At 40.3% G+C, this 288,358-nt stretch overlaps 8 protein-coding genes and 1 long non-coding RNA gene across 20 annotated transcripts in view; 6 read left to right on the top strand and 3 right to left on the bottom strand.

Annotated features, from left to right (window-relative positions):
- Positions 1-11,731: 11,731 nt before the first annotated feature.
- On the bottom strand, positions 11,732-29,645 carry LOC124115405 (RNA-binding protein 34-like). The gene is made up of 12 exons (XM_046476377.2): positions 29,510-29,645; positions 28,782-29,040; positions 26,118-26,278; positions 25,614-25,761; positions 23,950-24,009; positions 23,208-23,251; positions 21,023-21,106; positions 19,509-19,569; positions 17,890-17,932; positions 14,494-14,612; positions 13,328-13,435; positions 11,732-12,164 (listed from the first exon to the last, which is right to left on the bottom strand). Coding segments are annotated over exons 1-12 (1,302 nt in total). The 5' UTR covers positions 29,512-29,645; the 3' UTR covers positions 11,732-11,951.
- Positions 29,646-32,672: 3,027 nt separating this feature from the next.
- LOC124115404 lies at positions 32,673-34,521 on the top strand. Its single transcript, XM_048403118.1, has 3 exons — positions 32,673-32,793; positions 33,224-33,297; positions 33,737-34,521. The coding sequence occupies exons 1-3, from the start codon at positions 32,760-32,762 to the stop codon at positions 34,118-34,120; spliced, it is 492 nt and encodes a 163-aa protein (XP_048259075.1). The 5' UTR covers positions 32,673-32,759; the 3' UTR covers positions 34,121-34,521.
- A 10,875-nt stretch (positions 34,522-45,396) lies between these two features.
- On the top strand, positions 45,397-47,114 carry LOC125384447. Its single transcript, XM_048403706.1, has 3 exons — positions 45,397-45,699; positions 46,133-46,206; positions 46,647-47,114. The coding sequence occupies exons 1-3, from the start codon at positions 45,666-45,668 to the stop codon at positions 47,028-47,030; spliced, it is 492 nt and encodes a 163-aa protein (XP_048259663.1). The 5' UTR covers positions 45,397-45,665; the 3' UTR covers positions 47,031-47,114.
- A 3,414-nt stretch (positions 47,115-50,528) lies between these two features.
- Positions 50,529-52,183, top strand: LOC125384445. The gene is made up of 3 exons (XM_048403684.1): positions 50,529-50,691; positions 51,124-51,197; positions 51,638-52,183. The coding sequence occupies exons 1-3, from the start codon at positions 50,658-50,660 to the stop codon at positions 52,019-52,021; spliced, it is 492 nt and encodes a 163-aa protein (XP_048259641.1). The 5' UTR covers positions 50,529-50,657; the 3' UTR covers positions 52,022-52,183.
- A 4,632-nt stretch (positions 52,184-56,815) lies between these two features.
- On the top strand, positions 56,816-161,483 carry LOC124115402 (mitogen-activated protein kinase kinase kinase kinase 5-like). 12 transcript variants are annotated; one of them, XM_046476362.2, is made up of 34 exons: positions 56,816-57,014; positions 61,200-61,257; positions 63,361-63,451; positions 63,857-63,921; positions 65,455-65,558; positions 67,068-67,110; positions 68,685-68,757; positions 69,618-69,749; positions 70,334-70,396; positions 71,770-71,851; positions 76,200-76,310; positions 77,289-77,370; positions 78,123-78,148; positions 79,919-79,981; positions 86,836-86,888; positions 94,274-94,312; positions 98,969-99,013; positions 103,791-103,808; positions 106,953-106,992; positions 109,807-110,103; positions 110,829-110,846; positions 111,022-111,072; positions 112,386-112,470; positions 113,163-113,242; positions 114,453-114,513; positions 118,360-118,465; positions 119,464-119,626; positions 120,040-120,140; positions 120,588-120,667; positions 124,464-124,529; positions 125,449-125,541; positions 139,842-139,912; positions 140,038-140,093; positions 159,537-161,483. In XM_046476362.2, the coding sequence occupies exons 1-34, from the start codon at positions 56,925-56,927 to the stop codon at positions 159,622-159,624; spliced, it is 2,694 nt and encodes an 897-aa protein (XP_046332318.1). In that variant the 5' UTR covers positions 56,816-56,924; the 3' UTR covers positions 159,625-161,483. The 12 variants fall into 12 exon arrangements, with proteins under 12 accessions (XP_046332318.1, XP_046332321.1, XP_046332319.1 ...); XM_046476365.2 differs by lacking the exon at positions 79,919-79,981; XM_046476363.2 differs by lacking the exon at positions 94,274-94,312.
- Positions 161,484-171,616: 10,133 nt separating this feature from the next.
- Positions 171,617-177,663, top strand: LOC125384350. Its single transcript, XR_007223238.1, has 3 exons — positions 171,617-171,682; positions 172,258-172,283; positions 177,536-177,663. It is a non-coding gene; the product is annotated as an uncharacterized LOC125384350 (long non-coding RNA).
- Positions 177,664-189,188: 11,525 nt separating this feature from the next.
- Positions 189,189-231,756, top strand: LOC124115400 (cyclin-dependent kinase-like 4). Its single transcript, XM_046476361.2, has 10 exons — positions 189,189-190,049; positions 210,162-210,347; positions 212,479-212,600; positions 213,984-214,056; positions 218,712-218,802; positions 220,430-220,630; positions 220,991-221,073; positions 223,677-223,733; positions 224,536-224,691; positions 226,049-231,756. Exons 1-10 carry the CDS (start codon positions 189,846-189,848, stop codon positions 226,163-226,165), a joined length of 1,290 nt encoding a protein of 429 aa, XP_046332317.1. The 5' UTR covers positions 189,189-189,845; the 3' UTR covers positions 226,166-231,756.
- Positions 231,757-236,998: 5,242 nt separating this feature from the next.
- Positions 236,999-253,267, bottom strand: LOC124115399 (BRO1 domain-containing protein BROX-like). Its single transcript, XM_048403117.1, has 11 exons — positions 253,043-253,267; positions 251,143-251,346; positions 249,929-250,024; positions 248,704-248,776; positions 248,163-248,271; positions 247,198-247,287; positions 245,956-246,041; positions 244,766-244,847; positions 243,939-244,089; positions 243,210-243,369; positions 236,999-237,778 (listed from the first exon to the last, which is right to left on the bottom strand). The coding sequence occupies exons 1-11, from the start codon at positions 253,141-253,143 to the stop codon at positions 237,680-237,682; spliced, it is 1,251 nt and encodes a 416-aa protein (XP_048259074.1). The 5' UTR covers positions 253,144-253,267; the 3' UTR covers positions 236,999-237,679.
- Positions 253,268-288,227: 34,960 nt separating this feature from the next.
- Positions 288,228-288,358, bottom strand: part of LOC124115655 — a 5,745-nt gene continuing 5,614 nt past the window's right edge. The window contains exon 1 of the mRNA XM_048403459.1: positions 288,228-288,358. This exon is cut by the window's right edge and continues 5,614 nt beyond it. Coding sequence (XP_048259416.1) covers positions 288,228-288,358 — 131 coding nt within the window.

Genomic DNA, 288,358 nt, shown 5'->3' with positions numbered 1-288,358 from the left:
TCTGATCATTTAGAACCTTTAAGCTTGGTCTCAGAATTTCAGTATACATTGAGAAACGTAAGAGAGCTTGACTGCATGATTGTTCACGAATTTCCTCGCTACGGCCCATCCTAATGAACAAACGAAGAAATGCACATCCAAACTATTGTCAGTATCGACTCGATCTGTGTCTAGGCTGACAGTGACCGTATCCAGCAATCTACGAATTTACCTTGGTGTCTGTTTGACGCATCTTTAATCACCTTTCAATAATCGGTCAGTTGATCAATGATGACTAACACATGTAACCGCCACAGGTTCATTAACAACTTCGGTAATCATCCCGTCACGTTTATCGTGTCGGCCATTTTGACGTCTTGTACTCCCTCCCTCCCTAGATTATATTATAATTCACAACAAAACCTCTTCTTGTTATTTTTTTATCGATCATGGAACTCGACCTATACTTTCTTTTGCCGCCCAGTTTATTACTAATAGTGCTTCTAAAATGGACCCGTGGAGGTCCGGGGTAGAATAGATCTTCAGCAACCCATGCTTGCCGTAAAAGGCGTCTATGCTTGTCGTAAAAGGCGACTAACGGGATCGGGTGGTCAGGCTCGCTGACTTGGTTGATGCATGTCGTAGATCCCACATTGCGAGGATCGATGCTCATGATATTAATCACTGGATTGTCTGGTCCAGACTCGATTATTTACAGACCGCCGTCATATAGCTGGAATGTTGCTGAGTGCGGCGTTAAACAACAAACCAACCAACTACTTCTAAAATGGTGTCATATACGAGAAAACTAAAATATAAACACAGGAGAATAAATCATTTAAAAAGTGATATATACTAACGGAAAACAATGACTATGCTTCATATATAGTTTAAAAAATAACTTCTGAAATTGAATAATACTTGTTGCAATACATATTCATGAAGACATTTCGCCCCGATTATGTTTCTAGGTTTGTCAGCACCATACCCGTGCTCGTGGGTTTCACCGAAATGGTAAACGTCTGAGACCTGCATCACTTCGGGCTTTCCTCCCACATTAAGCTGACACGCCGCGATGCAACTGGAATACTGTTAAAAGCGACGTTAAACCTAACTCACTCACTCATGAAGACATCTCGACTTTAAGGTCGTGATTCACATTTTTCACGTGCATATTAATGCACGGTGGCGCACAATTTTCATGTTTGTCTGTTTGTTGGTGTTCATAAAAACACAGTAAATAACGCATACGCAATGCCACGGCTTGCTGAAAATCGTGGGTATGCTGCAAACAGGAATGTCGCAAAACGAAGTTGCCAGATATTTTAATGCAATCGAAACACAATATCATCTCTTTGCAGGCGTTATCTTCAGCAGGGCAACACTCATGACTTGCCACGGGCCGGTCGTTCACGCGTGACGTCACGTCAACAAGACAACCGTATTCGGTTGGTGTATCTACGGAATCGATACCATGTTGCCACACGGACAGCTCCGACAATTCCTGTGTTGAGAACAATTAGTGACAGAACCGTTCGCGACCGGATAAGGGAGCACAATATCCGGCTACGGCGTCCATCAATATACTCAATTTTGCTTTCACGCCAACGTCAGGCACGCCTAGCTTGGCGTTGAGTGCAGCTGTGGTTCAGAAGACAAGACAGATGCTTTGTGCAAGTGGGCCCAGGTTTTATCTGGGAAGCCCTGATGGACGTGCGAAGGTCTGCAGTCGTCCGGGAGACCGTTTTAGCGACGCCAGTGCCGTAGCCAGCCGGAGGTTGGGGGTGGGTGGGATGGAAGGGGGGAGGGGGGGGGGGGGGGGGGGGGGATGTCATCACAACTCATGGGAGAACACAACTCAGCATTGTTTATGGCGTACGCTACCGGGACGACATCGTTCGAGAGGGACGTAACGTTACGTTGCAGCGTTGTTAAGAAGAACTGAAGAACTTCGTTGCGGGAGTACAATGAACTGATAATCTAATGAAATGATACTCACAAGTGTTTTCAAAGGGACTTCATAAATAGATATTTACTGATTTAGATGTTTGAGACCTGTAAATTACAAAATGGCGACTGAGAGACCATCTTGGATTTCTGAATGAGGATTTATTACTGGACCTTGTGCTAGTCATCCACACCTAGTTTCATAAAGAGCACTTATTAGTATGGGAAATTAGTCTTAGATAGGGTTAACTATCTAAATTTCGACCAAGCAGAGGACTCCGTTCCGTTGCTATTGTAATAAAATGTGCTTTGTGTGCAAAAATATATCAAAATATCTTATAACGAAATCGAACAACTAAATTTCGACCAATCAGATGCCTCGGTTACATTGCCATGACGTTCAGAAAATCTATTCGGTAGGGCCTCGTTCCACAAAGCGATCATAGCGCTACGACTGTCGTAAGACAGTGTTAAAGAATCATTCTGAATGGGAGTTACGATCGACTTAGCGCTAAGATCACTTTATGGAACGGGGCCCTGAACTATACGCTTTACCCAAACACCAAATATCGACCAATCAGCTCTGCAGATGCCGCTTTCCGTTGCCATTGAAGCAAGGTGGTAACGTAAATAAACTCATATTGTATAGTGTCCCTAGATACACCTTTGTACCAAGATTGAACAAAATCGCCTTAATAACATGTCAGTATTTATCACTTAGAGAAAACCTGTAAATAACGACCAACCTGTCGTTGTTAAGAGGTTGTTGGAAAATGAAAAGTGCAGTGCACTTTAACAAGTTCCATAGCTCTGCTATATGTTGTTCCTGAGACAACGTGCAAAGTTGAAGGAAGAATATATTCTATTCCGAATAATTATAAGAAACCGAGCAAAAACAATGAAAAATGGGAAAATAACAAAAAGTACCTTTCCAATCAAACTTTGTTCATAAGAACGATATAAACCCTTAATGTAAATAAAATAATTTTTACATTAAGGGTTGCGGGTTGATACTCTTAATGTAAAACAATTTACATTAAGAGTTAACACCTAACCCTTAATGTAAACAATTTCTCATCAAAAGTAATTTTTACATTAAGGGTTGTGACACGATAATATCCCTTCTAGGATTCCATACTTTGCCTCAAGCCAAAAAACAGTCCTCATTACCAAGGAAGAGAATTATTGAAAAGAAAACGAAAATCATTATGAATGTTAACTCCGAAAAGACGTATTTTGTTACGCTAATTTCTCCAGTAGATGTGTTAGATGTCAATTAAAATCGCCAACATGATTCATGGTGTCAACTGGCCTGTGCACAAATCATGATGGTTATACGATAAGTCATCACTGCTTATGGGTTCAATGCTATTCCAGCTGCAATATATGATAAATGAAGGCAAGTTACCACGTGGCTGTCCCTAAAGGTGCTTGACGCAGAACGCAAATAAGCCCAATAACTGTTCCTGCCTGCACGACACCATTACAAACGATGTACACAAAACGTTAATGTAAATATGCATGAAATATTGAAACATTCCGACTAACTGGTATTCTGGTTTATGTGCGCGTGCGTGCGTGCGTGCGTGCGTGTGTCCTTGTTTTAGCCCCTTAATGCTGAGCGCCAGACAAGTGGCGTCACGTGGAACGATTTCTGTATCTAGACTCTAAATATTTATTCCTCAATTCTTGCAAGGATTGCATATTCGTAATAATCCGAGCTAATGTAGGCAACAAATTGACGACTAAATCTCTGACTCTCGGAATAGAAGAAAATGTTAAGTAAAACTAGAAGTTTGCTTGGTTTACATTTTTTTAAATGAGAAGGCCCACTGGTAGGTTTCAGAGCACAGGATTTGGTTTCACACTTGAATATTGCGGTTGATTTCATATGGACCGTTTGTATTAGTGACTTAGACAAAATGTCAATTGATTCTTAATGGTATGATGAATTCAGGAATGTATGTATCGTAGCTGAGTGTGAAATACTTGTGATGTGATAGGCATCTCGTCTAACGCGAAAAGAACCGTGATTTTCCAACGCTATCAACATGGCGGTTCGGTCCAGAGTTTTTATGTTTCGAAAACGAATATAGGGTTATTGGAGTCTTTTCGGAATGATGATTGGTGTTTTGACAAAGAGCAGACACCCAATGGTTTTGTAATTGAAATTCTCATGTAGCTATACGTTATTTGAATAAATAATCACATTTAGAACAGTGAATTGGTAACATGCAAAAATAGCAATATTTTCGCTGTACACTATTTCCAGATGTCGTTAGTGATTTATATGCTTTGCCTAAAATAGTTGTTAATGGCATCTCATAATAGATGCTTTCCCACAGAATCTAAACCTGTGATGTGTATTTATGTGTATGATGTATTTTAAGTTTTAGAAACGTATTATGGACCTAATCTCATCTTGGTCTACACAACAGTGTACAGTCACATAGCCTGTCGTTTCAAATAACACTATGAACAGTTTAACCTGGAGAATTAGACCGATGCAAATGTCAAAATATATAATTTGGTACAGTGGTATCCTACGTACCAACTTTTCATAGGTCCTTTATTGAGTAGTGACACTTAGGATACCGAAAAGCAGAAGTTACCGACGTAAATCGGAGTCGCCATTTTTGTTTACAAATTGACGTGTAAATGTCACGTGATTTTCATACGCGTTTTGATTGGCTGCGTTCATACAACTTGTCGCATGAAAATAGAGCATGTCCTATTTCGTACAACTCACGTCCAACAAGTTGCATACGTCAAAAGTTGGACCGACTTGACCGTTCACACGATGCAATGTGTTGCAGGCAAGAAATTTTATACAACTAGTTGTACCGTGTGAATGCCCCTTTAACGTCTTTTGGTATGACGCGGCCGGGATCGAAAACCGGACCTTTTGCTCTCTGGGCAGACGTTCTACCACTAGACAACGGAGACGGTCTGGAAGATACATGTTTTTTTGCCGATGGTACATGCACAAGATAGTAACGAACTGAGTTTACATCTGCATGAACCACTGTCAAGAGGCTGGTTACATATGTAAGTGCAATGGTTTAGTATCTGTATGTACCATGGTCAAGAAGCATGTAACTATTTTCTTTTGTAAATTAGTCCATGAACAAAATGAGACTTGTGATCTTATTTGACAATAGTGAAGTTTATAGCCACCGTTGTAGTGAGGGAGATTTCTCACAGCCAGATCACACGTCAAACCATTCCGTTTTAACTAGCTCTGGCCACAGGGTGAGTGATTGCGATTTCTCACAGCCAGGTCACACATCAAACCATTCCCTGTTAACTAGCTCTGGCCACAGGGTGAGTGAGTGTTCCGATAGCCAAGTCACACATCAAACCATTCCCTGTGTTAACTAGCTCTGGCCACAGGGTGAGTGAGGGAGATTTCTCACAGCCAGGTCACACATCAAACCATTCCCTGTGTTAACTAGCTCTGGCCACAGGGTGAGTGAGTGTTCCGATAGCCAGGTCACACATCAAACCATTCCCTGTGTTAACTAGCTCTGGACACAGGGTGAGTGAGGGAGATTTCTCACATTCAGGTCACACATCAAACCATTCCCTGTGTTAACTAGCACTGGCCACAGGGTGAGTGAGGGAGATTTCTCACAGCCAGATCACACATCAAACCATTCCCTGTGTTAACTAGCTCTGGCCACAGGGTGAGTGATTGCGATTTCTCACAGCCAGGTCACACATCAAACCATTCCGTTTTAACTAGCTCTGGCCACATGGTGAGTGAGGGAGATTTCTCACAGCCACGTCACACATCAAACCATTCCCTGTGTTAACTAGCTCTGGCCACAGGGTGAGTGAGGGAGATTTCTCACAGCCAGGTCACATATCAAACCATTCCCTGTGTTAACTAGCTCTGGACACAGGGTGAGTGAGGGAGATGTCTCACAGCCATGTCACACATCAAACCATTCCCTGTGTTAACTAGCTCTGGACACAGGGTGAGTGAGGGAGATTTTCACAGCCAGGTCACATATCAAACCATTCCGTTTTAACTAGCTCTGGCCACATGGTGAGTGAGGGAGATTTCTCACAGCCAGGTCACACATCAAACCATTCCCTGTGTTAACTAGCTCTGGACACAGGGTGAGTGAGGGAGATTTCTCACATTCAGGTCACACATCAAACCATTCCCTGTGTTAACTTGCCCTGGTCACAGGGTGAGTGAGGGAGATTTCTCACAGCCAGGTCACACATCAAACCATTCCCTGTTAACTAGCTCTGGCCACAGGGTGAGTGAGTGAGATTTCTCACAGCCAGGTCACACATCAAACCATTCCCTGTGTTAACTAGCTCTGGACACAGGGTGAGTGAGGGAGATTTCTCACATTCAGGTCACACATCAAACCATTCCCTGTGTTAACTTGCCCTGGTCACAGGGTGAGTGAGGGAGATTTCTCACAGCCAGGTCACACATCAAACCATTCCCTGTTAACTAGCTCTGGCCACAGGGTGAGTGAGTGAGATTTCTCACAGCCAGGTCACACATCAAACCATTCCCTGTGTTAACTAGCTCTGGCCACAGGGTGAGTGAGGGAGATTTCTCACAGCCAGGTCACACATCAAACCATTCCCTGTTAACTAGCTCTGGCCACAGGGTGAGTGAGGGAGATTTCTCACAGCCAGGTCACACATCAAACCATTCCCTGTGTTAACTAGCTCTGGTCACAGGGTGAGTGAGTGAGATTTCTCACAGCCAGGTCACACATCAAACCATTCCCTGTGTTAACTAGCTCTGGCCACAGGGTGAGTGAGGGAGATTTCTCACAGCCAGGTCACACATCAAACCATTCCCTGTTAACTAGCTCTGGCCACAGGGTGAGTGAGGGAGATTTCTCACAGCCAGGTCACACATCAAACCATTCCCTGTGTTAACTAGCTCTGGCCACTGGGTGAGTGAGGGAGATTTCTCACAACCAGGTCACATATCAAACCATTCCCTGTTAACTAGCTCTGGACACAGGGTGTGTGAGGGAGATTTCTCACAGCAAGGTCACACATCAAACCATTCCCTGTGTTAACTAGCCCTGGCCACTGGGTGAGTGAGGGAGATTTCTCACAGCCAGGTCACACATCAAACCATTCCCTGTGTTAACTAGCTCTGGCCACAGGGTGAGTGAGGGAGATTTCTCACAGCCAGGTCACACATCAAATCATTCCCTGTGTTAACTAGCTCTGGCCACAGGGTGAGTGAGGGAGATTTCTCACAGCCAGGTCACACATCAAACCATTCCGTTTTAACTAGCTCTGGCCACAGGGTGAGTGAGGGAGATTTTTCACAGCCACGTCACACATCAAACCATTCCCTGTGTTAACTAGCTCTGGCCACATGGTGAGTGAGGGAGATTTCTCACAGCCAGGTCACACATCAAACCATTCCCTGTTAACTAGCTCTGGCCACAGGGTGAGTGAGGGAGATTTCTCACAGCAAGGTCACACATCAAACCATTCCCTGTGTTAACTAGCTCTGGCCACAGGGTGAGTTAGGGAGCATACATTGGCAGTTTTGCTTACGATTCGTAGCACCCAGTAGTGACATAAAGACAAACTGATATCAATCGATGAATGAGGGGATACGGTAACCATGGTTATATCTGGGCGGGGAGGCTGGAGTGATGCAAGTACCAGACATCCACCACCATAATATTGGTCCTGCCAAACCAAGGATCATTCACGTGACTCTGGGAATAAAACCCATGATAACAGAACAGCTAAGGGACACAAATTCCTTGTACACATTGTCTACACGCACACAACCTTTCCAGGAAGTGGTCATACATACAAGTTATCACCCATGAAGATCCGGGGTAGAATAGGTCTTCAGCAACCCATGCTTGCCGTAAAAAGCGACTATGCTTATCGTAAGAGGCGACTAACGGGATCGGGGGGTCAGGCTCGCTGACTTTGTTGACGCATGTCATCGTATCCCAATAGCGTTGACAGATGCTCATGATGTCAATCACAGGATACTGTAAGCTACTTGATAGCTGCATGACCTACATATGTTGTTTGGTGTTGGAATACATGTATGTACAAACAGTCAAACTTTTTGAAAACAAAGAATCTACATATGCATGGCTGTTTTGTAATTTGTATGATTTTGTTTGTTTGTTGTTTAACGCAACACTCAGCGATATTCCAGCTATATGATGGCTGTGTGGAAGTAATCAAGTCTGGACCAGACAAATAAGCCCAATAACTGTTCCTGTCTGCACGACACCATTACCAACGATGTACAAAAAACGTTAATGTTAATATGCATGCATGAAATATTGAAACATTCCGACCAACTGGTATTCTGGTTTATGTGCGTGCGTGTGTGTGTGTGTGCGTGCGTGCGTGCGTGCGTGCGTGCGTGCGTGTGTGTGTGTGTGTGTGTGAGAGAGAGAGAGAGAGCGTGTCAGAGCGTGTGTGAGAGAGAGCGTGTTCGTGTTTTTGTGTGCGTGCGTGTTCGTGTATTTGTGTGCGTGCGTGTTCGTGTATTTGTGTGCGTGCGTGTTCGTGTATTTGTGTGCGTACGCGTGTTTACTTTGTCAAAAAAAACTCCCTGACCCCTGAAGAACCGGGTTAGAAAATGTCTATATAGAATATGTTTGCCGTAAACGGCGACTTACGGGATCAGGTGGTCAGGCTCGCTAACTTGGTTGATGCATCTCATTGCATCCCAATTGCTTAGATTGAAACCCTTGATGTCAATCACTGGATTGTTTGGTCCAGACTCGATGATGTACAGAACGCCGTCATATAGTTGGATTATTGAGGAGTTCAACTAAAAAGCAACACAAAAAAAAAAACCTGGCCCCCTATTAATACGACTTGACCAGGGGGTACATGTATACTGACGTATATTCTTGAACATGACACATACAGATGTAACCGCCCCGATTATGTTTCTAGGTTTGTCAGCACCATACCCGTGCTCGTGGGTTTCACCGAAGCGGTAAACGTCTGATACCTGCGTCACTTCGGGCTTTCCTCCCACATTAAGCTGACACACCGTGATATAACTGGAATAATGTTAAAAGCAGCGATAAACCCAACTCAATCACTCTTAGCCAGATCACACATCATACCATTCCCTGTGTTAACTAGCTCTGGCCATAGGGTGAGTGAGGGAGATTTCTCACAGCCAGGTTACACATCAAACCATTCCCTGTGTTAACTAGCTCTGGCCACAGGGTGAGTGAGGGAGATTTCTCACAGCCAGCAGGTCATACATCATACCATTCCCTGTGTTATCTAGCTCTGGCCACAGGGTGAGTGAGGGAGATTTCTCACAGCCAGGTCACACATCAAACCATTCCCTGTGTTAACTAGCTCTGGCCACAGGGTGAGTGAGGGAGATGTCTCACAGCTAGGTCACAATTCAAACCATTCCCTGTGTTAACTAGCTCTGGCCACAGGGTGAGTGAGGGAGATTTCTCACAGCCAGGTCACACGTCAAACCATTCCCTGTGTTAACTAGCTCTGGCCACAGGGTGAGTGAGGGAGATTTCTCACAGCCAGGTCACACGTCAATCCATTCCCTGTGTTAACTAGCTCTGGCCACAGGGTGAGTGAGGGAGATTTCTCACAGCCAGGTCACACATCAAACCATTCCGTTTTAACTAGCTCTGGACACAGGGTGAGTGAGGGAGATTTCTCACAGCCACGTCACACATCAAACCATTCCCTGTGTTAACTAGCACTGGCCACATGGTGAGTGAGGGAGATTTCTCACAGCCAGGTCACACGTCAAACTATTCCCTGTGTTAACTAGCTCTGGCCACAGGGTGAGTGAGGGAGATTTCTCACAGCAAGGTCACACATCAAACCATTCCCTGTGTTAACTAGCTCTGGCCACAGGGTGAGTGAGGGAGCATACATTGGCAGATTTTGCTTACGATTTGTAGAGCCCAGTACTGACATAATATAGCTGGAATATGGCTGAGTGTGGCGTTCAACAACAAACAAACAAAATCAAACAAATTACAAAACATATGTAGATTCTTTATTTTCAAAAAGTTTGACTGTTTGTACATACATGTATTCCAACACCAAGCAACATATGTAGGTCATGCAGCTATCCAGTAGCTAACAATTTCTTTTTATCCTCGTATTATGGGTTTTCGGACGTTTAAGTAACATTTGTAGTTTTCTTGTCAATCACATGAACAATTGCAAAACATCTCACTCACCAATAAATGACAGCTTCATCTTAAAAACAAGCCGTCATATAAGTATTTACAATGTCTTGATGATGTCACACCCATTGTTATAACAAGTGAAATCGTGATAAACATATCTGTCCGAAAACATATCATGTCCAAAAAAATATAATCCAACAATAACTGTACAAGGTGATAAAAGTTGAACTGGGAGAGGTTTTGAATGATCTGACATAAACATGCACTCATCACAGGGGGTTGGGGGGGTGGGGGGAGAGTGAGTATGGTTTTATGCTGCTTTTAGCAATATTCCAGCAATATCACGGCGGGGGACACCAGAAATGGGCTTCACACATTGTACCCATGTCGGGAATCGAACCCGGGTCTTCGGCGTGACGAGCGAACACTTTAACCACTAGGCTACCCGACCGCCCTGCACTCATAACAGATTTGGGCAAACATGTGCCAACCACTAGCTACAAACATTCCATTTCCATTTAGATTAATGTAACTAAATACATGGTGACAGACAGCATTTATTTCCTCATTAAACAATTTCCAATGCTGATTGGTCAGTTGCAATTATATGACATCACATTGCGAACAGATATGACATCATCCATTGTTGAGAACAAGAGTGAGTGAGTATGGTTTTACTCCACTTTTAGCAATATTCCAGCAATATCACGGCGGGGGACACCAGAAATGGGCTTCACACATTGTACCCATGTCAGGAATCGAACCCGGGTCTTCAGCATGACAAGCGAACAAGGTAACCACTAGGCTACCTGACTGCCCCGTTGAGAACAAGAAGATGACGTCATCCACTGTTAATGAAACCATTCTATCAAAACATGTTACTCATATATTTTTCTACACATTTTTTTTAAAATGATGATGGAACTGAGGAACTACTTGGAACTGAGGCCGGATTATCGGTCCCTTGTGAAATGGATTGTTAATCAAGATCTATATTGCAATAAAATAAGTCTAACTTCGCTAAGTGCTTTAAATCATGTGAGCACCATGATTAAAAACATGAAAAGGTTTGGAAAATATCTGTTGACACTAACTTGACGGTACACATATGCTTTGCAAATCCTGCAATCGACCAAAACCTGCACGGCATTTTACAAACTGGATGTTGATTTCGTTGCCCGATTTTCATTGGACTATGCATAGATTCGTCAATCAAGCCAAAATATAACTCTGTAATTCCAGCCTAGTTTGGCAAAGGTGGGAATTTGACTTTTTTTCTAAAATGATGATGGTTTTATGGGAATAACATACTTGAAACTCAGGCTGGATTATCGGTCCCTTGTGAAATGGATTGTTACAAAAACATTCATTCATTCTGGACAAATAATGAGTCATTCTGAAAACGACACCCTCAGCTTTGACCAATCATGTTCACTGCAATGTGGCACTCATTTGTTTATGAGGAATGAACCTAAATCAGAAAATTCCCCAAAGAATTTGACCCGTGAAGATCCGGGGTAGAATCGGTCTTCAGCAACCCATGCTTGCCGTAAAATGCGACTATGCTTGTCGTAAGAGGCGACTAACAGAATCGGGTGGACAGGCTCGCAGACTTGGTTGATGCATGCCATCGATCTCAATTGCGTGGATCAATGCTCATGATGTCAATCACTGGATTGTCTAGTCCAAACTCGAATATTTACAGACTGCCGTCATATAGCTAGAATATAGCTGAGTGCGGCGTTAAACAACAAACCAACCAGCCACCAGATGTTACATACTTATTCACCATGGTACAGACAGGTGAGGTGAAATGTAGCTTCAAAATGATTCTCCTGAGACGTACTGAACACTCTGGGCTCAGGTAAACTTGATGTGTTTTCTGTTGTTGGGTTGTGAGGTGACCTGGGGTGCGGAAGAGGGGTCAGCTGCGAAGGCCTGCTTGACCCGGTCTCGATGGCGGGGTTTCTTGGACCTGTCCTTGGGTTTCCTCACCTCGCCCGGCCGCAGGTTGGTCGGCTTCATCCCCAGCTTCTTGGCCTTCTTCAGCAATCGCTGTCTCACAGGATGTTTGTACAGCAGGGTTAAGGAGCACAACACAAGACAAGGTGACACCATTGAGGAGAGGGAGTTACTAAATTTTGCTATATTTTTTCCTGATTGTTGACCATGCCTTAAAACCAAATAATGTTTTTATAAGTATTTTACTCAAGGTATGCATAAACATATAAAATTACAATGTACAATGGGCAAATAGTAAGGCTAATTTTCCAGCCATATGGCTGGATTGTAAATTATTAAAGTCTGGACAAGAAAACCAATGGCTGAAAGTATGAGCAAGTAGCCCCTCCATGAGGGCACGATGATGTGCAGTCAGCCAAGTCATGGAGCAAGCAGCCCCAGGACTGCCATGCCCAATCCCCAGGACCTCCCATGCCCAAACCCCAGGACTACTTATGCCCAATCCCCAGGACCTCCCATGCCCAATTCCCAGGACTACCATGCCCAATCCCTGGGAACTACCCATGCCCAATCCCCAGGACAACCCATGCCCAATCCCCAGGACCTCCCATGCCCAATCCCCAGGACCTCCCATGCCCAATCCCCAGGACCTCCCATGCCCAATTCCCAGGACTACCATGCCCAATCCCTGGGAACTACCCATGCCCAATCCCGAAAACTACCATGCCCAATCCCCAGAACTACCCATGCCCTACCCCCAGAACCACCCATACCCTACCCCCAGAACCACCCATGCCCTACCCCCAGGACAACCCATGCCCAACCCCCAGGACTACCCATGCCCAATCCCTAGAACTACCATGCCCTACCCCCAGGACAACCCATGCCAAACCCACAGGACCACCCATACCCTACCCCCAGGACAACCCATGCCCAACCCCCAGGACTACCCATGCCCAATCCCTAGAACTACCATGCCCTACCCCCAGGACCACCCATGCCCCATCCCCAGGACCACCCTTGGCCTACCCCCAGAACCACCCATGCCCAACCCCCAGAACCACCCATGCCCTACCCCCAGGACAACCCATGCCCAACCCCCAGAACCAACAATGCCCGATCCCCAGGACTACACATGCCCAATCCCCAGGATCCTGTATGCTCAACCTATCGCTAACTTTTGTCACAATTACATCTCATATAAGCTCTATTAACAAGCTCAGATCGTTGTGACAATGCTTAATGTAGTCACTGTCCATTGCAAAAAAGGATATTTTCAAGGAATCTTTCTTTTGCGCAGTTGTGCAGTTGCTAACTCTGATGTTTCTCCCGTTTAGCGAAGTCTTATTTAGTTGAAGGGCAAGGTCAACCGAGGACTTGTCCTGGAAATATAAATAACTATATTAAGAATATATTTGCTTATATATCCACTGCTAAATAGACATGAATGAATGAGTGTGTTTGGTTTTTGCTGCTTAAACAGTGAGTGTGATTGAGTTGGGTTTAACGCCGCTTTTAACAGTATTCCAGTTATATCGCGACATGCCAGCTTAACGTGAGAGGAAAGCCCGAAGTGATGCAGGTCTCAAACATTTACCACTTCAGTGAAACCAACGAGCACGGGTATGGTGCTGACAAACCTAGAAACATAATCGGGGCGAACCGGGATTCGAACCCACAATCATAGGTTTCTGGCGTGCCCAAGGGCACAACTTACACAGCGAATCGCGGCACCTCAGACGACTGGGCCACCCGTACCCCCTGGAACCCATGAGAAAGGGTACGGTACTGACCACCCCAGAAACAAAAGCAGGGTGAATAATGAATGTGAAGCTACTATCGAAAGTTTCTGGTTCACCTAAGGGACATAAATACCCTTAAAATGCCTCAGATGACTGGTCCAGTGCCAATTCTTAGCAGAGGAACAGTTCCAGAATCTCTCAACCTCAAGTTTATCTTTCCACAATTGTGTTATGCCCCAACTGTAGAATTTCTCCACCTTCCCTAGGATTAAAATGGCAAGGAAACATTTCTTCCATTCCATTTCACAAAATGACTAGTCCTCACTATATGTTAATGGGCCTCTGATCAGCAGAGTATTTGCCGGAACGAAGTTATGATATCCTCCACTAAGGGATGACAAGTCTATGGGCTTGTGGGTGACAAGTGAGTGAGTATGGTTTTACACTGCTTTTAGCAATATTCCAGCAATATCAAGGCGGGGGACACTAGAAATGAGCTTCCTACATTGTACCCACACGGGGAATCAAACCCAGGCCTTTGACGTGACGAGCGAACGCTTTATCTACTTGGCTACCCGACCGCCCCGGGTAGGTAAGGAGAAACAAGACATTTATCTTAAAAAGCCTCATGAAGAACTATTGCTCATTTGATCAGTTACATAAATGTGCTGTGTCAACCATGGCTTTAACATCCTTACAGCAAACAGCACATAGCCGAAGCCCTTGCCCAGTCCTGTCTGCCGGTCCCTGATGATGCGGACATTCTCAATGGCTCCACATGGTTCAAAGTGGCTCCACATCATGTTCTCCTCGATGTCTGAAAAATATATTGGTAGCAATGCATGATATTATTGTTTATTTGTTGCTTAACGCCACACTCAGCAATATTCCAGCTACATGATGGCGGTCAATGCATGATAGAATTTACAGAGTTCTCAGTGATTTTTTTTTAATCTGTATAATTTTCAATAGTGAGGAGAATGATTAAGTGATTATCATCATTTTATTTCAACTACAGAAGCCTGCAAATAATCAGTGTTTGGTAACAGGTATTCCACTTTATAATCATCTTCCCGAAGCCAGAGAGTTAACTGACTTTAAAAGTCCAGTTTCCACCCTTGCCGAACTAGGCTGGAATTACTGGGCTCCATCGTAGCGCCACCAGTGGCTATTACCAGTTATGTCCCTTCTAAGCCTCTCCTATGGACCAATCAGATTCCACCTCTCGTTTCACTTACGTTTGCTTCACACAAAATGGTGGCGCCAAGTCAGGACGATCTGATCGATAATCAAGATCTAAATTGTGATAAAAGGGGTCTTACATCGCGAAATGCATCAAATCACGTGAGCACCTTGATTAAAAACATGCAAAGATTTGGAAAATATCTGCTGACAACGAGTTGGTGGTGCACATGCTTTGCAAATCCTGCAATCGACCAAAATCTGCACGACAGTTTATGAGCTGGATTTCGATTTCGGTGTGCAATTTTGATTTGACTATGCATAGACTCGTTTGTCCAGCCAAAATGTAACTCCATAATACCAGCCTAGTTTGGCAAGGGTGGAAACTGGACTTTTATAGTCAGTTAACTCTCTTGCCTCGGGAAGATGCTTCATAATAGGTCCCCAGTACCTCATGCTTTTTGTAAGGTGAGGTGAAATGGGGTTTAACATCACGTTCAAGATGCACTTATATAGCAAAGTGTGTGTGTGGCTGCTTGTACTAGTCCAGACTGATGCTGATTTTATAGTGCTGGCCCACTGAGATACCATGCTGCGGTTTAACATGAATCCCCCACTCAGGCACAGTATACTGACTCCGAGCCGACTTGATTTAGCCCCTTAACGCCAAGCGCCAGGCATGACAACTATAAGTACCATCTTTTTGTATGACGCGGCCGGGGATAGAACCCCAAGATTCTGCTGTCTGGGCAGACACTCTACCATTAGACCACAATGGTCGCTTGTTGTAAGAGGATTTCAAAAGTGGTTGGCCCTGTGACATGGCTGATTGCCTCCCTTGTTCCCCTATGGATCGATGCTCATGCTTTCAGTCACTGGTTTGCTGGGTCTGGGCTCATTGATTTGCAGTCTGTGTTGATACTTCCCCTCACTCGCCTTCTGAGTTCAGGGTACAATATGATACACAATCGGTGGAGTCACTCGGTGGGAACACTTTGTCAGCTTTAAATTACAACCAGCAGGGGTTAATATTTAAGACCAAATTCCCCACATGGCGACAAGCATGAGGTACTGGGGACTTAATTATCACCGTAGTCCCCACATAGAGACAAGCATGGGGTACTGGGGATTTATTTATGACCAAATTCCCCAAACGGAAGCAAGCATGAGGTACTGGGGACTTAATTATCACCGAAGTCCCCACATAGAGACAAGCATGGGGTACTGGGGATTTGTTTATGACCTAATTCCCCACATGGAGGCAAGCATGGGGTACTTTGGACTTATTTATGACCAAATTCCCCACATAGAGACAAGCATGGGGTACTGGGGACTTATTTATGACCAAATTCCCCACATGGAAACAAGCATGAGGTACTGGGGACTTATTTATGACCAAATTCCCCACATGGCGACAAGCATGGGGTACTGGGGACTTATTTATGACCAAATTCCCCACATTGCGACAAGCATGGGGTATTGGGGACTTATTTATGACCAAATTCCCCACATGGAGGCAAGCATGGGGTATTGGGGACTTATTTATGACCTAATTCCCCACATGGAGACAAGCATGGGGTATTGGGGACTTATTTATGACCTAATTCCCCACATGGAGACAAGCATGGGGTATTGGGGACTTAATTATGACCAAATTCCCCACATGGCGACAAGACAAGCATGAGGTACTGGAGACTTAATTATGTCCTAATTCCCCACATGGAGACAAGCATGGGGTACTGGAGACTTATTTATGACCTAATTCCCCACATGGAGGCAAGCATGGGGTACTGGGGACTTATTTATGTCCTAATTCCCCACATGGCGACAAGCATGGGGTACTGGGGACTTATTTATGTCCTAATTCCTCACATGGCGACAAGCATGGGGTACTGGGGACTTATTTATGTCCTAATTCCCCACAAGGAGACAAGCATGGGGTACTGGGGACTTATTTATGTCCTAATTCCCCACATGGCGACAAGCTTGGGGTACTGGGGACTTATTTATGACCGAAGTCCCCACAAGGAGACAAGCATGGGGTACTGGGGACGTATTTATGACCTAATTCCCCACATGGAGGCAAGCATGGGGTATTGGGGACTTATTTATGACCTAATTCCCCACATGGAGACAAGCATGGGGTACTGGGGACTTATTTATGACCAAATTCCCCACATGGCGACAAGACAAGCATGGGGAACTGGGGACTTATTTATGTCCTAATTCCCCACATGGCGACAAGCATGGGGTACTGGGGACTTATTTTTGTCCTAATTCCCCACATGGCGACAAGCATGGGGTACTTGGGAATTATTTATGACCAAATTCCCCACATGGAGACAAGCATGGGGTACTTGGGCATTATTTATGACCAAATTCCCCACATGGAGACAAGCATGAGATACTGGGGACGTATTTATGACCAAATTCCCCACAAGGAGACAAGCATGGGGTATTGGGGACTTATTTATGACCTAATTCCCCACATGGAGACAAGCATGGGGTACTGGGGACTTATTTATGTCCTAATTCCCCACATGGGGTACTGGGGACTTAATTATGACCAAATTCCCCACATGGCGACAAGACAAGCATGAGGTACTGGAGACTTAATTATGTCCTAATTCCCCACATGGCGACAAGCATGGGGTACTGGGGACTTAATTATGTCCTAATGCCCCACATGGTGACAAGCATGGGGTACTGGGGACTTATTTATGACCTAATTCCCCACATGGAGGCAAGCATGGGGTACTGGGGACTTATTTATGACCAAATTCCCCACATGGAGGCAAGCATGGGGTACTGGGGACTTATTTATGACCTAATTCCCCACATGGAGGCAAGCATGGGGTACAGGTACTGGGGAATTATATATGACCAAATTCATTAGGCCAAGCCAAACTTACCATAGGAAAGGTTCCCGACATAAACTGAATTGTCCCTGTTGTGCTGTTAAAAGAAAACAGTGAAAGAAACAACAGTTATGTTGATACATGTTAATATTGTATTTCAAAAGAAAAACATCATTTTTTATGCCACTTCTACTTAAACAGCTGATGAACAATCATCTGACATATATATTAACAATTCAGGCAGATAACCAGTTACCATGGTAACCAAGAGGCTATTCCTTGGTTGAAATATATTTCTTGGTGAACTGATTTTTTGTGAGAAATCCTGGTTGGACATTGTGGCAATCTCAGAGACCTTAGTTCTCGCTACTGCTACACAAAGATCTGAAGACATCCCATTAGGGGTCACGCCAGAACGACCTTTTATCCGACCAATCAGAGCATCGCTTACCAGATTATGAAAGTGACAGTCGGAATGTGATTTCTATACATGCAACCTCAAAAACTTTAACACAGGGTATTCCGAACGATGGTTACGGGTTTAACGACTGAAACCATACAATCTAGACCATCTATTAGCCATTCCAGAATGTTCTTTGTTCAGGTTTCAAATTTGTAATCGAGAATTTGTCAAAATATGTTTCAAAGAGTAGTCGCCAATTTGAAATTAGTGCCGTAAAGCAAGAGAAAGCTGCCTTCTGATTGGTCATTCCATTGGTCGGTTAAAGTTCCCGCAAGGCCGGTCTGATGTGAACCGTAACGGGATGTCCTCAGATCTTTGTTTAGCGGTAGCTTTAATAAGCTGCCCCCAAACCAGGGTTGATAACGTAGGAAGTTGGCTACCCACATAGGTACGAGGGGCGTTCAATAAGTTTTGCAACTTCAATATAAGACCAAGTCGCAGAATATCTTTTGCACTTTTATTTTTCAATATAATCTCCATTCACCTCAAAACACTTATTCCATTTGTCCTTCAAGCTTTTAATACCACTTTTATAGAAATCTGCAGATTGGCCCTCTAACCACGCCTCTTTGGCAGCCTTTATGTCTTCGTCATCCTGGGAGCGTCTTCCACGTACGGCGGAACTCATTTGCCAGAACAGGAAATAGTCCTTGGGGGCTAAGTCTGGGCTGTACAGTTAAATCACCCACCCTACAACCCAGACTTAGCCCCCAGTGATTATTTCCTCTTCTGCCAAATGAAATCTACCCTACATGGAAGACAAATCCAACAAGAGTTTGCCACTAACGTGGCTATATCCCCCGCCCCTGTTGCAGAATTTATGACATAATTAAATCTAAACAAATCCTAACACTTTTTAACCGAGGTGGAACCTGACATGGAAATTGTATAAAAAAAAGAAGAGTTTGGAACCAAAGTCCATCCTGTTGCCATGGAAACGTAAAAAAAAAAAAATTCTAAAATTTCTAAACAGCAAAAGGCACCAGTTCAGCATGTACTTGACAGACCTGCAAAGTTTCATGAAAAAATATTGAACAGTTTCTGAGTTATGCTCCGTAAACGAAACGTGACGGACGGACCCCGTTTCTATATCCCCCCGCCAACTTTGTTGGGCTGTGGATAATAAGTGTAGTGAGGTGAATGGAGATTATATTGAAAAATAAAAGTGCAAAAGATATTCTACGACTTGGTCTCATATGAGCATACTTACTTTCTTGTTGTTAGATGAAACATCAACTCGTAAGTGGTACCCATTTAATTCATGGCCATTTCTGTAACAAGTAGGAAGCAAGAACTCGTGTATGGCAATATGATGACATTTTCAGACAAAACCAGGGATTTATCTACACCAGCTCAAAGTCCGATATTTGGCCCCAGGGCCCACTTGCACAAAACGATCTTAGCGCTAAGACCATTGTAAGCCTATGTTAAAGTATGGGAGTTACGATCATCATAACGCTAAGATCGCTTTGTGCAAGTGGGTCCAGGTCTGCAGCAAATGACTGCAAAAAAAAATCTAAATTGAATCTAAACTTCCCCAGAACTTACCATGCTTACGAAAAAATAAGAACATTTCAAAAATCCAATTTTGAACAATATCACAATTTATTTTTTCCAATTTGCCAACCAAGGGCCCTTTAAAATAGCTTGGATTCCAAGATAAAAGCCTGTGAATTTAAATAGCTAGATCACTAAAATCTTCTGTATGTATTGTAATCACATATTTTCCTATCTTCATCCACCACAAATGAACACTGAATATTCTGGTATCACTTGTGATTCACTCGGATATGGCCGGACAAACCAGTGGTTGATAGCATGAGGAAATATCCATGGTTGCCATGGTATTCCCACAATGTAACCTCCCAATCACCATTTCACTTATTTCTGTTGACAAGATAGGCTAACCAGTGAGCAATCCTCATCCTCATCAACAAGTGTGAACCACCTGCCAAAAGCATCATTGTAATCTTTTCAAATATTTCATGCATTGGTCTTGTCATATTCTTTACTAAATGAGTTTTTTAAGAGAAAATTATGGACACAATACTTCTCCCACTTCAAACCATTACTAAGATACCCAGTTACAGCCAATGCCTGTGTGAGAGTGTTTGAGTCTTAGAACTTGGCGCTAGCATACCATAACAAATATGACTTTTAACGAGTCAAAGTATGGCATTTATGATACACGTATCCATTCTCTGTCAACTAAAGTTTGTTGCAAGGTGTCAATAGCGGTAATCTGACCGTGGTTGCTGTTAATAACGGTGAGTTGTGCGATCGGAAGATCGCTTCACAAACAGTTTCGCCGAAATTAATTAAAACATTAGTAAAAGTAATTTTGAATAAAATTAATGAAATAAGTTACAAACATAAGTCCAGATATACAAAGAAACTTTTTATAGCCAGACAGTGTTATTACATGATGATTTTGCGTACTTCAGTATGGATTTGTTCACATGGTATTTCCGGTGTTACGTGCTCACGGTAATATCTTTCCATGGGGGAAAAACCCATCAAAACTCATTATTTCGTGTATAATGCACACCCCCTTCTACACAGATGAGTTTTTTGGAAAAAAAGTGTGCACTATACTCAAGAAAATACGGTAATTACTATGGACGATTTATTAGCTCAGCTTTCATAGACCAAAAGGTATATAGACTCTGGCATCAGACTAGTGGATTAAAATACTAACAACAATGTATGAGAAACAAAACTCACAATTTCAGTGCCTTCTTCGCAGCCGTTTCATCCTCAAAGCACACGTAACATACAATATTACTTCTGTTTGGGTGAAAACTTTTCCTGCAAGTAAAGCGAAATATTCTCTGTACAACCATAGCTTGGTTGGGTGGTTGGTTGTTTAACGCCGCACTCAGCAATATTCCAGCTATATGATGGCGGTCTGGAAATAATCCAGTCTGGACCAGACAATCCAGTGATTGACATCATGAGCATCAATCCACGCAATTGGGATCGATGACATGCATCAACCAAGTCAGCGAGCCTGACCACCCGATCCTGTTAGTCGCCTTTTACAACAAGCATAGTCGCATTTTACGGCAAGCATGGGTTGCTGAAGACCTGTTCTACCCCGATCTTCACGGGTCTTTAACAGAATGAAAACAGATGTGTACTGGCAACATGAGTGGAGTGGAGTGGAGTGGAGTGGAGTGGAGTGGAGTGGAGTGGAGAGGAGCAGAGCGAGTGGAGTTCCCGGATCGACCCTGGCGCCACTTCGAGTAGATTATGAGTTGTGCCTCTTGAAATGAAAACGCGATATCCAATCAGATCGCTGTTCTTATCTCGTATAGCTTCACAAAGATGTCAACTACCATAGGCAACAACTTAGTCAATCAGTTAAACAAAAACATTCGCGATTTTATCCCTGACACAAAAACATACGGGGACTTAAAGAAGAAAAAACATATTCGTGTCAACAAAGACAGGCAGCTGTAAATCACTTTCATACGAATGTGTACCAGTCGTGGATGTTGATTTTATTAAATTTTCTCTAATTGGACTATCACACATATGGATAGTCCAATCATATTTAGCACAGGAAAGTGGGCTTGATATGGAAAGGTTTGAAACAAGACCTTGATGAAAAGTCTAGTGGACGCTCTTGCCTCGGGAAGATGGGTCTTACCCTGCATTTATTAAAATTCCAACAATATCACGGAGGGAGACATAAAAAAATGACTTCACATTGTACCCATGAGTGGAACGAACCCAGGCATTGCCATGACCACAGACCACATTAACTACAAGGCAACTCCATCACCCAGCCAGGCAACTAAAAAGGTTCTTGCTATCAACCAGTGTGCTTAATTTACATGACTGGTTAATTGAGGTTAGTTCTAATGCAGTGATCCCGTTTACCGGTTATTACCAGTTTATTACCGGTAAAATTAGGCTTGGACCGGTAATTCATGTGACTGCCAGTCCCTGTGGACCGGCAAATAAAGTACCTTATAAATCTTTGTTGTTGAACAAAACATCGGCGATATTCATAAAAGTATATTTTTCGAATGAAGTCAGCTTGTCTGTCACCATCAGGGTTTCCCCGTGTCAATTTTAGTGCAAGGAAATAACATTTTGCCTTGCTTCAAGGTTAAATATGCATTTTTAGCGACTAAGTGTAAAAATAGTTTTAAAAAGGAGAAATTTGTGACTTGTGTGAATGACATGTAGATCTAACTTAGTAACTGCAAAGATGACGTCATTGCACTGAACATAATGTCGAAGGAATTAAAACCAGGTAATTTTCAAACGCTTTTTTATTTGTTGAAAGTTGGGAATGACAAAAATTAGTGGGGACTGGTAATTTTTAGAGTTTCCAGTCCACCAAGCCTGGCAATTTCCAAGGTGAGGTGAAATTGGGTTTAACGTCGCGTCCAAGATTATTGCACTTATATAGCGACGTGCATGCACGTGTATGTGTGTGTGTGGCTGCTTGTACTAGTCCGGACTGATGCCGATTTATAGTGCTAGCTCACTGAGATACCATGCCGCAGTTTAACATGAATACCCCACTCAGACACAGTATACTGACTCCGAGCCGGACAGGGTAACAACAAGTACCATCTTTTAACGTCTTTTGGATGACGCGGCCCGGGATCGAACCCTGGACCTTCCGCTCTCCGGGCGGACGCTCTACCACAAGACCACGGAGGCGGTCGGCAATTTCCAAAGCTAGCGGGAACACTGGAATGGCAACATTAGATTGAGCATCATGTGTTGTAATGGGTGGTAAGGTACTGCCAGCCCATTGTTTCAATTAACTGCTGGTAATGACAGGTGAACAGCAAAGCATAATTTGAGCTACTTTGCATTATTTCTTAATTAGTTGATTTGAGTCAAATACGACCTCAGTCTCTGATTCACGACTTTCAAAAATACTTACTTAATGAAGGTGACTTTCTTGGAAACCTTTGGGTCAGAAATAGGCTGAAGAAGAAAAAAGACATAGTGATAAACAGGATAATACTAAGAACTGATGATCCTGCTTGAATCTTAAACAGCCCATCTACAAAAGCCTATGACAGCTTATATAAAAGGGGAAGTGTACACGCAAAAATCACTTTCTTTCTTTTTCTAAACAAAACGCAATTTTAGAATTAGTTAGTATCTGTGTTTGAAAATATAAACTCATTTTTTTCACAGTGAAAGCAGGAAGCTCCCAATAGTGTGAAAATGATATGCCGTTATGAGGCCTTCGTTTTTCGAGCTAAACAGGCCTGAGTTATCCCCCTTAGATTATGACGTAATTGGTGCCAATTCAACTGGGTCCCTGTCTATTCTCAACGCAAAAGATATCAAGTACCAGTTTGCGGTAAAACAACATGGCCTACGACACGTTCCGGCGCAGTGGTGACTCAGCATAACGCTCTAACAAAGCATGATGACATCATAATGTTTATCAATTGGCACCAATGACGTCATATTGCAAGGGGCATAAGGCATGGTGTTTTTGATATGGAAATAGAACACTTGGTAAATGTGAAAAATATAAATCGTTTTAATGCAAAAATATGTTAATTAATTGTGATATTTTTATATTTTTGTCTATGAACTTGCCCTTTAACATTCACTACTGTTTTATCTTACTGTTCTCAACTGTGTAACACAAAGCAAGGTATACTTACTGGGCATCGGTATCGAACGCTTTGAATCGTGCCGTACTCTGCAAACAGGGCCTTTATAGCCTGAAAAAAATATATACCCCGTATTGTCAGCTGTGTTCAATACTAAGCCTGAAAGTCATGGGGTTATTGTCATAACCCGATCTCATGAAAATCAGATCTTAGTTCTCGCTATCGCTAAACAAAGATCAGCAAGAGTGTAGCATACAGTTGCTTAGCTAATCAGTTTGTATATTTGTTCCAGTTTGTTAATCAGAGATCATTGTCAGAGTTAATTGGGTTCTTGATCCTTTTAAGATTGCCTCTAATTAGTTACAAAGAGCTGATAGTAATAAAACTATGAACTTTTACCATGTTTTTCTATCATTTATTCTTATTTAATGAGGGGGCTTGGGCGACCCAGTCGCCTTAAGGCGCCTTTGACAAAGGGCAGTTACTCTAGCAGACAGACCGATGGCTTGCCGTGAAAGGCAAGTCAAAACAATTGTTGTTTTGTGTACATGTTGCTTCGCCACTGTATAAGAAACAGATTTCAGTTGGAACTATATTGGCTACTGTCACTTACCCTGTGACGTAATAAATAAATATCATTCCAAGAGTGAGTGAGTGATTGAGTTTGGTTTTACGCCGCTTTTAGCAATATTCCAGCAATATCACGGCGGGGGACACCAGAATTGGGCTTCACACATTGTACCCATGTCGGGATTCAAACCCGGGCCTTCAGCGTGACGAGCGAACGCTATAACCACTAGGCTACCCGACCGCCCCCGCACATTCCAAGAAAACTCACAATGTTTCGGTAATTTTTGTGAGAGAGGGAAAGCAATTTTGAAGCACAGAATTAAAGAATGACATTATATTATAAAGAGGTTATCACGCTTGTGTCTTTGGGGATGGTAAATATCCTGTATCAGGCATAAACACTAAGCCAAGGCTCGCTAAATACAATGTTTATTCCTATAAGGATATTTACCATCCCCAAACACACTCGTGTGATAACCTCTAATGAAACTCAGAGTTGCGGACTATCTGTCTGAATTATGTTATTCCATTGCCGAAGGGTCAAAATCAACACCATTTATTCACTCGGGACATATAAACTGTACTTATTCGTAGCTCGATGATTTGAGTTAGCTCCCAAAAATCCCCATGGCTTGCATGAATCTGGTACTCAAACCAGTGACCAGCTGATCCTTGCAGTAACAAGGGAGTTAACTCCATCCAATGAGTGAGTGAGTGAGTGAGTTAGGTTTAACGCCACTTTTAACAGTATTCCAGTTATATCGCGGCGTGTCAGCTTAATGTGGGAGGAAAGCCCGAAGTGATGCAGGTCTCAGACGTTTACCACTTCGGTGAAACCCACGAGCACGGGTATGGTGCTGACAAACCTAGAAACATAATAGGGGCGAACCGGGATTCGAACCCACAATCATAGGTTTCTGGCGTGTCCAAGGGACGCAACTCTGCACAGCGAATCGCGGCACCTCAATCCATCCAATGAATTGTGATGCTTTACATAAGCGTTGCACCCTCACCCTCACCCTCACCCCCATCCCCCTGCCCACCTCCCACACATCAGTGTGGCTGTCATTGTCTGGTGTCTGACTGCCAGTTTGGAAGGACTAAGTCCACCCTCAAACTGCACTGTCTGTTACAAATAACTCAACTGCTTTCTTGGCATCAAGGGGGAGGTTCCCAATGAAGACTGTCCTCTTGTCTTTTGTTTTATCTCTCTTGTACTTAGTTCTTCTCTTCTTGGGAGCTGTTTCATTTTCTTCATCAGAATCGTCCTCCTTCTTCCTCTTCTTCTGTTTTCTGGAAAAGCCGTAACATCCACAATCATAGAAACGGACAGTTCCGAATGTAAATAACAAAGGTTGTGTCATCGTATTGTTGTGGATATTTAATACATCCTATAATTTGTGACTGCCATGGCATCTACATCCAACAGGGAGAACCATCGAGGGAGTATTTGACATCTGTGTGGGTTTTCTTTTGTAAAAAGGACAATTTCGGAATAGAGGAGGTGAACAAATGAAGACGTATAGAATCATGTTATTGACTCAAGAACCCACGCATCCTTCACTTAGAGAAAACTCCAAACGTCTTCTCATTCAAATTGGTTTAAGCGCCCCTTGACAACATATTCAAGATACCCAATTGATGCTCACTGTTTTTTTGGCTCCTCTGAATTTTCCGTCAAAGATTCATGCACGATTCCGTCAGGAGGACAGAATCCCTCTTCTTTTGTCTTCTCCTTCTTTTTCTTCTTCTTCTTCTCCTTCTTTCCTGCTTCCTTGGGCTTCTTTTCTTCAATACTTGGACTTGCCTTCTAAAACAAAACAAATAGAGGAACATGAAACCATATTTATATATCTTTCAAACCAAACATTCCTGTGACTTTCTGATCATGCTGCCCTTGTGACTGACTGATCTTAAGAAGAGGTGAGGTGAAATGGGGTTTAATGTCGCGTCCAAGATTATTGCACTTATATAGCGACGTGCATGTACGTGTGTGTGTGTGCTTGTACTAGTCCGGACTGATGCCGATTTATAGAGCTAGCTTACTGAGATACCATGTGGCAGTTTAACATGAATACCCCACTCAGACACAGTATACTGACTACGAGCCGACCAGTCCTTGTTTTAGCCCCTTAATGCCGAGCGCCAGACAGGGTAACAACAAGTACCATCTTTTAACGTCTTTTGGTATGACGCGGTCGGGGATCGAACCCCGGACCTTCCGCTCTCCGGGCGGACGCTCTACCACTAGACCACGGAGGCGGTCATCTTAAGAAGAGTGAGTGAATATTGTTTTACACTGCACTCAGCAATATTCCAACTTCATAGGCCTGTAAAGAATAGTGGGTCAGAACTAGAGAAACTGGCATTCAGTTACAAAGGAGTAGTCGGAGCATGATGAACAAAGCAAAGCCATTGAGTGAGTGAGTGAGTGAGGTTTTATGCCGCTTTTAGCAATATTCCAGCAATATCACGCCGGGGGACACCAGAAATGGACTTCACACATTGTACCCATGTCGGGAATCGAACCTGGGTCTTCGGCGTGACGAGCTAACGCTTTAACCACTGAGCTACCTGACCGCCCCATATTGAGTGAGTGAGTATGGTTTTATGCCGTATAGCAATATTCTGGCAATATCATGGCAGGAGACACCAGAAATGTGCAGCATGCCATCGGCTTACTGTGAGTGAGTGAGTGAGTTGGGTTTAACGCCGCTTTTAACAGTATTCCAGTCATATCACAGCGTGTCAGCTTAATGTGGGAGAAAAGCCCGAAGTGATGCAGGTCTCAGATGTTTACCACTTCAGTGAAACCCACGAGCATGGGTATGTGGCTGACAAACCTAGAAACATAATCGGGGCGAACCAGGATTCGAACCCAAAATCATAGGTTTCTGGCGTGCCTAAGGGACACAACTCTGCAAAGCGAATTGTGGCGCCCCATATGACTGGGCCACCCGTGCCCCCCTCGGTTTACTGTGACACACAATCAACCAAGTCACACAATGTAACAACCAGATCCTCAGCAGTTGACTTTATGTCAAGTTTACAACGAGCATAGGGGTAATGAGGTCCTATTCTATCCCCAGAATACCAGTTGGGTTATATTGGTATATTGCACATTACACCACATTCATGTTTGGAAACACCATGTACACATTCATGTTTGGAAATACCACATACACATTCATGTTTGGAAACACCACAAACACATTCATGTTTGGAAACACCACGTACACATTCATGTTTGGAAACACCATGTACACATTCATGTTTGGAAATACCACATACACATTCATGTTTGGAAACACCACAAACACATTCATGTTTGGAAACACCACGTACACATTCATGTTTGGAAACACCATGTACACATTCATGTTTGGAAATACCACATACACATTCATGTTTGGAAACACCACGAACACATTCATGTTTGGAAATACCACATACACATTCATGTTTGGAAACACCACAAACACATTCATGTTTGGAAACACCATTTACACATTCATGTTTGGAAACACCACGCACACATTCATGTTTGGAAACACCATGTACACATTCATGTTTGGAAACACCACAAACACATTCATGTTTGGAAACACCATGTACACATTCATGTTTGGAAACACCACAAACACATTCATGTTTGGAAACACCATGTACACATTCATGTTTGGAAACACCACAAACACATTCATGTTTGGAAACACCACAAACACATTCATGTTTGGAAACACCATTTACACATTCATGTTTGGAAACACCACGAACACATTCATGTTTGGAAACACCACGTACACATTCATGTTTGGAAACACCACGTACACATTCATGTTTGGAAACACCACGAACACATTCATGTTTGGAAACACCACGAACACATTCATGTTTGGAAACACCACGTACACATTCATGTTTGGAAACACCATGTACACATTCATGTTTGGAAACACCATTTACACATTCATGTTTGGAAACACCACGTACACATTCATGTTTGGAAACACAACGTACACATTCATGTTTGGAAACACCATGTACACATTCATGTTTGGAAACACCACTTTCAACAGTTATAACACAGCATGTCCAACAAGATGCAGGTCTTAGACAATTACCACTTTGGTAAAACCCTCAAGAAAGGCTATGGTGGTAACAAACAAAGAATATTAATCAGGGTGAATCTGTGATTTAAACCAACAATCACAGGACTATGCACCCATAAAATGCATGAGGGACCCAACTTTGAATAACAAATTGTGAACGTAACCCTGTGAGCGTACCAGGACTGAAACTGTGAGAGTTACCTTTTCTTGTTTCACATCTTTTTCCGTCTTTATTTCAGTTTTAACAGACTCTATAGTCTTTGATCTTTTTAACTTTTTCGCTTTCTTCTCTGGGGTAGGCTTTCCTTTTTTCTTAAAGTCAATCTTTTCTTTTGTCTTGACATCAAACAGAGCGGCAAGTTTGGTTTTTTGGGGGGTCACCGGTTCTGATTTGATCTTCTTTCCTCCAAGCAAATCAGCAACTTGGCCCACAAAATATTTATTGTCTGCCATTTGTTTCCTGTTGATCAAAGATGTACATGTATATAGATATAAGTCTTTGAGTTGATAAACATAATAAAGATACAATGTTATTGCTCCAATTTTTACATTAAGCTGATAATGGTGAAGATTTGAAGAGGATGCTGACAGGTTTCATCTATGTATTTTACAAATGAATAATCTGGCTAGGCCATTTCCCTGATTACAGTGGGAAACTGAAAGTGGATTGAAATGTATTATAACATCAAGCGAATGTTCATCTAGATGCCAGTGAGCGTAGCCTTAAGCCTCCATCATGCCTTATTATGTCGGCTGCAAATCACAACGTGTTTGATCTATTTTAAACCCCGGATAATAATTGAATTTCACAAATTTGTGAAATATATTTACATCTAACCGACATCTGCTAATTTCCACCCCTACCGTACTTCAGACATGTTTCTGAAAATGTATAAAAGAATCATGCTTTTCAATACGTTTTAACATACATTACTTATGGCCAGTGGATCATACAACACAATCTTCTGATCGTAACAGGCGGTTTTTTTCCAAAACTACCTTCCAGTCAGAACATTACCAAAACATACACACGTGCAATCAAGTCGGTAAGAGTTGCCGTTCTTTTGAAAGGGAGGTAACTCTATAATTGTCACTCTTGACTAGGCCCCTGTCTTACTAAACGACTGCGTACATTCACAGTAGAACTCGTTTTATCTCACTCGCACTGCTGGCGCCCGGTAAATGTCATGGCTATAAAATGTAGATAGCCCGACTGCCTAGCTTAATTTTCTGTCTAGCGAGCTGTAATATATAAACCTTCCTCCCCCATCTAGAAAAATAATACTTTAATAATATTTTCTCACTCGATCTCTGCTACCAAATTTCTCCTTGTATTATGTAGCATTAAAAAAACCTGGCTAATTAAATTTGGAATTTGCTCGTAATTTTCTATTTCAATTTTAAAATTATTTAACACTGAATGCATCAGACATTATTCTTTATACAAGAACAGGCTGACAATGGGGAGTCTATTTTGACTTACATATAGACGTCTGACAACTACATCGTGAATGGAAGCCCCCTCACCCCTTCCCCCCTCCACCCCCCACCTCACACACACAGACACACCACCACCAATTATCCATTGGCCATTATCCCCAAACACAGGACCTCGTAAATAATAATAACAATAATAATAATAATAATAATAATAATAAACAAACTCGCAAAAAACTCGTCTGCGAGTTTGTTTGTTATTATTATTATTATTATTATTATTATTATTATTATTATTGTTATTATTAGTTACATGGTCCTGTAGTTAGATCTACTAGGGTGACCTATATTCACCGGGTGCAGGAGAAAATGGACCCAGACAATTCGGTGAAAATGACCCGAGCGTGTGGAGAAAATGGACCCAGATATTGAAAACAAACCTAACTCAAATTCGTAGTGGTTTGGTATATTTATTGTCAAGAAATTAAATTTATTGTTAAGCTATTCTGCACATGTCTTTGTGTCACGTGGTCTCTGTCACAATGGCACGTGGACTCCACCTTCAGAATCAGGAAAGAGAATATGGCACATTTCAGTTTGACTATTTATGTAGTAGAAAACAAACATATTATGAAAACAAATCTAGTAATTTGTTTTCACAACAATTAAACATTTGTTTTTGTTTTCAAGGAACATGGGGTATCAAGTTGACACAACCATAGTGGTATACATGATACTGTTGACATTGATATATATACAGTGGTAAAGTTATTAATATTTTTTCATAATTTATCTTTTCAAAGTAATAGCTACAATGTTATAATACTATTTTATAATGAAGTAGATCTGCACATGGGGTCATGCACACATTGTTAAAATTGAAACCCTCCCTAATGGTAAAACGTTTACTTCTGTAGCCTGACACGTCATTTATTCACACTGTCCAAAAGTGCTAATATCTCGCTACACAGAAATTGGCTCAACGTTTTCGCATAGCGATATGCTATAGGGCTGTCCCCGATCCTCTCGACAGCCCGACCTCGCTACACGGAAATGAGTGTACGTTTCCATATGTTGTAGGCCTGTTCCTGCCCCTCTCGACAGACAGACCTCGCTACACGGCAATGGGTCAAAGATATGCTGTATGGGGAAATAGGTCCGATAGAGCTTGACTGGTACCCTGTCCTTCGCCTCCTAACGGCTACAGGCGGGGAGCTCAAGCGCTCTAGGGCAGGTAAACCAGTCTAGGACAGGGCGTGGCTTCTTCTTATGATTGTTGCCGAATAACATAGACATGTTTAGTGTAATAATTTACATTTAGGAATGTTTAAAAACATATTTTGATAAAGTTTCTTTTAAAAGTTTGGTTACATCTTTCCAACTTTTACTCATTACCATGTAACTTTCTCAAACTGGCCGCGTCATACCAAAAGACGTTAAAAGATGTACTTGTTGTCATCCTGTCTGGCGCTCGGCATTAAGGGGCAAAAACAAGGACTGGTCGGCTCGGAGTCAGTATACTGTGTCTGAGTGGGGTATTCATGTTAACCCTATTCTGACCCGGATCTTCACGGGTACCTGGGTGAATGAATTCATGTTTACTGGTGAAGCCAACTATCTAGATTAATATAAAAGCAAATCTAGCCAGCTCGGGAAAATTATTTGTTTTAATTTTAGAGGAGAGAAACGTATTTTGTAATATAAGATTTCATAGACCTATATGTTATCTACCTTAACTATTATGATGAGCGATGTGAAAGTTCCTCCGAATTGGCTGAAAACGGAGATGTTTCACGGTGCCAGTTGTTATTCCTGGCCCCCATTCCCCAAAACGATTTCAGCGATAAGACGATCGTAGCTCCCATACCTTAACATAAACTTACGGCAGGTCGTAGCGCTAAGATCGCTTTGTGGAACGAGCCCCTGGTCCAAGCTAAGCATACTGTATGTTTAGGCCTGTAGTCTGATACGCGGTCGGGTAAACTAGTGGTTAAAGAGTTCGCTCGTCACGCCGAAGACCCGGATGGTTCGATTCCCGACATGGGTACAATGTGTGAAGCCCATTTCTGGTGCCCCCCGCCGTGATATTGCTGGAATATTGCTAAATGTGACGTAAAACCATACTCACTCACTGACCTGTAGTCTGACACGTCAAATATTCACGCTGTCCTACACGGAAACTGGGTCAAGGTTTCACGCCTTTCCCCGTGACAGATCTTGTCTCCCTTTGATCATTGTCCAGGACAAACACACATTTTTCGTGTATGAATTACAGGTTTCTTTTAACAAATATTCTCATAATAATTTATGTATCTCGTATGTTTGTTTGTTTCTTGGTTAACGCCGCACTCAGCAATATTCCGGCGATATGACGGCGGTCTGTAAATAATCGAGTCTGGACCAGACAATCCAGTGATTGACATCATGAGCACTATATATGTGTGAGACAAAGATAAAGTTTCTTATAAATTGTTGTTTACGTGTTTCCAACGATTACTCATTCCCATGTGCCCATTTAATTTTCTCAAACCCATAACAAATAAGATATAATAAATATCTCAAAAGAACATTGAAGGACTGCACCTCCCTAACCCACGTGCCCAATAACGTGATCTCGTGAGATCGATGTCGCCATGGTGACTGTTTTCAGTTCAAACGACGCCATTGTTGTTGTCAGTTTACAGTTACAAATCACGTCTCTTGTACTGTTTTCTCTTGCCCATCATTGTTCTATTCTCCATCATGTTTGCGAATGTTGCAAGCGTGTTTCACCAAGGTATATTATCAGCATTTTTTTATGTTCCGCTTTGATTGATTTTAGACTTTTTGGGGCATTGCATTTCCCTTGGTATGAACTGAAGAAGTTTTGTTGATAGGGCCATTCTCGACCTGAGTACCATCGATATGTACGGTTACAAATACATCATATTAGTGTGGTCTTTGGTTACCTCACGTCCACATCCTTCCAAATTTGATTGGGCCCCTTTTTTATTATCTCGTTGCTTTTGTTAACTTGATTCACTCACAGATAAGTCATCAGAAGGCCACAAAAACAAGGCTCAAATTCTAAACCCCTGGGTGCCTATGGGTTAATACTCCCCACGATTGCGTAAAACAATAAACGTATTTTATGTCTGTGATTTTATGTCTGTCAGTTGATCATTTGTGTGCGCATGTATACATATTTTTGTTCCTCGCTATCACAGCACGGGATGAGGTGAACCGCATGCAGAGGCACAGCCTGGCTCTCTCCCACCCTGACACTCCCGTCCCCCTTCCAGTAGGTCATCATGTTTAGTGTTGTCAGGGAGTTAGTTGACACTGATGTTTTCTGACCAAATGCCTCGTCAGTTTCTGATACATTTCAACAAGAAGGACAGTGACATGTTTCGGTTTCGAGTTTTATTCTTAAGCATCATACTATGGTCACCGTCGTTATGTATCCAATGTGTGCCTTTACAGAACTTTTTCCTCCTCTGTTTTACCCTGTTCCTTTACCCCACTCTTAGCCATAATGCTGATGCTAACTCTTATCTTTTACTAATGTCGTTTTCAAAACGCTACACAAAATTATAGTCAATCATATCAAAGAGCTATTCATGCATGGTTTCAATTTCATTCTTTCTCAGCACATGTTCTTTCTCCGATAGAGATACCATTAATGCACTTAACTTTGCTCCGAAACAACCACTTTTCACCCTTTTCTCTTTCCACCATAGGACCCCACCCATCGATTCAACTCCCATCCGCTAGCAGCCCCACCCGTCACCCTAACTTCTGTTTCCGACCCATCCCTCCAGTCCTCAGCTGTGTCCCTGGTCTCTGCCGAGTGTGTTGCCATTGATCTGGGCGATCCAGTACACTCCCTCAGGCTGCCTTCAGTGATTGAGACAAGCAAGCCAGTAGAAATACCATCTCCATGTCAAGACATTGATCTAGGCGATCCCACAACATCCCAGCATCCAGTAGAATCACCACTGCCCTGCATTGTGATTGACATTAGCGACACTGAGCTCCAGGATACACAGCAAACCCAGTCATTCGCCGGATCATGCTTCTACTCGGTGCTTAATTTCGTAAAAGGATTGTTTTCTTTCTTTTAATAACAATCCCAACATAAATACAGCAATAGACAGCAGCAGCAATGGACATAAATTGTGATGTTTTAAAATATGATTTAACATCTAGGACTATTTTGGATATTTTAAACATATGATTTATTAAACTTTTGTCCAGTTGTCCCTATGTGTTTATTTGATTATGTTTGTGTTCTGTTTTCAATTGGTTTTTTATAAACTGTTTGTTTCTGTTCACTCATGCTTTGTCTTTTTTTATTTTTGTAATTACAACACCTTCCTAATAAAGTAACTATAACTTGAAATATACATTACCTACCATGTTACCATAACAACCACTGTGACACCCAATTATTCAAATACATCATACACAAAAAATCCTCGATTCTTCGAAGAATCAACACGGCCCCAAAACGCCCTCTGTGGGGTATCGGCACAAAACTTAGGAGATGGAGAAAGAGCGGAATACCAAATAAAATATGGCACATTAAATCATTTACATGACAACATAAGTCCCTCCAATAAGTTCTTATCTCCCCTTTCGTGTATTATCTCCCTTTATCAAGGCCACTTCTTCAGATGACGGTGGACGAGTGCAAAAGACGTAAATCTGAATTTTGACAAGTTAAATGTGCGTGAATCATGGAGAATACGTTTCAGGGAAGAAGTTGGATTTGATTTTGCGAGCCAAAGGTGTAAGTGATATGACATTAGCGACACTGAGCTCGAGGATACACAGCAAACCCAGTCATTCGTTGGATCATGCTTCTACTCGGTGCTTAATTTTGTAAAAGGATTATTTTCTTTCTTTTAATAACAAACCCAACATAAATACAACAATGGACAGCAGCAGCAATGGACATAAATTGTGATGTTCTAAAATATGATTTAACATCTTAGACTATTTGGGATATTTTTAATATATGATTTATTAAACTTTTGTCCAGTTGTCCCTATGTGTTTATTTGATCATGTTTGTTTTGTGTTTTCATTTGGGTTTTTTTATAAACTGTTTGTTTCTGTTAGTTAAATCCTGCTTTGTCTTTTTTATTTTTGTAATTACAACACCTTCCTAATAAAGTAACTATAACTTAAAATATACATTACCTACCATGTTAACATAACAACCACTGTGACACCAATTATTCAAGTACATAATACACAAAAATCCTTGATTCAAAGCATCAACATGCCCCAAAACGCCCTCTGTGGGACATCGGCACCTAAACTTAGGAGAGACGGAGAAAGAGCGGAATAAAAAATAAAGTATGGCACATTAAATCATTTACATGACAACATAAGTCCCTCCAATAAGTTCTTATCTCCCCTTTCGTGTATTATCTCCCTTTATCAAGGCCACTTCTGGAAATAATGGTGGACGAGAGCAAAAGACGGTTGACAAGTTAAATGCACGTGAATCATGGAGAATACGTTTCAGGGAAGAAGTTGGATTTGATTTTGCGTGCCAAAGATGAAAGTGATATTGGCAAACGGGCCCAAGCAACGCTGAACGTCAGTTGAAAGCTAATGTTTTCTATGAAAATAGACACGTCCATACAATCCAATATCACCTTATATCCAAGGACTTTTTGCATTGTTATGTCAGTGCCAAGGCGATCCCTTCAATACCAACACAGAACATGAAAAAAAAGGATTATGGTGTGTGGGTGTCCCTGTCGAAGGTTACTGGCCGAGTACATGCTGCTTGATGCAACTGTACTGCATGGTAAAAATATCTACTACATTACCATAAAATCGTAGCCCTAAGGTGTCAATGTCCTTTGCATTTGTTGAAAAGTACCTAAACTAGTGTATGTATGATTGTTCTGCAATTGAATGAATTTTGCAAAACATTACCAAATAACAATATTGCATTTTCACTGTGCAATATACCTATATAGTGAGTGAGTGAGTGAATATTGTTTTAAGCCGCTTTTAGCAATATTCCAGCAATATTCCAGCAATATCACGGCGGGGAACACCAGAAATGGGGTTCACACATTGTACCCATGTAGGGAATCGAACCCGGGTCTTCGGCGTGATGAGCGAACGCTTTAACCACTAGGCTACCAGACCGCCCCAAATGGGCCAGTATACCTATATACATGTACATGGTATGAGGTTTTAATATATAGCAACATTTTATTCATCCTACATCATTGTGTTATGCAACTTAAACTTTTGGATATGGAATTAGATGTTTTTATTCATTTTTAATTTAACAATTGGTGAACTATGTATCTGTTTCAGTGAAGGTGAATCCTGCGACCTTGGTGCTGCTGTCCCTTATGCCTTAGTTGACATCTCAGAAAAGAAACTTGATGGATTACATGCATCTACTTCAAAGGAATGCAAATGGAACCAGCCCAGAAAAAGCAAATTGAGCCTAGTTAAATTACGTGATATGACAATCACAAAACACAAGTGGACAGAACATAAAAAGATACCAACGATTTCAAAGCAAGATGCTACTTATGCAAGTTGTATATCAACTGTAAACCAATAAATGTGGATAGATTTGCTGCAAAACTTTGTGAAAGTGCTCAACATGCAGGGTTGTTACTGACTCAAGAGTCTGTTGTCAGTATGGCTGAAGAAACAGATGTAACAGTACCTTCCCTTCACTCAAGTCATTTACAACTATGCAGACACCTGTGATTTGAAAAGTGAGGAGTGTGGCAGACATTTTTCACAGTATTTCAGTAAATTGTGCCTCTCAGAAGAAGATTGTGTTCTTATCGAGAAGAACACACGTGGAAAAGCAAACAATGAATTGTGGAGCTCAGCAAGGGAAGGCCGATTAACCTTCCAATTTTGGACTTGTTTGTCAACTGAAACCATCTGATACCCACCCCTGATAATGCACTTAAGACCATTTTTTTTATATTTATCATTCGATAATGGAGGTCTTAAATGGGGATGTAATCATGAGCCCACTGCCTGCCGTAAATACGCAAATCTACTGAAAAAAAAGATAACCCGCATGCAAAAGTTGTGGTCCCTATGTGCGGAAACAGTATCCTCATATGGGAAACTGGAAATTAAGTGTTCTTACAAGTGGCGACTTTCCACTATACATGAAGCTGCAGAAGATCCTCAGTTCTGTTCTTCACTTCAGGCAGGAGAAATTCATTTGAAACTAAACCATACATATTACTACCAAATACAAGGACAAATGGCTTTTCCCCCGATGAAGTGGTGTGATTTCTCCATATCGACTCTTAAAGATTGTCATGTGGAAAGGACACACTTTGATTCAAAGTTCTTGGAGGGTTGCATCTATACACTGAATGACTTTTATATCAAAGCCATTCTGCCAGAGCTTTTCTTAACTCTATGTTAAACGAGGAAAGCATTTGAATCCTGTGTAATTAATCCTTCTGCCTTTTCCCTTTCCGGTCAGATTTCATGTTTGCGAAAGGAACGCTGTTATGAAAGATGAAGGAGGTTCTTATGATATTAAAAGTTTCAATACCTGTCTAAAACCTTACGACTGTTTGATTTTCTATCACCTGCTGTTATCGTTTAGTTATGGACAGTTGTAGAATTCAGTCCCCAGGTGTGACAGGTTGGTCTCAGAGTCTCATAATTTATCAAATATATCTGTCCGAGTGGATGCATCAATGTCTGAAGGATGAAAATAGCCTGTTCATACTTGTTTACAAGATGATTTGTGGCATGATCTTCAATTTGTCAACAATAGTCAACTGAAGTTTCCTGAGGACTTGATATTAATCTGCTGATGGTCAGACACAGAATGTTCACTCCCGTTGTCACTGTTGTCACTGTCCCTGGATTGCTCAGCTGCTGGTGCTTGGGCCTCCCTTTGTATGGTACTCTCATCTGAGTTGGAATCAAACTGAAAATTTATCAGATAAAAAATAAAATAATAACTATGATGAAGACAATTGCAATCAGATCCTTGGTGTCCATTCTCAGGATAAACATTAGTAATAGATCTAATTTCAGATTACTCATGTTGATTGCAATCATGTATTTTCTCTATACAAGTAAACACACTCCGTGTTTATTAATATCGTAATGATTATCATTTTGAAAAGTATTTGGTCTTTTAGGGGCATCCAAGCATCATTAAATAACATAAACTTTAAGCCTCAGTAATATATTGTTTATGCAGACTTTTCCTGATGCTTGTTGAACGTTTTCCCCCTAAAATGGATGGTATTAAACACCGTCTGAAATGACTATCCTTTCAGTGTTCCGAACATTGGCGCTGGGTTGTGTTGTGTCTGTAATCACTTTTGAACTAATTGAGCCGTCGAATTCACACTCTCTTAAGTGATTCATTCGCTGGAAATCTATGCAATGTAATCTACCCCGTCTATCTTACCCCCTTCCCTCTGTAATTTGAGTAGACAGTGCATTAATGCCGCAGTTTCGTTCTCGTTTCGTTCTTTTTCCAAAACCTCTCCGGAAGTGAACGTCAAGATAGGGCCGTTTTATCTCTGTTTTCGAAAGAGTTCGCAAAGGGGGATAATAAATAAGGGGGAGATAAGAACATCTTGGAAAGGATTATATTTCAGGAAAGTTCTTCAGTAGTCAAAGAAGTGGGCGTAAAATATCCTTAGGCATTTTCGTACTCTTGGAGTGAAATTTGAAATGGGTTTAAAACATGCTTGTTATTGTTCACAAATAGACTCTATATGACGTTAATCCCCAAAATAGTAACACACTTTAAATAGAACGACAAAGATTGCATTTCCCATTTTATTATCCATAATTCCCATTGTCCAAAATAATCGACTCAAGACTCTAGATGCTGAAGATGGCGAAGGAATGACTGTAGGTAAGGGGTTGATATGCATCTGAAGACTGAAACACAGAAAGTATCACTTGTCCCCAACTTGATTCAAATAAAACTGATTTCTATCCACAAAAAAATCCCGGCTGGCTGTGGCACTGCAGTGGGTTCGAATCCTGGATTCTCTGTTACTATTGCCCTTGGTTTGACTGGATCACACGGTGCTTGTGGGCTTCACCAGGTGATAGACATCTACGGTCTGTGTCCCTTTAGTAATTCCTCATAAGGATGACACGCCTGTGACCAAACAACTAAAGTGATAAACCCTACTCACCAATACACGATTTCCTAAAACAGACTTTGGTCAAATGTGTACGCTACTAATTTCAACTTAACCTGAGTTACAAAGAGCGTTTCTTCGTTTTAACGTTTATTCGCGTGTTACCTTGGTGAGATATTCATTTGTTTGTTTGACATCAGCATCAATCTACGGGATACGATGACATGCATCACCAAGTCAGCGAGCCTGACCACCCGATCCCGTTAGTCGCCCCTAAAGACAATCTCGGAGGAACTTTCACATGCTCATCATAATTAATGATTAAGATAAACTAACATATAGTCTTTTATAATATTTTATTTCAAATTACATTGCTCTCCTCTAAAATTAAAACAAATATTTTTTCCTAGCTGGCTAGACTTGATTTCATAGTAAACTAGATTGGTTTTGTTTTAAAAAATTACAACTATTCAACAGCAACAATATTAATGAGCTATTCTAACCTGGATCTTCAAGTCAGTGTTGTGTTTCCTTTCTTCAGCCTTAACCACTGTCCTGCACCAAGATTGGTGAATATATCTATATTTTTTAATACAAAACCAATCTAGATTTATATATAATCAAGTCTTGGTTGATGCATGTCACTGTATCCCAATTGCGTAGATCGATGCTCATGATGCCAATCACTGGATCAATCACAACAATCCTCCGAGATGGCTGAAAACGGAGATGCTGTACGGTGCCAGTCGTTATTCCTGTTGCTGTCCTACACGGAAACTGGGACAACGTTCCCGCCTTTTCCCCTTGACAGATCTTGTCTCTCTTTCATCATTGTCTAGGACAAACATAAACGTTTTTCGTGTAATAATTTACAGGTTTCATTTAACAAATATTCTTATAATAATTTATGTATCTCGTATGTTTGTTTGTTGTTTAACGCCGCACTCAGCAGCAATCCGGCGATATGACGGCGCTCTGTAAATAATCGAGTCTGGACCAGACAATCCAGTGATTGACATCATGAGCAATCTATATGTGTGAGACAAAGATATAGTTTCTTTTAAAATGTTGTCTACGTGTTTCCAACGATTACTCATGCAATGTGCCCATGTAAATTTCTAAAAAAAACATAACAAATATGATTTAATAAAATATCTAAAAAGAACATTGAAGTAAGTACTGCACCATCCTAATAGCCCACGTGCCCAATAACGTGATCTCGTGAGACCGATGTCGCCATGGTGACTGTTTTCAGTTCAAACGACGCCATTGTTGTTGTCAGTTTACAGTTACAAATCACGTCTCTTGTACTGTTTTCTCTTGCCCATCATTGTTCTATTCTCCATCATGTTTGCGAATGTAGCAAGCGCGTTTCACCAAGGTATATTATCTGTATTTTTTATGTTCTGGTTTGATTGATTTAAGATTTCTTTTGCATTGTATTTCCCTTGGTATGAACTGAAGTTTTGTTGATGGGGCCATTCTCGACCTGAGTACCATCGATATGTACGGTTACAAATACATCATATTAGTGTGGTCTTTGGTTACCCCACGGCCATATAATTCCAAATTTGATAACGTTGGGCCCCTAATTTTTTATCTCGTTGCTTTTGTTAACTTGATTCACTCACAGATTTGTCAACAGAAGGCCACAAAAACAAGGCTCAAATTCTAAACCACTGGATGCCTATGGGTTAATACTCCCCACGATTGCGTGAAACAATAAACGTATTTTATGTCTGTGATTTTATTTTGTCTGTCAGTTGATCATTTGTGTGCCCATGTATACATATTTATGTTCCTTGCTATCACAGCACGGGATGAGGTGAACCGCATGCAGAGGCACAGCCTGGCTCTCTCCCACCCTGACACTCCAGTCCCCCTTCCAGTAGGTCATCATGTTTAGTGTTGTCAGGGAGTTGCTTGACTCTGATGTTTTCTCTGACCAAATGCCTCGTCAGTTTCTGATACATTTCAACAAGAAGGACAGTGACATGTTTCGAGTTTTATTCTTGAGCATCATGCTATGGTCACCGTCTTTATGTATCCAATGGGTGCTTTTACAGAACGTTTTCCTCCACTGTTTGACCCTGTTCCTTTACCCCACTCTTAGCCATAATGCTAAAGCTAACTCTTATCTTTAACTAATAGGGGGCACGGGTGGGCCAGTCGTCTAAGGCGCCGCGATTCGCTGTGCAGAGTTGCGTCCCTTGGGCACGCCAGAAACCTATGATTGTGGGTTCGAATCCCGGTTCGCCCCGATTATGTTTCTAGGTTTGTCAGCACCATACCCGTGCTCGTGTGTTTCACCGAAGTGGTAAACGTCTGAGACATGCATCACTCCGGGCTTTCCTCCCACATTAAGCTGACACGCCGTGATATGACTGGAATACTGTTAAAAGCGGTGTTAAACCCAACTCACTCACTTTTACTAATGCCATTTTCAAAACGCTAGACAAAATTATGGTCAATCATATCAAAGAGCTATTCATGCATGCTTTCAATTTCATTCTTTCTCAGCACATGTTCTTTCTCCGATCTAGATACCATTAATGCACTTAACTTTTCTCCGAAACAACCACTTTTCAACTTTTCTCTTTCCACCATAGGACCCCACCCATCGATTCAACTCCCATCCGCTAGCAGCCCCACCCGTCACCCTAACTTCTGTTTCCGACCCATCCCTCCAGTCCTCAGCTGTGTCCCTGGTCTCTACCGAGTGTGTTGCCATTGATCTGGGTGATCCAGTACACTCCCTCAGGCTGCCTTCAGTGAGCAAACCAGTAGAAATACCATCTCCATGTCAAGACATTGATCTAGGCGATCCCACAACATCCCAGTATCCATATATTCCAGTAGAATCACCACTGCCCTGCATTGTGATTGACATTAGCGACATTGAGCTGGAGGATACACAGCAAACCCAGTCATTCGTCGGATCATGCCTCTACTCGGTTCTTAATTTCGTAAAAGGATTATTTTCTTTCTTATAATAACAAATTTAACATCTAAGACTTTTTCGGATATTTTTAAGATATGATTTATTAAACTTTTGTCCAGTTGTCCCTATGTGATTATTTGATTATGTTTGTTTTGTGTTTTCATTTGGGTTTTTTATAAACTGTTTGTTTCTGTTCACTCTTCCTTTGTCTTTTTTTATTTTTGTAATTACAACACCTTCCTAATAAAGTAACTGTAACTTGAAATATACATTACGTACCATTTTACCATAACAACCACTGTGACACCAATTATTCAAACACGTAATACACAAAAATCCTTGATTCGAAGCATCAACACGGCCCCCAAACCCCCTCTGTGGGATATCGGCACCTAAACTTAAGAGAGACGGAGAAAGAGCGGAATAAAAAATATAATATGGCACATTAAATCATTTACATGACAACATGTATCTTCACGCTGTCGAAAGAATTAAATGATCTACCTGGACGAATGCCGGTACATTTTGAAACAACAATGTCAACATTTCAAAATAACATAGGAAAATTAAAGATACTACACATGTACTTCTTCCTATAACAAAACCAGCGGGAGTTTCGGGTAAGAATAGAGGTCCACAGCAACCTATGTTTGCCGTAACCGGCGACTAAATACATGGTAGGTCAGGTGACTTGGTTTATTGCTTGCCATGGTATTGATGCTCATGATGTCAGTCAATGTTTTGGCCCAGTTTCAATTGTTTACAAACTATCGTCATATAACTATATGACGTTTTGTTTGTTTGTTAAACAACAAACAAACAAACTGCCGTCATATAACTGGACTATTACCGAGTGCGGCGTTAAACAGAATTCCCTTACAATATTTCAGGGGGCGGTCGGGTGGCCTAGTGGTTAAAGCGTTCGCTCGTCACGCCGAAGACCCGGGTTCGAATCCCGACATGGGTACAATGTGTGAAGCCCATTTCTGGTGTCCCCCGCCGTGATATTGCTGGACTATTGCTAAAAGCGGCGTAAAGCCAAAGTCACTCACTCACTCACTACAATATTTCAGGAAGGTTAACTCTACCCATTATTTCTTCAGTAGTCAAAGAAGTGGGCGTAAAATATCCTTAGGCATTTTCGTACTCTTGGAGCGAAATATGAACTGGGTAGAATTCACGGCGTCTTTATAAAAATGCTTGATATTGTTTACAAATAGACTCCATATGACGTTAATCCCTAAAAATAGAAACACACTTTAAATAGAAAGTCAAAGCATGTATTTCCCATTTAATTATCCATAATTGCCATTGTCCAAAATAATCGACTCAAGACTAGACGCTGAAGATGGCGAAGGAATGAATCTTAAGGTAAGGGGCTGATATGCATCTGAAGACTGAAACACTGGAGAAAGAGGAGTATGTGCAATTCACTGTTGACCCCAGTCTCAACAATTGAAAACCCTCCAGCCCTTTTCGAGATGCGAGATTTTAGCAGTCATGCTTTAGTGCACATCTGCTCTTAAAGAAGAAAGACATCCTTTAATATTCCTTGTCAGCTACACTATTGATAAAGCAGCGCCAGACCTAACTCACTCACTCACTCACTCACACAAAATATACGCGAGAGCAGTTTTTGCACTATCTCACACAAAGGGCCGCCTAGACTGGGTTTCAGACTTGCACTGTCACATTTGCAGCCACGGTCTTCAGGGTAGCGAGCAAACGATTTAGCTGCCGGGTCACTGCTTCCGCTGAGACCGCGTACAACAATGTATATTTACACCCTGTGAACGTGGTATGCACACACATGTTAATATCCAATCTGCATTGTACCATGGGCCTTGATGCCCAAATTACTGAATAAACTGTCTGTCTGTGATACACACACTGAACAAAATAATTTCTATAATTCGCTAAGGGACACCGTTGGCTTCACACATTGAACGACCCGCTGGGGATTCCGGGTTCGAGTAGGTCCCCAGCAACCTATGCTTAACCTGAGAGGTGACTTAATATTGTTCGGGTGGTGGAGTTTGGGGACTTGGTTGATTGAGCGTCATCGTAACCAGACGACGTTGATCCTTGCTCATGATGTCAATCCCTTAATGGCGTCAGTGTATTTGCTGACAGTGGGTTCGAATCCTGGATTCTCTGTAACTATTGCCCTTGGTTTGACTGGATCATACGGTGCTTGTGGGCTTCACCAGGTGATAGACATCTACGGTCTGAGTCCCTTTAGTAATTCCTCATTAGGATGACACGCCTGTGACCAAACAACTAACGTGATAAACCCTACTCAACTATACAGGATTTCATAAAACAGACTTTGGTCAAATGTGTACGCTATTTATTTCAACTTAACCTGAGTTACAAAGAGCGTTTCTTCGTTTTAACGTATATTCGCGTGTTACCTCGGTGAGATATTCATTTGTTTGTTTGACATCAGCATCGATCTACCGGATACGATGACATGCATCAACCAAAGGAGCGAGCCTGACCACCCGATCCCGTTAGTCGCCTTTATTGACAATCTCGGAGGAACTTTCACATGCTCATCATAATGATTAAGGTATACTAACATATAGTCTTTTATAATATTTTATTTCAAATTACATTGCTCTCCTCTAAAATTAAAACAAATATTTTTTCCTAGATGGCTAGACTTGATTTCATATGAAACTAGATTGGTTTTGTTTTAAAAAATTACAACTATTCAACAGCAACAATATTAATGAGCTATTCTAACCTGGATCTTCAAGTCAGTGTTGTGTTTCCTTTCTTCAGCCTTAACCACTGTCCTGCACCAAGATTGGTGAATATATGTATATTTTTTAATACAAAACCAATCTAGATTTATATATAATCAAGTCTTGGTTGATGCATGTCAATGTATCCCAATTGCGTAGATCGATGCTCATGATGCCAATCACTGGATCAATCACAACAATCCTCCGAGATGGCTGAAAACGGAGATGCTGTACGGTGCCAGTCGTTATTCCTGTTGCTGTCCTACACGGAAACTGGGACAACGTTCCCGCCTTTTCCCCTTGACAGATCTTGTCTCTCTTTCATCATTGTCTAGGACAAACATAAACGTTTTTCGTGTAATAATTTACAGGTTTCATTTAACAAATATTCTTATAATAATTTATGTATCTCGTATGTTTGTTTGTTGTTTAACGCCGCACTCAGCAACAATCCGGCGATATGACGGCGCTCTGTAAATAATCGAGTCTGGACCAGACAACCCAGTGATTGACATCATGAGCAATCTATATGTGTGAGACAAAGATAAAGTTTCTTTTAAAATGTTGTTAACGTGTTTCCAACGATTACTCATTCCAATGTGCCCATGTAATTTTCTAAAAACCCATAACAAATATGATTTAATAAATATCTAAAAAGAACATTGAAGTAAGTACTGCACCTTCCTAACCCACGTGCCCAATAACGTGATCTCGTGAGACCGATGTCGCCATGGTGACTGTTTTCAGTTCAAACGACGCCATTGTTGTTGTCAGTTTACAGTTACAAATCACGTCTCTTGTACTGTTTTCTCTTGCCCATCATTGTTCTATTCTCCATCATGTTTGCGAATGTTGCAAGCGCGTTTCACCAAGGTATATTATCTGTATTTTTTATGTTCTGGTTTGATTGATTTAAGATTTCTTTTGCATTGCATTTCCCTTGGTATCAGCGGAAGTTTTGTTGATGGGGCAATTCTCGACCTGAGTACCATCGATATGTACGGTTACAAATACATCATATAAGTGGGGTCTTTGGTTACCTCACGTCCACATCCTTCCAAAACGTTGGGCCCCTAATCTTTTATCTCGTTGCTTTTGTTAACTTGATTCACTCACAGATATGTCAACAGAAGGCCAGAAAAACAAGGCTAAAATTCTGAACACCGAGGTGTCTGTGGGTTAATACTGAGTACTCCCCACGATTGAGTGAAACAATAAACGTATCTTATGTCTGTGATTTTATTTTGTCTGTCAGTTGATCATTTGTGTGCGCATGTATACATATTTTTGTTCCTCGCTATCACAGCTCGGGATGAGTTGAACCGCATGCAGAGACACAGCCTGGCTCTCTCCCACCCTGACACTCCCGTCCCCCTTCCAGTAGGTCATCGTGTTTAGTGTTGTCAGGGAGTTGCTTGACTCTGATGTTTTCTCTGTCCAAATGCCTCGTCAGTTTCTGATACATTTCAACAAGAAGGACAGTGACATGTTTCGGTTTCGAGTTTTATTCTTTAGCATCATACTATGGTCACTGTCGTTATCTATCCAATGTGTGCTTTTACAGAACGTTTTCCTCCTCTGTTTTACCCTGTTAATTTATCCCACTCTTAGCCATAATGCTAAAGCTAACGCTTATCTTTTGCTGATGCCATTTTCAAAACGCTAAACAAAATTATGGTCAATCATATCAAAGAGCTATTCATGCATGCTTTCAATTTCATTCTATCTCAGCACATGTTCTTTCTCGGATCTAGATACCATTAATGCACTTAACTTTGCTCCGAAACAACCACTTTTCACCTTTTCTCTTTCCACCATAGGACCCCACCCATCGATTCAACTCCCATCCGCTAGCAGCCCCACCCGTCACCCTCACTCCTGTTTCCGACCCATCCCTCCAGTCCTCAGCTGTGTCCCTGGTCTCTACCGAGTGTGTTGCCATTGATCTGGGCGATCCAGTACACTCCCTCGGGCTGCCTTCAGTGAGCAAACCAGTAGAAATACCATCTCCATGTCAAGACATTGATCTAGGCGATCCCACAACATCCCAGTATCCATATATTCCAGTAGAATCACCACTGCCCTGCATTGTGATTGACATTAGCGACATTGAGCTGGAGGATACACAGCAAACCCAGTCATTCGTCGGATCATGCTTTTACTCGGTGCTTAATTTCGTAAAAGAATTATTTTCTTTCTTTTAATAACAAATTTAACATCTAAGACTTTTTCGGATATTTTTAAGATATGATTTATTAAACTTTTGTCCAGTTGTCCCTATGTGATTATTTGATTATGTTTGTTTTGTGTTTTCATTTGGGTTTTTTATAAACCGTTTGTTTGTGTTCACTCTTCCTTTGTCTTTTTTTGTGTGTAATTACAACACCTTCCTAATAAAGTAACTGTAACTTGAAATATACATTACCTACCATTTTACCATAACAACCACTGTGACACCAATTATTCAAACACTTAATACACAAAAATCCTTGATTCGAAGCATCAACACGGCCCCCAAACCCCCTCTGTGGGACATCGGCACCTAAACTTAGGAGAGACGGAGAAAGAGCGGAATAAAAAATAAAGTATGGCACATTAAATCATTTACATGACAACATGTATCTTCACGCTGTCGAAAGAATTAAATGTCCTACCTGGACGAATGCCGGTACATTTTGAAACAACAATGTCAACATTTCAAAATAACATAGGAAAATTAAAGATACTACACATGTACTTCTTCCTATAACAAGACCAGCGGGAGTTTCGGGTAAGAATAGAGGTCCACAGCAACCTATGTTTGCCGTAACAGGTGACTAAATACATGGGTGGTCAGGTGACTTGGTTTATTGCTTGCCATGGTATTGATGCTCATGATGTCAGTCAATGTTTTGGCCCAGTTTCAATTGTTTACAAACTATCGTCATATAACTATATGACGTTTTGTTTGTTTGTTAAACAACAAACAAACAAACTACCGTCATATAACTATATGACGTTTTGTTTGTTTGTTAAACAACAAACAAACAAACTACCGTCATATAACTGGACTATTACCGAGTGCGGCGTTAAACAGAATTCCCTTACAATATTTCAGGGGGCGGTCGGGTGGCCTAGTGGTTAAAGCGTTCGCTCGTCACGCCGAAGACCCGGGTTCGAATCCCGACATGGGTACAATGTGTGAAGCCCATTTCTGGTGTCCCCCGCCGTGATATTGCTGACCTATTGCTAAAAGCGGCGTAAAGCCAAACTCACTCACTCACTCACTACAATATTGCAGGAAGGTTAACTCTACCCATTATTTCTTCAGTAGTCAAAGAAGTGGGCGTAAAATATCCTTAGGCATTTTCGTACTCTTGGAGCGAAATATGAACTGGGTAGAATTCACGGCGTCTTTATAAAAATGCTTGATATTGTTTACAAATAGACTCCATATGACTTTAATCCCTAAAAATAGAAACACACTTTAAATAGAAAGTCAAAGCATGTATTTCCCATTTAATTATCCATAATTGCCATTGTCGAAAATAATCGACTCAAGACTAGACGCTGAAGATGGCGAAGGAATGAGTCTTAAGGTAAGGGGCTGATATGCATCTGAAGACTGAAACACTGGAGAAAGAGGAGTATGTGCAATTCACTGTTGACCCCAGTCTCAACAATTGAAAACCCTCCAGCCCTTTTCGAGATGCGAGATTTTAGCAGTCATGCTTTAGTGCACATCTGCTCTTAAAGAAGAAAGACATCCTTTAATATTCCTTGTCAGCTACACTATTGATAAAGCAGCGCCAGACCTAACTCACTCACTCACTCACACAAAATATACGCGAGAGCAGTTTTTGCACTATCTCACAGAAAGGGCCGCCTAGACTGGGTTTCAGACTTGCACTGTCACATTTGCAGCCACGGTCTTCAGAGTAGCGAGCAAACGATTTAGCTGCCGGGTCACTGCTCCCGCTGAGACCCGCGTACAACTATATATATTTACACCTTATGAACATGGGACACACACACACACACACACACACACACATACACACACACACACATGTTAATATCCAATCTGCATTGTACTTTGGGCCTTGCTGCCTAAATTACTGAATTAACTGTCTGTCTGTCATATACACACTGAAAAAAATAACTTCTACATTTCGCTAAGGGACACCATTGGCTTCACACACTGAACGACCCGCTGGGGATTCCGGGTTCCAGTAGGTCCCCAGCAACCTATGCTTAACCTGAGAGGCGACTTAATATTGTTCGGGTGGTGGGGTTTGGGGAATTGGTTGATTGAGCGTCATCGTAACCAGACGACGTTGATCGTTGCTCATGATGTCAATCCCTTAATGGCGTCAGTGTATTTGCTGACAGTGGGTTCGAATCCGGGATTCTCTGTAACTATGGCCCTTGGTTTGACTGGACCATACGGTGCTTGTGGGCTTCACCAGGGTGACAGACATCTACGGTCTGAGTCCCTTTAGTAATTCCTCATTAGGATGACACGCCTGTGACCAAACAACTAAAGTGATAAACCCTACTCAACTATACAGGATTTCATAAAACAGACTTTGGTCAAATGTGTAGGCTACTAATTACAACCTAACCTGAGTTACAAAGAGCGTTTCTTCGTTTTAACGTTTATTCACGTGTTACATGGACGAGGTATTTATTTGTTTGTATACGATGACATGCGTTAAATAAGTCAGCGAGCCTGACCACCCGATCGCGTTAGTCGCCTCATACGACAAGCATGGGTTGTTAATGACCTATTCTAACCCGGATCTTCTAGTCAGTGTTGTGATTCCTTCTGGAGCCTTAACCATAGTCCTGCACCATGAATGTTGAATATATGTATTTTTTTAAATACAAAACCTATCTATCTATCTATCTATCTATCTATCTATATAAGTCTAGCCAGCTCGGAAAAATTATTTGTTTTAACTTTAGAGGAGAGCAATGTATTTTGTAATAAAAGATTATAATAGACAAAATGTAAGTCTACCGTAACTATTATGATGAGAGATGTGAAAGTTCCTCCGAGATTGTCGTAAGAGGCGACTAACGGGATCGGGTGGTCAGGCTCGCTGACTTGGTTGATGCATGTCAACGTATCCGAATTGCGTAGATCAATGTTCATGATGCCAATCACTGGATCAATCACAACAATCCTCCGAGATTGCTTTGTGGAACGGGCCCCTGGTCCAAGCAAAGCATACTGTGTGTTTTGTCCTGTAGTCTTGACACGTCAAATATTCACGCTATCCTACACGGAAACTGAGTAAACGTTTCCCGCCTTTTCCCCTTGACAGATCTTGTCTCCCTTTGATCATTGTCCAGGACAAACATAAACGTTTTTCGTGTTTCTTTTAACAAATATTCTCATAATAAATTAAGTATCTCGTATGTTTGTTTGTTTGTTGTTTAACGCCGCACTCAGCAATATTCAGGCTATATGACGGCGCTCTGTAAATATTCGAGTCTGGACCAGACAATCCAGTGATTGACATCATGAGCACTATATATGTGTGAGACAAAGATAAAGTTTCTTTTAAAATGTTGTTTACGTCTTTCCAACGATTACTTATGCCAATGTGCCCATGTAATTTTCTAAAAACCCATAACAAATATGATTTAATAAATATCTAAAAAGAACATTGAAGTAAGTACTGCACCTTCCTAACCCATGTGCCCAATAACGTGATCTCGTGAGACCGATGTCGCCATGGTGACTGTTTTCAGTTCAAACGACGCCATTGTTGTTGTCAGTTTACAGTTACAAATCACGTCTCTTGTACTGTTTTCTCTTGCCCATCATTGTTCTATTCTCCATCATGTTTGCGAATGTTGCAAGCGCGTTTCACCAAGGTATATTATCTGTATTTTTTATGTTCTGGTTTGATTGTTTTAAGATTTCTTTTGCATTGCATACCCTTGGTATCAGCGGAAGATTTGTTGATGGGGCCATTCTCGGCCTGAGTACCATCGATATGTACGGTTACAAATACATCATATAAGTGGGGTCTTTGGTTACCTCACGTCCACATCCTTCCAAAACGTTGGGCCCCTAATCTTTTATCTCGTTGCTTTTGTTAACTTGATTCACTCACAGATATGTCAACAAGAGGCCACAAAAACAAGGCTAAAATTCTGAACCCCGAGGTGTCTATGGGTTAATACTGAGTACTCCCCACGATTGAGTGAAACAATAAACGTATCTTATGTCTGTGATTTTATTTTGTCTGTCAGTTGATCATTTGTGTGCGCATGTATACATATTTATGTTCCTCGCTATCACAGCTCGGGATGAGTTGAACCGCATGCAGAGACACAGCCTGGCTCTCTCCCACCCTGACACTCCAGTCCCCCTTCCAGTAGGTCATCATGTTTAGTGTTGTCATGGAGTTGCTTGACTCTGATGTTTTCTCTGTCCAAATGCCTCGTCAGTTTCTGATACATTTCAACAAGAAGGACAGTGACATGTTTCGGTTTCGAGTTTTATTCTTTAGCATCATACTATGGTCACTGTCGTTATCTATCCAATGTGTGCTTTTACAGAACGTTTTCCACCTCTGTTTTACCCTGTTAATTTATCCCACTCTTAGCCATAATGCTAAAGCTTACTCTTATCTTTTACTGATGCCATTTTCAAAACGCTAAACAAAATTATGGTCAATCATATCAAAGAGCTATTCATGCATGCTTTCAATTTCATTCTATCTCAGCACATGTTCTTTCTCCGATCTAGATACCATTAATGCACTTAACTTTGCTCCGAAACAACCACTTTTCACCTTTTCTCTTTCCACCATAGGACCCCACCCATCGATTCAACTCCCATCCGCTAGCAGCCCCACCCGTCACCCTCACTCCTGTTTCCGACCCATCCCTCCAGTCCTCAGCTGTGTCCCTGGTCTCTACCGAGTGTGTTGCCATTGATCTGGGTGATCCAGTACACTCCCTCAGGCTGCCTTCAGTGAGCAAACCAGTAGAAATACCATCTCCATGTCAAGACATTGATCTAGGCGATCCCACAACATCCCAGTATCCATATATTCCAGTAGAATCACCACTGCCCTGCATTGTGATTGACATTAGCGACATTGAGCTGGAGGATACACAGCAAACCCAGTCATTCGTCGGATCATGCTTATACTCGGTGCTTAATTTCGTAAAAGAATTATTTTCTTTCTTTTAATAACAAATTTAACATCTAAGACTTTTTCGGATATTTTTAAGATATGATTTATTAAACTTTTGTCCAGTTATCCCTATGTGTTCATTTGATTATCTTTGTTTTGTGTTTTCATTTGGAGGTTTTATAAACTGTTTGTTTCTGTTCACTCTTCCTTTGTCTTTTTTTTAAATTTTGTAATTACAACACCTTCCTAATGAAGTAACTATAACTTGAAATATACATTACCACCATTTTACCATAACAACCACTGTGACACCAATTATTCAAACACGTAATACACAAAAATCCTCGATTGGAAGCATCAACACGGCCCCCAAACCCCCTCTGTGGGACATCGGCACCTAAACTTTGGAGAGACGGAGAAAGAGCGGAATAAAAAATATAGTATGGCACATTAAATCATTTACATGACAACATGTATCTTCACGCTGTCGAAAGAATTAAATGTCCTACCTGGACGAATGCCGGTACATTTTGAAACAACAATGTCAACATTTCAAAATAACATAGGAAAATTAAAGATACTACACATGTACTTCTTCCTATAACAAAACCAGCGGGAGTTTCGGGTAAGAATAGAGGTCCACAGCAACCTATGTTGCCGTGATAGGTGACTAAATACATGGGTGGTCAGGTGACATGGTTGATTGCTTGCCATGGTATTGATGCTCATGATGTCAGTCGATGTTCTGGCCCAGTTTCCATTGTTGACAAACTATCGTCATATAACTATATGACGTTTTGTTTGTTTGTTAAACAACAAACAAACAAACTACCGTCATATAACTTGACTATTACCGAGTGCGGCGTTAAACAGAATTCCCTTACAAGATTTCAGGGGGCGGTCGGGTAGCCTAGTGGTGCACATCTGCTTTTAAAGAAGAAAGATATTCTTTAATACTTCTTGTCAGCTACACTATTGATAAAGCGGCGCCAGACCTAACTCACTCACTCACACAAAATATACGCGAGAGCAGTTTTTGCACTATCTCACAGAAAGGGCCGCCTAGACTTGGCTTCAGACATTGCACAGTCACATGAGCAACAACGGTCTTCAGAGTAGCGAGCAAACGATTAAGCTGCCGGGTCACTGCTCCCGCTGAGACCCGCGTACAACTATCTATATTTACACCTTGTGAACGTGGGATACACACATAGAAAAAAATAACTTCTACATTTCGCTAAGGGACACCATTGGCTTCACACATTGAACGACCCGCTGGGGATTCCGGGTTGGAGTAGGTCCCCAGCAACCTATGCTTGTCCTGAGAGGCGACTTAATATTGTTCGGGTCATCGTAACCAGACGGCGTTGGTCGTTGCTCATAATGTCAACCACTGGTTTGTCTGGCCAAGACGCAGATGCCGATCCCTGTTAAGTTGCATTCCGAATTTCGCAATGCAGTTTGTTTGTTTGTTGTTTGACACCGCACTCCGCAATGTTCCAGCTATATGACGGCGGTCTGTAAATAATCCAGTGAGTGATATCATGAGCATCGATTGGGATACGATGACATGCATCAACCAAATCACCGAACTTGACCACCCGATCCCGATAGTCGCCTCTTACGACAAGCATGGGTTGCTGAAGACCAATTCTTACACGGATCGACCGCCTCCGTGGTCTAGTGGTAGAGCGTCCGCCCGGAGAGCGGAACGTCCGGGTTCGATCCCCGGCCGCGTCATACCAAAAGACGTTAAAAGATGGTACTGGTTGTTACCCTGTCTGGCTAAAACAAGGACTGGTCGGCTCGGAGTCAGAATACTGTGTCTGAGTGGGGTATTCATGTTAAACTGCGGCATGGTGTCTCCGTGAGCTAGCACTATAAATCGGCATCAGTCCGGACTTGTACAAGCAGCCACACAAACACACACACGTACATGCACGTCGCTATATAAGTGCAATAATCTTGGACGCGACGTTAAACCCAATTTCATCTCACCTCTTACCCGAGCTGATGTGTAGCCAGATACATATATACTCATATCAAATGCTTCTGAAAATAAACAATCGTATGAAAATACTTCCATAACGTTGAATTAACTTGTGTTCAAGAAGGAAACAAACGATGCTTGTACAAACTAATTAGAATCTAAAAATCCATACCGTATTAGCCATATTAAGCGCCGCACGAACAACCTAAAGACCTATCTAAGCGACCCCAACCGAGACTGAAAATTGACAGAATATTTACAGAAAACAGCTGTGTAAAAGGGGAATATTGTTCCCTGGTAACCTGTATCGAAAACGTTTAGTTTCATTGACGTTTGAAATAGGTTTGTTCACTCATTCTCTGACCACAAATTTAATTCGTTGTAAATGGCTTTAACAAGCGGTACCCTTTGTCAATTTTTTTAACCGCCCGGGCTCTTATTACGGCGAATAGGGTAACCTCAGCTCATGGGACTGACCATCCTTAATACATTCGTGACCAACTCGTGTTATTCCGGGACAAGCCGAATAGCGACTTCTTCTTGCAGGTTACGGAAAGGGGCGAGTGGTGACGAATGCCCTTAATAAAGCGCTCGTAAAATCTGAGAACTGGCACAGTTTTTATTTTATGATTGATTCATGTGTAGAAGTTTTACATTCAATAACTTAAAAAAATATTTGTCAGCGTTACTGTAACTTTAATAAAATCTCAACAGGCGTTTTATAGATGTTTACTCGGTACGTCCAGATAAAATATCTATTTACTGTGCTCGATATCAGATGTCGAGTAATTTATCAAATAGCGTTCATTGTGTGTGACAACGCGAAGCAACGACGGAGATAAAGCCTTTTAGGTTTTTAAAAAAACAAAACAGGAAGACTTGATCGATTAGGAATTGATATCTTGCTGTAAGTCTGAAACTTACGATCACAATCGAAAATGGAGCGCATTTTAACGTAAGCAAGGGAGAATATCACCATTTACAAATACTTTGTCTTGGTTTTTTAACGACAGTCAGCAATAATCCGGCTACATATCACGGTGGTCTGTGAATAATCAAATCGTGACCAGTATAAGTGGTTATGAGCACGCCGAGACTGTCGGGGTATGATGACATGCAATCAGGCCATCCGTTCAGTTTTGACTTTGGGTACAAGGGACCTAGATATTATATATTCCGGAACCACAACGGGATGTAAAATAATAGGTGGCGCCCATAAACACGTTATTGTCCTGACCAAAGTTCATAACTGGCGAACCCTCTGGCACGTGGAGGATGTGATGAGCAAGATCAGGATCCTTCGGGTTTTTGTTGTTTTTTTGTTTGTTTTTGTTGTTGTTTTTGTGTTTTTGTTGTTTTTGATTGTTGTTTTTATTTATTTATTTTTTTGTTTGTTTTTTTGTTTGTTTGGTGTTGTTTTGTTTGGTTTTGTTTTTTTGGGGTGGGGGGGTGGGGGGGTGGGGGGGGGGGGGAGGGGGGGGGAGGAGGAGGTACTGCGGTCTGTTGATAATCGAGTCTGGACCAGGCAAATCGATCTAGGCAATTGGAATACGATAACATGCATCTACCAAGTTAGACTAACATTTAGTCTCTGAATTGAACATATCGTACATAAAAAAACAGTTGTTCAGTTATCTTAATAAAAATATAATAAAAAGGAGCCCAGTGACTCTCTTCATTTTCAGATACTGCAGTGATCTAGACTTGCCAAACATTATAGACTTGCATGGGCTATTTTTGATATATATTTGTATCAAGGTCTGTAAGACAGACTACTACCAAGTCAGCTACCCGATCCCGTTAGTCGCCTCTTACGACAAGCATGGGCTGCTGAAGACCAGCTGTGACCCGGACATCCATGCGTCTGGGAAATGGTAGAGTGGTTGTGTGGGTGTATGTGGGGGCGGGGGTATTATAAGAAGTAACTCTAAACTTTCTCAAACTGAATGAAATGAGACAACAAAACACTCTATAATATTTCAGTAACATGCAAGACCTGACATTTATTATTTTCACAAGTACGATTATTAAACAACATAATATGACAAACATGGCATCCTTATTGAGAACGACTATTGGACACGTGTTGACCAGAGAACAGTGCCGTTTGGATTAACGGGGTTTCATTATATACAGGTAAGCCTTTCTCATTATTCGTGTGATTAGATAATACACACATATACATGATGGATTATACTCGTCATATAGAAAAAAAACAAAAAACAACAACATCGTGATATACTAGCATATGTCACCTGATCCGATATGAGTAGGCCAAGGGAATATTGATTCAAACATTAGGCATGTACAACGCTACATTATATTAGTCATTAAAAATAACACTTGGTTATGAAAAAGTCATACGAAGGCACATCGGCAAATTAAGGAAACTTGAGAAAGCGTTTTCAAATTATATTATAGATTGTTCTGAATATGGGCATATATATTACGTCATATTGATACTCGCACCTGCCATATTGTAAATTACGCACGTATCTCATTAAACAAAGGTATTTTAATTTTATAGACTCAATGAAAGCGTGATAAGTTGGCATTTCGCTTCACGGTGAATCATGACGTGATTTCGCTACTCGGTTACTGCACTGATAAGATAAATTACGCGTAATACGATAGGCGAGTCGACTGTCTAGAGCCATTCAAAATTGTAATAGCGCTGTTGCAGAGTTATTTCGATAAGAATTTCAATGATACAAAGTTACATTCAATATATACAAATCCCACTGTCACTGACGTACATTGTTGTTGAATAAACGTCACACTTCATAATTTGCATGACACATGAGGCGGCCCGGTGCATGCCCTGAATGATTGCCCAAGCACTTCAATGTGCCACTGCGCATGTCCGGAAATGACTGATCAGCCCTCTGAGAAACAGTTAACCACGAAGATGCAAAGAAAAGTGGTTAAATAACTTGATTAAGCAGGTTTTGGGCTTGCTGATTGCCAAAATGTCAGCGGATATTCTACGTAGGAACCCTCAGGATGACTTTGAACTTATCCAGAGAGTCGGAAGCGGAACATACGGGGATGTATATAAGGTTGTATGGCAAACTTGACATGAATATTTGACACAAATATTGAATAATTTCCTCCTGTTTCCCCCATGTAAACATGGTCTTTTAACTTGATGTTATGTCGAAAATAGGCGTGTGTATGGCAAGTGTTATGCCCGGTAATACGTGTATCCTTTTTTCTAACAAATATGTCGGAAATGTATAATACTCCTTTCATTGGAGCAGACGAGAGCATCCACAAAGGTAAGACTAAGAACTCCATCCGAAATGTCACAACTGTCAGTGGTATTTCATTTACCTGAGTTAAACTTTGGATTTGTTTTTCATTACTATGTCAGAATAAGGAGTATCGCTTATAGTCTTTTGGGGGATTGGGTAGGCTGGCTGTTTTGAAACTGTTATCTCAGCAAATTCTCAAGGCTGACAGGCCGTCAGGTGTTTATGTATGTAACAGAACGTTTCGGTGGATTGTCAACAACAGTCAATTTGAAATCATATAAATTTTTCAAATATTTGTCATTTCATTCAGAAACTGTCAAGAAATTTTGAACAATTAACCTTGCCAAAGTAACATGGACATGATGGAACAGTGACAAATATATTTATGATATTTTGATGAATAGTCATATTAAACTCTCAGAACCTGTATACATGGTTTAGTTTCCTGTTACCAAGTAAATATTTAAGACTACAAAGGAAACGATTGTTCTATTTGAACTCATAAAGACAAATATTACTATTAGTACTGTTTAGGAATAACAGTGGAAGGTATTTGTTATTGAATACAATACAACACAATGAGCACACATGCTAAAGTGTTGGTACATTGATATCATGATTTATAGTCATGATAGTAAAACAAATGTTATTGTGTTTTTCTGAAAAAGTTATTTGTTGTTAATGTATGGTACAAATTAGCAGTTGGTAAGTATTATCATGATAATAAATAGTAATTACATGATTAGCACACCATTAGGTTAGGTATGGGTTGTAATGGGGAGTGCCTGTTTCGCTTCATAATTGTTCTCCCCATGGGTCGTTGGAACATTTACGAAACAAATGAGCGTGAAATCCTTTTGTTCCCACCATCATCATGTTATTCATTCATGGAAAAACGTGTGTGGAATTCTGTAAGATTTCTATACTGTTACATCACTATTTATAAGTTTACACAAAAGTCAAGGGTTTCTTGTCATAACCCTAATGTTATAATGTTAAAATTGAAGAAAAATTTAGGGGGTATCAATTTAGATCCAATGCTATGGCAGCAAACCTCACAGACACCCACCCACCCCCCCCCCCCCCCCCCCCCACCCCAGACAACCCCCCTACCCTTCCTCCTTAATTTCGAACACATTCCATGTGTATCCAGATGCTAGTACTCTGTTACTCATGAACAATCCTCACATAACACTGAGTCATGTTGTGATCACTCATGCATGTTAACGTTATTGTTATGTATACAATCTGATTTCAGTGAAGATTGATTACATAAACATTGGTAATGTGTACATGTTGTAGGTGTAATATTATACTAATAGCTAATGTACGGGGGTTTTTTATTCATTGACAATGGTAAGATTTTGTTTCTTTTTTCTTTAACATGTTGAAACAAAATGTAAATGTAACAAGAAAAAAAACATTATTTAGATGATTTCCAAATGCTAAGCAGAAATGGATTTTTTCCCTGATCAGTTATATGACTTTTGTTCAGCTTTTTATCAGCATCATCGATGACTATCAAACCCTTTGTGTAAACAGAGTCTTGCTTCTTATTGTTAGCATGGTTCATAACCATGGCAACAACGGTTGGTTTGGTTTGTTGTTTTAAGCCCCACTCAGCAATATTCCAGCTATATGACTGCGGTCTGTAAATAATCGAGTCTGGACCAGACAATCCAGTGATTGATATCATGAGCATGGATCTACGCAATTGGGATCGATGACATGCATCAACCAAGTCAGCGAGTCTGACTACCCGATCCCGTTAGTCGCCTTTTACGACAAGCATAGTCGCCTTTTATGGCAAGCATGGGTTGCTGAAGACCTATTGAATAATAATAATAATAATAATAATATTAAAGCTGATGAAGATGATGATGTAGGCTACTAGGTAATCACAAACAACACTAGTGAATGTCTGATGATATTGATGTAAAATGCAGGTACTGACATCTTTGTCACATGTATCAAACATGATATTATCATGGTAATATATATTATAATCTGAGAAGTAACATTTGGTTGTAAACTTCCTTCTTTTCACCATGGATACCAAGGGCTCCAGATTAAGGCTGTATTGGTGAATGTACAGATGAAAATATGCACGATATGGTGGGGGATAATTTAGAAAACGTATCGGATACCCATAACAGCATCCATGTAGGGTCTAACATTCATTTATAGACGTTATCCCTAAATACCATGTCAACAAATCCGTACTGAAGTTCTCAAATTAATCATGTAATTACACTGCCTGGTTACAAAAAGTGTTCATTGTATATCTGGACTTATGCTTGTAACCTATTTTAATAATTTAATTTGATGTTGTTTACATTATTTTTTGCAAAATCGTGCGTGAATTGATCGGTAGATCACACAACTCACTGGATTTACAGCCACCATGGTCAGATAACCGTCATTTACGCCTTGAAACAGACTAGTTGACATGGATACATATATCATAAATGCCATATTTTGACTTGGGAGCTTAGTGGTGTTCCATATATAAAAAAATATCCGGCAATAGCGATCAATACTACCAAAGTTAGTGCCACACTTATAGTTATTATTATTTTAAATATATATAGTAAAGCTGCAACTAAAATAACACGAGATTGGAATATATTATTCTTGATAAAATAGTAGATTCAGGTACAATTCTTCACTACATCAAAATTTTTAGTCTTATAGTTATTGGGTAATTTTTAACCGAATTACCGGTAGATTCTGAGAAAACGTGTAAAGTTGATTTCTGTTTCCGGCTTAGTTTACCAGAAAATACCACACGATAATCTTAATCTCTGCTTATAAAACAATATCTAGTAGATCTGGAAATACAATTTAAATGGTAAATCATCTGATCATGTCTAGTGATGTTTTATTTGAAATTTCAAGTTTGTTTTCACTAAGTTTGTTATCAACTGTTCGTTTACCTTAATGTGCTGAAGGGATATGATGTAAAAGATTTCTGATCATAATACTCAATATTGTTTCCCGAAAAAAGTACTGAATATCCTAGAGGGGGTGCGCATTATACCATAGACATACATGTTCAACAAAAAAGGTATTATTTTTTGTTTATTGACGTTTTTACACTAGAGTAGCACTGCGCTGGTGCATATACAAGATTAATCCATTAAGTTCCATTCAGTACTCTAAGTGTACTCTTTAGTTTTGCCAGTATATTCCTATATTAAAATAATAAGGAGTACATACTCCTGATTCTGACAAATTATATGGTGCCCAGGCTATCTACTATTAAATATTGAATCATACACATAATAAATTGATGATGTGATATTAGGTTGCTAATACAATGCATTATTTAATCTGGAATTATTCAAGTGTAGTTCAGCAAGTAGGTGTAACTTGTAAAGCCCACTTTTGGTGACCCATTGTAAACTTGCTGCCATGAAATTATGAAACCATCTAAACTCTCTCCATGCCCACAATTTCTTAATCACAAAGACCACTGAGTGTACAATGCTTGGTATTTGGTGTAATATCTATACCGTATTCGACGTAATAAGCGCCCACGGCGATATTTGCTAATATATTGGCAAGTGAACAATCCCAATTAGCATCCCTTCCGATTGATCAATGTAGACAAGACTTATTTATTCGTGTATAATACGCACTCGTGTGTTATATCCACCCTTAATTATGGGCAATTAAATTCTGGAAAAATATATCTGTGGTATATAAACAGTTCAGGCTGTCAGCATAATCCACAAAATTTATCTTTCAACTCTGTCCACCAAAATAATATTCTTATAAGAGCCCCCCATTTCTAATTTTGAGAGTGCCCTGGGCGCTTATTACGTCGAATACGGTATGTGTGTGTCTGGTCAGCCACCTACCTACCCACCCTATTTTTAGAATTGATGGGCTGAAATAGGAAACACATGCATTCTTGGTGGTGATGGGGAGCTTAGTTAATTCTGCGTGTCATTTCAGTATTCTCTTTTCTGTTTATGCTGTCACTAGGCCAAGAGTCTGGACACAGGATCGCTTGCCGCCATGAAAGTCATCAAGCTGGAGCCAGGTAATGTCAGGAATAAATGGTCAGCACTTGTAAACATTTTCTGTGTTGACAATTGTCATTATGACAAAGCTGTGTCTTAGTTCATATTCAAGGTAGCATATGCTTAGCTCAGCATGCTATGAATCAAAGCACATATTTTATCCCAGTTTTGTTTAGCTGTGAGTGAGTAAGTTGGGTTTAACATCACTTTTAACAGTATTCAATTTATATCGCGGCGTGTCAGCTTAATGTGGGAGGAAAGCCCGAAGTAATGCAGGTCTCAGACATTTACCGCTTCGGTGAACCCCTCGAGCACGGGTATGGTGCTGACAAACCTAGAAACATAATCGGGGGGAACCGGGATTCGAACCCATAATCATAGGTTTCTGGCGTGCCCAAGGGACGCAACTCTGCATAGCGAACAGCCTTAGACAACTGGGCCACCTGTGCCCCCAGTTGTGTTTAGCATATCTATGGATGTTAGATTATGTGGATACTGTGAAACCTTCAAAGTCCAGAACCTGTTATTGTTGTGTCAATCTGGACACCTCCCCTCCGGACGGCTACTGCAGGGAAACACTATCATGTATACAAAGTGACAGTACACATTATTATGATTGTTTTACTCTGTTATGATAAATCGTTAATCACAAATTTTGTTATCCAGAATTTTTTATCAAGATGATTTCAGGGAAAATGCTACCCTCCGAATTCAACTGATTGACAAGGTTTCACAGTGTCATTGTGTCATGATTGTTTAAGCCAGTGAAAGTTTATGGAGTTGACAACTTGCATCATCTTCTCACATGTATAGCACTTATAATCATTTAAAGGTAGAGGGGTCACGGGTCAGGTGTGGTAGTTGTTGCATCCCTTGGGCATGTTGGGCACTGCAGAAATCTATGATTGTGGGTTCAAATTCTGTTTTCCCCAAATTATCAGGTTTCAACTTTGTCACCATACCCGTGCTCATGGGTTTCTCCAAAGTGGTAAACATCTGAGATCTGCATCTCTTCGGGTTTTCTTCGCTCATTGAGCTGACACGTCGTGATATAACTTATTTATAAGTGGATTACTATAAAAAAAAACAGTGTTAAACTCAACTCATTTACTCACTCCCTCACTTTCAAAATAGTATACAGCATGAATTTTATTAAATGATGTCAGTGTAGAATATGATTGGTTTGGTTGGTTTGTTGTTTAATGCCACACTCAGCAATATTCCAGCTATATGACGGCGGTCTGTAAATAATCAGTCTGGACCAGACAATCCAGTGATTAATATCATGAGCACCGATCCACGCATTTGGGATACAATGACATGCATCAACCAGGTCAGCGAGCCTGACGACCCGATCCTGTTAGTCGCCTCTTACGACAAGCGTTGTCGCCTTATTTCATAACTGTCACGTGTAGCAATGATAAACCACCAGTATATTTTGTGTTACAACTGGTGACATACAAAACTAGGGATCCAGAGGACCTCCAATAAATAATTTCAAGGGCCCCTACAGGAAATATGAGGGTCCTCGAAAGTAATGAAATAGTGTAGAGTAGCTTGGTGTGGTGTTAGTGTTGTGTGTAGTGTAGTATAGTGGGTAGTGTAGTGTGGTGTAGTGTAGTGTAGTGGGTAGTGTAGTGTAGTATAGTGTGTAGTGTAGTGTAGTGTAGTGGTTAGTGTAGTATTGTGGGTAGTGTAGTGTGGTGTAGTGTTGTGGGTAGTGTAGTGTAGTGTAGTGGGTAGTGTATTGTAGTGTAGTGGGTAGTGTAGTATAGTGGGTAGTGTAGTATAGTGGGTAGTGGTGTAGTGGGTAGTGTATTGTAGTGTAGTGGGTAGTGTAGTATAGTGGGTAGTGTAGTGTGGTGGGTAGTGTAGTGTGGTGTGGTGTAGTGTAGTGGGTAGTGTAGTGTAGTGTGGGTAGTGTAGTATAGTGGGTAGTGTAGTGTGGTGGGTAGTGTAGTGTAGTGGGTAGTGTAGTGTTTGCTTGTGTTAATTCATCCATCATAAACAATTATTAACATAACACACTAAGCCAGTTTTTCCTTGATAATAATGTTCATGAACAAGGGAATGTTGGCATGGTTGTGGAATGTGTTAAATGTATGTCTTGATTTTTTTTGTAGGTGATGATTTTGCCATCATTCAACAGGAGATAATCATGATGAAAGACTGCAAGCATCCCAATATAGTGGCTTACTATGGCAGTTACATCAGGTAAGCAGAAAACAGGAGTTGCTTCCCTTAGCCATGCCCGGATCCACTGACAGTGGGAAATCCAAGATTCCTGTAGATTATGATCCTTGGTTTGTCAACGCCACTCCAATGGGCTTGTCTCACATAATCAGTGATTTAGTTGACATTGATGTTTGTACCAGTAAACAGTAAAGTCAGTGAACATTAACATAGTGAACTTGGTAAAGTCAGGCCAGTAGACACAGTGAACATGGTAAAGCCAAGACGGTAAATATGATAAACACAGTAAACATGATAAATCATGCCTTTAAAGGTGATAAACAGTAAACATGGTAAAGTCCGGCTGATAATAGATTAATTATTATTTCTCTTATTAAAATTTTTCATAACATTTCGTGTCCGTACTCATGTTGTTTTTAATTGCAGGAGAGAGAAATTGTGGATTGCAATGGAATATTGTGGAGGAGGGTCCATGCAGGATATCTACCATGGTGAGTGCCAGAATATAGCACACTGCCACACTTAACAAGCTTATTGATCACATCATTCATCAGGATTTAATAGCAATATGTATTCGATCTATCCTGAATTGTCTGAGGACATAATAGTTTGTGTAACCATGAAATCTCATTACTGCTAAGGTTGTGAGATATAAAAAATTCACAGATGCAAAAATGTTGGTTGGAACTAAATACATTAACAAACGTTTGGGTCATAGCCAGTTCTGATTCTGCTGGAATGGAAATCAACCATTGTTTAAGTGGAGAGCGCTGTTTGGTTGTAATTACTGATTCTATGGGTCCCCTGGTGTTCTATCTGGGGTTGTTGTATTTAAAGCTGCAGGGGGCCTATTCTCTGCCTCGGTCTGACAATAATTGAGGTTTAAACTGTTAAGATAAATTAACTTCCTGGTGTTCTAAAGAACAAAAACACATGACTAATCTCATTTTTTGATTTACCTGATCTGATTAAAGTTTATTTTTGTCCACGATGGGATTGCATTACGTGAATGAAACTGTGTTCACAGTTGTGTTTCCAGGAACTTTTCACAAATGAATTGTATTATAAATCTTGCGATGACACTTCGTTCTTAAATTAACTTTTGAATGCTGGGGATACATGATTTCTAATATTTACAATGGAATCTGACATGTATTTACTGTAACCCTCCCCGTGAAGATCCGGGGTAGAATAGGTCTTCAGCAACCCATTCTTGTAAAAGGCGACTATGCTTGTCGTAAGCGGCGACTAACGGGATCGGGTTGTCAGGCTGACTTGGTTGAAGCATGTCATCGTTCTCAATTGCCTAGATCGATAGTGATGTCACTGGATTGTCTGGTCCAGACTTGATAATTTACAGACCGCCATCATATAGCTGGAATATTGCTGAGTGGGACGTAAAACAAACCAAACCAAAAATACTGTAACCCATGAAGATTCTGGGTAGGAATGTAGGTCCCCAGCATCAGTTGTTTTGAAAACAGTGGCTAGTGAAGTGAAAAACACACACTGTTATCAGGGTAATGTGCATTCTTAGTCCCCTGTTCTGAAAAATGCCTGAATTACACACAAACCTTCAGATTCACTGGAACATACTCCTAAGAAAATATTAGATTCCTGACAATGTTTTAGATTCCCTGGAACATCGTGGATTTCTAAAAACATATTGGATTCCTGACAATATTTTAGATTTCTAAAATCATATTGGATTCCTGACAATATTTTAGATTCCCTGGAACATCGTGGATTTCTAAAAACATATTGGATTCCTGACAATATTTTAGATTTCCTGGAACATCGTGGATTTCTAAGAACATATTGGATTCCTGACAATATTTTATATTCCCTGGAACATCGTGGATTTCTAAAAACATATTGGATTCCTGACAATATTTTAGATTTCTAAAAACATATTGGATTCCTGACAATATTTTAGATCCCTGGAACATAGTGGATTCCTAAGAACATATTGGATTCCTGACAATAGTTTAGATTTCCAAGAACATTCCTCGTTTCTCTTCCAGTGACTGGTCCCCTGGCCGAGCCACAGATAGCGTTTATATGCAGAGAAACACTGAAGGGGCTGAAGTACCTTCACAGTCGGGGCAAGATGCATAGAGACATCAAGGTGTGTACACAGGTCATGCGTGTCCACATAGTGCATCCATCACATGTAGTGCTAAATACAAGGTTGCAACTTAAGGCCCAAAATGAAAATGTTGGTTTCTTGTAATCTGACGGATAGAGAATCTCACCCAAGTGTCTTTTGATATCAAATATATCAACAAGAGTTAATAAAAGTGGAAAAATTCCAAGGCTTGCCGAGGATTTTTGACACTTTTATTAACGAGTGTTGATATATTTGATATCAAAAGACATGAGGGTGAGATTTTATTTATCATCCAACATCATTCTTCAAACTTTTTCAATTTGTAGACTGTAATTAGCAGTGTCTTCAGTGTAAAAAGTACTGTAACAGCTTCAGTAGCAGAGTCATTAGTGATGTCAGTTGATTGTGACGTCATGGTAACCAGTGACGTCACAAGGGTCTGCAAAGCATTGTGATGTAATTTGATCTAATCCAAGCGATATCTCCTGTGGGAGCCAGTTTTGGATGATAAGTAGAGAATCTCACCAGAGTGTCTTTTGATATCAAATATATCAACACGAGTTGATAAAAGTGGAAAAATTCCGAGGCTTGCCGAGGATTTTTGCCACTTTTATCAACGAGTGTTGATATATTTGATGTCAAAAGACACTAGGGTGAGATTTTATTTATCATCCAACATCATTCTTCCAACTTTTTCAGTTTGTAGACAGTAATTAGCAGTGTCTTCAGTGTAAAAAGTACTGCTTACAGCTTCAGTAGCAGAGCCATTAGTGATGTCATTTGATTGTGACGTCATGGTAACCAGTGACGTCACAAGGGTCTGCAAAGCATTGTGATGTAATTTCATTGCAGCGATATCTACAGTGTAGATATCTCTTGATCTAATCCAAGCGATATCTCCTGTGGGAGCCAGTTTTGGATGATAAAGCCATCTCTTCTCCTGCAAACCTGAATTTTATATCACATTGTTCGCTTGTTGTCTCTCTCTCTTTCTCTCTTAGTGAATTTAGTGAATTTAGTGAATTTAATATTTACCATGTTTACACCTGTAACTTTTTTCCACCTACTGCCCTAACTAGATGTCTGTACATGCTGTAGACATGGGTAGAACTGGTATGTTTCGTAATAGCATATCTTCAAAATTGTAGGACGTTTGGCTTTGAAATGCAAATAGAATCTTTGAACCGATGAAAACTTTCAAACAACCTTTGCATAGGCAGGATAGGGATCTCTAATAGTTAGTTAACTTCTAGTCTTGAGTTCCAGAAACGTTATCATCTCTTAACAGGCTATAGACAACACCTTATTATTCGTGTTATGATGATTGTAGTATACTACTCAAAACAAATTAAGGACCGCTGAGTCATCATTTTACTCTATTTAGTCTGTGGTTGCATGCCAGATTAACTATAGTAATATGAAAGAATTGCGTGGTCCTTAACTTTTTATGAGCAGTATATTTTCATGATCTTAGAATGGTGTTGCATTGAATGAAGTGATGAACTATTCAACAACTCTGTGTTTCAGGGTGCTAATATTTTACTAACAGATGAAGGAGATGTCAAACTGGGTAAGTGTTCGGGAAATGAGTCAGAAGTCGTGCTGAAATTTGATTGTTAAATGATTTATTCATCATTTTCATGTACACACTGGTGCAGTGGTCACTTAGCATAACACTACTGCCACAGGCTAATTTGCATATCATGTGACTGGACTTTCCTCCTGTTTGTAAACAAATGTGCTTATTCTGAAATCAGAACAGATTAGCCTGATGCAAGTATTTGGGGGCGCTTTACATACTGTTTTGCATTATTATATAGATATGCTACTACAACTGGGACAGTGAGGTGCATGACAATATATATTCATACTTCAAAGTGACCCTAGCTCTCCATATGTCTTCGATGACAGCATGTTTAGCTGTACAACCAATGTAAAGAATGGATAAATACGCAAATGGAATTAGTTTTTCAAATTTTAGGATATTTTCTCAATGAAAGTTAACCATTCTATGACATATGTTAATCTATGTTACTTGTCAGAAATGAAACAGATGAAAAACATATCATGCATATGCAATGGACTGTTTAAGATATGTCGATTCGTCACATGGCGCTGGCCTGTGGCAGAGGTACTAGGCTCGTCGCATGGAACTCTGGGTAGGAGAGTGGTTCCTAGATTCCCAATATAATGTTTATTGTAAATTAACATGATTTCTTCATCGCATGCAGTAGAAGTTTCCTAATTTTGCCCTGCACAAGAGTGAGTGGTTGAACGCTGCTTTGAAAAGTATTCCTTTTATGTCACGGTGTGTCAGCTTGATGTGCGATTTGGTTGGGTTTGGTTGGTTGTTTAATGCCGCACTCAGCATTATGATGACGGTCTGTAAATAATCGAGTCTGGACAGACAATCCAGTGATTAATATCATGAGCATTGATCCTAGCATATTGGGATCGATGACATGCATCAACCAAGTCAGCGAGCCTGACCACACGATCCCGTTAGTTGCCTCTTACGACAAGCACAGTCGCCTTTTTTACGTCAAGCATGGGTTGCTGAAGACCTATTCTACCCCGGATCTTCACGGGTGTTGATGTTGGAGGAAAGCCCGAAATGATTCAGGTCTGAGACGTTAACCACTTTTTCGAAACCCACGAGCACGAGTAGGGTGATGACAAATCCTGCACAAGAAGTATGAATGGTTTGTAAAGGCATATTAGCAGCTGGAGATATATGTTTGTTTGTTTATTGTATTATACTGAGTCAGCAATATTCAAGCAATTTCCCAGCAGCCTGTGAACAATTGAATCTCGATGAATCAGCATGATTAACATCCCTTGGAGAAGTTGGAGTCAGGGTACAATGACACACAATCCGCTGACCCGTGAAGATTCCAGGGTAGAATAGGTCTTTAGCAACCCATACTTGCCGTAAAAGGCGACTATTCTTGTCATAAAAGTCCGCTACATTCAAGTCGTACCACCTGATTCCGACTTCAGTCATCTCTTAAAAACACTTGTGAGTCTCAAGGTATCTATTCTTACTGGGAATCCTCACAAGGTGGGGATCAGCGTAGCCTGGAAGAAATATCAAGTACTTTTGAAAGTGGGGACTTTGATTGAGAGAACAACATTGTGTTTCAGCTGACTTTGGTGTGTCGGCCCAGATTACTGCCACAATGTGTAAAAGAAAATCTTTCATTGGGACACCTTACTGGTGAGTTTTCTATATCTGAGTTGTCGAAATAGCACGAATATAATTTATCATAGGACACTAATCAGATTCTGTTCTGGTAAAATAGAACAGTTTTAGAGGTGTGGATTCCATTTTGTTCCCCAATACCATAGAAAACATACCATATTGTGTGTCATCTATGAAATAGGGGGCAAACAAAAGGAATTGTTGCAAACAAGTAATTTTGTATTGGAAATGTTGATATTGATGTGAAAAATAACTATTATGCATGTTTGAGTGGGGTTTCCATGTTAAAACAGTGGCATGCTACCTTAGTGGGCTACCCAAATATGAACTGGCTAGTCCAGATTAATACATGCAGCCACACACACATGTGTGCATCCACGTTGCTATGTAAGTGCAGTAATCTTGAGACCGCCTCCGTGGTCTAGTGGTAGAGCGTCCGCCCAGAGAGCGGAAGGTCCGGGTTCCGATCCCCGGCCGTGTCATACCAAAAGACGATAAAAGATGGTACTTGTTGTTACCCTGTCTGGCGCTCGGCATTAACATGATTAAGGGGCTAAAACAAGGACTGGTCGGCTGGGAGTCTGTATACTGTGTCTGAGTGGGGTATTCATGTTAAACTGCGGCATGGTATCTCAGTGAGCTAGCACTATAAATCGGCATCAGTCCGGACTAGTACAAGCAGCCACACAAACACACACACGTACATGCACGTCGCTATATAAGTGCAATAATCTTGGACGCGACGTTAAACCCCATTTCACCTCACCTCACCTGTAATCTTGAACGTGACATTAAACCTTGTCTTACGTTACCTCACTAAGAAGCTTGATACTGGTGTGTATACTGACTCTGTGTGTCTGTGTGTGTGTGTGCAGGATGGCTCCAGAGGTTGCTGCTGTGGAGAGAAAGGGGGGTTACAACCAGCAGTGTGACATCTGGGCCGTGGGCATCACTGCCATTGAGTTTGCCGAGTTGCAGCCTCCAATGTTTGATCTTCATCCCATGAGGTAGGTATGGTCCTGCGCCATGACTGTGGAATTTATATAGACAGAGATATGGATAGAGATATTTCTTTTTACTAGAAGCCTAGGCAAGTCCAGGTTGAACTGAACCAAGTCTAGTTTCCTTGATGAAAACAAAAGCGGAAAGATTCTTTTGATGAAAAAAAACTATTTTAAAGAAATGTTTTCATACTTCATAGACTAGGTGTTCGTCTAATGTATTTAGTCCTGTAGTTGTAGTACCATCAAGTGACACTAGATTAAAAAATGAGAGTTTTTTCTAACTTATTAAGATATGTAATATGTCATCTGTTTTCCATTAATTTTTTTTATCAAATGACTGTGTTAGGTGAAATTGGCTTATTAGGACTGTAGCATATTTTCGTCCCCCTCCCTAGTCTCTATATCATGTTCAAATTTATAACCTTTTTTGTTGTTTTTTAATTATTTATTTGTTGTTTTTTCATTCTCACCCTTTAAACACTCTCCCTCCCACCCTCCTTTGTTGTTCCATGTGAAGATAAGTATATTTTTGATTGGTAATCAGATATTGAAAGTGAAGGCATTGAATGTATCTCTTTTCATTCCAGGGCATTGTTTTTGATGTCAAAAAGTGGCTTTAAACCTCCCCAGCTCAAAGATAAAAACAAATGGTGGGTATGATAATGTGAAACTGTACTTTGCATTAGCCTCAGTCTCTTATCTGAAGTCATCATCAAAATCAGCTTGTCTAGTTTTTCCTTGTGCTACCAGGATACGTGAATGTATTGAATTAGAGCTGAGAGTACAATCAGTCATAGATTACTCTTATGGGCTGTGAGGTAGCCTAGTGGCTAAAGCAGGGATTTATGTAGAGGCCAGTATTCGGCCCTTAGCCTGCAGCAAATGTCTGTAAAAATTCCCAACTTGGAATGAAGATTTTTCCTATTCATGTAATCATGTTAGTATAACAATATAGTTTTAACTAATATTATGGCTTTGTAGAGGTTTCTTATATTTCACTGTATGGCGATCTACCTTCAGTTGCTGGCGATCTATTGTCTGTTTTAATAATGTGGTGTTATCTATAGTAATATCCATTTTATGATTCCATACTAGTTTTAAATATATTTCTGTGATAAGTCTGGTTATTTTACTGTCCTTCGTTGACAGGTTTTTATGTAAGTATTTATTATGTGTAACCCTTGATAGTCACGATATGGCTGAAATATTGCCGATGTGACTTAAAATTTTAACTCACTCACTCATTATATTTCACTGATAATAGGACCAACATAAACATGATAAAGGAACAGTCATTATTGTATTGGATGCGATGTTGAAATGCCTCTGAATTAAAAAAAATAAAGGACTATAAAAACGATTAAAAAATTATCCCAATTTTGCACAAAATAATAATGTTTTCCAAATAAGCCCGCATAGGGCACTAAGTTTGAAATTCTAGATATATGCCTGTAAGGTGTGTGGTCATCATGCAGAAGAGCCAGTTTGAAACCCAAATGTTTGGCAAAGATGTTGTCGAAATCAGTGGAAGGTGACACTAATCACGTTCCAGTGTTTCTGGTGACCATTGACTGCTGGGACAGGAGTGATTAGAAATACCAGTCACATTTTAGAACATAAAATGTCTCCTTTTAACCTGACGCATATCTTTATCGCTTACAACTTTTTTGGTTTTGCCACTGAAAAAAGACAATGTCTGTTTGTATGAAACCTGTTTACCCCAGTAAGGACTGAAACGGTGCAAGAGTATATCAGCCAATGACAAGAAGTCTTTGTATGAAGTGCGGAAGATGTATAATTAGACACGGAATGTACCTCTCATGTTTTGTGAGAATAACACAAAAATTGTGAAATCAGTGCTCATGTTACTCTTGTAAGTTATGTTTTGAGAATGCTAAGTTATGTATAGTTATTTATACAGGTTCCAGATGCCGATTGAAATTCCTGTTTCATTTTACCGTCCAAAAACTACCAGTACACTACATGTTCTCTCCTCGCTCAATGGCTGCTCTGTTGTTCACAGGACCACAGTCTTTCAACATTTTGTCAAAGTTACACTGACGAAGAATCCAAAGAAGAGGCCCCCAGCTGATAAGTTGTTAGAGGTATGTCTTTGTATGTCCCTGTACATCAATAGATGTGTGTCACTGTATGTCCCTGTATGTCCCTGTACATCAATAGATGTGTCACTGTATGTCTCTGTATGTCCCTGTACATCAATAGATGTGTGTCACTGTATGTCTCTGTATGTCCCTGTACATCAATAGATGTGTGTCACTGTATGTCCCAGTACATCAATAGATGTGTGTCACTGTATGTGTCTGTATGTCCCTGTACATCAATAGATGTGTGTCACTGTATGTCTCTGTATGTCCCTGTACATCAATAGATGTGTGTCACTGTATGTCCCTGTATGTCCCAGTACATCAATAGATGTGTGTCACTGTATGTATCTGTATGTCCCTGTACATCAATAGATGTGTGTCACTGTATGTCTCTGTATGTCCCTGTACATCAATAGATGTGTGTCACTGTATGTCCCTGTATGTCCCAGTACATCAATAGATGTGTGTCACTGTATGTCTCTGTATGTCCCTGTTCATCAATAGATGTGTGTCACTGTATGTCCCTGTATGTCACAGTACATCAATAGATGTGTGTCACTGTATGTCTCTGTTTGTCCCTGTACATCAATAGATGTATGTCACTGTATGTCTCTGTATGTCCCTGTTCATCAATAGATGTGTGTCCCTGTATGTCCCAGTACATCAATAGATGTGTGTCACTGTATGTCTCTGTATGTCCCTGTACATCAATAGATGTGTGTCACTGTATGTCCCTGTATGTCCCTGTACATCAATAGATGTGTGTCACTGTATGTCTCTGTATGTCCCTGTACATCAATAGATGTGTGTCACTGTATGTCCCTGTATGTCCCAGTACATCAATAGATGTGTGTCACTGTATGTCTCTGTATGTCCCTGTACATCAATAGATGTGTGTCTCTGTATGTCCCTGTACATCAATAGATGTGTGTCACTGTATGTCCCTGTATGTCCCAGTACATCAATAGATGTGTGTCACTGTATGTCTCTGTATGTCCCTGTACATCAATAGATGTGTGTCACTGTATGTCTCTGTATGTCCCTGTACATCAATAGATGTGTGTCACTGTATGTCTCTGTATGTCCCTGTACATCAATAGATGTGTGTCACTGTATGTCCCTGTATGTCCCTGTACATCAATAGATGTGTGTCACTGTATGTCTCTGTATGTCCCTGTACATCAATAGATGTGTGTCACTGTATGTCCCTGTATGTCCCAGTACATCAATAGATGTGTGTCACTGTATGTCTCTGTATGTCCCTGTACATCAATAGATGTGTGTCACTGTATGTCTCTATATGTCCCTGTACATCAATAGATGTGTGTCACTGTATGTCTCTGTATGTCCCTGTACATCAATAGATGTGTGTCACTGTATGTCCCTGAATGGCCCAGAACATCAATAGATGTGTGTCACTGTATGTCCCTGTATGTCCCTGTACATCAATAGATGTGTGTCACTATGTCTCTGTATGACCCTGTACATCAATAGATGTGTGTCACTGTATGTCTCTGTTTGTCCCTGTACATCAATAGATGTGTGTCACTGTGTGTCACTGTATGTCCCTGTATGTCCCAGTACATCAATAGATGTGTGTCACTGTATGTCCCTGTATGTCCCAGTACATCAATAGATGTGTGTCACTGTATGTCTCTGTATGTCCCTGTACATCAATAGATGTGTGTCACTGTATGTCTCTGTATGTCCCTGTACATCAATAGATGTGTGTCACTGTATGTCCCTGAATGGCCCAGAACATCAATAGATGTGTGTCACTATGTCTCTGTATGTCCCTGTACATCAATAGATGTGTGTCACTGTATGTCTCTGTTTCTCCCTGTACATCAATAGATGTGTGTCACTGTGTGTCACTGTATGTCCCTGTATGTCCCAGTACATCAATAGATGTGTGTCACTGTATGTCCCTGTATGTCCCAGTACATCAATAGATGTGTGTCACTGTATGTCTCTGTATGTCCCTGTACATCAATAGATGTGTGTCACTGTATGTCTCTGTATGTCCCTGTACATCAATAGATGTGTGTCACTGTATGTCCCTGAATGGCCCAGAACATCAATAGATGTGTGTCACTATGTCTCTGTATGTCCCTGTACATCAATAGATGTGTGTCACTGTATGTCTCTGTTTCTCCCTGTACATCAATAGATGTGTGTCACTGTGTGTCACTGTATGTCCCTGTATGTCCCAGTACATCAATAGATGTGTGTCACTGTATGTCCCTGTATGTCCCAGTACATCAATAGATGTGTGTCACTGTATGTCTCTGTATGTCCCTGTACATCAATAGATGTGTGTCACTGTATGTATCTGTATGTCCCTGTACATCAATAGATGTGTGTCACTGTATGTCTCTGTATGTCCCTGTACATCAATAGATGTGTGTCACTGTATGTCCCTGTATGTCCCTGTACATCAATAGATGTGTGTCACTATGTCTCTGTATGACCCTGTACATCAATAGATGTGTGTCACTGTATGTCTCTGTTTGTCCCTGTACATCAATAGATGTGTGTCACTGTGTGTCACTGTATGTCCCTGTATGTCCCAGTACATCAATAGATGTGTGTCACTGTATGTCCCTGTATGTCCCAGTACATCAATAGATGTGTGTCACTGTATGTCTCTGTATGTCCCTGTACATCAATAGATGTGTGTCACTGTGTGTCACTGTATGTCCCAGTACATCAATAGATGTGTCACTGTATGTCTCTGTATGTCCCTGTACATCAATAGATGTGTGTCACTGTATGTCTCTGTATGCCCTTGTGTCACTACATCTGTATGTAACTATATGTCTCTGTATGTCACTATATATCTCTGTCTCTGTATGGCCATATGTCACTACATCTCTATGTCACTATCTATCTATGTATGTCTCTGTATGTCTTTCTATGTCACTATATATCTCTATGTCTCTGTATGTCCATATGTCACTACATCTGCATGTCACTATCTATCTGTGTATGTCTCTGTATGTCACTATCTATCTGTCTCTGTATGGCCATGTCACTACATCTGTAGTCACTATCTATCTGTGTATGTCTCTGTATGTCACTATATATCTCTATGTCTCTTTATGTCACTATCTATCTATATATGTATGTCACTATATATCTCTGTCTCTGTATGTCCATATGTCACTACATCTGTATGCCACTATCTATATATGTATGTCTCTATGTCACTATATATCTCTATGTCTCTGTATGTCCATATGTCACTACATCTGTATGTCACTATCTATCTGTGTATGTCTCTGTATGTCACTATCTATCTGTGTATGTCTCTGTATGTCACTATCTATCTGTGTATGTCTCTGTATGTCACTATATATCTGTATGTCACTATCTATCTGTGTATGTCTCTGTATGTCACTATATATTTCTGTCTCTGTATGTCCATGTCACTACATCTGTATGTCACTATCTATCTGTGTATGTCTCTGTATGTCACTATCTATCTGTGTATGTCTCTGTATGTCACTATATATTTCTGTCTCTGTATGTCCATGTCACTACATCTGTATGTCACTATCTATCTGTGTATGTCTCTGTATGTCACTATCTGTGTATGTCTCTGTATGTCACTATCTATCTATATATGTATGTCTTTGTATGTCACTATATATCTCTGTCTCTGTATGGCCATATGTCACTACATCTGTAGTCACTATCTATCTGTATGTGTCTGTATGTCACTATATATCTCTGTTTCTGTATGTCACTATATATCTGTCTCTGTATGGCCATATGTCACTACATCTGTATGTCACTATCTATCTGTGTATGTCTCTGTATGTCACTATCTATATGTGTATGTCTCTGTATGTCACTATATATCTCTATGTCTCTGTATGTCACTATCTATCTGTGTATGTCTCTGTATGTCACTATATATCTCTGTCTCCCTATGGCCATATGTCACTACATCTGTATGTCACTATATATCTCTCTGTCTCTGTATGTCACTATATATCTCTCTGTCTCTGTATTTTTGTCACTGTATGTGTTTCAGCATTATCTTTATCCCATGTTGTCAATGGTATCATGACAGCCATTTTGAAACATGACTTTTGAGGTGCATGTAAAACTCTGATTATTATGTTGTAGTTCGTGTTCAATAGAAGTGTGTTAAACTGTCAAGTTAATTGTTGAACGTTGCATTCATGCATCAGAATTACATTTTATTAGCTAACCTGGACTGAAAGTTACATATATTTGCATATTCTGGTTAACCTGAAAAGAGTGTTCCACAAGAAAACGGGTGGGAGACTTTGTGGCTTGATTTGTTACTTCTGACCGTGTCGATCTGTTACATTTGCAGCATCCTTTCCTGCAGCTTGATATAAGTAGGCGCTTGATAAAAGAGTTGTTGGAGAAGTCACGGAACCCTACTACAAACAACCATTATGAGATGTCTGAAGATGATGATGGGGTAAGAGTGATATGCATAAACAGTGACCTGCTCACTAACTAGAATGGCATTTGTACTATTGTGATAGTATCGCAATATTTAAGAACAGTATTGCAGTTATATTGGATTGCAATATTGTTATTGTTGCAGCCTTTCACTGCTGGGGTCATGTTTTAAGATGCGGAAATTTTAAAGGCAGACTTTTTGTTGATGCGGCTGTGCCTGAGGACCAAGACTTCTTTTTTGCCTAAAATTATGAGTGTTTTCTGAATGGATGGCTTCATTGATTGCATGTCAGTGTAACCTGATGGCATGGACACTTGCTCTTTATATCAATCACTGGTTTTCTGGTCCAGACTCAATCATTTACAGGCATTATATTGCTGGAATATTGCTGAGTACGAAAGCCTATTGGGGTCAAAATTGAAATGTGGAATAGACATGAAAAGAAATTTGTTATGATGGAAAAAAGATTCGTTATTATCATGATTATGGGAAAAGTTTCGTTATTACAAAAAAAGATTTGTTATTATGAAAATAATTTCGTTATTACAGAAATAATTTTGTCATTACGGAATACGGAAAAAGACTCGTTATTACAACAACAAAAATCGTTAAATATTACGAAAAAAAGATTCGTTATTATGAAAATAATTTCGTTATTACAGAAATAATTCTGTTATTACGGAATACGGAAAAAGATTTGTTATTATGAAAAAAAGATTTGTTATAACAAAATTATTTCTGTAATAACAATTTTTTTTCCGTTATAATGAATTTATTTCCGTAATAACAAATCTTTTTTTCCTTTATAACGATTTTCGTTTCGTGTCTTTTCCATATTTCAATTTTGACCCCAGTAGGCTTTCGTAGCTGAGTGAGATGTGGAACAATAAGCAACAAACAACATTGTTATTGAGTCCCTAGTCACAACCCATGGACAGTACATGTGTGACACCAAGCAGATACTCAAGTCTGTTGTTGCCTGTCTATTTCCAGTTCCTGCAGGATGCACCAAGGAGGATATCGTCCAAGAAAACTGCCCGCCAAAGTCAAGCTACAAACAGTATCGAATTGAAAGGTGAGCTCTCAAGGCAATATGTTTCCATCTCAAGTCACTTGCCAGCTCACCCATGAAGATCTGGATTAGAATTGGTCCTCAGCAACCTTTGCTTGTCGTAAGAGGCGAATAACGGGATCGGGGGGTCAGGCTTGCTGACTGTTTCATGCATGTCATGGTGTCCCATTTGTGTAGACAGATGCTCATGATGTCAATCACTGGTCCAGACTCAATTAATTACAGACTGGATTTATCATGGTTTAGATTGTGTTCGGTAGGCTGAGCATGTACTGTAGTGTTGGTCATCTACCCCCTACTACCTCTGTTTTATCGCTGATTGTCTTTAACGCTTATCAATTATTTGGACCCCTAAGCTATCATTCTAGTGATTGTAAGGGGGCATGGGTGACCCAGTCGTCTAAGGCGCCGCGATTTGCTGTGCAGAGTTGCATCCCTTGGGCACGCCAGAAACCTATGATTGTGGGTTCTAATCCCGATTCGCCCCTATTATGTTTCTAGGTTTGTCAGCACCATACCCATGCTCGTGGGTTTCACCAAAGTGGTCAGTGGAGACCTGTATCACTTCAGGCTTTCCTCCCACATTAAGCTGACACGCCGTGATATAACTGGAATACTGTTAAAAGCGGCGTTAAACCCAACTCACTCACACTGTAGTGTATTCATAGGCCTCAACATGGCATCATATAACATAAATGGGTTAAATAGATGCATATTTTATCCAATTGTTAATCATGTCCTTATGTTTCTTTCAGTAAATTTGAATTTTGATTCACCGAAGGTATGTACTTTATCTCTTTCCAATTTCAAGTTTGGTTAATAACAAAGATAAGATTGATCTTTTTGGACATGATGAAGTCTGCAGCATGAGTGTGTTGAACTGATTGAAGCATGATGCAGTGACAGGAATGCTCTGGAAAAATAGAACAGTTGATGAAGGAATAGTGATGGTAGTACCAGGGTAGATTGGTAGTTCCATGAGATTGGAAGTTCCATGTATGTTTCATACTCAATCTCATTAAAATTAGATCTAAGTTCTCGCTGCTGCTAAACGAAGATCTGAGGACATCCCATTACGGGTCACGTCAGAACGACCTTTCGCGAAGATTGACCGATCACTGAAATAACAAACAAGAAGTCGACATCAGCCAATAAGAAAGCAGCTTTCTCGAGCTTTACAGCACTCGTTTCAATGTGACGACTTCCATTTCAGAATACGCTTGAAAAATATGTTGGCACAGTTCTCGATTAAAATTTTGAAAACTGAACAAACGAACATTCCGGAATGTCTAATATATGGTTGAGATTGTATGGCAGTACTTCCCATGTACTGTGCAACGCCTCCTACATTCAAATGTTTTACCCAGGGAAGCGAGAGACAGACGATAATTTTGACGGAATCAGTCGTACGAGCTGTAACTGTCGTTGGGAATACCCTGTGTTAAGGTTTTCGAGGTTGCATGATGAGAAAACACATTCTGATTGTCGCTTTCATGATCTCGTAAACGACGCTTTGATTGGTTGGATGAAAGGTCGTTCTGACGTGACCCGTAATGGGATGTCCTCAGATCTTTGTTTTGCGATAGCGAGAACTAAGATCTGATTTTAATGAGATTGGTTTCATACTTAGTTTAACCACCACGATGTTGACACTTTTTGTCTATTATTGTTATCAGACATATTCAGACACTATTTATGAACATTGGAAAAAATTAAATTAGTTTTCATCATTTTGGTAAGATATTTAAGATAGATAACGGACAGTAAACTCGTATCAATTCTTGGTAATAGTTTTCAAGTTCAGTTATGGAAAGAAGACTGTGCATGCAGCATGAAACTATGAAATGAGTTTGTAACAGTGTTACCTTTAACTAAACCTAACAGCAAACAACTTGTGAATGTGAAGAGTTGCATCCCTTGGTAATGCCAGGATCTGCTGACCATGTGTTTGAATCAAAGATTTGCCCTGATTATAATCCTTGGTTATTATCTGATTCCGTGTGAGAGAGATAGTGGTGATTGTCTCAGAGTTGAGTCTTAATGATGAATGTGTAGCCAGGTACATGAGCACAATAACATAAGCTAAGGTGTACCTACGTGATGTCTGGCTACACAAGTCTGATATCCTTTAACAACACCAATTAAAGCCAAAGTATTTTTATATTTTTTTTGGTTCACAGATTATTTTGTGAAAAATCCTGGTCGCTAGGTGGGGAAATTTTTAAATTAAAAAAAAGTTATTTCAGATTATTGTTTTGTTATTCAAAAAGTGAATATGTTGCCCTGAAGGCTTGCAGTTGAAGCTAATGTTTTCACAAGTTTGTTTGGTGAACACATCACATACATATTTGAAATGATTTTCTAAGTGCATTTCAGATCTTTTTTGAAGTTTTTGTTATTTTATGACCACCAGAATAAAAAAACAAAAAGTGTCCCCCATTTTTTTAATCTTAATAACTACAAGTGTGTTATCATGGTTATGATTGAATCAGAATAGTGACAGCATATGTTGATGCATCGCTGTGTTGAACTAACATTGCACGTGTTGCAGGGTGCAGAAGCCTTTGATTACGAGTTTGCCCAAGGCTGGGACATGAGCAGAGACCGTACACATGTAATGCTGTTTGGACTCTGTTGCTATTTTATCTAGATATGGTCACACTTACACACTTATGCATGAGAAGCAGACTGCTAGCCCAGGCCTTGTGGGTGTTCTGTTGCTGGGGTTGTGTCTAGTGCAGTTTGTTGCTTGAACAGTTTGTAGGAACCAGTGTAGATTTTCTGTCAGTAGAATCCCCTTAACCATGTTAACCCTTGCTGAAGGGATCGTTGTTGTATGGGGTCCATACTGTCCTTGACAACTGTGACCCCTTCAGCCTAACCCCTGTACTTCCCTTGCTCATGTTTCTAGGTCTTATCTTGGGGAAAATGTAAACTGTAAAAGGGTCTTTGTCATGGTCCTTATAAATAATGATAGACAATACAACTGATATCCAGGATCCAAGGACACTGATATCTTGAGTCTTTGAAAATATCTATATATTTAAACTTATCCTATCTCACACTATGCATTTCTTCTTTCTTGTTTCGATCCTTATGTTGAAACTTGCTTGAACAAAGTTTCCAGCTTCCAAAAATTCACACGAAAACATCCCAGCATCACCATGGCCACCACCCAAACACACTGTAATTCCACGTAGTAGGGTAGGGTACCACCTCCTTGGTATATATACATGATATAACACCTACACTACTAAGGAAGAAGACAGGAACAGACCAAGACAAATGCCCAGCCTCCTCAAATTTGGCAGACCCTAAGGACTGTCATTGTCTTTATTCAAAGGACTGTTGATGTTCCCAGTGTCCTCACCTCTCGGAGCAAGCCTTTTGTATTTACCTACGCAAATCCTTTAGCGTAATATTGATCGGCAGACTAAATCTAAGGAAGCAGAACACGGGCCTACCTCTGCTAAGAAGCCCAAACGTGTTACCATGTTGACAGTCTCTTCCACACTAAAGGGATCAACGCGCTAGATCTGAGCATCAACGTTCCCGAGATCAACACTCAGGAGATCGACTTAATAGGGATCGCTGCTCGACTGATCGATCTCACAGCGTAACTTCTAATAAATCACAGACCACTCCAGCTCGTCAGGGTAATTTTCACTATTAAATTTCCAGTCGTGGAACTGCCAGCATCTACCATTCCTCCTTGTCGGCTGAAGATGATGGCGTCCTCACTGATAACGTTCCTGCGATTCCGACCAGCCGATTATCCCTAGTGCGTCTGTATCCATGCCTACCTTGGTGCAACGAGCAGCCTCAGACGTCAACATGGTTCTCTCTAAGGATGGCTTGTCCAAGCAAGCTTCGACATCTCCTACCGTCAACCCTCCTAACGCTCCCCAATCGTCAGGTCTGCTGATCGACCTCGCAATGGAGCTAAACGGACCACCCTTGCTCGACATGACAATCGCCATCATTCGGAGGAGGATTCCTATACTATGCTGCTACCCATATCCCTCTCCTGGCCGTTTAGTAGATAGATATCAATACTGATCTTCTAGACTCGTGAAGATCCGGGGTAGAATAGGTCTTCAGCAACCCATGCTTGCCGTAAAAGGTGACTAACGGGATCGGGTTGTCAGGCTCGCTGACTTGGTTGATGCATGTCATCGATCCCAATTGCGTGGATCGATGCTCATGATGTCAATCACTGGATTGTCTGACCCAGACTCGAGTATTTCCAGACCACCGTCATACAGCTGGAATATTGCTGAGTGCGGTGTTAAGCACCAAAAAAACAAACTAAACTAAAACTAATCTTCTAAGGATTGAATTCTCATCGCCTCTGGGTCAACATCAACATCGGGATTGACATCAATACCATCCGCTTATTGATCGACAAGTGGAGTGACATTGACACCCTCTCCTTGGGGTTGACATCCTCTCCTCGGGGTTGACATCAATATCGATAATGGGGCACATGTTCTATCTATGAATGATGTCAGCAATGTCGCCAACTTTCCAAGACGGATTTATAACTTGCGTTCATAATTGCCAAATGTTCGGTGGATCAGCGTTTCAAGGCAGTTGAAGAACTCTGTACTATCGTTAGCCAAGAAATCTAAGCAAACAGTCTCTCCATTGTTTATGTTGTTGTCGTACCTTTTTTCAAGACTACATCATCGACCATCACTTCATTATCGATGGCGGTGGACACACTAACCGTTGTGTTCTTCACAGCCGAATTTTCCGCCTTTCCAAGGACCACAGCTCTGTGTGTGAGGATACATGTTCACCTTCTACAGTCCCGCACTTGGCCAACAACCCACCATACTGTATGATCAAGACATGTTATTCTATTGCATTGACATCTATATAAGAATCAGCGTGATCTTATTGTACTGTTGCTACACCATACCTGGTTCAGATGAACTACGTTGATTTGGAGATGTTATGACAGTCTAGATTCTCATCGCCTTCCCTTCCCTACTTCACGGAATCACCAGAAATTATCCTCGGCGTTCATTCAGTCTGTTGCTCAAGAAGATTGCCAATTTATTAAGGATCAAGATCGGGGATATTACATCTCTCAAGACAGACATTATCAAGGGATTGAAGATCGACTGGATCGTGCGCCGCATTTTTACGAATGTAATCGACTGTCATTTCCAACTTATGAACATGCATCAGATATCACGGAGATCAACTTGCTAATGCACCGGTCACGCCACACATTTGCGAGGGAAACAGGCTGCACCTACACTGTTATCTCTACGGAACTTAGGACACCCTTTTTGTTCATCTGCTATTCAGTTCTCTCTGTATTGTCGCGTGATGAGTGTGAGTGGGGCTTTACACCAAGTGTTAGGCGAGGACATACCCTGGTTTCCCTGCCCTGAAGCGCTTGCAGTCAGCGCCGCTCTACAAGCCCCGTGCAGCCACCAGGATACATTATTCAATGCCCAGTGCAGGGATGTTTTGCAAATCAAGCGTAAGGAGTTTTCTCTGGATTGTAAACAAACCCCCCATGCTGGAATCAGTACAAACTGACCTTTGTTGACACCTCAACACCGCCGGGGCGCCCGCTTGCACAATCTACTGATGATTGGGTGATGGTCTGTCTACATAAAGATCGAAACAAGAAGTTAGAAATGCATTTTGTGAGATAAGAAAATAATTATAAACATACAATTTTTTGTAAAATTTTCTGTTCTAATTTTCTGGATTACCCTGGTAATTGAACTGAAATTAATGAACCTGTGTTTGTTGCATTATTTTATGGTATTTCAAGGTTGCAGCTTTTGGAAATAGGATCACTTATATTCGGCACAATTACACAGTGATTACTCATGAATTGAGCACAGCGTTCACCAATCAGTTCATAGGAAGGCAAAGAAAATATTGCAGTTTAATAACTGGGAATCTGATACAGGAATCTGGAATCTGCTTGGTGTGAAATCTCTCCCAACTTTTATTCCTGATTATAAATACCTGTAATACTATTGTGACAATGTGAAAGATTATTTTGACTTTCAGTGGACATATGTTATCATCATATCCCTTGCTTGTGCCTTCATCCTCAGCCCCGGTTTCTACATCCCATGTTCCACGCCTTGCTTTGTCTACCCCCAGTGAAGATTCGCATAAACACTGTGCCAATAGACTGACCCTCAGTCAAAAATACTTTTGCACAAATACCGAACATCATGGTTACTCTTTAGCTATAACCAGGATTCACACATGCTTGAAAACGCCTTGAATTCTTTCTTTGTCAGTTTTGAAAATCCTTTAATTCAGGATCTGCAGCTGCTTTGAAAAGTTCTTGAAATATATGCCATGAAAAGTCCTTGGGTTTTCCTGCCATTGTTCACCAGAATTCTATTCCATAAGTATTCTTTAATTCCACAAAGGGGATTTGTGACCTTAGATTTGAGGCTGGAAATTTATGAAAATCACTTCAGGTCATCGATGGCCCATTTGAATAAGGTACTGCAATTTTCCGTTCAAAGTTGTGTCCCTTAGGTGTGCCACGATCCTCTGAAAGTAAGTTCGATTCCTAGGTTTACCCTTATTATGATTCTTATTTACCACCACAACCATGCAAATTGGTAAATGCCTAAAGTCTACATCACTTACAGCTTTCCTCACACATAAAGCTGACATGCCATGGTATAACTGAAATAGTGTTTGAAACAGTGTAAAATGAAACTCGCCCACCCACTCAAAGCATGTTCCTGAGGCAAGAGAGTTTACTGACTTTAAAGGTCCAGTTTCCACCCTTGCCGAACTAGGCTGGAATTCCTGGGCTTAATCGTAGTGCCACCAGTGGTTATTATGAGTTATGTCCCTTCTATGTGTCTTCTATGGACCAATCGGATTCCACCCCTCGTATCACTTGCATTTGCTTCTAACAAAATGGCGCCGCCCAGTCAAGACGATCTGATCGATACCGGTAATCAAAATCTATATTGTGATAAAACAGGTCTTACATCTTGAAGTGCATCAAATCACATGAGCACCTTAATTAAAAACATGAAAAGACTTGGAAAATATCTGCTGACACCGAGTTGGCAGTACACATGCTTTGCAAATCCTGCAATCAACCGAAATCAACATGACAGTAACGAACAAGGATTTTTTATTTTATTGTGCGATTTTGATTGGACTATGCATAGACTTGTAAGTCCAGCCAAAATCTGGATAATTAAATCCATGATACCAGCCTAGTTCGGCAAGGGTGGAAACTGGGCTATTATAGTCAGATAACTCCCTTGCCTTTGGAAGATGATTCAAAGTCACTTCAGCAGTCCCTGAACCTAGACTTTATGGGTGATCAGGTAGTCCTTAGCAATCATTATCACTTAACACTTCCACATCCGCATGACAGCATCTGCAACATGCTGTGAAATGTTTTACTTAGTCCTCTGTTTTAATGTCATGCATTCCATTTTATGCCACACCTCTTTCAGGGTTGTCATTTGGCTATGCTTTGTTTATATCATTGCTAATACCATGCTTTTACTAACATGATATTTGTTTTTCATCAATTGACTTTGTTGCTTGAAGCAATTGGCAACACCTTAGCTCCCTTTCAAGTTGAATATGTGTTCATTGGATTTTTTAGTTACTAAGACTTTTTTTAATGTAAGTTCAAGATTTCTCCAAGTAGACAGACCCATGAAGATCCGGGGTAGAATACATCTTCAGCAACCCATGCTTGCCGTAAAAGGTGACTATGCTTGTCATAAGAGGCGACTAACGGGATCCGATGGTCTGGTTCGCTGACTTGGTTGATGCATGTCATCGATCCCAATTGCGTGGATCGATGCTCATGATATTTATCACTGGATTGTCTGGTCCAGACTCGATTATTTCCAGACCGCCGTCATATAGCTGGAATATTGCTGAGTGCGGCGTTAAACAACATCCCAACCAACCAACCAACCAAGTAGAAAAATGTAGAAGTCTTGACCAGAACAGAATAACTCTAGGTAGAGTTATGTATGTTTACAGAGTTTGATGTTTTGACTCTTTTCAAAATTAAATATTTTTAATTAATTTTAATATTTATTCCCCTGATAATTTTTTAAGTATTTTGACACATTTTAGCCATAGGTATTATCAATCCCAGTGAACAAATAGTCAACTTGTTGCCTAGATGGACAGCTCTTGGCCACTGCATGGGCTTTGTGTCATCATCAGCTTCTACTTGTTATGTGTTTCATGCAGTGTGTTCGTCATTCGTTTCATTTAGGTCCATGTACGATGAAGAAGAGGTATTTAGTTTCTTTTGATCTTTCAGACTTGAGATAATCAGGTGATAATGCTACTGACCTGCAGAGGCTGAGCTTACTAAATCCCTCTGAGAACAGTTTAATACTCTTAGCAAGGATAGATCTTAACACAAGCTCAACCTTCACAGGTTGTCTTTCTGTGTAGAAATGTTTCCTTTTTATACATGTTGTCATTATCATGATTATATTCTACTCAAAAGAAGTTAAGGAAGACCTTATTCTTTCATATCACTGTTGTTCATCTGTTATGCCATGAAAAAAACCAGATTAACTATAGTAAAATGAAGGATTCAGGTATTCTGTAACTTCTGTTGAGTAGTATGTATACTGTTCAACTTTTGATAGGGATAACCCTGTTATTCCTTGATAGACAACATCCCGATCAAATACTGTGTATTGAGTGAGTGAGTGAGTATGCTCTTACGCCGCTTTTTGCAATATTCCAGCAATATCACGGCAGGGGACACCCTAATGGGCTTCACACATTGTACACCATGTCGGCAATCGAACCCGGTCCTCGGCGTGACAAGCGAACGCTCTAACCACTAGGCTACCCGACCGCCCCTACTGTGTATTGACATCAATATAGGCTGATAGAATTTCAGGTTTTGAGGCCATCATCAGGCGCTTCATCGAGGTCAATAAGTTGTCCCCTGGGAAATTAATATTCAGTGATGACCTTTGACATGTTGAGGTCCTGTCCCAGCTGAGACTTTCTATTTTATCATTCTGTTTGTTTTTATCAAAACATGTCCTAAAATTGAGTAGTGAGATTACTTTGCCCATCAACACAATCATCACATTTGCCATCTGAAGTTACGACTTTCGACGTTTGTTCAAAGAATCCTGTTTTGAAATTCTCGTGTGAACACTGTGAATGCAGTAAAAACCAACCCTATTTTAAGCATCTTCTGGGACAAGTGATATTCATAAAAAAAATATAATCATGATAATGTGACTTTTCCCATATGGTCGATATAAACTTTGTCAGATTACAAAGCAGAAGAATAAGCCCAAAATGATAATCCTATTTGTACACAAATTAACAGTTGTTTTTGTAAAGTGTATATGTGCAGATGTCTGTGAATAGCATTATATGTGCCTGTCCTGTCTAGGAAGTAGCATATTGTCATGTACTACCTTCCTGACACCTTGCTACTGATTGCAGGATGAACAGTACGACACGGCGCGCCCCTGGCCGGAAGACGACTTGTCCAAGAAGTGAGTACCACACATGCATGTCGGATGTGAAGTGAGGGTCAGGAATTTCGTTTTTAAAATATTTTTGGCTTTACCGAATGGTAATCAGACATTTATGCATGGAAATGCTTCTTCCAGGCTGGTGGTGAAATGGGGGACGATTTTTAGCCCACCTGACTCAAACGTTCATGATGGCTTACTCCTGCGGTGTCATGCTTTTGTAAACGATTTTATTGCAAGGAATGTCCCTTGGGATGATGGCATCTATCTGGAAATGCTATTAATCGTTTATCTTGTTATCTCTTTTCAGCTTCAGATAATGCATTTTGCTATAATTGTTTATTTATCTCAGAATAATTGCTTGGGATATTTATTTACCTAACTGTATGAATTCATCGAGGAAATATTACGGTTATGAATATTACAGACATGATAGCTTTCTGTTGACTGAATTAGTGTTTGTTCTACTGAAGCATTGTGATGTTATTGTATAGAGTGTGAATGATCAGTTATGTTTGTTAATGTGTATTGGATCATGCGTAATATGCATTGTCATGGGCGACATGATGTAGTGGGTAGTGAGTGTAGCGTGGCTTGCCATGGCAGCATTATTTAATCCTAGACATGTTTGACAGCCAACTGGTTGTGTGGCTCATTCTATAGAGTTGGGATGTATTGCCTTGGTTTAGTTCTTTGTGACTACTTTCCTTATTAGTCAATGTGAGTTATCTTTTCATCTTTGTCATCTGACTAGCTCTGACTGTCACTTGTTAATTGATCAGCCTTCTGCAATGGTGACTGCTTAATTTGTTTGCTCGAATTTGAACTCTGCCGCTGCAACCATGCGCTTAAGACATGTAAGAGAATTCCTGTCTGATACGCCTCCTTTATCCACATGGGCGATTTTTCTGACATGTGATTGAATGACCTTGAAGGTCAAGGTCACACCGATGAACTAGGCCTAAAAATAGCTTGTGTACCTGATCACTTGAGTATTTATTAATGGAATTTGATGAAACTTTGTATGCATGGTCATCTAAGGTGAGGTCCCGATTGTATCAATTTGAGGGTGACCTCCTTGTAAGGTCAAGGTCAAGAGGCCAAATGATAAAACTTGAAATTTCATGAAATTACAGATTAATTCATGAAGCATCAAATGCAATCAGTTAAAATTAACTTAAAGAAATTAACTCAACACCTGTCATATGTCATGATTGTGTCAGGGTTGGTTTAAATGTTATTCAGTCATGAAGTTTCTTGTAAATAGTTTCATTGAGGATGTATTGTTAGCGTGGTGTAGGGACTTTTTTGCAACACAGCCCTAGTTTGCAACAAGTAGTGTTTAGACATGTGATTGGATGATCATGATGTAGTGTAGTAGACTTGTAGACTTGTGTATACACAGTATCTTGAGCATTCACAATCTCATTAAAATCAGATCTTAGTTTTCGCTACCGCTAACCAAAGATCTGAGGACATTCCATTACGGGTCACGTCAGAACAACCTTTCGCGAACATTGACCGACCAATGAAATGACTGACAAGAAATCGACATTTGCCAATCAGAAGGCAGCTATCTCGAGCTTTACGGCACTGGTTTCAAACTGGCGACTACACTTGGAAACATATTTTGATGTATTCTCGATTAAAAAATTTAAAACGGACCAAAACAACATTCTGGAATAGCTTATAGATGGCCTAGATTGTATGGATATAATCATAAAACCCGTAACTGTTGTTCGGAATACCCTTTGTTACATATTTCGAGGTTGCATGATTAGAAAACACATTCCGACTGTCACTTTCAGGATCTAGTAAGCGATGCTCTGATTGGTTGGATGAAAGGTCGTTCTGACGTGACCCGTAATGGGATGTCCTCAGATCTTTGTTTTGCGGTAGCAAGAACTAAGATCTAAATTAATGAGATTGAAACTTTATATACATGATCTCTGGGCCGCTCATGGTTGAGACTGAAGGTCAAGATCATTAATCCGGAAGTGCTTAGAACTAGATCATGAAGGTAGCTGGAGAGAGTGTTTTCTGTGTCAAAGTTGTACTGCATAGGACTTGTGCGAGGTCAGCTGTCACCTGATGTGGTAAAGTCAAATACCCCGGTAGTTCATGATACATGTTTTTGAACTACAGTGGAACTACGTATAGACATCCTTCATTTAGTGGTACTGAACTGGTCTTGTTGCGTGATGTCTTGTAAACAACAGGGAACGCCTCTCAGTTATGTGTAATGAACGATTCGTCTCTGATTTTTCGCGAATTTTCAATATTCATAATGTCTGAACGTGGGCAGGTAACTTTGAAGATGGGCAGGCAACACTTATGGGTCATCTGTCTTGATGGGTTTTAAAATTATTTCAAACACTGTAAGGTTTATGCTTCATCTACAGCAATGTACCTACATTCTTTTGTGGTATATTTCACCATGTATGTCGACAACTTCTTACTGTTATACTATGTGTAGCATACCGTATATGACCGCAGATAAGCCGACCCCCGTAGATAAGCCGAGGTATTAACTTGACCATTGAAATACGAAAAAAAATGATATGACCCGTAGATAAGCCGAACCAGGAAGTGATAGGCAAAAAACACTGAGAAGTCGGACAGGAGGCATGTGCTGGTACTCGCAGATATTCAATAATATAAGATGAAAAACGTTGTAATTATCTTGAAAAAGTCATAAAATTTCATAAATCCATACTGGAAAGTATAGGGGTCCTTGGGTCCTTGCCAGGACCCTTTGACTTCAAACACTGCTAATCATTATGGTAAGGTGAGGTGAAATGGGGTTTTAACGTCGTGTCCAAGATTATTGCACTTATATAGCGACATGCATGCACGTGTGTGTGTGTGTGTGTGGCTGCTTGTACTAGTCCGGACTGATGCTGATTTAAAGTGATAGCTCGCTGAGATACCATGCCGCAGTTTAACATGAATACCCCACTCAGACACAATATACCGACTCCGAGCCGACCAGTCCTTGTTTTAGCCCCTTAATGTCGAGCGCCAGACAGGGTAACAACAAGTACCATCTTTTAACGTCTTTTGGTATGACGCAGTCGGGGGTCGAACTCCGGAGCTTCCGCTCTTCGGGCGGACGCTCTACCACTAGACCACGGAGGGGGTCTCTAATCATTATGTGTGTAACAGTGTCCCAAAGCAACAGAAGCTACATTTTTATGAATATGTTTTCTTCCTTGAGGTAATATTTATATTTCATGATTAAGTTATAAACCAACCATCATTTAATGATCTTACTGGTATCATTTGTTAACAGTTTAAAAAAGGTTTTGTAATAAGTTAGTTACATAATTTTGTTCAGTGAGGGAGTTCTGGAACCTTGAGAACCTTAAGATTTGCTGCTGTAGCATTTGAACCTAGGGCTTTTCAGGATTATGACTTTTATGCTTAATTTCAAACACAGTGTTCAGAAGTCAGGGTAATATTTCCAGCAGAAAGTTTGCTATCTTAAATTAACTTGAACAAGATACTGTTTTAACCATTATGTGTTACAATGTAAATAAGTTTGGTCTCCATCTATGATATTAAAATAATTCTAACCCATCAAAACTGGAAATATGCGTCACACTCTAGTCTGTCTTACAGACCCTGATACAAATATATATCAAATACAGCCCATGCAAGTCTATAATGTTTGGCAAGTCTAGATTACTGCAGTATCTGAAAATGAAGAGAGTCCTGGGCTCCCTTTTATTATATTTCTATTAAGATAACTGAACAACTGTTTTTTCTGTACGATATGTTCATTTTAGAGACTAGATGTTAGTCTACGTCACACTCCTGTTCTTAACAATTAAGAAATACCTATCGTCTCCCAATCGCGTGGATCGATGCTCATGAGATCAGTCACTGGATTGTCTGGTCCAGATTCGATTATTTGACAGCCGTCATATAGCTGGAATATTGCTGAGTGCTGTGTTAAACAACAAACAAGAAGAAGAAGAGAAATACCTATGTATTATTGACCTAGAACTAGAAGGAAGGAAGTGCACATGTCACCTTGTTTGTACAATGTTTAATGGTTACAGAATATAGAGGACAGAGTCACTTCCTGGTGTCGATCATGCATGACTGGTGAAATATAATTCATACTGTTACCCGAATTGAGGGTAAATAAACAAACATGGATTACATAACAGTGTTTCTTTGTGTCAAAGAAGGAAGTTGTTGTGTCAGACTTGCGAAATCTAGCACATACTAGCTAAATTTCTATATTTGGAAGTGTACATGTTATGTGTTATGGGTTTATGAATTTTTGGGGTTTTTTCAGAAAATAATTTTATTTCATGATTTGGTCATTGCTAGCTGAGAAGACCAGGGCCCACGTGCACAAAGCAATCTTAGCGCTAAGATGATCTGATCTCCCAAACATCAACATGGACTTACAATAGTCTTAGTGCTAAGATCGTTTTGTGCAAGTGGGCCCAGATCGTCTAGTGGATAGCATAGGTACTAGGAGTGTTATGCTTAGCCAGGGTAGAATAGATCTTCAGCAACCCATGCTTGCTGTAAGAGTTGACTATGCTTGTCGTACAAGGCGACTAACAGGATTGGGTGGTCAGGCTCGCTGACTTGGTTGATGCATGTCATCGTATCCCAATTGCGTGGATCGAAGCTCATGATGTCAATCACTGGATTATTTACATCACAGAGCTGGAATATTGCAGAGTTTGGTGAAAACAGACTAACAAAAGCATATAGGAATACTTGGTCATGATTCGATTTTTATTGTAATACTTAATTTTGGCTGTCTTGATGTGGAACATTCCTTCAGACTTTCCTCTTATCATTAGGGGGCATGGGTGGCCCAGTCGTCTAAGGCGCCGTGATTCGCTGTGCAGAGTTGCGTCCCTTGGGCACGCCAGAAACCTATGATTGTGGGTCCAAATCCTGGTTCGCCCTAATTATGTTTCTAGGTTTGTCAGCACCATACCCGTGCTCGTGGGTTTCACCGGAGTGGTAAAGGTTTGACGCTTGCATCACTTCAGGCTTTCCTCCCACATTAAGCTGACACGCCGTGATATAATTGTAATACTGTTAAAAGCGGCGTTAAACCCAATTCGCTCACTCACTCCACTTATCATTACTTACTACATTCTGTGATTTTCAACTTAAGGAGAAGAGGCCAATTACTGCTTGAATAGCCCCTACATTTTTCATAGAAGTGTGATATTCTCAAATCAGTTTCTCGTACGAGCTAAGAGTATAATAGTTAGATTCAAGGATCCCTTGAATTAAGTATGGGACGACTAAGTTACCGTACAAGACGTAAAAAGTGCCCAGGGCACTCTCAAAATAAGAAATAAGGGGCTCTTATTAGAATATAATTTTGGTGAAAAAAACAAACAGTTGAAAGATCATAAATTTCTAGGTTTATGTACCTCAAATGATACAAAAGAACAGTCTGTGCGTCTTATACACGACAGATATATTTTTCCAGAATTTAATTGCCCATAATTAAGGGTGCATATAACACACGAGTGCGTATTATACACAAATAAATAAGTCTTGTCTACATTGATCAATCGGAAGAGGTGCTAATTAGGATTGTTCACTTGCCAAAATATTAGCAAATATCACCTTGGGTGCTTATTAGAGCGGGGCGCTTATTACGTCGAATACGATAATAATAAAATATGGAAAGTATATCTCACATTTCGTCAGGAAAATCATGACATTTTTATTACGTTGCGGTTTTAACTGGCCAAATGCCAAGTCATAAATAAAAATATATCCCCTTCTCAGGGACTGTCTGCGTCTGATATTTGTTGTCAGAGTTGTATTATGCAGGTCAAACTTTGTTTATTACGGTAAATAGAAACATTGTATGGGGGGGACGTGACATTATAATTATCCCCCCTGATGGGATATGCATGCCACGAATGGTACATAACTTAGGACGATTCATTTGATGCATGTATTTGATGAAAATTCTTGACGTCAAAATGAACTTAAAAATATTATCTAGTTTAGCATTTAGGACTTCAGTTGGCACTTTAGAGGCATTTTAAAAGGTGTTTTGATAAATAATAATGTTTGAAATTAAATGAAACCAATGAGAGGTGTTTGTGCGACTATTAGAATGTCGACTCCTGTCTCATTAAGATGCATCAGCCTGTATAGCGTTATGCATGCTAGCTGCTGATGCATGTGTATTAATGCATGGGCTGGAAGTAACAAATAACATGCATGAATATTCAGCAGCATGTTTCACAGTGTACTATGAACGAGATAGGCCTGGAGCATGCACTATCAGATTACAATAGTGTCAGGGGGATTTTCCTGGCATGATAAACAAACAATAATAGTTGCAGTGTTATCTCGTTAACCTTGCTTGTTAATATGCTTGGATGTATTTTACTACTCATGTTTCAAAGAGTTGTCAAGAGTTGTAAACATTACATTAGGATGTAGTCTATTCCTATAAACTTGATCCATTCACAGAACTAATTTTATGAAATTGTATAGGAAGGTTTTTATGTTGATCAAGATACTGGTGAAATAAGACAAATATTAGTGTTGACACATCAGTAGAAATTGTCAATGTGCATGGCATTATTCTGAATTTCTCTACTGTGATTTTCCTTATTTTTCAGGCACTATATTTGATATTGTATCTCATGAAACTGTGTTTGATTTTTGTCTATTATTTATTATGCTGTGCACTAGGATAACACTGTGGGTTTGGGAGATGGCTATGTTTCTGAAAGTCTACGCTCTTGGATGGGCATATTACAATTGAAATTTGACATCTTGGTTAAAGTAATATTGGGTATTTTTCTTTTGTGACTATTCTGCAGAAAAGCTGGTATTACCATGTTACTATTGGACGTTTATCTGAAATCCTACGGTTTAGCAACATCACAGTGTCACTGAAATCAGATCTTACTCCAATGCAGCGTTAGAAATTGGTACTAGTCCTGTAGTCCTTACCAAACTGCCCAATAGTAAAGGTATCCTAAGGACTAGTAGAAGTTGGCCCATTTTAAGGGTTTGCTATATGTTATCATTATGAGGACTAGTGGGCAAAAACTGTTAGTTTCTAACCCTGCAATGCGATACGAGATACCTTCTGTGGAGGGGATATCAGATTGTCATGCAGAGAGATGCTATATTAGAGTTATAGATCTGATTGTAATGAGATTGTGTATGTTGAACCTCTCTTACTCTTTCATCTATTCTGTTGAATTTTATAAATTTATTTAAACTGATTGCCCTTCACATTTTTAATAGTCTTAGCTCGGGTCATTTCAAATATTATTTAATGCATGAATGTGCTGACACAGAAACCTGTGTATGATTTAGCAAAGGGATGTAAGATTTGAAGGGACTGAGTATTAATAGCGGTGGTTGTATTTTGTTTTATTCAGGACTTTACTAGAGTCAGTTGACGAGGAGTTACTACAGAGGTATGCAGCTGCTGCATCACAGCCCATGTATAACCCCCGCATCTCACGTACAGCTTGCTACTAACTCCGTAACACGGACAGAGACACCCACACCTCAACGCACGTCATCCTCCGCTTTACAGGGTATCATAGCGCCATTGTAGCAATAGAATGGAGATATGATACACTTAGAGTCACGGATGATCGCTATGTTAATCTACATTTTCAAAATGTTAAACGGGATTTTTTTATTGAGAAGCTTATGGGAAAGGGAATTGTGGTGAAGGAATGTGACAGAATGTTTTGTGTGTGACTTGAGCAGATCATGGATTATTGTGGATTGTTTTATGATTTTTGAGTCCCTTTATGTGCTCGGGAGTTCTAGTAACGTCCTTAACACTTACGGAAAAAATGAAATACCCTTTTGTGAGCATTACAAGCCACCTGGCTTTATCAGGGATTGTCATGAACAATTAGTCCGAATTTATGTCACCGTGCCAATAGAAACTGCACACATACAGTTTGTAAAATATTCATTAAGCCAATATTTTTTAACTTGCTGGATCATGGATCCACGAGCATTTTTTTCTGCCAATACGTCTCACATGCAAAATATTTTGTGATTCTTCTTTTTATTAAAACCATCCACAACACTAATATGATGTTCAATTTGGCAATCATATCTTTGCAAAGTCAAAAGCTGAAGTTGATTCCATTCATAATAAATCTGGAATTCTGTCCCTTGCTTTTGATCATCAGACTTTACCAAAGACAGGGTAGCTAGGTTGAGGCTCGTCTGGTCGCCGACTTTGATAGAAATATCCATGATCCAACAAATACTGTATTCGACATAATAAGGGCCCAGGGTGCTCTCAAAATTAGAAATAGGGGGCTCTTTTTAGAATATTATTATGGTGAAAAAAACAGAGTTGAAAGATAAATTTCGTGGTTTATGCTGACAGCCTGAAATGTTTATGTACGACAGATATATTTTTCCAGAATTTAATTGCCCATAATTAAGGGTGCATATAACTCACAAGTGCGTATTATACGTGAATAACTAAGTCTTGTGTACATTGATCAATCGGAAGGGGTGCTAATTGGGATTGTTCACTAGCCAATATATTAGCAAAAATGGGCGCTTATTAGAGCGGGGTGCTTATTACGTCGAGTACGGTAAGATGTGTTGTGGCCTTGCTGTTGAGGTGTGGAATCTTTCCTGACTAACTTCACCAACCACTCATTTCACATGCTAACACCCCGTCAACCCCCATGTATACAATCTGCCTATACGGGCTGCAGTGTGCAGAAACTTGAACCATGCTTCATCACTGATCACATGGTTGAGGTCAAGTGTTGGAAGGTAAACTAATGTCAGTCAGACTACTGTTCACAACATTATCTAATAATCGTGTCACAAGTTGAACACTCATCATCATCTTATCAGTTTTATTAACAATGATAGCCCTTAATTATGGGCAATTTAATTCCGAAAAAATATATCTGTTGTACATAAACATTTCAGGCTGTCAGCATAAACCACGAAATTTATGTTTCAACTCTGGGTTTTTCACCAAAATAATATTCTAATAAGAGCCCCCTATTTCTAATTTTGAGAGTGCCCTGGGCGCTTATTATGTTGAATACGGTACTTGCCAATCATTGCCTCAATGAAATGAAAGGATGTTCCGTAACAAATTGAGGATTAAGAACTTTCACTAAAATAGGAAATTAGTGCAGAATGAGTCTTCAGCTACATGACTGGTCATTGTGTGAGTTAGGTTAAACGCTGCATCAGCAATATTTCGTCCCTGTAGCGACCAGTAGCGACCAGTAGCCATGGTAAGAGTATAAACTTGTGATTAGATGACACTATGGATGCTAGGTGTGTATGGTACTTGGGAAGCAGTGACATCAGGCCATCAAGATTCTTGCGTGTGTTTCTCATCTCCATGTTCAGCTTAAGAGGGAGTGGTTGGAAGAAAATTATAAAATGATAATAATAATTAAGTCAAGTTATTAAAAGCTTTGCCGAAGTGAAACATCTTTCGAGTGTCAAGGTCATCAATACTTTTTCTTTATTTAAGCTCTGTTTCCATGTTATGTTGCTAGTTTTAATTGCCTCATCTCTCACCAACTTGAGTCCTATTTCATGTTGAATTCATTGTTTCATTAATCATTTGTAACAATTCAAAACTAATATGGTAATAAAATGTTAAGCATGTTTTGAAAAGTTCATAAGAAGAGAATGCCAATTTTCATTCTATTAATACAACATAAAGAATGAATCAGTTGTTAGTCTTCCATTTAGACATTATGTGTAGATAAACTAATATGGAAGCTGTTTTGGGAACATTGACTCAAGTGCACACTTAAATAATATGCATCTGACAATAATTCCCGAAGAGCTTTATGGCCAAATAGACCACAGAATTACATGTTGTTTAAGGGATGAGGATTGAGTGTCGGTGGATGCAGGTAGATTGTAGACACTGTCATAGACCAGGGCCCATATGCCCGTAAAAGCGGCGTAAAACCCAACTCACTCACTCACAATTTGATCCCTGTATGACTGAAGGTTCTCGTGATGTACTGGAGTATGGCCAAAGACTGTAACATGGAACCCTGGTGATAAGCCTCACTGAACACGCTAGTCTTCCTATTGGTATCTACGGGGCAGTCGGGTAGCCTGGTGGTTAAAGCGTTCGCTCGTCACGCCGAAGACCCGGGTTCGATTCCCAACATGGGTACAATGTGTGAAGCCCATTTCTGGTGTCCCCCGCCGTGATATTGCTGGAATATTTCTCAAAGCGGCGTAAAACCATACTCACTCACTCACTATTGGTATCTACATGTATTGCACTGTAGCACCCTCAGGTCATCAGTACTATTGTGTGTTTCTCATCTCCATGCTCAGCTTCAGCTGGTGACAACAATGTGAAATAAATAATACACCTGCCTTTAGTCATTTTAGTTATGGATACCACTGTCTGTTATTTAAGAATGTGCCAAAGTGATATCAAGTTGGTCATTTTATGATTACTATGCAATATACTAGGCCCATTGGAAACAGTAAAGGGTTTAAAATACTGAAAAACAAAACAGTAGGCAGGTTTACTTCCTACTCGAATATCCGCAAAATAAAATGCAGTGCAGATGTTTTCAAGAATATAGGATAGTACTCAATTGGGCAAATTGATGGATATAAAATCTTTTCTTCTGTTTTTTACTAGTTTCCAATAGGATGGGACGAGTCCACATTTAATACCCGGGTACCCACCCCCTATTACCCGACCCTACCTGGGTACCCGTTGTAGGTCACAAGAGAAGGGTACAAAATGTCTGATTGGGAAACGTTTGACCGTACACCTCTCACAATATATTTAGATACACGTATAATCCAATCTGGTCATGCATACACTTAACTTGAATGAAGTTATAAGTATGCAAACATATAAAGTCAGAAGGATTGTGTGTATAGTCAGAACAAAATTTGTCACTTATAGTGTAACCATAGAGTTCTAAATATGTTTTGCCATTAAACAATATAATCACGTGACTTACCACGGGTCTGGGTAGTCCTGTGGGTACGCGGGTCCTACTCAGTACCCACCCGACCTGAGTACCCGAGTTACCCGTCCCAGCCCTAGTTTCCAAACAACGGAAATGAGAAACACATACATAAATCTTCCCCCAAATGACATGCACTGAATCCAGTCAATACATCAAATCATTCCTATTCATAATAAAGCATGTTCATACAGACATTCAGCAGTTAAACATCACTTTTGTTAATACTAATACTTCAGATTTTATTTACACTAAAATCATAAAATTGAAATAATACTTGTTTCACACAAATATGTTATTTATCATCTAATATCTTCTAATATCAAACTATCGGTTTCAAATGAGAAGAACTTCAAATCATCACAAATAGGAAAATGATTGGAAAATGGATTTCCAGGATTAGTAATCCTCCACAAGTGAAATCTCCCTATAATCTCCAATCGCATCCAGATCAGATCTTTCACTCTAATACGATGCAAAACTCCTTGAAGATTTGAAGACCCTCCATGGAGGACCCTGAACCCTGAACAAATTTTGACCCCTCAATCTAAATAAAGGAGTCAAATGTCACCTTTCTAAAATAATTTGGTTTCATGTCTTTAAAATTTTGATCCTGACAAAACAAAACTTGACAGGGAACAAATATTCCCTTGAAGAAGCCAAGGTGCTCAAAAACAACGTACAATATCCACAGATATGTAGAGCAGCCTTTAGTATTTTTCATTCGGTACTGCCAATAATATTCTTTTTCAAGACACAGAAATGCTGCTTTTAAATGCTTAGCTCACTCGTATTGAGAATTTTGAAGCCTCGGAACTGATTGCCTGCAATGGTGGGTTTGTTTAGGCCAGCGTTAGAAACTGGCACTTGTCCTATAGTCCTTGCCAAACTGCCCAATAGTTAAGGTATTATAAGGACTAGTAGAAATTTGCCGTTTTTAAGGATTTTGCTATACGTTATCATTATGAGGACTAGTGGGCTAAGACAGTTAGTTTCTAACGCTGTGAGGTCTTCAGGCAAAGAGGTATCGTATTGGAGTAACAGGTCTCATTCTAATTAAATTGCTTAGTCTCAAGACTCAGGACACCTTGTTCCTTTCACTTCCAGGGGTCATCGAAGTAGTTTAGTATATGAAGAAGTCAACTTTGAACAGTAAGGGTTAAACGTGTGTCTCTATCTGTTCCTGTTCTGTTCCCATTGTGTTCCCTGTGCATGTCATCATGTCTCTGTCTCGCCTTCCACTGCCAGCTTCAGATACAACTGTAGCATCTCTAGTCTAACTCTGCTACTTACTAGAGGTTTACTTTAACTCTTTATCTCTTCATGATCAGACTAGGATCAAATGTAGGCCTTTGGAAGTTTGAAACTATGTTCTATAGACCTAGGTCATCGTAGATTTTAGTTTAGTGGAGACAATCATGCTTCGTGGAACAAGGTCATCCATTTGCGGAGCATGTAATGTGTTTTGATGTGAGAATCATGTTTTGGACACAGTTTCTTGATTTTCTAATGTATTTGTGTCTTCAGTTCATTTTTAGCCATTGTTTAGTTGTTATTCTTTATAATAACCATTCATTGTGACATCTCTCCCATATTCATCATAAACCCGTGAAGATCGGGGTTGGAATTGGTCTTCAGCAACCCATGCTTACCGCAAACGACCACTATGCTTGTCGTAAGAGGCGACTAACGATATCGCGTGGTCGGGTTCGCTGACTTGGTTGATGCATGTCATCGTCTCCCAATTGCATTGATCAATGCTCATGATGTCAATCACTGGATTGTCTGACCCAGACTCGATTATTTCCAGACCACCGTCATATAGCTGGAATATTGCGGAGTGCGGTGGTAATCAACAAACAAACAAACAAACAGACAAACTGTATTCATCATTGCTCACTCATGTGGGTGGTACATTGGTCAAGGAATGGCATCAGGATCGAGAATTAGGATCAGACTTTATCTGAGTGTATCGTTTCATTATGAGCTTAAGTCAATTGTTTGTCAATACATCAGTTACCAAATTATCTTCCTCTCTTTGTCATGGTTACGGGTTCCCCGGTCGTGTGAAGCACCACAATTATCTGCTCAGAGTTATGTCCCTTAGGCGTGCCAGATACTACAATGTAGGTTCGAATACTGATTCGCCTTATTATGTTCCCAGGTTTGTCAGCACCATACCCATGGGTTTCCCCCAAATTTTAATGACATAATACCTGCACATTTTGGTCCACATCAAGCTGGCATGCCACATGACTGAAATACTGTCCAAAGCGGCGTTTCACCCAATTCGCTCACTCCCGTAAAAGGCGACTATGCTTGTCGTAAAAGGCGACTAACGGGATCGGGTGTCAGGCTCTTTGACTTGATTGATGCATGTCATCGACCCCAATTGCACAGATTGATGCTCATGATGTCAATCACTGGATTGCCTGGTCCAGATTCAATTATTTACAGACCGCCATCATATAGCTGGAATATTGCTGAGAGTGGCGTTAAACAACAAACAGACAAAACAAACCTCTCCGTGGGAGGGAAGAGGTTTATCAAACACCATCATTGTTAAATGACATGCTGAAATTTGATAGTGAACAAAGCTTTAGATACTGAATGATTAATAGTATGTCCGAAAGATATGCAAGATCATGAAGATATTGTTCCAATGTGAATAGTTGGAAAATGAAAAATCAATTGATTGTAGTCACTACTGGTAAATGTTAAGTCTAAACGTGAGACGAATACTATGTTAAAACCCCGCAGAATAAACTCTGCTTGTCCTGTTGAATGAAACAAGTGGTCAATGCATGTCATCATTTCCCAATTGTGTTGATCGATGCTCCTAATGTCTATCACCGAATTGTCTGGTCCAGACTCGATTATTTACAGACTGCTGTCATATAGCTGGAATTTTGCTGAGTGCGGCGTTAAACAACAAACAAACAAACAACATGTGGTCTATGGCTTACACATAATGTACTGTTGTATCATGTGTCATTTTCACACTGTCCAGATTGACAAAGTTTCTTTACATGCTATCCTAGTGCAAGGGAGTTGGGTCATATTTATATCAAACAAATACTGTAATGTTCATACCACGTGCACTCGTACACTGCAACCCCCATCACGATTCCAGGTTAGAATTAGACCCCAGGACCTCGTTCAACAAAACAATCTTAGCGCTACAACGCCCGTAAGTCTATGTTAAAATATGGAGTTAGGATCACCTTCGTGCTAAGATCGAGAAACGGGTCCCTGTTGTACTAAGCAATCTTTGTGCTAAGGTGATCGTAACTCCCATACATAGACTTACGACAGTTGTAGCGCTAAGTTTGTTTTTATAACGGCACCCTGGTCCCGAGCACCCTATGCTAGTATTCAGAGCCAACTTAAATGGTGGTCAAACTCCGTGACTTGCTTGATTGTGTGTCACTGTATCCCAACGTCATGAATTGTTGCTCATAATATCAATCACTGGTGTGTCTGGTCCAGACTTGATTATTTACAGGCTGCCATCATATGACTGGGATAATGCTGAGTTAAAACACACACAAACACATGAATACTTGTACACCTACTGCTATAATTTATCATTTTAGTATTGAGGACATCAGTATTATTTCTTTAAGTTGTGTACATGATATTTTGCCACTTGATATTCCTAATAAGTTATTATTTACTTGATTGAGTTCTATTTCATGTTGAATTCATTGTTTTATTAATCATTTGTAATAATAATATTATAAATTAAACATGTTTTGAAATGGTAACAAAAGGAGAATGCCAATTTTTATTCTGTTTGTAAAATGTTGAGAAAGAAGTCAATTTATTAGTCCTCAATCTCATTAAAATCAGATCTTAGTTCTCGCTACCGCTAAACAAAGATCTGAGGACATCCCATTACGGGTCACGTCAGAACGACCTTTCGCAAATTTTGACCGACCAATGAAATGACTGACAAGAAATCGACATTAGCCAAGGCAGCTTTCTCGAGCTTTACGACACTAGTTTCAAACTGGCGACTACATATGGCTTTGAAACATATTTTGACGTATTCTCGATTAAAAAAATTAAAACTGGTAAGAAGAACATTCTTGAATGGCTTATAGATGGCCTAGTGGCCTATATTGTATGGATATAATCATAAAACCCGTAACTGTCGTTCAGAATACCCTGTGTTAAATATTTCGTGGTTGCATGATTAGAAAACACATTCCGACTGTCACTTTCATGATCTGGTAAGCGACGCTCTGATTGGTTGGATGAAAGGTCATTCTGACGTGACCCTTAATGGGATGTCCTCAGATCTTTGTTTAGCAATAGCGAGAACTAAGATCTGATTTTAATGAGATTGATTACACCTTTGTTAGTCGTTATGTGTAGATAAACTAATATGGAAGCTGTTTTTGGAACATTGACTCAAGTGCACACTTAAATACTATGCATCTCACAGAAATCCCCGTAGAGATAATTCAACATACTACATACAAGATAGAATGTCATAAACACTAATGGAAGATACTGCTGTTGTAAACACAGAAATGTGTGACCAGAACGCACATGTGTATAGAACGCACATGTGTTTAGAACGCACATGTGTATAGAACGGACGTAGAAAGAAAACCAATATTGCATCCTGAGGGATGCCGAATATTAATTATTGTACCCAATTCTTGAAAAGAAATATCAAAGTCTCATAATTATACTATAGTAATTGTCAAATCACTACCCTACCCTACCCTACCCTACCCTACCCTACCCTACCCTACCCTACCCTACCCGCTACACTACACACAACACAACACAACACAACACAACAAGGCGTCTACGCTTGTCGTAAGAGGCGACTAACAGGATCGGGGGGTCAGGCTAGCTGACCTGGTTGACGCATGTCATCCATCCCAATTGCGTGGGTCGATGCTCATGATATTAATCACTGGATTGTCTGGTCCAGACTCGATTATTTACAGACCGCCGCCATATAGCAGGAATAGCGCTGAGTGCGGCGTTAAACAACAAACCAACCCAGGGTTAGAAATTGGCACTAGTCCTGTAGTCCTTGCCAAACTGTCCAATAGTAAAGGTATCATAAGGACTAGTAGAAAATTGCCATTCTTAAGGGTTTTGCTATATGTTATCATTATAAGGACTAGTGGATGAAAACTGTTAGTTTCTAACGCTGCAACCAACCACAGTTATGAAATAAAAAATGCACGTCTCAATCCTCTCTGAACATTCATCAGTGTAAATAAGTGATTCGTTTTTGTCCTTGAATGTACATCTCCTTCTGACCTGTGCTCTCTCTGGTGTGGGTTTCTCAGGTTAGAGTGTTCTGTTGAAGCTACTCTGTCACTATGTTCTCTATTTCCTCTCTCTATGTCATCTTTTCATTTCGTTATTTACTACACCAAGATTATCCTACATATAGGCTTAAGTGGAAAAAATGTTAGTTTCGTGCAACCCACTTCCAGTGAAACCAAAACCAAATGGTATTCATATTCAAACCTTTGTCCAATTTGTTTGTGTTTATGTTCCTCAAGCTGTGACATCTTCAAAGAAACTGTCATAACATGTCTACGCACTTTACAAACATATGAAACTTGGGTTGCCCCAAACCAGGATTTTTTCTGATAGCTAGATGTTAAAGTTTAAAGTTCACTTCTTTTCAAATTTAAAATTTGTTACAAATTTATTTTGAAGTATTTATACTTGTACTTTTATCAAATCTTACATAAATTAACTGTATAAAAAGTTTTGAGAAATGTATCTTACCTGGTAATGCTGAGCAAGCAGTTATTGCTTTTATAAACAAAAAGTTCCTCTCAGATAATTTATCAAATTCAGTTGCAGAATGTATTTTTAAGGTCAGGGCAGTGTTAGAAAGTGGAAAGTACAAGATGGCTAAGTGAACTATATAATCTTTTTTTTTCAGATACTATACCATTAAAGGGTAACGCTTCACACTCTGCCTCACTTGTGTTCAGTGCTTTCTGTATTCAGTTAGTCTTTATTTTGGTGGTGGGATCACGTTTAGTTGGCATTATCTTCATCCTAACCACTTGAGCCTTGCCTCGGATGGAATTTGTAATAAGTTGCAATGAGATTATGTCAGATAACTTTACAGCTGTTTACCTTTCCTTGTTCATGTTGTAGTCATGGTAGTTATTGTGAAAAGTTGTTTCACAGATTTGTATGACTGAAACATTTCAGTTTAGGTATTTGTTTTATGTGTGGCCTGTCAGACAGGCTGAACTGTTACGTTAGTGATGGTAGGCGCTTAAACTAATTTACAGTAATGATTATGAAACAACTTTTGAACTTGTGCCCGGTCGGGTTTGTTACCTTAAGCACTATTTATAGGCAAGATCCGAGGTAGAATAGGTCTTCAGCAACCCATGCTTGTCGTAAAAGGCGACAAACGGGATCAGGTGGTCAGGCTGGCTGACTTGGTTGATGCATGTCATCGGTCCCAATTGCGTGGATTGATGCTCATGATATCAATCACTGGATTGTCTGGTCCAGACTAAATTATTTCCAGGTCCCCATCATATAGCTGGAATATTGCTGAGTGTGGCGTTAATAACAAATGATTACCTACTAGTATGAGGACTTAAAATGTATCCATATCTGCAGCTGTTTTAGGTTAATTTTCATTGTGAGGATAATTTTTCTTATTTGTTCGTTACTGTTAATTGCCTTGTTTACTGTTATTTATTTATTATTTTTTTTATAATTATTATGAATATTGTTTGAATCAAAGTTGAATTTATTTTTTTAGATAGGAAGAAACAGTATCTTATGCTGAATATAGTTGATGTTTGACATGTAGCTAAGAGGATATTCTCCTAACTGCTACTTAGAACTGATTGAACGTACACACGACAAAGTTGATTTGTTGGTTGATTTTTGTGATGAGCACCCCACCAGTTCAATGTTATCAGACAACTCACTCACTCACTCACACTCTTTCATTCCACTAATATCTGGATGGTTGGTAAAAGTTAAGTTATCATGTGAACATTCAGATTTCTCGTAATAAACTCTCACTATGCAAAGATTTTTTGTGGAAAGTATTTCTATAATTCTGAGTGTAAAACATTTTTGATGGTACATTAATTACATGCCTGTATATATGTGTCAAATAAATGACAAAATACAAATGAAACTTAAAAAAAAAAAGTGGAAAAATGTTAAAAACATGATATTTTTAGGGACTTGTTGGTTGCTCAGATAAAGAATGTAATCAAAGAAATATAGCATTGCTTGGCAAGTCTTTGATGACAAATCAAGGGGGGGGTCGGGTAGCCTAGTGGTTAAAGCGTTAGTTCGTCACGCCGAAGACCTGGGTTCGATTCCCCAAATGGGCACAATGTGTGAAGCCTATTTCTGGTGTCCCCCGCTGTGATATTGCTGGAATATTGCTAAAAGTGGCGTAAAACCATACTCACTCACACTCACAAATCAAGATAGTATTTCCGATTCATATTAATCCCAATTGGAGGTATTGTTTTGCTAGCAGGATTTGTTGACAGCCTTGCTTGACAAAAAATTAGCTTGGAAATGTTTAGTTGTTTTCAATACAACTTTTGTTGAAATTGTGGTTCTGTAAAATTAACGATTAAACAAATGCCTTCAATACTGCATTCAACATCTATAACATCATAGGTTTCTTTAGGAGGTGTTTTAGTGTGTAGTTGCTAGCAAGCATTCTTACAAGTAAGCATTCTTGATGAGTTAACTTCATCTCTCTGTATTTCATCCTTTGTAAATACCTCATGAAGACAAACTCTACAAGATATTCATTCATTGTAAAGTTAAAATTTACAAATATAATCAAAGATGTAATTATGAAAAATTTACATTTGTATAGGTTTGTAAATATATTTAAATGTTTGAAAATGTTTGTTAATGTTTGTCAATATTGTTAATATCTTATATCTGTACATGACATCTGGACAGCCAAAAAACATTTGTTCTGAAAATTAGTCGCAGTTGCTGTCAATAAGTAGTCAGATTGGTTTCTCTTTGCTTTTCTTTCATTCATGTAGGAAAATAATCAGAATAACTTTTTTCATGATCGGTTATCATGGTTATAGTGTTTTGTGCGACTTGAGATTGAATTGTCTTCCCTATTATGAGACATGGAAGCCATGGGCTTATTGGTGAATGGTTGCAATGCTCATGTTTAGGTTTCTGTCTTCAGTTATTTGTCAGAAGATAAACTACTGGTGTCATCATTGTTGAATGCAGCTTGATGTTTCACTGATACATAATCACTTATCATAAGATGATGTAAAATAAGGCAATGAATAGTATCCTGGGCCCTGCTGCCCAAAGCACTTGTAGTGCTAAGACGATCTTGACTAACATTATCATAGACTTGCAATCGTCGTAGCCCTGATGTCGCTTTGTGGAACGTGGTCCAGGATAATATTCACCTTTTCACTTACCTGACATGTCACTGGTACAGGAAGAGACTAATGACTCATTGATGTACTTGTACCACTATACCCGTGAAGATCCGGGGTAGAATAGGTCTTCAGCAACCCATGCTTGCCGTAAAAGGGCGACTATGCTTGTCGTAAGAGGCGACTAACGGGATCGGGTGGTCAGGCTCACTGACTTGGTTGATGCATGTCATCGATCCCAAATGCATTGATCGATGCTCATGATATCAATCACTGGATTGTCTGGTCCAGACTCGATTATTTACAGACCGCCATCATATAGCTGGAATATTGCTGAGTGCAGCATTAAACAACAAACAAACAAATAAACATGTACCACTCACAAGTTGATCTCTAAGTAAACATGCTTCAGTGTAAATGAACCGAAGAGTTTTCATACGCTGTGTGCCTGTGAACATTTAAATGATGTTTAAGCTGCTTTTTATTTAACAAGCTTTGCTTGGCCTTGTACTGTCTGAGAATTCATGAAATAATTCAAGGCCCTTTTTTTAAAAATCATCTTAGCGCTATGAAGATGTGATTCCAGTACTGTAACTTAGTCTTATGACAGTCGTAGAGCTAGGATGGTTTTGTGGAACGATGTGAATTTTTGATGACAGTGCTGCAACCCCTGGTTTCTGTTTCAGGTCAACATTACCAGTCCAACCACCAGCACTTCCTCCAAAGGTGGGTAGTACCTATGCTGTACGAAATCGAGGGAGATAGTGTTGACGAGGGCCGAAGTGCAATCTCATTAAAATCAGATCTTAGTTCTCGCTACAGCTAAACAAAGATCTGAGGACATCCCATTACAGGTCACGTCAGACCAACCTTGTGCGAACTTTGACCGACCAATGGAATGACCAATCAGAAGGCAGCTTTCTCGTGCTTTACGGCACTAATTTCAATTTGGCGACTACACTTCGAAACATATATTGACAAATTCTCGATTACAAATTTGAAACCTGAACAAAAGAACATTCTGGAATGGCTTATAGATGGTCTAGATTGTAAGGATTCAGTTGTTAAACCCGCAACTATCGTTCGGAGTTAATGTTTTCGAGGTTGCATGATTAGAAATCACATTCCGACTGTCACTTTCACAATCTGGTAAGCGATGCTCTGATTGGTCGGATGAAAGGTCGTTCTGACATGACCCCTGATGGGATGTCCTCAGATCTTTGTTTAGCGGTAGAGAGAACAGAGGTCTGATTTTTAATGAGATTGGGCCGAAGTGTTTCATAGAATGTTATTTGAGTAACAGACCAGCTTACAGCTTAGGAATGTCCTTAGTATTTACGAGCATGCCTCAAAAACATTGAGTCCACTAGCCTGAACTTAGTGGGTAAAGTCGCAGACTGGTATTTTCTATGAGGCTTTGTCCTGCTGACTCGTAAGAGGTGACTATGCTTGTCATAAGAGGCGACTAACGGGATCGGCTGGTCAGGGCAATGACTTCATTGATACATGTCATCGTATCCCAATTGGGTGGATCGATGCTCATGCGATAAATCACTGGATTGTCTGGTCCAGACTCGATTGTTTACAGACCGTTGTCATATTAGCTTGAATATTGCTGAGTGCAGCGTTAGACAACAAACAAACAAACAAACAACTTCATACCCCAAGGTGTGGATCATTGCTCTTGTTATCAACCACTAATTTTCCTGAAGCTGACCAGTAAACATTATAAAAAAAAGAGGCCACTGTGTTACGGCTTTTCAGCAAACACTCCAGTAGGGGATATCAACAAATAACTGACCAGCATATCAGTACCCATCTTCCCGAGGCAAGAGAGTTAACTGACTTTAAAAGTCCAGTTTCCACCCTTGCCCAACTATGCTGGAATTACTGGGTTTGATCGTAGCGCCACAAGTGGCTATTATCAGTTATGCCCCATCTAAGCCTCTCCTATGGACCAATCAGATTCCACCTCTCGTATCACGTACGTTTGCTTCACACAAAATGGTGGCGCCCGGTCAGGACGATCTGATCGAAAATCAAGATATATATTGTGATAAAACGTGTCTTACATTGCGAAATGCATTAAATCACGTGAGCACCTTGTTTAAAAACATGAAAAGATTTGGAAAATATCTGCTGACAACGAGTTGGCAGTGCACATGCTTTGCAAATCCTGCAATCGACCGAAATCTGCACGACAGTTAACGAACCGGATTTCTATTTTGGTTCGCGCTTTTGATTGGACTATGCATAGACTCGTTAGTCCAGCCAAAATGTAACTCCATAATACCAGCCTAGTTCAGCAAGGGTGGAAACTGGACTTTTATAGTCAGTTAACTCTCTTGCCTCGGGAAGATGATCAGTACCTCTCAGACAATGATAGGTATTTGCCATCGTTACTCATCATCCTCACTTACAGTGAAAACAACTCATTAAAAACATAGTCTCTTTGCAAATGGTGTGAACAGTAATTAAACAATAAGGTGGGAAACACCCTTTTCAGATACATGGCAAACTTCATAAGCAGATACTTTGGGCTCAGTTCCTTGATTTGCTACTTATCATGAGTCAACTGTATGTTAAAAGAATTAATTTCTAATTGTTGTAAATTGTTTTTGTTGGGCATCTTATTTGCAGCTTACTTTTAGTAATATGACCTGATTCATGGCGACATGGTTGATGCTGTAAATGTCACAATTGTTGAATTTGAAAAAGAATATTTGTAAATAGAGATTTTAACTGACTATTGGAGGCTTATGACTATAGGGCAACAGTGTATAAAATTCAAGTTGAGCTCAGTCCCAGAAATCCAGGGTCAAATTTTCTTGCCAAAAAATATAATTCCTTATCCTGTTGTCGTAAGCTTCAGGTCACCATGCTCAGGTCTCCAGGCTCAGGTCTCCAGGCTCAGGTCTCCAGGTTTCTTTCATTATTGGACAGCCTCTGTGGTCTAGTGGTAGAGCGTCCGCCCGGAGAGTGGAAGATTCCGGGTTCAATCCTGGCCGTGTCATACCAAAAGACGTTAAAAGATGGTACTTGTTACCCTGTCTGGCGCTCGGCATAAAGGGGCTCAAACAAGGACTGGTCGGCTCGGAGTCAGTATACTGTGTCTGAGTGGGGTAATCATGTTAAACTGCAGCATGGTATCTCAGTGAGCTAGCACTATAAATCGGCATCAGTCCGGACTAGTACGAGCAGCCACACACACACATGCATGCACGTCGTTATATAAGTGCAATAATCTTGGACGCGACGTTAAGCCCCATTTCACCTCACCTCTTGTCATTATTATTGTTAGTAGTCAGAAACTAGTTCCAACTCATAACAACTATATCAGCATGTTTTTGCCAAGGAAAGATGTCTCTTCCTTTAAAATCGACACAGGTTTTCCATTCATATAACCAACATTCAGATTTTGAGATGTATTTATAGCCCTTGCAAAATACTGTTCACACGTTTTGAATGACCTCGACCTGCACAGTAATGAGAAACCGTTTGAGTTTTTGTAAGGCTTAAGACTGTGGATTCCTTCTGCAGCCTCCAAAGGCATCAGGAGGCCATGGGGAGAAGCATGAGCTGGAGACAGGCAGTCCTACTGACCAGCTGGTGGACAGTGGACCGGACATTGAGTCCCTCATCGACCGGATGTTGACACTGACCCCCAACACTACCATGCCCCCTGAATTCACAGATGAGAAACCACCAGAGCTTCCCCCCAAAACTCGCCAACACGCTAACGGGGACCTACCCCACACAGAAAATGGCATGTCTCCCGTGTCGGAGGGGGCACCTCCTCCTGCTGTCCCCCCTCGGAGGAGGATCAAGAAGGATGCAGTAAGTTCATCTTGTGAATTATATTTCCATGAAAGCTGCGGGGAATCTTGGGGGGGGAACGGTCCCCTACAACCCATGCTAGTCATAAGAGTGAGTGAGTTGGGTTTAACGCCGCTTTTAACAATATTCCAGTTATATCGCGGCATGTCAGCTTAATGTGAGAGGAAAGCCCGAAGTGATGCAGGTCTCAGACGTTTACGACTTAGGTGAAACCCACGAGCACGGGTATGGTGCTGACAAACCTAGAAACATAATCGGGGCGAACCGGGATTCGAACCCACAATCATAGGTTTCTGGCGTGCCCAAGGGACGCAACTCTCCACAGCGAATTGTGGCGCCTTAGATGACTGGGTCACCCGTGCCCCCGCTAGTCATAAGAACTGTGGGTTGGGTTGTCAGTGAATGCCCTGGCTGGTTGTGTCATCATGCCCCGACAGCATGGATGGGTGGTCATGCTGTCAGCCACTGGTTTGCCTGGCCAAGACTTGTTATCTATAAGTCACTGTGATATAGCTGGAATACTGCTGACTGGTGATACAAGCATGTTGTTGTCAAACTTGCATCTATTTAACATTCTGTTTTAATGAAATAGTCAAGAGAAATTTCAAAATAATACTCTGTAACTTCAGGAAAATCAATGGGTTTTTTTTAGATAACTTCAAACTTTTAATCTATGAGAGGCTAGCTGAACATATTTTTATAATTATATGCTTCATTTGTTTCAGCAATCAGAATCAACAGATGTAAGTATTTTTTTAAGCTGTTACAGTTGATATAATCATAAAGTCAAGAAATACCATTGTCAGAAACATTTATTGTCATTTATGGATTAGAACATGGTGTTGCACTTTTGTGAGAAAAACAATTTGTTTTTTAGAGTACTCGCAGAATTATCATTATTTGTGGTTTTGTTTTCAGACACAATCTAGGCCAGTCAGCAATGGCCTTCCACCAACCCCCAAAGTTCATGTGAGTTTGAAGACTGTATAAATTAATGAAACCCCATTCTAGAGCCTGCTATCTTAAGGGTCAAAGAAAAACGATGAGATGGGAGAGGTTGTGTCTGTTATGAGAGCCTTTGTGACAAATGTGATATCATGGGTTGTCTCCCTTAGGTATTTGCCGTTTCATGGTTACCTCCCTTACACTGATTTTTCCCATTTTTACTTCCAATTCTCACTTTTTTCACATCAGTAGTTTGTTTCCTGGCTGTAGTACCTGTAACAGTGTTTTCTTTCCAAATAGTCAGCTCACCAGATTCTGGTACTTAGGCTAAAAAAATAATAGTCTTGGTTCTCAAGCACCGGCCGCATCATCATAAAGTCTGTCAACTTGTTTGATAGGCATTACTTAGAAGTTGGCGGATGACAAGATAGACACAATTTTATGGATAACAACTTCTTTAATACTGTAAAAAGCGACGTTTCGGTATAGATCCTTATACCGCTGTCAAGCAAGACTGAATGAGGGACATAGTGCAGAATATATATAGCAAGTTGAGGATTAACAGTAGAGGATTAACAGTAGAGGATTAACAGTAACAACAAGGGCATACATGAGTGGGATAACAACTTGCTATATATATTCTGCACTATGTCCCTCATTCACTCTTGCTTGACAACGGTATAAGGATCTATACCGAAACGTCACTTTTTACAGTATTAAAGAAGTTGTTATCCATAAAATTGTGTCTATCTTATAAAGTCTGTCGTTTTTATTTCCATTTTCAAAAAAAATTCTTTAACTATTCCACGCTTTGAACACATGACCCCGGCAGTAACATAATGGATTACAAACGTATACACAATGAACACTTTTATTGCCAGAATAGCGTAATGGCAGAAGTACCTTGCATACTTCAGTAAGGATTTGTTGACAAGCTTCTTCTGGTGTAGTGTGCTCAGGATAATGTCTCCCTATTGAGAAATAAAATCAAAGTTCATTGTATGGGTGAATTATGCACACACTGGTTGTCCAACGGTAGTCAAATACTATATTCCAGTATTTTACTCATCAAGGAATACATTCATGTAGGGAGGTCCTTTCCCAGGTTTATTTGAACTATTTTGAACAACAACAGCGACAAAAAAGGGAGAAAAAAGAAACCACCGCCCACCCGCACTATGTTTTCCAAAGCCATTCCTGAGAAGCAATTCTTTTCTTTTTTTAAGCCTGAGTGTTACAACATGTGAAAACTTAATTCCAAATGGCAAGCTGACAAATTGGTAGTTTTGTGTTTGTTGCGTGATGTGACACTGTACCTACCTCTTGTATCATTCCAGATGGGAGCGTGTTTCTCCAAGGTGTTCAATGGCTGTCCGCTCCAGATAAACTGTACAGCAAGCTGGGTGCATCCAGTCAACAGAGGTTAGTTATACTTGAACAGTTCAATTATACTTATAACATGTTTTGATACTTTTAGATGGCAATTTTGATCTAATGAACCAATATTCTTAAAGGACGTCCTATTTTCGGGTACTGGAGTAGAAGTCGAGTTTCACCCCTCGGGTACTCGAGTCCAAAAATTTGGACTCATGGAAGCCCTAACCCTAGGGCACATGTTTTTTATGAACCCTCGTAGGTAATAATTAGACTATTAGCCCTGAATTGAAAACTACTCCAGAGTCTGTTGACAGCTTTGAGTGATGGCCATGATAGGTTTGCACACAGATGTATGTCCTTCCTACTACATCAGAACATTTCTGAGAGAATCACAATAAAATTAGTTTGCAAGCATGCACACTTTTGTTACAAGTCTGTCATACAGACCCTCAAACAAGTATATCCAATACAGCCCATGCAAGTCTATAATGTTTGGCAAGTCTAGATTACTGCAGTATCATGAAAATGAAGAGTCTCTGGGCTCCTTTTTATTATATTTATATTAAGATAATTTAACAACTGTTTTTTTCTCTTCCTAATGTCAGATATGTTCATTTCAGAGACTAAATGTTTGTCTAAGGTCATTGCTGTCGCTGATGTTAAGTTTGTCATCATTGTTTATCTTAATCTGTATTTGTTTTTGAAATGTTTTTAATTAAAGGTGTTTATTTTTCCAGATCAGTACATTTTGATAGGTGCCAATGAAGGATTATATACACTGAATCTCAATGAGATTCATGAATCAACACTTGAATTGGTGAGTGTTCACACAGTTACTGTTTAAATCATGTTTGCATGCCATAAATCGCAAAGAACAATGAAGGACAAAGCGTGGTTTATTTCACGATAAAACAGTGGTCTATCATGACGTCATTTCTGGAGATTCGAATATGCACTCGCAACTTGATTACGTCATATTGGACGACGTTTTTGAGTGGGAAGTGTCCAATAAGTTGTTGCTCATAGATGTAGCTCGGCAACGCAGATAAACGCTGTGGCCGAAAGATTGCATCCAAAAACGGGAGAGATATGACAATCGGTTTAGGGAGAAAAGGTACAGGTAATTGACGTGAGGATTGTGAGAATATGTGGGAAATGCCCACCTGTGCATAAAATCGACTTGTCAGACATTGCCGAGGTCAGTTCTATTGAGGGAGTCATCCTTTTTTAAATACTATTTTTAAAGCGTGCACATTTTATCAGCATCCTTTAGGAGACTGTTTATAATGTTGATATCTTATACAGTAAACTACGTTTTTTATTAACTCAAGGGGACCACCAATTTTTGTCTTTTATAACCCTAGTTCGTTATAAGTATATATACAGCATTCATAGAGCGAAAGGGCGGTCAGGTAGCCGAGTGGTTAAAGCGTTCGCTCGTCACGCCGAAGACCCGGGTTGATTCCCGACATGGGTACAATGTGTGAAGCCCATTTCTGGTGACCCCCCGCCGTGTTATTGCTGGAACATTGCTAAAAGCGGCGTAAAATCAAACTCACTCACTCATAGAACAAAAGCCTGAGGCCAAACAAAACAGTTTGTTATATCCGCCAGTTTGTTATAAGCATGTTCGTTATAAACGTAGTTTACTGTATAAGAAATAAATATGCTACATGCTTTTATGATTACATAGAAGTGTCCCATTGGGGATGTGTACCATGCTTCAAGATATGTATCCTTGACACTATGATCCAGGGGCAGTCAGGTAGCCTAGTGGTTTAAGCGTTCGCTCGTCACGCCGAAGACCCGGGTTGATTCCCGACATGGGTACAATGTGTGAAGCCCATTTCTGGTGACCCCCCGCCGTGTTATTGCTGGAACATTGCTAAAAGCGGCGTAAAATCATACTCACTCACTCACTCACTCACTCACTCACTCACTCACTCACTCACTCACTCACTCACTCACTCACTCACTCACTCACTCACTTACTCACTCACTCTCACTATGATCCATCTTCCTTTCAGCTACAAGCAAGGCGATGTGTATGGCTGTATGTGATTAAGGATGTCCTCATGTCTATATCAGGTTAGTTACTCTGGCAGCTCTGCTACATAAGAAATAAATTTTTTAGTGAATACGGATATTTATATAGGGCTATTATTTGGTATGACAATTATAAAATACCATTTTCTAAATGTATATGCATGAGGTCAGAAGCTACTGACATGACTAATGTACAAGTCCCAGTTTATTTACTTGTGTTAGTTTTGTGAGTAGTCTTACCTTTGACGACAGGAGTACGCTTCCATTAGTCCATTACAAGACCAACTGACAAATTTCAACAGCAAAAAAAAAATTGAAATGAGTTTATACAAACTGAAATAATAAAAAAATATTTTTTTATCACCAATCTTTATAACAAATGGTGAATAATACATATAAAAACATATATTATAACAAAAAACAATCAATTATCTTGAGGTATCTTGCCATGTTAAAACATGTTTGATTTTCTTTCATTAGTCAAGAGAATGGCTTATGTCAACATGATAAGAGCTTATCAAACAGCTTATCAGATAATCCAAATAACGGGATTGGCAGTTTCTTTAGGACGCTTTTGAGGACAACGCATGTCTTAACACTGTTATGTCCGCTGTTATAAACCGCATACTTCCATTCATGTCTTTGACTAATATTTGTTCCAAGAAAAAGTATATGCCAATTTTTTTGTGCCTGACTTTTTTTCACTAACCAGAATGACCACCTGTTTAATAGGGGATAAATAAATAATCTGGAAGTGGATGAGTCTGTGAAGTGGAGTTAGGACCAGTGTTACCGTTTACCGGTAATTACCAGATTTTTACCTGTAAAATTAGGCTTGAACCGATATTTCATGTGACTGGCGGTCCCTGTGGACCTGCAAATAAAGTACCTTTGTTGTTAAAATCTTTGTTGTTGAACAAAACATCGGCAATATTAACATAAGTATGTTTTGAACGAAGTCGGCTTGTATCTTACCATCAGGGTTTCCCTTTGATTATTTTTATTTCAAGGAAATAACATTTCGCTTTGCTTCGATGTTAAATATATATTGGTAGCGGCTTAGTCTCGAAATATTTTTTAAAAAAGAAGAAAATTGTGACTGAACTCTGTGTAAACGAGATCTATTTACGTTATGTCAGAGAAGACGTCATTGCATTTAACATGACGTTGAAAAAATCAGGAACACTGAGGACAGACAGTTTAATGGTCGGGGGAGCCTGGGTTTGTTGTTGGAGATTGGATATTGTATCTGCTTCAAGATAAACAGTTTCTTCCTCTAATGCCCCCTTTTCACTAAAAGCATGAATATCCCGAATCACCCCGAATAGGAAACTTTCGAAATTTGTGATGATTTGGCCAATAATGCAAACTTTCGTGGCTAATCGGGTTGAAAAATATGAAGAATGCCAGGAATGGGTTAAGAAACATGTACGAATTACAAGATTCATGTACGGATCATGCACGAATTGTAAGAATCACCTACGACTAAGTTACGAATATGCCGAATGTTCTTACTTAATGCTTACATGATTCGTTGTTGACTCGGGACATTAGTGGCTGTTTCGGGATGTTTTCGGGTTGAGGACAAGAAATTTTGGGATCCACGAATCGCTAAGAATAGCCACGAATGCAAAAGAATCAATTACGAAGCTGTTACGGAACATGAGAATTAATTATGGATTAATTGAGAATGGATTATGCAATTCGAGGACCCTTCCTCGAAAGTTTTTGACAAACAAAACCTTTCTTGCTGATTCGAACTGTACGGATGTTTGGGAATCAAATAAGATTCATTTAAGAACTTCAAGAAATGATTGAGATTTATCTACGTATATGAAAAAGTTCCTATTCGGGTCAATTCAATGTGGTAATATTTGTGAAATGGGGGCATAAAAGGAGGGGCTTAAGACTTTTTGTTTCACTTCCCATCCAGCATGCCCCGTGAACAGTTATTATTTTTTGTGTAGACCTTCCCGCAGAAATATTAAGGGCAAAAAATTGCAGGCCCCCCTGCCCAAAATATGAAATGTGGGTCCTCCCTAATACAGTGATGCTCTGCCTGATGAAGCTCCTTTTGTACATCGGTAGATGATGTTGTCCACATGGTCAATAGATGTGCCGGTATTGTAGAAACACCTACGTCTTTGCATATCCCTCCCTCACCCATTCACCCAAGCTGCATGTAAACTTTATCATGGCATGCCCCTATAGTTGAGATCTCCGAGACCGTAACTTGTAGGAAGGTAAAACTTTGCATGTATAAGTTCAATAGTAGCCTTAATTGCTCACAGTTATTGATCTGATGTTGAAAATGATGAGGCTCATTACACATGCAAATGAACCTGAAACATTTACAAGCCTGAATAGTGATAACATATACCGTATTCGACGTAATAAGCGCCCAGGGCGCTCTCAAAATTCGAAATAGGGGGCTCTTATTAGAATATAATTTTGGTGAAAGGGTTGAAAGATCGTAAATTTCGTGGTATATGCTGACAGCCGTGGCGCTTATTAGAGCGTGGCGCTTATTACGTCGAATACGTACCTGTAACGGGACTAAATTCTACTAGCTGTCATGTTTCCAGGTAAGAATTGGTCCCCATTTACCTATGCTAAGAGGCGAGGAAATGGATCGGGTGATCAGGCTCAGGGACTTAGTTGATGGCTCACATTGCTCACGACATCAATCACTGGATTGTCTGGTCCAGACTACGTACAGACCGCCGTCATATAGCTGGAATATTGAGTGCAGGATTAAACAACAAAAATACAAATACGAGCCCTTAGAAAAGCTGTAACATTAGACAAATTGATTCTTGCTAGTGGGTTGGTGCCAATTTGCTTCCTCGCCATCCATTTATGCATGAATTTATGTGCACTTTGATATAAAGTATGCATGTGGTATGTGCAGATGTTAACCTTCGCAGGCTGTTTGTAGTCCAACACCGTTTCACCATCTATTTTATGATAAACTTTTTATATGGTATCTGTGAAACCAAGGAGTGTATTAGTTTTGTATGGATGATTATAACTGCATAGGTAGCATAAAGACAATGAGATCCAATTTCAAATATAGCATGGAGTCAGACAATTGCACACACACAATCTCATTCAATTCAGATCTCTTATTCCGATTCAGTGCTACTGTCTGAAAGATCAACCATTCAGTTTGGATGCCTCTGTATTCTCAGTACGAGCTAATGAAGCCTTCTCTACATCATATTTGATTTCCGTATCTCAAAAATTGATGTAAACAGGCAGTTCTGAATAGAAATAATAAGGGCCACACTATTTTTGGTGGATATTTTGTACACCCTGTTCTGAATGGGGGAGGTAAAGAAATGAAGCTGAATCATTTTAAAGGTGACAACTGATTGACTGAGAACCCTTGCAGCCTTTAATTTGATTGGTTGGTAAATGTACGCTCAGGGTTCTCTGAAGCAACCTCCTATCTTCGCATAGAGAGTAAAACATCTGATATGAATGAGAATGAACCAAAGTGAAAATGGTATATTTGCAATGACTTCAGCATGTTCGTATTTAAAGGGAGACTATCACGTGTTGCACTTTCTAATCTATATCTAGACATTGTACGTAGTACCAGGTATGAAACACATTGTTTCAGTGTTATTTGGGCTATCATGAAGTGTTAGATATATAGACATGATAAAAGTTTACTTAGCAGATATGGATAAATTTATGTTTGAATACTTGAATCACTTGTATATTATGTTTGTTATTTTCCCTCTTTTCATTGTGTTTTTTCTGTCTCTCAGTGTATTGGTAGTTATGCGACATTAAACAGATAATGGACAAACTACACTGGTGCACCTATGTATTGTGACAACCCTCATGATTATTATTATGATTATTATGCTTTGTTTCCAGGGAGAACGCCCCACCTGTACAGACATGATCTGATGATGCTCCATAGTAAACAGACAAGTAGATTTTCACTCAATATGACGAAAATTCCAGAAAAATTAGTACCAAGGTAGGCACTTCTTTTGCATAGTTTCTAAGCATCTTATCGTCTACGATAAATTAATCATTACATTTTCATCCAAATATTCAGAAAATCTGAGGCATTTTTATATATATGTTATAATACACTGTTCAAGACATCTGTGTACATGAAGCCTGAATGTTTAGTAAACTGTAGATTGTGTATTTCATCAAGTACGGAAAGAAGCTCACATATGTAGTGACTTTCTTTGTAGGTCCTTGGGGATAGCAAAATGATGTGTTTTGTAACGAGGGAGGATGTTTGGTAGTGAGGCAGGATGTTTGGTAGTGAGGCAGGATGTTTGGTAGTGAGGCAGGATGTTTGGTAGTGAGGCAGGATGTTTGGTAGTGAGGCAGGGTGGTTGTTTGGTAGTGAGGGAGGGTGTTTGGTAGTGAGGCAGGTTGTTTGGTAGTGAGGCAGGGTGTTTGGTAGTGAGGCAGGGTGTTTGGTAGTGAGGGAGGGTGTTTGGTGGTGAGGCAGGGTGTTTGGTAGTGAGGCAGGATGTCTGGTAGTGAGGCAGGGTGTTTGGTGGTGAGGCAGGGTGTTTGGTAGTGAGGCAGGGTGTTTGGTAGTGAGGGAGGGTGTTTGGTGGTGAGGCAGGGTGTTTGGTAGTGAGGGAGGGTGTTTGGTAGTGAGGGAGGGTGTTTGGTAGTGAGGCAGGGTGTTTGGTAGTGAGGCAGGGTGTTTGGTGGTGAGGCAGGGTGTTTGGTAGTGAGGCAGGGTGTTTGGTGGTGAGGCAGGGTGTTTGGTAGTGAGGCATGCAGGATGTTTGGTAGTACCGCAGGATGTTTAGTGGTGAGGGTGGATGTTTGGTAGTAAGGTAGGGTGTTTGTTTGGTAGTGAGGCAGAGTGTTTGGAAGTGAGGAAGGGTGTTCGGAAGTGAGGCAGGGTGTTTGGTAGTGAGGCAGGCAGGGATGAAAATCTGATAACCAATTTTTTTGTGGCAAGTTCTGATTAACATTTACATACTGTTTTCACCTGTACAGGAAGTTGCAGCCTACAGTAAAAGTGCCGGACACGCGAGGCTGTATGCGATGTTGTGTGGGACGCAACCCATACAACGGGTACCGCTACCTGTGTGGGGCGCTGCCCACAGGCGTGCACCTGATGCAGTGGTATGAGCCTCTCAACAAGTTCATGTTGCTGAAGGTGAGGAGGCTGGTTCAAGGAGCCGTACTATGTGATTTATCGTGGCCTTTTTATGTACGAGTCCTGGGGACTCTCTGTCTTTGGGGGGCCTCAGGCATGATGACGATGTTTGGAATTTTTATTGTATGTAACAAAATTAAGTGATTGCATGGACTGTAAAATGTTGTTTTGTTTTGATGATTCAAACAAACTACTTTAAGAGACATAAAGCCCTAAAAAAATTATGAATTTGGAAAATCCTTGATTTTGATAGATTTAAATCATAAAAAAACACCTCAGATTGAAACAGCTGAAAATATCATACCAAGTGTTTTTCTGCAGTACCAGTGTTGTGTACAAAGTTCACTTTCGAAGTTCGAACTTTAGTCAAAGGTTATAAGGTTATAATGGCATAAACAATTTGACTGTTCCAGACATTTGACATAGAGCAAATGCCTCCACGGCTGGATGTATTTGAGATGTTCATCAGTCCGGAACTGGAGTACCCTATGGTCTGCTTCGGGGTCAGGAAAGGGTAAGTTGAGCACTGGCTGTTTTGAGAGGGGAGTCCAGGCATTGATGTTGTCTTTAAAGGGGAGTCCAGCTCTTGCTGTAGTCTTGAGAGGGGAGTCCAGGCATTGATGTTGTCTTTAAAGGGGAGTCCAGCGCTTGCTGTTGTCTTGAGAGGGGAGTCCAGGCATTGATGTTGTCTTTAAAGGGGAGTCCAGCTCTTGCTGTAGTCTTGAGAGGGGAGTCCAGGCATTGATGTTGTCTTTAGAGGGGAGTCCAGCGCTTGCTGTTGTCTTGAGAGGGGAGTCCAGGCATTGATGTTGTCTTTAGAGGGGAGTCCAGCGCTTGCTGTTGTCTTGAGAGGGGAGTCCAGCTCTTGCTGATGTCTTAAGAGGGTGAAGTGTTTGGTGAAGGGACATGACAATCTGATAATTAGTTGGAAAAGACCTTACAGAAGTGTTTTGTTTTCCAGAACTGACAGGAATCATGTGAAATTTGATGTGATAAACCTCAACTCTGCATCCAGCTGGTTCACAGATCTGGATTTTACAGGTACAGTCCTTTGTCCTCTGTCCTCTGTCCTCGTCCTTTGTCCTCGTCCTCTGTCCTTCTGTGAGTGTAATAGGGCTGTGTTTCGGCCAAATACTTGTGTTGCAGTTTATAAGATAACTACACGATATATATATCACAAAGAACAACAAAAAAACGAAGCGTACTTCAAGATAAGGCATTGTTCTATCGTGACATCAATTCTAGAGATTTGAACATACACTCAACTTGATGACTTAAATTGGACCATGTTATTTTGAGAGGGAAGTGTCTAGCAAGTTATTCCCTATAAATGTAGCTGGGCAACGCAGATAAACGCAAAGACTGAATGATTACATCCTAAAGTGGGAGAGATCTGACTATTGGTATTGGGAGAAAAGGTACAAAAAGCACAGATAACTCCCGTGTTCATAAAATGGATTTGTCCGACATTGCCGATGTTGGAATGTGTTCAAGGAGTCAACATTATTTGAATAATGATTTAAATATTTTTAAAGCGTTAAAGTTTACACGCGCTTATTTACAGACCGCCGTCATACAAACAAACAAACAATATGCAAGACACAGAAAAGATATTACAATATGTATTTTTGAAAAGCATATTACAATTTGTTACATTTGACTCTGTTCCCTATTTCGTGAAACACATGTGCGCACTTGCCTACAGAGAACAGAACAGCTAAACTCTTCGAAGGATCTCTTTGTTCACCTTTCCCCATGTTTAAATAATTATACAGAATTCAAATTGTGCCTCATCAGTAGAATTGAAGTTGTCAGTAACTGGTGTAATGCAGGTTGTTTCAGAAGCTACATTTATATGCCCACGATGTGAACGATTATTCAGAAATTAATTTGGGCCAAATCAGCAGAATTTAATTTGTCAGTAGTTGTAGTTTCATAGGTTGTATCTGAAGTATATTTATATGCCCAAGATGTGAATGATTATTCAGAATTTAATTTTTGCCAAGTCAGCAGAATTTTGTCAGTAGTTGTAGTTTCATAGGTTGTACAGGTGGCCCAGTTGTCTAAGGCGCCGCGATTTGCTGTGCAGAGTTGCGTCCCTTGGGCACGCCAGAAACCTATGATTGTGGGTTCGAATCCTGGTTCGCCACGATTATGTTTCTAGGTTTGTCAGCACCATACCCTTGCTCATGGGTTTCACCGAAGGGGTAAATGTCTGAAACCTGCATCACTTCGGTCTTTCCTCCCACATTAAGCTGACACGCCGCGATATGACTGGAATACTGTTAAAAGCGGCGTTAAACCCAACTCACTCACTCACTCACTCACAGGTTGTATCAGAAGCTATATTTATATGCCCAAGATGTGAACGATTATTCAGAATTCAATTTGTGCCAAATCAGCAGAATTTAATTTGTCAGTACCGGTACTCGTAGTTTCATAGGTTAGCAGTTTTCATGGTAGTTACGTAGGTTGTATCAGAAGCTACATTAAATATACATAATGAGCAAGATTTGATGAACCCCCACTGTGAATTACACAAGCTATTAATATATAGTCACACATCTGTCTTATTGTATTTGTCCCATGACTGGGCTAGTACCGTTAAGTAACAGTTAATATTAACTACGGGTGGTAGCAGTCCTCAGCCCTGCATGTAATCCTCCGAGGCTTACGAAACCATGATCACAGTCATAAATATAAGACTGTAGGTAGTTGCATTAATTATTGACGATCTTTGTTGTGGCGAGTTATAAGCTATTCATGAAGCAGAGTGCAGTTGATTGTTTAAGACAGCTGGGGATCAATACAAGCTGGGACTGTAATTTCCTGTGGGGAACAAAACCTGTTTGGGTTATTAACTTAGTGGAGGACGGTAGTTTTATTTTCACTCATCCCAAGGGTTAAAGAGAGGCCGTAGTATGAATTTGTGAGCCCTTGTTGCTCTCAAGTCCTTTTGGAATTGTATAAATAAGTTTTGAATTTATGGTATTTTTTAACTGCCTCTCAGAGTTTAAGGGAGTATTTGTTGTGGCAGTGTTGGCACATTGTGAGTTGACATTGTTGTCAAAGTTAAGCAACCCGTGACGATTTGGGGTTGAATAGGTCTTCAGCAACCCATGCTTGCCGCAAAAGGCGACTATGCTTGTCAATAAAGGTGACTAACGTGATTGGGTGGTCAAGTTCGCTGACTTGGTTGATGCATGTCATCGATCTCAATTGCGTGGATCAATGCTCATGATGTCAATCACTGGATTGTCCGGTCTCGACTCGATTATTTTTCAGACCACCGTCATATAGCTGGAATATTGCTGAGTGCTGCGTTAAACAACAAACAAACAAACAAAGTTAAGCGTTAGGTCCGGGGCCTTTGTAATAAAGATTTAGGGGGCTCTAGATTCAAATATGTAGATGCAGACTTGGAGGAACCCAGGGACCCCTTACATTTATGAAACTCATTACTGATATGGAACTTAGTGTAGGATTGAACTAAGGCTGGGACAGGCAGCTTGGGTACTTGGTTCGGGTGGGCCATGAATAGGACCCGGGTACCCACAATGCTACTCGTACCCATTGTTGGTCATGTGATATATATTGTTTTGATGGGGGCGGTCGGGTAGCCTAGTGGTTAAAGAGTTCGCTCGTCACGCCGAAGACCCGGGTTCGATTCCCGACATGGGTACAATGTGTGAAGCCCATTTCTGGTGTCCCCCGCTGTGATATTGCTGGAATATTGCTAAAAGCGGCGTAAAAACCACACTCACTCACTCACTATTGTTTTGATGACAATAAGAGTAGGCCTAAAAACTCCATGGTTAAACTAAATGCTGCTAATGTCCGCATTTCTTTCTGCTTGTATTCCTTCTGACTTTTAATGTTTTCAGTGCATGTATGATCAGATATTTTTACACGTTTATCAAAATAGTTTTTGACAGGCCTCCGGTAAAACAATTCCTAATAGGACATTTTGCACCAAACTCATGAGACCCTCAGCAGATACCCGAGTAGTAAATTTACTCGTCCCAGCCCTAGATTGTACCTTTTTTTTAATTGATTGAGATCTAAAGATTTTTTAGTTGTAAGCAATATCTCTGTGATGCCAGATTTGTAATCGGTGACAAGTGTAGAAACTAACATCTTTAGTCCTCTAGTCCTTCTAATGATAACATATAGCAAAACCCTTAAAAATGGCAAATTTCAAATAGTCCTTAGGGTACCTTAACTATTGGGCAGTTTGGCAAGGACTACAGGACTAGTGCCAATTTCTAACGCTGAGTGAGGATTATGAATTCAGAAGTCAGCCAATCTCTTTTGATTATTATCACTGATCCACCTGCTCCAAAATGTTTACAATTGAGACGACGAAATGTAAAATAAACAACAACGTTGCTTAAAAATCATCCATTGTCTGTCATCTGTAAACTAGGGTGGTAGGGTGGCCTACTGGTTAAAGTGCTGACTCGTGTCCTTGACCCAGGTTGGATTACCCCCGTGGGTGTGGGTGTAGCATATTCTTGGTGTCTGCAATATTGAGAAAAATGCATACAACCCAACTCTCTCAAGTACTCATCTGAAATGTTGTGTTTTTTCCCAAAACTTCAAAACCAAAGGAGCGATGAAGCTAAAACTTCTCATGAGTTTCTCAAAATTCATCAAATTGTTTTTGGCAAAGCTAAGTTCTGCTGTTGTCCTGTATGTTACGTTAGAGCTGCAGAGCTTACAGCACTAGTTCTGTGAAGAAGTGTTAATGCAGTTCTCGGGAAGTAATTTCGTCAATATATATTTGTTAATTGTTATCTAAATGATGTGTGCTTTCATTAAGATGTCTTTCTTTCAGGAGAGGTGTTACCAGTTGTAAATGTGACACAAATGGAGAAAGACACGGTGTTGGTATGTTATGACAGTAAGTACACTATTCAAATTTTACAATAAAAAGCTGCTCAATTGTCTCTTGTTTAGGCTTGGTTTCTGGAAAACATATGAATTGGTGGTTAGTTTTGCTTGACAACAGTATAAGGATCTATACTAAAACGAGGGGCACGGTGGCCCAGTCGTCAAAGGCACTGCAATTCGCTCTGCAGAGTTGCGACCCTTGGCCATGCCAGAAACCTATGATTGTGGGTTTTCGAATCCCAGTTTATATGTTTCTATGTTTGTCAGCACCAGACCCATACTCGTGGGTTTCTCGAGTGGTAGATGTTTAAGACCTGTACCACTTCGGGCTTTCCTCCCACATTAAGCTGACACGCCTTGATTTAACTAGAATACTGTTAAAAGCAACGTTAAACACAACTCGATCACTCTACTAAACGTTGCTATGACAGTATATTAAAAAAGTTCTTCTCCATAAATTGTGTCTACTTTTGTCCTCCATCAGCTTCTAAGAAATGTGTATCAAACAATAATGTCCCATTAGTGTTTAGTAACATGAAAATATCTTATTATGAACAAGGGGCGATGAGGTAGCCTAGTAGCTAAAGCGTTCACCTGTTACGCTGTAGGCTCGGTTTTGATTCCCCACACGGGTACAATATGTGAAGCCCATTTCTGTTGTCCCCCGCTGTGATATTGCTGGAATATTGCTAAAAGCGGTGTAAACACATACTCTCTCACTCACTGTTATGAACAATGTGAAAGATCAGTAAAGAAACATGTCTCATGTTACTGTTTGTTTCATGAGATAACATCCATTTATTCTACATTCAGTAGATATAAGCATGGTAACATAGAACGATGTGGCCCTCTTATATTTCTACTAGCCTTTACCCGTAGGACCAGCAGTTTGTGTCCACACTGTTGACATTCTGGTTTTGTTGTGGCAGAGTATGTGAGAGCTGTCAACATGGTGGGGAAGCTGAGATCCAGTAAACGCCAGCAGTCCGAGCTCCACTTCGACTTCCCAGTAGAGTCTGTGGGTGAGTAGTCCGCCATTTGACTTGCTCAGTAGACTTTGTCAGAGATGCAAAACAATTTCGTGTGACAAAAATTACCAAGCTGTTCTTTCAAAAATAAAGAATGCTGGCAGTAAAATATGAAATCATTCAGTTGCACATTTCTGTTTATGTAGAAATGTACAAAGAACAAACATTTATACACCAAACATTATTCCATAGCATGATGTAAGATGTGCGAGATCTCAGTGGCGGAACTGGTAATGAACTCTGAATCAGTAATGAAATGTACCAGTTTTAAGTCCCAGGATCAAGAACTATTTCAAGAACAGTTGATTTAGGACAGGTTCAGAAGTCATTCTAGCCTGTGCCATCGGTGCATTCATTTTCAAATTGCACACATTGGAAGTATGGTGGATCATGATGGTACACTGTGTTTGAATTAATTCCAATCTAATAATGCAATGACAGATAAACTATAGTAATGTGAAAGGTGAGGTGAGGTGAAATGGGGCTCTCTGGGCGGAGGTTTTACCGCTAGACCACGGTGGCAGTCTAATATGAAAGAAATTAGCTTTTTTTAAGTATTATGTATGATAACTTCACCATTGCTAAAAACATCGTGTGTCAGGTTTCCATGATTGGTCTTTACCTTCTGAAACTTTAGACTACATTTAAGGATTGGGCGTTATTATTTTTCAGTTCATACAATATGATTGATATATTTTTAGAAACAATGAAGTTAGGAAAGCTGTAATTCCCAGTTGGCAGATGAATACATGGCAGGATTTACTCAAGGAACATTTTCTAACAGTGTTAGTAACTGTCAGTCAACCTGTTGAAGTTTTCTGTAGATGTACTGAGACACCTGTATTCTGTGGACGTACTGAGACATGACCTGTATTCTGTAGATGCACTGAGACATGATCTGTATTCTGTAGATGTACTGAGACATGACCTGTATTCTGTAGATGTACTGAGACATGACCTGTATTCTGTAGATGTACTGAGACATGACCTGTATTCTGTAGATGTACTGAGACATGACCTGTATTCTGTAGATGTACTGAGACATGACCTGTATTCTGTAGATGCACTGAGACACCTGTATTCTGTAGATGTACAGAGACATGACCTGTATTCTGTGGATGTACTGAGACATGACCTGTATTCTGTAGATGCACTGAGACACCTGTATTCTGTAGATGTACTGAGACATGACCTGTATTCTGTAGATGTACTGAGACATGACCTGTATTCTGTAGATGTACTGAGACATGACCTGTATTCTGTAGATGTACTGAGACATGACCTGTATTCTGTAGATGTACTGAGACATGACCTGTATTCTGTAGATGCACTGAGACACCTGTATTCTGTAGATGTACAGAGACATGACCTGTATTCTGTGGATGTACTGAGACATGACCTGTATTCTGTAGATGCACTGAGACACCTGTATTCTGTAGATGTACTGAGACATGACCTGTATTCTGTAGATGTACTGAGACATGATGACCTGTATTCTGTAGATGTACTGAGACATGACCTGTATTCTGTAGATGTATTGAGACATGACCTGTATTCTGTAGATGTACTGAGACATGACCTGTATTCTGTAGATGCACTGAGACATGACCTGTATTCTGTAGATGTACTGAGACATGACCTGTATTCTGTAGATGTATTGAGACATGACCTGTATTCTGTAGATGTACTGAGACATGACCTGTATTCTGTAGATGCACTGAGACATGACCTGTATTCTGTAGATGTACTGAGACATGACCTGTATTCTGTAGATGTACTGAGACATGACCTGTATTCTGTAGATGTACTGAGACATGACCTGTATTCTGTAGATGTACTGAGACATGACCTGTATTCTGTAGATGCACTGAGACATGACCTGTATTCTGTGGACGTACTGAGACATGACCTGTATTCTGTAGATGCACTGAGACACCTGTATTCTGTGGATGTACTGAGACATGACCTGTATTCTGTAGATGTACTGAGACATGACCTGTATTCTGTAGATGCACTGAGACATGACCTGTATTCTGTAGATGTACTGAGACATGACCTGTATTCTGTAGATGTACTGAGACATGACCTGTATTCTGTAGATGCACTGAGACATGACCTGTATTCTGTGGACGTACTGAGACATGACCTGTATTCTGTAGATGCACTGAGACACCTGTATTCTGTGGATGTACTGAGACATGACCTGTATTCTGTAGATGTATTGAGACAGGGCAACCTGTATTCTGTAGATGTATTGAGAAATGACCTGTATTCTGTAGATGTACTGAGACATGACCTGTATTCTGTAGATGTATTGAGACATGACCTGTATTCTGTAGATGTACTGAGACATGATCTGTATTCTGTAGATGTATTGAGACATGACCTGTATTCTGTAGATGTACTGAGACATGACCTGTATTCTGTAGATGTATTGAGACATGACCTGTATTCTGTAGATGTACTGAGACATGATCTGTATTCTGTAGATGTACTGAGACATGATCTGTATTCTGTAGATGTACTGAGACATGATCTGTATTCTGTAGATGTATTGAGACATGACCTGTATTCTGTAGATGTATTGAGACATGACCTGTATTCTGTAGATGTATTGAGACATGACCTGTATTCTGTAGATGTATTGAGACATGACCTGTATTCTGTAGATGTATTGAGACATGACCTGTATTCTGTAGATGTACTGAGACATGATCTGTATTCTGTAGATGTATTGAGACATGACCTGTATTCTGTAGATGTATTGAGACATGACCTGTAATCTGTAGATGTACTGAGACATGACCTGTATTCTGTGGATGTACTGAGACATGACCTGTATTCTGTAGATGTACTGAGACATGATCTGTATTCTGTAGATGTATTGAGACATGACCTGTATTCTGTAGATGTATTGAGACATGACCTGTATTCTGTAGATGTATTGAGACATGATCTGTATTCTATAGATGTATTGAGACAGTGCAACCTTTATTCTGTAGATGTACTAAGACATAACCTGTATTCTGAAGATGTATTGAGACATGATCTGTATTCTGTAGATGTATTGAGACAGGGCAACCTGTATTCTGTAGATGTATTGAGACATGACCTGTATTCTGTAGATGTATTGAGACATGACCTGTATTTTGTAGATGTATTGAGACATGATCTGTATTCTATAGATGTATTGAGACAGTGCAACTTTTATTCTGTAGATGTACTGAGACATAACCTGTATTCTGTAGATATATTGAGACATGATCTGTATTCTGTAGATGTATTGAGACATGACCTGTAATCTGTAGATATATTGAGACATGATCTGTATTCTGTAGATGTATTGAGACATGACCTGTAATCTGTAGATGCACTAAGACATGATCTGTATTCTGTAGATGTATTGAGACATGACCCGTATTCTGTAGATGCACTGAGACATGATCTGTATTCTGTAGATGTACTGAGACATGAGGACTTATATTTCTGTAGATGTATTGAGACATGACCTGTATTCTATAGATGTACTGAGACATGACCTGTATTCTGAGGATGTACTGAGACATGATGACCTGTATTCTGTAGATGTACTGAGACATGACCTGTATTCTGTGGACGTACTGAGACATGATGACCTGTATTCTGTAGATGTACTGAGACATGACCTGTATTCTGTAGATGTACTGAGACATGATGACCTGTATTCTGTGGACGTACTGAGACATGATGACCTGTATTCTGTAGATGTACTGAGACATGACCTGTATTCTGTAGATGTACTGAGACATGATGACCTGTATTCTGTAGATGTACTGAGACATGACCTGTATTCTGTAGATGTATTGAGACATGACCTGTATTCTATAGATGTACTGAGACATGACCTGTATTCTGTGGACGTACTGAGACATGATGACCTGTATTCTGTAGATGTACTGAGACATGACCCGTATTCTGTAGATGTACTGAGACATGATGACCTGTATTCTGTAGATGCACTGAGACATGACCTGTATTCTGTAGATGTATTGAGACATGACCTGTATTCTATAGATGTACTGAGACATGACCTGTATTCTGAAGATGTACTGAGACATGATGACCCGTATTCTGTAGATGCACTGAGACATGACCTGTATTCTGTAGATGCCCTGAGACATGACCCGTATTCTGTAGATGTACTGAGACATGATGACCTGTATTCTGTAGATGCACTGAGACATGACCTGTATTCTGTAGATGTACCGAGACATGATGACCTTTATTCTGTAGATGTACTGAGACATGACCTTTATTCTGTAGATGTACTGCAACATGACCTGTATTCTGTGGACGTACTGAGACATGATGACCTGTATTCTGTAGATGTACTGAGACATGACCTGTATTCTGTAGATGTACTGAGACATGATGACCTGTATTCTGTAGATGTACTGAGACATGACCTGTATTCTGTAGATGCACTGAGACATGACCTGTATTCTGTAGATGTATTGAGACATGACCCGTATTCTGTAGATGTACTGAGACATGATGACCTGTATTCTGAAGATGCACCGAGACATGACCTGTATTCTGTAGATGTATTGAGACATGATGACCTGTATTCTGTAGATGTACTGCAACATGACCTGTATTCTGTGGACGTACTGAGACATGACCTGTATTCTGTAGATGCACTGAGACATGACCTGTATTCTGTAGATGTACCGAGACATGATGACCTGTATTCTGTAGATGTACTGAGACATGTCCTGTATTCTGTAGATGTACTGAGACATGACCCGTATTCTGTAGATGCACTGAGACATGACCTGTATTCTGTAGATGTACCGAGACATGATGACCTGTATTCTGTAGATGTACTGAGACATGTCCTGTATTCTGTAGATGTATTGAGACATGACCCGTATTCTGTAGATGCACTGAGACATGATCTGTATTCTGTAGATGTACTGAGACATGAGGACTTATATTTCTGTTGATGTATCACAACCAATATTAATGCTCTGTTAATTCCTTCAACTTGACATAAGGGTTTCGACTGATTTAGTGCGAGGATTTACAATGTAAATTTAAGTATAATGGCAACTTGTTTGTACAAGTTTCAAGGGGGTAAGACGTTTTCTTTTACTTTGCTTGTCAGCCTGTGATTTACATGTATACTGACAACAATTGATCCTGAAAGGAAAATATTTTCAGATTTATTGCCAGTGACATGATCAAATATGACGAAATCAAATTAAGAGGCTGATGTCAATAGCCCCTATTTCGTGAGCAAACAAACTGCTTAAGGATTAAAGTTTTTGCTCCTGTGTTCTGTCTGTGTTAGTCATATGTTATACACGCCACTTTGAAAGGAAAGTAGTACTTTTAAGAGAAGCTAATTATGCTTGAATATAAGATAGCGACATGATAAGAACGAAGCGTGGTTTATTTAAAGAAAAACATTGTTCTATCTTGACAACATTTCTGGAGATTCGAACATGCACTCACAACTTAATGATGTAAACTGGAAGTGTCTAGTGTGTTGTTTCCCATAGATGTAGCTGGGCAACGTAAATAAACGCTATTACCAACCGATCGCACCCAAATGTGGGAGAGATATGACAATGGGAGAAAAGGTATAGATAATTTACATGAAATTTGTGAGAATATTTGGGAAATACCAATCTTACCCCCCCTGTCATAGAATGGACATTGCCAAGTCGGATTGTGTTAGGGGAGTCATCATTATTTAAATATGGGTAAATATTTTAAGCTTATACGTTATAGGAACATCCTTAAAGAGGCTGTGCATGATGGTGATATCTGCACCCTCATGGTTTATTCTCCCTGCAGTGGTTTATTGTATGATAAACAACTCCCACTTGTTGTTTATTTCTTAATTAAACCGGGGGCACGGGTGGCCCAGTTGTCTAAGGTGCTTCAATTCGCTGTGCAGAGTTACGTCCCTTTGGCATGCCAGAAGCCTATGATTGTGGGTTCGAATACCGGTTCGCCCCGATTATGTTTCTAGGTTTGTCAGCACCATACCCGTGCTCGTGGGTTTCACCGAAGTGGTAAACATCTGAAACCTGCATCACTTCGGGCTTTCCTCCCACATTTAGCTGACCTGCCGTGATATAACTCGAATACTGTTAAAAGTGGCGTTAAACCCAACTCACTCACTCACTCACTTAATTAAACCTTTATATGCATACTGTAACAGTATATTCATTCACTGTGAAATTTTATCTTACTTTGGCTCCGACTGTGTTTTGGATTGGGCAGTACCTGGTGTTTCCTGCCTCATTGTGTCTGAATAATGACCATATCCGCTCACTTACTAATATTCAAAAATAAGCAGTGTCACTCAACCAGCAATTTATTTCAGAACTTTTGCACTTCTGTAGTCATGGCTTGTAAATGAAGGTGAAGTTAGTAGTTAATCAGGCTCTGTCATATTAAGAAGAATCACCTTAACAGGATCTAAAATACACGGGAGCCTTGTTGAAAGAACAGACAAACGCTGATTAATTTAAGCTAATCTGTTAATGTAAGGGGATACAAGCCAGCAATAATGTGAACAAATGTACATAACCATATTCGCTGTATTATGCGCTCTGCTCAAGTAATCTTTGTAAGCGCCCCCGATTGGATCAAAAATTTACGTGAAAATCCAAGCGTTGATGAGATGCTGGTTGTGTGTGTACATTATAAGTCTTATGTCACAATTTTATCTTGATTGGCTAAGTCTTGAGAACTTGATTATTGATGTCATTTTGCAAGATACTGTAAGACTGATGTGGATAAGCAGACAAACAGTAACTTATATATCCAGTATGTACAGTAGAACAAGGATATAACGAACACGGATATAAGAGCGAACAAACGGATACAACGAACTGTTAAAAAATCCCCGATTTATTTCCTACATGATATCATATAAAATTTACGTATATAACAAACTCTCTACAGCAAACTAACGGATACAGTGAACTGATATCTGATCACCGACAAGCCCATCTATCACTAATTAGTGATATGTATAGCGAACTTAGAAATCTTATTCAGTGTCAAGTGTCACTGACAATTGGCTGTACGCATTCAGCGGTGAATCAACACAATCGCTGCGAATCAACACAATCAGTGGTGACGGATCAACCTTGTTATACTTAAATGAATGTTATGAAATGTTATCAATTGAATGCTATGAAGTGATCCTGCTAATACAAGTCCATGCTGCAGTTAAGTGTATTGTGTTTTGTTTTATCCAAGATGGCGGACGTTTTTGAGCGAAAACGTCTATAACGAACAACGGATATAACGAACTGATTTCTCCGGTCCCTTGTAGTTCGTTATATCCAAGTTTTACTGTACATGTGCTCCTGTCTGAACGTTGAAAATGAATTAGGAGATAAACATACTGTGTTTTCAATGTAGAGATAGGTTACCTGTAGATTTAACCCCGCTAAATTGAATTTGGAACCAAACGCGCAGCGTGAGGTTTCAAATGTTAAATTTAGCGCGGTTAAATCTACAGGTAACCTAGCTCTACATTGAAAACACAGTATGTTTATCTCCATTCTACCACGACTAAATAAAACGCGAACTCTTTGGTGTTAGCAAATATACTGAGTGAAGCGGCATGGGTTCAGTTCAGTGTTTTGAGTGGGTTATCGATCTGAATTACGGAATCACCGAACTAAATATGGTGCTGTATATACTCAGGCAGTTTGTTAACACCGTAATACTTCACTCGAACATATGACAGGCATTGAAAGCACGGCAACTTGGTAAGCTAACATGAGGTGGGCATCCATAAAGAAAACAAAGCAAGCTTTGCATGGCTTTCGCTCTACATCGCACGTCACCATTATGACGTCATATCTCTCATTGTGACGCAAAAGATATGACGTCACAGTCGTATATAGAAAAGCGCCAAAATTTCAAGCTCTCTGTTGTCTCCAAAACGTAAATACATTCCCTTTGTTGATTTCTGTCGTGTTTTTCTGCGCGAAATGTATTGCCACACATCCTTTGAATATTGTAGTAACCGCATCCGTGCATTTTGTAACCTGTAATTGTAGATATAGTTATTTAAATATGGCTACCGACAATGACTGAAAATAGTACTATTCTATGAATATTAGCTTCCGCGGTGATGCGGCCGTCAAACCAGCTGTTTCAATCAGAGGTTTTTTTTTGTGATTTAATAGCCTCTGATTGACCAATCAGAATCGAGTAAATTCCAAATTCATGGTAGAATTGAACATTAGTAGTCTGGCTTTGTGTTCAGTAAGCTCCAACTGATCTGACATCTATAGACTGAATAACTTGAAATGTATTTGTATTCTGCTGATGTCATTGGGCAGATCGTGTTTCATATTGAAAAAAGCATGCAGCATTCCCAGTGAGATAAACAAGTCATTTATACAAAGATAAAACTGACCCTAGGGCACTGTGTTTTAAGGAGTGAATATGATTACATGTTTGACTTGCAATGAGCGTCAAATCTCTGACAGCATGAACTTGAAACTTCCTGGTTCAAGAACTCTCTTATAACTCAAAGTGTTGACGTTTTGGTACATACAGTCAATACATCCTAGTGCCTTTGTTGGGATATATTGGTGGTGTTGCTTGCACAGAACTAGGATATATTGGTGGTGTTGCTTTACAGAACTAGGATATATTGGTATTGTTGCTTTACAGAACTAGGATATATTGGTTGTGTTGCTTTACAGAACTAGGATATATTGGTGGTGCTGCTTTACAGAACTAGGATATATTGGTTGTGTTGCTTGCACAGAACTAGGATATATTGGTTGTGTTGCTTGCACAGAAATAAGATATATTGGTTGTGTTGCTTTACAGAACTAGGATATATTGGTTGTGTTGCTTGCACAGAACTAGGATATATTGGTGGTGTTGCTTGCACAGAACTAGGATATATTGGTTGTATTGCTTTACAGAACTAGGATATATTGGTTGTGTGGCTTTACAGAACTAGGATATATTGGTCGTGTTGCTTTACAGAACTAGGATATATTGGTTGTGTTGCTTTACAGAACTAGGATATATTGGTTGTGTTGCTTTACAGAACTAAGATATATTGGTTGTATTGCTGCACGGAACTAGGATATATTGGTTATGTTGCTTTACAGAACTAGGATATATTGGTAGTGTTGCTTTACAGAACTAGGATATATTGGTTGTGTTGCTTTACAGAACTAGGATATATTGGTTGTATTGCTTTACAGAACTAGGATATATTGGTTGTGTTGAGTTACAGAACTAGGATATATTGGTTGTATTGCTGCACGGAACTAGGATATATTGGTTGTGTTGCTTTACAGAACTAGGATATATTGGTTGTATTGCTGCACGGAACTAGGATATATTGGTTGTGTTGCTTTACAGAACTAGGATATATTGGTTGTGTTGCTTGCACAGAACTAGGATATATTGGTAGTTTTGCTTTACAGAACTAGGATATATTGGTTGTGTTGCTTTACAGAACTAGGATATATTGGTCGTGTTGCTTTACAGAACTAGGATATATTGGTCGTGTTGCTTTACAGAACTAGGATATATTGGTCGTGTTGCTTTACAGAACTAGGATATATTGGTTGTGTTGCTTGCGTAGATTTAGGATATATATTGGTTGTGTTGCTTGAACAAAACTATTCTTACAGAATTACCCACGAAAGTCTCAGGACCCTTGTCCTATCCCTAATAGTAAGACTTCTCTATTTAAAGGGTGCCTGGATTAGAGTACTATGAAGTGAACCGTAGGGTTTCCATGAATTACCAAGTTCAATCTCTGTGAATATATTTTCTTGTAAGCTATTTATGTTGGTTGAACAATTCATCTTTTGGTATTATGAGATAAATGTTGCCAGCCCATTTCACTTTTTATCAGAAATGACAGATTTGTACGAGAAATAATTAAATAATTGATAAATCAAAAAGTATTTTCAAGGATCTTTGAAATGCTGTTTAATTGCACAAACACAACACCAAATATCTGAAACCATCTTTAAAATATCAGGTGATAGATAAGTACTGCTGTTTCGTGACTGGATAAACCGTGTGTTCTCGTTGACTAAATGGTCTGTCCAGAGTTGCCAAACCCAACAGATCACGGTGATAATTGGCCATCCCTTTCCATTGTGAGTATCATGTCCGCCCAGGTTACCTTTGTTGCCATCGATCAGTGTTTCCATATTTAGCCCAGACTCCTGTTATTGCTATGTACAGTAGTAACACTTCACTGCTGTATTTCCCTTGTTGCTACCAACACTTGATTGGCTAAACATGGAGCTGGGTAATTTGTCACTAAAGTGCTAGGGTGTTGTGTATACTGTGTAGCCCAGTGTTTAAACAGATGTTTGCAGTTGGACCAAGGTCTGTGCTTAAGACGTGGGATGGTTTATTGTAGCATTAATGTAAATTTGGTTTGGGATTAGCATCAGAATTTTGTCAGGTTACCTGTGGGTGATGACTTTTACATATGATATTCGAAAAGGTGATGAAAATTTAATTTGAAATTTTTATGAGAATGAAAACAAGTCATAAAGTGGCATTCTTAGAATTTTCCCATATTGGGCATCGAACCATTTTAATGAAGCGGACAATTTTTACCACAAAGTTTCCTCAATGACGGATTAATTTAGAAAAACTTTTAACATCACTTTATGACAAATACAGTGTATATAACAAAATATTGCTGGTATATTGCTGAAAGAGGTTTTAAGACCATACTATCTTGCCTTGGAGTATTTTTAAGGACAAGTCCATGTTGGATGCCACAATTTCGAACAACCAGAGTTGTTCCTTTTTATTACTTGTCATTAGATTATAACATTCAGCGTTAGAAATTGGCACTAGTCCTATAGTCATTGCCAAACTGCCCAATAGTTAAGGTATCATAAGGACTATTAGAAATTTGCCATTTTTAAGGGTTTTGCTATATGTTATCATTGTAGGGACTAGTGGACTAAAACAGTTAGTTTCTATCCCTGACATTGTATCAGTGATGCAACCCCTACAGGTTACACACAACCAAATGTATTCCCATAGACTTCTATAGTAACGTTATATATTTTTTTTTAATAACTAAGCATTCAACAGCTATTACCTGTACGTGTGTGCACAGTTTGGCCTTAGAGCAGCAATATAAAAATAAAAAATGACCAGCTTAGCCAGCTCCTTTTCCGAGTACCGGAAGCTAAACACACCACCCGCAGTTTCGCACCAAATGTCACCTACTTGAAAATAGCTGTGGTCACATTCAGCATAAGTCATCATGTTGAAAAAGACAGTACTAAATATAGAAAAACTTGGTCAGTTTTAATAACTGGATGGATGTACATTTGAAAGACATAAAAATCTTACAGAATATCCTCCAATCACAGCCTGCAGATATCTCTCGATCTGCACTGAAGGCTGTAGTAGAACCTACAGGTTCAATCTGATATTTAAAGAAGGGTGGAAGTTGGACCGATTGGTGGGGCTTAGCAAGTTTGAGTCTAATCATTCAAGAGATCTGCAAGTATTCCATCCAACAAAAATTAATTTTCAGGATTTTTGCACTTGCAAGCTCATTAATAACACCTTTCACTGTCATTACTGTAACATGAAAATGAACAACATCACTGTGTTTACGATCATGGGTCAAGCAAGATGAATTCAAAAGACGAAAGGTCATGACAATTCAAAACCCTTCCTTGCTGTGTTGGTTTTGTTATTGCACCACAATAATTTTGTTGTAAGAAAACAGAGTTGAAAGATCGTAAATTTCGTAGTTTATGCTGACAGCCTGAAATGATACAAAAGAAAAGTCTGTGCATATTATACACGTCAAACATATTATTCCAGAATTTAATTGCACATAATTAAGGGTGCATATAACACACGAGTGTGTATTATACACGAATAAATAAGTCTTGTGTACATTGATCAATCGGAAGGGGTGCCAATTGGGATTGTTCACCAGCCAATTTATTAGCAAATATCGCTGTGGGCGCTTATTAGAGCGGGGCGCTTATTACGTCGAATACTTTTGAACTGCTACCTACCTCAAGGTGTCATGTACAGTTTGCTGCTATAGTATTTGAATGTAGGACCCCCTGTATCTTCAACCTATGGCATTGGGGCCATGACAAGAACCCTTTGACTTTCACGCTTAATCTGGAAGGAAATATCAATATAGCTTCCCGCAGGCTGCTGATTGCAATGTTAGTGCTCAGACTATTGTAGCTCCTATACTTTAACGAAGACTTATGACAGTCATACTGCTAAGATCATAGTAAGATCACTTTGTGGAACGGGCCTTGGACTAGAACACTTGCCCATCAAGCATGGGCACTCTTTACTGTACATATTTACTATAGATAGTCTAGTCCCTGGACTCAAACAGTGTCCACTTTTCTAATCAATCCACAGTCATCTGTCCATTCTTCTTTTGTATGTAAGTTTCATAATTGGTACATTGTCATGTTTTAAGCATGCTTAATGGATGGACTACAGTGCTTTACAAATAGCCACAAAAAAATTGTTTGTTTTTTTTTTATATTATTATTATTATTATTTTTATTTTTATTTTTATTTTTATTTTTATTATTATTATTATTATAATAAACTAGAAATTGGCCCTGGCTTACAATATCTACCTATCACAACTACTTTTCATCATTACTAATGTGAATGGGGTTGTAAATAAGAATTGTGATACAAGCCAATTCGAGACAGGCTTGTATAGACCTCTGCTAGTTATGATAATATTTTAACAAAGTTCCTCAGGCCATTGTTTGTGTTCAACATCAACAGTGCCACAATTTATATAACAAGATACTTCTTTCAACAAATATCTGCTCATAACAATTTTATTGCTGGCTTTGGAACAGACAACAAAGCTCACAATGATTTAGGGCTTCAATTACTGTCCCTATCAACATCGTTAAACCCCTACTCTTTGTCCAGCAGAATAGACTGACGAAGAGGGCAGTAGACAAACAAACCTGTCTCTTGTTTAGAGGTATTGTGTGGATATTATAAACATGGCATTGTCTCTGACTTTGACTGTGTTTATGACAAGGATTATGAGGGCTATAAAGATAACACTTTACATTTCACATCCACATGAGTATTGGACACTCAATGTCACGGTCTTCTGGATCAGAAAACTGCTTGCATCAGCTAATCCTCAGCCATTGTTTAAGACTATGGATTTGTTAAGTTCTTGAACCTCTTTCAGAGATCAATACGGGACATGTATATTCATGAATCTAAACTGTTTGCATATTTTCACGTTGAAATGCCAGGCTTAAGCAGTATGTCTTTTTTAAAAATGGTTGGAAATTGTTTTGAAGCAATGTGTCAAGTTGGACACACAGGTGGTCATCTATGGCACCACAATTCCACTGTGCAACATGGGGAACAGGGACCCAGTTGTTTAAAGAACCACAGATATAGATATACCAACCTACTAAGATGTAGCTATGATACCCTACTAAGATGTAGCTATGGCACCGTAAGATGTAGATTTAACGCCTTACTAAGATGTAGATATGATACCCTACTAAGATGTAGCTATTGCACCCTAAGATTTAGATATAATGCCCTACTAAGATGTAGATATGGCACCGTAAGATGTAGATTTTACACCCTACTAAGATGTAGATATAGCACCCTAAGATGTAGATATGATACCCTACTAAGATGTAGATATAATGCCCTACTAAGACGTAGATATGACACCCTACTAAGATGTAGATATGATACCCTACTAAGATGTAGCTATAGCACCCTAAGGTGTAGATATAATACCCTACTAAGATGGAGCTATAGCACCCTAAGATATAGATATAACGTCCTACTAAGATCTAGAACACTGCTGGTCATATTAAAGCCTTGCATATGCTTAACATATTTAGCTGAAGATCTGGGATCAGGAACCATGTTGGGATTACAGATCAGAGTAGCCCCAAGCAACACTTGTTTGTCATAATGCTGACAGAAATGAGGATTGGGTGGTCACTGCATGTGAAAGTGTCATTGTATCCTGAGTGTTCACACATTGTCTTGAAGAAAAATTAGTGGTCATAAAAGTGTTGTGTTCTTCCTTTCACAGACCTCTTTGCCTGATATGTTTCCATATTTGTCAGCACCTTTCATAGAAAACGATTGTCTTGAATTAGTGACCAAAAACAATTTTGTCTCTATCAAACATCCCAGGCACCCACTGGAATAGTATATGTTCCCTTCTGTAAACTTACACAGGTATGATATATTAATTCTGTTTGTTTCAGTGTGTCTACAAGACAGTGTATTGGCCTTCCACAAGCATGGCATGCAAGGACGCAGCTTCAAAGCCAATGAGGTAATATACCAGCATATATCTTGTACTTCTTTAGCTTCCTAAGAACTCTGTGTCACCAACATTTTGTTTCTCAGTGCATTATGTCACCTTTCCCCGAGGACTCACTGTGTTTGTTATATGTTTAGGTAACACAGGAGATCTGTGATCGATCAAGGACGTTTAGGCTGTTGGGATCTGACAGGTAAGTGCAAAATTGTCACTCCCTAAAACAATCTCAAACAACCTTTCAGTAATTCACAATTGGGTATAAGGATTTTAGGACATTTTGTTTCTGTTGGAATCACTTTAATAGTTATCTCCCCTCCTTGACATAGCAGGATTCCATGGAAACAATTGTAATACTGCTGATATTGCAGGATTCTGTGGAAACCATTGTAATACTCCTGCTTTTTGCAGGACCATGGAAACAATTGTAATACTGCTGCTGTTGCAGGATTCTGTGGAAACCATTGGAATACTACTGATATTGCAAGATTCCATGGAAATAATTGTAATACTACTGATATTGCAGGATTCTGTGGAAACCATTGGAATACTACTGATATTGCAAGATTCCATGGAAATAATTGTAATACTACTGATATTGCAGGATTCTGTGGAAACATTTGTAATACTGCTGATATTGCAAGATTCCATGGAAACAATTGTAATACTACTGATATTGCAAGATTCCATGGAAACAATTGTAATACTACTGATATTGCAAGATTCCATGGAAACAATTGTAATACTGCTGATATTGCAGGATTCCATGGAAATAATTGTAATACTACTGATATTGCATGATCCTGTGGAAACATATGTAATACTACTGATATTGCAAGATTCCATGGAAACAGTTGTAATACTACTGATATTGCAAGATTCCATGGAAACAATTGTAATACTGCTGATATTGCAGGATTCCATGGAAATAATTGTAATACTACTGATATTGCAGGATTCTGTGGAAACATTTGTAATACTGCTGATATTGCAGGATTCTTTGGAAACCATTGTAATACTACTGCATTTGCAGGACCATGGAAACAATTGTAATACTGCTGCTGTTGCAGGATTTTGTGGAAACCATTGTAATACTGCTGATATTGCAGGATTTTGTGGAAACCATTGTAATACTGCTGATGTAGCAGGATTCTGTGGATCCACCTCTCATGCTTCTGGTTAATGCATCTAGGTCTACCATTTAATACAATGTAGACTTGTGTGACGTCTCCCATCAATGCCTGCAGTGACATGATCAATTTATTATGCAAGAGTGTTACTACAAAACACCTTGGTTTCTCAGGGCCGTTTTATGTTTAGACTGAATCAATAAACTGAACATTGCTGTGTTTAAGTATTCTGATTGAAGTGAGTGTTGGCGGTATCAGTGTCAGTGGCTGTGTCACTTAAGATCTATTTTCTTGAACGACTAGTTAATTTTAGAATATGGACATACACATTTTCTTTGTAAAATTTGACTTTTCTGAAAAAATCAATGACTTGCATTATGTGTAGATTTTACACACTCATTAAAAGCTTCATGTGTCCATACCCCATGGTGGACTTGACATGAACGTGGAGCGAGAAGGATTAAGTGTTATTGACCAGTCAACTTTGAGCCCAAAATTTTGTACACCAATTTTTCAATCTTTAGTTCAGAGATAAACATGCCGTGTTGTCAGTGTGGAGCCGTGTGAGGTGTTGATTGAAGTTGAAACTTAATGTCAAGCATGATGTTATCAAATCCACAGCAGGATTTATATTCCCTCTGCTGCTGAGGGGGTTCAGTGCATGTAGCAGAGGTAGCGAAGTCCCCAATACTCCCCATTGTTCCTGCTATGGTGGTTGGGTATTAAAGTGTACTGTCAAGCAACAATCATACTTGTTAAAGGGGGCAGTCGGGTAGCCTAGTGGTTAAAGCGTTCGCTCGTCACACGAAAACCCGGGTTCGATTCCCGACATGGGTACAATGTGTTAAGCCCATTTCTGGTGTCCCCCGTCGTGATATTGCTGGAATATTGCTTACAGCGGCGTTAAGCCTCACTCACTCACTCACTCACTCACTCACTCACTCACTCACTCACTCACTCACTCGTTAAAGCTTTCATATACAGATACCCTTGGAAAACGCCTTACTAGTTTCGTGTAATATTTGGCCAAATGGCGACAATTACCTTGTTCTCGGGTAATTTGGCATGAGATAATCAAACACAACAATGTTGCTGTATGGGTCGATTTTCATTTCATGAGTTTGGAGATGAGCTTGAACACAAAATAAACATGCCTGATTTCATCACATTATCATTTCTGATTTCAAGTTAAATTTGATATGTGTTTTCATGTGTTTCAGTGCACTAGTTTTAAATCTGTGATACTCTAGTTATTATACTATCCATCATCAACTGTTATTTTGTATTATTAATTTATAACTTTTTCTAGTCACGGTTCAAGATTTTAACTCATTAACTGATGATGTTAATGACAGACTTTGTTGTGTTTATGAGAGAAGGATGGAATTGGGTTAGTTATCTATGATCCCACAATTGGCTGCACTGAGTTACATCCCTTAGTGGTACCAGGATCCCGAAATATGAACTTGAAATTGAACATCTGACCACAATATTAGAAAAGATAATTTATTAATTATGAGTAATCACAAAATGTTCGATGTGGTTGGCAGAAATGGAATACCGTTCAAAGTGATAAACCGAATCAAACCACACTCTACAATAAAGAAAAGGGTTAGATTGTCCCCCAATGATCTTTGAAAAACAGCCATGTATATCGTAATGAAGTGTTGGGAGCACGGGCAGCCCAGTCGTCTAAGGCGCCGCGATTCGCTGTGCAGAGTTGCGTCCCTTTGGTACGCCAGAAACCTATGATTGTGGGTTTGAATCCCGGTTCGCCCCGATTATGTTTCTAGGTTTGTCAGCACCATACCCGTGCTCGTGGGTTTCACCGAAGTGTCTGAGACCTGCATCACTTCGGGCTTTCCTCCCACATTAAGCTGACATGCCGTGATATAACTGGAATACTGTTAAAAGTGGCGTTAAACCCTACTCACTCACTCACTCACTCACTCACTTCATGAAGTGTGAAATAATTAGACGTGTTTAGCATCCTCTAATTTCCCACTACCCTAATAATCAGTCCATAATGAACCTTGTCAGGTATATATGCTGCTTTGTTGGCTCAGATTGCTTGACAGATTCAATGTCACTGATCCCCAGTGAATTCTAACTTCCACATGCAGGTGCCCCCCCACAGCCTGATCGAGGTGCCAGAAAGGCTATTGTTACAGTCTCATCGTATTATGGATTGGTAATCATGGAGTTGTTTATCTTCATTCCATGCAGGGGGCAGGTTTCACTCGTTAATGGAGTGAAGTGAATACGTTACATTCACGTCATTAATGACTGTTACTTGATCATAAGAACTTTTAGTGGGGTCTGTCGTGGTTGATTGTCTTGTGTTTCTGTTGCCCCATGCAGAGGTTTTGAGTGTCTGAAATATCCCTGACAGTTACATGGTCAGGACAATTGGATAACCATGCCTCGCTTGGTTTGATAAGCTGTAATAAAGAGATCCGTTTGCATTACGCAACAAATCCTTCTTTTCGTGCCATCACAAACATGAATGCAGTTTTGATCAAATGTCGGACAAATGTGACTTTAATGTAATAGGTTTTTTTAAATCCTTCTACGACTGGTCCTCATTTATAAATTGATGGTTAATGTTTTGGGATTTTTATTAATCAAACGGTTTAGATATGTTACACAATACCACAATTAACTAGAGGACTTAGTTTTTAGGCTTGATTGGGAGCAAGAAAAATGCTTTGTGATGTTTTATGAAGAAATAAATCCACAAATACAATTGATTTATCTTTATGTGATGATGATGATGATGATGATGATGTTAGCTAAAGAACCAGAAGTCAGCCACACAGTTCATACACAGCTTTGTTATTGCCCTACTCAGCAATATTCCACCTATTAGATGGTGGCTTCTAAGTAATTAAGTTTGGATCAGACAATCCCCTGGTTGATGTTATGTCAGGGTACTATTGCACCCTATCAAACAAGTCACTAATCCTGACCACCCGATCCCGTTAGCTGCCTTTTACGACAAGCATAAATTCTACCCTGTCCTACCCCCTGTGAGTGAGTGAGTTAGGTTTCAACAATATTTCAGTTATATCATGGCATGTCAGCTTGATATGGAGGTACAAGGTGATGCAAGTCTCAGATGTTTACCACAATGGTTGAAACGGTCTTGCACAGGTATGGCGATGACAAACCTGGAGACCCGTGAAAATCCTGGGTAGAATAGGTCTTCAGCAACCCATGCTTGCCGTAAAAGGCGACTATGCTTGTCGTAAGAGGCGACTAACGGGATCGGGTGGTCAGGCTCGCTGACTTGGTTGATGCATGTCATCGATCCCAATTGCGTGGATCGATGCTCATGATATCGATCACTGGATTGTCCGGTCCACACTCGATTATTTACAGACCGCCGTCATATAGCTGGAATATTGCTGAGTGCGGCGTTAAACAACAAACCAACCAACCAACCAAAGACAAACCTGGAGACACTGTAGGTGGACTCTTGGATTCGAACCAACGTTCATGGGCTTCCTGGGCATTTGAGAAATCTCTGTGAATTCACAGTTGACATTCTTTGACCATGATGTCCTGCTGAGACTGTCTGTGCAGGACAAAGGACATATATCCCCCACAAAACACTTATCTAGTCCCAGTGGTAACACAAATTGATAACTTGGATGAGTTACTGCCGTGGGTAATGAAGTCTCAGCTTGTTACCGGTCACACTTGATCTGATCTGAAACAGACTTCCATTGATAGCCGGCCAGGGAATCGTCAGTGTTTGGACCAAGTCAGGCTGAATGTGGGAGATGATTAGGTGATAATGATTTGCTATGTATAGTACATGAGACGTCAGAGTGGGTCTTTCTGTAGATATGCTTTCTGTATATAGATTTGTCAAAGTCCAAAGAAGTAAGTGTTATTTTTAGAAAAGAGGTTGGAAACTGTGGTAAACAGTTTTCCATATGTTTAATTAGATGTATGTTGCCATGTTTTCAGACTGCCTTTGTTTCTAGGGATCAATTTTTAATGTCTGATGTTAATGTCTCTTAGCTCATCCTGTTAGAGTTTCTTAACCATGTTAACATGCAAATGCTTTGTAATATGCTTGTAGTTCCTTAAATTCATGCCAGCCATCATCTTTTAATATGTTTAGTATTAGTGTTATTTATCTGCAGTCAGATGATTGTTTGTTGTTTAACGCCACACTCAGCAATATTCCAGCTCTATGATGGCGGTCTGTGAATAATCGAGTCTGGACCAGACAATTCAGTGATTGATATCATGAGCATTGATCTACCCAATTGGGATACGATGACATGCCTCAACCAAGTCAGCGAGCCTGACCACCTGATCCCTTTATTCTCCTCTTACAACAAGCATAGTCACCTCTTACGGCAAGCATGGGTTGCTGAAGACCTATTCTACCCTGGATCTTCACGAGTCCAGTCAGATAGATTGTCTTTAAGCCAGCATTCAAAACAGAATCCCCCAATCCACGCCTCTCATCATTTTATTGTACCCAAGTCCCTACAGATGAAGGAAATCACTACATGTGTTGGTATCTCTATGTACTTGATGCACAATCTACAACGTCCTACCAAACATTCTTGCTTCTTGTGCATCGAATCTTTCAACAGTCAATTAATGTACACACACTGCCTTGAACAGTTTGTCGAAACACATAAGTGAAGATTAATATGCCACCACCTTTGTTGGTTTGGTTGGTTGGTTTGTTGTTTAACGCTGCATTCAGCAATATTCCAGCTATATGACGGCGGTCTGTTAATAATCGAGTCTGGACCAGACAATCCAGTGATTGATATCATGAGCATCGATCCACGCAATTGAGATCGATGACATGTATCAACCAAGTCAGCGAGCCTGGCCACCCGGTCCTATTAGTCGCCTTTTCACGACAAGCATAGTCACCTTTTACGGCAAGCATGGGTTGCTGAAGACCTATTCTACCCCGGAATCTTCACGGGCCACCACCTTCAAACCGGAAAAAAATATAATAGTTCATGTACCGTGACCCTTGTTAATGTAACATTAGTGTTTGCATCTTGGCTTGGACATACAGAGAAAACACATCGCTGGGGCTAACAAGCAGTTTTGTGACCAGCTACCAAAGAAGTTACAATTTCTATTATCATACCTCCATGTCAGAATGATGAACTAACGGGATCGGGTGGTCGGGCTCGCTGACTTGGTTGATGCATGTCATCAATCCCAATTGCGTGGATAGATGCTCATGATGTCAATCACTGGACTGTCTGGTCCAGACTCGATTATTTAAAGACTGCCGTCATATAGCTGGAATATTGCTGAGTGCGGCGTTAAACAACAAACAGAATGATGAGATCTGATTGGTCCATGTGATCTTGATAAAATACTATGTATCCCGCCATAAAGAGGAATAAATTTCTCAGTGGGGGAATAAATCTCTTAAACCCTGACACAGGCAGGTCAGGTTCTACATGTGAAGTTCTGAGAGTAAGAATAAATCCCTTTTAACCCGCTTCAAAGCAAAAAGATGCACACTTTTTCCGAGTCAATGCCATTATGGAAGTCACGTGACATAGCGCAAGCTAACCTCAGCTTAATTGAACAGCTGTTTTCTGTCAATTTTGAGTTTGTTTGAATTATTTTACAATGTCATATTAAAACATGTCGGTAAGATAAATTTGTTGTCGCAGGATCACTTGGAGTACATGGGGTTTTATCTGTCCCTCTTTAGGTTTTATAAGACGTGGGATGCAAAAAACCCATGTACCCCTTGTGATCCTGCTACAAAGTATAACATGAAGAAATGTATATTTGTGATTGTCACATACGTAGACAACTAACTAGGAGTAAACAATTACTAATCTGAATAGAATTGTTTTTGTTATTGTAGCATATTGTGATGTGTAATACTTGTACGTTTATCGTATCGTAAGTCAAGTTTCGCTATGCATCGTCAAACTTTTCCACTCTAGACCTTTCGAGTTTTATGACTTCTTGCACGCATGGTCCTGTGTTTGAAAATACTGATGCATTGTTCACTCCTTTATTCATTAATCATCAAATGTGGAGCCATCTTTCAGTGGGGCAGTGGAACACACATTCAAAGCCTGCGTTTGATCCCTCCCAGGGGTAGTGTGTGAAGACTGCTCTCTGTTCAGTGTAGCCTAGAAGCTGCAACATTGCTCAACATGGGATGTAGGGGTTATTGACCAAAGCTACAATTACATCAATGTCAAGGATTTGTAAACAATTTGTGATGACTTTGTTTTTAGTAGTTATTTGGTTTCCATGTTATATTTTTTTCATATTAATTAAACCCAGTGTGCCGTGTTCATTTTAGAGGCGGGGCGGTCGGGTAGCCTAGTGGTTTAAGTGTTCACTCGTCACGCCGAAGACCAGGGTTCGATTCCCGACATGGGTACAATGTGTGAAGCCCATTTCTGGTGTCCCCCGCCGTGATATTGCTGGAATATTTGATAAAAGCGGCATAAAACCTCACTCACTCACTCACTCATTTTAGAGGCAGGTTGTAGATATGTACAGTATGTGCCAACATTTAGATTTTACTGACCAAATTGACATCATTTCCTGGAGATTTTACTGTTAATATGTGGACCTATTAAGTTTACGAGACCAAAGGAAATTTTACTAGACCTAAGGCTTGAGACTAGTTGCTTACATTGTAGACTGCAAGTACCGCTTTGTATGGCTCTGACAAACTAGGGATTAATATCTGGGGAATCATGGGCTTGAACTCACTGCTGGCGGGGCAAGGGTTTAGTGAATTGCAGCACCATCTACCACTGGACGACCCATACCTTGTTTGTCATGTACACAGAACTTGTCTGATGGCTGAGCGTGTGCATTAAACTTGAGCTTGGAGGTAAAGCATTTTCAATGGGATTACCTGATCCTGAAAGTGTAAATTAACGTCAGTAGCCCATGTTAAGAGTCCCCTTTCCCAAATCTCATGATTTTATTACCTGTTTGGTCCCTATCCGACCAGCCGTGAGGCTGATCAATCGTCAGCCTAAATTGAACAGCTCATGTGGGTTCTGTGTCATGGCTTCAGGGACATTGCTGCTTGAAGCATGTGACTTTAGATTCAGTGTTGACATAACTGTATTGGACACTGAAATGCAAAGATTTACTGATTATGCAGGTGGTTGGGTAGCTTAGTGGAAACCTCTTTGGCCGTCATGCCCGAGGCCAGGGCTTAATCCGTCATATGGCTGGAATAATGCTGAAATGCAGTGTAAAGCTCACTCACTCATTCACTGCCCCGTGAAGATGCCGGGGTAGAATAGGTCTTCAGTAACCCATGCTTGCCGTAAAAGGCGACTATGCTTGTCTTAAAAAGTGACTAACGGGATCGGGTGGTCAGGCTCGCTGACTTGGATCGATGCTCATGATATCAATCACTGGATTGTCTGGTCCAGACTCGATTATTTACAGACCGCTGTCATATAGCTGGAATATTGCTGAGTGCAGCGTTAAACAACAAACCAACCAACCACTCACTCATTCACCCCACTCTGCTTGTCGTAAGAGGCGACTAACGGGATCAGGTGGTCAGGCTCGCTGACTTGGTTGATGCATGTCATCGTATCCCAATTGCGTGGATCGATGGTCATGATTCCAATCCCTGGATTGTCTGGTCCAGATTCGTTTATTTACAGACTACCGTCATATAGCTGGAATATTGCTGAGTGCGGCGTTAAACAACAAACCAATCAACCAACCAACCATTCACCCCACTGGGGTGCGATGACAAACAATCAACCAAGTCGGCGAGTGTGACCACCCGATTCACTCTGTCACCTCATACGACCAGCATGAGTAGCTGGGGATCGGGACCAAATCTAACCAGCCTACCTACAGGGCTGATAGCTTATCCTGAGTATTACTGTTCTCAGGTGTGGGGCATTGGTAACGTAAACCCTGGAAGCAGGGTGATAGGGAAGTTATACAGACTAGCTGCCTTCTTGTAGACCACCCACAGAGTTGCTTGCCCTCACACACAGCGTGGACAGGGCAGGTCAGGGCAGAGCAGGTTTTGTATTGTAGCCCTGTCCTGTGTTCTATTGATTCCTGTGGCCATGTTATAGAATACATTGTGTGTGTTGTTTCGGTAACGGAACAATTTTATAGCTTTGGGATTAAGGTGGCCCAGTCATCTAAGGTGCCCAAATTTGCTGTTCAGAGTTGTTTCCCTTAGGCCTGATACTGTAGGTTCAGATCCCATATTCTCCCTGATTGGATTTTGGTTTGTGAGTAGACTCTTGAATGTCGGGACCCGTGAAGATTCCCGGGGTCTTCAGCAACCCAACCCATGCTTGCCGTAAAAGGTGACTATGCTTGTCGTAAAAGGCGACTAACGGGATCAGGTGGTCAGGCTCGCTGACTTGGTTGATGCATGTCATCGATCCCAACTGCGTGGATCGATGCTCATGAAATTAATCACTGGATTGTCTGGTCCAGACTTGATTATTTACAGACCGCCGTCATATCGCTGGAATATTGCTGAGTGCGGCGTTTAACAACAAACCAACCAACCAACTTGAATGTCGGCTTCTAAGACCTGGGGTCCCTGTTGGGTAAAGTGTTCGCCTATCACACCAAAGACCCATGTGTGATTCGTGACATGATACATTGTGTTGAGCCCATTTCTGGTGACCCCCAATGTGGTACTGATGGAATATTGCAAAAAATGATATAAGACCATACTCACTCTAAGACCAGCATCACTTTAAGCTTAACTCCCACATGAAGTTGAAACGTGATGTGACTAATATACTGTTCAAAGTGAAGTTAGTCCCAACTCAATTTCTCACAGACTATTTAGTAGTCCGGCATGAAGAGGATATAAGCTAGCACCACAATATTCTACATTCTCACTCTTCCTAAGCTTTCCTACCAATACCATTAGTCTCATGTATGGATAAAGAAATGAGACAAATGGTCAAAATACAGGGAATAATTGGCACAATAATTTGAAGATATCCTCTTTTCCCAAAGGGGGCACAGGAGGCCCAGTCGTCTAAGGTGCCGCGATTCGCTGTGTAGAGTTACGTCCCTTGTGCACGCCAGAAATCTATGATTGTGGGTTCGAATCCCGGTTCGCCCCGATTATGTTTCAAGGTTTGTCAGCACCATACCCGTGCTCGTGGGTTTCAACGAAGTGGTAAACGTCTGAGACCTGTATCACTTCCCACATTGAGCTAGCACGCCGTGATATAACTGGAATAATGTTAAAAGCGACGTTAAACCCAACTCACTCATTCATTCTTTTCCCAAACCTTTAAGAATCAGGCAAGCAGGGAGTGAGTGAGTTTTGGCAACTCTTGGCAATATTCCATCAATATGATATTGGGGATCACCAGAAATGTGCTTCACACGTGTGGAATTGAACCTGTACAAGCTAATGCTTTAACCACAAGGCTACCCCACTGCGCTGGGTGCCGTTGTATAAAACCAAAGTCTATGTTAAGGTATGGGAGCTACGATCTCTTTAGCGCTAAGATTGCTTTGTACAACGACGTCCTGGCTGAAATGGAATGTCACAGTTTCATAAAGTTCACAGCATGAAGTCCTCGAGGGTCAGTCATTGCAGTATATATTTGAATTGTAGGAAGTTATGAAGTGTTCATGAAAGACCTTTCTTCCCTAGATGATAATAACTTACGTCTATGCACCCTGAAGGGGGACAGTAGTGTGACAAAGATTGAAGGGGGAAAGAAGGTAGTCGGTGGGTATGCTTGGGTTGACCTGGGTGGTTCATGATCTTGTCTATAGCAGGTATTGTTGTCATGTCTTGGCTGACAGTGAGTGACAGCTACAGACATCTCCAGCTGTTGACATAAACACTCCACAACACTTGATATCCATCTTGCCTCAAGTCCCTTATACAATGTTGGCATTATTTGGGCACCAGTAATATTTGGTTGTACATGCATGTGCTCTTTTATTGTGCCACATGAATATTCATTTTAATATCGCTGAGACGTCTCTGAGGGGTTTTATGATAATTGACTTGAAGCTGTTTACTTTATCATTGTTGTCAGTTCTTCTATATTTTGAAATAATCTTTTTGTCTTGTATAGTGTGAAATGTTCATATATATGTTAATAAAAGGGTGTAAGATTATTTTCTGAAACAAATCAATTGCTGAGTTAAAGAAAATTTTGGAAGAAGTCACACTATGCCGAACTGGGAAGATTCTATGTTCTGTATATTGAAGTGGATGTATGATGTATTGTTTGTTCTTGTAATTCAATAACTTAATTTAGTAAACAAGGCCAAAAATACCTCTATTGTCCATCAATAATGCCTTACAAAACATATGACCACCTCCGTGGTCTAGTGGGAGAGCGGAAGGGCCGGGGTTCGATCCCCGCCCGCGTCATACCAAAAGACATTTAAAGATGGTACTTGTTGTTACCCTGTCTGGCGCTCGGCATTAAGGGGCTAAAACAAGGACTGGTCGGCTCGGAGTCAGTATACTGTGTCTGAGTTGGGTATTCATGTTAAACTGCGACATGGTATCTCAGTGGGCTAACACTATAAATCGGCATCAGTCCGGACTAGTACAAGCAGCCACACAAACACACACACACATGCATGTACGTCGCTATAAAAGTGCAATAATCTTGGACGGGACGTTAAACCCAATTTCACCTCACCTCACCTTACAAAACATAGATTTAATGTTCTTTAGCATAAATTTACGACACTCGTAGCACTATGACAAATGGATCTCCCATACTTTAACATAGATTTAGGACAGTCGTAGCAGTATGATCACTTTGTGGAACAGGACCTTAGCCGTCAGAACAATGTAACTATTGCATATATAATACATGTAGTCTTACCATCAAACCAGAAGACATTAAAAGAATAAAGAAGGCTCAGTGTCTGTCAAAATGAAATGATAAATAACCTAGTACTGTACAATCACTGATAGGGGAGACTGTTTACCTCTCATGGTCTGTGTAGCACGACGACACTGGTATTGAACCTGCATTATGCTTTATTCATTACACCACTGCGGGGGACACAACACTGTTGACTAAAACATCACCTCGTCCACCTGGCATGGCTGTAGGCAGATATTCTGTAGCTACTTTGTTTTCTACTCTCGGCATTGATTTCTCGGAGCAGTGTAAAGAAATGTTGAAGTGTCTTGTTTTCACCGTGGTGGGGCTTGGGTTTCTTTCTGAAACTGGGGGCTGTCTCTCAGTGTTTATATGCAACATGCAACTGATTTTTAATAGGGTATGTCTTTTTTTTGTAGATAAAAATAATGATTTATCACTGTCCTAACTATTACGTGTTAATTATAGTCCCATGAAGATTCAGGGTGAGAATTGGTCTTCAGCAACCCATGCTTGTCGTAAGAGGCAACTAACAGGATCGGGTCGTCAGGCTTGCTGACTTGGTTGATGCATGTCATCGTATCCCACTTGCGTGAGTCGATGCTCATGATGTCAATCACTAGATTGTCTGGTCCAGACTCGATTATTTACAGACCGCTATCATATAGCTGGAATATTGCTGAGTTTGGTTTTAACTGCATCTTGGCCTGTTTGCATCTTGGCTTGTACATACAGAGAAAACACATCGCTGGGGCTAACAAGCAGTTTTGTGACCAGCTACCAAAGAAGTTACAATTTCTATTATCATACCTCCATGTCAGAATGATGAACTAACGGGATCGGGTGGTCAGGCTCGCTGGCTTGGTTGATGCATGTCATCAATCCCAATTTCGTGGATAGATGCTCATGATGTCAATCACTGGATTGTCTGGTCCAGACTCGATTACTTACAGACAGCGGTCATATAGCTGGAATATTGCTCAGTGCGGCGTAAAGCAACCAACCAACCAACCAACCAACTTGTGGAATGCAGGTTAGAATCACCTCCCCTTATTTTTGGCCTCATCATTCTCTGTCTGTCAGCAACATACCCATCAACATGGGCTTTCCTCCCAACATTAAGCTGACACGCCGTGACATAAGTGAAATAGTATTCGAACAGAGACAACAACCTGCAACTGTATGGGCCTGTATCCCAAGAAAGATTTATGTTTTCGAACAATAAACCGATCATTTGTTTCCATTTCTGACAGTGTTTATCAGGTTCCTTTGATGTCTACAGACTTTCACACCCCATGGGATGAATCGCCGCCCAGCCAGGACTCTCTGTCTGTTGTACCAGTCCTCCACCCTCATTATAACGGGATCAACCTGTTTACAGTCTTTCACACACACATAATACCAGCTGATTCCTTGATCTCTCAGCTTGCATTTGTTGTTCAGTAACTCAATGAGAAGACTAAGAAATAAATCACAGTGGAATAGCGTTCTTTATGGTGCTTGTCTCACCTTGATCCCAACGTGCGAGTTATGTCCTGACTGGCTCTACACCTATAATCCCCATTTTATCTTGTCTTGCGTCATGGTTGCCCCATTTTCAGCCTGTGTCATTCACAGTCTTTTGTGTTGGCCATCCATACCAAGAGGCTATCAAGGAAATATTGACTACAATGATCTTTAGGTCAGAGCAATATTATTGTTATGGATATTGTATTCCAGAGAGCCAAGACACAGGAGGCAGTTGTCAGTTTTGATTAGTTATGGTTGACCGTAAGCCATTATGATTGAATTGGGTCATTGCCTGGTGCTTTATTCCTGAAAAAATGTTTGATAAAGACTTTAGACAAGTACAGGTGGTACCTCAAACAACACAATTTAATTTTGGTGCCGCCATGGGAAGACAAGGTGATGAATTTGCTGCAATCTGTTTCATAGAGTTGCTTCCCTTACATGTGCCAGGATCCAAAGATTATGGGTTCCAATCCTAGACTTTCCCTGATAAAGACCCTTGCTTTGTCAGCATCATAGTCATGGGTTTCATACTGTGGTAAACATTTTTTACCTGCCATACCTGACCCAGTTTAATCAGAGCTTCTTGTAAACTTGGAATTTCATTGCACAATTTTTATGTAAATGTATGTCGCAGGTCCAAAGATGGTGATATTGTGAACTCTGTACAAACTGTTCACCTGGTGAAGTAGAGGATGAATACCATGTCTAACTTATATGTGAAACGGGGCTGGTCGGGTAGCCACTGGTTAAAGCGTTCGCTCATGACACCGAAGACCCGGGTTCGAATCCCGACATGGGTACAATGTGTGAAGTCCATTTCTGGTGTCCCCCGCCGTGATATTGCTGGAATATTGCTTAAAGCGGCGTAAAACCAAACTCACTCACTATATGTGAAACGTATTCCCATTTAAGGTATAAATTTCTCCCCATGTTACAAGGTAATTTTAAAGACCGTCAGTTAATGATAAAGCTGCTAAACTCTGAAATTCCTGATATGATCCATGCTGTTTCTGTATTTGTAAAACATGTCTTTGTAATGAGGAATGTGTAACTAGATTTAAAATCTAATCATGTACATCACGTGACAAATGTTAATATCCAATCTGCATTGTACTATGGGCCTTGATGCCTAAATTACTGAGTAAACTGTCTGTGTGTTGTGGATGGTACCCATGTCCTACTGTTGAGTACAGAGTGCTTTGTGTCCAGTCATTATGATGACAGGTTGTGCTTGGCTTCACTTCTATAGCTGGAGTATAGGGAAGTTGATATCAAGCAATGTATAAACCCTGGTCACAATGCTGTAGCCAGCTGTAATTGTTGCAAACAATCTTGCTATTCATACACAGAATCTGGTTTTTGGACATATTGAGTGAGTGAGTGAGTGAGTGAGTTAGTGAGTTGTGTTTAACACTGCTTCGAACAGTATTTTAGTGTCACATATTTCTGTTTAATGTGGGAGGAAATTCCCAAGTGACATTGTAGACATTTTGTAAACCAATTACTGTATTCGATGTAGTATGCGCCCAGGGCGCTCTCAAAATTAGAAATAGGGGGCTCTTATTAGAATATTATTTTGGTGGGGAAAAACAGAGTTGAAAGATAAATATCGTTATTTATGCTGAAGTATTTATGTAAGAAAGATATATTTTTCCATAATTTAATTGCCCATAATTAAGGGTGCATATAACACACGAGTGCGAACTATACGCAAATAAATAAGTCTTGCATACATTGATCAATCGGAAGGGGTGCTAATTGGGATTGTTCACAAGCCAATATCTTAGCAAATGTCACCGTGGGCGCTTATTAGAGCGGGGCGCTTATTACGTCGAATACGGTACTATTGGTTAGCAATGACAAAGGAAAGTTTATTATTGGAGGAGTCCTTCCAACCAACAATAAGCAGATCCTGCAGCTAAGGGAGGTAATTCTACTTCACATTGAGTAGGCACTTCCATCAACTGGTCTCCACAAAAGATGTAGTAGCTTAAAAAAAAGATGAATTTGAATGTTTTAACAAATCCGATTTTTAAGATAATTACAGAACTTAAAATTTTCAATTACCTTCAAAATATGAAATAGCATTGTCTCCCATCTTAGATCTTTACTACTTCATGTATAAGAAATATTTCTCATTTTACAATCTCCACATGAGAAATAAAATAAAACGTGGAAATGCTATATGTCAAATATCATGACACGTATTAGTTACCACGGTGAACAAGTTGTCTATTGTTTGGCATGTCAGCAATGATTTTTGATAACATTAGCAAGCCAGCATTGTTCCCAGTGAATAGAACCCAGTAGATCTCACCATGAGGGGGGCGGCGGTGTAATGTGAGCTGACAAACTACACCTGGTAGTGGACCAACTTCAATGAGCTGGTTGGGACCATTGTTAGTAATTACTGCTGGTTTCCGTGGTAGCCTGGCAGGGTCATAGAAAGTAGGTATACCAGGATTTGTTGTTGCAGTGCAGTGGTGGTAGAGAGCCTTTAAGTTTTGATGAGGCTGAGAATTATATTAATAAATACAACTTGAAATCCGTGTTGGTAGGAGTTCTTTTATTACATTGTCATTCGTTGGCCTAACTAATAAAAAATATCAATGTCGTACTTATGTGGAATAGGTATGTTTTGTCTTACTGGTATATGGTATTATTTTTTTATTCTTCTTATAAAGTCAAAATATCCTGCCATGGGTTTCGCATATTACACTCTTGTAGGAACCGCTTCAATGGTCCAGTGGTTAGAGCATCTGCCCTGAGAGTGGAAGGTCGGTGATGTGATCCCCGTGCACATCATTCGTCAAGGACCCGTGAAGATTCCGGGGTAGAATAGGTCTTCAGCAACCCATGCTTGCCGTAAAAGGCGACTAGCTGGATCGGGTGGTCAGGCTCGCTGACTTGGTTGATGCATGTCATCGATCCCAATTGCATGGATCGATTCTCATGATATTAATCACTGGATTGTCTGGCCCAGACTCGATTATTCAGACTGCCGTCATATAGCTGGAATATTGCTGAGTGCAGCGTTAAACAACAAACCATCCATCCATCCATCATTCGTCAAGACGTTAAAAGAAGGTACTTGATGTTACCCTACCTGGCTCTGCATTTAAGGGATAAAAACCCCATTAAAACCCCAAAAAACATTAAACCCCTTTCCCCCTCACCCCACGAGGTAAAGTAGTGAAACTAAATGCTGCAGCTTGCCCACCTCCAGGCTATCGCCAACACATTCCTCAGGCAAGATTTCACTTTTGTTTTGTTTTCACATTCCTCCAATCCAAAAGTAATGAAAAGGGGAAAAGTTCACATTGAAAATAAGTGTTTTTATATTCAAATTTGAATATGCCAGTTCACAACAAAACAATTGTGCATATTATAGGTCAACTGTAAGCTTGATGAGACAAAGATAGCTAACACTGGCCACATGACAACACAACCTTTTAAAGATATGACTGGAATCTGGAATATCTTTTTATATATTTTTGTTTTTCCAACCAGGATTATTACAAAAACGTGTAATCCGAGAAATTAATTACTGGCCTACTTAAGATATCTGAATGTATGTCATTCTAGTTTTGGAATAAAATCTTAAGTGGTTTGTTTCATTGTTGTATTTTTCCCAACCCGGAATTTTCACAAATATATGACCATGAATTAGAATATAAATGGCCTAATCTTATATTTTAATGTAATTCCAGTGATGGAAAAAAATCTGATTTTTTTTTAATTTGTTTGTCTGTTTTCCCACCTACCAACCAGAATTTTTTGACAAACCAAGATATGAAATATGACTGGAGTATCATAGATGTGAATATAATGCCAGCGATTGTCCTCACACGGTTGTTACCCCAGCAGCAGGTGCTTGCTATGACAACCGGCAATGACACTGTGTTTCGGGTCGCAATGTCAGCTATTTGATACAGTGCAGGACTGCATGTGATATCGACCCTCTCCATGTCCACAAGATTAGGACCCTATAAATCCATCTGAAGAATGTATTGATCTTGATGGACACACCCACCCTTAGGTTACTAGGAAGATTACGCATGTGTACAGTTTGTCCCTAGTCACACACATGCCTTCCAATAGCTGTAATTCAATAGATTATTGACTCCACTGTTAAAGCCGTGGCGTCTTCGTGGGCTTGTAGCAAGGAGGAGAAGAAAGGGATAGTGGTGTGACCATTGAAACCCTGGTGTAATGGAATGTGTCTTGGGTAAAAGGCAATGAGAGAGCATGAGGCTGTCATTGTTGTTTATAGAAATTGATAATCAAAAATAGATTAATAAGTACCACCCTTGGTTTAAAATGGTAGAATGTTATGTTACTGAATTGGTGAAATTTTGATACAAGTTTTCTGAGGAAGTAATTTGAAAGACTGATTGACATCTGTTTGGTCAAATGTCGGGTAGCCTTGTGGGTGAAGCATTTGCTTATCTCGCCGAAGCCCTGAGGTCGAGTCCCTGTGTGGGTAATTTGTTTGATTTGTTTTCTGATGTTCCCTGCCATGATATTGCTGGAATATGGCTCAAAGCATCTTCCCGAGGCAAGCGAGTTAACTCACTTTGGAAGTCCAGTTTCCACCCTTGCCGAACTAGGCTGGAATTCCTGGGCTCGATCGGAGCGCCACCAGTGGTTATTACGAGTTATGTCCCTTCTAAACCTCTCCCATTGACCAATCAGATTCCACCTCTCGTATCACTTGCATTTGATTCAAACTAAATGGCGGCGCCCAGTCAAGACGATCTGATCGATAATCATGATCTTTATTGTGTTAAAACGGGTCTCACATCGCAAAGTGCATCAAATCACGTGAACATCTTGATTAAAATCATGAAAAGATTTGGAAAATATCTGTTCACAACGAGTTGGCGGTGCACATGATTTGCAAATCCTGCAATCGATCGAAATCAGCACGACAGTTTACGAACCGGATTTCGATTTCGTTGCATGATTTTGATTGGATAATGCATAGACTCGTTAGCACAGCCAAAATGTAACTCCATAATACCAGCCCAATTCGGCAAGGGTGGAAACTGGACTTTTATAGTCAGTTTACAACTCTCTTGCCTCGGGAAGATGGGCTCAAAGCGGTTAAGCCATACTCACTGACTAAGTCAAACATAGAATGGGTTTGACTTCTGAATGTTGTATATTAGACTATAATTTCCATATTGTTACAGCTTCTGCTCTGGCTTAATTTTCTTGGGGTCACTTGGACCCCTTCATCATAAAGTTATGGATGTTAAGCTTGTTGTATGTGTGTCCGATGTTACATAGAGTGATCTGTCATAAGTCTGCGTTAAAGTATAGGAAGTTGAGACGGAGACAGTTCTAGCTTTGACATCGCTTTGTAGAATGGGTTGCAGATTGGTGGTTGCACTGGTCTATGATGAATGTGTTGAAACTTGTGACCTTCAGTTGGATAACAGGAACTGTGCCATATGAGGATTCCGGGATAGCATTGGGTCCCCAGTAGCCTGTTCTTGTTGTAAGAAGCTAAAATGTATCGATTAGTCTCGGTGACTTGGTTGTTGAAACTTGTGACCGCCAGTTGTATAACGTGTTCCAGTACTGTCAATAGAAAAGGTCTTCAGCAACCCATGCTTGCTGTAAAAGGTGATGATGCTTGTCGTAAGAAGCGACTAACGGGATCGGGTGGTCAGGCTCGCTGACTTAGTTGATGCATGTCATCGTATCCCAATTGCGTGGATTGATGCCAATCGCTGGATTATCTGGTCCAGACTCGATTGTTTTACAGACGTCAAATAGCTGGAATATTGCTGAGTGCAGCGTTAAACAACAAACCAAACCAAACCAAGTCCAGTACTGTCCCACGTTCTTGGTGTCCTGGGATAGAATTGGTTCCCAGTAACATAAGCGTGAGAAGCGACCAAAATAGATCAGGTCATCAGGCTCGCTAACTGGGTTGAGTGTCCCGACAGCATGGAACACTGCTCATAATATCAACCACTGGTTTGTCTGGCTTATTTACAAACCGCCAAAACATAACTGGAATATTGCTGTCTACAGCTTAAAACAACATTCACTCACTAACTTTTCCAGTACTACAGAAATTGTTAAAATAGGTTGCTGTAAAAGAATATACTTGTTTGTGTATTTCAGAGTGATCCTGTTGGAGAGCCGAACCACTGACTCCCCAGGCGAAAATTCCAATCTGTACGTTCTGGCTGGCCATGAGAACACATACTGAACAGGTCAGCACGACATGAACGCCATCATGTCCACCTGGCCATGTCCAGCTGACTGGTCAGTCCTTTATATTCTGCCAGCAAGCCTCTGTTGAAACTAGCACAGCCTGCAGACACTGGGCAGAGACACCATCCGATAACCAGGACTGCCCAATCATCCACCTCTTCCACCTCTGCCACAGCTACTAGTGACAATGGAACATGTCTGTTTAACTGACGATTGTGTGAGAAGCCCTTGATAAAAATATGTACCAATTATCACATTTATGGCACATTGTTCTTTGTTTTTACATTCACTTTTCACATTTTCATGGATTGTTACAAAATAAAATGTTCAAAAATAAACATCTCCATTGCATTCGACACCATGCTGTATCCAGTTGAAAGTGATCAAAGAACAGGTGGGAAAGACGAGGGAATGCAAAGTGTTGAAGAAGATGCGGCGCCTGTTTTCAGGATGAGAACACAAGGCAACTCCCAGTCTGGAGAAAGATGGGACCCACTGTTTCATCCTCTGGATCAGTTAGTTTTTGTGATGGATGCATCAATTCATAGATTTATTGTGTGCTGAAATGCTTTTTCAAGTATGCTCAAAACTGTTTTGATTATTTGTACATTCATATTTTAAGGTCACGATGAACAGTGTATGTGTATGTGAGATGTGTTGAGGCCTCATGTTGAGAATCTGTAGACTACACGCAGGTGCTTCTGCTGCCAAACCAGGGCCTTCCACAAAGCAATGGTAGGGTTACAATTATCGTAAGTCTGTGTAATGTAAGAGGAGTTCTTGTGAAAGGAATCCTTGTGCCCCGATCTCCGAAGCGTTCATAGTGCTACGACTGTACCGGTATATGTTACAACGTAGAATTACGACTGTCACAACGCTAAGAACACTTTGGGCTAGCAGGCAGTGCTTCATTTCAGCATGCACGATGGCTAACTAGCTGTTTTGGCTCTGTTGTGAGAACCTTACCGTGGAATTTCAGCTGGTCCACTCCGACACCCATTGGTGGTGAAAGGAGATAGTGTATGAGGTTCTAGGGCCACTTAATACTTGTGTTAAATTGAGTATGGCCATGAATGATGTCAGTATATAAGAAATATTGCATCAAGAAACTAGAAACGGGTAGTTTGTGTATTGGAAGAATAATAAAACACAAAACATCGTTTTATTTCGTGAAAAATGTAAGATACAGATATAATCTGTAATTTTGAAGTTATTTACACATGGATTTTATGTAGTTATGGGAGTTTCGGGAATTCAAGAAATAAATCGGCATGTGTGATACTGGTCAAGAAAATGTTGTATATTATATTTTGAATGTATTTAAGGCAGGTGATTTGATGTGCTCAGGTAATACACTGTGTTCTGAAAGACTATGTACTTATCAATATACCTGGGCATTGTCTTGAGGCAGAATGACCTTGCTTCCAGTAGTGACCTTGCAGCTCCAGTAACCTTTAAACTTTGACCTGTTAATTATTCATAAATAAGGTCAGCTGTGCTTGATAAAATATATTTGTCATTATTCAAGTTGATTAATAGCAAACTGGAAGCTTACACTAGATGCCTTGTCATGAAGTACCTGTGTTGATAGTCCATGGTAATATCGTCACCTGAGGACTAGTTTACCAAGTATCATATTTAGTTCTGTACAGCTGCTCTGCTAACCATGTAAATATGTAAACAGTGATTGTATAGTTCCATGTACCCGTGTGCTTCAGGATGTTCTGTGTTTCCTGTTGTTTTAATATTGATGGATGAGAGAGTGAGAGGGGTAATTATTTTACGATGTGTAAACTTATTGGACACCATGCATTAATCATGTTCCATCACCCGGAATAAAAAGATGTGTAAATATATTTGTGTTTGATCTAGTAAATTAATATTCTTTTTTAGTTTCTATTGTTTTATGATATTTGAATGTGAAATTGTATAGTTATTTAATGTGAACATTCATTTTTCATGGAAAAAAACACCTGCATCTTTTAAACTTTCTTGGGGGAAATGCATCAGTGATGATACTGTCATAAATTGAATGTTCAGCCAATATAGTGGAGGCTTGGTGCAGTAGACCTATTTCTCTATCTACTCAGTGTCCTTGTATCAATTATAACCTAATCCTTTTCTTCGTCTCCATCTCTACTTATTACAACAGCATTAACAAATTACACAAAGACGCACACTGTCAACACCATATTTTTCGGTGTCAAAACTTCATGTTTATCATTAAGTGAAATATTTTGTAAATAACATGCGTCTAAGAAATCGAATATTTGAATATTCCAAATGTTCTCTTCAAATCAATAGTTTGATTATAAAACATGTGGATAGTTATTCTAAAAGGCTATTTGTAGGCCAGTAAGTGTTTGTGCAATATTGTTGACCACAATATTCCATGTGAAACTGAAAGTCCCTCATGATTAAGGTGTACATAATAAATAATATTAATGTGTCTATAATTCTACCAGTACATACATGTATGATTTATGACATGTATGATTTACTGTGTGTATGTGAGTTATGGAGTATGGATGGCGATGCCTCTTATCAGTATTTGTCTTCTGTAATGAATTGCTTTAATGCTTCCATGATTTCAAGTGAAACATTATTTTGAAGTGTTTGAAAGTTGTCCTTGTTGTCATGGAGATGTTTTGTAAACAGTTGAGTCAGATTTTACGATTGTGTCTAATATGACAGATGTTACACCAGATAACTCTTTTTAATGTTCATTTTCTTTAAAAGTCTCTAGATGTAAAACTGCTATCCAAATTTTCCTAAGGATATTATTAAATGTCCCCAATGGCATGGATGCATGTCTTATCAAAATTTGGTAACAATATTTCTTCAGCAAAATTGCTTCAGAGCAGTTCTGATGAAACCAAGACACAAAACAGATATTGCAGTGCCTGGGAATAAATCCTGTGTTATCATCATGATCTTTTGTCCAGATGGCGCCAATATTAGGTCCTGACTGTTTTCTTCTTTAGTAGTGTGTACCTTAACATGCTCTTAGAATTAAGATTTGAGTGCATATTTGGCCAAAGGCAACCAATTGGTGACAATCACATTACCTCATATAATGCCCTGCCTTTAACCCTAGTTGTTAACTGATGGAATCAGATACAGATGCTGTTCTGCCTGTGTATGTGTGATCAGTTTAGAGTTCTACTACTCAAAAGAACTTGATGAACACCTGATATTTTTTCATATGTTCTTCTTAAAGAGTAGTATGTATTCAATATTTGGTATTGTTTTCAGGTTTCGTAGGAATTGATTTCTGATCTCAACTGGGAACAAATCCATTCAGCCTCATACACATTAATATTTCGGGATGTTTTTTTCAAAACTGAAAACCTTTAAATATAGTGAAAGTATGTAGCATGCACATGTAACTTTACACCACTGTGTTGTACAACTCTTCGCTACAGCACTGTGTTGTACAACTCCTGGCTACACCACTGTGTTGTACATCTCCTGGCTACACCACTGTGTTGTACAACTCCTGGCTACACCATTGTGTTATACAACTCCCGGCTACACCATTGTGTTGTACAACTCCTGGCTACACCATTGTGTTGTACAACTCCTGGCTACACCATTGTGTTGTACAACTCCCGGCTACACCATTGTGTTATACAACTCCCGGCTACACCATTGTGTTGTACATCTCCTGGCTACACCACTGTGTTGTACAACTCCTGGCTACACCATTGTGTTATACAACTCCCAGCTACACCATTGTGTTGTACATCTCCTGGCTACACCACTGTGTTGTACAACTCCTGGCTACACCACTGTGTTGTACAACTCCTGGCTACACCACAGTGTTGTACAACTCCCGACTACACCATTGTATCATACAACTCACAGCTACAGTTTGTGTCAATAGTGCTGAAACGACTGCTTAAATAAATGTCTATTTTTCATAATTTTAAAACATAGGTATTTTTATGTTTGTAGTTTGTAAATAAGATTCCCTGTTTCAATAAGATTTTTCTAATATTTTCATTATGCCACTGCAGCAATGTCCTCTAGTCCATGCACTGTATTCCAGTAATCATGTATCATGAAGTTCACGTGGGAAAGTTGTCAAAAAGAAGGAGATGCATTGAAAAGTCAGCTTTTCCCGACATTCTGAAATAAGCGTAAACAATAATCACTTTCATTCACATTGGAATAGAAGTTGGAATATTTTGCTTTTTGATAACGGTCTTCCACCCTCATCCTTTTCTTTGAGTAAATGTTTTTAAAATAAGAATTTTTTGCTACATGGGTATGTAAAGCAATTTGATATGTAGAAGTTCAGGTCTTCTTTCCACCAAGCGATTGTAGCACAGCCGGGCTAACTCTCATACTGCAACATAGATTTATGATAGCTTGTGGAACAAGACCAACACAGTCTAGATCTGGTGAGGAAGGAAAGTGATGTGGACAGTGTTAAAGTGGTGGTATGGAGGTAGCACAGTCCACAGAGCCACATCTTTACCATTGTTGGAATTGAGTCAAATGACCATTCTACAAGATATCAACTTATATATTTCCCTACTATGGATGTGTCGTCCGGCAGAGCTCTGTTGTCTTGCATGACACGGATGTGCTGTCCGGCAGAGCTCTGTTGTCTCGCATGACACGGATGTGCTGTCCGGCAGAGCTCTGTTGTCTTGCATGACACGGATGTGCTGTCCGGCAGAGCTCTGTTGTCTTGCATGACACGGATGTGCTGTCCGGCAGAGCTCTGTTGTCTCGCATGACACGGATGTGCTGTCCGGCAGAGCTCTGTTGTCTTGCATGACATGGATGTGTTGTCCGGCAGAGCTCTGTTGTCTTGCATTACATGGATGTGCTGCCCAGCAGAGCTCTGGATGTGTCAGCAGCAAGGGAGAAGGCCTTCTCTTCAGTTGGGTCTTGTCATATATATTCCTACAGAAATGTTTCAAGAACTCATGATCAAGGTTACAGTATGTTTGTGTTTGGTGACATTTCACTTGTCTTTACATCAATTTTGAATTATAACAGTTCAATCATTAGTGCTACCTTTATACTAAAGCAAGACTTCTGTTTTAAATTGGTGTCCATCTTCCTCCAACCCAAAACATAGCCCCAAACATGGGGAGGGAATCTGAAAAGTTCTATAATTGTTTTATCTCTTTGAATGCCAACTTAAGTCTTGACCACATTTAAACTCGTGTTCAGTAAGATAGTGAAAGGGTACAGTAGTACCAGCAGAAACCAACACTGGATACTGGTAACATTCTCATAACATTTTGAAGAACACGAAATGTTGTTTGTTTGTTTTGGGTTTTTTTCCAACCTATCAATTAGAATTTTCCAAGAAAGAATCTGTAAACAAGAAATAAAAGTCTGGTCAAATGTGCATTCTAAGAAATGAGACAATAAAAGAATAAATGTGTCTTGAGTAAGCAGTGCATCTAGTCAGATTGTCTAACGCTGCTGCGTTTGTCAAATGTCCCCCGAAGCAATTACTATAGTTCATATACCTGTAGGTGTATATATTCTGTATAGGAAGTCCTGTACCACATTGTATAATGGCACTGTACAACAAATTTGTGGAAAACTTGCTTTATCGCTGTGGGATGTTCAGATGTGTAACAGCCCTCCCTCCTAACTGATTATAATTTGTACTTTGATTTATGGTTAGGAGAAAGGCTTCATAAATAGGCTATGTAGTGATAATCGCTCATGAATTGCTGACAAAGCTATATATTACTGATTGTCAAGCATGTACAGCTATGCTTGGTATTTGACAACACTGTGCCATATTTTCGCAACTATAAAGTGAATGTATGTATGTTGTTTCTGAGCTGTTGAGGTTACAGACTGGATGTTATTTTCTGATGCTGGCACACGTCATGGTTGCCATGAGACCCACCATCTTTGTGTTGCATATGGAATATGAACTTACCAACATTTTTATTACATTATGTTACTTGAGCTTAATCATAGAACTTAAGAATATATCCTCAGATTTATATGATTGTTGTTTTTTTCTTGACATTTTTGTTCCCCAAAATGGTTTCATTCACTCAAAATGACAGATCCATACGTTTTATTCCTGTTACACTATTACACATATATCTTGAAATACACGCAGACTATAAGAATATTAATGTAGAGCAGTTATTTGTAGAAAAGATGAGTTTGTCACCCATTAGACATAATCTGATATTTGCTGACATTGGGCTGACCAGTCTAAACACTATTGTTTAATGCTGTTGATGAGGGATAATTTCATGCTGTTGGGTGGTGGTGGGGTAGCCCCCTGGTTAAAGTGATCATTCGTCACGCCAAAGGCCAGGTTTGATTCCCAACATGGGTACATTGCATGAAGCCCGTTTCTGGCGTCCCCCACCGTGATATTGCTGGAATATTGCTAAAAGCAGCATAAAACCATACTCACTCATGCTGTTGATAAGGTATGATTTCATCCTTGTTGATCATGAATAAAGTTCGAAGTTTGTGGAAGACTTACGTTATTCCCTCATCAAGTGAAAGTAAGGTAGCAGTACGACTGTCTTAGGCTTAAAAAAATAAAAGAATTGTCTCTCAGGCAATGACTTTTGAAAATATTGTGCGGGCGGGCAGTGGTTTGTTTTTTTTAGCTTGTTCAAACTAGTATGTAACCAAAAAAACAGTTGTGTACCATCAACCTTGGAAAGGGCCTCCCTACATAAACAAGCAAACAAACTCCTATTGTCGCCATGACCATAACACGAGATAGGCAGTTGAGCAGTGCGCATGTAAAGAGAAGTAACTGTGCTATATTGTTTTTAAGTATTAGTGGGTTTTTTATTTTTTATGAAAATGGAAATAAAAACGAACGTTCAGCAGACTTTAAGAGAATGCAGTCAGTGCCTGAGAACTAGACTATTATTTCTTTAAGCCTTGCATAAATCTTCCATTTAACCATTGCAGGGGAGAGTAGGGCCTATGACGCTGACAGTTGACAGAACTATTGTGATGTTATCAACATGAAGTAATATCCTTTCCTTGTATGTTCCTTTTTGTAGATATTTTGTTGTGTTTTACCATGTTTACTTAATGTGATACTAGCATGAGCTTTGACTTTGATATGCATGTCACAGATATATTCGTCAGTCACTTTTCTCTTGTATATTTCTTTTTTTCCTTTATTTATGATTCTACTGAGGTTTGCTTTTAAAGTGACATTGACACATTCCTATTGGAGACACACATCGTTCTAATGCATGATGCTGTGCACCACTGGAACAGTTAGATGAAAGCCCTAAGACAGATCTTAAGGTTTTTTTATTTATACAAAAAACTCAGAAGGACTTGTAGTGTATTTGTCAATCTTAGCATACAATGATAGAGAGTTGGAATGTTAAGTAACATTTCTAAAATTTGACTTACCTTATTCGACGTAATAAGCGCCAAGGGCGCTCTCAAAGTTAGAAATAGGGGCTCTTATTAGAATGTTATTTTGGTGGAAAAAAGATAAATTTTGTGGTTTATGCTGACAGCCTGAAATGTTTATGTACGACAGATATATTTTTCCAGAATTAAATGCCCATAATTAAGGGTGCATATAACACACGAGTGCGTATTATACAAGAATAAATAAGTTTTGTGTACATTGATCAATCGGAAGGGGTGCTAATTGGGATTGTTCACTAGCCAATATCTTAGCAAATATCGCCGTGGGCGCTTATTAAATCGAATACGGTAGGCACTTTTGGTTCGAGTCTTCTTTCTCTGAAGCTGGTAAATCAAAATCATACAGGTATATGTCATAGTGGCCATGTTCACTGCAATGTACGGCATTGAGGTGGTGCTTTGACCATGCCTAATGCTCTTGTATTCCATGTGTGCGGCTTGCTGTATAATGGTGGAACTATGTATATCACAGATATTCCAGAAATTAATGTTGCTAATCCAAACTTCAATAAATATCATTGCATCTACAGATTTTGGAATGACAGTAATTGAGAATAGATTTTCCACTGCTTTTAGGTAATGATTGTTCAGTCAATGCTTGTTTCTGGTGTTGTAGTACAATGCTAGATTTTCTGGGACGACTTTGTCCACGCCTGTAGACCTTTGGTACTGATAATGATTCTCCCACCCCGTATTTTCTCTATCTAAGTGGAAGTTATTTGTGACAAGACCAATACGTAAGAGAAAATCGTAACTGTGTATACAGGAGTATTGATTAAGAACTTATGTTCTGGTAATGACTATTTCATGGGTTGTGTACTGTTAAACTGGTGGCATTTTGTTGCTTGAGTGAATAATTGGATTCTGTACATGTAGTGACTGGGGAATCCTTGAAACTAGCACTTGCTCTTGATGATATCTCCCTATATTTGGGGAGGAAGAGTAACCCTTTTAAACACAGTTTGGTCTGTGTTTATGGAAAGGCTTTTGTGGCTTTTATTTCATCTGTGATCATGTCTATAATCGACATGAGAAAAATAACGATTTGAGGAAAACACATGTTTTCAGTTCTTTTTAATTAGGTAAGAGAGAATTGATTTTGCATCCTGTCTCTATGGATACTGGAATATGGAGTGGTTTTGAAAATGGTTAATAGAAATGACAAATTGATATGTGTATACTTTATTCTTTGCTGAACAAATTTTGAAAGGCCCCAGTCACCGCTGAGGCACAAAGCATCTACAGCCAGGATGTGATTCTGTATATTGAGCAATGTGATGCTACATTGCTCCATAAATGCATGTATTAGTAACTTTATGAATAAACAATTGTATAATTGCACTTCAACTTGTTTGTTGTATTATTGCGCTTCCAACTTGTAAAGGGGCGGTTGGGTAGCCTAGTGGTTAAAGCGTTCGCTCGTCACGCCGAAGACCCGGGTTCGATTCCCGACATCGGTACAATGTGTGAAGCCCATTTCTGGTGTCCCCCCTGTGATATTGCTGGAATATTGCTAAAAGCGGCGTAAAACCATACTCACTCACTCACTCCAACTTGTTAAGGGGGCACGGGTGGCTCAGTTGTCTAAAGCGCTGTGATTCGCTGTGCAGAGTTGCGTCCCTAGGACACGCCAGAAACCTATGATCATGGGTTCGAATCCCGGTTCGCCCCGATTATGTTTCTAGGTTTGTCAGCACCATACTCGTGCTCGTGGGTTTCACCGAAGTGGTAAACGTCTGATACCTGCGTCACTTCGGGCTTTCCTCCCACATAAAGCTGACACTCTGTGATATAACTGGAATACTGTTAAAGTGGCGTTAATCCCAACTCACTCACTCGCTCACTCCAACTTGTTTATCAAAGGTCTGATCAATATTGATTTGAATGTATTACTAATCCACAGGAAATAGGGTACATGAAGATTTTACAGCTCGGTGACAAGTAGTATACCTTATTTTGGTGTCTACATTTCACAACTGTAGCGGTACACGTGAGCATGCTCTGTTTAGGAAGATTTCCAAATGCATCAAACGACGCCTGCTCAAAAGTTGTTTGATCGGGATTAGTGTTCAAGGCCTTAGTATAGCTTTCAAAACGTTTTATGGGAGACAGGTGAAGGACATTTCAAAATTTGATGCATCAGTGACCAAAAAGTCAGAGATGCAGGATATGGTCACACCAACGAGGGCTGTCCCATAAGTTTCCGGGCTCAACATGAACGGATAGCCCAAACACAACCAAACTGCACCTGTTGCTAGAACAGTGTCTCTGCACGTGGATGACATGCAAAACATGAATCCCACGTGCTACAAGTTCCTATAAATTGCTATCAAACAGTATGACCCCCTCGCATTTGGAAAAAAACGGAGAAGACCGAATGTAGTCGTTATTAAGTATGTACATTTAAAAATGTTAACGCCAAAGCAAATTCATGATGACATGGTACAAACATTAGGTGACAATGCTCCTTCGTATAGTACGGTCAAACAGTGGTGTGCTGAATTTACAAGTGGCAGACGCAGCACTGAAGACGAACCACGGTCTGGTCGCCCTTGTGAAGTGACTACCCAAGATGAAGTTGCAGCTGTTCTTGATACAATAATGCAGGACAGACGAGTAACTGTTAGACAGTTAGCTACTGCACATGACATGAATAAAACATCAGTGGAACGAATAATCCATGAACATTTACACATGAACAAGGTGTCTGCCCGTTGGGTGCCCAGAATGTTGACTGAAGAACAAAAACGTCAGAGGGTCATGATTAGTCAACAGCTTCTGGAAGATTTTCGGAGAGATCCACGTGCTTTCATGGCTCATATTGTTACTCAGGATGAAACCTGGGTTCATTTTGACCCAGAGACAAAAAGTCAGAGCATGCAATGGAAGCATGTGACGTCACCAACACCCAAAAAATTCAAAAGCACATCTTCCAGTGATAAGGTCATGGCCTCCATAGATATAGTCGGATCATACAATGGACTCTTTTATATGTCTTTGGGGGGGGGGGAGGGGGAGGAGAGGAGGAGGAGAGAGAGAGAGCCTGGCCTGGCCGCATAACTTGAAAGCGGTGAAAGATATTTAATCCAAACTTGGTACATGTATTGACCAGTGGCTGAATGGTGGCTTTTGCTCTTGTTGGGACAGTCGCTGTTTGTCATCTTATGACTCATGTTAACACACCCTTCTTCTTAAGGGGGCGGTCGGGTAGCCTAGTGGTTAAAGCGTTCGCTCGTCACGCCGAAGACCCGGGTTCGATTCCCGACATGGGTACAACGTGTGAATCCCATTTCTGGTGTCCCCCGCCGTGATATTGCTGGAATATTGCTTAAAGCGGCGTAAAACCAAACTCACTAAAACACTTCTTCTTAAGGGACGTTTTGGACATACGTTCCACCAAGGCTACTTCCCTGCACTACATTAGGATGTGAAGCATTTGTCAGTGAACTGATCCTTATTCATTCACAGAAACATGCTACTGCCAATACCATCTTCCAACCACTTGCAAGAGCTGTATAGAAAGTATAAAACTTCAACCAGGGACCAGTCTTGAAACAGATTCTTTTGGCCGCGTAAAGTCACTGAAAATCGGTAACACCAGGTGTTCTTGAAAAGGGGGTCTATGCAACACGATCTGGTGCCTTTTCAGTCTAGGACGAGACTGCAATTAGTCTTGTGTAATTACAAGGTCTAGTCTGTAGTAATTAGCTTAATCCTCAACTGCTAGATTGATATGAACTGGCGGGCATGGTGTGGTATGGTGGCTAACAATGAAACAAACAAGAAAATGCTATTTGATACGGGTATCATAGTTGTGTTCTGGACCTAAAAATTGCAGTGTTACGCCGACAGTTTTCGGCCTAGTAATGTGTTGATAGCGTTTGTAATTGTTTGGGTGAGGTAAGGTGAAATTGGGTTTAACGTCGCGTCCAAGATTATTGCACTTATATAGCGACGTGCATGCACGTGTGTGTGGCTGCTTGTACTAGTCCGGACTGATGCAGATTTATAGTGCTAGCCCACTGAGATACCATGCCGCAGTTTAACATGAATACCCCACTCAGACACAGTATACTGACTCCGAACCGACCAGTCCTTGTTTTAGCCCCTTAGTGCCGAGCGCCAGACAGGGTAACAACAAGTACCATCTTTAAACGTCTTTGGTATGACGCGGCCGGGGATCGAACCCCGGACCTTCCGCTCTCCGGGCGGACGCTCTACCACTAGACCACGGACGCGGTCTGTAATTGTTTAGCCAAGTCAAAGTTCAAATATACTTTCTTTTGCCGGGCAGTTTACAACATTAAATTTCGATTTACGGAAAATTAATAAGTTTGGGAATTACTTGAATCACATTTGGTAGGACTATCAGTTGAGCTGTGGCAAGTTTTACAACTGGATCCACATGAACGAACCCATCGAACTGCTCAGGAAATCGGAAATAATATTAGCTGAATCACGTTCACAACCGATCCATATTCAACCTGCTCCATGCCATACAACAAGAAGCCATGCATGTTATGAAAAAAGTTTGAAGCAGCAAAGTTTCAATAAAATTCTCTTCTCTTTTTTTCAAGTCATCCCTCGGGGATTCTCGAGCTGAAAGAAGTTCCTCAGATGTATCCCAGCGGAATGCAGACGTAAGCGATGTGTACCAATTCCCCTCCTCCCCTGTGCGGAGGATCGTTAAGTCACCACTAAACAACCGCACTCAATGTTAATGTCTGTCAATCAATAGTCACATTCTGTATGCTGCATGAATATCGCAATGTACATGGCACGCTCTATGTGACAGATCACTAGCAGGAACGGGCTTGGTCTGGTTCGTGGACGGCTAACCAGTTACGTTTGTCGTAACGCTGATAACGATATACTGACACTTTTTGTTGAATCCCCTCCCATTCGCAATATAAAATTTTATTTTTTTTAAAGAAAAAGCTTTCAACGAAATTGACGTGAAGAACGCCAACAAAAATGTCTACAAGAAGAAATGTGATGTCTATTCAAAGACATATTCCTCCAGTTTGAGAAACTATCCCGCTATTCCAAAGAGGGGGGTAAGAGAAGGTCAAGTGTTACGGAAGTAAATTTGTGAAATAGCGTAGGATTCATTTCTGAAAATTACCATAACGTTTTTATTATTTCAACATAATCAGTAAATGCGCTATCGTGTCACAGAATTTTCTAGTCCATCACTTGTCTGTTTTGTTTACAGGATCCCGTCGCATGGCAGGAGAACCGGTGTGTTGCGTCAGGCAAATTGTTGAGTGGCGGGTGCTACCTGTAGGACAGGACTTGCCTTCCCTTTTAGCGAATACCTGATGTCATCACTGATTGTCAGTGATCCAGTCCTAAAATTGTCACAGGTATTTTGCCTTTTACGCCCAATCGAATCTGTTTCGACGGATAATCGAGACTGGTTATGCGCTGGTGTTTACGGTTTATTTTCACACATGAGTGATTATAGTGAGTGAGTATGGTTTTACGCCGCTTTTAGCAATATTCCATCAATATCGCGGCGGGGGACACCAGAAATGGGCTTGACACATTGTACCCATGTCGGGAATCGAACCCGGGTCTTTGGCGTGACGAGCGAACGCTTTAACCGCTAGGCTACCTGACCGCCCCTAGTGATTATATGAATAAGTATTTACATGTGATGACAGAGATTCTTGCGGGGCACGTTTTAAATTCTATGTGTGATTATAATAATAAAATTTTTGTATGTTCTGTAATGTTAAAGGGATACGGGTGGCCCAGTCGTCTAAGGCGCCGCGATTCGCCGTGCAGAGTTGCGTCCCTTGGACACGCCAGAAACCTATGATTGTGGGTTCGAATCCCGGTTCTCCCAAATTATGTTTCTAGGTTTGTCAGCACCATACCCGTGCTCGTGGGTTTCACCGAAGTGGTAAATGTCTGAGACCTGCATCACTTCGGGCTTTCCTCCCACATTAAGCTGACACGCCGTGTTATAACTGGAATTCTGTTAAAAGCGGCGTTAAACCCAACTCACTCACTGTAATGTTAAGCAAATGGGACGGATGTTGTGTTATGAAAAGTCTTTTGTTTGTTAACTTCACCTAATGAGATGTAATATTACTACTAATTCCGTAATGTATCATATAGGTAGATCATTACTGATATCCAAAATCGATTCAGTGATATCTGAAGATCGAATTATTCATATCAGTTAATCATTTATGGTCATATTTAATTACAGTAAACTACGGTTATAACGAACTCAAAGGAACCACTTATGTTAGTTCGTTATAACCGCAGATCGTTATATGCATATAAACAGCAAATATACAGCAAATGGCCGATACCAAAAATTAAGTTCGTTATATCTGTCAGTTCGTTATAAGCGTGTTCGTTATAAACGTAGTTTACTGTACATACAAAGACAATGTTTCAGTTTCTTTCATAGACTGTTCCTCTTTACCCCAATCATGTTCACCATAAACAACGACCTACATGAATAGTTCGCCATAAACAACGACCTACATGAATAGTTCACCATAAACAACTACCTTCATGAATAGTTCACCATAAACAGTACCCTACATGAATAGTGCACCATAAAGAACGACCTACATGAATAGTTCACCAAAAACAACGACCTATATGAATAGTTCACCATAAACAACGACCTACATGAATAGTTCACCATAAACAACGACCTACATGAATAGTTCACCAAAAACAACGACCTATATGAATAGTTCACCATAAACAACGACCTATATGAATAGTTCACCATAAACAACGACCTACATGAATAGTTCACCATAAACAACGGCCTACATGAATAGTTCACCATAAACAACTACCTTCATGAATAGTTCACCATAAACAGTACCCTACATGAATAGTGCACCATAAACAACGACCTACATGAATAGTTCACCAAAAACAACGACCTATATGAATAGTTCACCATAAACAACGACCTACATGAATAGTTCACCATAAACAACGACCTACTTGAATAGTTCACCATAAACAGTACTTTTGTTGTATTATATTCCGATCTTGGGATTTTAACCCTCATTGGCATAGCATTTCTCTTTTGAGTAGAGATATCTGTCGTTTACGTTATATATTTCCAAACAAACTTCGGTAAAATAATCCTACGACGTACACCATATATGTATTCTTTTGCTTCCTAGCATTCATTATATACGAAGGTCTCGCATGGCCTATTAATCTTTTTTCGTACACAAAAATACAAATGATGTATTCAGTGACTTCAAGTGACAACACATACGAAGTCCACTGTACCCAGACCTAAAATTGTTTTATTCCATGGCTGAATAATTCATTAATAATCCCACAGCACGGCTCTGACCAGAGTGGTGTTTGATTAAGAAGGAGTTTATCACAACCTGTGAACATGTTTCTGCACCAAACGACCTCGTCTGATCCCCTTGCCATCTGAACGTACCGAGTGAACCCAATCGGCTGTGGTCGACGACTGAGCCTCATTATACCAATCGCCCAACTGAAACTGGTGGACAAATACCAGTACTGAGTACTGAGGCATACAATATATGGACTGGCATGATTCTAGGTTGATCAGAGTGAGTGAGTGAGTTGGGTTTAACGTCGCTTTTAACAGTATTCCAGTTATATCACGGCGTGCCAGCTTAATGTGGGAGGAAAGCCCGAAGTGATGCAGGTCTAAGACGTTTACCACTTCAGTGAAACCCACGAGCACGGGTATGGTGCTGACAACCCTAGAAACATAATCGGGGCGAACCGGGATTCGAACCCATGATCATAGGTTTCTGGCGTGTCTTAGGGACGCAACTCTGCACAGCGAATCACGGCGCCTAAGACGACTGGGCCACCCGTGCCCCCAGGTTGATCAGAGTTCATGATGACTAATGATGACTTCATGTCTATATTTCACAATGGAATATCGATAATGATAGTATGGATCGATCACAAAATATTGATGCGTCATGTATTGCCTTTATGAAAAATCAAATTCAATATTCAGCTAAGTATTTTGGCAGTTTGTCCAACAGCCACCGAACCATATTATTTTCCCTTCCGCCCAGTCTTTACTGTTATGCTATAGTCGTAAATGAAGCAAGTCTAGATTTCCCATTGGTTCTGGTTATATATTTTCAGGTGAGGTGAGGTGAAATGGGGTTTAACCCCGCGTCCAAGATTATTGCACTTATATAGCGACGTGCATGTACGTGTGTGTGTTTGTGTGGCTGCTTGTACTAGTCCGGACTGATGCCGATTTATAGTGCTAGCTCACTGAGATACCATGCCGCAGTTTAACATGAATACCCCACTCAGACACAGTATACAGACTCCGAGCCAACCAGTCCTTGTTTTAGCCCCTTAATGCCGAGCGCCAGACAGGGTAACAACAAGTACCATCTTTTAACGTCTTTTGGTATGACGCGGCCGGGGATCGAACCCCGGACCTTCTGCTCTCCGGGCGGACGCTCTACCACTAGACCACGGAGGCGGTCCTATATATTTTCAGAGACTATTGGATACGATGACATGCATCAACCAAGTCAGCGATCCCGTTAGTCACTCTTACGACAAGCATAGTCGCCTTTTACGGCGAGCATGGGTTGCTGAAGACCTATTCTAACCCGGATCTTCACGGGTCGTACCTTATTGAAAAAAATGAACTCGTAAAGTAAGATCCAAATTCAAGCGCGTACACATATGGTGGTTTTGCATCTGATATTTAATAACGCGATATTTGCAAGAATAGCAATTTGGAACAGAACGAAACAACATGACCATTGGATAATATAAAGGTCAACGGCAGAGAATTATCAGTCTCAAAGATCTGTCGAAACAAAATCCCGATGGGCGTAAAATGGTAGAGAAATTTATATAAACGGATCATTGAAAATCAGTGATGACACCAGGGCCCACTTGCACAAAGCGATCTTAGCGCTAAGATGATCGTAACTCCCATACTTTAACATAGGCTTACAAAAGTCGTAGTGCTAAGATTGCTTTGTGCAAGTGGGTCCAGGTGTTCGTGAAAAGGGTAAGTATGTCCTGCTCGTCTTGCAGCACCCTCCATTCATATAAGATGGGACGAGTTCCTAGACTGAAGCAAATATAACAAGAAAACAGCGTTATCACCTTCCCCCGCCACTAACTCGAGGACGAAACTCTGTAAACAAATAATTTACGGGACCAGTTTTCGAACTCAGTCTTGAAAAGCATCTCTCAGATAAGCATGCAAACTTTCATTCATGTAACGTCAGAAGCTTCTGAGAAAACGCCCCAAATTTCAAGCAGGAAACAACACCTCCCGCCAGAACGTGCAATCTGCTTGTAGTGAGGTTCTATATTCCTGTCAGAAGAAGCAATCTGTTTGTCATGAGGTTCTATATTCCTGTCAGAAGGTGCAATCTGCTTGTCGTGAGGTTCTATATTCCTGTCAGAAGGTGCAATCTGCTTGTCGTGAGGTTCTATATTCCTGTCAGAAGGTGCAACCTGCTTGTCGTGAGGTTCTATATTCCTGTCAGAAGGTGCAATCTGCTTGTCGTGAGGTTCTACATTCCTGTCAGAAGAAGCAATCTGTTTGTCATGAGGTTCTATATTCCTGTCAGAAGGTGCAATCTGCTTGTCGTGAGGTTCTATATTCCTGTCAGAAGGTGCAATCTGCTTGTCGTGAGGTTCTATATTCCTGTCAGAAGGTGCAATCTGCTTGTCGTGAGGTTCTATATTCCTGTCAGAAGGTGCAATCTGCTTGTCGTGAGGTTCTATATTACTGTCAAGGTGCAATCTGCTTGTTCTGAGGTTCTATATTCCTGTCAGAAGGTGCAATCTCCTTGTCTTGAGGTTCTATATTCCTGTCAGAGGGTGCAGTCTGCTTGTCATGAGGTTCTATATTTCTGTCAGAAGGTGCAATCTGCTTGTCGTGAGGTTCTATATTTCTGTCAGAAGGTGCAATCTGCTTGTCGTGAGGTTCTATATTCCTCTCAGAAGGTGCAACCTGTTTGTCGTGAGGTTCTGTATTTCTGTCAGAAGGTGCAATCTGCTTGTCGTGAGGTTCTCTATTCCTCTCAGAAGGTGCAACCTGCTTGTCGTGAGGTTCTATATTCATGTCAGAAGGTGCAATCCGCTTGTCATGAGGTTCTTTATTCCTTTCGGAAAGCCCAATGTGCTTTGATTAGTGTCTATTTTCCTGCCAGGAAGAGCAATGGGCCAGTCGTGAGGTTCTTTTTGGTCGCTATGATATTCTCACATCATAAGTGGGCCATTGTTTGTGTGTTGGATAGACTCAGACAGTCCCAACAGGTTTGGTACAAGTCTCTATAAACTATCCAGTCTGTTTGTTTATCTGTCAATATAGTAATAACTCAGCTTACTCATAGAATATTATAAAACGACTGCATGCGTAAAAAAATAATACATGCTCCGCAAATTATTTCGATTCGCGTTGATTCTTGAACTTTAGTGAAAAAGGTTGTCAACAATGTGTTTGAACTCCACGACAGAAATCAACAAAGCCGGGTGCTTATTGTTCTAAGTCAGCTCCGTGATCCCATCTTATCAACACCTGACAAGTATGGCGAAGCCTCCTTACTGAGCGATAAACGTCACAGGAGGAGGCCGTCACTCCAGCAAACACGGATACAGGTTGGAATCTCGTGTTATCTCGTGACGTTTTACGTGATCTTCCGACTTGACCGTTTGACCCTACCTCCTCAAGGAACTGTACTCAGAGGACACCGACAGTACCAGGTGTAGCTCGTCACGTACATTGATTGATATATTGTGTAACGTCGCAGGATATGATGTATATACTGATAAGTGCATCGGTTGTTTTATATGGTTTCAAACTAAGATTTATTGGCATTGTTGAAGTCACGTCCGGTGTAGTGTAGTGTAGTGTACTATGTATTATTAAAATGGCAACCTTGAATGAAAAACCTTATAGGTAACCTATAAATACTTTATGGAGACCTCGTAGAGACCCCATGACCGCCATAATTATACAACTTTACATATTAAATTATCTTACAGCATATAGAATATTACGGCATTATTACGACTTTCAACCTTGTATATATGTATATAGAAAATATAAAGAGACATAATAATAAAATCTCTACTAAAAGCAGAGTCCATTGTACGATGCCGACTATAGCTCGAGCAAGTGTTTATGAACCTCCATCAAATACTGAGTGAGTGAGTGAGTTGGGTTTAACGCCGCTTTTAACAGTATTCCAGTTATATCACGGCGTGTCAGCTTAATGTGGGAGGTAGGCCCGAAGTGATGCAGGTCTCAGACGTTTACCACTTCGGTGAAACCCACGAACACGGGTATGGTACTGACAAACCTAGAAACATAATCGGGGCAAACCGGGATTCGAACCCACAATCATAGGTTTCTGGCGTGAGAGAATAAAGACTGGTCAGCTCGGAGTAAGTATACTGTGTCCGAGTAGGGTATACATTTTAAACTGCAGCATGGTATCTCACTATAAGTCCGGACTAGTAGCCACAAACACACTTTTCATGCTCGTCTCTATATAAGTGCAACAATCTTAAAAAGAGACGATGAAACCCACTTCACCTCGCCTCATGTGGTTTTAAAGGCAATGGGAATAAAAACAATTAAATTACACGCTGTGTAAAATCGCGAGCCTTAGGTGTGCCAGAATCCCGTGGTCTGTGGTTCGAATCTTAGATTTGCACTGATCATGATTCATGGTCTTGTCAGCACAAATCGCAGCACCATTTCACCATGTACTGAACCATTATGGTGACGTCACGCTATTGTTCCTGCAGGAATTCACCGGCCATTCTGAACATGCATTTTAAATAAGTAAACCTGATGCAAATTTAGATCATTATGCAAAATTATAGAGAAATTGTATATCAACTATAACATGGCTTAAGTCAGAGAAGTGACGGATTGTCATTATTTCTCCTTTACGTTAACGCCAAAGTGAGGCCTACGTCACTTCGGACTTTCCTGTCACATCAAGATGACACGCTGTCATAAAACGAAGTACTATGCAAAGCAGTGTTTTGACCTGGTGTCATCATTGATTTTCAGTGGTCCATTCATATAATTTTCACAGCTATTTTGGCCTACACGTCAACTGGCATTTGTTTCGGCGGATATTTTATTGCGTTGACATTTTTTATTTACATACGACTCCTGCTCAGAAATTGTTTGATCAAGGTTATAGTATTCAGGGCCTCAGTAAAGCTTTCAAAACGGGTTTATAGAAGACATTTTGCGGAGGACATTTCCAAATTTGATGCATAAGTGAAAATATTATGTCCAATGTAATTTCTTATTTTGACTTGTACATATGTTCCTGTGTTTTTTCACAAACAACAGTAGAAGAATTGCCTTGCCTTTGCGTGTGTTTGTGACGAGTGCAGGGCAGGATACGGTCACCTGTTCGCGAACACCTGGTATCATCACTATTTGATCATAAACAAGCGCTCATGGTCGTAATCGTAAAATCGACTCTGCTTTTAGCAGAGATATTTCATGAATATGGAAAGGGTTTTGTCACTTTTATTTACAGCAAGCATATGATTTGTCGGACAGCGGAAAATAGTGTAAATATTATACACTGACAGAAATACCGTGCATACAAATCGCGATACTTCCGTGCAAATAGTGACATTAATAAGTAACAGACTTACATGGAATATCGCTGTGATGAATAGTGAATACCAGTATATTAAACGTTAAGACCAAATACATTACATCACACTCACTGGCTGCAATTAGCTGATGGAAGTATTTCAGACCTTAATCTGTTAGAAGCATTTGAATACAAATGGTACATAAATATATTATATCAGGTCAATAAGTTAACTTATTAATACTGAAGTTGTGTGTGTCTGTGATGTGGGAAACGTAGAGATTCCAGGTCAAAATAGGTCCCAAATTTCATGTGGTGAGAGCCGAATTAAATGGATCTGGCTTGTGCGTCGGCGTGGCTAGTTGTACGTCATCGTGTCTTCGTGCTCATGCTTTCAGTCACTGGTTTGACTGGTAAGACACGACTATTTACAGGTCACTGTGATAGAACATCAGTAATGCTGGTTGTAGCGTTAAACTCCATTCACTCCTTGTCTGGTATCAGACAAGGTTATCTTCTAACCCCTCGTATTTATGACAACTATGTGTACAATGTGTATTGCGCCTTATCTGTGTCAGCTAAATGGGGCTTATTCAGTCCTACAATGAAGATAAATCTGGTTATGAATCCATGTGTATCCCTGGACTGAAATAATGGATTCAAGTGATATATGATGCGTTTTCCGGAGACAAAATGATCCTACACGTCGGATATCAACCACAGACAGAAAATTGATTACATGTAGGATTAACTGGTTATGCTTGGATTGCAAAAGCCTGAGGGAAGAGAGACGAGGAGAAGTAACGCCAAGATCTTCCTCCCGAGACTCTCGTGGTTTTTAAATACCAAGCATAGTCGAGGGGTAACGCGAACACTTGCTGTCGTCACTAATTTTCAGTGATCCATTCATATAATTTTCACTGCTATTTTGCCTTTAACCCGCAATGGAATTTTTTCGGCCGATAATCGAGATAATCTATTCTTTGGCGTTAACGTTATATATTATCTAGCTAAGATACCGACAAATAACGATCAAATATGTCAGAATAATTTAGAAATATCGATCAAATACCTGAGTGGTTTGTTCCCCAATACAAAAGTGGACTCGACCGGTGGTATTCAATTTCGCACCCCAAACTCAAATCACTTATGACAATGGGCAATATACTTCAGTTTATGATCAATTTAAGTGAAAAAAATATTTTATTACATACTTTAATAGTTTGTAACATTTCCAAACATTCAAAGCTTGACTTCAAACACTATACTTAGGCCAAACACTATACATAGGCCAAACACTATACTTAGTGGTATTAGGCCTAAGTGGCCAAACTGGAAGCCAGCTCGAAAAAAAATAAAGAAATGATATGTCCATACGGGTTCAAATCTCGGGATCGGGAAATATTTAAAAAAAAGTTATTTCGTGTGAGACAGGTTCCAATGTTGGTATAGCATTTGTGAAGACGTACCGGAGAAGAAACATGTTACTATAATGTTTGGAAAGAACTATAATAGAGGTTTTCAGGTCATGTTTAGACGCCTAGTTTAGCGGAGGAAAAAGGTATTTTAAAGTTTGTAAACAAGATCACGTGAGAACCGTTGAACCGTCAATAAGCATCATTAAAGTCATTTTAAGAAATATTAACTAAATAAATTGTATATTTCATATTCCATATCACGACTGACACCAATGTAGAGATCGAAGGTCGTCATAGACCAAGGGGGCCATTGTAATGTATTCGGTAGTATATTAATTACTTTGTTTTTTACTTTTTGTTTTGTTCTAATATTAATTGGTCGTAAAGTTATTTCGAAAAGATTGTCACTTAACAGATTGAGTTTATAAAATGTCTCGATTTAGGGGTGTAATATTCTCATTTGATACCTGTGATTTCCCTTTCGTCATGAAGTATTTTCGAAAGCCAATATACCTTTCACAGTTTCGTTTACATGAGTGTACGGTTAAAGAGAGTGTGTTTCATTAAAGTGAGTGAGTGAGTTGGGTTTAACGCCGCTTTTAACAGTATTCCAGTTATATCGCGGCGTGTCAGCTTAATGTGGGAAGAAAACCCGAAGTGATGCAGGTCTGAGACGTTTACCACTTCGGTGAAACCCACGAGCACGGGTATGGTGCTGACAAACCTAGAAACATAATCAGGGCGAACCGGGATGTGGTTTAATAAAACATGATTTAACACTGTCATTCATACCCCAATGTGGTACTGATGGAATATTGCAAAAAATGACATAAGACCAGCATCACTTTAAGCTTAACTCCCACATGAAGTTGAAACGTGATGTGACTGATATACTATTCAAAGTGACGTTAATCCCAACTGGATAAAGATATGAGACAAATGGTCACAATACAGGGAATAATTGGCACAATAATTTGAAGATATCCTCTTTTCCCGAAGGGGGCACAGGAGGCCCAGTCGTCTAAGGCGCCGCGATTCGCTTGCAGAGTTGCGTCCCTTGGGCACGCCAGAAACCTATAATTATGGGTTCGAATCCCGGCACGCCCCGATTATGTTTCTAAGGTTTGTCAGCACCATACCAATGCTCATGGGTTTCACCGAAGTGGTAAACGTCTGAGACCTGCATCACTTCGGGCTTTCCTCCCACATTAAGCTGATATAACTTGAAGACTGTTAAAAGCGGCGTTAAACCCAACTCACTCACTCATTCATTACTTACACTGGCACTTTGAAGTGTATGTTTATTTTCATTTATTGTTTATCTTATTACCTGAACAAAAAACAAACTGATAGCTACGTTGACATTTTGCTCTTGCGTTAATCATTCCACGGGCTATCATATATTCATTAACAATCTTGCTAAGTCGTCAAGTGAACCAACAAGTACGCAGGTAACTAATCTATACTGTTATAAAGATACATTATAAACTCTTTAGAGAATGGTCTTGAGGTCACGTGATGTCATGGCTATCGGCAATTCTCGCCTGTACTTAACCCGCGTCTGTCTGTTATCTCGAAGCGTTGTTGTTTAACGTGACCACATAAATCGGTGTGATAATCTAGAATTCCTCTAAACTTTGGTCCAATATGACACAGTAGCACGGTTCCTTCTTGGCGAATCGTGGGTGACCACGTATTAACAAGACGGCTGACCATGTTTCACTGTCATGAATACTGTCATAAACTTCCGAGGTCACATTTTAGATCAGATAAGTAGAATATAAAGCCTTGTTTTCGAACGGAACAATCCTGATACGCATGTTGTTTCCATTCTGTGGAATGGGGTCACTTTCGGCCCCCCTTCTGATAGGTACGTCACGGGTCCAAGATTGATACTGTCTTTATATTGTGATAAAAGGTCCGGGGTTCGATCCCCGACCGCGTCATGCCAAAATACGTTGAAAGGTGGTACTTGTTGTTACCCTGCCTGGCGCTCGACATTAAGGGGCTAAAACAAGCACTGGTCGGCTCGGACTATACTTGAGTAGTATTAGGCCTCAGTGGCCGAATTGGAAGCTAGCTCGGAATAAATAAAGAAATGATATGTCCATACGGGTTCAAATCCCACAAGGACTGGTCGGCTCGGAGTCAGTATACTGTTTGGGGGCACGGGCGGACCAGTCGTCTAAGGCGCCGCGATTCGCTGTGCAGAGTTGCGTCCCCTGGGTACGCCAGAAACCTATGATTGTGGGTTCGAATCCCGGAGGGCCCAAATTATGTTTCTAGGTTTGTCAGCACCATACCCGTGGTCGTGGGTTTCACCGAAGTGGTAAATGTCTGAGACCTGCATCACTTCGAGCTTTCCTCCCACATTAAGCTGCCATGCCACGATATAACTGGAATACTGTTAAAAGCGGCGTTAAATCCAACCTACTCACTCACACCAGTATACTGTGTCTGAGTTAGGTTTTCATGTTCAACTACGGCATGGTATCTCAGTGAGCTAAAATCGGTATAAGTCCGGACTAGTAAAAGCAGCCACACACACACACACACACACACACACACACACACACACAAACACGTACACGCACGTCGCTATATAAGTGCAATAAACTTGAACGCGACGTTAAACCCCATTTCACCTCACCTCTTGTGATATATTCCCTGGTCCAAGTTTGCACAGTCCAATCAACGGCTCAGACAAGCGAGAGAATTATGAACGAGAGATGTCAGAGACAGGAGCAGGGCCGCAGACGTGTGGTCCAGGGTATTTTATGATGATGATATTACACACGAATATCAGTTTTATATTTATAACAGTAAACTGTGTGATCTGTGAGAGGTGAGGTGAAATTGGGTTTAACGTCGCGTCTAAGATTATTGTACTTATATAGCGACGTGCATGCACGTGTGTGTGTGTGGCTGTTTGTACTAGTCCGGACTGATGCCGATTTATAGTGCTAGCTCACTGAGATACCATGCCGCAGTTTAACATGAATACCCCACTCAGACACAGTATACTGACTCCGAGCCGACCAGTCCTTGTTTTAGCCCCTTAATGCCGAGCGCCAGACAGGGTAAAAACAAGTACCATCTTTCAACGTCTTTTGGAATGACGCGGCCGGGGATCGAACCCCGGACCTTCCGCTCTCAAGGCGGACGCTCTACCACTAGACCACGGAGGCGGTCTTGTACGCAATGAAGAAGGGAGACTTGTAAGCTTGCCAGTGTTAAACAATAGTATTGTGGAAATAAACTTAAAATTAACTGAAAATCAATATATGTTATGATTCACCCGTATGTTTTATGCCATTTTTGATTTATTTGTTTTTTTGGCAAATTGTATTCTGCAGCTGTCAACAGGGATCGCAAAATAAACAAAACGAGCCATTATCAAAGATTTGAAAAGAATACACTTCAAGCTTGGTACATATACTATTGCAGTGAGTAAATTATGGGAAGGTTCTTTGAAAGATGGATAGTAATCTCTATTAACCGATTAGTAAATTGTACTAATCTACGATAGGCCGCCAACTAGTCTCATTAGTAAATATTTACTAACTGGTGAGTAAAATATCCACATATGTTAGTGTCTGAGTGGACAGTGAAATTCACTATTTCTGTCAGTGGGATGAAATGATATACTGTGCGTACAATAGGCTGAGGCAATTGAATGTGCCCTGCGTCGATAAACGCACACGTACATCAGACAACTATTGAAACGTTATTGGGACTCACTCCTTAGTTATATTGATTTGATACCTTATATATAACACATCAGTTAACTCATTAAGGAGGTGCCATGGATCAAGCTATCACTCTCTTGAAAGATGTAATGACTTAAATATTGACATGCAGGTGGCATTTGTTTACATGGCATCAATGTTTGGCCATGCATGCATGGACAGATAGACTTTTGGGTAAATGGATGATTTCGTTATTACTATTCTTCTGACAGTGACACTAACATAAAAGAACAGTTTGGCGTGTATACTCCCCAAGGAGCTGATAATGTATTTTGGGTACACACTGATCCATTGACATGGGTAATAAGTGTGTATTCTGGTGGCAATGGGGCGTGGAGTCTCGCCAATATATTTGTCTCCAGCGTTACATGCGATCTCATACACATATTTGCTCCCAGCGTTGAAGTCGGAGACGTGTAACGTAACAAGGGAGATACAAAACACCGAACATAAGCTGACCTTGACCTTGAGTGACCTTGAGTGACCTTGAGTGAGTTGGGCTTTTCACCGCTTTTAGCAATATTCCAGCAATATCACGGCTTGGGACACTTAAATGGGCTTCACACATAGTACCCATGTGGGGAATCGAACCTGGATCAGATAAATTGTGGACCCTTGAAATTCCGGGGTAGAATTGGTCTTCAGCAACCCATGCTTGCCGTAAGAGGCGACTATACTTGTCGACTAACGGGATCAGATGGTCAGGCTCGCTGACTTGGCTGATGCATGTCATCGTATAACAATTGTGGAACGATGCTCATGTCAATCACTGGATTGTCTGGTGCAGACTCGATTATTTACAGACCGCCGTCATATAGCTGAAATATTTGAGTGCGGCGTTAAACAACAAACAAACAAATAAATTGTGATGAACAGTTGTAGACTTCCCCACCCCTGCTGCTGTGTTGTCGACTTTCCAGTGACGCACTTCAGGTATTTCCGACCTCTTAAGGTGGGGTGAAATGGGGTTTAACGTCGCGTTCAAGATTATTGCTCTCATACAGCGACGTACGTCAATACGAGCGTGTTTGGCTGCTTGTACTAGTCCGGACAAATGCCGATATTATAGTGCTTGCCCACTGAGATACCACACCACAATTTCTCATAGATACCCAATTCAGACACAGAATACTGACTCCGAACCGAACAGTCTTAGTTTATCCCCTAATGCAGAGCGCCAGGCAGGGTAACAACAAGTGCCATATTTTAACGTATTTTGATATGACGAGGTCGGGGATCGAACACCGACCTTCCGCTCACCGGGGAGACACTCTATCAAACTGACCACAGAGGCAGAACATACGCAGAATACTACCGTACAGCGCCAATTAATGCTGATTCACGTCCTCCAACTGCACGGGTATAATTCTGTGTCAAGTGATTGGTAATCCCATTGTTGTTCTGCCTCCTGTCTACCGTGTACTATCAAGTTTAACAAACTGACCAAACTCAGAATTCACTAAATGCTGGTTGTTGTTTCTTATCAGCAGTACATATGATTTTCACTATCCTACCCAGATGTTTCTGGCAAGCTTTTTGGGGGGCACGGGTGACCCAGTCGTCTAAGGCGCCGCGATTCGCTGTGCAGAGTTGCGTCACTTGGGCACGCCAAAAACCTATGATTGTGGGTACGAATCCCGGTTCGCCCCGATTATGTTTCTAGGTTTGTCAGCACCATACCCGTGCTCGTGGGTTTCACCGAAGTGGTAAACGTCTGAGACCTGCATCACTTCGGGCTTTCCTCCCATATTAAGCTGACACGCCGTGATATAACTGGAATACTGTTAAAAGCGGCGTTAAACCCAACTCACTCACTCACTCACTCTGACAAGCTTTCATTGTACTGTATAGTTGTAGGCACCGCTGTCTAGTCGTACCAACGTCTAGTTGTACAAATCACTGTGACCCTGAATATCCGGCTTAGAATAGGTCTTCAGCGACCAATGCTTGTCGTAAGAGGCGACTAAAGGGATCGGGTGGTCAGGCTCGCTGACATGGTTGATGCAAGTCATCGTATCCCAATAGCGTAGATCGATGCGCATAATGTCAATTACTGGATTGTCTCGTCCATACTCGATTATTTACAGACCGGCTTTATGTAGCTGGGATATTACTGAGTGCAGCGTTAAACAACAAACAAACAAATCACTGTCTATAGTTGCACCAATCGCTGTCTGGCTGTACTAATCACTGTCTGTTTGTACCAATCACTGTCTTGTTACATCACCCGGATCAATTTATCAAAATATAATCTTTCAGCTTTTTTATAACAAAATTCAGTTTAAATTCCTCCTTTTACTACCCTAGTTAGTATATGGAGACTTTGAGCGTTTTTCACATATTGTACTGCATTCGTCATAATGCAACATTTTAGCGAAAATATATATCAACCATAACATGGTTAAAGTCTTGTTTGTTAAACCAGGTTTGTGTAAACTATATCCAACTAGAGTCGTAACTTCACCAGACTATATCACTGTCGGAGTAACGATCCGCACGATTATATTATATACGTAGATGAAAGTATAATCTACGAAGATGAAAGTATAATCTCCGAGGATGAAATTATAATCTACGTAGATGAAAGTATAATATACGAGGATAAAAGTATAATCTACGTACATGAAAGTATAATCTACGAGGATGAAAGTATATTCAACATTAACGATCATAGTCAGGGATTCAAACACAGACTCGTATCAGTTTGGCAGCTAAGGGGGACAACCCGTATAGCGAGTTGCGGCCCTTTATGACGCTGAGTAACCTTGACCTTTGATCCCGACTCCATTCACATACCTGAGAAAATACCATGACAGATTCAACTGTTTCAACTTTCATAATTAGGAGTTTAATAATTCGTCGACAATAGAGGCCTGGTTAGCCAATATAATTAACTAGTCTCCAGTGTTGGGTATATATATTTATGCCCCGTCTACTGACTTAAATGTTATTCATCTAACTACACAGTGTAAGGATGCAAATATATGTTTCACCTGTACCTACCGTAATTCTTGATATATTTATATTCTCACATCCCAAATATACTACTCAACAGACGTTAAGGAATACCCGATTTTTTTCAACTGACTATAGTTAATATGTCATGCTAACTTAACTATTGTAATACGAAAACATAGGGTTTCCTTAATTTCTTTTGAGCATCATATGTAAGTAGTTTCTTTGGGACATTAAGTACAACATATAGATAAGTAAGTAAGGGTGTCTAAACATGGATCAAAAAGTAAAATAATCAAAAACATTTTAGTTTTGAAAAACCAAATCTGTTCCCGAAAACAATGAGAAAAATAATTTTATCTTTAAAAATGGACGCTCGCTTACATATATTCTAAATATCAGTCTGCTTCCCAGGATGTTTCTAACGTCAGTTTGACTGTCTAAAACGTTGTTCCGGTTTTTTAAAATAATCATTTTAGCTTTCCTTCGGGCAAGCGCGTGCATGTATCATTCTTCTGAAACGTCCCCTGTATCCAGCACACACACAAAAAACTTCTGTGGGCTCGATCTTGTCATGTTGTATTGTCGGGTTTATCATTTCAACCGATTACTATACTCAAGCTTTGAATACTACAACAATGTAATACCCCACGTGATCTGTGAGGCATGCGTAGATACGGTATCCAGATAGCTATTCACAACAGCGATCGGTTTTTTTCACAATGCAAACCAAATCATCTCTTTAATTAATCACATTATTGAAGTATATGCATGAGGTACTGGGTGCATAGCATTAGGCTGGCTCACGGCAAATCTATATTCAGAAGTCAACAACCATGAACTTTGTCATCAAAACTCTTTGTGTCACTATATCATCTAGTTCTCTGCTCAGAGAAATGGTTTAACTTACTGAATTCAATTCCACTCTACACCTTTCATCTAGTCGCCGTAGTGAGGCAATAGCGGGATTCAAATTTATGTTTACGTGTGAATGGTTTTTATCTACTTTTACCATATTGATCTATTGTGTCGATCTCCCTGTAAGGAATAGCTATTTGAGTGTAATGTTTCCCAATACTGGGTGTAGCTGACTGTTAAATTTCATTCTGCCTCAAGAACAAATTGTCGCTGACACCGTGAGCTGTCGTGCACGCCTCTCCCATTCACCCTTATAGAACCAACAAGGCCCCACGTGATGGGCTGAAAGCGACCGGTGATAACATATACACGACAATAAGGTAGTATATTAATATAGAATTGAAATATTACATTTTGGTGTGATTTAATGCCAATAAATGGGCACGTCTACTTTCTGCGCCGAGTATCATTGGTCGCAGCTCCCTATCAACCATGTTACACATGACACAAGCAAAGCTCTGGTGTGAATAGGCCGTGATGAATTAAAGTTCCCACCCTGGGTATACAGGGGATAGTCCAGGAGGCTACCCATATCTATCGCACAGCCGTAGCGATAGCCGCCAGGTTATCTACCCGTACCCCGACCGCGCGCGTCAAGGTAGTCGTGGGCAAACAGATTTATTGAGGGATATGTGTTAGATTTTAAAGGATTCGTGAGAGGGACACTTTGTTGACAAGGTCCCATGTTGGCAACACTTGCTTGTTACCTGTTGTATGGATAACAATCTGTGAGAGGATCAACGTTTTTACAGGTTAAATTTCAGATGTCATGACCGGCTTTCTTCTCTTTGAATTGTGAAGTAATTCAAGTGTTTGACGTGATTGCATGACATACAAACATAATTCTTTACAGTTCTTGCCAACGAACAAGTTTGACAAGATGTGAAACTGTTTTTCAGACCCGGATTAAATATCAAGTGACGACAAGGAAAATTTATTAATCTCATCATGTGGACTGCTACAAGGGGAATGTTTCTGTCCCTTGTTGTTTCGGATTTTTGATGAATTATTTTTAGGGAGTAAACGAACTTGAAATAATTGGCGTGGGCCCATTCTGTAGCTGACCGAGTGACAAGGGGATTATTTGAATTGAATCCACATTTGGAGTTATATTGTGGTGTGTTTTTTTAGTATATTGTGAAGCCGAGTTTCAAAATGGTGTTACTCGGAAATGGAAGTTGGTCCGATCAGGCCAACATGCAGGCCAAAGTGTCTGGAAGCTGGTCGGAACAAGCGATGTCGCTCCTGCTGCAGAAGAAACTACAAGAACACAGATTATTGGAGTTGCAACGCGCACCTGCCAAACCAAAGACATTCCACATGGCGCCTTCACACATAGACCACCACGTGCATTCTCAGGTACGTCAATCTCTGGCTTTCAATGCCTGCGATGAATGATGTATTTTGTCAATCTCAGTATTTTCTAGTACATGTGATCACAATATTACCAAGATTCCTTTACAAGTGGAAATGTCGGTCTCGGTTCAATGACAACCATTTCCAATGTGAAGACTCTCTGGCTTTAGCCAATGAGCACATTTTGACAAGATTTACAAATTATTCGTTTTCCTCAGTTTTCCGTAAGAGGTCGGGACAGTTGTTCATATACAAATGTTAAAGTAGCACGTTTTACACGATCGGCGTATCTCCCCCCCCCCCCCCCCCCCCCGTTAAGTTTATGTTGTAACTACATGTACATCTGGAAAATTATTAAACACCGCCGACCATATGTTTACATATAAAATAACATTTAATAAAATGATTTTGTTTACAAAGTGACATACTCATATTATTCCGAAGAACTAAAACGGAAACAGAAATGTTCAACTACAGGTTTGAAATGTTCCACGGTTAATAATTATTTGAATCGAAAGGCATAAAATTATAACTACAATGCTCAAACATGGAGCCAATATTGCTGCAGCGTACTTATTATAAAAATAATATATTATTGGTTTTGCAACTGTACTGTATATATAATATAAACAATAACAAAAGCTTTAACAAGAGTGTGATAAGACACCAACATCACTTTGTAACGCCCTCCCTTCCAAGTGGAGCTTCATGGCATGAGATACTCGTGTTGTTTTATAATATAATAATGTCTTTCTCCTAATTCAAAGCACGGAATTAACGATCAAAACAGAATGGTTATCGGATTTGTAAATACGAAAAGTTATCGGTCCTTTCCGTTGTATTCGTTTCTATGCGTATTGTCATAAAACAATGAAGGACATAATATGTTTCCATGACAACTGTTTGTTTGTTGTTTAACGCCACACTCAGCAATATTCCAGCTATATAACGACGGTCTGTAAATAATCGAGTCTAGACCAGACAATCCAGTGATTGACATCATGAGCATCGATCCACGCAATTGGGATCGATGACATACATAAACTAGGTCAGCGAGCCTGAGTCTTGTAGGCAGGATGCAAGAAAAATAAACCCAATCGAAATGCTTCTGATAAATATTAATCAGTTTTCTTGTTTCGACGCTGGGTGCGGCGCTTTCAAATTGGGAAATGATACGTGTAAAGAATAGGTTTAAAAAGTAAAACTTCACCATTTTGAAAACAAAATCATATTGCAGCAAACATTCTCATTCGTTTTATAGATATTACAGTAGTCAATATCGACTATTTATTTTGTGTACAAGATGACGAAAGTGTTTAGCCTTGGTGGAGTAGCCCAGTGGTTGAAGCGTTCGCTCGCCGAAAGCCCGGGTTCGATTCCCAACATATGTGAAGCCCATTTCTGGTGTCCCCAGGCGTGATATAGTTAGAATATTGCTAAAAGCGGTGTAGAAACCAACTCACTCAGTCACTTAATCAAATAGAATAACAAACATAACTAAAATGACTCACCCATTTAGTTTTGGATGTAGCTATGGTAAGTAGTTCAAAAGCTCCATTCCGTGAATTTTTAAACATACCGTCCCACTAGTCCTTACTACGGAATTGGGAAAATGTTGATATCCTCAAAGAGATTTTGTCAAGCGAATCCTATTTCGTTGCAGAGCTTTCGAGTAACGTCAATTTCACTGATTGTTTTCATTCTCGTTTATTTATCTACGACGACATGTCGTTTATTTATTGGGAAATAATATGATCAGTTTGTTGATTATTAACAACACCACCACCCGCCATCCATCATTTCTGTGACACATGAACGTTCGGGGTAGAATAGGTCTTCAGCAACCCATGCTTGCCGTAAAATGAGACTATGCTTGTCGTAAAAGGCGACAAACGGGATCGGGTGGTCAGGCTCGCTGACTTGGTTTGATGCATGTCATCGTATCCTAAATGCGTGGATCGATGCCCATGTTGTCAATCACTGGATTGTCCGGTCCAGACTCGATTATTTACAGACCGCCGTCATATAGCTGGAATAGTGCTGAGTGCGGCGTTAAACAACTAACAAACAACCATCATTTCTGTTCCCCCTCCCCTCTCGTCCTCCGCTCAACAAAGACTATCACAAGGCTACGTTAAGCCAACGGAGTTACGACAGTCGTAATGCTAAGATCGCTTTGTGGCACGGATCCTACGGTCCTTTCATGGGGGGTCCCCGTGCCACAAACCGATCTTAGCATTACGACTGTCGTAACTCCGATGGCTTAACGTAGCCTTGTGATCGGCACGGGTCCTACGGTCCTTTCATGGGGTACCCGTGAAGATTCCGGGGTAGAATGGGTCTTCAGCAACCCATGCTTGCCGTAAAAGGTGATTATGCTTGTCGTAAAAGGTGACTAACGGGATCGGGTGGTCAGACTCGCTGACTTGGTTGATGCATGTCATCGATCCCAATTGCGTGCATCGATGCTCATGATATTGATCACTGGATTGTCTGGTCCAGATTCGATTATTTACAGACCGCCTTCATATAGCTGGAATATTGCTGAGTGCGGCGTTAAACAACAAACAAACAAACAAACCTTTCATGGGGATTCTGGATTAGAATTGGTCCCCAGCAGCCTATTCCTGTTGTACGAGGCGACTGAATGGATCGGGTGGTCAGGCTCAGTGTCTATGACGATAATGTGTCATCGTACCCCAACGGCTCGGATCGTTGCTCATAATATCAATCACTGGTTTATCTGGTCCAAACTTGATTATGTACAAGCTGCCACCATGTAGCCCGAGTCCGGAGTTAAACAACAAACAAACAAAAGGAAACATCACAGACAGACAGACAGACAGATTTTTATTTAAGTCTCACCTCATAAATGTACATTATAAAATACAGCATCTTATTAAAGTTTGAGCCACTCCATATGGAGTTATGAGAGACTATATATACTATTTACACATATATACAGATATAAATTTAAAAAACTATATAAACAACGTGTTTAGCGAAGATAAAAAATGTCTTTTCTTTTCTTTAAAACATAATAGCAGGTTTTGGCCGCAACATAGCAAACATCATGACTGGACAGTATAAAACATAACTTTTCAATATCAGGTAAAATATCAAAATTTGGACAAGTATTAAAACATAAATCAAGTAACTGGGATCTCTCAAAATTGTATAAAGGACATTTAAGTAAAACATGGCATTCATCTTCTAAAATATTCTGACATGAAAAACATCGTAAACATGTGCCATCGTATCGTCCCGTCTCAATCCCTATAGGGGCTGTTCCACTTCTAAAACTAGCAATTGCTCGTCTATAAGAACGAGGCATAAAATTACTAACATAAAACTCACAAGAGAGTTATACATAAACAAATAATGTATTTGTTGCGGTGTAATGATTACACAGCAGATACATACAGAACCTATTTATTGAGTTGACTTTTCCTTAATTACAAGTAAGTTATCCGCTCGTGTTTTGGAATTTGACATTTTCAGGTAAATCAGCGGCATGGTCGTCAGCGAGAAACCTATGCTAGGGACGTGTGTTTTACTCGAGTGTTCGAATATCCATAATAAAACAATAAAATGTTCCTCATATGGTTGGAATCAGCACGACAAACATTTGCTAAGCAATAAAACCACGATTATTTTTTTATGAAATCAAACAAGCTACCGTATCCAGCGAAATTAATCAATAGTGTTTACAGCGTCATTCCTACAATGGAGTATTGACAATTTGTTCAACAATCGTGATGTTGCTATCAATATAAAAGCTCATGTTTGATTTTTGATTTATATGCCCACCAAAATCAAATAAAAATGTTAAATCATAGCGTGGGTCTCCTCACACAAACATTCAAATTCAATAATAATGGGGTCGTAAATAAACGCTAAATCGTCCGGTATCAAATCATTTGACGAAAAAGAATAGCGATGCCTTCAGAGCGATTGAGTGATGTATGGTCGTACTTGACACCAGGGCCAAGAACATTAGTCACCAAGTTCATTACAACGTATATAAAACTCTTCATAATAACAAGGCCCTGAAGGAACGAGTCAGACACGGAAATGGAAGAACAGTCCTGGTTGAACTGAGATGCAATAGCGGGTTCAACTTTGAAAAGGAGACCCACTAAAATTGGGGGGCGGGGGGTTCTGGACCTGTGGAAAATCTAGACTTGCTGCGTTTAGAACTATAGCATTACAGTAGGGCCTGGGGTGGGGAGTGGGGGGTGGTGTGTGTGTGTGGGGGGGGGAATATGGTTCGGGGACTTGGACGCGATGGTCTGCCAATGCAAGAACGGCTCTGTTTGTTGTCTATCGCTGTAGGATCTCAGTACGTCACTACTTTAGGATCTCAGTACATCGCTGTAGGATCTCAGTACATCACTGTAGGATCTCAGCACATAGCTACTTTAGGATCTCAGTACATAGCTACTTTAGGATCTCAGTACATCGCTGTAGGATCTCAGTACATCGCTACTTTAGGATCTCAGTACATCGCTGTAGGATCTCAGTACATCGATGTAGGATCTCAGTACATCGCTGTAGGATCTCAGTACATCACTGTAGGATCTCAGCACATAGCTACTTTAGGATCTCAGTACATAGCTACTTTAGGATCTCAGTACATCGCTGTAGGATCTCAGTACATCGCTACTTTAGGATCTCAGTACATCGCTGTAGGATCTCAGTACATCGATGTAGGATCTCAGTACATCGATGTAGGATCTCAGTACATCGCTACTTTAGGATCTCAGTGCATCGATGTAGGATCTCAGTACATCGCTACTTTAGGATCTCAGTACATCGCTGTAGGATCTCAATACATCGCTACTTTAGGATCTCAGTACATCGCTGTAGGATCTCAGTACATCGCTGTAGGATCTCAGTACATCGCTACTTTAGGATCTCAGTACATCGCTGTAGGATCTCAATACATCGCTACTTTAGGATCTCAATACATCGCTACTTTAGGATCTCAGTACATCGCTACTTTAGGATCTCAGTACATCGCTACTTTAGGATCTCAGTACATCGCTACTTTAGGATCTCAGTACATCGCTGTAGGATCTCAGTACATCGCTACTTTAGGATCTCAGTACATCGCTGTAGGATCTCAGTACATCGATGTAGGATCTCAGTACATCGATGTAGGATCTCAGTACATCGCTACTTTAGGATCTCAGTGCATCGATGTAGGATCTCAGTACATCGCTACTTTAGGATCTCAGTACATCGCTGTAGGATCTCAATACATCGCTACTTTAGGATCTCAGTACATCGCTGTAGGATCTCAGTACATCGCTGTAGGATCTCAGTACATCGCTACTTTAGGATCTCAGTACATCGCTGTAGGATCTCAATACATCGCTACTTTAGGATCTCAGTACATCACTGTAGGATCTCAGCACATAGCTACTTTAGGATCTCAGTACATCGCTACTTTAGGATCTCAGTACATCGCTGTAGGATCTCAATACATCGCTACTTTAGGATCTCAGTACATCGCTGTAGGATCTCAATACATCGCTACTTTAGGATCTCAGTACATCGCTGTAGGATCTCAATACATCGCTACTTTAGGATCTCAGTACATCGATGTAGGATCTCAGTACATCGCTACTTTAGGATCTCAGTACATCGCTACTTTAGGATCTCAGTACATCGCTACTTTAGGATCTCAGTGCATCGATGTAGGATCTCAGTACATCGATGTAGGATCTCAGTACATCGCTACTTTAGGATCTCAGTACATCGCTACTTTAGGATCTCAGTACATCGCTACTTTAGGATCTCAGTGCATCGATGTAGGATCTCAGTGCATCGATGTAGGATCTCAGTACATCGCTACTTTAGGATCTCAGTGCATCGATGTAGGATCTCAGTACATCGCTGTAGGATCTCAATACATCGCTACTTTAGGATCTCAGTACATCGCTGTAGGATCTCAGTGCATCGATGTAGGATCTCAGTACATCGCTACTTTAGGATCTCAGTGCATCGATGTAGGATCTCAGTACATCGCTGTAGGATCTCAGTACATCGCTACTTTAGGATCTCAGTGCATCGATGTAGGATCTCAGTACATCGCTACTTTAGGATCTCAGTGCATCGATGTAGGATCTCAGTGCATCGATGTAGGATCTCAGTACATCGCTACTTTAGGATCTCAGTACATCGATGTAGGATCTCAGTACATCGATGTAGGATCTCAGTACATCGCTGTAGGATCTCAGTACATCGCTACTTTAGGATCTCAGTACATCGATGTAGGATCTCAGTGCATCGATGTAGGATCTCAGTACATCGCTGTAGGATCTCAGTACATCGCTACTTTAGGATCTCAGTACATCGATGTAGGATCTCAGTACATCGCTGTAGGATCTCAGTACATCGCTACTTTAGGATCTCAGTACATCGATGTAGGATCTCAGTGCATCGATGTAGGATCTCAGTACATCGCTGTAGGATCTCAGTACATCGCTACTTTAGGATCTCAGTGCATCGATGTAGGATCTCAGTACATCGCTGTAGGATCTCAGTACATCGCTACTTTAGGATCTCAGTACATCGATGTAGGATCTCAGTGCATCGATGTAGGATCTCAGTACATCGCTGTAGGATCTCAGTACATCGCTACTTTAGGATCTCAGTACATCGCTACTTTAGGATCTCAGTACATCAGTACTTTAGAATCCCAGTACACTGGAAAATGGACTTTTATAGACAGTTAACGCCCTTGCCTCGGGAAGATCGGCCATAATAGTGTCAGTGCATGTGTTTCTATTCGTTTTGGATTTTTTTTTCTCAAATTCTATCGGTGTACATCGCCATGCAAGATACTCGCTTTAATAGATCCACGTTGTCAACCAGTTGGTGACCATTTAAACATACACTTTGTTTGCGTATCGTGTAGACTCAAGTCATACAAACACCATACAAGGGGCGCGTGTATTAGGTATCCTTGTATTTTATACCTTATTCCCTAATAAGAAAATTAATAGTCTGTCTAAAGTGAAGAACGACAAAGGATTTGACAATATAAAGCCATGTCATGCAAGTTTATGTCATGTTAAAAATGTCGTGTGGATGACATGGGTTGTTTCAGAACCCCCACAGAGATATTATGACAACAGACAGGTATTTGAAATAATCTCAAGCGAGACCGTGCACACGTCGACAGTCTGAGCGAATTCCTGATATTAATCTCCCTGTTTCATGCCCGGTGAGTTTAAAGAAAGGGGGTCACACACAGATAGTTCGTGTATGCAAGCGTATATAGATATCTATATACGTCTTTGTCAATGCACAGTTCATCGAAGCAAACTGGAAATCTAATTTCAATTTGAATTAAAGAAGCTTGAGTGAATGATTATTTCACGGGTATTTAGGTGTGAATTTAATCAACTATTTTGGCAACAGACAAAGGGTAAGAAGTATATGCGTGTAGCAGACGACAGAGTGACGGTCAGCTGTGGAATATGATCGTCTGCTCGTCACGAGCTGGTAAACTAGTGACACGGCACATGATTAGTAATTGTAGTGATTTATATCAGATCGTCGTTAACACAATTAAACTTTATGTGGGATGTGTTTAACTATAAATGTAAGGGTGGTAAACTATTAATCATATAATATTAGATATCCGTCCACACAATGAAGAAACCAAGGTTTTGAAATATTCGGCGTAGCACTATAACAATGGACTCTAACTAATACTACTAATGTAGTCGTTGGTCAGGCCGAAACCCTGATTCAATTCCTAACACGGGTTCAGAGCCAATCGTTGATTCCGCTTCAGCGATATTGCTGGAATACATAAATATTTATAAGGACACAAGCTGCTATTTATGTAACTCTTTCTTGGAGGTTATGCTTATCATTCGTATTTGAGCCGAACATTACATCATATGTTCGAGCTTTTCTGGGGTGTCGGCCGGGAAGCGCCAAATTTGAAATTTAGGAGGAACAGTCCCATGACCAACACCTCTTAGGGTTCAGCCTAGGGATTTGACGCTCCCGGTACCAGGGAAATAAAACGAGAACAAAGGAGTAACACAATATTGTAACTCAATGCTTATATTTTTAATCATGTGCATGATTGTGCACATTGTGACGTCCGTGGTGCATGTTTGATCCGGAGTGAATGAGTGGTTTGGTTTGGTTTGGTTTGCCGCACTCAGCAATATTCCAGCTATATGACGGCAGTCTGTAAATAATCGAGTCTGGGCCAGACAATCCAGTGATTGACATCATGAGCATCTGTCCACGCAATTGGGATACGATGACATGCATCATCCAAGTCAGCGAGCCTGACCACCCGATCCCGTTAGTTGCCTCTTACGACAAGCATATTTGCCTTTTATGGCAAGCATGGGTTGCTGGAGACATATTCTACCCAGGATCTTCACGGGTCGAGTGAATGAGTGAATATCGTGACGTCAGTGGTGCCTGTTTGATCGGGAGTGAATATTGTGACGTCGGTGATCCATGTTTGATCCGGACTGAATGAGTAAATTCTGTGACGTCGGTGATGCCTCTTTGATGTTGAGCGAATGAATGAAAAGTGTGACGTCAGTGATGCACGTTTGATCCAGACAGAATGAGTAAATTTTGTGTCGGTGATGCACGTTTGATCCAGACAGAATGAGTAAATTTTGTGTCGGTGATGCACCTTTGATCCAGACAGAATGAGTAAATTTTTTGACGTCGGTGATGCCTTTTTTATGTTGAGTGAATGAAAAGTGTGACGTCAGTGATGCATGTTTGATCGGGAGTGAATATTGTGACGTCAGTGATGCAAGTTTGATCGGGAGTGAATATTGTGACGTCAGTGATGCACGTTTGAACCGGAGTGAATATTGTGACGTCAGTGATGCATGTTTGATCCGGAGTGAATATTGTGACGTCAGTGATGCATGTTTGATCCGGAGTGAATATTGTGACGTCAGTGATGCAAGTTTGATCGGGAGTGAATATTGTGACGTCAGTGATGCACGTTTGATCGGGAGTGAATATTGTGACGTCAGTGATGCAAGTTTGATCGGGAGTTAATATTGTGACGTCAGTGATGCACGTTTGAACCGGAGTGAATATTGTGACGTCAGTGATGCATGTTTGATCCGGAGTGAATATTGTGACGTCAGTGATGCATGTTTGATCGGGAGTGAATATTGTGACGTCAGTGATGCAAGTTTGATCGGGAGTGAATATTGTGACGTCAGTGATGCACGTTTGATCGGGAGTGAATATTGTGACGTCAGTGATGCAAGTTTGATCCGGAGTGAATATTGTGACGTCAGTGATGCAAGTTTGATCCGGAGTGAATATTGTGACGTCAGTGATGCACGTTTGATCGGGAGTGAATATTGTGACCTCAGTGGTGCAAGTTTGATCCGGAGTGAATAAGTAAGAATTATGACGTCGGCGGTTCAAGTTATAACCGGAGTGAATATTATTTTACTGTGAATAGGTTTACCGTTGTACCGATATTTGTTTCAATATCTTCAAAACTGGTCGTTTCCTAATATTGTATTTCTATCTACATGCATATTAATGAGACGTGAATGATATGAAAAACCGTGATTTGTCACAAAAGCAACCCTCTCAAAACTCCATGACATCGCTGGTACAGTATTGGCCACGGTTCCCTGAATTTGGGCTTACAAAGACATTTTTTGCATAAAAATCTTTCATCTTTTATGGATCATTCAAATATTAATTCAGTATGAGATTCACACCCCACAGTCCCTCGAAAATAGAATATAAAAGACACAATAGATTTATTATACGAGGGATTTAACTCGAATGCAATATATTCTTAATGAAAAATCTTCAACGATATCACTGCGAAAGTCTCTCACAATCTATATCTACTTCTCAGTATATGAATTCACATGAATCATTCTATGCGGAAATATTCCGAATTCAATTTGCGTCCTGCTTCAACATATGTGACTTGTATGTGATATGCTAGATCCATGCGCTGATCTAATTAAGGCACGAAGTAATTTCTTCGCGACAGAAATTCAACCATTCACTGCTTTATAATATGGCCGTCTAATTCCTCAACACGCACGGGCAAACAAGCAGACAATAGCCACAAGACGCGTGCCTTTAAATTAAGATTCAAAATAATCACACATCTATTTTCAGCTGATGGATTATCACGCTATAAAAATTCCAACTTTGTTTACGCTACCAACCTCCACTACAAGTAAGTACTAGGTACAGTGGCATATTCCAATCAAACGTGTATAAAAAAGTAGCGTTATATCGAGGACGTCTTCACTTGACAGCTTAACCGTTGATTCACTGTATAGCTGACAAGCGTTATAATTCACCTTCATGACTGGTACAATTTAACCACCGCTAAACACTTCTTTAAAGTCGATAATAAAATTTGTGACAATATTTACAAGGTATAAATCTGAGGATTAAGCCGTCAACGTTAAGAAACGCACAATCAGCCATGCACTTGAAAGCGTTCAGTGAAGGGCTGATTCAATACAGTAGCTCTTGCAGTGTGCGTAACTGTTGAACTCTAACCTGTCTCTACATTCACCATTATTGACATGCCTTACATCACAAGGTTCCCGTGAATAACACATAATCTCCAGTAAGTGCTCCCGCAGCTCAAAGCCAGGTATGGCAGCATTTAACACATTATCACATTGCACAACTATACGACACAAGGTATATATTGAAACTGGTCGAAATAAGCTTCTCAAATGGAATTAGCTTCCGTGAAGTACCAACTTATTAGGTCAGCTTGTTGAACCATTGTTATGTTTCGTTCTTAACGTTCGTTAAAACATATATTTATTTTACTCAGAATCGGTTTTAATTACAGATTATCATTAACAATAGGAGAATTGTCGTGACTATGAGGCGAATAGGATGACAGGAGATAATATTTTTAATAAAACGATGAACGTAACCGTTGACTACAATTGAAAATGAAATTAGAGTAAAATAAAAGTTGAGAAATATGTGTAGTTCATTAACGTGTTGGAAGTTATTATAATACATTAAATGTTATTAGAAAATGTATGTATCTTTATTTAAATAGTTAATGTTTCAGATTTCCTATTAAAGCCACTCCCATTAACTAAGATATGTGTTCTTTGTATATCAAGGAATATATATGTCGTTTATACAGACTACCTGGATATACGATATATCACCCCGTCACATACACTCAATTTTCCAAACCGTTAATATAAATAATATTTTTAAAACTCTTTCTGTTGATAATGAGATATTCACATTTTTCACTTACCGTAACCAGATACTCTTTTGTTCAATCAGTAATTATTTTTAAACAGGTTGATATCCCTAGGTCATGAACATTAAAGATAGAATCACATATCCATGAATCTTTAGATAAAATATTTCATTTTCCACATTCAGATGTACCTCTTGTAAATAAGATAAAAACACAGGCCTCGTCCAAAGGCGCATTTTCCAATCTTTGGTACCGCAATAGGTACGCAAATATTTGCACCTGTCCGCCCACTTGGAGTTAAGGGGTTGCCCTAGAAATGTAAGCTATATCTGTTGCAAGCCACACAACAACCATTGATCGGTTACATACAAACTATAACACTAACATGGAAACTAAGATATGCTGAGCCGAAGCATATCCATGCATTACAATAGAATATCCACATACACAGAGTACAGCGAGAACCTTGCTTTATATGACCTTCGGTGTATACAGTAAACTACGGTTATATCGAACACGCTTATAACGAACTGACGGATATAACGAACTAACTTTTTAGTCCCGACTATTTGCTGTAGTTATGCTGTGTATATGCTTATAACGAACTACGGTTATAACGAACTAAAATTAGTAGTCCCTTTGAGTTCGTTATAACCGTAGTTTACTGTAAATACAACGGTGGTGACGTGGGAAGGGTTGAGATTGTAGGCTGCCATGCGACAGGTTCGAACCCTGCCTTAGTTATTGTATGACAACCTTTTTGGGGATGTTATATATTGATATGACATTTTTAAATATACTTTGCAAAAGCATATATTTTATCATCATTGACTTATTATACAGCTACATAACCAAACAATTTTTAGATAAAATAACAGACCAAGCATTAGCGTACTTTAAATTTTTTTTATAAATTTAAAATTAGTTGGAGCATGAAGCTGCTATTTCTTAGGCTTCATAAACTAAAGTCAAATGTTCGTATTTAGCTGATCTTTGAAAAGCTGTGAAGTTGCGTCCCTTGAGCGTGCGGGATCCGCTGATCGGGATTCGAATCCCATATACGCGCTGATTATGATGGTTGGGTTGTAATCACCGTGCCCGTAGTCGTAAGTTTTACCAAAGTGGTATTTTTTTCAATCTGCATCACTTTGGGGTTTCTTACGCCGATATAAACGAAATACTGTTGAAAGAGTTAAACCCAACTTACTCACTCACTCATGTATGAAGTGGGAATTGCAATCATCTATATTCATTAACTGCATCTTTAATTTAATTTTCTGTGCTAAATTAACCAATATCATTTCAAAATGACAAAACGCGAATGTTTGTTTTTTGGGTTTTTTTTGTTCAACACCCCACTCGGCACAATTCCAGCCATGTGATGGAGGCTGCAACTAATCGAGTCCGGACCATACAATCCAGTGATTGATAGTATAAGTAACGACCCACGTCGCTTTATATAGTCGAACTGTAACCCTTATTTCGTGAAGAGTGTTAAAAATTACCAGTCATCAAGTCTAGCGTGAAATTTAGCATGTGCATCTTGTGTAAGCGGCACATCTTCTTCTCCTGACACGTGAGATTATCGGTGGATTATGAAAACAACACGGGCCTAGCAGGGATTATACTGGTGATTATTGACAGCTAGAACAATAAACTATATTTAATCGCCTAGGTGGCTTTTTGTTATATAACAGTAAACGTGACTATGATAGACCTGTACGACCAATAGCAGATCAAAACATAGACTGTACAGAAAGGAACAGAGCAGAATTATATCGGAGTATACTGGAGCGAACGGAAACAGAAAGTTCTGAAAAGGTAACATTTGTTATAAGTCATTGTAAGGTGAGGTGAAAAGGGGTTTAACGTCGCGTCCAAGATTATTGCACTTATATAGCACGTGTATGTGTGTGTGTGGCTGCTTGTACTAGTCCGGACTGATGCCGATTTATAGTGCTAGCCCACTGAGATACCATGCCGCAGTTTAACATGAATACCCCACTCAGACACAGTATACTGACTCCGAGCCGACCAGTCCTTGTTTTAGTCCCTTAATGCCGAGCGCAAGACAGGGTAACAACAAGTACCATCTTTTAACGTCTTTTGGTATGACGCGGCCGGGGATCGAACCCCGGACCTTCCGCTCTCCGGGCGGACGCTCTACCATTAGACCACGGAGGCGGTCTATTAGTCATTGTAGTTTACATAATATAGACCAAGAGTGAGTGAGATATATTTTATGCCGCTTTGAACAGTGTTTCAGTTATATCATGGCATGCTAGCTTAATATGGGAGTGAGTGAGTTGGATTTAACACCGTTTTGAACAGTATTCCAGTTATATCACGGCATGTGAGCTTAATGTGGGAGGAAAGCCCGAAGTGATGCAGGTCTCAGACGTTTATCACTTCGGTGAAACCAACGAGCACGGGTATGGTGCTGACAAACCTAGACAGATAATCGGGGCGAATCTAGATTCGAGCCCACAATCATAGGTTTCTGGCGTGCCAAAGGGACACAACTCTGCACAGCTGTGGGTGTTCATATGATTCACGGGGGCACGGGTGGCCCAGTAGTCTAAGGCGCCGCTATTCGCTGTACAGAGTTGCGTCCCTTTGGCACGCCAGAAACCTCATTGTGGGTTCGAATCCCGGTTCGCCCCGATTATGTTTCTAGGTTTGTCAGCACCATACCCGTGCTCGTGGGTTTTACCGAAGTGGTAAACGTCTGACACCTGCATCTCTTCGAGCTTTCCTCCCACATTAAGCTGACACGCTGTGATATAACTGGAATACTGTTAAAAGCGGCGTTAAACCCAACTCACTCACTCATATGATTCACAACTGAGCTCTATATATAACTAGTAGCAGTTGTAGTTTTTAAAGCTTCTCGTGTGACGTCATTAAAGGTATCATGATCATCATCGTTATTTACTCGTAATGTGTCATTTCAATACGTCAACAGGATTAATTTATCTTAGACCTACAAACTTAGATTACACGTCCCTCTGAGATCATACCACACGCTTCAGTGCATTCCGACATGCGTACGACATTCTTATAACGCACGTGACAGTCTCGCTGTCAGAGCAAACGAACTGGGATATATGGGGCAAGCATGATCCCGATAATTACATATATGTGTAGCCCTTAACCCAGACGTCCTCAAGAAGGGGGGTAAATACATCAGTGTGGCTTCACCACCATTTAGCGCTATCACATATATCAGTTTCATAACATAACGGCCAGTCACCCCTATACCCTCCATGCAAACATTCCGCTTCAAAGACCCGTTTACAAAAGAACCATTTAGAGGGTCGTTGCTCCCATTTAAGACAGATATTTGGTGAAATAGGAATTTGTGTTAGCTTAAGTGTAAATGGCAGCAAGGTCCGTGCAATTGGCATTAATCAATGGTCTTCTTGAATTAAAAGAGTGGGTTGTCGTGTCAGGTAATATTTCAAATGGGAGTTTTGATTCAAAGAAATCAATAGTCCGGGGTTTAATAACCGAGGGCTGGTTCGAAATGTGAGAAATGTAAATAATCTAGAGGTATAGAGTACAGGTTTGCATAAAGATGAATCATGTTCTCTATCAGGAGAGACATGGCCCCCGTTTTTCATCCATGACAGATCTTGTAAAGTTGAAATGTTTCCTTTTTGGTACAAAACTTTATCCAAAGGCAAGAAAAGAACTAATATTGAATAATTTATAAAAAAAACCCTGGGACATCGCAACAATTTAAATTAGGCAAATGCATTTTATTTAAGGTATGAGACAGTGGATTAACAAGTCTATTGAATTATTTGAACAACATGAAAGAAACCTTTTGTCATCATTTTATTCACGAAATGTAGGCCATCGGCCCATGTCATGTTGCCACAGAGCAGCAGACATTTTCTAAATTTCTTTTCTCAAATTATTAGCATATAAACATAGATATTCCCATATTGTTATGTATCGTCCAAAACTGGCTCCCACATGAGATATTGCTTGGGTGAGATCAAGCGACATCTACAATGTAGATATCGCTGCAATGAAATTGCATCACAATGCTATGCAGACAATTGTGACGTCACTGGTTACCATGACGTCACAATCAAATGACATCACTAATGGCTCTGCTACTGAAGCTGTAAGCAGTACTTTTTACACTTAAGACACTACTAATTACTGTCTACAAACTGAAAAAGTTGGAAGAATGATGTTGGATGATAAATAAAATCTCACCCTCGTGTCTTTTGATATCAAATATATCAACACTCGTTGATAAAAGTGGAAAAAAATCCTCGGCAAGCCTCGGAGTTTTTCCACTTTTATCAACTCGTGTTGATATATTTGATATCAAAAGACACTCGGGTGAGATTCTCTATATATCCGTAGCATATATCACGTGTATTTCTATTGATATAGAACAGCCCCAATGTCTGTAAATAATGCAACAGCTAAACCCAACAACACACGATCACATAAACTTAAGAAATAGTAAAATATGTAATTATAAAACAAAAAAGATGTTTATGTGTATGAATTATTTCCGGTTGAGTTTTATGTTTTTCCCACTCGCGGGAAGTGAAACGATCACTGACATGTCTGGGGATTAGAACCTATGTCTCCGACAAGTCGGTTGAACTCGGCTACACCAAACTGCGTTTTAAGGATGTTATCAGTTGATGAACGTCGCGTGCTAATTACTACCCAATGAAGAAGGAAATACCCGTTATAAACTCTTCAAAAAAAGAAAGGTACAGGTAGATTTTTAGTAAATTTATTGTACCTAATAAAGTCGATATATTTCATTTAATATCATAGATACAAGTATGAAATTTCGGAGCTCGATAGTCACATGTTGTCGTTGTACAAAGGCATTGAAAAATATTCATTGTCATGTCACATAAGGCCACAAGGTTGCGCTGAACTCAGTATCTCGTGTAACCGCCCCGGGCAGCAATCACGGCTCTGCATCTCCTCGGCACTGACTGGATAAGTGTACGAATTCTGTCCTGCGGAATTCTGCACCATTCTTGTAACTCGTTGGCCAGTTGTGGGAGTGTCTGTGGCATGTTCCGACGTTGACGTACACGTCGATCGAGCTCATCCCAGAGGTGTTCGATTGGGTTGAGATCTGGAGATTTCGACGGCCAAGGCAATTCGTTGCTGTTGGCATTAAGATGGGTCCTCTACCGTGACACGATGTCCTGTTGAGACAGCTTCCTCTGGCGGTCAATGGTTGGAAGAAGATGAGGTTGAAGAATTTGACTCGTAGCGACACCACCGCCACCGATTTTGTCGAATTCACGTACACAATGTGGGGCAAAACGCTCATTTCGACGACGATAAACACGTTGTCTTCCATCTCGCCGGTGAAGAAGAAATCGTGGTTCATCGCTAAAGCACACTCGTCTCCAGTTTCTCAAATTCCAAGGCTGTAAGGTATGGCACCAACGCAAGCGTCTCTGTCGATGGATCTGTTGCCTAACAGGGACGATAACTGGTCTTCTGGGTCGGATTCCAGTCTCGCGAAGATGGTTCCTGCAGTGGAACTGAACTGTGTAAATCGGTCACAAATGGTGCTGTGGTGGACGTTGAAGTGGCGTGCAACAGAAGACTGCAATTCCCCTCTTTGTATACGTCCCATAGCGTTGTTCCGATCGGCAGCGCTGAGTCTCGGCATTTTCGAGCTTGAAAAATGTTGACAATTGAATGACAAATTATTGGCTTATGCTTGCCTTTTTATAGCCACTACCACAAGTTACGAATGCCCTAACTTGCACGTGCAATTTGCTTCACTGTTTTCCCCAATGCCATTTTTGAACAAGTGTGAAAACAATGCCGTTTAAGACATTGCAAATCGACAATGGGTGCGTTTTGACGCACCATTTGTCGAATATTAGGCCACCAACATTTTCCAATAACATATATCCAGTTTATATACCGGATTTTTTGTGTAGTCAGGTTCAATGAACTACATACTACCTGTGCGTTTCTTTTTTTGAAGAGTGTATGTGACAAATTTTCACGACCATTATGGCGTCATCCAACTGTTTCATTATGACGTGTATCTGATTAAGCTATTTGAGAAACTATAATTTATGTTCATAATTCTAAAATGCTTCGCTTGAAGATCAAAGGCGCCGACGTTTTCGTGCTTTAACTATACCAGTTCAGCGCAAAACTATACTTTTTTTACATCACGGTAAATCGCAAAGAACAATGAAGAGCGGAGCGTGGATTATTTCACGATGAAACATTGTTCCATCATGACGTCATTTCGAGAGATTCAAACATGCCCTTGGCAACCTATTGACGTCATAAAATGGACGACGTTATTTTTTAAAGGGGGGTGTCCAGGGAGTTGTTTCCCATGGATGTTTTGTTTTGTTTGTTTGTTGTTTAACGCCTCACTCAGCAATATTCCAGCTATATAACGGCGGTCTGGAAATAATCGAGTCTGGACCAGACAATCCAGTGATTGACATCATGAGCATCGATCCACGCAATTGGGATCGATGACATGCATCAACCAAGTCAGCGAGCCTGACCATCCGATCCCGTTAGTCGCCTCTGACGACGTGCATAGTCGCCTTTTAGGGCAAGCATGGGTTTCTGAAGACCTATTCTACCCCGGGTCTTCACGGGTCTCCCATAGATGTAACTGGGCGACGTACATAAACGCCATGCTCAAACGATCGCATCCAAAAGTGGAAGAGACATGACAATCGGTACTTGGAGCGGTACAGACATTCGACTTGACAATTGTGAGAATATCCAGGAAATACCAAACTCGACTCCCTGTTCATAAAATGTACTTGTCCGACGTTGATTAGGTCGGATTGTATTCAGGGAATCATCATTATTTAAATACGGGTCAGCGATAGAAAATAACAAGTTTAGTCCAGTAGTCCCTATAACGATGACATATAGTGAAACCCTTCAAAATGGCAAATTTCTGCTAGTCCTTATGATACCTTAACTGTTGGGCAGTTTGGCAAGGATTACGGGACAGGTGCCAATTTCTACCGCCGCGGGAAAATATTTTTAAAGCTTGTACATTTTATTAACATCCTTAAAGAGGTTGTACATAATGTTGAAATTTCATGTAGGAAATAAACGATTCGATTTTTTTAATTTATAGTACAATAAAACACTGCGCCCCTCATAGCTTATTCTCCCTGCAGAGTTTTATTGTACGATTAACAACTCCCACTCATCGTATATTTCTCAAGTAGAGGGGCGGTCGGGTAGCCTTGTGGTAAAGCGTTCGCTCGTCACGCCGAAGACCCGGGTTCTATTCCCGACATGGGTACAATGTGTGAAACCCATTCTTGGTGTCCCCCGTCATGAAATTGCTGGAATATTGCTAAAAGCGGCGAAAAAACAAACTCACTCACTATTAAACAGAGAATATTATACTAATGTGTCATACTGATTTTACGAAACAAGTGTCTGAATTCTTGTACTTTATTACATTCTTACACAAGTTTCGTAAAATCAGTATGACACAAATTCTAGTGTAATGATTTCATTACCAAATTATTTCTAATCCTTTTGAGCTCCGCCTAGAAAAATGATCACGACCGCCGGCTTAAAAAAACACAATTGTCGAATGACGTCAACAATTTTCAGCTATGACTTCATTTCTAGTGTGACATCACTCCGGCCTAACGTCACAATAAGATTCGAATGACGTCAACAATGCCGTCCGGATGACGTAAACAATACACATTTTATTAAGTCAGTTATTTCTAACACTATGGGTAAAAAAAGAAAATGTTGACATATTTTACATATTAAAAAAACAACATATTAATGTCTGTGTTTTTATCAACATAGGGCATATTTGTTTTCATATAGGTGCCTAATAGTCAACGTACGTTAGGCTATCTCGACCACAAATGCAATTGTTGTCAATCTTGTGTAGCATGGCGTGGTAGCAGTGGTGTTAATATTAACATTTCTCGAGTGTCCGATATTAACTGAAAACAACCCATTAGTCACGTTCTATCGAAAACAATTTAGGCCTGTATGTCGTGATACCTTCGCAGTAAACAATGGTACAATGACTATCACAAAAGCCCGCTGATGACTGATAGCAATTGTGGCCTTTCAAGTTTAGCATAACGTTGCTAAGGTGACGACCTTTTGACAACAAACAGAAACCAACGCACTCTTTTCAATATACGCCACGAAATGTAGTTCCATTACTATCAAACACTATAAACATTAATGTAGGATGATTTAGTTGTATTATGAACATATGTCGATATATATCAGTTTTCCTAAATAGATGTACTCTGTGTTATTGAATATAACAGTTGTCATGCTACATATTGTTTGCGCATTGACACAATAATTACAAATACAAGATGGCGGATGTTGTTGACGGAATTTCTTCTAATGGCTTCAATATCGTGTTGAAAATGTAGAATACGAGGCGGTATTTCGCCTTATTGTTTAACACAGGTTTAACGTTGAATTGCTTAAAGTGTTATTGTTTATTAAGGCTGTGTATTATTTAATTTGGATGTATTTGATGTGTTTTGAGAGGTGTGTTTTGAAACGTTCACGAGTGCTGTCACTGTATATTCAACCACTGGATATCAAGGCTACTTCTCACCAACATGACACCGCTAAAAAAGAAGAATAACTTATAAAACAATATCGGGATAATAATCCTGCTAGAAAGGAACACTAACGTTCTGTGGATATGCTGTTTGGAAACATACCGGATATATATCCTGTCACTGGATCATGAACCAGGAATACAGAGCTTGTAAATGAATGATTCATAATCGTATGCGATATATACATCGTGTTCAGTATATTGAATCAGCTATTTATTGTGAATAAGTGCCAAATTGTCCGTTTGAATTTTCTAGTCTACAAAGAAATCAGAAATGGATAAGTATGAAAGAATAATGAAGATCGGAGAGGGATCGTATGGTGTTGTTTTCAAGTGTCGTCACAGAGAAACTGGACAGTTGGTGGCCATTAAAAAATTCGTGGAGTCAGAAGATGACCCTCAGATCCGGAAGATCGCATTGAGGGAAGTACGGATGCTGAAGGTAATCAAACTGTCAAACTTATAATTTGCATATTAGTTGTCAACAAAGCCAAAACGTTGTGAAAAGTTATTTTTATCAACAGTGTACATTGTTTATGAAAGCATGTTTGGTTTTAGATGACAGATAATAATTGAGACAATACAATATTTACCCTAGAATTGGCTGACTCTAACACTATAGTATGCCACGTACATGTATGGGTAACAGTACACAATTATCTGGGTAACTTGTAAAGTAGCAAGAACCAAGATGACCAAAATTCACATGTTTAATGTTGATTGTCAAGTTGGCTTGTAATTTGGGTACATTTGTATTGGTCTCAGACCCGTGAAGATCCAGGGTAGAATAGGTCTTCAGCAACCCATGCTTGCCATAAAAGGCGACTATGCTTGTCATAAGAGGCGACTAACAGGATTGGGTGGTCAGGCTTGCTGACTTGGTTGATGCATGTCATCACATACCAATTGCATGGGTCGATGCTCATGATGTCAATCACTGGATTGTCTGGTCCAGACTCGATTATTTACAGTCAAATAGCTGGAATATTGCTTAGTGCGGCATTAAGCAACAAACAAACAAATTATTGATCTCATTCTCGACAAATTGACTAAAACTTATATATATTTTATATCCATATTCGTCTGAAATAGAGTGCAGGGTTAACTCCAGGAATTTTCTGACATGGACCCTTTATGTGAAAATTTCAAATACTCCAGACGTACGCCCATACAGCACAATGTTAAAAATGTCCCTTTGTATTTGAAAATATGGGCCTTTTTCCAAATTTAGGGGCTAAAAAGCACAAGGCCCCACCCTAGAAATATCCCTGAGAGTGCAATGCATTTGATACAATGCAGATAACATCCATTGTCTAGTGGATAGAGCATAACAGATGACAAGCCATGCTAACAGTTGTGGGCCTTTTTGGCTCCCAGCAAATGTATAATTTTAGATTCATGGAAAACTTTAAATACACATGTTCAAATGGCTGACAACTAGTCTTTCTTTCTTATACTTTATTTTGGACTAAGAACATTACAAAGAACAAAAATACAACTAAGCTATGTGAAAACAGAAGTCTGTGACCCAAGATGAATTGTTTAACGTTTGAATTAATCATGTTTATCTACATCTCCTGGTTAAATCAGATTAGGGCAAAGAGAAAACTCTATCTAAAAAACTCCAAAATGAGCCTTTTTGAGATGTTGACTCTTTCCTAAACATTTAGTGCTGTCCAAAACATGCAAGCCTTCAAATCAACAATGTCTATAATTCAGTCTGTGCCAATAACGTTTGAGCCTAATGACTCGAAGATGTATCTATGCATCATTTTCAGAAGAGTTTAGTGTATTCATTATGAACTACGGGTTAGAATAGGTCTTCTTCAGCAACCCATGCTTGTCGGAAGAAATGACTAACATGATCCTGTGGTCAGGTTCGCTGACTTGGTTGATGCATGTCATCGTGTCCCAACTGAGTGGATCGATGCTCATGATGTCGATCACTTGATTGTCTGGTCCAGACTCGATTATTTACAGACTGCCGTCATATAGCTGGAATATTGCTGAGTGTGGTGTTAGACAACAAACAAACAAAATCATATAAACTAATGTTAGCCAAGCTTCTTAGACTGAACAGAAATTCACTATACTCTGGTTTCGGACAAGTGGCTAATGTCGCTGACTGCTAATTCTCATGAACGTGTAACATTTATCATTGTTTATAACCATGATAACTTCATAACAATTTCCTAAAGTTTTGTTAATTTCTTAAATTACGCAGATGACAGGCTCGTATAAATAGAAATCTTAAAATGGAAGATAAAAGTAACGATTACCGTGATTACGTGATTACACATTCTTCCTGTTTTTGATCATTGATGAATGAGTGTAATACTAGGATAACAACTTCAATAACATCTGCTTGTTACATATTGTTTTATCATGTTTATTGACATGTTTACAATTTAATATAATTGACAAGTTGCTTGTCATCATGGACATTGCTTTCAGAAGGTGTAATGGATTCCAACTGACATTATGACAAGAATGACGCCCGTTCGTAATTGTACTAATCCTGCTTGTACTTCATATCATCTTTGCTAAAATATCATTATCTTGTTGTCTTTCAGCAATTGAAACATGAAAATTTAGTATCATTGCTTGAGGTGTTCAGAAGAAAGAAGAAACTCCACCTGGTGTTTGAGTATGTGGATGACACACTCCTGGGCGAACTTGAGAGGAATCCAAGAGGGTGCGTAGTAGGGCTCTTACGATTCACTCGCATATTCGGTGAATCGAACCTTATCCATGAATTGAATTCGTTATTCGTGGCCATTAGAATCAAATATTTATGAATATGCAAGCATTTACACAAAAATACCCATAAATAGAGAATCTCACCCAAGTGTCTTTTGATATCAAATATATCAACACGAGTTCATAAAAGTGGAAAAATTCCGAGGCTTGCCGAGGATTTTTGCCACTTTTATCAACGAGTGTTTTATGAGTGATTTCATACCTAAAGACAATAAAAGATGGTGCTTGTTGTTACCCTGCCTGCCATTTGGGATTATGGTGATGAAAAAAGGACTGTTTGGCTTGGAGTCAGTATACAGGAGCTCATCGGGGTATCCATGGTGTCAGTGGGCTAGCACTATGAACGTAACCAATTTATTGTTGAATGCACTTGATGTTAACTCGGTAGACAAGTTGGGACTAAACCACTATATACATGGTGCCTACTATCCAGTGTATTATATCATGTATATTTTCTTCTATTACTATTAGGGGGAATGGGAACGGGAGCACGACAGAGACTTATGATCATTGGTTTGACTCCCGGTTCGCCCTGATCGTGTTTCTGCTAATGCTGTTTCTAGGTTTGTCAGCACCATACCCGTGCTCGTGGGTTTCACCGAAGTGGTAAATCTGAGACCTGCGTCACTTCAGGCTTTTCCCCCACATTAAGCTGACTTGCCGTGATAGAACTGGAATACTGTTAAAAGCGGCGTTAAACCCAACTCACTCCTTTCTATAAACACCCTGGTCTCATTCACCAGTGTAACTTTGTTTCTGAAGTTAAGTCACTATTTCCACCATCTTAGCACAGAATATATCTCTCTCATGAAAGTTAGTTGATTGGACACCTATTTTATTATTTTTAATCATCATGTCATTCGAATTATGCTCAATACAAAGGTATGCATGGTATGGTAGCAAACAGGTGACGCATATTTATTGCAATGGAATGCGATTATGTAGAATATACTGGATATCAAGTATGGCAATACAGGTGAGTGCGTGAGTTGGATTTAACACCTTTTTTAACAGTATTCCAGTTATATCACAGCGTGTCAGCTTAATGTGGGGGGAAAGCCCAAAGTGATGCAGGTCTCAGACATTTACCACTTCGGTGAAACCCACGAGCACAGGTATGGTGCTGAGAAACCTAGAAACATAATCGGGGCGAACAGGGATTCAAACCCCCAATCATAGGTTTCTGGCGTGTCCAAGGGACGCAACTCTGCACAGCGAATCACAGCGCCTTAGACGACTGGGCCACCTGTGCCCTCGGCAATACAAGTAATGTCTACTTATGTCTTTTATCAATGTCATGTTTTCTTTATATTTTCAGGGTAAAAGAAAAAGAAACCAAAAAACTTGTATATCAGGTGATTCAAGCAGTCAAGTTCTGCCATCAACACAATGTGAGTTGACCTGTTATTATCATGATGATTGTGTTATATGTTATTATTGTGTTAATAACACATGGCACAGAGCTCCAGATAAGCCGCGTATCTGCGTAAAATACCCATCAGAAATGCAGAAATACGCAGTAAAATAAAATCCAAGCATATCAAATGCGCAACGAACATTACAGATACGCTACAAAAATAAAACTTGTGCGTATCATCAAAATATTGTGAAGTAACCCTTGCGTATTTGATTAGCAAATCAGCAACTTATTTTGAAATCATAAATGGGCATTCCGTCAACCTTGCCAAACTCCACGATGACAGTTACATCATGATCGTTTGCCATCACACTTTCTTGTGGAAGTATCGTGGTATTTTTGAGCTCTATAAAGCTCTCAAACCCACACGACACCAGTTTGCAGGGACTAGATGAACAGTGTTTTTAAATATTAAACTTAAATACCCACATGTGTAAAAACTAGTGGGTAACAGAAATTTGAATACCCAGATAGAATTACTGATACCCAATGATTTTAAAATGCATGGGTAAAATACCCACAACACCAAAAGCTTATCTTGAGCTCTGATGGCATCTCAAATTATTCAAATCTTCCCCCTCCAAAGTTCATTTTGGTTTGAAATTCTACCGTGGATTTGAAAAATGGTTGATTCTGATTGGTTAATCACTGGTTTCAAATGCCAATAACCTGCTGATTGAAAAAGGTGATTTGACAGCTGCATCACTGCCCATGCAGCAGAAATATATATTCATAGAAATTAATTTTTTTACTTTTTACTATAAATGTTGGTAGGAATTTAAAATACAGTAAACTACGGTTCTTTTCTAGCTCTACCAATGTCTACTTTTAATGTCAGTTCTTCTTTTGAATTACAAAATTGAAATTTCTGACAGTTTTTTATTAGGAAAACTACCATACATTAGAGGTTTCCTGCGTATAGGCCAAGGTTTTAATACTTAAAGCATTGAGATTGGAAAGGAGGTCAACTAGCAGACCAATACTCTACATGCTATGATAATAGCATTCAGCTTGTTGGGAAGCAGTTATTATTTGCGCTGAACATTCAGATTGTAGAAAATGGCACTAGTCCCTTAGTCCTTGCCTAGAAGGAAGGGGCGCCTAGAAGGATGGGGTGCCTAGAAGGAAGGGGTGCCTAGAAGGATGGGGTGCCTAGAAGGAAGGGGTACCCAGTAGGATGGGGTGCCTAGAAGGAAGGGGTGCCTAGAAGGAAGGGGTGCCTAGAAGGATGGGGTGCCTAGAAGGATGGGGTGCCTAGAAGGAAGGGGTACCCAGTAGGATGGGGTGCCTAGAAGGAAGGAGTGCCTAGAAGGATGGGGTTCCTAGAAGGAAGGGGTACCCAGTAGGATGGGGTGCCTAGAAGGAAGGGGTGTCTAGAAGGATGGGGTGCCTAGAAGGAAGGGGGGCCTAGAAGGATGGGGTGCCTAGAAGGATGGGGTGCCCAGTAGGAAGGTGTGCCTAGAAGGAAGGGGTGCCTAGAAGGATGGGGTGCTTAGAAGGATGGTGTACCTAGTAGGAAGGGGTACCCAGTAGGATGGGGTGCCTAGAAGGAAGGGGTACCCAGGAGGATGGGGTTCCTAGAAGGATGGGGTGCCTAGAAGGAAGGGGTACCCAGTAGGATGGGGTGCCTAGAAAGATGGGGTGCCTAGAAGGATGGGGTGCCTAGAAGGAAGGGGTACCCAGTAGGATGGGGTGCCTAGAAGGATGGTGTACCTAGTAGGAAGGGGTACCCAGTAGGATGGGGTGCCTAGAAGGAAGGGGTACCCAGTAGGATGGGGTGCCTAGAAGGAAGGGGTACCCAGGAGGATGGGGTGCCTAGAAGGATAGGGTGCCTGGAAGGATGGGGTGTCTAGTAGGAAGGCGTGCCCAGAAGGGTGGGGTGCCTAGAAGGAAGGGGTGCCTAGAAGGATGAGGTGCCTAGAAGGATGGGGTGCCTAGAAGGATGGTGTACCTAGTAGGAAGGGGTACCCAGTAGGATGGGGTGCCTAGAAGGAAGGGGTGCCTAGAAGGAAGGGGCGCCTAGAAGGATGGGGTGCCTAGTAGGATGGGGTGCCTAGAAGGATGGGGTGCCTAGAAGGATGGTGTACCTAGTAGGAAGGGTACCTGGAAGGAAGGGGCGCCTAGAAGGAAGGGACGCCTAGAAGGAAGGGACGCCTAGAAGGATGGGGTGCCTGGAAGGATGGGGTGCCTAGTAGGAAGGCGTGCCTAGAAGGAAGGGGTGCCTAGAAGGATGGGGTGCCTAGAAGGATGGTGTACCTAGAAGGATGGTGTACCTAGTAGGAAGGGGTACCCAGTAGGATGGGGTGCCTGGAAGGAAGGGGCGCCTAGAAGGAAAGGGCGCCTAGAAGGAAGGGGCGCCTAGAAGGAAGGGGTTCTCACTAGGATGGCGTAACAGAGTATGATGCAGCGTTAGAATTTAGCACTAGTCCTATACTGGGTATAGTCCTTGCCAAACTGCCCAATAGTTAAGGTATCACAAGGACCAGTAAAAATTTGCCCTTTTTCAGGGTTTTGCTATATGTTATCATTATAAGGACTAGTGGACTAAGATAAAACTGTTAGTTTCTATCGCTGTGGCTACAAGGATAAGGATTAAATGTATGCATTTGTTTAAACATTTCTTCTCACACATCCTTCTCCTGTTTGTCAGGTGATTTTCACTTTTGTGGGATTTCAAGTGTTGTTTGTAACAAGTTAATACAGACTTTTGAATGTAAATAGGCAATGGTATCTGCAAATTATACATTGTCACTGTACCAATCATTATTTGAATCAGCAGTCTATTGTCTTTGTCACTGGGGGTTTTGTCTTTTGTTTTAACACCCCGCTCAGCTATATGACAGCGGTCTGTATATAATCAAGATTTGACCAGACAAACCAGTGATTGATATCATGAGCAACATACCATGCAGTTGGGGTATGATTATACGCAAACATCCATGTCATCGACCCTACCACCCAGTCCCGGGTAGCCTAGTGGTTAAAGAGTTTGCTCGTCACGCCGAAGACCCGGGTTCGAATCACGACATGGGTACACAGTGTGAAGCCCATTTCTGGTGTCCCCTCCCGTGATATTGCTGGAATATTGCTAAAAGCAGCGTAAAACCAAACTCACTCACTACTACTTAGTCCATTTAGTTGTCTCGTACAGCAAGCTTTAGTTACTATGGACCTATCCTAACCGGAATTCCCATGTGGGGTATTGTTTTCCAAAGGATTAGACGAAGCAGGAGTTGCCAGTGTAGCTTGGTTTATTAACATTGCTGTCGTGTGTGTAAACAAGATATATATCAGCTGGTTGTTGACTGTGGCCTTGGTCTTACCTGGTAGTTGAGGGTCGGTAGGGTAGACAAGTGGTTAAAGCTTTCGCTTGTCACGCCGAAGATCTAGGTCCGTTCTCCACATGGGTACAGGGGCGGTCGGGTAGCCTAGTGGTTAAAGCGTTCGCTCATCACGCCGAAGACCCGGGTTCGATTCCCGACATGGGTACAATGTGTGAAGCCCATTTCTGGTGTCCCCCGCCGTGATATTGCTGGAATATTGCTAAAAGCGGCGTAAAACAATACTCACTCACTCACTCACATGTGTACAATATGTGAACCTCATTTCTGGTGTCCCCATGGTTATATTACTGGAATATTGCTAAAAGCAGCGTAAAACCTCGGCATTAAGGACTGGTCGGCTCGGAGTCAGTATACTGTGTCTGAGTGGGGTATTCATGTTAAACTGCGGCATGGTATATCAATGTGCTAGCACTATAAATCGGCATCAGTCCGGACTAGTACAAGCAGCCACACACACATGCATGCACGTCGCTATATAAGTGCAATTATCTTGGATGCGACGTTAAACCCATTTCACTTCACTTTAGACAGTGCTAAATCATTAAATTTTAACATGAGGATTATGAATGGGAGTACAACCAGCTGATAACATGGTGTTGTCTTGATTAGAACCCCATGAGTTTCATCATTAGTTTTGGACACAGCTTGGAGACTTTCAGTGTTCATTTCAAACACAGCTTGATATGCATGGTTTATATATGTAATCTGTCATCTGTATTTTATTGTTGATATCATTAACTAGCGCCATTAAGGCCAGGAGTTTTATATTTTTCGAATTACAGACCTGCAGACTCTAAATTTTTTAGAAAATGTAAAAAAAATATATCAGATTTCCAATTTTTTTCCCCGCCGATAGCCCCATAGTCAGTTATTTTTTTGGTTATCATCACCTTTTAATAAAAACATATGAATTTACCGTTGTAAACTAGTAAACAGATACATAATCAATCTTTTTTGATCTCGAAGCTGAACATGAATAGCCTCCCTTGACAATTGTCCGTGTTGTAAGTGGTGGAATTTTTATTGTTACAAGGGGCTTTATCGTCACAAATGGCAGTCTTTTGAGCACAGAATATGTTCATGAAGTATGCCAGAGGCATTCTGCATTAAAGAAAATGCATCTGGCTTTTCTTTTTCTTTTTTCCCTCCTCCAGCCCTGGACTTTGGGCTGAAAAATCGGTAATCCTAAAACTAAAAAAGGCTTGGCCTAAAGAGTTTGGTGACATTGACTGTGATGTTGATTTCAGGCTGACATGGGGTGATACTGTTGTATATTTCATTGCAGGCTATTCACAGAGATGTAAAGCCAGAAAACATCCTCATCACAAGACAAGGGGTCGTCAAACTATGTGATTTTGGTTTTGCAAGGACAGTCAGTAAGTAGTTAGTAGTATTAGGAACAAACTTCAGCTTGTTGAGGTAATTGACTGTTTGAGGGCTGCTCTGTCTAAACTTGATGGGGCGGTCGGGTAGCCTAGTGGTTAAAGCGTTCGCTTGTACAATCTTTTGAGTGTAATAGGCAATGGTATCTGCAAATTATACATAGCCAAGTCTGCGGTCACTGTACCAGTCATTATTTGAATTAGGAGTGTATTGTCTTTGTTATGGGGGTTTTGTCTTTTGTTTTAACACCACGCTCAGCTATATGACAGCGGTCTGTATATAATCAAGATCTGATCAGACAAACCAGTGATTGATATCATGAGCATCAAACCATGCCATTGGGGTATGATTATACGCAAACATCCTTGTCATCGACCCTACTACCCAGTCCCGGGTAGCCTAGTGGTTAAAGCGTTTGCTCGTCACGCCGAAGACCCCGGTTCGATTCCCAACAGGGTACAATGTGTGAAGCCCATTTCTGGTGTCCCCCGCCGTGATATTGCTGGAATATTGCTAAAAGCAGCGTAAAACCATACTCACTCACTCTAAACTTGATAAAAGCAGAACTCCAGATAGATGTAAGTTTTGTAAAGTCAGGGCGGTCGGGTAGCCTAGTGGTCAAAGCGTTTGCTCGTCTCGCCAAAGACCCAGGTTCAGTTCCCCACATGGGTACAACGTGTGAAGCCCATTTCTGGTGTCCATCACCTTGATATTGCTTGAATATTGCTGAAAGCGGCGTAAAACCACTCTCACTCTATTAAATCAAGTGAATTATTAACTGTGAAAATAATAGGACAGACATAAGGATGATAAAAAATAGGGGAGCCAAGGAAAACATTTACTGTATTCAACGTAATAAGCACCCCGCTCTAATAAGCACCCACGGCGATATTTGCTAATATATTGGCTAGTAAACAATATATAGTGATAAACAATATATCACATGACTTCCACGGGTCCAGGTAGTCCTGTGGGTACCCGGGTCCTTCTCAGTACCCACCCGACCTGAGTACCCAAGTTACCCGTCCCAGTCCTAATGTGTATTCTCCAGTTATTGCCATCACTGGGTGTACATGCTGTAGGCCGTTGTTGTGTAGGCTGGAGTTTTCAGTCTACAAAGAATAAGATCTAGACCCCTAGGGACTCCATTTTTACACATTTGGATTATGTTTGGGATCCTTTAACTTTCTGGGGGCACGGGTGGCCCAGTCGTCTAAGGCATCGCGATTCACTGTGAAGAGTTGCGTCCCTTGGGCACGCCAGAAACCTATGATTGAGGGTTCGAATCCTGGTTCGCCCCGATTATGTTTCTAGGTTTGTCAGCACCATACCCGTGCTCGTGGGTTTCACCGAAGTGGTAAATGTCTGAGACATGCATCACTTCCCACATAGAGCTGGCAAGCTGTGATATACCTGGAATAATGTTAAAAGCAGCGTTAAACCCAACTTACTCACTCACCTTAACTTTCTTTTGTAGTTTATGAAAAATATAACCCCTGTAATATTTTTTACATAGATTTGAAACTTTCAGTTGGAAGACTATTTGTATGTCTGTGAATATCATCATCATTCTATAATCTGAGATTGTTTTGATGCTAAATTTGGATTTTGTGTTCTCAGCAGGTCCTGGAGATGAGTACACAGACTACGTGGCCACCCGGTGGTACCGGGCCCCAGAGTTGCTAGTCGGGGACACACAGTACGGGCCCCCTGTGGATGTGTGGGCCATCGGCTGTGTGCTGGCCGAACTCATGACGGGAGAAGCCTTGTGGCCGGGCCGGTCGGATGTGGACCAATTATTCCTCATCAGAAAAAGTCTAGGTAGGATTTGATATTATTTATTCAGGGTTTGAACATTTAGAAATCAAATTACATTTTTACAAGTCGGCAAATATCTTTGAGTTGGCATCCATGAGGTCCTTGAGTTTTTCTGCTAGAGTCTTTGAATCTAGCTTTTCGAGGAACACTTTAATGTTCAATATTATAGGCAAGAGCCTCTTTAGCGCCATTCATTATTTAGAACAGTGGTTTACATATTAAACTGTGTTCTTTAAGATTTTGTTTTCTTAATGATTTTGTTTTCTTAATGATTTTTTATCATGTTAAAATTAACAGAAAATGTTTATTGTCACATGTTTAATCATTATGTTATTATAAGTACACTGTATTGTTTTTTTCCAGGGGATTTACTGCCTCGGCATTTAGAAATATTCAACAGTAACAGTTTCTTCAAGGGGATGACTATTCCTGAACCAACACAGATGGTAAGTTGTACATGGATGCAACTGCAGGAACCTCATCCTGTTCAATTGGCATCCTCATCCTGTGTTCTCTGGCCGTCATGTTGTGACAGTTTTATCCTTCTGATGTCATTGTTTAACCTTCTTTGATAGGCATTTAGAAGTTGGAGTTCTAAGTAAGGATAAGAATTTATTGATGAGCAACTTCTTTATTACAATTGAGAGCGACGTTTCGGTGTAGGTTCTAATTTATCGCTTGATAACATTCATTCATTCATTCATTCATTCATTCATTCATTCATTCATTCATATATTCGGCACCATTCTCTCTATTTGGCCTTGCTTGACAACAATGGATCTATACCGAAATGTTGCCTTTACAGTAAATAAGAAGTTGTTAGAACCCATAAACTATCTCTACTTTGTCATCCGTCAACTTCTAAGTAATGCCTATCAAACAATTCACGCTACGCAATACTGACATCCAAGGGAGATAACTTCGTAAGAGTTCGTCCCGTATCCCCCCCAAAAATATATATATCTAAAAAGATTGAGAGGCAATGCATAAATATAGAACTTTTGGAGGGGGGATATGGCAGAAGTCTTTCTGAGAACTTCTTGGCTTTTATATTGGCTATATAGTATCTACAAAATTATTACATAACGGTTACACCTTCTGTGTAAACATATTCAATACTTAAAGACAGAAATTAATGATACGTTAAATATGATCATAACATGTACATTACACCTTATGTCTTAGACAAATATAAACACTGCATAGCCTGTAGGTGACACAAGGGTGTGGGGGGCACGGGTGGCCCAGTCGTCTAATTCGCTGTGCAGAGCCGTGTCCCTTGGGCACACCAGAAACCTATGATCGTGGGTTCGAATCCCGGTTCGCCCCGATTATGTTTCTAGGTTTGTCAGCACCATACCCGTGCTCGTGGGTTTCACCGAAGTGGTAAACGTCTGAGACCTGCATCACTTCGGGCTTTCCTCCCACATTAAGCTGACACGCCATGATATAACTGGAATACTGTTAAAAGCGGTGTTAAACCCAACTCACTCACTCACTCACAAGGGTGTGACTCCCCACTGCCACACTTAGGGTAACACCATACTCATGGATCTGAATACATGATACATAGACCAATACACTATTTAACATATAATATTTTGAACACATGCACACATTTTATTTACGATGATTTGCATGTATCACCTCTGAATCTGTACATTACAAAGCTTTTTTAAAACATTCTAGAAGTAAAACACTGTCATATTTTATTGAAGTGATAGACTATTTTTTAGTGATAAATTATGGTTGTTTAGCTTACCTTATGCAGATTTAAATAATTAGACATACCAACATATATATTGGATAACATACGTTTAGTTTACTTGATATAACACTTTAAACATACTGTATTATTTCAGTTATACAGCCAACTGTATTGCTAATACGCTGTGTTCAGTTATACAGCCAACTGTATTGCTAATACGCTGTGTTCAGTTATACAGCCAACTGTATTGCTAATATGCTGTGTTCAGTTATACAGCCAACTGTGTTGCTCATAAGCTGTGTTCAGTTATACAGCCAACTGTGTTGCTAATACGCTGTGTTCAGTTATACAGCCAACTGTATTGCTAATATGCTGTGTTCAGTTATACAGCCAACTGTGTTGCTAATATGCTGTGTTCAGTTATACAGCCAACTGTATTGCTAATATACTGTGTTCAGTTATACAGCCAACTGTGTTGCTAATATGCTGTGTTCAGTTATACAGCCAACTGTGTTGCTAATACGCTGTGTTCAGTTATACAGCCAACTGTGTTGCTAATACGCAGTGTTCAGTTATACAGCCAACTGTGTTGCTAATATGCTGTGTTCAGTTATACAGCCAAATGGATTGCTCATATACTGTGCTCAGTTATACAGCCAACTGTATTGCAAATATACTGTGTTCAGTTATACAGCCAACTGTGTTGCTAATATACTGTGTTCAGTTATACAGCCAACTGTATTGCTAATATGCTGTGTTCAGTTATACAGCCAACTGTATTGCTAATACGCTGTGTTCAGTTATACAGCCAAATGGATTGCTCATATACTGTGTTCAGTTATACAGCCAACTGTATTGCTAATATGCTGTGTTCAGTTATACAGCCAACTGTGTTGCTAATACGCTGTGTTCAGTTATACAGCCAACTGTATTGCTAATATGCTGTGTTCAGTTATACAGCCAACTGTGTTGCTAATACGCTGTGTTCAGTTATACAGCCAACTGTATTGCTAATACGCTGTGTTCAGTTATACAGCCAACTGTATTGCTAATATGCTGTGTTCAGTTATACAGCCAACTGTATTGCTAATATGCTGTGTTCAGTTATACAGCCAACTGTATTGCTAATACGCTGTGTTCAGTTATACAGCCAACTGTATTGCTAATACGCTGTGTTCAGTTATACAGCCAACTGTATTGCTAATATGCTGTGTTCAGTTATACAGCCAACTGTATTGCTAATACGCTGTGTTTAGTTATACAGCCAACTGTATTGCTAATATGCTGTGTTCAGTTATACAGCCAACTGTATTGCTAATATGCTGTGTCATTTCTTGACAGGAACCTCTTGATTACAAGTTTAAAGATCAAAATCCTATTGCAGTCCATTTCTTAATGGTAAGATTTCATGTTTATATTGATGTGTCATGTATTTGTGATATGTAAGTTAAGTGTTATAATATGTTTTTTCTAAGTCTCAAGAATAATCGTAATATGTTCTTATGGCTTGGGCTGGTCAGGTAGCCTAGTGGTTAAAGCGTTCGCTCGTCATGCCGAAGACCTGGGTTCAATTCCCGACATGGGTGCAATGTGTGAAGCCCATTTCTGGAGTCCCCCGCCGTGATATTGCTGGAATATTGCTAAAAGCAGCGTTAAACCATCATGGCTCACTCACTCTTATGGCTGATTGGCTAGTTCATGTTTCCTTATAAACATGATATATTACCGTATTTGACGTAATAAGCGCCCACGGCAACATTTGCTAAAATATTGGCAAGTGAACAATCCCAATTAGCACCCCTTCCAATTGATCAATGTACGCAAGACTTATTTATTCGCGTATAATACGCACTCGTGTGTTATATGCACCCTTAATTATGGGCAATTAAATTCTGGAAAAATACATCTGTCGTACATAAACATTTCAGACTGTCAGCGTAATTTATCTTTCAACTCTGTTTTTTTTCACCAAAATAATATTCTAATAAGAGCCCCCTATTCCTAATTTTGAGAGCACCCTGGGCGCTCATTACGTTGAATACGGTATGTGCTTTTTCAGACATATGTGAACATGCCATCCATTGTTCATGACATCACATTGATGTGACACAATTTCAGCATTATTGACTAATTTCATTAATTCTGTTACCATGGAGACTTGTGTCGATGGTATCCTACAAGAGGCAAGTGTCTGTTGCAGTGTTGTCTGTTAATGGACCCTGATAAGCGCCACACTTGTCAGCAACTCTTGGAACACAAGTACCTGGACTCAACGCGAGAGGGGCTCGAGAGCCGGCCAGTACATCGACATCATCATCATCGCTTCAGGCGGCCTCCAGTACAGAAACAATGGGTAGTAAGTCCACTTTTGCCTCTTCAATATTTACACAGCCGTTTCAGCCATGTTGATGAAGCAATTACCTGGCTAGAGGCGGATCCAGGACGGTGAGATGCACACTATAAGTCGGGATGTCACCGCATACACGTGACAGGCTGACATGTAACATGCTGAAAAACGAGGGGATTTCTCTGTTCAAAATTAAGCATGACAGTGAAGGGATCCTTGTCATAGCTCCAGTGTTAAAAGTCAAAGATCTTTGCTTCTTCCCGAGGCAAGGGTGTTAACTGACTATAAAAGTCCAGTTTCCACCCTTGCCAAACTAGGCTGGAATTATAATCTATGCATAGTCCAAGCAAAACCGGGTATTGAAATCAACATCCGGTTCATAAACTTCCGTGCAGATTTCGGTAGATTGCAGGATTTGCAAAGCATTTGTACCGTCACCTTAGCATCAACAGATATTTTCCAAATCCTTTCATTTTTAATCAAGGTGCCAATGTGATTTGATGTACTTTGCGAAGTAAGACCCGTTTTATTACAATATACATCTTGATTATCGATCAGATCGTCTTCACTGGGCGGTGCCATTTTGTTTGAAGCAAATGCACGTGATGTTATGCAGCTTGTCAAATTGTCAGATGTTACACATCATATGACATTTTGAAAAAAAAACCTTAATAATGAATGTCCTTCATTTTACTGTTGGAGAAAAATGTTATGGGGACTACTTCCTCTGTTTTAACCCTATCAGTATTCCGGGTTAGAATTGGTTCCCAGCAGCCTATGCTTGTCATAATCAGGATAATTGGGATCTAACTGATCAGGTGATTCTGTGACTTGATTATTTGTATGTCATCATACCCCAAAGGCATGGTGGTTGCTCAAAACATCAGTCACTGGATTGTCTGGTCCAAACTTGATCATTTACAGGCCACAGCCATATAGCTGGAATATTGCTGAGTGTGGCATTAAACAATTAACAAATCCTGCTATTTGCCATAGTTGCTGCCTTTCTCCATTCCAATATTAACCTCATTCACCCTCTGAAAATGAATGCTTGTCGTAAGAGGCAACTAACGGGATCTGGTGGTCAGGCTTGCTGACTTGGTCGATGCATGTCATCGTATCCCAACTGCGTTAATCGATGCTCGTGATGTCAATCACTGGATTGTCTGGCCCAGACTTGATTATTTACAGTCCACTATCATATAGCTGGAATATTGCTAAGTGTTGCGTTAAACAACAAACAAACCGGAAAAAACTCTGAAAAAGAACCATGGTTAGCGATTCCTTAAGGACATGGTAACACCCAATTCGGCAGATCAAACTCCATTTAAAGCGAATATCATCTAATGATATTATTAATTTCCAGGTTCCATCACTGCCAACCTTGCAGCCAAATCCTTTGTCGAACTCTCCGAACCCAGGGAACATGGGAAGGATCCCACGGTATGCGAACCACAGAGGCGACCATCTTCCCAACATCTGAATTTTAGGCCAAGGGTGCAGTCGTCCGGACGGCAACTGAGGGGTTGTTTGTCCGGCCAGCTCCTGGTGGCCTCGTCCTGTTGTCTGGGAGCAACAGAGCATGTGTTATTTTGCACTGTTTTGCTTTAAAAAAAGACAGAGTTCTGCTTGTCAACTTCTTATTCTACGCACTAGGATCTTGTGAAGGTGTAGCTTATCCTGGCTTCAAGGAAGACGTCGACGGTACGTCCTGTACACAGTGTCTGCCAGGAATAGTCAGGGCAGTGAATTCATGTTGAACAAGGAAGACTGACATAGGGCCGTCAATAATAATTTTGTGTTTCCCTTCTCCATGCTTGGCTGCAGAACAAGTGGGCTTGTGGGTGAAGAAAATGAAAAAAAAGGTTTTGGTTGAGATTATAGTTGATAATTTGGGTCTACAATTTGACATTTAGCAGTTGCTGTGTCAAATTTTAAAGAACGAAAAACTGGGTCTTCAGAGATGGAAATAACAAAGCAAGAAGCAGAGTTACTTCCCTTTTTTGAATAACCTTTACTATAAAATACGGATTCGATATTTTTTGAAAACGAAATGTGTTAATTATTTTTTGTCAGGGCATAGAATCAAGTGGATGAATGCGTGCATAATGTTGTTTGTCCGGTAGGATATGAGAAACACACAAAAATACAGACAGCCTGATATGACAGTCCTTATTCACTGCTCTCTGAATTATGTACATTTTTATTCACTGTATGAAGCAAATAATCCTACAAAATCTCTAAAATATGACGTCTATAAACTTAAAATAAGGCAATTTCTTTAACTAGTTAATATTTATTTGCATTAAGCATTGCTGATGCGTTTTTGGAATGTTAAAACAAAATAGGTATACATTAAAAATAATAATGAATGTGCATAACATTGAAAAAAAGAATGTTCTCAATGTGAAAGTAATATTATTTATGCAAAAAACACATGGACTCCCTGCTTGTACAAACCCTCCTGCAACAAATATAAATATTTTTATTAAATTATCCTTGTAGGTTTAGATAGAGGTATATTTCGTTGTCCTCAGGTGATCGTGTAGCAAGGCAAAGCATCGTTAAGGAATATTTTATGACTATGTGGAAATGTTGCTAGCTTATGTCCAGTTCCGAGGTCGGCACGCACGTATAGTTGCGTGAGGACCCATTCCACTTATGCATTCACAAGTTTGCTTACAAAACATCCAATCTCACGAACTTGTGATTTTCTGATGTTGGCAGCACTTCCAATCCATTTCATGTAGCTTGTGTTACCATGTGTTATTGTTGTGTCATGCTTGTGTTCCTTAAATTATGGCTAATTCTCTATGCGGGTAGTAACCACTGTGCCTGATTTGATCAACAATGTTTGATCAACAATGTTTGATCAACAATGTTTGATCATTGCCAGAGGTGATTGGAAATATTTCTTTTGTTCTGTATGGTTTAAATGATGACGTGACAATTTACTTGAATCGAATAAGTCTGAGATGCAGTCAGAGTTTAAATTTTAAATTGTGTTATTATTGCTATTTATGTTAATTTTATCGGTCTTTATTTTTTTGGTAACAAATCGTTTTCAAATTGGTCTATGATTAACAATAGGGACTACTTTGGAAATGCAGTTTGAAATACGTTATCAGAAATTGGAATATTTCTTTTTTGGATTTGAATTGGTTTTTGACGACTTTTCTGTGTATTTCATGAATGTGTACTTTTGGTGTGTATTGACACTTAGCTGGCTTACTGGGGGGTAGTTGTGTGGACGAAGAAGCTAGCTTGTTGCACGTGTTAACACCCCTCAACAACCTGTTGTCTCCCTCATGACAAGGATTTGGGTCAATGTAAGGCGTATAATTCCCAGTCAGAACCTTAGATGTTATAGCATTTATACTACATTGGATTTCCGTGGACATCTGTATTTATTGTTGATAAATGTCAGGAAATCTTCACACATTCACTCTCACACTTCATCCTTGTAAAGGGAATCACAATATGCAACTTCAACACCTAACTCAAATCACAATACGGTTTTCTAATAAGAAGCACTTTTTTAATGATTCTTGATAATCAGCGTTATTATTCATAATTCATGTGAAGAGTATCTACTGTTTCATACTTTTTACCAATGAGCCATGTTGGGTTGGTTCTAATCTCGTCTCAGATTCTTCTGTTGTGACAATCTCATTGAAATCAGATCTTTTACCCTGATTGGGTACCTTTCATCAAGATTTGACAAACTCGCCATGTTAGGTCGTGTGACGTGAATTTTCTGATTAGTCACTGGAGCTTCTGAATTGTTGGTGCAAGCCAGCAAAGTATTCGGAGTAGCATGTCTGATTTCAGTATCTAGTAAACAGATATAAACAGGCAGTTACAAATGGAGATAAATATGACAGGGCTGTTCTGGATATTTTAGTATTTTACACCTTGTCCTTTCTGTGTACTATCAAGGGAATATTTGCATTTAGTGTGGGTTTTGTTAAGACTGTTAAACTAGTATGTAACCAATAAACAGTTGTGTAATCAATAAGCAATTGTGTACAATCAACCTGGGAAAGGGCCTCCCTACATTAATGTATTCCTTGATGAGTAAAATCCTGGAATACAGTATTGGACTACCATTGGCCTTGGAATATTTAAGGATTTATTTTTAAATGGAAATTTTTTAAAAAATGCGTCGAACTTTATGATGATGCAGGCGGTGCCTGAGAACCAAGACTATTTTTGTTTTAGCCTTAGAATATCAAATTGGAGTAACAGATCTGAGTTTATTGAGCTTGTTTTTTGTCATTTTGTCATGTACACCAATGCAGAATTGGAGAGTGCCTCAACACTCTATGGCAGCTCTGATGTAGGAGTATTCCTCATTTAACCTGGTCTTAAGAGGACTTCCCACACAGTTTCTTAAACTTTGTACAGACTTGTGAATAAGCAGGGACCAAGCTGCTGTCAGGGCATTTAGCTCACCCTGTATATTCCTTTCCGGTTTACTCGGTTGTTATGTACATACATTTACGTGTACCTGTGATTGAAGCGCATGTTCCATGGTGGATTTGATGATGCCTGGTTCGATTCCTACATTACAGTCTTAAGCCAAGCACCTGCTCCACTGGCCTCGTCCACATTTCTCAAGCTGGATCTGCATTTTATATCTGGATTGTATTTATTGTTTGGTATTTGTAAAATAAGGACATAACATACAGTAGTAACATTAAAAGCCAGTAAAAGTTACTCAAGGACGTTTTCACTCATATATGAATTCATGAAATATTTTATTTGAAGTCTCTTTTGAAACTACCGTATTCGATGTAATAAGCGCCCCACTCTAATAAGTGCCCAAGGCGATATTTATTAATATATTAGCTTGTGAACAATCCCAATTAGCACCCCTTCCGATTTATCAATGTACACAAGACTTATTTATTTGTGTATAATACGCACTCGTGTGTTATATGCACCCTTAATTATGGGCAATTAAAATAAAAATATATCTCGTACATAAACATTTCAGGCTATCAGCATAAACCATGAAATTTGTCTTTCAACTCTGGTTTTTTTCCCACCAAAATACCATTCTAATAAGAGCCCCCTATTTCTAATTTTGAGAGCGCCCTGGGCGCTTATTATGTCGAATACGGTATTTGTTGGTAATGAAATTTTTTATCCATAAGGGAAAGAAATTGATCTTTTAGTCGACAGAACGTATTGAGTATGCATACAGAATGATATGCGTGACCCCCATTTTGTCTATATTTCTGTATTTTATTGATGTTGTGTCATCATCTACATCTCATCCATGTCTCTGTTTATTTTTCTTGGAACAAAGTTGGGGTATTTTCCAACACTTTCACAGACTGATGTCAAAGGATAGAACTTTTTGGACCGATTTTGGAAGATCAATTTTTCAACAAAAAAAGTGACCCAAAATTTGGTATTTGAACAAGTCCCGTTAATATGAAAGTGCTTCTTTGTTTCGTTGTTGTGTTATGTTGTCACCTGTTGTTATTCTGTTACCGTGGTTACCATTTCATTGAATCATGTTGCTATCACTGTGACAACTGTATGCATCGTCACACTGTGCTATAGTCAGCTGCAAGCTGGACTTCTGAAATAGGAGACAAAGTGTCAGTTTTGTATTGTTGTCATTGTTTTGTCAGATTGTTATCTTCACCATCATACCATTATCATGATTGTCATACTTCTTGGTCTGGGCCTCGTTCCTCAAAGCTATCTTAGCGCTAAGGTGATCGTAAGTGCCATACTTTAACATAGGCTTGCGATCATCATAGCGCTAAGACCGCTTTGAGGAACGGGGTCCTGGACTTTTAAGTAGTTTAATGGGCTTGTTATTGACATCACTGGGAATTTTCTTTTCTTCTGAGATTTAAAGTTAAACGTACACCTTATTCAGGCAATTGTAAAAAATATTACTATTTTTGTTGGTTTCTTTCGAATGAAGACTATTTCTCACATTAAGGTTATGAAGATGTAAAATCAATCTTCAACACATATATTTTCTATTTTCGTATATTTCCCAAAGATTTTTGCGAGGCAAACTTAAGGAAAGGTTACCTGTTTCTGTTTTGTGTTTTTGTTTTGTGGAATAGAAACACATATTTCACCTGTTTCTTGTTTTAGGAAACATCCAGGATACGGACAGTTTTCTGACGTGAAACACTTGTGATAGCCGTGAAACACTTGTGATAGCCATGAATTCTACCATGAAATTGGAAAATAAGTGATTATGATTTGTCAGAGGTTTCAAATCAAAGTAACCACCTCTGATTGATACAGCTGATTTGACAGCTGCATATTCATAGAAAAGTATTTCTTTCTCAATCACTAGGCATTTTTTTAATGACTGAATAAGTTACAAAAATATTCAAAGTATGTGTGGTAATACATTTTGGGCAGAAAACAATAAAAATCAAGTTTAGGGACAAGAGAGAGCTTCAAATATAGCGTTTTTCTATATTGGACAGTGACACATGTTGTTGCATCACAATGAGTGAGTGAGTGAGTATGGTTTAACGCCGCTTTTAGCAATATTCCAGCAATATCACGGCGGGGGACACCCGAAATGGGCTTCACACATTGTACCCATGTCAGGAATCAAACCCGGGACTTCGGTGTAAAGATCGAACGCTCTAACCACTAGGCTACCGACCGCCCCCACAATGAGTGATGTACAGTGTAGAACTAAACCTTGCAAGGCTTACTTAGTTTTCGTTTGTGCCAGTTTAACAAAGGGCATACCCAAAGTCAAGGCCTGAGCTGGAGGTATTGACGCTAGGGCCATGGAAATGGAGTATTCTACCTCCCCCCACGTTATTGTGTTGCCACGACAAACATGTATCGTCATGCGCATGCCATCATGTCACTCATTATCTCATTCATGTCCGTCCACCCATTCCGTCCTGTGGTCGCATCATATTACTATGTTCAATATGTTTGTCAAATGGCCAAAATTGTTTACATCATAATACTTGTCAAATTGTTTGTTTTTTCTCTCAACTATTCCAATTTCTAGCAAAGGGTAATAATTTCTGTTGTTAATTATATCACTAGAATAAATACTGATCATTCTGTGTTGGGTTGATTCGATGTTATGTGAAGGTCTGTGTTTGTTTGTTTGTTTGACGCCACACGCAGCATTATTCCAGCTATATGACGGCGGTCTGTAAATAATCAAGTCTGGCCCAGACAAACCAGTGATTGACATCATGAGCATCGATCCACGCAATTGGGATACGATGACATGCATCAACCAAGTCAGCAAGGTGTAATGCCAGTTTATTTGGGAACGAGGAAAACAAGGATAGGTTTTTTAACTCTGCACAAAATACACCCTGCACAGTCAGCAATATCCAGTTATGTCATGACGGCTTGTGGACCCGTGAAGATTCCGGGGTAGAACAGGTCTTCAGCAACCCATGCTTGTCGTAAAAGGCGACTAACGGGATCGGGTAGTCAGGCTCGCTGACTTGGTTGATGCCTGTCATCGATCCCAATTGCGTAGATCGATGCTCATGATATCAATCACTGGATTGTCTGGTCCAGACTTGATTATTTTCAGACCGCCGTCATATAGCTGGAATATTGCTGAGTGAGGCGTTAAACAACAAACCACCAAACATGACGGCTTGTAAAGAAATAAAGCTGTAGAAGATAAACCAGTGATTGGGGCACATAAATCTACTATCATACTATCCCGGAATCCTCATACGAATGAAGCAACACTGGACGGAACTCTGTGGTATGACCTGGTTCAATGCTTTGTTCAACAGAGGTTGTTGTCTAACGCTGCACTCAGCAATAATCCACCAATCCAGTGATTGACATAAGCATTGATCTAGGCAACTGGGATACGATGATCAAGTCTGGTCAAGTCACCCAATCCCTTCAGTCACTTCTGATGACAAGCATGGGTTGCTGAAGACCAATTCTAACCTTCACGGGGCTGGCTTACGAAGGACAACGAATGCACACAGTTTATGATCATGTTTATTCTTTGCACTATACACATATATATGTACACATTGACACAATAATGGCCAGAGATTTGTCTAAATGTATGTACAATTGCCATGTCAATAGTGTTCCAGCTGGCTTTTGAAACTGCCGGTCCACAAAAGGACTGGCAACTCTAAAAATTACCAGTCCCCTCTAAGATGTCATCTCTGAAGTAACTTAATTAGATCTAAACGTCATTCACACAAATTTCTCTCTTTTTTTAATATTTCGAGACGAATTCGCTAAAAATGGTGGTAACAGACAAGCTGACTTTGTTAGAAAAATGTACTAATATGAATATCCCGATGTTTTGTTCAACATCAAAGATTTATAAGGTACTTTATTTGCCGGTCCACAGGGACTGGCAGTCACATGAATTACCGGTCCACGCCTAATTTTACCGGTAAACAACTGGTAATTACCTGTAAACGGGAACGCTGCAATACCACCAGTCCACACACCCCATATGTGAGTACTGTTGGCTTGATTAAACACTAAGACTTGAAAGACACATGTTTAACAAAGTTCATTGTTTGAGAATTATGATATTGTACAGAGAATGAAGAAATTCTTTAGCTCAATAAATGATGTCCAATAAACAGCAACTCTACATTTACATACTGTCGACTCATTAAGAGTCAAATCAAGGGAATTCACTACAAGTATCAACCTTAACCGAATTATCACATATCGTTTTTTTGTTAATGTAGCGGCCATAAAATTTCCGAGTCCCATGATGGGATTTGAACCACAGACCTTCTGACCGTGAGTGAGTGAGTTTGGTTTAACGCCACTTTTAACAGTATTCCAGTTATATTGCGGCCAGTCAGCCTAATGTAGGAGGAAATCCCGAAGTGATGCAGGTCTCAGACGTTTACCACTTCAGTGAAACCCACGAGCACGGGTATGGTGCTGACAAACCCAGAAACATAATCGGGGCGAACCGGGATTTGAACCCACAATCATAGGTTTCTGGCGTGCCCAAGGGACGCAACTCTGCACAGCGAATCGCGGACCTATAGACGACTGGGCCACCCGTGCCCCCACCTTCTGACCGAGGTCAGAGGCCTTGTCCACATGACCAAAGAGGTTAACCCCGTCAGCCAGCTGACAAGGTAAGGATGTCATCTGTGGGATGACTCCACGCCCTGCTACATCAACATCATTTACAAAGGGAAATCTTGTCTCGCGTGTTTTGCCGCAGCTGATCAGCTGCTACAAGTCGACATTCACAACTTTTCTTGTTCCATACACATTGACGCTGGGGACCAAGGAAATTTACTACTTAACTTGTTTCAAATCGCAGTCAAACACAGTTGTGTCGAAGTTGAAGGGACCTACGTAAATACTTCGAGTTTTCCGAGGTTACAAAACAACCGAAAACTTATGAAAATAAAGAAGAATTTGCTGGGAACCAAGCTCTTACTTTGAGACAACCGTAAGAATCTAAGATGGAGTGAGTGAGTGAGTGAGTTAGGTTTAAGGCCGCTTTTAACAGTATTCCAGTTATATCAAGGCGTGTCAGCTTGATGTGGGAGGAAAGCCCGAAGTGATGCAGGTCTCAGACGTTTACCACTTCGGTGAAACCCACGAGCACGGGTATGGTTCTGACAAACCTAGAAACATAATCGGGGCGAACCGGGATTCGAACCCACAATCATAGGTTTCTGGCGTGCCCAAGGGACGCAACTCTGCACAGCGAATCGCGGACCCATAGACGACTGGGCCACCCGTTCCCCCTCTACTTAAATAGAGTCAACTGTACAAACTAATAACTGGTTATAACGTGAGAAACTTTTGAAAGAACTACAGTAAACTACGTTAATAACGAACACGCTTATACCGCAATGACGGACATAACAAATTGCGGAATATGTGCCTACAACGAACTACGGTTATAACGAACTAAAGTTAGTGGGTTTTTTTAGTTCATTATAATTAATGTACCAGAAGTTTCCTGTTTGAGATGAATCGTCTCATGGTAGGCAACTCTTAATAGATGAGTGAGTATTGTTTTACGCCGCTTTTAGCAGTATTCCTGCAATATCCCGGCATGGGACACCAGAAATGGGCTTCAAACATTGTACCCATGTCGGGAATCAAACCTGGGTCTTCGGCGAGACGAGCGAACGCTTTAACCACAAGGCTACCCGAACGCCCCCTTAATAGATGAGAAATACCTCTGGTTATAACTTGAAAAAGACCAATTCAAATTGACTTGCATACTTCTACTAAATTTCCTTTCCATAGATTCAACAATGCAATACAATATTTTGATACCGGGGTTTTTCTTTGAAACCATGGCTCGTGGGAGTCTAACACCAAACACTGGACATGATGATAGACAGGTACTGATGCCGATGACACAGATAGCAGGCATAAAACTATCATAAAGCATCTTAGCACTTTCTGAAAGTTTAAATAATTCTGTTATTTACATGAACAATGTACACAAACAATTCCATCAAAGAAAATTCTTGATATTCTCAGTCAAGATCCCTTCCAGGAACAATATCAATGATAGTTCATAAGATCATGAGAGTGAGTGAGTGAGTTGGGTTTAACGCCGCTTTTAACAGTATTACAGTTATACCACGGTGTCAGCTTAATGTGGGAGGAAAGCCCGAAGTGGTGCAGGTCTCAGACGTTTACTACTTCGGTGAAAACCACGAGCAGGGGTATGGTGCTGACAAACCTAGAAACATAAACGGGATTCAAACCCACAATCATAGGTTTCTGGCGTGCCCAATGGACGCAACTCTGCACAGCAAATCGCGGCACCTTAGACAACTGGGCAACCTGTGCACCCAGATCATGAGAAACAACCTACTATTTTGGGTGTATCAATTAATCAAATTCCATCAAATTTTAATGGTCCAATGGCAATACATGATGGCAAGTTAAAGTATCATATGTATTGATGCTGTGCTTCAATATTAATAGTATCCATACAATAAAATGAAAAATATACTGTTAATCATTTACTTTTTCATTCAAAATGCACCCACTGTTTTATCAGCTGCATATAATCATTACAGATGCAGGACGTGGTTTGGATATCAAGCCAAAAAATACAACTATCATAAAATGTGAACACTACATGCACAAAGATTTCGCAAATTCTTCTGAAGTCCAATTATAATCCTTGACTGTAAAAGACAACTTGTGAAGACATTTGCAATGTCATTAAAATCAGATCTTAGTTCTCGCTATCGCTAAACAAAGATCTGGCCACATCCCATTACGGATCACGTCAGAACGACCTTTCATCCAACTAATCTAAGCGTCGCTTACAGATCGTGAAAGTGACAGTCTGAATGTGTTTTCTAATCATGCAACCACGAAATATTTAACACGGGGTATTCCGAATGACAGTTACGGGTTTTATGATTATATCCATACAATCTAGGCCATCTTTAAGCCATTCCAGAACGTTCTTCATATCAGTTTTAACATTTTTAAGCGAGAATACGTCAAAATATGTTTCGAAAGTCGTCGCCAGTTTGAAACCAGTGATGTAAAGCTCGAGAAAGCTGATTGGCTTGTGTTGATTTCTTGTCAGTCATTTCATTGGTCGGTCAAAATTAACGAAAGGTCGTTCTGACATGACCCGTAATGGGATGTCCTCAGATCTCTGTTTAGCGGTAGCGAGAACTAAGATCTGATTTTAATGAGATTGAGACATTTGTGATGTGCAATCAAGTGTAAAGGACACACAAGTACTTATGTTGTAAGCAGCCTAAATAGAGTATACCAGTATTTAATGTATAAGAGAAACAAACATCAATCTTAAACATTAGAGCAGGGTTTAGAAAACCCTGACCTGTATTTCATGCACATTGGCTGAACATGTTCAAACAGATCCACAGAAATAACATGTAAAGTGGCACGACTAATCAGTGCTGGTGTACAATAATGAATTATTCACTGCCAAACCATCCTACGATTCACATAAGGTGTTTTCTAGCCATATCAGAGAATGTGTAAATAACTTTGGCTCTCCTTTGTCAGTCCCAAATAAATAAATAAAAACCTTTCCCGAGGTTGTTTTCATCCATAAATCATACCCTCAGTATTCAATACTTCCTTCTAGTATTTTAAAAGTACTGTATTTGACGTAATAAGCGCCCAGGGCGCTCTCAAAATTAGAAATAGGGGGTCTTATTAGAATATTATGTTGATGAAAAAAACAGTTGAAAGATAAATTTCGTGGTTTATGGTGACAGCCTGAAATGTTTATGTACGACAGATATATTTTTCCAGAATTTAATTGCCCACAATTAAGGGTGCATATAACACACGAGTGCGTATTATACACGAATAAATAAGTCTTGTTTACATTGATCAATCGTAAGGGGTGCTAATTGGGATTGTTCACTAGGCAATATATCAGCAAATATCGCCGTGGGCGCTTATTAGAACGGGGCGCTTATTACGTCGAATACGGTATACAAAAAGACACTAAACGTATCTCTTCCCACTTGAAAGCTTCTGGTCAACGGATCATCACAAGGTGCACAAGCAACATTGGAATAATCTACAAAAGCAGCTTTGTAAGAATACGATCTCGTTATTGTTTTCGAGAATAACGTAGCCACAACAAACATCTTGAGTGTGGTACAGTCTGACACCATCGACTATGTACAAAATATACATCTTGATCAAAGACCGATTACATAGCGTTAGAAACTTTGTCATTTAAATACAAACATGGAATAATAACATAAATTACAGCTCCACGTCGGTAACAATATGTACACGAGGCTCAAGGATAATCAGTAACAAAGAATAATCTGAGGAATTTTGTAAATCCATTAGGATTACGCGCTGAAATTGTGATTTTTCTAAATATGAAATGTGAAGCAATGAAAACCATAATAATATGAGTACAAAACAAGGTTTCCGACTTTAAATGATTATCTGGACAACACAGTAACCATGGTAACTATTGCACAGCACTGCTGTGCTTCAACGAGAGTACACACAACAGAGCAGCCTATGATACCACACATCCACTGACATTCTTCGGATCCTTGTCGGACATCGGGACTTCTTTTTCTTTCACAGGAGGAAGACTCTCTTCTTTTTCACTTTTCTGAAATCATAAAATAAACTTTCCTGTGGTCCAAACATTCATGGGTAACAAAAAACAACTGTTTCTACTGTTTTGTGTGTAAGTATATATTAGTGGCAATAGAAACTGTGGCTGCAAGTGACTGAAGGGCTAGTAAAATGTCTAGATGTGTTGACAGCAGAAAGTGGAAGTGAGAGTTATCTGACCCTGGTTGTTTACAAACATGACAGACTTGATCATTAGAGAAGTTTCAGGATTGGAGAGTCTTAGGAAGGCTGGCTGTATCTATATTAGAGCAACATGAGGGCTAATTGAGGTCCTATTTACCTCATTTGTATCTTATCTACAGATTGGAGTGGGCACGGGTGGCCCAGTTGTCTAAGGCGTCGCAATTTGCTGTGCAGAGTTGCGTCCCTTGGGCACGCCAGAAACCTATGGTAGTGGGTTCGAATCCTGGTTCGCCCCGATTATGTTTCTAGGTTTGTTATACCCGTGCCAGTGGGTTTCACCGAAGTGGTAAACGTCTGAGACCTGCATCACTCCGGGCTTTCCTCCCACATTAAGCTGACACGCCGTGATATACCTGGAATACTGTTAAAAGCGGCATTAAACCCAACTCACTCACTCACTCACTACAGATTGGATACCTAAAAGTACAGTAAACTACCTTTGTAACGAACATGGTTATAACGACCTGACGGATATAACAAACTGTTCTTCTGGTCCCGGACATTTGCCATATATTTTATCATATAAAGTTGATGGCTATAACGAACACGCTCATAACGAAATAACGGATAGAGCGAACTCACCTAACAATAGTAACACAGTGATTGAAGTGGATATATTCTGTACATGTTCAGTGCACACTTTTGTTATTTATCGTGTAACATAATGTCACATGACTTGATAATAGATGTCTGATGGTTGAAATGTGTACAGTGAACGATGGATATAACAAACTAACATAAATGGTCCCTTTAAATTTGTTATAACCGTAGGGGAGGTCGGGTGACAAGTGGTTACAGTGTTTGCTCGTCACGCCAAAGACCCGGGTTCGATTCCCAACATGGGTACAATGTGTGAAGCCAATTTCTGGCGTCCCCCTCCGTGATATTGCTGGAATATTGCTAAAAGCGGTGTAAAACAATACTCACTCACTCACTCATAGTTTAGGGCATAACTATACTTTATGACCTATACATGAGGGTAGAGCAAACTTTATTTCTGAAGTAGAAGGGGAGGCAATCAGACGCTCACTCCAATAATGCTTTTTGTAGCATGCATGTTTCTCCCATTAGTCCCTGCGTGTAGTGTTATAAACAATTCTACCATGAATTTGGAATTTACTCGATTCTGATTGGTCAATCAGAGGCCATTAAATCACAATAAACCCCCTCTGATTGAAACAGCTGGTTTGACGGCCGCATCACCGCGGAAGCTAATATTCATAGAATAGTACTATTTTCAGTCATTGTCGGTAGGCATATTTAAATAACTATATCTACAATTACAGGTTACAAAATGCACATATGCGGTTACTACAATATTCAAAGGATGTGTGGCAATACATTTCGTGCAGAAAAACACGGCATAAATCAACAAAGGGAATGTATTTACGTTTTGGAGACAACAGAGAGCTTGAAATTTTGGCGCTTTTCTATACACGAATGTGACGTCATATATTTTGCGTCACAATGAGCGATATGACGTCATAATGGTGACGCGAGATGTAGAGCGAAAGCCTTGCAAATCTTGCTTTGTTTTCTTAGGGATGGCCACCTCATGTTAGCTTACCAAGTTGCCGTGCTTATATGCTTTTAATGCCTGTCATATGTTCGAGTGAAGTATTACGGAGTAAACAAACTGCTTGAGTATATACAGCACCATATTTTGTCGGTGATTCCGTAATTCAGATCGATAACCCACTCAAAACACTGAACTCAACCCATGCCGCTTCACTCAGTATATTTGCTAACACCAAAGAGTTCGCGTTTTATTCTTCCCCGCCCTTAAGGCGGGGAAGTATACGGGAAACGTTAAATTTGTGGCATGTATGTCGACATGTTGGTTTATTTGAAATTTCAAGCCACGCATTTACGGAAACAAAACATAAAATCATGTGCGTGGAATGTTGATGCTATTCTTTTCCAGCAATAAGAGATACTTCAAAATCGTCTTTATGTAGTTAATTGATGCATCTGACCGTTTCTGGTCATTAGCTGACATTATTAAACCATTCATGTGTAATCCGATGTCCTTTTTTCCTCAAGGACTAATTTTCTGATTTTCACGGTGTATACAAAAGAAGAACTGTGCTCCGGAGATCGTAAATAACAGCATAATAAAAATTATGTTCTGAATATGCTTATTCATGAACAACGACGACATCTCAATTTAAATGTAATATGGCTGAATTCCATATTCTACATACCACACTTTTGATTGTTTGGATGCTCATGTTCACTGGAAATATTAGGAATAGTTATATTCCGTATTTTGAATTAACCCAGTCCCCCGTTTTTTAATCAGTGCACCGCACATAACCACATGTGAAACGTTTGGTAGCAAAGTCAAAGCAAAATCGGAGTAGTGTGTCAGCGAATTTGCATCAAGGCTGTAGTATTTTTCAACCGTTGAATGGAATTCAATGTACAGCCGTAGCTCTGGTCATTCATATATTTTTATCTATTTGCGTCTGTACCGTGTTCCACTGACCTCGATAATCTGTTGGATGAAGGCACAGCTCTCTACAGCCACAAAGTTAACACCGAAGGCTATGAGGAGTATTTAGGTCATAATCAGTCCCCAGCAGCCACTGCCTCAAGCGATATTGTCTACATAACAGATCAGTTTTATGGCTCCGTCACAGGTGCTCCAAATATTGAAGCAGGGAAAACAAATTTCATAGAATCATTTCAAAAAGCAATATTGATATCCCCGTCACTTTTGGTAACTTTTAATGATGTCTCCATTGCAATTTTTACGGATTTCGATTCGTATGCATTATTTGACTGTCATCAGCGGAATGGTCTTGGTCGGATTGATCCGAATGGACAAGCGGTTTTACTTCTGTTTAGTAGTATGGATGAATTGTCATGTTACATCTTAACAGTATATATATATCAGGCTACTATGCTTGTCGTAAGAGGCGTCGATCCCAAATGCGTGGATCGATGCTCATGATATTAGGCACTGGATTGTCGGGTCCAGACTCGATTATTTACAGACCGCCGTCATATAGCTGGGATATTGCTGAGTGCGGCGTTAAACGACAAACCAATCAATCATCATCATATGAACTCAAACCAGTCATTGTTACAAGTAAACCACATTCCACAACAGTTACTGACACTGGATAAAAAACAGTATATAGAAAAAACCCAAGTAACTCAACTCATCATGATCACAATTACTATTCTTTGAAAGAAAGAAATACACAAAAAACTGACCAAAAAACGTAAAACAAGAGACGAGGAATCTCCGTTATTGATTAGTCCCGGTATTGAAATGTTCTCCAACTACGTGATAATATTTTGAGTATGTGCATCTGTGGTTGTGACAAAAAGACCTTATCTAGTATGACTTTTTTTGCCATATGGAGCCCTTAGTATTTTCATTTACATTATTATAACTAAATGCTAAGTGTAAAAAGAATGTGATCTATTTTTTGAGTATGTGCATCTGCCAATGTTGTTGGCAGTTTTGATACTATTTCCACATGTTTACATTTGTGCCAGAAATTGCTTCCATTTCCTTCGATCTACTTTTTAAATAAAGACCCAGGTAAGAATAGGTCTTCAGCAACCTATGCTTGCCGTAAGAGGCGACGAACAGGATTGGGTAGTCAGGCTCGCCGATTTGGTCGATGCATAACATCATATTCCAATTGCGTAGTTCGATGCTCTTGGTGTCAATCACTGGATGATCTGGTCCAGACTGGATGATCTGGTCCAGACTGGATTATTTACAGACCTCCGTCATATGGCTGGAATAATGCTGAGTGCGGCGTTAAACAAGAAACTATTCTTAAATAGACCTACCCTATGCAAATGCATCAACTGTATTGCCCAATACTCAAAATAAATAATATTTTTTTCCACAACAGCGTTGTGTTATTTGTGGTTAATATAATTATGCTCTATCATGCCTTTCAGTAACATCATAATTATGCGTTTGTGAGGCATCACATATGGCGGGGAACTTTGATGCTCTGCATCAATGTTTTCTTGTTTGGTCATGGTAGAATGGAGATAAACATACTGTGTTTTCAATGTAGAGCTAGGTTACCTGTAGATTTAACCGCGCTTAATTTAACATTTGAAACCTCACGCTGCGCGTTCGGTTCCAAATTCAATTTAGCGGGGTTAAATCTACAGGTAACCTAGCTCTACATTGAAAACACACTATGTTTATCTCCTAAATGACCAAGATGCTTCTGGTGAGAAGTATCCACCACAATATAAATCTTGAGAGCATTTTCTACTAGCCAGCTGACCCTCCAAAACACTCCCCTGTCCATGGGGTCATACGAACCACGGACATACAAACATGTAAGTCTTTGTATGAACAAATGAACTATTTGTGCATCCATATACTGTCAAATAGACATTTAATGGTAAAGGGGGATAACTCTGGTTAACTGTGACCATTTGTGTCTCAAGACGTTTGGCCACATGATGCATTTAAGGCCGTCTGTTTCATGTTACCATCCCACTCAAAACCTAAGAGGTTCTGTATTTCACTGATAGGTATTCAAACACGGAGATCTAGCTTCTTTCTCTTTTTGTCTTGCGTGCCTTCTGCTTTCCCATCTAAATGTTCAGGGGAGCGGGTAAAGGTTAAAGGGTTTGCTCAAGACCCAGGTTCAATTTCCTACATGGGTACAGTGTCTGAAGCCAATTCTGGTGTCCCCAATCCTGATAATGCTGGAATATTGCTGAAAGCAGCGTAAAATCCAACTCACTCACTCTAAACATTCAAGCACTCTACATCGATACAGCAGCCTTTGCACTAGGGTGCCATTGTACAAAACAACCTTAGCGCTGTGACTGTCGAAAGTCTATGTTAAGGTATGGGAGGTATGATCACCTTAGCGCTAAGATCACTTTTAACAACGGCACCCAGGGTCCTGTTCCACAAAGCGATCTTAGTGCTATGATTGTCGTAAGCCTTTTTAAAGTATGGGAGTTACGATCATCTTAGCGCTAAGATCGTTTTGTGGAACAGGACAATAACAGCACAATAACAACTCTGTAAGGAAATGCACTCTGGAAAATGTTCAAATTCATAATCAGTTTTGAGAGTAACTTTTTTTCAAATTAATCTTCTGCTCACCCATTCCGCCTCATGGTGAACACAAGAAACATACAATATGGAACTAGATTAGAGAGTAAATACTATTGTCAGAATCAGGCATACATAAAACCAATGCCTTTAAAATGAAACGTACCTTTTCAGGTTTGGGGGCCATTTGGACATTAAACTTGCTGTAGGAGTCCACGTTCCATAGTGGGTTCATGGAGGGGGGCTGGTAATCCTCGGGGCTGACCAGTCCATAGGTGGCCTTCAACTCAAGTTGAGGGGGGTCATAGGTCACCTTCTGGTGGTATCTGGAAGAGAAAAAACAACATGAATACAGATAGAAAATACCACAAAGTCATAACACTGATGCGACTCTTCTTTTCAGACTGAAGCCAAAAGCCATTATCAGAAAATAAAATAATGATAGTTTAAATTCATTGTTATTTACCCAATGCCTCTATATTTGATGGATTAGAACATGAGTCATCAGGAGGTGACATATCTATGCATTCTGGGGCAACTCAAACCCCACTTTTGGTTCATTCAGTGCTGTTCAACATTTTTCAACATCCCAAATCATCAAAAGGCACTAGACTGATCTGTATAGCAGATTTAATCTAGAAATATTCAATGGATTTTGGAGTTCTGATCTTGAAACAAGAACTACCATCATCATCATCATCATCATCATCATCATCATCATCATCATCAACGCACTAGTTCACCACAAGATGGCAAATTTTAACAAGATTTATTTAACATTATAGGAAACTCCGGAAACAGGGGGGACAAAAATACCATACAACAAAGTCTCACGAGCAAGCAGCAACTAAGTTTCATAAAATTAAATATTCATGAGGACGTGGATCTCACTTACATCAAACCATTTTCTCTCTCACACTTTTCCAGTGTCCTCTTCACAACTGGTCCGAGACGTCTAAAGAACACATGGTCGGCTGGCCTGGCGGTCGTCCCGGGGCCCTTGGTTGTGGCATACTCCTTGGCCAGCAGCGATGCCTTGTCATACACTGAAGCAACACAGTACAGAACCTCATATCAGACCACAAAGGCATCTGTTGTCTGTTGTTGTTGGTTTGTTGTTTAATGCCGCACTCAGCAATATTCCAGCTACATGACGGCGGACTGTAAATAATCGAGTCTGGACCAGACAATCCAGTGATTAATATCATGAGCATCGATCCGCGCAATTGGGATCAATGACATGCATCAACCAAGTCAGCGAGCCTGACCACCCAATCCCGTTAGTCGCCTTTTACGGCAAGCGCCTATTCTACCCCAGAATCTTCACGGGTCTGAAGCCATCTGTACATTCATGCAACTATGTCTATATAATGCCAGATGAATTATGACAAAATGAAAAGTTTAACATGCCTGCATAGTATTGATTCTAGTAACAGCATTTTTTTATAATAACTTAAAACACATGTAACATTAAACATAAAATCAAAGTTTCTCATTAGAAGCCATTATAAAACGGACATGGTGACGAAGCCTTTTCTTCCTTTCCTTTTCAGTAGGTATAAAAGGGGAGTAACTAATTAAAATTTAACTCTTCTGTAAAAATCCGGATTTGAAATTTATCGACTGATTGTCCTGAAAAACATTCTCACAGAAAATAGGACCCACATGATAGAGTGCTTTTTATAAACTTTTCATGGCCTAAGATTTAGAATAAAGACCTACATGTGACACTCTCCTTCAGTCCACGTATCGCATCCCCACACTTGTCTGCCGCCAGCAGGGTCTCCCCATTGTACGAGTGAGCCTACAGGAAACAAGAAGGTATTACATTGCGCCATCAGTACACATCGTCATCAGTACACACTGGGGTACATCGTCATCAGTACACACTGCGGTACATCGTCATCAGTACACACTGCAGTACATCGTCATCAGTACACACTGGGGTACATCGTCATCAGTACACACTGGGGTACATCGTCATCAGTACATGCTGGGGTACATCGTCATCAGTACATGCTGGGGTACATCGTCATCAGTACACACTGGGGTACATCGTCATCAGTACACACTGGGGTACATCGTCATCAGTACACACTGGGGAACATCGTCATCAGTACACACTGGGGTACATCGTCATCAGTACACACTGGGGTACATTGTCATCAGTACACACTGGGGAACATCATCATCAGTACACACTGGGGTACATCGTCATCAGTACACACTGGGGTACATCGTCATCAGTACACACTGGGGTACATTGTCATCAGTACACACTGGGGAACATCATCATCAGAACACACTGGGGTACATTGTCATCAGTACACACTGGGGAACATCATCATCAGGACACACTGGGGAACATCATCATCAGTACACACTGGGGTACATCGTCATCAGTACACACTGGGGTACATCGTCATCAGTACACACTGGGGTACATCGTCATCAGTACACAATGGGGAACATCATCATCAGTACACACTGGGGTACATCGTCATCAGTACACACTGGGGTACATCGTCATCAGTACACACTGGGGTACATCATCAACAGTCCTAAGTGACTGTATCATGAATCTAATTACTGTGAAACATTTTACAATTATGTAGGGCCCATCCTACAGAGTGGTCTCAGCCTACTATGATCATAACTCCCATACTCTAACACAGACTTACAATCATCTTAGCAATAAGATCGCTGTGATGATAGCAACTCCGGTACCCCAACATACTTCCAATCATCTCAGCAATAAGATCGCTGTAAGATCGCAACTTCCGTTCTCAAACAGACTTACAATCATCTTAGCACTAAGATCGCTTTGTGCAACTGGGAAAGAACAGAATACTGAAAGAGTATAGATACTGCAAGTGATTTTGTCCTATACAATATTTCAGTGACACACTCACATAAGCCAAGTAGAAGTTACTTTTCAGTTGAAAATATTTCTTCCACTTGCCCACCACCTTGACGTCGAGACTCGCCAGGGCATCGTCTGTAACATGCCAAACACATACTTCATCCAGTAGCAGCCAGCAGCTCAACATGAACATAATCATGCAAGTTTGTTTGTTTGACGTTTAACGCCGCACTCAGCAATATCCACTGATTGACATCATGAGCACTGATCCACGCAATTGGGATACGATGACATGCATCAACCAAGTCAGCGAGCCTGACCACCCGATCCCGATAGTCGCCTCTTACGACAAGCATGGTCGCCTTTTACGGCAAGCATGGGTTGCTGAAGACCTATTCCACCCCGTAAGAGGCAACTATCGGGATCGGGTGGTCAGACTCGCTGACTTGGTTGATGCATGTCATTGTATCCTAATTGCGCAGATCGATGCTCATGATGTCAATCACTGAATTGTCTGGTCCAGACTTGATCATTTACAGACTGCCATCATATCGGAATGGTTCCATGGGAAAAATAATAACCGGCAATAGCGATCAGCTGCTTCTCTTAGGGTTAAAAATTATTTTAAATATATTTAGTAAAAGCTGCAACTAAAGTAACAAGATATGGGAATATATTATTCCTGATAAAAAATAGTTTCAGATACAATTTTTGCCGATCCTTGCATTAAAATCCTGTAAAGTTATATCATTGGTGTGTCTTGACCGAAACACAGGTAGATTCCAAGAAAACGTGTGTAGAGCTGATTGCTGTTTCCGGCTTAGTTTACGAGAAAATACACAAGGTAATCTTAATCCCTGGATGTAAAACAATGCCTAGCAGAACATAAAATACAATTTAAACGGTAAATCAACATGTCTTGTGATTTTATTATCTCAAATTTCAAATTTGTACTGACCAAGTTTCTCATAACCTGTTTTTTTACCGAAATTCGCTGAAGGAGAAGATCTACGGTGTAAATTTTTTCTGCGCTTGATATTCAAATTATTTTCCCCAAAATACTGAATCCGCTAGAGGGGGGTGCGCATTATACATGGGTGCGCACTATACTCAAGAAAATAGGGTAGCTGGAATATTGCTGAGTGTGGCATTAAACAACAAACAAACAATCAAACTGTTTGACCTAGTTTGAAACTGCAAAGAAAAGAGAGAGAGAGAAAGGTATTGAGTCGGAGCAAAAGTCTTTCCTAAGATATCTGCCTACAACCTGGTTGTTGAGCAGTACACGCACCTGCTTTCTGGTACATCTGCCCTGTCTCCGCAGCCAGCGCGGCTATCAGGCTGGGGTTGTGCTTCATCTCGATGGCCCGGGCTAACGTCACTGCAACACCAACACCAGAGTTACTTCCAAAATACAGTGATGAGATGCAAGTTAGGTACAGAACACTTTCAACCTGACATAAGGGCTTATCTACTATCATTCTAATAACAATCACGCTTTAATTATTCATTTATTAAAACCATACACGGAATCCATGAGTGAGTGAGAACGGTTTTATGCCACTTTTAGCAAGATTCCAGCATCATCACTGCCGGGGACACCAGAATGGGCTTTATACATGGTAACCATATCGGGAATCGAACCCGTGTTTTTGGCTTGACTAGTAACACTTTAGCCTCTAGGCTGCTCCACTGCCCCCAGAGACCAATAATGAGTGAGTGAGTTGGGTTTAACGCCGCTTTTAACAGTATTCCAGTTATATTGCGGCGTGTCAGCTTAATGAGGGAGGAAAGCCCGAAGTGATGCAGGTCACAGACGTTTACCACTTCAGTGAAACCCACGAGCACGGGCATGGTGCTGACAGACCTAGAAACATTATCTGGGCGAACCGGGATTCGAACCCACAATCACAGGTTTCTGGCGTGTCCAAGCGACGCAACTCTGCACAGCAAATCGCTGCGTCTTAGACGACTGGGCCACCCATGCCCCCCCAAAGACCAATAACCTTAATTCAAAAATTGATAAAAGTAAAACTTCTTCAATAATAGCTACTGCTGTTTTTCTGCAGAAAGAAAATATGAACTGTCATATAAACTTTCAGGTCTTCGGGGGCGCTAATATCTTACAGATAAGTCAAGATGTTTGTCAGGGGTGCATTATACAGCCAATAGGCGACCATGAATACATTTTAGAAATAAGTCCCCATAAACCATGGATGACGACAGCAGTATCCCACTACCCAAGCCTGCACTGACCTTCTTGAGCCTCCCCGGTGCACTGGTTGATATACGCCTCCAACACCCGCGTGTCAATGTCTGCACCCTTCACCTCCTCCTCTGTAGATAGCTGGCCCACCAGGTCGTTCTGACAGGATAAACATTGTCATACACTTGGACCACTCTAACAGCCGTGTTACCCAACATATCATACACTTGGGCCACTTTAACAGCCATGTTACCCAACATATCATACACTTGGACCACTTTAACGTCCATGTTACCCAACATATCATACACTTGGACCACTTTAACAGCCATGTTACCCAACATATCATACACTTGGACCACTTTAACAGCCATGTTACCCAACATATCATACACTTGGACCACTTTAACAGCCATGTTACCCAACATATCATACACTTGGACCACTTTAACAGCCATGTTACCTAATATATCATGCACTTTGACCATCTCATACTACCGTCTGTTGAGACGTACCTTGATGTAAGTAAAGAGAACCGTCTGTTGAGACATACCTTGATGTAAGTAAAGAGAACCGTCTGTTGAGACATACCTTGATGTAAGTAAAGAGACCAGCAGCGATCCTCAGACACTTGTGGACCTCCTTGGCCTCATCCATGTCCGGACTACAACACAATGACAACAGGCTCAGCACTTATATATATATATATATATATATATATATATATATATAGCTCAGTATATGATTACAGATCTGCAACTGTTATTGAGGATATGATTCCCGGAATTTGCATATGGAACCAAAGGTGTTAGTTGGTAGGGTTTTCTTGTAAAAATATTTGGGCATCAAATACTCAATAACACCCTTAAATTGGAAAACACATAACCTTTAGTGATATTGTAACATAAAGGTCATCAATAAGTTTTTATAGCACACTCTTTCTTTTTGAACTCTCATATTCCTCTCTCCTGGAGTGGAAGGGACATGATGAAATGATATACGACATTGTTGTTTCCATAATAGGTTGTTTTTTTGTTTAATGTCACAATCAGCAAGCTTCTTCCACATGACATAGGTCCTGAGTGAGTGAGTGAGTTAGGTTTAACGCCACTTTTAACAGTATTCCAGTTATATCACGGCGTGTCAGCTTGATGTGGGAGGAAAGCCACAAGTGATGCAGGTCTCAGATGTTAAACAACTTCGGTGAAACCCATGAGCATGGGTATGGTGCTGACAAACCTAGAAACATAATTGGGGCGAACCAGGATTCGAACCCACAATCATAGGTTTCTGGCGTGCCCGCGGGACGCAACTCTGCACAGTGAATCGCGGCGCCTTAGACGACTGGGCCACCCGTACCCCCCCTAGGTCCTGATATCAGTGAAATAGAAAACACCTCAACAAAGCCATACTATTAGCTATAACCACAACAGCATGAATGGGGAAATGTGAAATTCCAATTTGGGATTTTGTCCTGACATTTGCTGCGGATTTTGGGCCAAAAAATCTGCCTCTAATATATAAGCAGGTCTAGATAATTTGGTGTACATAAACGTCCATGTAGACGAACATCCCTAAACATACTACATGATACCGATCTTGGATGTTTCCACTTTTTAATCAGGTAGAATCTGGTAGATCATAGGATTCTGCCATGACAAAGGAAGGCAACTCTTCATTATGAATGATGGAACCTCAGATGACACCCGTGGCCCCCATGTTCACTGACAGTATCAAACCATTAACATTCCAAATCACAAGCACACTACATGTGGTACATTACAACAAAGTGTCCTGAAACAAACAATGTACATACTCCTCCTTCGCAGCAAGTTTAGCAGCATGTTTGGTGTACCACAGGGCCACGTTGATTCCCATGGAGGCAAACTCAAATATCACATCATTATGGGCCCTGAAACAAACACACATAATACTTTACCCACCGATCATGTTCATAATAATACACACAACTAAGAATAAGTGAGGTGAAATGTGGCTGCTTGTACTAGTCGACTGATGCCGATTTATAGTGCTAGCCCACCGAGATACAATGCCGCAGTTGAACATGAATACCCCACTCAGACACAGTATACTGACTCCGAGCCGACCAGTCCTTGTTTTAGCCCCTTAATGCCAGACAGGGTAACAACAAGTACCATCTTTTAACACATGACACAGACGGGTGTTGAAACTCGGACGTTCTGCTCTCTGGACGGACTCTCTACCAGAAGACCACGTAGGCGGTCCACACAACTAATAAACTGGACAGCAATATATGAGTGTACACAGTTCTTCATGTTCTTATTGCTGTACAACATTTTACACTGACTACCTATATGGGCAGAATGGATATACGAGTAGCTCCTGCTGTATCATAAAGTAACCATTTTAACAACTGTCTGAATTTTGTAGTTTCTGAGAAAAAGAGTCTGAAAGATCTCAATCCCATTGTGTTGCAACACATCATATCAATGTTTCTTATTCCTAGATTTGTGGTTTCTTAGAAAAAGATTCTTTAAGTTATCTCACAATTTTAGCATGTTTCATATTTATTTTGGAGGGTAGAGTGAGTGAGTTGGGTTTAACACTGCTTTTTAACATTATTATAGTTATATCACAGCGTGTCAGCTTAATGTGGGAGGAACATGAGGAAAGCCCAAAGTGATGCAGGTCTCAGACATTTACCACTTCGTTGAAACCCATGAGCACGGGTATGGTGCTGACAAACCTAGAAACATAATCGGGGCGAACCAGGATTCAAACCCACAATCATAGGTTTCTGGTGTGCTCAAGGGACGAAACTCTGCACAGCGAATCATTGCGCTTAGATGACAGGGCCACCCATGCCCCCTAAGGAGGTTAGAGAATAAATATGAAAATATGTTACATAAACATGATAAAAATGGGGATGCAAAATATGATACAGTCGTAAGACCAATCTCTCTCAATCACCACCCACTTACCCACCAACCCAATAATAAATTACCAGTCCCTAATCGCAACACTTATAAAACAATGATAGTTCCTCACATTGTAACATTCCCAAGGAGGGTGCTGCTCCACTTGAATCTGATAATTTTCCTCAGTTTGTTCTCTGGCTCGTCCTGTTTGAAGGACATGTACATCCCCAGCAGAAGGGAGAAGTAGTCGTTCGTGGCCTTCTCCACCACGATCTTGTCATGATTTGGGTCTGTCAGTAGCTCCAGGAGTTTACTACGAGTCATACGCAGGTCACTGATAAACAGATAAATACAGATATCAGGATGGTATTAGGTATCTTTCAAAATCTATAAGTTGCTGGAGGTACTATGACCTAGCGCTGGGACGAGTCCACATTTACTACCTGGGTACTCAACCCCTAATACCCGACCCTACCCGGGTACCAACTAATACCTGATAGTGTGCCAGGTACTTGGCCATCCTGGTTTGGTTTGGTTTGTTGGTTTACGCCGCACTCAGCATTATTCCAGCTACATGATGGTGGTCAGTATATAATCAAGTCTGGACCAGACAATCCAGTGATTTACATCATGCACTTCGATCCACGCAATTGGGATCGATGACATGCATCAACCAAGTCAGCGAGCCTGACCACCCATTCCCGTTAGTCGCCTTTTACGACAAGCATAGTCGCCTTTTACGGCAAGCATGGGTTGCTGAAGATCTATTCTACCCCTGATCCTCACGGGTCATTTGGCCATCCTGTCTACTATGCACCACATAAGAGCACATACAATTATTGGGATATGTATCAGATCGCACAGTTGGTGTATCGTCCCAGCCCTATTATACACACTCTTTTGAAAAACGTGAAAAGTTGACCTGTTGCAAACAAATACACTTCTGAAGTTGACCAGTCTTCTATTACAGCAATTTGGTAAACATTGAGCTCGTAGAATTATTATGAATTAAAACCTTTTTTGGTCAGCACCATTGTGTCTACATTGGTCTAGTAGAAATCTGACATCCAGTATATTTTTCAATGTGCTGGTCCCTTCGACTACTGACAATTCTTTGTCAACCAGAGTGACAAGTGTCAATTTAAGAAAGAATATAAACATTAAAATTCAACATGTTTACCATGTCAGACACAAAATAGGGAATGTAACATGTTCATTTTTCAGATAACCATGGAAACCAAATAGATATTGTTTAACTTGCACATTGCAAACCAAATTTCACATTTTAACACAATTAGCAATTTCATCCTAGCACTCACGTTTTACTACATTGACTACCAATACCTATTCAATTGTTACTCATAAAACAAATAAACATGAAAAAACACAAATGATCATTATTATTGTTTACATTGTTATTACTTGTGTCAAAAGACAAGTCAGATTAGAATAGTGTTAGGCTTCAAAATAGATTTCACTCTAAACATCAATTCAAAGCATAGGTAATAATAAGTATGAGTATCTACACGTTTGACAAATAGACTGATAAAAATAAAACTACATTGGGACAATTTTCATTTCAATTTTCAACACAAAATTATACATTAACCATTTTCTAACGCAGGGAGACACTAGCACATATGCTTCAATTGACTTAAATATTCTTTGAGCAGAGATGTCATGAAATACGTATTGCGTAATTGCAATATGCAAACGGGGGTATATTGCAAAACATAAACATACTCATCAAAGTAATAAAAATAGCCCCAACGTCTGTGCGGACTTCCCACTCATCAATTACAATTGTTTTCATCAAAAGCCAATTAATCTGAATCTACATTATTGTACAGTGGTGAATAGTTTTCTTTATTCGATACAAACTAAACTCGAGATAGTCAGATGATTGTGACGGTGAGTCAGTCAACAAAGACTTAGACGTACTTACAATACAGCTACATCGTCTAGACATTAGCACCATCTATCCGTTGTAACACATATATTTACTTGTGACATCACTTTAATTGTCTTACCTAAATATCTTCCTGGTTTGGTCGTTTGTGGAAACGCCATGAAGCTCAAAAGTGACGGAGGCAGTCGCCTTCAAAGGATTTCGATGAAACCAGTACGCCATTTTTGTTTTGATCGCATACGGAAGTAGATAAAAGGGAGGTAATCACAAATGGCCGGGATCAATCCTGTTCCAGCATATCATTTGGTTTCACTTACGCACAGAGAGCACACGTTTCGCATAATGGCAGCCTGACTGTGACGTCATTCTCTTATTCTATGACGTATGACATTGTGGGTTATAAGTCAACTCGTACATACGGAGACCGCGCATGTATAAACGGGAGAACAAAAACAATATTTTATTTATTACTTCAATAATGGTCATATGCGGATTTGTGGTTTATACGTAGGGTCGGGGAGGGAGTGGGGGTTTCGTGGGGTCGGGGAGGGTGGGTGCGGGAGGGTTGCATATGGGTGCAGGGTAAAACGTCACCGATTTAATTAACCGAAAACGGATACTGAAGTTCATTGCGAAAACGACATTTATATAATGAAGATAAAAAAACCGATTTATGTAGTAGTTAATTGATACTTCATTCGTTGGTAACATTAATTCTACTTTTATCACCAAATTTACATATAGCAGAGTGTCATTGTCATCTATTGATTAAAAAAAAATTATCATTATAATTACACCATATTTCAGCACAGCATTCAACATTTCACCACATGGTACGACATGAAGATTTGTCCTGTCTTCTCGCATTAGACACATCGATGCGACAACACCCTTGTGTGCATCTGAAATATAGCTACAGTTCGACATTGAGTTAAATTGAGTAAAGATACTTAAACTTCAAAGTATGGGCGTTTCCACAATACGTTTAGGCCCGTGAAGATTCCGGGGTAGAATAGATCTTCAGCAACCCATGCTTGTCGTAAGAGGCGACTAACGGGATCGGGTGGTCAGGCTCGCTGACTTGGTGGATGCATGTCATCGATCCCAATTGCGTGGATTGATGCTCATGCTTTTAATCACTGGATTGTCTGGTCCAGACTCGATTATTTACAGACCACCGTCACTAAGCTGGAATATTGCTGAGTGCGGCGTTAAACAACAAACAAACACAATAAGTTTAGTTGCGTCTCCCAATCAGAGTCGGCGAGTAAATATGGGTGGAGACTGTATGTGTTTTTAAATAACCTTTCATTTCACAATTATTTGTGTTTGCATTTGAGCCTGCGAGTCTAATTTCACTTATTGGTTGTTTAAAAAAAAAAATAATAATAATAATAAGGTGCCATTTTCGCCTCTCAAAAGTAGCCGGTTTCGCCTTGAGCGAGTTTCCTCTGGTTCGCGAATTATTTGCATGTTTATATCAAGTGCACGATGTTGACTAACCAGATGAGACCTGTGAGAACCAGATGAGACCTGTGAGAACCGGGTGAGACCTGTGAGAACAAGTTGAGACCCGTGAGAACCAGGTGAGACCTGTGTGAACCAGGTGACAACTGTGTCTGCGTTTACTTTTAAGATTTATGTTTCCCTTTCAAATTATTGGCACAAATATGGTGACAGACAAACCGAGATTGTCTAACCATCGTTTTCTCTACCTCAAGCGTCTTTGTACCGATATATGACCTCAGCTGACACTACAACTGCCTTTCTACGGTAACTGGGGTATCATTGGGTGTGGACAGCACCTACAACTCATTCTTTCACTTCACCATGAATACGGAAGGTTATATTTCCCCCCCTACTTGGAACATTCTGACCTGCAAAATATATACAGTACTGTAATATAATGTACTGATCACATTTTTTAAAGGAAAGTTATTTACGAAAAAGAACGTAGACACCTGTAGGATTTCAGCGACATCGTTCAGCGCAATAATACGATTGTCGTCTGCTTGTGGGCGTGGCCTAAATGTTAAAATCAACATAAATGCAAAACGAATTGCTCTCTTAGCCAATCAAATGGCATGCAATCACACACTCTCATGAAAATCAGATCTTACTTCTCTCTACTGATGAGTTTAGCGCTAGCAAGAACTAAGATCTAATTTTAATGAAATTGTGCAATCACTTTATAAAAATCTTTTGAACAATATCGCGCTAAGTGAATTAGAGTTAACTGTGCCTTCTGCCTTTGCGTTGCACAAAGCAGAACTGAGAGGCAACGTCATCAGTTTCTACTTAGACCTCTAGCCAGTAGTTTCTCCGTAACTATCCACGTACAACACACGAGATAACTGGGGTATCTTTGGATGCACACGCAACTCACTCTTACACTTCACAATGAATCGTAAGGTTATACTTTCCCCACTGCAGGGAAAATTCTGACCAGCAAAACAGATAGGGAGTATTACGCTAGCATGTGTGTCATACTGTTTGTTTGTTGTTTAACGACGCACTCAGCAATATTCCAGCTATATGACAGCGGTCTGTAAAACGGGTGACAGTAAGCGAGTCTGACCACCCGATCCCGTTAGTCGCCGGGGGCACGGGTGGCCCACTCGTCTAAGGCGCCGCGATTCTCTGTGCAGAGTTGTGTCCCTTGGGCGCGCAAGAAACCTATGATTGTGGGTTCGAATCCCGGTTCGCCCCGATTATGTTTCTAGGTTTGTCAGCACCATACCCGTGCTCGTGGGTTTCACCGAAGTGGTAAACGTCTGAGACCTGCATCACTTCGGGCTTTCCTCCCACATTAAGCTGACACGCCGTGATATAACTAGAATACTGTTAAAAGCGGCGTTAAACCCAATTCACTCACTCACTCACTCCGTTAGTCGCCTCTCACGAAAAGCATAGTTGCCTTTTAAGGCAAGGATGGGTTTTGAAGACTTATTCTGACCCGGATCTTCACGGGTTGTTTCACACCGATTTTACGAAACGAGTGTCAGAATTCTGAATTCTGAATTCTGACACGGGTTTCGTAAAATCAGCATGACACACATGCAAGTGTAATAATTTCTTTATGACCCATTATTTCTTAATTCCTTAGAATCATTTAGAGTGAGTGAGTGAGTGAGTATGGTTTTAAGCCGCATTTAGCAATATTCCAGCAATATCACGGCGGGGGACACCAGAAATGGACTTCACACATTGTACCCATGTCGGGAATCGAACTCAGGTCTTCGGCGTGACGAGCGAACGTTTTAACCACTAGGCTACCCGACCGCCCAGAATCATTTAGAAAAAATCTCCTTAGAAAAATGCACTGAACACGACCGCCGTCTTCGAAAACCACAACTGTCGGATGACATAAACAATCTTCATCAACGTTTGTTTGTTTTAACGCCTCACATAGCAATATTCCAGCTATTTGACGTCGGTCTGTAAATAATCGAGTCTGGTCCAGGCAATACAGTGGTTGACGTCATGAGCATCGATTTTCACTATTGGGATACGATGACACACATCAACCAAGTCAGCGAGCCTGACCACCCGATCCCGTTAGTTGCCTTTTACGGGATCGGACGGAGTTGCCTTTTACGGACCCGTGAAGATTCCGGGGTAGAATAGGTCTTCAGCAACCCATGCTTGCCGTAAAAGGCGACTATGCTTGTCGTAAAAGGCGACTAACGGGATCGGGTGGTCAGGCTCGCTGACTTGGTTGATGCATGTCACCGATCCCAATTGCGTGGATCGATGCTCATGATATTAATCACTGGATTGTCTGGTCCAGACTCGATTATTTACAGACCGCCGTCATATTGCTGGAACATTGCTGAGTGCGGCGTTAAACAACAAAACAACAAAGTTGCCTTTTACGACAATCATGGGTTGCTGAAGCTAACCCGGATCTCTTCATCAATGACGTCGATTCTAGTGTGACGTCATTCCGACCTTTCGTCACAATACGATTCGAATGACGTCAACAATGCCTTCCGGATGGCGTAAATAAAAGCGACAAAACCCTTTCGGTAAATTTCATAAGAATTCTCGGCCTAAAACCAGAGTCCATGTGTTTATAATTCATGGAAATTCCTGCATTCTGATTAGCTGAATTGGTCACGTGTTATTGCATTCATTTCCCAATGAATGTAAAAAATTAAGCCACGCCCACCGCGGTGCACTACTTTTATTACTTCGGAATGTCGGGGAATCCCAATATTACCGCGAGGGAATTCCCTTTCTGCTCACGTGTATCGTCATGCACAGGACATTTAACGACTTTCATGCATATTCATTGTCCAAACTACCCTTTGAAACCGAAGGCCGAGAATGAATGAAACAGCAAACGTGCAGGCTCGCTCGCCTGTTTTTTTCCCGCTCGCCCCGGTTCAACTTTCATGTCTTCGGGTTTCATTTATAACTAGCATTTCTCCAACTGTGATTTACCGTAATCAGGAAGTAATGTTTGAATCACGCAGTAAATGACCATGTTATTTGAAACTGCCGCCTTCTCTCGGGCATATTTCTTCCGTTTCGTTACAGTCTGACTGTTGCAGTTCTTTTCGCCTCTTGCCTTAATTGACAGGTCAAATGAACATTGTTTTAATCTCACTCTCCGTTGATTGGCTACTGACTGTGTAGGCGTGTCAAGTTATGTGCATAAATTAAACGATCACCTGATTCATGTCACGCCACTGTATGTATTCCTACACCTGGAATGTTTATCAATGTCGTCATTTTTGTCTGTTTTGATATATGCAACTGTTTTGGGTTAAACTATTGTAGATAAAACATGTTTTACGTTGTCGAATTTAATTATAAGCATTGACTGTATATTTTTTTCGGTTCATTGAGGTATGAATCGAAAAGCCAATGTGCAAACTTTTGTAAGAATCCGCTACGCGGATTCATACAAATTGCACATCGGCTTTTCGATTCATACCTCAATGAACCGAAAAAAATACACAGTCAATCCTTAGTGGATTTTGAGTATGATGACATGATTATGTTGCCATGGAACCGAAAAAAATGCCATTTGCTTTCTACTCATAAACAATATATTTCTCTAATAGTATTAAAATTGGCGTAGAAATACTGTCAAATGCATTTTATTCTTAGCGCCAGATTCGGTAAGACTTCAGCACTTGTGAGATATCTTACACAAGTGGATATTAAAGTGGAGGCTGTGTATAAATGGTAAAAAGTCTAATGTTATTCACTTCAGACAGAGAAGTATGTCGCAGTGTGAGCATGTATTCAGATGTAACGATGTTGTGATTGAATATACTGACTGTTACAGATACCTAGGCCTGTGGATGAATGCGTTTTGCGATATGCGCATGGCTGTGAAGGAACTGGTTAAATCAGCATCAAGTGCTCTAGGCTTTCTGTTGCATAAGTATAATATGTGTGGAGATATGCATCACAATGTTTTAACTCGATTGTATGATAGCCTTGTTCAACCTGTTTTAACATAATGCTCTGGTTTTGGGGGTATAAATAAGTTTTTGGAAATGTATGCAATACAACACAGAGCATGCAGAGCTTTTCTTGGAGTTTCTAGAAATACACCAAATCTTGCTGTTCGGGGTGATATGAGTTGGTTTGACCCTCAGTATAAGGTATATATTGAAGCAGCAAGTCTTTGGTGTAGGCTGGAAAGAATTCCAGATACCAGAATTGTATCAAAAATCCATTCGTGGTCCAAAAAGTACAATAAATCATGGGAAAATAAGTTTCTCAAGGTTTTGAATGGTTTTGATCTTGTACCACTGATTACCTCCCTTGACAAATCACCTGGGTGTATTGTACATAAAGTATCTGCACATCTCAAGGAGGTAGATTTTAATAACTGTATCAGCGTATTCAATCAATGCCAAAACTTAGAACTTACAGGCTTTTAAAGATTTGTTTATCTACTATATGTTATGTCCGACGTTACAAACGTAGTATTTTAGCTTCATTTAGATGTGGCACGCTTAAACTAGCAATAGAAACGGGCAGATATTTTAACCCACCAATCCCCGCTGCAGAACGCATTTGTAAATTTTGTAATCTTAATTGTGTTGAAGATGAAACCCATTTTCTTTTACAGTGCGCATTAAAATATGATGTATTTTACCTATATGGCTATTAATCTGTATTTTATGCGTGACACTCAAATAAACAATTCATTCATTCATTCACTCATTCAGTTATCCCTTTCTCGTTGGCTGTAAAATTCCTTCTGTTTAGAACCTCATGCCACCATTTACCTATTGAACTAGGTAGGTGGCACAAAATCCCCGTCAATGAACGAACGTGTAAACTCTGCGACATGCGCGATATTGGTGATGAATTTCATTATATTTTTGTTTGTCCTTTTTTCAAACCCCAACGGAAACTATATGTTCCAATTTCATATGCTAAAAACCCAAATATGTTTAAATTCAAAAACTTTTTAATTGTAAAAAAATAAATGTCATTAAGAAACTCTGTACATTCTGTAATGTCATTATGAAAACTGTAAAATCTTCCATGTAAACCATCCTGCCATCTGATGTATTTACTGTCTGCAAATTTGTACCTTATATGCCGAGGATCCCGGCCTGAGCGTAAATAAGTTCTGTTCTGTTCTGACAATTGGCTGTGCGCAATCAGACGCGAATCAACACAATCACTAGTGACGATTCACCGGCTTGTTAAACTTGCATTATGTTAATCTTAATCGTCCATGTAATTGGACTAATCTAATGAAAAAAAAAAAATTCATTCAATAATGTTTACATTAATTTCGGCGATATTGTAATATATTATTCTGATAAAATAATAACTTCAGATACAATATCTTCCGACCATTGCATTAAAAGTTTGGTACTTTTTAACTGAATCACCGGTAGATGCGGGAGGAAACGTGTATAAACGTGTATGCGTATTTTGTTTTAGCCAAGATGGCGGACGTTTCCGAACGAAAACGTATATAACGAACAACGTTTATAACGAACTGATTTCTCCGGTCCCTTGTAGTTCGTTATATCCATGTTTTACTGTATTGTTGAAGTATTTATTTACAAGAATTGACTTCAATATATATTTGCGTGTATGGAGATACACGCGGATTTACACAGTTTGCATACAGGTTTTCGCCTCTATAAACGCCAATAATATTGCAGTCATTTCTTCACAAACATACTGGAATAATTTGTAAGTAGCATGTTTGTCAGTTTACCAGAATCTATTTTTTCACTTGCACCAAACTTTGAAATAAACCCGCTATGCCAGCGCCCTCTATTTGCAGATTATTCTGTGTTATCAACACAATTCGTCATCGCTTGCGTTGTTGCTGCCTATGACGTCACAGACAGCGTCACGTGACACTTCGACAATCGTTGCGTCTTTTTATATCATGGAAAGCCGTAGAGATGGGTTTGTTTAGTGCTATACAGGGTGTGTGTGGGTCGTTGCCATTGCAACATCTACGCAGTGTCGCTGCTAAGAGCACAGTACAAGAAGCGAGGTAAGATAATGTGAAACTATTAAACGGGGTGGAAAAGTTCGGCGAACACGCCTTCATACACAGATGCGCTTAATGAATGATCATAGAAGTGTGTCACTATTCAAAGCGTCTGTTAATAAGAAGGTCTGTTGATCGAGATGCAATGTAACTTTGGTTTCTATTTTCCATCATTAATAAAAAAAAAATCTTGGTGTCACTGAACACTACTAAAGGCTAAGACTACTGCGCATATATATACCCGTATATTTTAGTATGCGAAATCACCAAGGGAGCACTTCAGCATTAAGGCTCTGAACTCGAGGTATGAGAACACGAATCAGAAGCCTATCCCAAACCTATATATCCGTATACGTTTAAGAGTATATGTACCTGCAAATAGTTCTATTCAGCATAATCATCGATTTGGTAAAGTAAGCGACCAGTAAAGTTTTAATAGCGTAACTCATATTTTAAACACACACACACACACACACACACACACACACACACACACACACACACACACACTACGTTAATGCTTTAAAAAAGAATTATGTATATATCATGTCAATATTGTATTTATTAGTTTTCAGTTTATGATGTATGTTTCCAGGTCCATACTCTCTACCTTGCCCCGCTCTGTGGTTCAAAACGCCGAAGTTGATCTCAGTAAGTTATCTACATCATTTCTTGACTTGAGTGAATGTTGTTTTACACCTCAGACAGCTGTGTCAACAATTGTGTTTGGAAGGACGTTGTAGGAAATACAAACAAGGACGTTCAGCAACCAATGCTTGCTCTAACAGGCGACTAAGGGGATCGGGTGGTCAGGCTCGCTGACTTGGTTGATGCATGTCATCAATCCAATTGCGTGGATAGATGCTCATGATGTCAATCACTGTATTGTCTGGTCCAGACTTTAGTATTTACAGACCGCTGTCACACAGCTGGAATATTGCTGAGTGCGGCGTTAAACAACAAACCAACAAACAAGGGTGTAAGCGTTGGGTTACAATGACTCGCAAACAGCTACACAGTCCTAAAATGATTCTCTTGCGACAAACACGAAGTACCGTATTTACTCTATCAGGAGCTGACAGCTGTTAAGGGTCGAGTCCAGCCGGGTGGTTTTGAAAAACCAGTCGGGCTCTTGTACAGCGAAGGATGTCTTCCCATCAGCAGGACAAGAATCGGCCTCTGACATGGATCTGCTATATACCTAGTTGACCTGTGAAGATCCGGGGTAGAATAGGTCTTCAGCAACCCATGCTTGCCCTAAAAGGCGACTATGCTTGTCGTAAAAGGCGACTAACGGGATCGGGTGGTCAGGCTCGCCGACTTGGTGGATGCATGTCATCGATCCCAATTGTGTATCGATGGTCATGATATTAATCATTGGATTGTCTGGTCCAGACTCGATTATTTACAGACCGCCGTCATATTGCTGGAATATTGCTGAGTGCGGCGTAAAACAACAAACCCACCAACCAACCAACTATATACCTAGTTAATTAGTGTCCAGGCTTGATAGATATTTTAGATATAGATATGTTACAATCATGATAACATTAAACCAATTTGTCCGTATAACACTATAAATGAGAATTAAGCTCCGAAAACGTTAGCTTGACAGTGAGTTAGTTGGGTTAAACGTCGCTTCCAGCAGTAATCTAGTTCTATCACGATGTGTCACCTTAATGTGGGAGGAAAGCCCGAAGTGATTCTGGTCTCAGACGTTTTACCACAAGAACGGGTATCATGCCGACAAACCTAGAAACACAATCGGGGCTAACCGGGATTTGAACCGACGGCCATAGGTTCCTGCCAACACAAGGGACGCAACTCTGCACAACGAATTGCGGCGCCTTGGACGACTGGGCCTGCCATGCCCCCGTTAACTTGATGAACTGATTGAACAAAGAAACTATACCTCTCAGTTGATTTTATCATATGTTTAATTTTCAGAATTCAGAATTCTTAGGTTGGCGATATTATATCCAAACAATGAACTGTAACGGCGCTTTGTCAGCACTCAAAGAACACTTCCAAGTGGTTTTATTCTTAAAAACATAATCTGATTTAAAAATTATAGTTGCATTATACACAACTACTAATGGCTATGTTATCTTTGAAAATCCATAAATTTGCTTATTTCTACCACATTTGAAACATTGTAGGGGTCACGTGGTTGCAATTTCTATTCTTCCTCCAGTCGTCATTTAACCAATATAAGTGCTTAGCTAGTCTGTCATACAGACCCTGAAACAAAATTTCTCCAATACAGCCCATGCAAGTCTATAACCTAGCAACTGTTTTTCTGTAAAATATGTTCATTTCAGAGACTAGATGTTAGTCTGGTGCTTAGCCACAGAGTCCTTTTGACAAACTGTTGCAGGAATGAGTGATGGTGAAATAGACATTATCAAACTTAATAACAGTTCTTTCAATATGCAATTACATTAAAAACCAAACTCGGTATGCTTTCTTTTGACCCTTGTTTTAAATACGATAATTTTAAATGTAACTGCCATTTGTTTACAAGGGTGCAGTCTTTATATTGTCTTATCTTTTATCCACAGGACTGGACTCTGGATTTGCGAAAGCAGTCTTCACTGGTGGGGCTACGCTGTTGTGTAAGTAATGTGTCCTGTCATGATAGTTATCATCATCATACCAACTGTCTAGTCTATAACTTTGTGCCTTAGGCTTCACAATGCAACAGAGTGTGAGTTTGGCGCCGCTTTCAACACTATTTCTGTAACATCACGGCGTCAGTTTGATAGGGGGAAAGCCCGAACTGATGCAGGTCTTAGACGTTTACCACTTCGGTGAAAGCCACGAGCAGGAGTATGAATCGTAATCATATCATGTGTTCCAGTTTTATACCGGCTGTTATATCTGCATATATATAGACATGCCAAATACAGACGGTAACCACGTTAAACACACGACTACATGTGTGGTGTGGTGCTGTATATGAACATGATCCTAGTCGGGACGAGAATGGTTTCAAACCCTTTACCAGTGGATCCTGGAACGGCTAAGGGACACACCTCCACACTCGTGTCCCGATAACATACACAATATATATGTCCTGTTTCAGGTGTTGCGGGAATAACCTACCTCTGGAACACGTATGGAGGCTCTTCTCTGAGACGTAAACATTTCAATGGCAAATCAAAATTCCAGGACACATGCTTGGTCCAATATGAAGCTGGAAAAGTGGAAGACGCCGAGGAGCAGCTGTACGACCCTGAGTGGTGTCTCCCCCCTGGGAGCCTGTGGTGCGAGGTGGCAGGGGATGCCTGGTCCAGAGGGGAGGGGGTTCCCTGGGACCCATACGACGAGAGCCTCAGCTGGGAGGAGGACTTCAACCTACCAGCAGGTGTCCTGTGGGCGGACATCAGTCCAGTGGAGGATTTGGTGCTAGAAGCACCTTACCAACTTCAAGAGGATGATATCGAGACGACCAATACTGTCTCTCTACCAGCAGGTGTTCTGTGGGCGGACATCAGTCCAGTGGAGGATTTGGTGCTAGAAGCACCTTACCAACTTCAAGAGGATGATATCGAGACGACCTATAACGTCTCTCTACCAGCAGGTGTCCTGTGGGCGGACATCAGTCCAGTGGAGGATTTGGTGCTAGAAGCACCTTACCAACTTCAAGAGGATGATATCGAGACGACCTATAATGTCTCTCTACCAGCAGGTGTTCTGTGGGCGGACATCAGTCCAGTGGAGGATTTGGTGCTAGAAGCACCTTACCAACTTCAAGAGGATGATATCAAGACGACCAATAATGTCTCTCTACCAGCAGGTGTTCTGTGGGCGGACATCAGTCCAGTGGAGGATTTGGTGCTAGAAGCACCTTACCAACTTCAAGAGGATGATATCGAGACGACCTATAATGTCTCTCTACCAGCAGGTGTTCTGTGGGCGGACATCAGTCCAGTGGAGGATTTGGTGCTAGAAGCACCTTACCAACTTCAAGAGGATGATATCGAGACGACCAATAATGTCTCTCTACCAGCAGGTGTTCTGTGGGCGGACATCAGTCCAGTGGAGGATTTGGTGCTAGAAGCACCTTACCAACTTCAAGAGGATGATATCGAGACGACCTATAACGTCTCTCTACCAGCAGGTGTCCTGTGGGCGGACATCACTCCAGCGGAGGATTTGGTGCTAGAAGCACCTTACCAACTTCAAGAGGATGATATCGAGACGAACAATACTGTCTCTCTACCAGCAGGTGTTCTGTGGGCGGACATCAGTCCAGTGGAGGATTTGGTGCTAGAAGCACCTTACCAACTTCAAGAGGATGATATCGAGACGACCTATAACGTCTCTCTACCAGCAGGTGTCCTGTGGGCGGACATCAGTCCAGTGGAGGATTTGGTGCTAGAAGCACCTTACCAACTTCAAGAGGATGATATCAAGACGACCAATAATGTCTCTCTACCAGCAGGTGTTCTGTGGGCGGACATCAGTCCAGTGGAGGATTTGGTGCTAGAAGCACCTTACCAACTTCAAGAGGATGATATCGAGACGACCAATAATGTCTCTCTACCAGCAGGTGTTCTGTGGGCGGACATCAGTCCAGTGGAGGATTTGGTGCTAGAAGCACCTTACCAACTTCAAGAGGATGATATCGAGACGACCAATAATGTCTCTCTACCAGCAGGTGTTCTGTGGGCGGACATCAGTCCAGTGGAGGATTTGGTGCTAGAAGCACCTTACCAACTTCAAGAGGATGATATCGAGACGACCAATAATGTCTCTCTACCAGCAGGTGTTCTGTGGGCGGACATCAGTCCAGTGGAGGATTTGGTGCTAGAAGCACCTTACCAACTTCAAGAGGATGATATCGAGACGACCAATAATGTCTCTCTACCAGCAGGTGTCCTGTGGGCGGACATCAGTCCAGTGGAGGATTTGGTGCTAGAAGCACCTTACCAACTTCAAGAGGATGATATCGAGACGACCTATAACGTCTCTCTACCAGCAGGTGTCCTGTGGGCGGACATCAGTCCAGTGGAGGATTTGGTGCTAGAAGCACCTTACCAACTTCAAGAGGATTATATCGAGACGACCTATAATGTCTCTCTACCAGCAGGTGTCCTGTGGGCGGACATCAGTCCAGTGGTGGATTTGGTGCTAGAAGCACCTTACCAACTTCAAGAGGATGATATCGAGACGACCTATAATGTCTCTCTACCAGCAGGTGTCATGTGGGCGGATATCAGTCCAGTGGAGGATTTGGTGCTAGAAGCACCTTACCAACTTCAAGAGGATGATATCGAGACGACCTATAACGTCTCTCTACCAGCAGGTGTCCTGTGGGCGGACATCAGTCCAGTGGAGGATTTGGTGCTAGAAGCACCTTACCAACTTCAAGAGGATGATATCGAGACGACCTATAATGTCTCTCTACCAGCAGGTGTCCTGTGGGCGGACATCAGTCCAGCGGAGGATTTGGTGCTAGAAGCACCTTACCAACTTCAAGAGGATGATATCGAGACGACCTATAATGTCTCTCTACCAGCAGGTGTTCTGTGGGAGGACATCAGTCCAGTGGAGGATTTGGTGCTAGAAGCACCTTACCAACTTCAAGAGGATGATATCAAAACGACCTATAATGTCTGGGGACTTGAGTTGATCGAAGAGGAGGAGGAGGAGGTGTAGGAGTAGGTATTGGAGGAGGTGCAGAAAGAGGAAGTGAAGAAGGAGGAGGTGTCGAAGAAGGGGTTTAGAAAGAGGAAGTGTACAAGAAGTAGGTATAGGAAGGGGTGCAGAAGGAGAAGGTTTGGGAGAAGGTGTGCAGAAACAGGCGATGGAAGGCTGGTTCAGTCTTATAGGAGGAACTTAAGCTGTTACTTATAAACATATTTTGAGACAAACAAACTCTGTTGTTGTTGCTATGTTATTTTCATCTTCATGAACATTTACATCAAACTTACATAAAAATGTATTTTACTTACTTTGTGCCTATATCTTTTGTGATACCAATTTATGAAAAATATTTACTTTGTTACCATATTTTTGTTTTATATTTGTATGATATATATTTACTGATTGTTAAAAAACATATTGAAATGTTATCATAAATAAAAAAATCTTACATTGCATTTGTAGAAGTCTTTGAATGGCATTTAGAAGTCATACCCAAACGGAAGGGAATGTTTTGTTGTCAAATTGTTTGTTACGAGGAACACAACGTTCCGGAGTTTATGCTTACTCCTTCATCAGGTGAATGATTAGTTTACAGGAATAGGAATAAACTCCGAAACGTTATGTTTCTCATGATAAAGAAGTTGACATCCATAAAATCTCTTACAGAGTCCCGATTTAGTTACATTGTGTCATGCATGATCAGTGTAGAATACTACTCACTTGCAATTAGTTTAATACCAACGACGTCAGATTCAGGGACATTACAATATGCCCCCCACAGAAGTGAAGGGTTGTGGGACAGAAAGGTATGTATGTATATGAGTGAGTGAGTGAGTATGGTGTTATGCCGCTAATAGTAATATCCAAGCTATATCACTGCGGGGGTCACCAGAAATGGGCTTCACACATTGTACCCATTTTGGGACTCGAACCCGGGTCCTCGGCGTGTCGAGCGAACGCTTTAACCACTAGGCTACCCTCCGCCCCTGTATGTATATGAGAGTTTAATAATACCGTAACCTGATTCTTGAAGGTTAGATAGATTTGAAAGGATGGACAATGAAATATTAAGCAGGTCAGTTCTTGATCCGATCATCCAATATAATGTCTGCGTTCTGTTAAGGTACATACCTTGGGCCCGTTCGTCACTATAGCATCGTTTTAGGTATACGACCCGATATAGGTGACGGTTAAAAGAGGCGTCCACTCAAATTACACCCACGAGTGAGAGAAATCCAGTGCGAGCTTACCGATAACGGATGGTGACGTCCCTTTCTAGACAGGGCTATGGTGTGGTATGCGTCCAGAGTATTTAACACAATAGAACGGTGACATGTTACACTGGGAGTGGAGATGGTTGTTGGGGCATCTGCCAAAGATGAAAATAGTGACTTTGAACGCTGCTTTGAACACTATTCCAGTTAGATCCCGTCAGTTTAATGTGGGAAGGAAGCCCGAAGTAATGCAGTTCTCGGACGTTTTCCACTTAAGTGAACCCCTGAGCATTAGTATGGTGCTGACAAACCTAGAAACATAATGGCGGAGAACGGGGATTCGAACCCACAATCACAGGTTTCCGGCGTGCCCAAGGGACGCAACTCTGCCCAACGAATAGCGGCGCCTTAGTCGACTGGGCCACCGAGCCTCCAATAACTTTAAACGAAACGGGGGCTTCTAAGAATGACAACCGTTCTGACAAACAGATGTGTTTGACGTGTGTGAATAACAACAGTGAAGGGTTTGACAAATCCAGATTATCACCAGCTCAAACCCCAGGGGGGAACTGTGGGTAGGTCATCAAAGTCACCGTGGGTGCAGTCTGAAATATGCACGTTGCATGTGTACGGAGTTTCCATCTCTGACATACAGGACATACAGGTCATTAGTTACATTGTGTCCAGATTCCAACTTCACAGAGGCATTCAAGGAAACCCCGAGGACTGATAAGACAAGACCAGGAACTTGATTGCGCAAGTCTTCTATCTGCCCAACAGATCTCGACGCTGATGGATGTCGTGCCAAGGGATCCTAAACTATCTTACCTACAGGGGAAGACTCCAATTACGCCCTATGCAGACTTGGGTAGTCTACCACAAAGCGCTTCGTCTGAACGATGTTGTACAACCCCCAGCCATTCAATTCAATTCAATTCTTTTATTGTATGAAAGGCCACAGGCCGATATTCAACGGAGTTACATAACATATTTATAAAATACAAAGTCAAGGTAACAATTCACTTCGTAACAAAAAAGCATTATGTATGTACAAAGCCAGTTGATGTTGTGTTATAAGATCCTTGCAAGACAGTAATGAAGACAATCTTTTAGCATTAAAATGAGATAGAGACCACTGCGGTAAGTACTTGTCTCTTAGATTTTCGTATATAGGGCAAATAAACATGAAACGGTATTCATCTTCGACAACAATGTCACAAAATGGGCATAATCGTATCGATTTCTCAATAGATGAAAATCTCCCTGTGTTAATTTTTAGATCATTCAGGCCAAGTCTAAAACGAATAAGGGTGTTACGAGAATTCCTGTACCGTAAATTTGATAAATAGGATTCTGGTTCAAGCAATGACTTGAATTGGCGTTAAGTATCATATCTTGAACTTTCATAAATATCTGAATGCCATTTCTGATGAAACATGTCAATGGCACGCATGCGAAAGTACTTAATGAAAGCATTTGCATTACCAATTGTCTGGGACAGCCAAATGAAACCAAAGCCATATGTAAAAAGCAATGTACGAATACAAGAAGCCCATGTGTTCTTTCCAAGATTGTCGAGGTGTACGAGCATGTTGTAGGCTTTCTTGGGTAAACGGTGTTCAGGCATTATTATTATTTTACACCAATACTTCAAACAACGAGTGTAAGATCCAATGTGCAATGGGAATCTCCCGCTTTCTCCATAAACCATATTACTTGGTGTTGACAAACCAACATTCAAAAACTTTTTACAAGCGAGGAGATGAACCTTTTCAATTGTATAGAACTCTTTACAACCCCATATCTCAGACCCGTATAGTAAATAGGTTGTATTTGAGAATCAAATAATTTAAAATACATTTTTGGTGAAATAACTCCGAGCTTAGACATAACAAAGTGGACTTGTTAGCTTTCTTTGCTCTGTTTGTGAGATTAATTACTGACTTATTCAGATTCAGTGTATGGGTAAACAATATGCCAAGGTATTTGTATTCATGCACAACATTAATACATGTACCTTTAAAAAACCATTTCTCTCTTGTGGCCACTCGACCACCTCTACGAAATATAACAATATTTGTTTTATCAAGATTAACACTAAGTTTCCATTTATCTGAATATTCCGAAAGTATGTTAAGCTGCTTCTGTAGACCAATAATAGTACTAGACATCAAAATCACATAATCTGCAAAAAGTAGCATGAAAAGTTCTATTATATCAGGGGAGAGCTGGACGCCATGTCTACCAGACTGTATGATATCAACATATAACTCATTTATAATAAATGAGAAAAGTATAGGACTTAAAACACATCCTTGACGTAAACCTATCGGACAATCAAAAAAGTCACTCTTAATATCACCACAGCGAACACATGATTTTACATTTGCATACATTGATTTAATAATGACAAGCATTTTGCCTCCTAAACCCTTATTTTTCAAACACCTCCACAAATAAGCTCTATTTACAGAATCAAATGCCTTTTTAAAATCAACAAAGGCCACATACAACTTACGTTTCCTGTACGATAAATATTTCTCAATGACTGCATACAAAGTAAATATGTGGTCAAAAGTCGAATAGTCCTTTCTAAATCCTGCTTGTGTTTCAGGGATCAAATCTCTCATATTTGACCACTGTGTTAATCTATTATTGATGATAGATGTAAATGCTTTACTAAGGATACTCGTGAGAGATATACCCCGATAATTGTCAGGATTGTTTACGTTTCCATTCTTGAATAACGGAATAATAAGAAGGAAAAATACCTGTATCAAAAATTCGATTGAAACATTTAACCAGAAAAGGCATAGTATCAGGTAGTGAGTACTTGAGCATTTCAGCTATAACACAATCAATCCCAGCAGATTTACCTGTTTTAAGGTGAGATATAGCATTAAATATTTCCGTTTCCGTGATAGGCGATTCCAACAGAAGCATGTCAACATCACTAAGAATTTCACTGACGCCATCATCATCACGTTCAAAGCACTCATTGTCTACCAAATATATCGAATCATCTTTTGAGAATAACTTCTTGAAATGATGTAACCATTCTGTTTGGGATATAGATCCTTTGGGGGTAGGATGTCTCTGAAGAGAACGTATAGTATTCCAAAATAATTTCGGACTGTGTAAAGTGCTGTTTAGTCGGACTAGCCGTGACAATTTAAGATCATATTTGAACTTTCTACAAAAGGTTTTATACACATTTCTCAGTTTACAGTAGCGTTGTCGGTTGTATTCACTGCGACAACACCTATACCTTCTGATAGCCTTCCTGGATTCAGATCTTGCTGCCCTACATGCTATATTCAACTTTGGTTTATCGTGTTTATTTTCACCATATTTGATCTGTTTCCTCATACAGGACGCCGAGTCTAGAACATACTGTACCAAATATGTAATCCCCTCCTCTACATTAGCTTCAATTTTATCCATCAAGGAATTTTCATGAATATGCAAGGACCATCTAAGTGCTGTGATAAAAATGCTTTTCTTCGATTCATTCCATGAAAATGTACTGTTCATAGAGACATCATCCTCACAGTCTAAACTATGTATGGCACGATTGCTACAAGGAAACCTGCAGGATAACTCAAGAGGGAAATGGTCTGAATCTGATCGATCACCAACATTTAACATATCTACATACTGGAAAAAATCAGCAGATGCAATAAAATAATCAACAACACTAGAACCAGTATCTCCTACAAAAGTAAACTCGCCTGCACTATCACCATAAACTCTCCCATTTAGTATAAACATACGAAGTACAAAGCATAGATTCAATAAAATGCGTCCGAATCTATTGATAGTACCATCGTGCGATACACGTTGTTCAACAGGGGCATTGTCGACATCAATGTATACATCATCATGTCCAAAGTCATCACTTTCCTCAGAAATGGGATTATTTTCGTTGCCTGTGCGGGCATTAAAATCACCACAGAGTAGCACATGTGAAGAAGTGAAATCAGATCAATGCTCCAATATAAAAGCTTCCACTTTATCAATAAGGCAACCTGAATCAGTTCTCCCTTTGTAAAATGTTGAACCTGCCGGAGGGACATATGTACACAACAACATTAAATCACATTTCAAATTAAACACAGGATAAACGGTTACAGGATCTAAACTGGTGGCTCTTCAAGCCGAGTGACGCCCTGTGAGTTGGAAGGGGCTGTTTGTTCCACCTTGGTTTCTTCTAGACGGTGCTAAAGAAGTTGGACGAGACGGACTGTGCCATCGTTCTCATCGCTCCATGTATTACCTATACTCATCCATGGAAGAACCTATCAAACTCCCGGAACGTCACAATCTTCTGGACCCGTGAAGGTCCGGGGTAGAATAGGTCTTCAGCAACCCATGCTTCTGACTCTCAGAACTTCACTTGTAGAACCTGACCTGCCTGTGTCGGGGTTTAAGAGATTTATTCCCCCACTGAGAAATTTATTCCTCTTCATGGCGGGATACATAGTATTTTATCAAGATCACATGGACCAATCAGATCTCATCATTCTGTTTGTTGTTTAACGCCGCACTCAGCAATATTCCAGCTATATGACGGTGGTCTGTAAATAATCGAGTCTGGACCAGACAATGCAGTGATTGACAGCATGAGCATCAATCCACGCAAATGGGATCGGTGACATGCATCAACCAAGTCAGCGAGCCTGACCACCCGATCCCGTTAGTCGCCTCTTTCGACGAGCATAGTCGCCTTTTACGGAGAGCATGGGTTGCTTAAGACCTATTCTACCCCGGAATCTTCACGGGCCACCACCTTCAAATGGGAAAAAAATTATAATAGCTCATGTACCGTGGCCCTTGTTAATGTAACATTAGTGTTTGCATCTTGGCTTGTACATACAGAGAAAACACATCGCTGGGGCTAACATCACGGGTTGTGTCACACTGATTTTACGAAACGAGTGTCAGAATTCTGAATTCTGAATTCTGACACGGGTTTCGTAAAGGGGTATGACACACATGCAAGTGTAATAATTTCTTTATTACCCATTATTTCTTAATCCCTTAGAATGATTTAGAAAAATCACCTTAAAAAAATGCACTGAACAGGACCGCCGTCTTGGAAAACCACAATTGTGGGATGACATAAACAATCTTCATCAACGTTTGTTTGTTGTTTTACGCCGCACTCAGCAATATTCCAGCTATTTGACGTCGGTCTGTAAATAATCGAGTCTGGACCAGGCAATCCAGTGGTTGGCGTCATGAGCATTGATTTTGACTATTGGGATACGATGACACACATCAACCAGGTCAGCGAGCCTGACCACCCGATCCCGTCAGTCGCCTTTTACGGGATCGGACGGAGTTGCCTTCTACGGACCCGTGAAGATTCCGGGGTAGAATAGGTCTCCAGCAACCCATGCTTGTCGTCAAGGGCGACTAACGGGATCGGGTGGTCAGGCTCGCTGACTTGGTTGATGCATGTAATCGATCCCAATTGCGTGGATCGATGCTCATGATATTAATCACTGGATTGTCTGGTCCAGACTCGATTATTTACAGACAGTCGTCATATTGCTGGAATATTGCTGAGTGCGGCGTTAAACAACAAAACAACAAACAACAAAGTTGCCTTTTACGACAATCATGGATTGCTGAAGCTAACCCGGATCTCTTCATCAATGACGTCGATTCTAGTGTGACGTCATTCCGACCTTTCGTCACAATACGATTCGAATGACGTCAACAATGCCTTCCGGATGGCGTAAATAAATGCGACAAAACCCTTTCGGTATATTTCATAAGAATTCTCGGCCTAAAACCAGAGTCCATGTGTTTATAATTAAATTTTCGTTGTGTTCATGGAAATTCCTGCATTCTGATTAGCTGAATTGGTCACGTGTTATTGCATTCATTTCCCAATGAATGTAAAAAATTAAGCCACGCCCACCGCGGCGCACTACTTTTATTACTTCGGAATGTCGGGGAATCCCAATATTACAGTCGAGGGAATTCCCTTTCTGCTCACGTGTATCGTCATGCACAGGACATTTAACGACTTTCATGCATATTCATTGTCCAAACTACCCTTTGAAACCGAAGGCCGAGAATGAATGAAACAGCAAACGTGCAGGCTCGCTCGCCTGTTTTTTTCCCGCTCGCCCCGGTTCAACTTTCATGTCTTCGGGTTTCATTTATAACTAGCATTTCTCCAACTGTGATTTACCGTAATGGGGGAAGTAATGTTTGAATCACGCAGTAAATGACCATGTTATTTGAAACTGCCGCCTTCTCTCGGACATATTTCTTTCGGTTCGTTACAGTCTGACTGTTGCAGTTCTTTTCGCCTCTTGCCTTAATTGACAGGTCAAATGAACATTGTTTTAATCTCACTCTCCGTTGATTGGCTACTGACTGTGTAGGCGTGTCAAGTTATGTGCATAATGTAAACGATCACCTGATTCATGTCACGCCACTATATGTATTCCTACACCTGGAATGTTTATCAATGTCGTAATTTTTGTCTGTTTTGATATATGCAACTGTTTTGGGTTAAACTATTGTAGATAAAACATGTTTTACGTTGTCGAATTTCATTATAAGCATTGACTGTATATTTTTTTCGGTTCATTGAGGTATGAATCGAAAAGCCGATGTGCAAACTTTTGTAAGAATCCGCAACGCGGATTCATACAGTTTGCACATCGGCATTTCGATTCATACCTCAATGAACCGAAAAAAATACACAGTCAATCCTTAAGTGGATTTTGAGTATGATGACATGATTATGTTGCCATGGAACCGAAAAAAATGCCATTTGCTTTCTACTCATAAACAATATATTTCTCTAATAGTATTGAAATTGGCGTAGAAATACTGTCAAATGCATTTTATTCTTAGCGCCAGATTCGGCAAGACTTCAGCACTTGTTAGATATCTTACACAAGTGAATATTTAAGTGGAGGCTGTGTATAAATGGTAAAAAGTCTAATGTTATTCACTTCAGACAGAGAAGTATGTCGCAGTGTGAGCATGTATTCAGATGTAACGATGTTGTGATTGAATATACTGATTGTTACAGATACCTAGGCCTGTGGATGAATGCGTTTTGCGATATGCGCATGGCTGTGAAGGAACTGGTTAAATCAGCATCACGTGCTCTAGGCTTTCTGTTGCATAAGTATAATATGTGTGGAGATAAGCATCACAACGTTTTTACTCGATTGTATGATTGCCTTGTTCAACCTGTTTTAACATATTGCTCTGGTATTTGGGTGTAAATAAGTTTTTGGAAATGTATACAATACAACACAGAGCATGCAGAGCTTTTCTTGGAGCTTCTAGAAATACACCAAATCTTGCTGTTCGGGGTGATATGAGTTGGTTTGACCCATTCGTGACCAACTCGTGTTATTCCGGGACCAGCCGTATAGCGACTCGTACCCCTCTCGTGGGCATTTTTGCGACCGGGTTCCGTCTTAGCGCAAACGGGCAAACCTAAAACAATTGTCAACTCGTTGCGTAATGGTTCACATATATTTCCCATATATTATATATATTTCAGATGCAATTAAAAGCACATCGGGACATGCGGATTTATACAATATGATTGACCACATTTAACTGTGTCTTGGGTATATTTTTAGATGCAAGACATATGTAAAATCATAAATTGTTTCTGAGGGATTCTTTGATGAAGAACTTGAAATCATACGCGCATTCTGATTGGTTTGGCGTATTTTCGCACATAACATTCATCGATAGGGGGACGAGTCTTCTTGCAGGTTACGGAAAGGGGCGAGTGGTGACGAATGGGTTTGACCCTCAGTATAAGGTATATATTGAAGCAGCAAGTCTTTGGTGTAGGCTGGAAAGAATTCCAGATACCAGAATTGTATCAAAAATTCATTCGTGGTCCAAAAAGTACAATAAATCACGGGAAAATAAGTTTCTCAAGGTTTTTAATGGTTTTGATCTTGTACCACTGATTACCTCCCTTGACAAATCACCTGGGTGTATTGTACATAAAGTATCTGCACATCTCAATGAGGTAGATTTTAATAACTGGTATCAGCGTATACAATCAATGCCAAAACATAGAACTTACAGGCTTTTAAAGATTTGTTTATCTACTGAATGTTATGTCCGACGTTACAAACGTAGTATTTTAGCTTCATTTAGATGTGGCACGCTTAAACTAGCAATAGAAACGGGCAGATATTTTAACCCACCAATCCCCGCTGCAGAACGCATTTGTAAATTTTGTAATCTTAATTGTGTTGAAGATGAAACCCATTTTCTTTTACAGTCCGCATTAAAATATGATGTATTTTACCTATATGGCTATTAATCTGTATCTTATGCGTGACACTCAAATAAACAATTCATTCATTCATTCACTCATTCAGTTATCCCTTTCTCGTTGGCTGTAAAATTCCTTCTGTTTAGAACCTTATGCCACCATTTACCTATTGAACTAGGTAGGTGGCACAAAATCCCTGCCAGTGAACGAACGTGTAAACTCTGCGACATGCGCGATATTGGTGATGAATTTCATTATATTTTTGTTTGTCCTTTTTTCAAACCCCAACGGAAACTATATGTTCCAATTTCATATGCTAAAAACCCAAATATGTTTAAATTCAAAAACTTTTTAATTGTAAAAAAATAAATGTCATTAAGAAACTCTGTACATTCTGTAATGTCATTATGAAAACTGTAAAATCTTCCATGTAAATCATCCTGCCATCTGATGTATTTACTGTCTGCAAATTTGTACCTTATATGCCGAGGATCCCGGCCTGAGCGTAAATAAAGTTCTGTTCTGTTCTGTTCTGACAATTGGCTGTGCGCAATCAGACGCGAATCAACACAATCACTAGTGACGATTCATCGGCTTGTTAAACTTGCATTATGTTAATCTTAATTGTCCATGTAATTGGACTAATCTAATGAAAAAAACAAATTTCATTCAATAATGTTTACATTAATTTCGGCGATATTGTAATATATTATTCTGATAAAATAATAACTTCAGGTACAATATCTTCCGACCATTGCATTAAAAGTTTGATACTTTTTAACTGAATCACCGGTAGATGCGGGAGGAAACGTGTATGCGTATTTTGTTTTAGCCAAGATGGCGGACGTTTCCGAGCGAAAACGTATATAACGAACAACGTATATAACGAACTGATTTCTCCGGTCTCTTGTAGTTCGTTATATCCATGTTTTACTGTATTGTTGAAGTATTTATTTACAAGAATTGACTTCAATATATATTTGCGTGTATGGAGATACACGCGGATTTACACAGTTTGCATACAGGTTTTCGCCTCTATAAACGCCAATAATATTGCAGTCATTTCTTCACAAACATACTGGAATAATTTGTAAGTAGCATGTTTGTCAGTTTACCAGAATCTATTTTTTCACTTGCACCAAACTTTGAAATAAACCCGCTATGCCAGCGCCCTCTATTTGCAGATTGTTCTGTGTTATCAACATAATTCGTCATTGCTTGCGTTGTTGCTGCCCATGACGTCACAGACAGCGTCACGTGACACTTCGACAATCGTTGCGTCTTTTTATATCATGGAAAGCCGTAGAGATGGGTTTGTTTAGTGCTATACAGGGTGTGTGTGGGTCGTTGCCATTGCAACATCTACGCAGTGTTGCTGCTAAGAGCACAGTACAAGAAGCGAGGTAAGATAATGTGAAACTATTAAACGGGGTGGAAAAATTCGGCTAAGAAGCCGTCATACACAGATGCGCTTAATGAATGATCATAGAAGTGTGTCACTATTCAAAGCGTCTGTTAATAAGAAGGTCTGTTGATCGAGATGCAATGTAACTTTGGTTTCTATTTTCCATCATTAATATAAAAAAATCTTGGTGTCACTGAACCTACGAAAGGCTAAGACTTCTATGCATATATTTATATATACCCGTATATTTTAATATGCGCAATCACCAATGGAGCACTTCAGCATTAAGGCTCTGAACTCGAGGTATGAGAACACGAATCAGAAGCCTATCCCAAACCAATATATCCGTATACGTTTAAGAGTATATGTACCTGCAAATACTTCTATTCAACATAATCATCGATTTGGTAAAGTACGCGACTAGTCAAATTTTAATAGCGTAACTCATACTATAAATAAACACACACACGCACACACGCACACACGCACGCACGCACGCACACACACTACGTTAATGCTTTAAAATAATTATGTATAGATCATGTCAATATTGTATTTATTAGTTTTCAGTTTATGATGTATGTTTCCAGGTCCATACTCGCTACCTTGCCCCGCTCTGTGGTTCAAAACGCCGAAGTTGATCTCAGTAAGTTATCTACATCATATCTTGACTTGAGTGAATGTTGTTTTACACCTCAGACAGCTGTGTCAACAATTGTGTTTGGAAGGACGTTGTAGGAAATACAAACAAGGATCTTCAGCAACCCATGCTTGCTCTAACAGGCGACTAACGGGATCGGGTGGTCAGACTCGCGGACTTGGTTGATGCATGTCATCGATCCCAATTGTGTGGATAGATGCTCATGATGTCAATCACTGTATTGTCTGGTCCAGACTTTAGTATTTACAGACCGCTGTCACACAGCTGGAATATTACTGAGTGCGGCGTTAAACAACAAACCAACAAACAAGGGTGTAAGCGTTGGGGTACAATGACTCGCAAACAGCCACACAGTCCACAAATGATTCTTCCGGGACAAACACGAAGTACCGTATTTACTCTATCAGGAGCTGACAGCTGTTAAGGGTCGAGTCCAGCCGGGTGGTTTTGAAAAACCAGTCGGGCCTCTTGTACAGCGCAAATGTGTTCCGATTAACATGACGAGAGTCGGCTTCTAACATGGACCTGCTCTATACCTAGTTAATTAGTGTCCGGACTTGATAGATATTTTAGATATAGATAAATATGTTAAATATTAAACCAATTTGTCCGTATAACTCTATGAATGATAATTAAGTGGCGGAAATATTGGCTTAACAGTGAGTGAATTGGGTTAAACGCCTCTTTCAACAGTAATCTAGTTCTATCAAGGCATGGCAGCTTTCTCTGGAGGAAAGTGATTCTGGTCTCAGACGTTTTCCACTTTAGTGGAGCCCACAAGAGGTGAGGTGGGGTGAAATGGGGCTTAACGTCGCGTCCAAGATTATTGCACTTATATAGCGACGTGCATGTACGTGCATGTGTTTGTGTGTGTGTGTGTTTGTGTGGCTGCTTGTACTGATACCGATGTATAGTGCTAGCCCACTGAGATACCATGCCGCAGTTTAACATGAATACCCCACTAAGACACAGCATACTGACTCCGAGCCGACCAGTCCTTGTTTTAGCCCCTTAATGCCGAGCGCCAGACAGGGTAACAACAAGTACCATCTTTTAACGTCTTTTGATATGACGCGGCAGGGGATCGAACCCCGGACGTTCCGCTCTCCGGGCGGACGCTCTACCACTAGACCACGGAGGCGGTCGGAGCCCACAAAAACGGGTATCATGCAGACACACCTAGAACACAATCGGGGCTAACCGGGAATTGAACCGACGGCCATAGGTTACTGCCAACACAAGGGACGCAACTCGACGACTGGGCCTGCCGTGCCCCCGTTAACTTAATGAACTGAGTGAACAAACAAAAGAAACTAGACCTCTCAGTTGATTTTATCATTTGTTTGATTTTCAGTCAAAAATATCTTAGGTTGGCGATATATTATCCAAAACAATTTACTGTAACGGCGTTTGTCAGCACTCAAAGAATACTTCTTAGTGGTTTTATTTTTAAAAACATAATCTGAATTAAAACTTCAAAAAGTTATAATTGCATAATACACAACTGCTAATGGTTATCCTCGACATCTTATCTTTGAAAATAAATGCTTATCATGGTAGGGGTCACGCGGTTGCAATTTCTGTCCTTCCTCCAGTCGTCATATAACCAATATAAGTGCTTAGTTAGTCTGTCATACAGACTCTGAAACAAATATATCCAATACAGCCCATGCAAGTCTATACTGTTTGGCAAGTCTAGATTACTGCAGTATCATTATATTTTATAACTTTAACTTAGCAACTGTTTTTCTGTAAAATTTGTTCATTTCAGAAAGTAGATGTTAGTTTGGTGCTTAGCCACAGAGTCCTTTTGACAAACTGTTGCAGGAATGAGTGATGGTGAAATAGACATTATCAAATTCAATAACAGTTCTTTCAATATGCAATTACATTAAAAACCAAACTCGGTATGCTTTCTTTTGCCCCTTGTTTTAAACACGATAATTTTAAATGTAACTGCCATTTGTTTACAAGAGTGCAGTCTTTATATTGTCTTATCTTTTATCCACAGGACTGGACTCTGGATTTGCGAAAGCAGTCTTCACTGGTGGGGCTACGCTGTTGTGTAAGTAATGTGTCCTGTCATGATAGTTATCATCATCATAACAACTGTCTAGTCTATAACTTTGTGCCTTAGGCTTCACAATGCAATAGAAACTGAGTTGGGCTTAACGCCGCTTTGAACACTATTTCTGTTACATCACGGCGTGTCAGTTTGATGTGGGGAAAGCCCGAACTGATGCAGGTCTTAGACGTTTACCACTTCGGTGAAAGCCACGAGCAGGAGTATGAATCGTAATCATATCATGTGTTCCGGTTTTATACCGGCTGTTATATCTGCATATATATAGACATGCCAAAAACAGACGGTAACCACGTTAAACACACGACTACATGTGTGGTGTGGTGCTGTATATGAACATGATCCTAGTCGGGACGAGAATGGTTTCTAACCCTTTACCAGTGGATCCTGGAACGGCTAAGGGACACACCTCCACACTCGTGTCCCGATAACATACACAATATATATCTCCTGTTTCAGGTGTTGCGGGAATAACCTACCTCTGGAACACGTATGGAGGCTCTTCTCTGAGACGTAAACATTTCAATGGCAAATCAAAATTCCAGGACACATGCTTTGTCCAATATGAAGCTGGAAAAGTGGAAGACGCCGAGGAGCAGCTGTACGACCCTGAGTGGTGTCTCCCCCCTGGGAGCCTGTGGTGCGAGGTGGCAGGGGATGCCTGGTCCAGAGGGGAGGGGGTTCCCTGGGACCCATACGACGAGAGCCTCAGCTGGGAGGAGGACTTCAACCTACCAGCAGGTGTTCTGTGGGCGGACATCAGTCCAGTGGAGGATTTGGTGCTAGAAGCACCTTACCAACTTCAAGAGGATGATATCGAGACGACCTATAATGTCTCTCTACCAGCAGGTGTTCTGTGGGCGGGCATCAGTCCAGTGGAGGATTTGGTGCTAGAAGCACCTTACCAACTTCAAGAGGATGATATCGAGACGACCTATAATGTCTCTCTACCAGCAGGTGTTCTGTGGGCGGGCATCAGTCCAGTGGAGGATTTGGTGCTAGAAGCACCTTACCAACTTCAAGAGGATGATATCGAGACGACCTATAATGTCTCTCTACCAGCAGGTGTCCTGTGGGCGGACATCAGTCCAGTGGAGGATTTGGTGCTAGAAGCACCTTACCAACTTCAAGAGGATGATATCGAGACGACCTATAACGTCTCTCTACCAGCAGGTGTTCTGTGGGCGGACATCAGTCCAGTGGAGGATTTGGTGCTAGAAGCACCTTACCAACTTCAAGAGGATGATATCAAGACGACCTATAATGTCTCTCTACCAGCAGGTGTCCTGTGGGCGGACATCAGTCCAGTGGAGGATTTGGTGCTAGAAGCACCTTACCAACTTCAAGAGGATGATATCGAGACGACCAATAATGTCTCTCTACCAGCAGGTGTTCTGTGGGCGGACATCAGTCCAGTGGAGGATTTGGTGCTAGAAGCACCTTACCAACTTCAAGAGGATGATATCGAGACGACCTATAATGTCTCTCTACCAGCAGGTGTCCTGTGGGCGGACATCAGTCCAGTGGAGGATTTGGTGCTAGAAGCACCTTACCAACTTCAAGAGGATGATATCGAGACGACCTATAATGTCTCTCTACCAGCAGGTGTCCTGTGGGCGGACATCAGTCCAGTGGAGGATTTGGTGCCAGAAGCACCTTACCAACTTCAAGAGGATGATATCGAGACGACCTATAACGTCTCTCTACCAGCAGGTGTCCTGTGGGCGGACATCAGTACAGTGGAGGATTTGGTGCTAGAAGCACCTTACCAACTTCAAGAGGATGATATCGAGACGACCAATAACGTCTCTCTACCAGCAGGTGTCCTGTGGGCGGACATCAGTCCAGTGGAGGATTTGGTGCTAGAAGCACCTTACCAACTTCAAGAGGATGATATCGAGACGACCAATAATGTCTCTCTACCAGCAGGTGTTCTGTGGGCGGACATCAGTCCAGTGGAGGATTTGGTGCTAGAAGCACCTTACCAACTTCAAGAGGATGATATCGAGACGACCTATAACGTCTCTCTACCAGCAGGTGTCCTGTGGGCGGACATCAGTCCAGTGGAGGATTTGGTGCTAGAAGCACCTTACCAACTTCAAGAGGATGATATCGAGACGACCTATAACGTCTCTCTACCAGCAGGTGTTCTGTGGGCGGACATCAGTCCAGTGGAGGATTTGGTGCTAGAAGCACCTTACCAACTTCAAGAGGATTATATCGAGACGACCTATAATGTCTCTCTACCAGCAGGTGTCCTGTGGGCGGACATCAGTCCAGTGGGGGATTTGGTGCTAGAAGCACCTTACCAACTTCAAGAGGATGATATCGTGACGACCTATAATGTCTGGGGACTTGAGTTGATCGAAGAGGAGGAGGAGGAGGTGTAGGAGTAGGTATTGGAGGAGGTGCAGAAAGAGGAAGTGAAGAAGGAGGAGGTGTCGAAGAAGGGGTTTAGAAAGAGGAAGTGTACAAGAAGGAGGTATAGGAAGGGGTGCAGAAGGAGAAGGTTTTGGGAGAAGGTGTGCAGAAACAGGCGATGGAAGGCTGGTTCAGTCTTATAGGAGGAACTTAAGCTGTTACTTATAAACATATTTTGAGACAAACAAACTCTGTTGTTGTTGCTATGTTATTTTCATCTTCATGAACATTTACATCAAACTTACATAAAAATGTATTTTACTTACTTTGTGCCTATATCTTTTGTGATACCAATTTATGAAAAATATTTACTTTGTTACCATATTTTTGTTTTATATTTGTATGATATATATTTACTGATTGTTAAAAAACATATTGAAATGTTATCATAAATAAAAAAATCTTACATGGCATTTGTAGAAGTCTTTGAATGGCATTTAGAAGTCATACCCAAACGGAAGGGAATGTTTTGTTGTCAAATTGTTTGTTATGACGAACACAACGTTCCGGAGTTTATGCTTACTCCTTCATCAGGTGAATGATTAGTTTACAGGAATAGGAATAAACTCCGAAACGTTATGTTTCTCATGATAAAGAAGTTGACATCCATAAAGTCTCTTACAGAGTCCCGATTTAGTTACATTGTGTCATGCATGAACAGTGTAGAATACTATTCACTTGCAGTTAGTTTAATACTAACGAAGTCAGATTCAGCGACATTAAAATATGCCCCCCACAGAAGTGAAGGGTTGTAGGACATAAAGGTATGTATGTATATGAGTGAGTGAGTATGGTGTTATGCCACCTATAGTAATATCCCAGCTATATCACTGCGGGGGGCACCAGAAATGGGCTTCACACATTGTACCCATTTTGGGACTCGAACCCGGGTCCTCGGCGTGTCGAGCGAACGCTTTAACCACTAGGCTACCCTCCGCCCCTGTATGTATATGAGAGTTTAATAATATCGTAACCTGATTCTTGAAGGCTGGATAGATTTGAAAGGATGGACAATGAAATATTAAGCAGGTCAGTTCTTGATCCGATCATCCAATATAATGTCTGCGTTCTGTTAAGGTACATACCTTGGGCCCGTTCGTCACTATAGCATCGTTTTAGGTATACGACCCGAAATAGGTGACGGTTAAAAGAGGCGTCCACTCTAATTACACCCACGAGTGAGAGAAATCCAGTGCGAGCTTACCGATAACGGATGGTGACGTCCCTTTCTAGACGGGGCTATGGTGTGGTATGCGTCCAGAGTATTTAACACAATAGAACGGTGACATGTTACACTGGGAGTGGAGATGGTTGTTGGGGCATCTGCCAAAGATGAAAATAGTGACTTTGAACGCTGCTTTGAACACTATTCCAGTTAGATCCCGTCAGTTTAATGTGGGAAGGAAGCCCGAAGTAATGCAGTTCTCGGACGTTTTCCACTTAAGTGAACCCCTGAGCATTAGTATGGTGCTGACAAACCTAGAAACATAATGGCGGAGAACGGGGATTCGAACCCACAATCACAGGTTTCCGGCGTGCCCAAGGGACGCAACTCTGCACAACGAATTGCGGCGCCTTAGTCGACTGGGCCACCGAGCCTCCAATAACTTTAAACGAGTTGGGGGCTTCTAAGAATGACAACCGTTCTGACAAACAGATGTGTTTGACGTGTGTGAATAACAACAGTGAAGGGTTTGACAAATCCAGATTATCACCAGCTCAAACCCCAGGGGGGAACTGTGGGTAGGTCATCAAAGTCACCGTGGGTGCAGTCTGAAATATGCACGTTGCATGTGTACGGAGTTTCCATCTCTGACATACAGGACATACAGGACATTAGTTACATTGTGTCCAGATTCCAACTTCACAGAGGCATTCAAGGAAACCCCGAGGACTGATAAGACAAGACCAGGAACTTGATTGCGCAAGTCTTCTATCTGCCCAACAGATCTCGACGCTGATGGATGTCGTGCCAAGGGATCCTAAACTATCTTACCTACAGGGGAAGACTCCAATTACGCCCTATGCAGACTTGGGTAATCTACCACAAAGCGCTTCGTCTGAACGATGTTGTACAACCCCCAGCCATTCAATTCAATTCAATTCTTTTATTGTATGAAAGGCCATAGGCCCATATACAACGGAGTTACATAACATATTTTATAAAATACAAAGTCAAGGTAACAATTCACTTCGTAACAAAAAAGCATTATGTATGTACAAAGCCAGTTGATGTTGTGTTATAACATCCTTGCAAGACAGTAATGAAGACAATCTTTTAGCATTAAAATGAGGTAGAGACCACTGCGGTAAGTACTTGTCTCTTAGATTTTCGTATATAGGGCAAATAAACATGAAACGGTATTCATCTTCGACAACAATGTCACAAAATGGGCATAATCGTATCGATTTCTCAATAGATGAAAATCTCCCTGTGTTAATTTTTAGATCATTCAGGCCAAGTCTAAAACGAATAAGGGTGTTACGAGAATTCCTGTACCGTAAATTTGATAAATAGGATTCTGGTTCAAGCAATGACTTGAATTGGCGATAAGTATCATATCTTGAACTTTCATAAATATCTGAATGCCATTTCTGATAAAACATGTCAATGGCACGCATGTGAAAGTACTTAATGAAAGCATTTGCATTACCAATTGTCTGGGACAGCCAAATGAAACCAAAGCCATATGTAAAAAGCAATGTACGAATACAAGAAGCCCATGTGTTCTTTTCAAGATTGTCGAGGTGTACGAGCATGTTGTAGGCTTTCTTGGGTAAACGGTGTTCAGGCATTATTATTATTTTACACCAATACTTCAAACAACGAGTGTAAGATCCAATGTACAATGGGAATCTCCCGCATTCTCCATAAACCATATTACTTGGTGTTGACATACCAACATTCAAAAACTTTTTACAAGCGAGGAGATGAACCTTTTCAATTGTATAGAACTCCTTACAACCCCATATCTCAGACCCGTATAGTAAAATAGGTTGTATTTGAGAATCAAATAATTTAAAATACATTTTTGGTGAAATAACTCCGAGCTTAGACATAACAAAGTGGACTTGTTAGCTTTCTTTGCTCTGTTTGTGAGATTAATTACTGACTTATTCAGATTCAGTGTATGGGTAAACAATATGCCAAGGTATTTGTATTCATGCACAACATTAATACATGTACCTTTAAAAAACCATTTCTCTCTTGTGGCCACTCGACCACCTCCACGAAATATAACAATATTTGTTTTATCAAGATTAACACTAAGTTTCCATTTATCTGAATATTCCGAAAGTATGTTAAGCTGCTTCTGTAGACCAATAATAGTACTAGACATCAAAATCACATCATCTGCAAAAAGTAGCATGAAAAGTTCTATTATATCAGGGGAGAGCTGGACGCCATGTCTACCAGACTGTATGATATCAACATATAACTCATTTATAAAAAATGAGAAAAGTATAGGACTTAAAACACATCCTTGACGTAAACCTATCGGACAATCAAAAAAGTCACTCTTAATATCACCACAGCGAACACATGATTTTACATTTGCATACATTGATTTAATAATGACAAGCATTTTGACTCCTAAACCCTTATTTTTCAAACACCTCCACAAATAAGCTCTATTTACAGAATCAAATGCCTTTTTAAAATCAACAAAGGCCACATACAACTTACGTTTCCTGTATGATAAATATTTCTCAATGACTGCATACAAAGTAAATATGTGGTCAAAAGTCGAATAGTCCTTTCTAAATCCCGCTTGTGTTTCAGGGATCAAATCTCTCATATTTGACCACTGTGTTAATCTATTATTGATGATAGATGTAAATGCTTTACTAAGGATACTCGTGAGAGATATACCCCGATAATTGTCAGGATTGTTTACGTTTCCATTCTTGAATAACGGAATAATAATAGATCTTGACCAGATAGAAGGAAAAATACCTGTATCAAAAATTCGATTGAAACATTTAACCAGAAAAGGCATAGTATCAGGTAGTGAGTACTTGAGCATTTCTGCTATAACACAATCAATCCCAGCAGATTTACCTGTTTTAAGGTGAGATATAGCATTAAATATTTCCGTTTCCGTGATAGGCGATTCCAACAGAAGCATGTCAACATCACTAAGAATTTCACTGACGCCATCATCATCACGTTCAAAGCACTCATTGTCTACCAAATATATCGAATCATCTTTTGAGAATAACTTCTTGAAATGATGTAACCATTCTGTTTGGGATATAGATCCTTTGGGGGTAGGATGTCTCTGAAGAGAACGTATAGTATTCCAAAATAATTTCGGACTGTGTAAAGTGCTGTTTAGTCGGACTAGCCGTGACAATTTAAGATCATATTTGAACTTTCTACAAAAGGTTTTATACACATTTCTCAGTTTACAGTAGCGTTGTCGGTTGTATTCACTGCGACAACACCTATACCTTCTGAGAGCCTTCCTGGATTCAGATCTTGCTGCCCTACATGCTATATTCAACTTTGGTTTATCGTGTTTATTTTCACCATATTTGATCTGTTTCCTCATACAGGACGCCGAGTCTAGAACATACTGTACCAAATATGTAATCCCCTCCTCTACATTAGCTTCAATTTTATCCATCAAGGAATTTTCATGAATATGCAAGGACCATCTAAGTGCTGTGATAAAAATGCTTTTCTTCGATTCGTTCCATGAAAATGTACTGTTCATAGAGACATCATCCTCACAGTCTAAACTATGTATGGCACGATTGCTACAAGGAAACCTGCAGGATAACTCAAGAGGGAAATGGTCTGAATCTGATCGATCACCAACATTTAACATATCTACATACTGGAAAAAATCAGCAGATGCAATAAAATAATCAACAACACTAGAACCAGTATCTCCTACAAAAGTAAACTCGCCTGCACTATCACCATAAACTCTCCCATTTAGTATAAACATACGAAGTACAAAGCATAGATTCAATAAAATGCGTCCGAATCTATTGATAGTACCATCGTGCGATACACGTTGTTCAACAGGGGCATTGTCGACATCAATGTATACATCATCATGTCCAAAGTCATCACTGTGAACTCTTAAATTGTCTAATTAATGGTGATAGAGGATATCAAAGTTTCAACTCGATCCAGCACTTTAATATTGCCTTTAATTTCAAACTTCACAAATTCCATATAACATAATTCCATAAATTCAGTGAATATCCACACAATGATTGAATAATATATCACACATTCCAAGAATAAGTCGTAATATAATAAACAGTTGCAGCACAGTTGCAGGATAAATGCAGGATAGTAACTCGGACAGTAGCTCGGACAGGTTGAAAAACCGTATGTCCTCTATTCCCTTAACACAATCTTCTTACACTCTCTTAGAAACATGTCTTACTTCTTTCGTATCTTAAAACTCTCTGCTCTCTTTCTCACACTCATTCGTCCAACTATATATCTGAAATTCTTGTGGGATGCTTATCGCTGTTGATCAGGTCACGACCTCTAGGACTCCACACAAAACAATTAACTTTAAAGTCTTAGCTGCAACATTATACTATTGCTGTCACCAACCCCTGGGAAAATAGCCTGAAACGGCCACTGGCAGCAAGGGCTGGCTGTTTCTAATGTTTTATCTTATAACTATACTTAACACATGCATCCATACACACATACAAACCCTAACAAAGTTCCAATTAAAAGGATTCTCAATGAACCACAAATACCGAAAATTCGGCTCTAACATTCCGGCCCCTAATTGTTACTTGTATTTGACTATAACAATTACCAAGAACTCATGGACAGAGCGAATTTTGAATGTACAACAATGTTTTCCCAAGCAACTGGAATTAGCTACATAACTACGTTCTATAACATAAGATAATCCTGTTTGTCTTAGTTAAATCTTAGTCTTTTACATTATGCATGGACGTGGTAAACATATGATATTAGTCAATGCCATTCATCTTAACATCAAGACAGCTCATTGTATAGGAATTACATCTTATGTTCTATACAGTCAACACTCCATAAGTCTTGATAATGTCTTTAAGGCAGTGTCCTCATCACACAATCTCAAAACACAGCTTAAGTGTCACTCTCTAGAAGCAAACATAGCTTGCTAATAGGTCTGTCCAAAACCTTTGTCTGGGTTTTCACCTCAACCCGTCTTACAACACCCTTTCTGTCAGGCATAAGCTTCACAACCTTGCCCATCG

Source organism: Haliotis rufescens, unplaced genomic scaffold (genome assembly GCF_023055435.1).
Source record: "Haliotis rufescens isolate VD_foot unplaced genomic scaffold, xgHalRufe1.0.p SCAF_3, whole genome shotgun sequence".
NCBI classification, from domain to species: Eukaryota; Metazoa; Mollusca; class Gastropoda; order Lepetellida; family Haliotidae; genus Haliotis; species Haliotis rufescens.
Note: the sequence above shows the minus strand (reverse complement) of the source record. Positions and strands in the feature narration are given on the sequence as shown.

Bases quoted from the DNA above. Each gene is read 5' to 3' on its own strand.
- LOC124115399 (XM_048403117.1), bottom strand. From the start codon at position 253,143: ATGGCGTACTGGTTTCATCGAAATCCTTTGAAGGCGACTGCCTCCGTC. The intron at 248,777-249,928 runs GTATGTACATTG...ATTGTGTTGTAG, and splicing joins AAACTTGCTGCGAAGGAGGA to TCCGGACATGGATGAGGCCA. The intron at 244,090-244,765 runs GTAGGTCTTTAT...GTGTTGCTTCAG, and splicing joins ACTGAAGGAGAGTGTCACAT to TGTATGACAAGGCATCGCTG.
- LOC125384445 (XM_048403684.1), top strand. From the start codon at position 50,658: ATGTTTGCGAATGTTGCAAGCGCGTTTCACCAAG. The intron at 50,692-51,123 runs GTATATTATCTG...TCGCTATCACAG, and splicing joins TGCAAGCGCGTTTCACCAAG to CTCGGGATGAGTTGAACCGC. The intron at 51,198-51,637 runs GTAGGTCATCAT...TTTCCACCATAG, and splicing joins ACACTCCAGTCCCCCTTCCA to GACCCCACCCATCGATTCAA.
- LOC124115405 (XM_046476377.2), bottom strand. The intron at 24,010-25,613 runs GTTGAGTTATTT...TATTTTTTTCAG, and splicing joins CCCTTGATGCCAAGAAAGCA to GCTATAAAGGCCCTGTTTGC. The intron at 17,933-19,508 runs GTAAGTATGCTC...TTCTTTTAACAG, and splicing joins TTTCATCTAACAACAAGAAA to CACAACAGGGACAATTCAGT.
- LOC124115400 (XM_046476361.2), top strand. From the start codon at position 189,846: ATGGTGTTACTCGGAAATGGAAGTTGGTCCGATCAGGCCAACATGCAG. The intron at 190,050-210,161 runs GTACGTCAATCT...TGAATTTTCTAG, and splicing joins ACCACCACGTGCATTCTCAG to TCTACAAAGAAATCAGAAAT. The intron at 212,601-213,983 runs GTGCGTAGTAGG...TTATATTTTCAG, and splicing joins CTTGAGAGGAATCCAAGAGG to GGTAAAAGAAAAAGAAACCA.
- LOC124115404 (XM_048403118.1), top strand. From the start codon at position 32,760: ATGTTTGCGAATGTTGCAAGCGTGTTTCACCAAG. The intron at 32,794-33,223 runs GTATATTATCAG...TCGCTATCACAG, and splicing joins TGCAAGCGTGTTTCACCAAG to CACGGGATGAGGTGAACCGC. The intron at 33,298-33,736 runs GTAGGTCATCAT...TTTCCACCATAG, and splicing joins ACACTCCCGTCCCCCTTCCA to GACCCCACCCATCGATTCAA.
- LOC125384447 (XM_048403706.1), top strand. From the start codon at position 45,666: ATGTTTGCGAATGTTGCAAGCGCGTTTCACCAAG. The intron at 45,700-46,132 runs GTATATTATCTG...TCGCTATCACAG, and splicing joins TGCAAGCGCGTTTCACCAAG to CTCGGGATGAGTTGAACCGC. The intron at 46,207-46,646 runs GTAGGTCATCGT...TTTCCACCATAG, and splicing joins ACACTCCCGTCCCCCTTCCA to GACCCCACCCATCGATTCAA.
- LOC124115402 (XM_046476362.2), top strand. From the start codon at position 56,925: ATGTCAGCGGATATTCTACGTAGGAACCCTCAGGATGACTTTGAACTT. The intron at 61,258-63,360 runs GTAATGTCAGGA...TTTTTTTTGTAG, and splicing joins AGTCATCAAGCTGGAGCCAG to GTGATGATTTTGCCATCATT. The intron at 70,397-71,769 runs GTGGGTATGATA...TGTTGTTCACAG, and splicing joins CTCAAAGATAAAAACAAATG to GACCACAGTCTTTCAACATT.